We start from the raw sequence: 288,358 nt of genomic DNA, 5'->3' as shown, positions 1-288,358 counted from the left end.
TCTTATTTTTACAATATAATTCATTCTACTTTCACAGATTACAGAGTAGTTTCACTCTTTCCTCTGGTTCCTTTGTGTAAATGTTTGAAGCAGTTTCATTCTCTGTGAAGGAAAATAAACTTCAACTGACTTTTTAAAAAAAATGTGCTGATCAACAGTCTCTTAAAGCATGAGCAGATTTTACAAGAATACCTAAGGAAAAATGCATCCAGTCTATGAAAAGCCTGATTGATATATCAATCTTGTAGCATGTCCTAAGGTCAGAACATTTGATCTCTGGCAGAGCAAAGGACAGAGAGAAAGATTGAGTTCCAGATCCTAGGATTAAGAATGCAGTGCCAGAAGTCCACTCAGACGTCAAAAAATGTCTAAATAAATTGTGGCTGCCTCAGAATTGTTTGAAGAGGAAAGCAGCCTATCAGGTTGGCTGAGCCCAAGCTACTTAGTGCTTTGTAGATCAAAACTAATGCCTTAAATATATGTAGAAACTAACTGCAGACCCTGCAGATTGCAGAGCCCAGATGTAAGGTGTTCTGTGTGTGAAATACTACTTAAGTGAGCAGCTGCATCCTGCTGTGCTTTCAGTTTCTGACTGGTCCTAAGAGCTCAATGCAGAGTGCACAATAATGGTCCAACTATTACAGGCATGGATGATCCAATTTAAAAGAAAAGAGCAACTTTTTTGCCAAGCATAAGTCTTCACAAATGCTGCTGTCCATGCACCCAGCAGTGAGGATCCAACAAGAGCACCTCCAAACATGGGGTATGGACACACTCTCTTTCCTCTGTTTGCTTCCCCCCACTAAAAGCATCACTTCAGTCTGATCTGGGTTGAGTTTCAACTAGCCTCAGTAACACTTTAACCCTTGTAGTCTGTGTTCAGCTTCTTTAATTTGCACCATCGCTCTTCTTCCTATGTACTCACAGAAATGTACACTCAGACACACATACTCCACTATAATGTGAAACCAAACACATACATTTTTCTCTTGATTTTAGAACAAATCTTGACTGCTGCGCAAGCCCAATTTACTTGGCTACAAAGGACCTGAGTTAGGTTGCTGCAGCAGGCTTAACTTAAAATCAAAGTTGTCTGAATGCTATCTTTCAGTTACCAGGTACCAGTAAACAGTGGCCTAGTTCAGTGTTGTCAGCAGCAGAGCAGAATCTGTGTCCAAATAGGTCATCAAATCCATTTGTTTTCCAAACCAGCTCCTTCTAATTATTGGCCAAGTCCTGGATAGTGAAAAAATCAGGGCTAGCCATCTGTAGAGAATGCTGCATGAGGAAAGAAAAATCCATGATATGTTTGGTTCAAAATCAATATGACCTGGCCACATTCCCTGATTCTCGCTTGAAAAAGCAGGTGGAAAACACCTGACTAACATACAGCACTGGCAGTTATTCTGCTACCAGAGAAATAACAAGAATTACTTAGTTACTTTGACAAATTTATTTGCAAGGTATTAGAGGCAAAGACTGAAAAGTAAAACTGGACTCACCCTGAATTATACAGTCACAATATTTCTGAATACTGAGCCAGGTTGGCTACAGTTATGACCAGTTTTCTGTCTCTGCTGCTATTTCTGTGACGTGTCACTGACTCCTGACACGAGGTGTAGATCCTGACAAAGGGCTTGTGTAACTGTGCCTTAGTCGTTCACAACTGAGGATGACAAATTCAGGACAGACTGCTGAGAAACATGGCAAACACAACCCAAAACTGATGGTTATTCTTTTATAAGATATACCAAACCAGCCTCAAAAATAAACTCCTGTTGCACCACACTAGCTAACAAGAAAACATAAAGGCCGTTTTCTCAGGCATTCCAGTTCTTATATCACCACCAAAAACACTGGTTTCAGAGGAGTGGTTCTTTACAACCAGTCTCATCAAATAATAAGTTCGTCTGATCCCAAAGGATCAGCCACACACCCAGGTCAATATATAACTTAGATCTTACCCAAAAATCATGCTGGTGCCAATCTTTTAGTATCTAAAATTTAAAAGTTTATTCATAAAAAGAAAGAAAGATGAGAGTTAAAATTGGTCAAAGGAATCAATTACATACAGTAATGGCAAAGTTCTTGGTTCATGCTTGTAGCAGCGATGGAATAAACTGCTGGCTTAGGTCAAGTCTCTGGAGTACATCCACAGCTTGGATGGGTCATTCACTCTTTTGTTCAGAGCTTCAGTCTGTAGCAAAGTTCCTCCAGAGTTAAGAAGCAGGATTGAAGATAAAATGGAAGTGTTTCCAGGACTTTTTATAGTGTTTGCCATGTGGTGGGCATCCCACTGTTCTTACTGTGGAAAATTACAACAAGATGGAGTTTGGAGTCACATGGGCAAGTCCCATGTCCATGCATTTCGCCTAGTCACAACAGAAAATTCCATCAAGTGTAAATAGTCCACTGTCAGTTAAATGTACTTGATGAGCCACTTAATTTGAACAGTCCTTCCAAGATGTGCTGGGCATTACCTTGTGGGCGTTACCTCAGGAGCAAACATTTGAAATCCAAGTATAGAGCCAATACTTATAACTTCTCATACAAAAAAAATACATGCATACAGATAGCATTATCATAACCAGCAAATCATAATCTTTTCATAGACACCTCACTTTACAACCTTTGTAAAAGATTTGCTGCAAATATATAACAGTGGTTGCAACAATGCTCTATATGGTCATATTGTAATCAGATAATGTCACAGCTTGCCTACAGAGAACCTATACGAATATAATTGGAAAACCAATGATTCAGGTATATCAGTATAATTGCCCCTGTGGACATTCTTATTCCACTATAAGAGTAGCTGTTTTCAGTTAGCACTGTAAAGTGACTGTGTTGACAAAGCCTCAAATTTCCCCAACAAAGCTTAAGTAGATCTGAGATAACAGGATTGGGGCCCAAGAGTTCTTTTTATAGTTCTCTGGCACTCTCTTGACAGCAGGTATTCCTGGGTGAAGCATTGTGATTTTGAAGTAAAATCTCCTATTTCCTAAGCACCACCAGTAATTAGCTGAATAGATTAGTTTAAGGCAACTGCCAATCTCCCGCTATTTACAGATAGTTTACTACATACTTCAAAGAGAAATAAAGACAATGATGTTACTACTTCATGGTTCATCTAAATGTTAACATCTCCTTTTGATCTCTGAATTAACAGAATACAGCGATAGACAGTAACAGATTGGCTACATTATTAACCTCGAACAATATATATGTAAACACACAAACCCCACAATCATTATCTACTAATATGTCCCTAAAGGTTGAATCTGGGGCAGATAGCCTGCTAGTGCTTAACCCCTTTTTGCCTCAGTGTCATATCATGTTATAAAAATCTACACTCATTTTTGTTAGGCCTTTTAACAGTACATGGCGGGGCTTAACGAGAATGTGATTAGTTGAATTGTCCTGAAGTGGGAGCTCAGCTTTTGAAAATTTAGGAAATGCTGCCCTGGAGAAATGGGACGATCATAATAATAAGGCTAGATTTTGCCACACTTTTTCATGTGGAGCAGTACCTAATTCCATGAGTAGGTCTACTGAAAACAATGGAGCTACTCATGGATTATATGTTAGTATGAATAAAAGTGGCAGAATCTGGACCTGGGATCAAACCATTCTGTCATAAGTGCAAAACAGCATGAACACCAACTGCACTCCTAAAAATCCTTCATGACATATACAAATTCATAGAAGATTAGGGTTGGAAGAGACCGCAGGAGGTCATCTAGTCCAACCTCCAGCTCAAAGCAGGACCAACCCCAACTAAATCATCCCAGCCAGGGCCTTTTCAAAACAGGCCTTAAAAACTTCTAAGGATGGAGATTCCATCACTTCCCTAGGTAAGCCATTCCAGTGCTTCACCTCCTTCCTAGTGAAATAGTTTTTTCTAATATCCAGCCTAGACCTCCCCCACTGCAACTTGAGACCATTGCTCCTTGTTCTGTCATCAGCCACCACTTTGAACAGCCGAGCTCCATCCTCTTTGGAACCCCCCCTTCAGGTAGTTGGAGGCTGTTATCAAATCCCCCCTCACTCTTCTCTTCTGCAGACTAAATAAGCCCAGTTCCCTCAGCCTCTCCTCATAAGTCATGTGCCCCAACCCCATAATCATTTTCATTGCCCTCCGCTGAACTCTCTCCATTTGTCCACATCCTTTCTGTAGTGGGGGGCCCAAAACTGGACGCAATACTCCAGATGTGGCCTCACCAGTGCCGAATAGAGGGGAATAATCACTTCTTTTGATCTGCTGGCAACGCTCTTACTAATGCAGCCCAATGTACCATTAGCTTTCTTGGCAACAGGGGCACACTGTAGACTCCTATCCAGCTTCTTGTCCACTGTAATCCCCAGGTTCTTTTCTGCAGAACTGCTGCTTAGCCAGTCAGTCTCCAGCCTGTAGCAGTGCATGGGATTCTTCCATCCTAAGTGCAGGACTCTGCACTTGTCCTTGCTAAACCTCATCAGATTTCTTTTGGCCCAATCCTTCAATTTATCTAGGTGAGTCTGGACCCTATCCCTTACCCTCCAGCTTATCTACTTCTCCCCCCAGCTTAGTGTCATCTGCAAACTTACTAAGGGTACAATGCATCCCATCATTCAGATAATTAATGAAGATGTTGAACAAAACCGGCCCCAGGACCGATCTGTGAGGCATTCCGCTTAATACCAGCTGCCAACCAGACATCGAGACATTGATCACTACTCATTCAGCCCGACAATCTAGCCAGTTTTCTATCCACCTTATAGTCCATTAATCCAATACATTCTTCTTTAACTTGCTGTCAAGAATACTGTGGGAGTGTAGCGAGGCAGTGGGATACCCCATAGCCCCGCTGAGGGACGAACCGCCCCTAACACCAAGGTGGACGGAGCCACCAGGTCCTGCGCCCGCCCCTCAGAGGTCACGGCGCCGACCCGGAAGTATAAAAGCTCACTGGCAGAGCTCAGTGGAGAACCAGCCGCTGGAGAGACCAGACGTCTGTGACCGAGCTCCCTCTTGGGAGACAGCAGCAGACCCCAGCTGGCTGGAGGTCGCACCGGGTCAGCCGAGCCTGCCCCTAGCTCGTTACCCCGAGGATTGGCTGGGCCTGCCTCTTTGCAGCTACCCTGAGGAGGAGCCGGGCCTGCCTCTTTGCCAACTACCCCGAGGAGCAGCTGAGTCTACCTGTCACTACCTACCCGGAGGAACCAATGGTGTTCGAGACCGCTGAGGACGCTAGCCCGACCCAGGTACCCTACGAGGGGGAGTGTGGAAGTAGCCCGGGGGCAGCCGACCCCAGTCTGGCTGCAGCACTGCCTGAACCTATGTCAGTGTGTTGCGGCCAGGATCCCCACTGACAGCAGCGAGCCTTTGCCGCTGTTAGGGCCCCAGGCTGGGACGCAGAGGAGAGGGAGGGCCTGCGTCCCCCCTGCCACCCACTCCGTGGGTGACAGACTCCCCCCTTTTCCTTTTCCTGGCCTGGAGAGGCTAGGACAAATTGAACTATTGACTCAACCCCTGTTCAAAGGCCTGAGTCCTTGACTGTTTGGTTGCTGCCCCACCCTGACCTAGGGCCTGGGCTGCTTTTGAACTACTGACTTAGCCCCTGTTTAAAGGTCTGAGCCCCTAACCGTGTGCTTGCCGTCCCACACGGCCGCAGAGCCCGGACTGACGGCGAATTAGAGCGAGGCGGTGGGATACCCCACAGCCCCGCTGAGGGACGAACCTCGGCAAAGCCCCTCTACAGGGAGACTGTATCAGAAGCTTTGCTAAAGTCAAGGTATATCATGTCCACCTCTTTCCCCATATCCACAGAGCCAGTTATCTCATCATAGAAGACAATCAGGTTGGTCAGGCATGACTTGCCCTCAGTGAATCCATGTTGGCTGTTCCTGATCACCTTCCTCTCCTCCAAGTGCTTCAAAATGGATTCTTTGAGGACCTGCTCCATGATTTTTCCAGGGACTGAGGTGAGGCTGACCGGGCTGTAGTTCTCCAGATTCTCCTTCTTCTCTATTTTAAAGTTGGGCACTATATTTGCCTTTTTCAAATCAAACCTCCCCCGATCATTACAAGTTTTCAGAGATCATGGCCAATGGCTCTGCAATTGCATCAACCAACTCCCTCAGCACCCTCGGATGCATTGCATTGCATTGCATCTGGACCCATGAAGTTGTGCATGTCCAGCTTTTCTAAACAGTCCTTAACCTTTCACCACTGAGGGCTGCTGACCTCCTCCCCATACTGTGCTACCCAGCAGGGGCGGCTCTAGGAATTGTGCCGCCCCAAGCAGGGCAGCACGCTGCGGGGGGCGCTCTGGTGGTCGCTGGTCCCGCGGCTCCGGTGGACCTCCCGCAGACATGCCTGTGGAGGGTCCGCTGGTCCCGCGGCTCCGGTGGACCTCCCGCAGGCATGCCTGCGGATGCTCCACCGAAGCCGTGGGACCAGCAGACCATCCGCAGGCATGTCTGCAGGAGGTCCACCGGAGCCACCTGCCGCCCTCCCACGGCACGCCGCCCCAAGCGCGTGCTTGGCGCGCTGGGGTCTGGAGCCGGCCCTGCTGCCCAGTGCAGCAGTCTGGGAGCTGACCTTTTCTGTGAATACTGAGGCAAAAAAAAAGCATTGAATACTTCAGCTTTTTCAACATCATCTGTCACTAGGTTGCCTCCCCCATTCCTTAAAGGTCCCACACTTTCCCTGACCTTGTTGCTAACATACCTGTAGAAACCCTTCACATCCCTTGCTAGCTGCAACTTCAGTTGTGCTTTGGCCTTCTTAATTACACCCCTGCAAACAAGCAATATTTTTATACTCCTCCCTAGTCATATGTCCAAGTTTCCACTTCTTTAAGCTGCCTTTTTGTGTTTAACCTCACCAAAGATTTCTCTGTTCAGCCAAGCTGCTCGCCTGTCATATTTGCTATTCTTTCTGCACATTGGGATGGTTTGTTCCTGTGCCCTCAATAAGGTTTCTTTAAAATACAGCCAGCTCTCCTGGACTCCTTTCCCCCTCATATTAGCCTTCCAGAGAATCCTGCCCATCAGCTCTCTGAGGGAGTCAAAGTCTGCTTTTCTGAAGTCCGAGATCCGTATTATACCGCTCTCCTTTCTTCCTTTTGTCAGGATCCTGAACTCGACCATCTTATGGTCACTGCTGCCCAGGTTGCCACCCACTTTTACTTCCCCTACAAATTATTCCCTGTTTGTGAGCAGCAGGTCAAGAGGAGCACAGCCCCTATTTGGTTCCTCCAGCACTTGCACCATGAAGTTGTCCCCAACGCTCTCCAGAAACTTCCTGGATTGTCTGTGCAGTGCTGTATTGCTCTTCCAGCAGATGTCAGGGTGATTGAAGTCCCCCATGAGAACCAGGGGCTGTGATCTAGAAACTTATGTTATTTGTCCGAAGAAAGCCTCATCTACCTCATCTTCCTGGTCTGGTAGTCTATAGCAGATGCCTATCATGACACCACCCTTGTTGCTCTCACCTCTAAACTTAACCCCAAAACTCTCAACAGGCTTTTTTTCCTGTTTCATACTGGAGCTCTGAGCAATCATACTGCTCTCTTACATATAGTTCAACTCCTCCACCTTTTCTCCCCACCTGTCCTTCCTGAACAGTTTAAACCCATCCATGACAATGCTCCAGTCATGTGAGTTACCCCACCAAGTCTGTTATTCCAATCACATCATAGTTCCTTGACTGTGCTAGGACTTCCAATTCTTCCTGCTTGTTTCCCAGGCTTCTTGCTTTTGTATGTAGGCACCTAAGATAACTAGCCGATTGCCCTACTTTCTCAGTATGAATCAGGAGCCCTCCCCTGTTGCACTCTCATTTTTGTGTTTCCACCCAGTATCCCACTTCCCCACTTACCTCAGGGCTTAGGTCTCCATCCCCCAGCGAACCTAGTTTAAAGCCCTCCTCACTAGGTTAGCCAGCCTGCCTGCGAAGATGCTCTTCCCTCTCTTCGTTAGGTGGATCCCATCTCTTCCCTGCAATCCTTCTTCCTGGAACAACATCTTATTGTCAAAGAATCCAAAGCCCTCTCTCCGACACCACCTGGGCAACCACGCATTTACTGCCACAATTCGATGGTCCCTACCTGGGCCTTTTCCTTCAACAGGGAGGATGGATGAGAACACAACTTGTGCCTCAAACTCCTTTATCCTTTGTAGTCTACAGTGACCCGCTCAAAGTCATTCTTAGCAGTATCACTGATGCCCACGTGGAGAAGTAGGAAGGGGTAGCGATCCAAGGGCTTGATCAGTCACATCCTGAATTCTAGTTCCAGGCAGATACTCCATCTGGCAGATACTGTGTCACATCCTGAATTCTAGTTCCAGGAAAGCAGCACACTTCTCGAGTTTCCCAATCTGGATGGCAGATGGATGACTCTGTCTCCCTTAGCACAGAGTCCCCAACCACGACCACCCATCTTCTCCTCTTGATAGCAGTGGTCATGGAACCCCCATTCCTAAGACAATGCATCCTGTGCTTCTGGTCAATGGGGTCTCCTTCTGATCCCTTCCATCAGATTACTCTTCCAAGCTATTCTCCACCATAGTACCCATGCAGAGAGCCTGAAAATGGTTTCTTACCTCTATCTGCATTGGGGGTATATGGGTTCTCCTCTTTCTTCTTCTAGGGGGTCACATGCAGCCAATTTTCTTCCCCGTTCTGCACTGCCCTCTCTGATTCTTCAGCATGCTGTGCCTGCAGTACCAAACACTGACTTCTATCCAGAAAGTCTTCATTTTCTCTGATGCAATGCAGGGTTGATACTTGGGTCTCTAGTCCTTTAACTTTCTCTTCCAATATGGAGACCAGCTTGCACTTCATACAGATGAAGTCGCTTCTGTCCTCTGGGAGAAAGATGAACATGGCACATCCTGTGCAGGTCACAACAGCTGATCCAGTCATTGCATGTCAAACTACCTGGTGTGGTACAGTAATTGGACCTCTGTTGCCTAATTGATTGATTGTTTATTAATTATATTGATATTGAGTCCCCAACTGAAAATCAACAATGATGTTTGGTAGGTTCTATTCACAAGATCAGATCCAATGTTAGAACTTCTGTGGAGTGGGGGACCCCACTGTGCACAGTTTCATAGAATCTCAGGGTTGGAAGGGACCTCAGGAGGTCATCTAGTCCAACCCCCTGCTCCCCTCACACTTAGGAAAAAGCTTCTGAATTTGCAATAGTTTTATTAAAACAGTTAGCAAAATCCCAAACACTCCAACCTAGCAAGGTAGATAGAGATAATACAGAATGAGCGCCTGAGCGTCCATCCCTTGTAGAAAAAACCAAAGTATTAGTTATTATCCTCATCATCATCATCGCTGTCAGCGATTGCCCTCCCGGCATCTCCCCAGGTACATGGGCCAGAATATGACTTTTATAATAGGTACCGCTGACACCACGATGCCTAATGCATATTCTTTAAGGGTTTCAGTCCTCTTTTCCTTCTGTATTTCCTCACCTTACTAATGTTGGGATGCCCTTTTCCCATAGATTATTAGGCCTTTGACCTCAAGCTTATTAGCATATACATCAGTTAGTTACCATGGCATTCTTGTGGTCATACATTTGATGTTCGTATCTTAAAATATCTCATGCTGGTGTCACTGGTATCACGTAGTTAGCTGTGCACACTTTAATCATCACTGCATTCAATATTGTGATATCTTACGATCTAGGGTTACTCTTGGTTAGCTGCTTATGCTAAGGCTTTTTGGGCCTTACGCCTGATCAGTTTAGATAAGTTACTGTATCGCAGGCCTTGAACCTTGTAGGTTTATTGTATTACTGCCTTAACTTATACCTATGCTTTACCTAGAATATATCATACCTCTAGGCTACAAGGCAGGGGAGGATTTACCATCCAATAGTTAAATGTGTATCTTTTGTAGGTGAACTCATTACCTCTGAGGACAACATTTTCGGCCAAAATCTGAGTGAACAGAAAAACTTTAACGGATGAAGTGCTGCTAAATTAATCTCTTAACATATACACAATTAGCAAGACACAAAAAATAGCATGACTCCGGTGAAAGTGTTATTATTGCACATGAAATTTACTTTATATAGACATATTAAAAAGCCATTTTGGCCTGTTATAAATATTTGCTCAATACTCCGACAGCTCTTTTGGAAGTTGATCAAAATTTATATTTAAACAATCTGCTCTTATAGGATTATGAATAAATTGCTGTGAAACAAATGTTTTCAAAGTCTAACTCTCCATTTTGTCACACATCAAAACTATTAAAAAAAAAAAAAGAAAGCTCCTGCACACATTGGCACTTGGAATCATTTAAAGTTTTCCTTTGATAATTTTGTTTTAGTGCAATTTATTAAAGTACAATCAGCATATATATATTTTTTGTTTTTTGAGCTCTCTCTGAGGTTGGTTTTGGCAATTCTTAATTTTGTGTATGGAAGCATTATTAACTTGTTCTAAAGAAATATTTTCTCAAGCTCATATTCTGATTTGGATGCACATGCTCTTTGCTAAGCAACATCAAGTAATTGCTATTAGCATAGTCTTCTTTGGTGCTACACTTTGAAATGAGACTAGACTACTTTCTTTGTCTGCTTCCCAGGATTCAAGTGTAATGTTTCTGATGATTGACTGTAGTCCAGTGTTTCTACTTTCCCATCACTGTCTGTTCCAGTCTGACTGGCTAGTTGATGGGTGTGGGGAGGGCTAAAAAGGCTGTCACTCAAACTGCATTTCTCTCAGCTTGTTGTAAAAGGGCCATATGGTAAAGGACAAAGATGTGCACTGTTCTATTTCCATCTGGAGCCTTAAATATATGTGGAGCTTGGGTTAGAACTTCTAACACCTGCATTTTCTGTTCAAGGGATTATAACAGAAAGAAAGCTATAGATGAGAAAATTAGAGGAAGGATGGTCTTATAGTGAAGATACTGGCCTGGGACTCAGAAGATTTGGGCTCAGTTCTGTCACAGACTTCCTAAGTTATCTTGGGTTAAACATTTAAGTACTCTCTGCTTTAGTCCCTGCCTGTAAAATGGGGATATTTCCTTTCTCTCACCATTTGAGTTATCTATTTAGGTTGTAAATTCTTTGGTGGAAATTACTATCTCTTGCTTTCTATATGAACAGTGCCTAGTTCAGTGGGGTCCTCATTCAGTTCAGGCCTCTATTATAAATAATAATAGAAGGGTGTTTGATTTGTAATACATTCTTTCTTCAGAGAACTTGACACTCTGAGGTAAATCTGACATGCAGATTGCTGTGGGTCAGGTAACATTTAAGTATGAAAAAGTCGGGAAGGTAAACTTTATTACCTGTACCACTATCTAGCTTTCATGCTGACACCTTTAGTCTCAAATTTGGGAAGCTATTGCCTTGATCACCATTTTCCATAAATTTGAGCAAATCAGTACCTGTGTACTAAGTAAAACGGAAGCTGTAGCATAAATTCAGCACTACAGTTTAGTGGAAAAAGCCTTACTGAGAGCAGGAAGTCTTCCCCTCCCCTCTCCCGCCCCCAAGAAAAAGTGTTTGCTATGAAAAAGGAGAAAATAGAAAACTTCTGCCTGATCCAAATCCACAAAAAATCACTCTTGCCCAGAAATGAAAATTTTTGCACTGGATCAAATTATTAGTACAAAAATGTCAGATTTAACTTGTGAATAGTTGCATATGGAAACCAAAAACGGATAGCTTTTTGCCCTGTCTACGGAGAGATTCTATTTCTGTTTTTGTTTTGTGCCATGCTTTAATAGTAAGCTTCTGATCTGTAGATGTCGAAATTTCCAACCTGGTCAACTGCTGAATAACTGAATGACTTATTCTTACTCACGTGCTATAAGGGGTGGGAATGCATGTTCAAAGTGACACGCTGTTGTTTCAAGGATGTGAGCTCTCTTCAGAATTGTGTAGGAGGAATAACCTTTTTTCCCAATAGACTTTCCCAGGGAAATACCATTATAGCAATGACCCTTGAAGCTGAAAGAATGATTTAAGTAGCAGAAATAGTGGCCAAGAACAGTGGCTCTCAACCTTTCCAGACTACTGTACCCCTTTCTGGTGTCTGATTTATCTTGCATATCCCAAGTTTCACCTCTCTTAAAAACTACTTGCTTACAAAATCAGACATAAAAATACAAAATGTCACAACACACTATTACTGAAAAATAACTTACTTTTTACCATATAATTATAAAATAAATAGATTGGAATATAAATATTGTTCTTACATTTCAGTGTATAGTATATAGAGCAGTATAAACAGGTCATTGCCTTTATGAAAACAAGTTGTTATCTTAGCTAGTGCTTTTTATGTAGCCTGTTGTAAAACTAGGTAAATGTCTAGTTGAGTTGATGTATCCCTTGGAAGACACCTGTGTACCCCCACGGAGATGCATACCCCTGAGAACCACTGGCCATCAGTACAGTACAACCAAGGAGGAGGCACTGGCAATAGGTAGGCACCTACGAGACACAAGGTCCCATTTATTATTATAATATTTCCTCCAGTATATTGAAGTCCAGGTCTGTGTTGGCGGGGAGGGAGAGGCAAAGAATGATTGTTTCTGCCTTTTGAGAAAGTCGTGGAGTTTTAGGTAAGCTTGTTGTGTGTGTTGTTTTTGTTTTTTCCTTTAATACAGGGAAAATGCTACATTTCCATAAAGAAAAATGACCGTCATCAGCTCATTCAGTGAGATGCTCTCCAGAACACCTCCATTTATGCGTGGTAGTGCCGATTAGTACTAGGGATGCTACGCTGTGATCTGTTGAGAAGATTCTGGGGCAAAACCTGGTTCTTGCACTAAGTCTGAGGGAAAGAGGTATGGGCTAAACATGGGGAAAGTCTCCTTGGTGCTGGAAATGAAATCTTCCTCCTCCCTTAAGCTTCTGAAAGACACTTATCCTAGTTACAATTGCCTTTTGCAGCTACTATGCCCTCCCCTATATGACACTTGTATGTGTTCAGCTGTTGAATGTTACACAGCCACTGATTGTATCACACTCTGCACCAGGGGCGGCTCTAGCCATTTCGCCGCCCCAAGCATGGCGGCACGCCGCGGGGGGTGCTCTGCCGGTCGCCGGTCCCGCAGCTCCGGTGGACCTCCCGCAGACGTGCCTGCGGAGGGTCCGCTGGTCCCGCGGCTCCAGTGGACCTCCCGCAGGCTTGCCTGCAGATGCTCCACCGAAGCCACGGGACCAGCGGACCCTCTGCAGGCACGTCTGCGGGAGGTCCACCGGAGCCGCCTGCCGCCCTCCCGGCGATCGGCAGAGCGCCCCCCGTGGCATGCTGCCCCAAGCACGTGCTTGGCGTGCTGGGGCCTGGAGCCGCCCCTGCTCTGCACCAGCCTGCAATGCTAGGAACCTGTGTATTGGGTCTATGCCCCTGTAAGGGGAAAGGCAGGATTTGCAAATACAGATCTGCTAGTTTATGGAAATAATCAGTATTTTGCCTCTTGCCTTGCAGTTAGCTGTGCTCACTGATGTTACTCACCATTATATATTGTAGTTCTTTTAATTAGTTTGCTGACTTCATTCCCTGTTTACATGATTATGGATCAGCTATATCTAGTTTCAGTCCAGGTTTTCTATCTGACAATATTCCTCATGGTTGCTTTTAGAGTTTCTATGCAATGTGTAGGAGTGATGAAGTCAAATAAGCAGCACATGTCTAAAATGTGTGGTGTTCCCATATGCAATTTAAAAATATAATAGTTTTTTGTGTTAACTCTTCAGCCACCAGTATGATGTAGCCATCATTTTCCAAAGAGCTGTATGAAAAGACGTCTCTCAGTGGTAGGGCGCTGATAATGCTACATTACTGGCACCTTCAGAAGGGGGCTGATTCTGTTGAACTTGTGCAGCTCTCCCTGTACAGGAAGTAAGGGGAGTGCTCTGGTGATGAGTGCCAGGGGCCAAGAAGAGAGCAGACTCCATCAGACCTGTGGACTTTGCTAGAATTGAATTTAAATCCTGAGGAGCCACAAGTGGCTTTAGCCACTGGTTCAGTATCACGGCAATGGGGCTTTAACTCTTTCTTTCCCTTGATATGGTATATATGACCTCAGCTAGCCCCGTCAGAGCTGGGTGTACGATTCTTTTCTAAAATGTGACTTTGTAAAAGTGGCATCAGGGGCTCCCTCTTTATTGTCCCAATTATTTTCTTGTGAACTGTACTCAGTTCCCAAACTCATCTTCTTCTAGCCTTAGTCTTATCTAAATGGGGTCATCCCTTCTAAGTCCTCCTTCTCCATTCCATTCTGTCTTGAAGCAGTTCCTCGGAAATACTACAGCTAATTAAATCATTTTGTATGACATCCATCCATCTAGTTTTTGGGTCTTCCAAACCTTCTGTTACTTTCCACTGTGATTTCCTATAAATTCTTCTGATCATCTTTTCACATGCCCAAAGAATCTAAACCTGGATTCCCTGAGCTTTTCTATATTTGGTACTACGTTCACACACTTACACTTCATTCCGAACATGGTACATCCTTGTAACTCCAAACATCCATCTTAACTTTTCAGTTTCCTCTCTATTAGCATCATAGAATCATAGAACTGGAAGGGACCTCAAGAGGTCATCTAGTCCTGTCCCCTGCACTGAAGGCAGGACTAAGTATTATCTAGACCATCCCTGACAGGTGTTTGTCCAACCTGCTCTTAAATATCCCCAATGATAAAGATTCTACAACCTCCCTAGATAATTTATTCCAGTGCTTAACCACTCTGACACTTAGAAAGTTTTTTCTAATGTCCAATCTAAACCGCCCTTGCTGCAATTTAAGCCCATTGCTTCTTGTCCTATCTTCAGAGGTTAAGAAGAACAATTTTTCTCCCTCCTCCTTGTAACAACCTTTTATGATTATTCAGGATTTGCTCCTGTCTCTTCCTCAGTGTCCAGCATTCAGAACTATACAAAAGTGCAGGCTTAATTACTGTCTAGATTTTAGTTTTCAAGTTGATAGGCAATCTCCTATCACAGATAACTCTACTCACTCCTTTCCTAGTCTGCTTATAAGTTTTTTGTTGAGTTCATCTTTACCTTGCACTATCAAACCTATGTACTTGAACTTCTGTATATTTGGTAGTGTCAGGCCTCCCAAACTTAGTCTCATTGTCAATCTGCAAAGTATCATTGAAACTACAGACCATATACTCTGTTTTATGTCTGATGATCACAAGTAAGTGTTTTTGTGATTGCTAGCCTTGCCAGCTCAGCTGGGTCTCCAAGAGGCAGGTTAGATTCTTTCCTTTTCCTCAAAAGTAATGAAAGTTTTGCAGACACCCGTGCAGGGGCAGCAGGTTTGTATAATTTTTGGTGGTGCCCAGAATGGGTCTGAGTCGTGTCCCCCCTCACCTTCCTAAGGGTCTGGGAGGAAGTTTGAGTGTGGGAGGGGGAAAGTGTTGGGCTCTGGGAGGGCATTTGGGTGCGGGGTGTGGGCTCTAGGCTGGGGCAGGGAGTGGGCTCTGGGAAGGTATTTGGGTGAGAGGTCTGGGTGGGGGTAGGGGTGCAGGAGGGGCCTCAAGGCTGGGACTGAAGGTTGTTTTGGGTGAGGGCTCTCGCTGGGGGCACAGGCTCTGAAGTGGGGCAGGGCCAGGGATGAGGAGCTCGGGCTGCAGACAGGCTGCCCCAGGGCTAGGGCCAGAGAGGAGGACTCCTCCCCAGCCCTCTCCCCTACTGCTGCTGCCCCTCACCGTAGCCTCATTGGGAGTACAGGGTGTCACTACACTCATCCAAATCCCAGCTGCTCAGGTCCAGGAAGCCCCCTCACCTCCCCTGTGGTGGGTGGGTGCTGGAAGGGGAGGGGTCTGCCATCACATGTGGCTTCCTCACCTGCTGCAGCCTGCTGCCCCAGGCCATAGCCTCATGGGGGGGGGGGCTGTTCCTTGCCCCGTGGCTGCAGGCTGGGGGAGAAGGATCACAGGGTCAGACACTCAAGGAAGCCCCAGCAGCTGCGCAGGTGAGTGAGGTCCAGAGGTCTCTTCTAGCGTCTCCTCCCAGTGGGTGCTGGGGAGGGGAGGGCTCCCAATCATGTGCACCTCCTCCCCTCCTCTGGTGCAGTAGCAGCCAGCAGCCTCAGCCTGCACTTGTGCTGTAGCCTAGCCTTAGGTGGCAGCGCAGGCAAAGGAGAGCAGCATGAAGCAGCAAGGCAGCCACCTGCTTTTAATCAGGCAGGGACACTCTGGGGCCCAGGGGAGGTGCATGGGGGGCGGCAGGCAAGGGCCAGGGGACGCTCCATACAGGCCGGGGGAGAGACCCGGCTCCAAACATTGGTGTAGCTGGGCTCATGGCCCTGAATATTGCTGGAGCCTGGGCCCATGTAACTCGCTGCCCCTGCACTCGTGCAACCCCAATGTCTTCAAATTTTGTCCTTTCATGACCATGCACCTCAAACCTAGGCCCATAAGGTTCAGGAGAGAAGCCACATTCAACCTTCCACTTAGGAGCCTGCTAATAACAGCTTAACTGAAAACCATGAGGCTTTGCCACTGAGTCCAACTGATAGAGTCCCAAAGCGTCTGATTGGCCTGTTGGCCTTACTTGAGACAGCAGCAGGAACAGGAAACTGTCTGAACAACTGGGCTCCATCCTGCTCTGGACTGTATGCCTTGCATTCTCCGCTCCTGCTTTCCTGGCTTGATTTCCTGGCATTCTGACCTGGCTTGGCTCCTGGCTCCTGACTTGTGGTTCCCGACCTCCAATTTGTCTCCTGCTTTTGACCGCCTGTTATCCTCGTCTGACTTTAGTTCCCAACTTGTGGTTCTGATCTCTAGTTCGTCTCCTGCTTCTGACCTCCTAGCGTCCCGACCTAGCCGACTCTTGACTCCTGTCTTGTGACTGTGAACCCTGGCTCTGACTACCAGTTCCAGCTGCCCATGATGTGGCCATGACATGTCTTCTTAAAAATGTACTAGGTTATACTATATTATATTCTTAATAAAGAAATCTGTTCATAATGCACAGAAAGGAAAAGGATAGGTGTATTGGCTCTCCAATGCCTATAGGAGTAAAAATCAGTAAAAGCTTGTTTGTTTGTTGTTTTGTCAGTGAAGTACTTAAGCTGATATGACTGAGTACACAAAGGAAGCAGATCCACTGAGCTAGATGGTACCATTATTAAACAGTCACTTCTCAGAATAGAACTGCACTTCAACTTTTCTAAATTGACTAGTCAAGCATGTGTACAAATGACTGTCAAAGTGAATCTTCAGATCTGAAGAATAATAAAAAACTGAGTTATTCACCACATGATCTGAGATGGTTTTTTTAACTAAAGCCTCGTCTACACTGGGGGATCAATCTAAGTTAGGCAACTTCAGCTACGTGAATAATGTATCTGAAGTCGACGTACTTAGATCAACGTACCATGGTGTCTTCACCACGGTGAGTTGACTGCTGCCACTCCCTCGTCAACTCTGCCTGTGCCTCTCACAGCACTGGAGTACAGGAGTCGATGGGAGAGCGCTCGGGGATCAATTTATTGCTTCTAGATTACACACAATAAATCGACCCCCACTGGATCGATCACTGCCCGCTGATCCGGCAGATAATGTAGACATACCCTAAAACTCAGGTAGATATTCAATTATGTTGTGATTCATGGGAAGGAGAAAAATCAGAAATGTTCTCATTTATAAAATCTTCAGTTCTGAACAACAACAACAACAAAAATCTTCCTCTTCTCTGTTTCCACAGTGACATCTCTTCCATTTATCTAAGTAATTACTTCAGAGAAAAAGGGCATGGGCAGGATTGACTATCTGTCTCACCAGCTGATGATCACTGCCTAAGTGAAATATAAGCAATCACAATGTATTTGTTACACAAAAGCAAAGCTGTATATTCAAATGAAAAGATACTGTTGACTTCCGACAAAAAACTTTCAAAAACTTCAGACCATTTTATTCTGAACCTGTTTGTTTTATTTTTAGAAGTGAAGATCTGTGAATTAAGCTAGATTGACTAAATCAATGTGCTTTGCATGGGTGAACTGAGGTGCCTGTTCAGAGCTCATTGCAGGATCAGAGCCTACATCTCAAGCATGCCTTATTTCCTTTTGGGATTCAGACTGCCACATTGCTGTGATCTGGAAAAGCATTCTAGATACAAAAGCTTGTACTTCTAGTGTTCAAATATCCATTGCAACCTGAATACAAAGTCTGCATTGCAGGGCTTTTATTACATTTTATGGACAGGGTTTGAGTCTGACATCAAAAGATGAAGCAGTGCCGGGTTTCTGAAATCAAGATTAACAAATCTGGAAATATAGCAATGCATACACAGTACATGCTGTATTGTTCTACCAACCTTGTTCTTTTTCAGTTATGTATCAGTAGGTTTTATTATAAGTTTATTGTTTACTCATATTCAAGAATCTTTTGTTGCTTAAAATGCTTATCATGGGGCCAAAGGAAGCAGAACATAGTTTTATTCGTTAAACTCATTAGTGCCGTTAAAGCTAAATAGGCATGATGATAGCATACTTAAAAATATCATAATATTATATAGAGTTTAAACAGTACTATACACACTTGCAGGCATTTCTAAATAAATAATGTAACGCTAATAAATGGCTTTAAAAAGCAAGCTGTGCTTTGATGTGTGCTGTAACATTTATATATTACCCCAGAAATTCCAGTATCAACTTTCTTACAGGGGGAAGGATTAACTGTCTTTGGTTAGATGATAAAACTATTCCCGTGGAAGAGTGCTGCAAAGGCAAGAATAATAAAAAGATGGATATTCATTTAACATTACTATTATTTATCTATGAGGGATAGACAAAGAGCCTCTTGCACTAAACAATATATTCTTCAATAGTTCAGAGAAGGCTAAAGCTGGCTACTCATTATTTTGAGCCGATGTTCAGAGTAGCCTTTATTGTGTCAGCTCGTAGCAACCTTAATTATTGAAATATTTTACATACAAGTTAGTAGTAATCCACGTAGGTTGGTTCTTCCCGACTCCTGCCAAAATAAACAACAGTTAAAAAATAAAGGAAAAGCAGACCTCAGTCTTATATGGCCAAGTGTTCCTTAAAAATATTCAATACTAGCCATCTCCTTTATTTTTTAAATAATAGTATCAGTTAATCATATAGGCTTGTTAATATGCATTACTTGGAATGCATGATCTCTAAAGAACAAGAAAGATAGCTGCCTGGATTGCACATTGGGCTTGGTGTACCTCATGTTGGTATTATCTTTTTAATACATGTGTTCACTGCTGGGAAAATTAGAACTTTTTCAAGTTAGAGCTCCTTGTTTCATCTACTGCCAAGTGTTCTTGTGAATAATTCCAATTTCTTGGAAGGAATTGACAACAGGAAAATGGACTAAATATGCTAGGTAATTTTAGGATCAGAACTGTGCCTTTGTGACTGTTGCCATCTTAACCCACACTGGGGGCTGAACCAGGGACCTCTGGAGTTAAAAGGATGCATGACAATGTTGGTGTCATTAGGCATAACCCTAGGTAACTCAGGAGGGTGGAAAACCACAGTGTTAATGAAGCCTTTCTGTACCAGGCCTGAATGAATCAGAGTTAATGCTATGCTTGCCAAAACCGCTTCCATGTTAAACCCTAATCGACCTTACAGGCCAGAATCGAGAATGGAATGTGTAACAGCTCCTTATCAGTGCAACACTGGTACCAGGAGATAATAAAGAGGCCTGCTTGTGCCTGGCTTAGGGGGGGGGGGCAAAGTAATAAATCCAAAAGTAAGACAAGATAAAGGTTCAAAAAGTAAGCATTAACGAGATAATTTGTTTGCTGCCAAGAATGATTTAACCTGCTTAGTGTAATTGCTAGCCATATAATGTATCTACTATATGGGAGGGGAGTAGTGGGGGGTAATGAGAATGCCTAGTTGAAATCATGTATAAAGAGAGAAGGCTGCTTGCATCTGTGTGCTTGATTTGAGACGTATGTGTCTCCTTGCACAAGCTTTGAGATCTCAAATAAACTTTGTCTGCTTCTCCACCTTGGTGTGTTTATTGGAGCGAAGCACACCGGGCAAGGAACCACTGTTGCTGTCCTCGAGCATTCTGTGCTGGCAACAACAACATCTTAAATTTAAGTGAGTTAACAGCTGTAAGCAGGGCCGGTGCAAGGACGTTTTGCGCCCTAGGCGAAACTACCACCTTGCGCCCCTCCCCCGCCCTGAGGCACCCCTGCGGCAGCTCCCCGTCCCCAGCCCGGGGAGCCATGCAGCACCTCCCCACCCCAGCTCACCTCTGCTCTGCGTCCTCCCCTAGCACGCCGCCCCTGCTCTAATTCTCCTCCCAGGCTTGCGGCGCCAAACAGCTGACTGGCGCCGCAAGCCTGGGAGGTGGGAGAAGTGGAGCAGCGACCGTGTGCCTGGGGAGGAACCGCTGTAAAAAAAAATTGGGGTCACCGCTTTTTGGCTCCCCCAAATCTTGGCGCCCTAGGCAACCGCCTAGTTCGCCATAATGGTAGCACTGACCCTGGCTGTAAGGTATAACAGACTCTCCTGCTCTGTGGATCAGACACAGAGAGGATGCACAGCATACACTGACCAGTGGCGTACATATGGCTCTCTGGCTGGGTATCGTAATGGACTTTCCTCTTCTGTGAATCAGACTGATCGCACACCCTGACAAGTGCTTTACACCCAGGGGCGGCTCTAGACATTTTGCTGCCCCAAGCAGGGTGGCATGCCATGGGGGGCACTCTGCCGGTCGCCGGGAGGGTGGCAGGCGGCTCCGGTGGACCTCCCGCAGGCGCCGCTGGTCCTGCAGGAGGTCCATCCGAGCCACGGGACCAGCGGATCCTCCGCAGGCACGCCTGCGGGAGGTCCACCGGAGCCGCGGGACCAGCGGACCCTCCGCAGGCACGCCTGTGGGAGGTCCACCGGAGCCGCCTGCCGCCCTCCCGGCGACCGGCAGAGCGCCCCCCCCACCCGCGGCATGCTGCCCCAAGCACGCGCCTGGCGTGCTGGGGCCTGGAGCTGCCCCTGTTTACACCTGTTCCAATGTTCTTCATGAAAGGAGTACCTTTCAATGATATTCACCACCTGCAATAGCTAAATTTAGAACAGCATTTTTGGTACATCCTAACCTAACCCTGCTCCTTCCTATTTATCTCTGTAAACAACCATATCCCCCCTTCTCCTCTCTACTTCTCCAGTTACCAGTAAGGCCTGCCTTGTCATTCTGTTTGTCCCCTTCTCCTCCTACAACCATTGCTGGGTTTTTGTCTAGTTCAAAGGGACCTCAACCTGCTGCTAACTCTTCACCAGTAATTTTGCACAACCCAAGCAGAGGCTAATAGCAGCTAACTACCAAACTTACAGCTGCAAAATGCATTTATTTGCAAATTTTCATGTCTTGGGGCACACAAATTACATGCATAAAATTGTGCACCCCAAAACTAACATGCAAAAAATTCCACTTGTAAATTCAGAGGCCAGGTTTGAAAACTTGGACCTATAGTTTGATATTGGGAATCACAGCTACTAAGGCAGCTTGTTATATTCAGGGTGAAATTTATCACAGTAAATGTAGCCTGCAGTCACACTAAGAATGTCTGCATGGGGATAAAAGCCCTGCAGCTGAGCTGGCCTGGGTCTGCTGACTTGAGCTTGCATAGCTTGGGCTTTGGAGCTGAAAAATTGCTGAGAGCGTGAAGTCTATCTACACAGCAATGTTTCAGCCCCACAGCCCAGGGCCCTGCAAGCCAAGTCAGCTGACCTGAGACAGCTGTGGGTTTTGTTTTTTTTTTATCCCCATGTAGACATATCCTTAATGATTGCTTTGCTTAAGCCTTGAGTTAAGGGTTTCACTGGAAATTAAGTGGTGCCCAGGGCCTTCATGGATCTTTATATATACTTGCTATGGGGAATGGGACTGAAAGAACCACAGAGCAGCAGATCTCTGGGCCTAGCCCACACCCCTCAAAACCTGCACTCGCAAACCTATATTATCCATACAGTGGGTAAAGCATTTATTCTGTTTCCATATAAGTGGCATTCTTTTTCCATAATTCTTAGGTAGAATTTACTTATTCCCCATTTGTGTATGCTGTCACATTATTATTTATGAATATCCTGCAGTGTTTAAATTGTAAATTTTCATGGCAGCGTGCTGTTTCTTTTTTTAGACAGAACTTCATGACAAATGTACACTGCATCTTGATGTGTCCCACACAACACAAGTTATCAGATTCCCAGTGGATGGCTCCTATAATCTAACATATCACTGTTAAAGGAAAAAAGTTTTATTACTTGGACTGCTTGAACACCATGACATTTTTGCTTAAAAAGATATACGTACATATCATTCACAAGATAAAATCATTGACTTAGGAGTCATTGAGATACCTGTATGAACTGGTCCTGATAGAAATAAAAATGAAATATTGCAGTGGCACTTGTGACAGCAGCCTACGTTTGTGATAGACTTTTAAAACATTCTCTTTCTCCACAATACAGGCAGTTTCCAATGAGGAATGACACCTCAAAGCACTTGAGTATAAAAATAAGTTTAAAATCAAAGCTGAGGAGGACTAATTAGCAGTCATAAATCCCAGCAAATAAGCCTCAGGAAGCTTGAAAAGCACTCAGTCTACCTACCTTGATTTTTTATTATTATTATGATTTTATTTTATTTTATTTTACTGCCAGCTCCCTTGCACCATTAAAGATTACAAGAATGTCAAATGCACATGAATGAAAGCTGATTCTTGTACATATGATAAAGTTTGCATACAAGGCCACCCAAGAAAAATAGATCTTACATCTGCAACTGCCTAAACTCTAGGTAACAGAGGCCTCAACTGTGGTAAAATTAATAGCAGTTATTTTATTCTGATAGAAACAATTGCTCAGCTGTCACATTTAGTGCTAGATTGTCCTTTATGAGCACTGCTCTCTGTCAGAGGTAGTGAAGAGACACACTGGAGGGATAAGAACATAAGAAATTGGGTCAGACCAATGGTCCCTCTAGTCCAGGATCCTATCTTCTGACAGCGGCAATAGAATAAAGTATCAAATGATCTATCCCCTGTCATCCAGTCCCCGCTTCTAGCAGTTAGAGATTTAGGACACCCAGAGTATGGGGTTGAGTCTCTAATCATCTTGGCTAATAGCCACTGATGGACCTGTCCTCCAGGAACTTATCTAATTCTTTTTAAAAGCCAGTTATACTTGTTGCCTAGGGATGTTATGAAGGCCAACAGTTCCATAGGCTGATGGTGCACTGTGTAAGGAAGTTCTTCTTTGTGTTTGTTTGGATTTGATAGCTGCTTTCAACTACCTGAAAGGGGGTTCCAAAGAGGATGGATCTAGACTGTTCTCAGTGGTAGAAAATAACAGAACAAGGAGTAATGGTCTCAAGTTGCAGAGGGGGAGGTTTAGGTTGGACATTAGGAAAAACTTTTTCACTAGTAGGGTGGTGAAGAACTGGAATGGGTTACCTAGGGAGGTAGTGGAATCTCCTTCCTTAGAGGTTTTTAAGGTCAGGCTTGACAAAGCCCTGGCTGGGATGATTTAGTTGGGTTTGGTCCTGTTTTGAGCAGGGGGTTGGACTAGATGACCTCCTGAGGTCCCTTCCAACCCTGAGATTCTATGATTCTATGAACCCTACCGCCTATTAATTTCATTGGTTGACCGCTGGTTCTTGTGTTGTGTAAAGGGGTAAACAACACTTCACTTTCTCCACACCATTCATGATTTTATAGATCTCAGTCATCTCTTTTCCAAACTGAACAGTCCCAGTCTTTTTTAATCTCTCATATTGAAGTTCTAGTGATCCTACATAGACCTTTCCCACACCCACAGGGAGCATAGGCACTGCTCTACTCCACTGAATAGCTCTGTCTCATCCCCACTAATCCTTGTCTCGTTGGAGTTGCTAGCTTCACTCAGTGCTTGTGTTCAGGTGACCACAAGGTCTGTGGTGATTGTGGCTCCTGAATGGGGGCCAGTGGCAGAAGCATCTTTTCCTCTCTCGCTCGCTCTCCTTTTGTGCCCCTGCTCAGAGGCAGGGCACACTCTAGCTCTATCTATAGATCTGTAACAATGTGGTTAGGATTGAAGTCTGCATTTTCAAAGGTATAAAATAGTAGGGAGTCTTTACTCTGTAAAACAAACCAAAAAAGGAGTATGGTGAAATCCTGGCCCCATTGAAGTCAATGGGAGTTTTACCATTGATTTCAGTGGGATCAGGATTTTGCCTGCAGTCTTTCCCCATCTTTCAACGTACTTTTCAGCATATAGTTCAAGGCATGTGCATTTCTGAAGGGCACAAAGTATACGAAGAAACCACACTGAACAGCTGAAATGCATTGAAATTTTGGCACCTAGACACATACTGACCACATTCTTGTCCTGATATAACACTTTGTTCTATTGCCCAAATAGTAGAATGCAATATTGTGGTGGGGTACCTTTTGAAAAGCAATTAAATATGAAAGTCCTAAAATTAAGACATCCTTCAAAATGCATTCACTGGAAAATTTCTAATAAAGTTTCTTTGTAATGATTGATGAACAAAGCTGGACTTTGAACGAAAAATGCATCTTTAAAGAAGATAAGATAATATCAATTTTAAAGAACCACCATGTTTTCCATAATTCCCACCACCCTATGTTAAAAGGGTAGCACAGGAAAATGTACATATACTGATTTATAAGATTGAAATATAAAATGACTATTATTAATGGTAAGATTAAGGGGTTTGATAATTATATTTTTAATTATTTCTAATTATGGATAGTGAATGAGTACAGATGAGGTAACTCTTAGACCAAGGCCTTGCTGGCGTGACTATGGATTTGCCAATTCTTCTTTTACATAGAATTGCTAATCTGCTTAAAATGTTGTTGCTGACAAAACAAAGGTAACTTTGTATTGGAAGATACAAGTAAGAGATTTAAACAACAACAACAACCACCTTTTCTGGGAAGATCCAGGACAATGTGACAGAAAAACATCACACTGAAACTGCAAAACAAGCTGAAAAAAATGCAGAAATTGCATAACTGAATCTTGCATTTGTGTAATATATGAAACCCATATTAAAAGCTAACTGGATAAAGTTTAAGTTATCTCTAATATAAAATGTGTAAAAGGCCTAAGTGAACATGGGCCCAAATTGGAAAAAAACCCAGAGACTGAAGGACCGGACCAGGAGATCAGAGAAGGCAAGAACTATTCTGGAAAGTGGAAAGACTTATGGAGCCCTGGAATGTGGTAACTTGGTCCCATTTATCAGTTCCATCTTGTCTGTAATAAATGTATGTCCAGTCACTATAAGTGACAATAATTCTGTCTCAAACTGTATAAATAAAGGCAAAAATTGTTTAAACCAAGTAGGGTGGACTTGACTCAGTTTCCCAAGTTTTACTCCCATCAATTGTATTCCTCTTATGGTTTGTGAACATTTTGGGGATGGCTCTAATATTGTGATACATGGGCAATTCTTTTCCCCATTAGCTTTGGCTCCTGCCAGCTCTAGGGAGCAGTTCCCAGGGCTGTGACAGCACCTCTTGAGGCTATTCATCCAGGCAGTACACAATCCAATCGTTCCTTCCCACCAAGAAATCATTCAGTGCTGTCCATAACATGCTCCACTCTCTACATGCTTTACTGCCTATGGCTGCCTTTTCCACTCCAGTATTCTTGGCGGGGGAACTAGAGTGGGAATCAGCCTGGATGGTAGCAAATGTGCATAAGTGTAGGAGGGGCAGGATGGAAAGAGGGAGTAACTGTAGAAATACTGTCCAAGCCAGGTGGATTGCTGGGAGGTATAAGATCTGTTTGCCAGATTCATTTATTGAATGTTACTACTAATGCTGTCCCTATTCATTCCAACACTTTGCCATCGTAACAGTTGTGTGTGCAAATTGAGTTCTAGATGTGAATGATGTACTCAGACTTTTGAACTAGCCTGTTCCAGGAGGCTGGGGAACAAACCTGTTCCCTACATATGATTACTATTGATCAGTGTTCCAAAAGTAATTGTGTGTGTTGATGACCATAAGAATGAATCAGAATATGTATGGCAGCCAGAGCAGCAGTGGAAGTAAAAAAGGGAATCCGCACCTTCCAAAAAGACCTGTTTAGATTCTGTGGAGATGCTAGGAGCCAGGCCTAAAATGGACACCACCAGCATAACTTATGTTCACAACGTAACACTTTCTATGTGAATTGGTTCACAGCAAACGACTGCACAGAAATTGCAGAATGTGATTGGGAAAGACAGGAAGTCGGTGACTATGGGGCTTTGTAAATATCAAGGGTATGGCAAGCACACTTAGTCTTGTCCAGTCATGTGACATAGACACGTGTATACGGAGGACAGGAGGGCTCATCTGCAGGTTAGTAAAGGTGAAAATGTTTTTGGCGCTAGATCTGTGCCAGCTGCTCCTAATCACTTGCATTTTTCCTCTAACTTATCGTTGAATGAGCCCTAACTTCTTCATTATGCATGTTGTAAGACTTGTTGAGTACCTGCACTACTACCTGATCTGCACTCCCAACTGAACTAAGAGAGGCCAACTTTCTTAATATTTACTTAATAAAAAGTAAGAGCATTGGTATGAGTTCCACAACAGATATCTTGGATTTTGTAGCCCATTTGGTTGAGTAAGGCTGGCTAAATTTTCATGACTGCATCTCCCTTGCACCTTAATTTGTGGTGGGGCTGTGTCACCCATGCCATTCTATTGTAGCATCAGACTAGGTGTGTACTACCTGGACTCTGTGGAGGTGCAAACTGAAGAATACATTTTTCAGACGGCCTATATATCAATACCGCTGAGGGAGCGGAATATTTTGATGTGAGTTGATTCCAGCTATTCAGCTAAAAGAGGCCAGTTCTCAGGAAAAGTCATGTTAAGAGGAGCAAATATAGGCTGAACTTCTAATAGGGTGATATTTGGATTTAGGGTTTCTAATGTCACTTGAATAGAGGAATCCTCAGACTAGAATTCAGATTAAAGTGCTTATCCCTGCTGGATATATGCAAAACATCTGATGACAGTAAAGAATATAAGGATAACATGGCAGATTTTTTTCTCAATTTTTCTTGCACTTAGCTGGATTATAAATCTGGGCCAATATTTGCAAAAGTCTAAAGTTAGCCTCTCAATTCCATGTTTAGGCACATAAATAAGTGGCCTGATTTTTCAAAGCTGCTGAACTCTCATCTCCCCCCATTAAATTCAACACTACTGGGAGCTCAGCCGCTTGAAAATCAGGCCACTTATTTATGTGTCTAAAAATAAAATTAGAACCTAATTTTAGGCACCCACTTTTGAAAATCTTGACCCTGATTCTTATAAATTATTTTATTATTGTTTGTCATTTTCAAAATTTGATTGAAGTTTTTTCTTTTATTTTTACTATGACCATAATGAATAGCACATCATAACAAAGTATTCCATCATCCCAGATCCTATCAACAGAACTCAGTATTTTTCCATAGGTTATGATGATGGAGAGAGCATGCCACTTATTTATACTAATTATGTAATTACAGAACAGTTTGAGCAAAAATATTGCAATGTGCAATACAACACAATTGTGTCCAAAAACTGGGATGATATGTATTTCTTGCAGATTAGCTCACCGAGTACCAAAGGCTGAGTAAATCTGCCTAATGTGCATTGTAAAAGTACGTGGGCCAGGACTTTTGTCACATTTTCTTAATGTAGTGTCGGAAGCAGTGAAAACAATGGTGAATTTCCGGGTGAGAAATTCATTCCTTCCTCTGGGAAAGCAACGGCAGACAAGCATTTCATGCCTTTTTTTCCTGGATTGCTGGAAGATGCCATAGCATGGCAATCATGGAGCCTGTTTAGCCTTTTGTGACTGTCACCGTATGTGTACTAGATGCGCTCACAGAGGCGATTCAAGCGCTACACAGCAGCATGCTTTTGCTTTTGCATGATAGCAGGGATGGTTATCAGCCATATTGCACCATCTACCATACCATAAATTGGTAATAAGATGATTGTGGCTACCAGTCCAAAATAGAATCAGTCCTGCCTAGAATATGGGCAAGTCCCCTAAATATGGGCAAGTCCCCTAGTCCTGCCTAGAATATGGGCAAGTGTACTAGAGAACCCTGTATCCATAGAAACAAAAAGAGCAGCTGCGCTGTATTCTATTCACAGGGGGCTCCTGCAAACAACCCCACCTGTTGATTCCGTCTCCCTCAGCCATTGTCCCCACTTGTGTGATGAAGTAATAAAGAATGCAGAGATATGAGTGGAAGGCAGCCTCCAGCTGCTGATATAGTCCAGACAGGACAGTAAGGTGTGTAGGAGGGAGCCCAGCATAATCTTTTCTTTACACATGAAGGGGGGGGGCTGATGGAGCAGCCCCCTGTTTTCTGACGATGATGATGGTCAGCCATATTTGCACGTCTACCATGAAAAAAAAAAGGACAGCGCGCCCTTGATCGAAACAGATGCTGGTCATCACATCAGCCACCCATGGCGGGGCGACAAGGATGTTGCTATGCCCTGACCCACCGCGGACACTGTGTTTGACCTAGAAGCATTTTTGGCTCAGCAAGAATGCGACTGCAGGAACTGTGGGATAGCTTGGTCCTCCAGTCCATGTCTTTATTTTGATTTTTAACTGCATCGCCACCCGTGCTGATCGGGAGCACGCTGGGCAAACAGGAAATATTCTTTTCCTGTCTACCTGGCCACTGCATCCGAGTTCAGATTGCTGTCCAGAGCGGCAGTGGTGGTGCTAGTGTAGACCAGGCCAATGGCATAGAGAATCTACTTCACATTTTTCTTACCTGACACAAAGGGTAACTCCTGCATCCTGTGGGCATGGAGATCACTTTGATTTGCTTGTGCATATGTAAGAAAGGAGTCTCCATGGTATGGACATAAAGGAAAATGCGTGGTGCAACCTTAAAATTAATGGTGGAGAACCTCTACAGGTTTAGCTCAATGAGAGGGCACATCCGCTGTTTTACAATCTGAGTGGCAAGGATAGGACAGGCCACTGTGCCCGAGCCTGCTCCTGGCTTGACAGCTCCATTGTAGAGCTATCAGCTGGAACCTTGGGCCACTGAGCCAAAATACTTCCTTTTGAGAAATCAGGTAAAAGAGAGAAGGCCTCTACCACACACATCCTACAGGGAGACCACACTCTGGTCCCTGCCTTTCTGTCTTGCAGGAGCTTCAGTAACTCGCATGAGTCCTAAATGGGGTGAGAGAGAGGGATGAGTATCTGCAGAAGGCAACTTATCAGGACACGGGGACTTTATTTACATGCTATCTCCCCACATCCTCCTAGAAGTCTTTTTCCTCCTTTGTGCCCTGGGACTGATTGTTGTCTGGTGACCTGCTGTGAGGGAGGTTTATATTGCTGCAAGGGGCTTGCAAACCCGATGCTGTCACAGAAATGAGGCCCAGAATTTGTCCCACCATAGGTGAGTGTTACTGAATGAGAGAGACTGATTTAATGTAGGTATGAGTATGCTGGAGACTTCAGGGTTTTCTTTTTCCTGAAGAAACTGAAAACATCTGCTTTCATTTTCCTTATTTCGTTTTATGACAATTTAATTTTGGTGGGGTTGTGTGGGCATTGGGTGTTGAGGGGGTTTATAGGGAGAGCCCTGTGAAATTCACAGCCATTAAAATGCATCATGGACTGTGAAATCTGATCTCCCCCAGGAAATCTGTCTGGTGTAGGGGAGGGGCAGGGCTCGGGGCTCTTACTGCACCGCTTTCCAGATGCTAGTTCCAGCTGGGCTGAGAAGGGACGAGACTTCCTCTTCCTCTGCAGGGGGGCTGCTCCCGGGGCCAAGTCAGACCCATCCCCAGGAACCTCCCCCAGCTGCAGGTAGCTCCATGGCTGCTGGCTGGGAGCCTAGCTCTGAAGGCAGTGCCGCCGCCAGCAGTGCAGAAGTAAGGGTGGCAATACCGCAACCGTCCCCACAATAGCCTTGAAATCCCCCTATAACTCTTTCTTGGGTCAGGACCCCCACAGTTACAACATTGTGAAATTTCAAATTTAAATATCTGAAAATGTGAAATTTACAATTTTTAAAATCCTATGGCCGTGAAATTGAGTAAAATGGATGATGAGTTTGGTGGGACCCTATTTATAGAGTTCAGGAATTTTTCTATTTTATTTTCAGACTTGAAAGAGTTTTATTACACTAGATTTGCATTTTCATCTTCCATTTCATCATACTCCATTTGTATCTGAGAGGCTGATGAAGTATTTTTCATTTATGCACAGACTCTGGGTTTCATTCTCCCCTCTTCCCCCTCCCCCCAATTCATATGTTTTATTTAGTCCTGGTTCCATTTTATTAGATTTTAAAGGTTTGTCAGTCTGATTTATTTGAGGTGTTCAAGGGTTTTAGAGGCATTTGCCAATTTATTTTATTTTTTAAAAATCTATGTTCCCTCCTATTCTTTGTTCTTCTGCATGGTTGTTTTGTTTGCCGATCGCAGTGCTCTTTGCTATAAAAAACTATGTTTTAAAAGTACAGAATTATCCATGCAAAAGAATCATGGCAGCTCTGCTGTAGTGGAAGTACTTCTGGACCCACCTGCACAGAATTTGATCTCTAGTGTGTTGTCATTATGTTGGATGATGATTTAATTTGAACTGGTGAGGCTTCAGAGTTAGTATTTTCCAGGGATGCACTGTAGTGATATTCATTATTGTTGAAAGATTAGCATAGTTTATTATAGTAATTAGTCATTATTTCCAAGACAAATTAATTACTTCTGGATCAACAATCTTCAAGGTCTCTCCCAGGGAAATTCATGACAAGTATTAAATTACCCTGTGTTTTCAGTTTCTAATTTGTGGTCACTAACAAATGTGGTAAAAAGCAAGAATTTCAGGGCATATTGAACTAGTAAAAGTGGCTAAATTGAGATAAATTTTTACCAGTGAAATTATACTGCTCTGTGGCAACCTTCACTAAATACAGCATTGGCCAGGTGTATCTATCCCAACCCAATGAAAGTTTGAAAGAGAAGGATATGACCAGATTACAAGAGAATGCAGAACTGTTTCAGTGATCGAGTGGATTGTAGTGAATGGTAAAAATTTAGGGTTTTATAAAAATCTAATTAATCCAGCGTAGCTCTTGTGAAAGTAGAATAAATTATATTGTAAAAATAAGAATGGATTAAAGAAATGTTGTATGTACCTTTTTAAAGAAAAAATAAATGTGTACAGGTGCCAGGAAAAAAAAAAAGAAATTTAAACAATGGTAATAATGGCAAATGGCAAAACAAGAAGAGAGAGTAGGTAGTAGTAAATAAAAAATATGCATGCCCCTAAGGTAAACTTAACTTATCTGATTCTGCTCCCTTCTTTATCTGTTTGTTAAGTTCTCATCCTTTATAAATAATATAGTAGTGTTAGTTGGTATCTTGCATTTATCTCACATTATCTTAGTGTTATGTATGTGCTAAAACAACAAACAAGTCTCTGACAAACTGTGAGTCCTGAGTCTAACTTTGACACTCTTAACTCTTCTGACTTTATTAGAACTGAAATAGGCCTGAATATGACTGTCACAGGCTGGCTGGTCCTTTGAGGCAACCTGGGTTCAGTCTTATCCATGACTTTTTAGCTATCTCACAGCCTCACTGATAAGCTGGCAACATAAGGGCTAATTAAGCCCCATTACATCCAGCTGGGGTCACCAGTTAGAAAGACTGATCCTGCCTGTGATGGTGAAGCAGGGAGACCCCTACTTAAATAGAACTGGGTAGTCAGTAGATGGAGAGGAACAAGGAGAGTTGCCCTTTGGGAAGACTCTATGAGGGACCTCTAGGCTAGGGTCTAGGAGGATAAGGGAACAGGAGAGAAGCCCAGGAGGGGAAAAGGAGCTATAAAAGAAGGTTTGCAGTAGGGAGATCCCTAAGGAAAGCTCTTGGAATCCTAGGGGAAGGAAGGTAGTAGGGGAATAGTGCTGGAGAAGAAGCAAGGTGAGAGAAGCTCTGCAGGAGCCAGGAGAAGGGGCCAAGAAATGGGGGACTTTAGTGGAGCCTGAGAAGGGCAGGACTATTAGTTTAGGTATTTGATTTGGATTTTGAGTAGGACCTTTACTTACCCTGGAAGGAGACTGAACTGTTGTGTGATTTGGCCACAGGACTGAGGCACAAAAGATCCAGTAAGAGAGTCTGGAGAAGAGACTGGCTGGGATTGGTCACTGTGGCTGAGAAAATGGCCACCAGAAGGCTGTAAAAGTTCAAGTCCCTTGCAATGCCACATCTGGGCAGGAGAGGGAGCTCTATAGGTGAGGATGTGTGTTTACAGTGGCCCAGGGATCAAGTCAAACATTCCAGCTGTGATTGGTGTTGTGCTCTACAAAACCCTAAACTAATATAATTTTCAAAAGTGACTGTTGGCAATTTTAGTATGAAGCAGAAATAAACTAGCAAGAAAGAGGGGATTGGAAGTATTACAGCTGATACTTGTTTGATAACTTTCTTTAGCTAAATGTCAGGAGCCAGCAGCTGAAGAAGAGATTCCTGAAACAACCAACTAAACAGTTTTTTGTGTGCATCAGACTTCATCTTTTAAACAGTAGTCTGATCTGTGGGTCATTTTGGCTTTTCCGTCAGCACAAACCTGATTCAGCAAATCGCTTACTTGTGTATTGACTTATCAGTGAATGAAATTACTGGGGGAAGAGGGGAAGACAAAAAAAACCCCAAACCCCACAACTAACAAACCAATGGATGACTTTTAAGCAAGATGTTAAAGGGCACTCTCTGGAACCAAATTCATTCATGACTTGCTCTCTTCAGTCTCAAGTTTTGTGCTATTTTTCCAGCCTCTTCTCTAGCCACTCTTTGAAGCTGTGAAAGCTTTGCTTTCCCCCCCGTAAAATGTCTGAGTTGCACTTCCCTAATCCCCTCAGCCCACCCTGCTCCAAGACTTAATCTTCACTGATATCTTTACGTGGCCTTCATGACATAGAATCCATTACTCACAGATCTCAGGATGTCTCATTCCTAATTCAAAAAAATCCAGTCATGGAAGAAGGGAATAGCTCATTTGCCAATGCTTCTGACTCCAGAGGGATCTTTCTACATGATTTGGAGATTGGACCCTCTAGGTTTCATAGCCTGCCTTTGCAAGACACTATTGGAGCTACAATTCAAACCTTTATCATTATCTATCTAGCATATCAATCTTAGCATTAAAGAAACTCTTGAAATAACAAAACTATTTGTAATTAATGAGAAAAAATCTTGGAGGAAGAGAATCCCAACAATTTACCAAGCAAATGATCATCTCTTAGTACATACGTTTTGCTGATATAGTGTGCTACAGGACTGCAGTTTATTATTTACTACTACTACTAATGTGCTACAGTACTGTAGTGGCATTATTTACTAATACACAGGCAGGATTAAAAAAATTTTCTAAATATAATCATGTCCTTTGTAACCTGTTCTTTTTTGCTTTATTTTCCAGGAACTTCTGCTGAGATAGGGTGAGTGAACTAAAGTATAGCTCCATTAAGGTGTGGGCTCCTATTCAGGGGAAAAAAAACCTATTACTATGTCACACAGTTTGCAGAAACTCAGTGGGAGTTCTCAGAAACATAGGCTGTTTTGAATTAGCCATTGAAAAATGATGTCACATATATAATGTGAGAAAAATCTTCCACATGATTAGGTTTAATAAATATATTCAGCCTCATTGAGTTGATATGTTGCCACCGGAAAAGAAAATAGAAGGGAGAGATGGCCCTAAACTGCAAAATTTAGAAGTGGATTGAGATCAGAATCTGAACTTTCCCAAAGACTTGGTGGGGGAGTTGTCCAGTTTTGTGCCAATTTCTAAACAAATGCGGTGGGGATGGGGTAGGGAGGACATGTCTAGGTTGGGCAAACTGCACACAAGCCATAGCAAAGCATTGTGACAATCGGGGTCCAGACATCCCAAGGGGATAGGGTGACCAGACAGCAAATGTGAAAAATCAGGACGGGGGTGGGGGGTAATAGAAGCCTATATAAGAAAAAGACCTATAAAATCGGGACATCTGGTCACCCTACAAGGGGAGAATGGAAGGTTTAAACCCCCATATGAGCACTTAAATCAACTGATTGCACTCTGTATTATTGTTCTACAAAACTAAAAGTGTATTGAGTAAGGTCTTTTATGAAATCTAATAATGTTCTGAACTTGATGGTCATTATAAAACACAGTTGTAAATACATAGATTCATTTATATTGAAAACTGTGCTCATAACCCGTACTACAATTTCACAGCAGGGAGGGGCACCTGCCAAGACAGGTGTTTACAGGAAACCTGCTCCAAGTAGCAACCCATTGTCCAGCCAAGAAGAGATGATGATGGGCCATTTTAGAATTAACTGAAAGACACTGAGACATCCTCCTCGGTTAAGAGGGGATTTCCAAGCTCTGAATAACTATGAATCACAGAGAGAGAGCCAAAGAAGTCTTTTAGAAGCAGGTTTGTGTCTGAGATTTGGCATCTAGGACTTGTTACACACCACCCCCGTTTGGCTAAGGGGGTATGCTGAGAAATGGTCAAAGGCAATAAGTAACTTGTATTAGAAAAGGGATTTTATCTAATACAGAACTGGAAAGCCTGAAGTTGTGTCTTTATTTTGTGTAACATGTATATATTTGCTTTCCCTTACTATTTCACCCTTGAATCTGTGGGTTTTCTATTAAATAAACCTTTTGTTTATTTTTACCCCAAGCTGGTCCCTGTTGTGCAAACTGTGTGGAGGGTGCATGCCTAGAGTAAACTGATAACTGAGGGGTTGGTTTCATGTTTTTGAGAATGATGAACCAGAGTTGAAAAGTCCAAGTGTCTCATAGCTAAGAATGCAGGGAGGGTAGATTTGTGGAGACTCGGGACTGGAAGGGGTTCTGGTGCCAACCTGAAAGGAGTAACTAGGCTGGTGGAAACCAGGGTGAGGCCTTGTGGGCAGGCTACTGGTGTCAGGGATCTGAGCCATAGAAGCACAGCATTAAGGCACCCCCAGGTTACAGGCCAGGTCAGTGACAGAACCCCTTACTGGTCTGGATGATTCCGAAAACATCAGAGATGCATCCCATATTGCTCCAGAGGGAAAGCACCAGAAGGCATATTGCCTCCTGAGTACTCAGCCTCTGCATGCCCCCTATCCATGCTCTTTTCTAGAGCACACAATCATGCATGCTTGCTATTACTCTCCTTCTCCGGACTACACAGCTGCTGCATGCCTGCTGTTATTCCCTCTTGTATACAAGTGTACAGCTGACAAAAATCTTAACTCTGTCCCATGTATAGTAAATATCTTCCAAGCCAGTAAAAACTAGAAACATGAACATGCAACTTCTGTACTGAACAATGTGCATTTCTTTATATTTGATTGGAATAATGTGTTTGTTTTATTACAGGGCAGTGTAAAGTTTATAATGTCCGTAACTATTCATTACCTTGCTCAAAAGTACTTGGGTTTTGTTTCATAAATATTGGCATACATGTGAGGTGATAGGTAACAACTATGTTGTTGTGACTTGGCAACCTAGCCTAGTTTTTGAAATTAAGCTTTTTAGTTTGGGAAAACTCTTAGTGTTTGGGTCATTGTGAGAAACAGTCAAGAAACATTATGTTGCAGTAAAATGTATCTACTATTAATCTCTCTTTTAAAACAACTGGCATGAGGTACATTTGGAAGATAGTGTCATCTTTTTGTAAAAACAAACAATTCTTCACACATCCTTTATAATGGATATAAATGAATGAAAACTAAAGATCAAATGTCTGATCTTACAAGTTATTTCATAACAGCTTTTTAAAAAGAAAGGCAATTGGAATAGATTCAGTGTTAAAGATGTCAGATGCAATAAGAAATTTGGCCTCATGAATTACTCATACTATACATAAAGTTAAGTCAGACATAATGAATTACTTATAAAGGCTAGTTTAAGATCAATAAATGGCTTGTTATGCATACAGAAGCATTTTCAGCCATCTTATAATATGCTGGCATCATGGCTTTCTGTGAATGAGAGCCTATCCAAGTCTCAATCTCAAACTGCAAAATTGCTTATCCTGAAGGCTTTTAAAAAATATCATTTAATGATTTTGCTGAGAAGAAGAGAGATCTCCTGCAAGCAATAGACAGATGTCAGTGCTGAGGAAGTGAGAAAACACTGTGGCAAAGGGGATGCATAGGAGAAGTAGACTCAAGAGAGATTCAAATTATTACTAGTTTAAGGAAACCTGATGCAGATTATTCAATTTCATCAGATGAATGAAGTATAGATGAGGTGCTGAATGACTTGATTGGTTATTTCCTTGTTTACAGTTTTCATTGGTGTGATACATTCTGGTGACATTAACTCAAAGCTAATAATTATTGGCAAGGGAGTTGTATATGGACGTATGGCTACAGGCCCTCTCTACATTAGAGAAATCTGCACTATTTTAACTATGTCACCCAAATGTACCAATGTAAAATGGTTTACAGTGGTGCAGTTTACATCATTAATTTACTGGATTAATTCATATAGGTATAAACTGTATTGTAGTGAGGCGGAGTAGCCTCCCTCTGACGCTGACAGGGAGGAATCACTCCATGCCCACAGGTGGGTGGAAATAGGCCAGGACTGCCCCTTGAACTGGAAGCAGAGAGGCGGAACAGGAAGTATAAGAGACAGGGCCTCCAGCTCCGTTGATGGAGTGCAAGAGAAGGCATTGGATGCTGCAGCTGGCCTCTGAACCAGGGACTGAGCTATACCAACCTTTGCCTCTGGAGGAATACTTTGAGGAGCTGCTGGAACTGCCGGCTGCTGAGTACTCTGAGGAGCCTGAGGTCCCATAAACGATGAAGCCCTATGAACAGGTAGGGGTATGAAGTAGCCCGGAGAAACCAGATATTAGTCTGATTGTGTTGTTGAAACTACAGTCAGCATGTTTCAGCAGGATCCCTGCTGACCCAGGGGTGGGATTCCATGCCACTATTAGGGCCCTGGGCTGGGACATGGTGGAATAGAGTGGGCCTGGGTTCCCTATCCTCTGCCACCAACCCCACTCTTGGGGTGGCAGCCTATCCACCTTAGGCCAGCCGGCCTGTGTCTGGATGCTGCCTGCCCCAACCAGAGGGTTGGCTACAGACTGTGGTGGTTGTCTGTCCCAGCCAGGGAGCTGGCTAAAGACTGCCAGTTGCCTTGTCCCAAGGGACTAGGGCTTTAGACTCTTTAGTGATTTACCTTGCTAATCACTTGCTGTTTGGTTCTCAGCTGCTAGGTGGTGTAGCGAGGCAGAATGGCCTCCTTCTGGTGCTGATGGGGAGGAACCACTGAAAGCCACTACACCTATCTATACATCAGTTCAGAGTGTCTACACAAGGGATTTGCATTGGAGTGACTATGGGTTAAAATATTCAAAAGCCAGTAAGTCACACAGGCATTTAATTTATTTTACTTTATATCAATGTAGTTGTGCCAGTGTAAATTTCTCTATTGTAGGCAGGGCCATAGATTAGGTATGTATATTCGTCTTTGTATACATTCAATATAATTGAAATTTAAAACAAAATCAGGGAAGTGACTTTAGCAGGGGACAAAAACAACCATCAAAAAGAGTAACAACTCATTAATTAAAAGGAATACATAATAAATCTAGAGAATTACCTAAAACCTAGGCTGTATAATCATATATCATATATAGCTGTTAAAGTTATCAAGAGACTATTAGCAGTTAGACGTGGCATTTGTAATTTCTAGCCTTAAAATGCTTGTGTTAAACAGCTCACACATTTTAACTCCAAGATGGTTTCATGTGGCTGTGGTAAATTTGTTACAAGCATATGCAATCAATGAGGGTGGCCACATGATAAACAAGATGAAAAAACATATCCAATTTAAGTGGTAAATGAGTCAGGGATACGGTGGGGAAAATTAGCATGTGATTATGTAGTTGAAGACTATATCACTGCATAAAAAAGCTAGAGTAGAGTGTTGAGATTTTGCAGACAACATTGGCTCTGGCATTTCCTGATTTTTAGTACTTTTCATGCAGTTGTTGTTGTTTCTGTCTATTTATGATAGCACTCATGATCTTCTAGATACTTTCCAAACACCCAAAAGGGATAATTTCACAAGCTAAGGACAGACAGTAGACAGAGGCTAGAGAAAGGGGGAACAACAGTAGGCAACATAAATGAAGTCAGTTCATTCTAAGAAGTTCATTGTAAGAAGCATACCAAAACTGGGACTTTAAGAGAAACTTAAATGTGAACAAAATAGGGGTGGTGCTCAGGGTCATATCAAGCATACAAGGACAGGTGGAAGAAAAAGCATGGAAGCGATTTTATAACAAGGTAACGAGCAGGCAGAGTAGAGGGGGTGAGGGCTATGCAAAGGTTGACAAGTGAGGATACACTTTGATCTGTAGTTTGTGAACAGTAGAGCTGGTTGAAAATGCAGACCATTTTCCTCAATTTTCTTTTGTTGAAATTTGACATTTTTTGAGAAATGTTGACCACTCTCTAAGCTGTCAAAAGAACGCAAAAATTATTTTTGAGAAATTTCAGAATTTTTCTACCAGCTCTAGCAAACAGCTCTTGTTTCTTTCATAACAGAATGTCACATTAATGACTCATGAAGAGATACACATATACATACATTTATTTTGGTTTCCTTTATGCCTGTTAGCGTATACTTTTACCAGGATTTGTTGAAGCAAACATGTTGCTGCATTGTTTAAATTTTCTATAGCACAAGAAAACAGTATGGCTTGTACTTTTCTATTCATACCAGTAGACTTTCCTGAGAATACTTATAAATGAGTGTATTGTTGGCATAGGCACAGTAAATATCAAAGACTGTAAATCTTGTCAAAGATGTTAAGTATCAGTAATTCACCATGTCAGTTCTACTGATATTTCTATGGTGTTTGGGCTGCTGAGGCTAAGAGCTGTAGAGTTTCTTTTTTTCTTTTGATTTATTCAGGATTTCCCAGTCCAGAGTTTGCAGCATAGTCACCCCTAGAATGTTATTCTTGTGTTACCCTCATGGATATTCTGATCTATTTCAAACCCAATGTTACCAATGTTCATGTTAAATTCTTGTATCGTTTTAAAATATTCTGAAGTACTCCATTTCATTGTTACAGTATATAGATTTTAAATATTTTCTTTGGTGCTTCATGTAAAATTTCCATGTTTCAGTGGACGTTCAAGTTTTCAAATTGTTTTATATAAATCAAGCAAAAATGTGGTGTCATATAGAGACATCACCAGGGACTTTGGAGGATTACAGTCCAACATATTCTTGCTTCACACCTAACATTCTGCAATCATTTTGGCCAATCTCAGTACCATAAAAATGTTTGCAGACTGAATGAAACTCAGAAGAACCAAATAAATATGAAGAGCCTGGTAGAAGAAATGGCTTATGAGAAAAGATGAAAAGCTTCTGAAAATCAGACCATCCACTCTCATGAAAAAAAGTTACATTACTGAGATATGGGGGACTTTTGTCCCCCCAAATGCATTCAGAAACTAAGTACAACTCGTTAACATCTTAAGTTTAAAAACAAAACAAAAAACCTTTATTTAACTAGCAAATTGAAAGAAGTAGCAGGAGTCTCATTCAGTGTGAGCCTATATGCAATTTTGACATATCAGCATCAATGTGGAGTGATTAGCACATACAAATTCACTGTGTTCTTCATATTATTTATGGCAATTCAGGTCAGATGCCTTGGGCAAATGTGGCAGTGCTAAGTGATCCCATGGTGACCGGTTTTTGCAGTAGCCAGGGATCAGAGTGCTGCTTTGATGGGCATAGTGAGATGAAGAGTGCCAAGGATTCTTCTGTTTATACATGTGTCTCTGAGTCGTTCTCCTAGATTACATGCAACAAGCTCCTTCTTTGTCTTGGTTGAGTGAGGTGCTAAGTAGGATTGTTGCTGACCCAAATGATGAAATTTGCAATACCAACAAGATTAAGCAGGCTGAAGAAAAGAACCATGGGCCACCTATTTATCTGGTACTTTCAGGAGTAAATTATTGCAAGATGGCCCAGGTTATTGACACCATTTTTAGTGTCATCCTAGTGGAGAATTCTGTGGGCTTTCTTTTTGTCTCCTTCTACAATCGTGTCATGATGCATCATCGATAACATTTTTACAGACTTTTCCTTCTTTGACAAATAGGAAACCAGGGTGAGTAACCCAGAAAACCCGGACACTGCGTTTTTCTCTGTGAGATGTGGATGCATCTCATTGGGTATATCTGGCTTATTTTATTGAATTGTTCCAACTTTTGCCAAGAAGATCTTCAGCAAGCTGAATACTGATGAAGAAGTTATCTCCAGCTCATAGACTTTAAGGTCAGAAGGGACCATCATGATCATCTAGTCTGACCTTCTGCACATTGCAGACCACAGAACCTCAACCACCCATTCCTGTAATAGACCCCTAACATCCAGCTAAGTTACTGAACTCCTCAAATCATGATTTAAAGACTTAAAGTTCGAGAAAATCCACCATTTACACTAGTTTAAACCTGCAAGTGACCTGTGCTCCACGCTGCAGAGGAAGGCGAAAATCCCCCAGGGTCTCTGCCAAACTGACATGGTGGAAGATTCCTTCCTGACCCCAAATATGGCAATCAGACCCTGAGCATGTAGGCAAGACCCACCTGGCAGACACCTGGGAAAGATTCTCTGTAGAACACAGAGCCCTCCCCTTCTACTGTCAAATCACTGGCTGCTGGAGATATTTCCGGTCTTATACCAGGGCTGAACACGAGCGTCTCATTGTCTGAAGATAAACTTGATGAACAATTAACAGGAACATGGTCTTCATTCTCAGATCAACTCTCAACATGATCTGACACAAATCGCTATCACCTAATACATTGTTATAACACGATGACTCACTTTCAAGATTGCAAATCCATTTTTTAAGGTCAGAAACAGACTATCGTGTCCGTTTGTTCACCATCTTGAATTGCACAACACAGAAAAGTCTCCTGAGTCTGCAGTGTTTGGAGCACAAAACCTAGACAGAAAATCCCCTCAAGAAGCCAGGCAGAGAACCAATATCAGTGTACTCTGTTGCATATACCTAACAAGCGTGGATTTGAAGGGACCAACCTTCCTGGAGTACCTTCTACCTTAGAATTACTATATGCTGCACCCAGTGTCACTGCAATGCATTATCAATTAGCATATGCTAACTATTACAATAAAAGATACTCATTAGAAGCAAATATGTATATAAAACTAGTAAAAATGCAGAATAACAGTGCAACACATTCGGGGTATATTTGTACCTCACATACTTTTTTGTAGCAATGTTTTTCATACTATTTTTTCCCTCTGATTGTATACATGTGCCTAGGTGACTATGTCTTAAAACAACATAGTTGGATGGTCACTAGTTGATGAGTTCTTGCAGCATATATGCTCATAGGGAGCAACATTATCCCGTGAATATGGATGAGAGGTAGGTGCCTACATTAAAATAAGTAATCAAACTGTGACCATGGTTGGGGAAGTGCAGATGGGGCTACAAATGCCTTTTTTTTAAACTTTCTGCTACCAAGGAAAGTGCCTAATTTCCTATTGTATGCAGAACTAGCCACCATAATCTCTTATTTTGTGGCTATTTTGCACTCTGCACAGTTGCAACTGACTACAGCTACAGCAAAGCATTACAGAATCTTGTCCTAACTGTATAGAAAACAGTATATGTACTACAAACACTAAATACTTCAATTTATCACTAGACTTGTTTCCTGTTCTTCTGTTTTGCAATGCCATTCCACTTTCTTATTAAAAGAACTATGCTGTTGTCTGTATCATGTCCCAGCCTCTCACTGTGATTCCAATACATAAACAATAACACTCCTTCATGGGTGGGAATTGAAAGAAAGTTAATGAAACTGATCACCATATTGGGGCCTTCAGGATACTCATCCTACCTTACAGAGAAAAGAAAATCTTCTATTTAGTGGCAACCAGGAGAATATGGATTGTTGTGTCCAATAGATTCTATTTTCATCCCTGACCACATATAAAAAGCCACTATCTGGTGGGTAATTCTGATTTACAGGTTGTCAACCAACCAATGATATGGAGAAAATCAACAGGGAGGTTGTGACAGACTATACCCCTTTTACAGGATTATGATAAATTTTGTACAAAGTATGCCTTGTGAGGTATCATTTGAAAACTCATAATTTGTTGATCATTATTGGTCTGGTAAATAGTGTGGCAACATTGCATGTAAATTTATAGGATTCCTCTGTATGGTATAACTAGACATGATCCAATTCTTGGGGGGAGCAGCCAGAAATTAGTTCCCCAGAGACGAAAGGCTAGCCAGTGCCTCAGCCAGGTGTCAGCGAAATCCAATAGACCACCCCCTGATTAAGTGGCCATTCTTTGTCAGGAAAGGGGGTGTGGGTTAAAATCTACATATTGACAAAGAAACAGAAGGGGGTTCCCTTTGACTTTGTCTCCTGAACCTCAGCTGGAGATGGTTCTTGAAGAAGAGAAAGAACTATAAATGGAGAGAGGAGGCACCCCAAATCACTTCTCCTCATCTTTCTACCCACGACATCAACACCACCCGAAGCACATAAGAAACAGCATTGGACTGAGGGAGAGATCCTGACTGACAAAGGCCTTTGACTCTGTCGATCATGAAGCCCTGTGGAAGTTGTTGGCCAGATTTGGCTGCCCTACAAAATTTATTAAGGTCCTAAGGCTTCTCCAGGATCAGATGACTGCTACGGTTCTCTGAAATGGCCTTGAGATGGAACCTTTTGTCATCAAAACTGGGGTTAAGCAAGGATACATTATTGCCCCAATTGTGTTCTCCATCTATTTAGCAGTCATTTTGGTCCTCGTTAAAGATCACCTCCCCAATGAAGTTGACATTCAATACAGAATGGATGGGCGGCTCTTTAATCTTCCATGTCTCCACTTGAAGTCTAAAGTCTTCAGGGCATCCATTACTGATCTTCAGTATGCTGATGATTGTGTCATTCTCGTGCACACTGAGAATGACCTTCAGTCCATACTGGATTTTCTTGCACAAGCTTACTGAAGCTTAGGACTCTCACTCAATATTGAGAAGACTAAAGTGCCCCTATCAACCTGCTTCAGGTCTTGCACATGACCCACCACAAATCACCATTGAGGGTCAGACTATGGAGAAAGTCGAGCATTTTTGGTAGCCAACTTTCTCAAAACACAAAAATCGATAGTGAGATCCGGCATAGGATCCAATGCGCAAGTGCTTCCTTTGGGAAATTGCTTTGAAACGTTTTCACGGACTGTGACCTATAGCAGGACACCAAGATCCAGATCTATAAGACAATTGTTGTTCCTACACTCCTCTATGGATGCGAAACCTGGGTGACTATCAACAGCACCTCAAGAGTCTGGAGAGGTACCACAAACAATGCCTCTGGAAGATCCTTCGCATCAAGTGGCAAGATTGCCGCACTAATGCCAGCATCCTTGCCGAAGCCAATGTCACCAGCATTGAAGCAATGATCCTCATGCACCAACTCTGCAGGGTGGGGCATTGTGTGCAGATGCCAGACTTTCGCCTCCCAAAACAAATCCTCTACTCTCAGCTCACCCATGGTCAGAGATCCCATCGTGGTCAGAGGAAACGCTACAAAGACACACTGAAAGCGTATCTTAAGAAAACTGATGTGGACATCACAAGCTGGGAGGAGCAAGCCCCCAACCAACCCCCGTGGTGCCATATCTTCCATCAGGCAGTGGTCTGCTTCGAGGAAAAACACCTTTCCCTTAAAGCTGAAAAGAGAGAGAGAAGGAAGGAAAAAGAAAGAACTCTCTCTCAGAAGGCAGCTGATCTGCCATGAAATGTCTGTACCTACTGCAGGCGGATTTGCGATTCCAGGATTAGACTCCTGAGTCATCTCAGGACCCATATGTAAATCCATGGTAGAGATCATCCTCAAATTGAGGGATCACCAATCAATCAATTTACTTCTATTTTCTTGTCTCAATTCTGACTTTTATGCCGTATTACTTGTAATCATTTAAAATCTATCTGTAGTTAATAAACTTATTTTACTGTTTTATCTAAACCCAGTGTGTTTGGATTGAGGTGTTTGGGAAATGTCATTTGAGATAACAAAATTGGGGCATATCATTTTCTATTAATAAATGACTGAGTTTATATGTATTGTTCAGGAGAAGGCTGGGCAGGACAAGGAATACATTTCTGGAGGAAAGTCAGGGACTGGGGATTTGCTGGTGTTTCTCTGCAGTATAATTCATGAGTGGCAGGCCATAGCACTCATACAGTATAACTGGGAGTAATTTATGTGCTGGAGGCTGTGTGTGAGCAGATCAAGAGTGGTAGCTTTCATACCAAAACAGTGTAAAGTGCACTCCAGGTTGAAGAACCGAGGGAACACAGCTGTTCATAAGTCCAAATTGTACCCTGGATAATGTCACAGAGGTATATAATGATCAGGTGGTGACGATGTGGGGGATAGTTCCATTCCAGGTCCCACAACATCAGTTTAACCTCTTGGCCAGGCAATATGGCAACATATGCAGTTAAAATATGTATTGACTTATTATTTTTATTCAGGTGTGCTGGACACTGCCTGACACCCTGATGTACAAAATTTAGTGGAGACCCATCTATGTCTCATGACAAAAAAATACTCTTGGGGTCTTGAAGATATTTCTAAGTCCTGGGATAAAGAATTGGCGCATTCTATAAAGGCTCCATAATAGTCAATTGTATGCCATAATTCAAAACATGTTTCTATAGATTTACACTTAATTTAATTCAGCAACAACAAAATATTTAGACTGTATTAGACACTGCAAAAACTAGATAGGATTGTAGCTCTTCCTTCAGTTACATGGTAAAGACAAGGGCACATTTTGACACATGTGGGAATTCCTGCAGTTAAACATCTATGGAAAGATAGTAGAATTAGAATGATTTGAGACTTTAGCAATCAAACACTGGTCGGGAACTGCATGGTAGGATGAATTTGAGCCTCTCAGTAACAGTGTTCATGGTATCTGAGACCATCCAAGATCACAAAGAAAATACTTTTACAGAGGTGGAAAAGTAAATCAAGGCACAGAATAGAACGATGGTACTCTGACTTCTCTGACCAAGTGGCCAAAGACAGGGCCACCTTTGCCACAGGGATCAACTGTACAAGTTGAAGAAATCTGGACTCTGCTTTTAGAAACATTTAATTAAGGAACCCCAAGGCTCCATGGCCAGTCCAGACCTCTTCTTTGTCACCCTTGACTCCTCCCCCACTTCATTTTCCCTTGCTGTCACACATCCCACCCCTACCTTGTCTGTGTTGTCCCCTTGTTATTTGTAAAGCACTGAATTATTTATTTGTATTTCTGTTGTGCTTAGGAGCTGTAGTCATGGACGCAGGACCCCAAGCATAGAACAGTTAGTCCCTGCCCTGAAGAGCATACAATCTGAATAGACAGAAGTGACACAAAGTGAAGGAAGAGGTAGAGCAGAAGAAACTAAGTGATGGCAAGCAGCATGTAAGTGTCATAGTTGGTTAGTTTGTTTATTTTTTATTTTGTGAGTTTAGTTAGGAGGCAATAAGATGAAGAGAAGGCAAGAAGAGTATAAAGATGATGCTCAGGTGAAGAAAACATGAGGGAGGTGGAGAGAAGGGAAAAGTTGGAGAAAATCAGCCAATCAGCCCAGGGCAGAGAAAATCCATTCATAACTGTAGTAATGGTCTCCAAAGGACCAAAGAAAACTTTGGCAGATTCTGCTCCTGTCAGCTGGAGTCTCTGGCTGGCTCTTTGATTTTTATAGTTTTATATGAAGGTTGTTAAAAATGATGGTTGCATATGAATGTTAACACACTGCTGTATGTTACAGATGGTAATTTTAGGTTTATAATTTTCATTTTTTTGTATTGTGATGTTTGTACTGAAAAGTAAAAATGACTAAACCTTTTATTAAAAGAAAAAAATCACAGCCTGCATCTCTTTGAATGCTGCACCACAGTCTCACATTTAAATTCTAACCATGTTGAAGATGGCTATTACATAAAATAGCAACTTTTGGTGTTTTCATAACTCATTTTTGTGGTTGAAATATGCCAGCAATAGAAATGGAGCATAATCTTTGCCCCAAAGTATTCAGTAGTTAAAAACAGCATATGTATTATTGAACAAAATGACTTGAAATACACCTGAAATATTTGAGACCTCATGCTCCTCTCAATTGCAAAAATTGCTTGTTGGTCTAAATTTCAAATGATTTTCTAACCAATACTAATGACTGCTAATCCAAAACGCATTTTAATCTGTGAAACTCTTGAACTCTGAGGCAAATGGACTGTAGACTATCATGAGTTAAATTCACAGCAGGAATTGGCTGGGAATCATCAGTTTTCACTAATCAGACGAGCTTTTAATCTAACACATGCTAATAAGTCAAAAGAACAGAAAGAATTTATGTTGTATGGGTTTTTAATTTGTTCTCCCATGGGTTCCCTTATTTCCCACTTAGGAGGAAGAAGTATCCCCTCACATGTCCATTCTTTAAAATTTCCACCGTCATCTTCCTTTGAGTCCATCAGTGCTGTTTCATAATTGACCTTGGGGACCACAGCAAATGATATGAAGCAGTCCTTACCTGGGGTGAGTATTCACTTCCTTGCTGTGCTTCTAGGATAAGCTTAATAAGTGGCTGCATAGGGTGTCATGCATTAGGTAGTGCTGAATGATATTGAAGATCACGACCCATCTGGCTAGAAGACTTTGTACTCAAGGAATTTTAAGTTTAAAGTGTGTGCTGGAGGAGTCAACCTTGCTGGGAGCCAAATTGTTTATGCAACAGGGGATGAGAAAACCTCATGGAGAGCCTGAAGAGAGAGAGAGAGAGAGAGAGAAACATGGGGAACGAGTTAGGAGAAGAGGGGGGGAAAAGCAATGCAAGGTGACCTGAGTATGGGGACATGATGAGGGGCATCTGATGGAAAGATAAGGGACCTACTTTGTGACTCCAAGTGCACAAAAAATGTCATTGTCCTAGGCAAACAGTACTTAAAAATGGCTAGACCACTGGTCTATCTAGCCCTGTATCCTGTCTTCCCATGCCAGTGCCAAATGCTTCAGAGGGAATGAACAGAACAGAATAATCATTGAGTGATCCATCCCCTGTCATCCAGTCCCAGCTTCTGGTAGTCAGAGTTTAGGGACACCTAGAGCTTGGGGTTGCATCCCTGACCATCTTGACTAATAGCCATTGATGGAGCTACCCTCCATTACTTATCTAATTCTTTTTTAAACCCAGTTATACTTTGGTTAAAAATCTTTCCCTACAGCCCTAATCCTGTTCCATGCAGTGCTCGATTTCCAGAGCTGGAACTAGAACCCTGCAGGCTTGACTCCAGTTCTGTCTGCCTTAACCACTAGACCCCAGTTCCCTCCCTAGGCCAACCTTCTTATCTGAGAAGTTCAAGATCAGGATTAATAACTGAGCACAATTTTACCATCAATTATTGTCGATTTTCTTACTGAGGTAATGCCTAAGGCCCCAGAAAGGACAGGGACCAACACACCTTTGTAGCAGGAGCAGTACAGACAGAGAGGAAGATGCAGTTCCTGAACTGAATTGCTTCAGTCTGAAAAGACAAGGTAGGCAGTCAAGGATAGATGGACAACAAACAAGCAAGTGGCTTGAGGTGATAAGACCATATCTCTGATGTTTTTCCTACTTTAAGCCGTTACTGTTTTTCCTAATTTATTTTAAACCTTTATTTACTACTTTAACATATTTTATTTTTGCCCTTCTCTGTTTTCTCTGTGTGTGTGTGTGTTATCTATTTTATTAATATTTCCCTATATTAATTTTAGATAGAGATGGTAGTTATCAAACACACACATTTTTATTTCAAGTTTTTCATTCAAGTTTTTTCAATTTTGTTTGTGGGAAATTTTTGAAACAAAGCTAAAGGAAAATTTCAGCAGAGGTGGGGAGCCTGGCCTGGCTCTCTCCACAACTGCTCTGGCAGCTTCAGGCATATCCAAGGTGGTGTGTGCTGCTGCTGCTTTGGCAGGTGTGGGCCCGCCTCTTTGTAGTGCTTGTGTTCAGTTATTTTTAATGCTGCCTCACCAATGCAAATGACAGCAGGGAAATGGTGCCCCCTGAATAGCCTCTTCTGTCACCCAACCCCCTGATTATCTCTGAGCAGCTCCAGCTGCTAATTGTTCTCCACAGGCAGGGAGGTCTTCAAGAAATTATATATAAACACAACTTGCATAAGGCAAGCTGATGCTGAGAAATAAGAAAAAGATCTCAGCAAAGAAAAAATTAATGTTTAATAACAAGTTAAATCTGGTGTCCCTGTCTATGTTGTGTTAGAGCCCAGAGACTAGAGTTCAGGGCGGGGGTTAAAAGTGAGTCATAATTCCCCTTTCCTCACCTGCTAGCAGACTGGGTTTATTAGAAAATGTGACTATAATTGATGGTTACTACATAGTAAATAAATGCTTCCTATGAAAACTTGTGGCTCCACAGCTTTGGATGTGGAACCTCTGCAAGATTTTGTGATAAATGTGTTGGGCCCCAAGTATAATTCAGAAATAATAGGCTCCTCTGGCTCCTGCTATTCCAGATCTCACTGCTGGGGATTTACCTGTTGTGAGAGAGTCCACAATGGGCATAGAGTAGGCATTGCTCCCTGGTGGCTTCTCACTGGTAAATGGCCCTTCAAGGGCTGTAGTTAGCTGATGTATGTTTGAGCAGCCCCCAGGCTGCATTAATCTTTTCTGAGGCTGGGTGTAGAACCTGGATCAGAGAGTCCTAATCAGATCCTTTTTAGTGCCCCCCCCATCAAAGAAATTCTTTGTTCAAACTGCACAAGGAAAGATAAAGCTTTTACAGTTTGATCCTGCTCCCACCTAATTCAATGGGAGCTTTACTACTGATTTCAGTGGGAGCAGGATTGGATCAGATTCTTAACCCATTATTTCCTCCATAACAAGAAACAATAATGGAAACTGGGCCATGCACATTAGTTTTTGAGGTGTCCAAGAAGGGAAATTGAGGCAGGGCATCATAGAGCCAACCCAGGCTATGAGGAGGCACTCATATGCTGTATGACAACAGTAGACACATACTGATTTTTTTGATGCATTTATTATTAAGATCCCTGTACTGACTTATGTTAAATGGAAATATTTTTGTTTTCCAGAAATCGGAGTGGTAGGAGAAGATTGTAAGTAGCAACAGTATATATATTTCCAAGGAGATTTCCTATAGCAAGTATTCAAGGACCGTGTGGTCCTTACAGGTGTGAAAATGAGATTGTGGAAAGATGTGCTACTTTAGCTTTGAAGGAGTTAAGTGAAAATGAAGAAGTGGGCTTGAAACTAAACAGAGCTCATCAGATAACTTGTTTCAATAAAAGACATGGTGCAATACAATTTTGTTTGAATGACCCTCTTAAATGAATCATTGCTTCAAACAAACAAACAAAGAAAAAAGCTATATCCTATTGATTTTTTTGTTAAGCCACTAAATTCACCCAGGACATTGTCAGATTTTGTAGTGTTTAGTATATTTTAATTTTCCTACCAAAGCTAATCAGACTTTTCTGTTGTTCTCACCAGAGAAAGTGTTTATTGTTAATTAAATAATCATTTATTATAGCTCATCGGATTCTGGTATAACTATAAAAGAGACAACTAGATCTTTTGCTAATGCCTAAATAAATCCACCAGCACAAGAGAAAATTACTTCTGTTGTTCTGACATCATGTTAGTTTAAGCTTTGATTGAAAAGAGCAGCAGAATCAATTGCTTTGTGAACCATTTTACTGTTACCAATCTATTTTCTCAGATTTTCCTTTTCAGACATTCCTCTGAACTTGAGGTGCAGAATAGGAGATTGGATTGTCTCATGTTTCAATGCTAAACTATTGCCCCAGGAATTCTGGATTCAAAAACAACTTGTAATCAGTGTTTTTTTTTTAATGTACCAGATACATTATTGTACTGCTGGAGAGGAGCTGAATAGTGTTTCTGGGCGTCCAGGTTTGTTTTTTTTATGGGCCTTCACTCACTTTCTACACAGTATTTGTTTATACTCTACTTGCTTAGCTCTTGTGCTAGTCTTACACGAGGAGATATCCAGCATTGCAAAGTAAGCATACGGTAGTTCAAGAATGAGGTGAACAGGCAGAACTGTGAAGGAAATCTTGAACTATAAATACAGTTTGTTTATAGATAATGCTGTTCCAGAGCCTCACTTCCATGACTACTGTAATTAAATATGGACTAATATATTGGCAAATGAAATGCTTCTTTAAGAAGTCGTTAAGATTGAAAGTTGATATCAATGGAATCTACCCAACAGCCAGAAAATATTCTGTGATGTTCACTGAATGATTCTTCTCCCTCCAAAAATATGAAAAGGATGCAGCCACTTCACTCATACTGTTTAGTATTTGTCTTACAATATGCCCTAGAGGCCACAATCAAAGCTCCGGGACCCATTGTGCTAGGTGCTATCTCCTACTGTATGTTTGTGCAACTCTTTCCTTAAGGAACTTAATCTTACTAAACAAGATAGACACAATGGGAGAAGAAACAGAGGCACGGAGAGGTGAAGTGACCTACCAGCGTTCACACATGAGGTTCTGGCTCTGCCACTGAATAGAATTTTCCTGAGTGCCAGTCTAATGCCTTATCCACTGGACCATGTCCTTCTTTACTTACTATCAGCCCATGAAAATTGCACTAATACTCAAAAAAGTTGTATTTCTCATTCTGTTTAATATTCAAGTGTTACAATGTATAGAACATAAGAACTATCTTGCTATAAAAAACAGTAGAAAGAAATTATTGTGACTGTTGAAAGAATTGAAACTTCAATATTTCAAACTGATGATAATGAATGAAGAAATAAAAATAAAAAAATATAATTTGTGTCATTTATGAGAAGGTAACATAATTGAACCAATTCAGGAAACCACATATGTGCACCTCTTTTCTGGACAGCACTTAAACCTATGCTTAAGTCATCACATCCAAATATTTATACAGTGTATTATTTAGGAAATAAACATTCGGCATCATTCATGTTGTAAAAGATATCTTCACAAACATTAATTTATAGTAATTAGGGCCAAATTGTTGCTCACATTTACATCACCCTCACACAAGCTTGAAGTTCACCCAAGGACAGATTTTGCTCCTTTTTTTTTTTAACAGCACTTCCAACATAAGAATGGCCATACTGAGTCAGACCAATGGTCCATCTAGCCCAGTATCTTGTCTTCTGACAGTGGCCAATGCCAGGTTAATTCAGAGGGAATTAACAGAACAGGTAATCATCAAGTGGTCCATCCCCTGTCGCTCACTCGCGGAAAAGTGCTACATAAGTTCAAATTATTAATTACTAACGTGTCTTAATAAACAGGTATGATAAAATAGAATCATAGAAATTTAAGACTGGAAAGGATCTTCATAGATCATGTAGGCAATTATCTATACAATCCCTGACAGATGTTTATCTAACCTGTTCTTAAAAATCTCCAATGATGGAGATTACACAATCTCCTGGAGTAATTTGTTCCAGTGCTTAACTACCCTTACAGTTACGAATTTTTTCTTAATGTTGAACCAAAATCTCTCTTGCTGCAATTTAATCCAATTACTTCTTGTCCTGTCCTCAGTGAATAAGGTAAACAATTTATCACCCTCCTCTTTATAAACCTTTTACATACTTGTATACTGTTATTATGTCCCCGGCCCCTCAGTCTTTTCTTCTGTAGACTAAACAAACCAAATGTGTTTAATATTTCCTCATAAGTCATGTTTTCTAGACTTTTTATCATTTTTGTTTCTCTCCTCTGGACTTTCTCCAATTTGTGTACATCTTTCCCAAAATGTGGTGCCCAGAACTGGATACAATATTCCAGCTGGGACCTTATCAATGCTGAGTAGAGTGGAAGAATTATTTCTTGTGTCTCGCTTACAACATTTCTGCTAAAACATCCAAGAATGATGTCTGCTTGTTTTACTACAGTATTACATTGTTGACTGATAGTTTGTGATCCACTATGACCCCAGATCATTTTCTGCAGTACTCCTTCTTAAGCATTCATTTCCCATTTTGTATTTGTGCAACTGATTATTCCTTCCTAAGTGTAGTACATTTCATTTGTCTTTATTGAATTGCCTCCTATTTTTTTCAGACTATTTCTCCAGTTTTTCAAGTTCATTCTGAATTCTAGTTCTGTCCTCTCAAAGTGCTTGCAATCCTTCTCAGCTTTCTGTCATCCACAAACTTTATACGTGTACTCTCTATGCCATCATTTAAATCACTGATGAAGATAGTGAATAGAACTGGATGGAAGACAGATCCATGCAGGACCCTATGCAAGATGCCCCTGTTTCACTGGCCACTCACTGAATTCTCAGATCCACTATCACCAAAAGAACTGTACACCTCAGCTTGCCAGTTTTTCCCCAGGATCACCGCTCTGTTCAACTAACACCACTTCAATTTGCTTATAGTGAAAACAAGTCTAAGTTTATTTAACAGAGAGTCAAGAAACCACAAGTAGACAGAAATATTGGAAACAATTGATTACATGTAAAATAATATCATAACATGCCTTCCTTAGACTTAACTTACAAGATCATTTTCTTTCCCCAAAGTCTTTGCAGCATTTTCCATCCAGGCAGGTTGTGACCCTCCTTTCATAAGACGGAACACGCTAGCACTTTCTCCCCAGTAAAGGATGAAAGGTATCTCTAGGTCCCTTTAGATATATCAGGACAGTCCTTTTTTCTTTTTCATAATCCCCTGTTGATTGTTCTTCCCTGTGGCCCACTTTCTTACTGACCTAGCAATCCTTTAATCAGCATCTGTATCTGTATCCAGAGAGGCTTACATTGTGAGACATATAATATTAACTTGGGCAGACAAAGGGAAAGAAGCATCTTTTATCCTCTGTCTGAACAGAATTTGTCCAAGACCTGTCACCTCCTGGTGACCTGCTTTTAACTCAGAGCTCTAAGAACACATTTTCCAGAGTAAATACATAACTTCTTAATTATTACTTATACATACATTTGAAATAATTAAGATGGCCTGTGTGTTACTGGATGTTGATAGAGACTTCACATGGTCACTTTGGCTCACTATTATGTAGACTTAAGATCCAAGGGTTCCCTGTAAACCCCTGTGCACCCATTAAGCTCTCTACCAGTTGGTTCCAAGTGGACCTTTGGTCACAGTAAGGGCAGAAGTATCTATGCTTTGCTTGCTGGAGCACACTCCCCTCCAAAGCCTATAACAGAAACCAAGATCTGTCTCACCGTTCCTTTTTTGTCAGAACTGACCAGGAAAATATCCCATCCCCCTGTAGGGCTGAAGACAACAACTACTACTGCTATCCATTAGTTAGAGTGGCAGAGATGTGTGCAATGGATCTAAATGTTCCAGCTCTGCTGATGATCCATGTGGGTGCCAATATGAAGCCACAGAGTTGAATTATTCTTATTTTTTTCATTTTTTATATGAAATTTTTGGGGTTTGTAAAAAAAGAATCTTAAAAAAAAAGTTAAGATTGTAACGTCAAGCCCTCACAAGCTAAGAAATTCTAGAGTTAAGGTTGCCTTTGCAAGAACCAGCAACTAGAAGCTAGGCTGTTGCCAGAAGCAGTCATGGCATGACTGCAGAGGCACCAGCTTGTGTTGCTGGTGCCTAGAGCCGCCCCTGGCTGTTGCAAATCTGGGGCTTCCAGGCTCCTGGCTTCAGTACTCAACATCCCACTGAGCTGCACAGGCAACCTTAGTTCTGGCATTTCATAACTTTTGAGGGCTAGACTTTATTGAACTTTAAGGTTGCAAAGATCTTTAAATATGGAAGTAGGTGCCTTAGTTGAGGAACCCAGGACTGACCATTTTGGTCTCTGTTTATAGAACTCCGGACGCATGTGGAGACAACTTTTTTTGATTGTCATTGATGTCCACTAGTTCTCATAACCATGTCCGGGATACCCAGTAAATTAATGGTTGCTTTCCTTATTTTTATGTTTTAATACAATTAATTTTCCAAGAAGTGCATTTCAAATGTTAACCTCAAACATTCACCAAGTCTGGTGAGAATTCTCACTCAGAAATGCCCTGCTTGTCATGTTTTAGCATGCAAAGGCAGTACAGAATCGTTCATCTGTAACATCATAAATACAAATATCTTAGCAGTAACAATTATGTTTGTTCAATGCCACCTTGCTGGTAAATATCACAAGTTCTAGAACAGCAAGCTACTGACAAAAACTATGTACTACTGCTTGGATTCATTGCACATTAGTGAATGGCAGGGCTAAAAATTAAAAATAATATATTCTAAAATACTTCTTCATTTTTAGCATGAATCAATGAGACAGAGGGAAATGGAAAGCACCCCACACACTGGATGTATTTTAAGGGAACACATGAACTACAGCTGGGATTTACATAAATAGAAGTAGATGCAGAAGGAGGTGAAGTGAGAGAAGTCATGTTTTAATAAAACAGATAAGGCATCCATGAGAAGGCTCGTGTTTGAGACAGAGGGCAAAATACTCCCTTCTGCTTAGGTGCATGTAAGGGAGCAAACAGTGGATCTGTGAATGGGATGTGGCATGGAAGTGGGCAGTGCCAGCTATGCACCATGGCAACTTCTTCCCCCGACTCCAAGAATGCTCTGAAACGATTTGGTTAGGAGCAGATCCTGTGGTCTTTGCTCTTCACCCATTGCCAGTTCTACCCTGACTACGTGCTGAGTTGTAGTGAGCAGAGCTCCACCCTGCACAACTTTCTTTGCTGAGGTTCCTCCATGAGCTTGGAGGAGGGATCAGGATTTTCCCTTAAGATATAATTATAGGGCAGGGGTGAAGTTTTGCTTTTTCACAAACACATTATCTTTTAGCATGAGGATTTTTCCCACAGTTGCAAAGGAAACTCATAACGTGACCTAAGATAATCTTTATGTCAGTCAGTAAGTCAGACGCCTACTATTAACTTACATTTAATGAATTTACTGTAGAATTTGTTAAGGGAATTACTGTGTATTGTATCCACAAATGGGTATTGTGCCTTGAAAGCTTATTTTAGGCAAATTATTTTCAGGTCACTTGTCAGATTCTTAGAAAAGACAAAATACAGCAAAATACATTATTTAAATGATGTTAAAGAGCAATAAATCTCATTGCTCCTGGCATAAGTATGATACAAAGATGGCATTTAGATGAGCTCTGAAAGAAGAATCATGTATATAAAGATGCTAAGTACAAAGCCCTATGGGAATCTCGATGGAGGTTTTCACAATGTGAAAGTCTGATTTCATTAGAACTCTGGAGTAGGATTGCCAAACTGGGATTTTAGCTTTGGCAAACAAGTGCCTCTAGGCTCTCTTGGAAAAGCTTGTGATGTCATTGCCCTTAACCCAGGGGTGGGCAAACTTTTTGGGGCGAGGGCCACATCTGGGTGAGGAAATTGTATGCAGGGCCGTAGCAGGGGGGGTGGAGTGCGGGATGTGGAGGAAGGGGCTCAGGACAAGGGATTGGGGCAGAGAAGGGGTGCAGTGTAAGAGGGGGCTCAGGGAAGGCGGTTGGGGTACAGGAGGGGTGCGGAGTGCAGGACGGGGCTCAGGGCAGGGAGTTGGGGTGCACGGGGTGCAGGGTGCAGCAGGGAGCTCAGGGCAGGTGGTTGGAATGCACAGGAGTGCAGAAAGGGCTCAGGGCAGGGAGTTGGGTGTAGGAGGGGTACGAGGTACAGGCAGAGGGCTTAGGGCAGGAAGTTGGGGGGTGGGGGGCAGGAGGGGTTTGAGCTCCAGCCCGGTGCCGCTTACCTAAAGTGGCTCCGGGGTGGCAGTGGCGCACACCAGGGCCAGGGCAGGCTCCCTGCATGCATGCCCTGTCCCCACGCCACTCCAGGAAGTGCTGCGGCCCCGGTGGGGGGGCAGAGGACTCTGCGCAGGGCCGCCCAGAGGATTCCGGGGGCCCGGGGTCTTCGGCGGCGGGGGGCCCTTCCGTTCCGGGACCCGCCGCCGAAGTGTCCCGAATACCCGTGGCGAGGCCCCCGCGCCAGATACCGCGGCGGGACCCACCGCCAAAGTGCAGCCCGGTCTTGGCGGTAATTCGGCGGCGGGGGGGCTCCCCGCGGCGGGTCTTCGGGGCACTTCGGCGGCGGGTCCCAGAACGGAAGGGCCCCCCGCCGCCGAATTACCGCCAAAGACTGGGCTGCACTTCAGCGGTGGGTCCCGCTCCGTCTTCGGCGGTAATTCGCCAGCGGGGGGGTCCTTCTGCCCGGAGCGGAAGGACTCCCCGCCTGCGAAGACCGGGAGCGAAGACGCTCATGCGCCCGGCCCTGCAAGAGTTTTCCGGGCCCCCCGGAGCGAGTGAGGGACCCCGCTCCAGGGGCCCCGAAAAACTCTCATAGGGGCCCCTGTGGGGCTCGGGGCCTGGGGCAAATTGCCCCTCTTGCCCCCCACTCTGGGCGGCCCTGGCTCTGCGTGCGCACATGGAGCCCTTTGCCTCCCGGCCCGGGGGCTGCTTCTGAGAGCAGCGCCGGGCCCGCAGCACCACCAGGGGTAATCCCGCGGGACGGATCCAAAGCCCTGAAGGGCCGGATCCGGCCCGCGGGCCATAGTTTGCCCATCCCTGCCGTAACCCTTTCAGTTGTGGATGGAAAACAAGCTAGAAATCTGCCAATATGAAGATGACTCAGACAGGTCCAGCACCTGTGTTTTGGTCCCACATGTAAGTCTGGTGGGAGCTGTTGTATTTAATTAACGATGATTAAACTTAAAGAGGTTTCAGGTTATAATATGGCTAAGCACCCAAAAATTCAACAGTTTATCTGAACTATTTGAACCTCTGCAAAAGTAGGTAGGAATATCACAAAACAGGTATTCTCATGAGATTTCTGATACTTTCTGATTCAATTTCTATCTTATACCTATTACAATTATACATGAAGAATAAGTTATCTGATGAATTTTGGCATTTTATTGCCACCTTGGCATATAAGCATCAGGGTTACTGTGGTGCAGCAATCTGTCACTTCTGCAATTCAGCTCCCTTCAAAACCTAAAGTTACGGGAGGTTTAAGCAAATGAACAATATGTTTTAAAACTTAGCGAAAATTATTTGAAACTTAACAGAAGGTTCAGTTCAGGTCTGAAATGAAAGCCAGGGTGGCTGTTACTTTACTTGCTCTGGTTCACCTATCCTTGTCTTTTGTGTTATCATTACTAGAAAAGAGTCCTAAAAAGCACTATGGGTGTCAGACAGACATCAGAGCTGGACAGAAATGCTTGGCCATCACCATAATTGACTGCTCTAGGGTTTGGGTTTGAAACACTTCAGTTTTCAAACAGATGCTGAGGATGCTACTATTTAAACTTGGCAGGAAAAAAATCAGCCCATCATTCTACTGGGGTAGATAAATGGAGTGCCATAGTGCGTGTGTGGATCTTTTGGATAAGACCATAAAGAGGAAAAAAAACAGAGTGGGAAACAGTTTCTACCTGAGGAGATCTGATTTTTCTGGTTAGGGCAGTAGCTCAGCCCTTGGAGCAGAGAATTGAACTCAGGTCACCCATCATAGACCTCCTGTGTGACCATGTACAAATCACTTAGGCCATAGGTTCTCAGTCAGGAGGCACAACCCCTTGGGGCTACAACTAACTTTCTACAGAAGCATGGCAGGCCAAGCCAAACTTGAGCGAGTGGCACTGGGACTTGGTAGAGTGTAGCCAGCATGGCAGCTGGAGGATCCTGTGTAGCAGTGACCACCAATGATTTGAGAAAAAACAATATTTCCTGGCCTATTGCTGTTGACTTAGGAGCCACTGGCCTCTGCCAGTATAATGGGTAGAGACAGACAATGGGTAGAGAAAATAGGTAGAGACAGGTTGGATGAGTTTGGTCCCTTCTAACCCATTGTATTGGGCCAACTTCTGTTGGTGAGAGAGACAAAATTTTGAGCTTACACAGAGCGCTTCTTGAGGTCTGGGCAACAGACTTAGATTTTCCACAGCTAAATACAAAGTGAAACAGATTGTTTAGCATAAGTAGTTAAAGCATCTTACCAACAGAAGTTGGTCCAATAAAATATATTACCTCACCTTCTGTCTATAATATCCTGGGACCGACACGGCTACAACAACTCTGTTTCTCTGTTCTTATAGCAGGTTCACTCCCAGACCACAGCAAGATAACTTGTAAGATGGCTGCACAACCAATTCCAGCATGTGTCAAGGCACAGGTGTGAATACTTGATTTCACTCAAGTTTTGCATGAGCGAAGATTTGCTTGCAAAAGTGAGTGAAGACAATTTGGCTTATAATTCAGTATTCCTAGACCAATTTTCTTTCTGAGTACCTGGGCCTAGTCTCAATCTATTGACAAGTAGCACAACTGTGTAGTGTGTTATATCTTCCTTTTGAAAACAAATCATGTGTATCAGATTAAACCTTAGAAAGGCCATTTTGCACAAAAATCTCAGGCATGACTTCTTGAAAATAACATGTCATTCAGAAGAATAATAGCACAAGTGTCATTTACTCCTTTAGCTTTTTTATATTACATAATTGCTTATTAAAATAATGTTCTCTATCTTTGGAATCTCTTGTATATATTTAGATTTAATAAGAATTTATTAGCAAATTACTGGCCCAGAGGTGCCTTGCTCCTGCCTTCAGAGAGCTGCAATATTTTTGTTTAACAACTGTCTTTTAGACATGAAGAAAGGTATCTTATTAAGGGGGTTGTAAATTTCCCATCAAAATGTAAAAGAGGATAAGAATTAACGCAGATGAGCCACTTTTTGCCAAACTTTCATTCACAGCAAGTGTCCTAGTGATTTTGCTAAGCCCCTCATCACTTTGTTTCTTCATCGTCCAAGCCACCTTGTGTGTATTTTAACTGGCTTTTATATTTTATTTTGTTTTGAAGTGTGATTCCTTCATGCAAAATTACCCTCTTCATGCACACATACGTGCCCTGTAAGGCCAAGTTCTGCCTTATTCATAATGAACTACAAGTGGCCCCACTGGCTTCAATAGGATCACTTGTGGAACAAGGATAACATCTTTCGAAGGGCCTGATTGACTTAGGAGCTTGTGGCAGTGTTTTAAATGTCTTTAGGTCCTTAAAGATGCAGATAGAGCCTAGTGGCATTTTCAAAAATGCCTAGAGCAGTGGTTCTCAAACTTTTGTATTGGTGACCCCTTTCACACAGCAAACTTATGAGTGTGAACCCCCCCCATTATAAATTAAAAACACTTAAAAATATTTAATGCTATTGTAAATGCTGGAGACAAAGCGGAATCCCACCAATATCCCAATGACTTACATTGAGACAGGCATTTATGAGCCTACATTGTTTTTGACAATGGGACTTGGTTGTCTAAATCACCTTGGCCTTGCAACACTGAGTGGCAATCCAAAATGCCAAAGTCACTTTTGAAAATGGGATTGAGGCTCCTAAGTCACTCATGCACTTTTGAAAACGTTACCCTAAAAATAGAGAAAACAGCTGAAAACAGAGAAGCAAACAACCAGCTCTTAATCATTCCCTTTCTGTATGATCATGCCTATAAGCATGCCTATAAGCCTACTACGCTGTGAAATTCTGCCTTTGGCATCACTTTAATCCAGTTCTGGTTCATTTATTTTTACATCAATAGCATTTATTTTTAATTCAGACTAAACATGCGAAGATACTAACCTACCCACTGTGAACACCTGCTGCCAGTTCTTTATTTGTTGGTGGGTAGTGGGGTTCTGCAGAGAACTAAGGAAATTATCCTCTCTATGCTATCTGTTCCCTGGATTTAAATGATTTATTTATTATTGCTCTAGGGTCATAGGCATGCCTGGTGGTTTGCAGATGTATTTATAAAGACAGGTCCTTGGCCCAGGGAGCTTAACTTCACAGCCAGGGATCTTACTGCTCCTCTCACCTCCGTCTACTTCTGTTTACTTCATTCTACAGCTGAGACATTTCTGTGATTTCCATGCTTTTAGGCATTTAACAATGAAATCATTGCCCTTTTCTCACTTCTAGGTAAATGTAGCCATTTTTCTTCCATAACCCTGTTCTCCACTTTTCTTGTGAAAACAAATGGTACTTGCTATATATGTTAAAACCCCTTGTCCAAATCTAACTTCTTATCATTCTGATTTGAATCCTTAATCACTCCTTAAACCCAACTATTTGGGCTCTGTGGGTGAAATGGAGGAGATTAGGAACATGGAATCCAGTTTAAAGGTGCAGGTAGCCTTTATGCCTTTTGTATTTTGTTCTTGATTTTTTTGCACCTGTCTATGTAGGGGCAAGTGCAGAGACCACTTCTACTGTGTGGTGTTCCATCTGCAACCCATTGGTCCTCATCCAATATTAGCAACAAAGCGTTAGCTGACTCAGAAGGACTCATGCTCACCTTCCACACTGGGTTGAATTTCACCTTTCTACATATCTAAAATATCCACTGAAGTCAATTTGCATTTTGGGTGCAGAAAGACTGCAGTATTCAGCTTGTGTTATGTGAGAGTGACCAATAAGAGGATGCTACCCATGACTGCATATGATCAGTTTTAATTGGCTAATGTTGCAACTGGAATTGAAATAGGTACCTGTGGCACAAATCATCTGGTTGGAGAGATCATACTTTATCCAGAGGATCTGCATGGCTGGTAAGGTGTTTGTAAACTTCTTGGTATTTCTTCCATCATTGCACTTCATTAACAGTTCTGAAAATATTGCCTAAATCATGTATTTTTGAGATATTTTAAACCTTGCTTCTGCCGTTTCATTATGCTCACGGATCTGCCAAGTTAGGCTTCTATGTTATATATACTGCATAAATCGTATAATATGACCTTTATATGAAAAGTCCATTTCATTTTATTAATGTTGCAAACAAAAGTACATCTATATTTTTTTGATTATAGCTACTTTAAGGCTTGGACTTGCATTTGAAAGGATTTATTTTGTATTTAGGATCTAATTAGTATGTTAGTAGTTTTTGTAAGTGCTATACTGGTGTAGTACGAAACAAATTATAGTCTCAGTACTCAAATAATTATTATTCATTCCCTAGCAGTGCTTTCTAATGACATTTTGATATAAATTTTGGGCTTGTATTTTGGTTATTGAATGATGTGCACATGCTTGCATTAGATCTCAAGTTACAATAACATTTTCTAAGATTAAAAAATAAGTTAGAGCAATTATTTACTAAACATATTCTTTAGACTTCTGTTTAATCATCCTGCCCTTCCCTGATCATCCTCCACATGATAGAAAGCTCTGGTGATCATGAGGATTCAAACCAAGATCTGCTGGCCCAGTCAATAGTGAGCTGTACTTCAGCTCTGATCTTCAGCTTGACCTCTTCCTCCTCCATTTATTATGAGTCATGGAAGAAAAAAAAATCTTGGTTTATTACTTGCAAAACTTTGCCAGGGAAACGGAAAGCTTCTGTCTTTTAATTGAAAACCACAAATTTTAAAATTTATTTCTTTGTGCAACTTGGTATTAGGCAGGTAATAAAGTACATGGTCTTTCTTTTCCTCAGACAATTTAAATACTGACATATATCCTGATTAGTTGTTTTTAAAAATAACTTACAAACACAAGTACTGGGCATTTGAACAGCTCTGGGCCAGCAGACAGAATAATAATACCATATGTACAAAACTTAACATGTAATGTGTAAGGTATGGAATTTCTCTATTTTTGGCCTGAGACCCTGTTCTTCTGAATGTATCTTCATATCAGTTTAAGACCTTATCCAATGGAAAGACTCCTATTGACTTCAGTGGAAACTAATTCATCCCTTGGTTATCTTTGAGAATTGGTACCACAATGAACGAATCTGTGACCCTTTACCTTGGTAAATATCCATTTAATTGCTCACTTTCTAGTCACAAATTATAATATATCCAGCATATTCGGCCAGATCTTTGCATCATGTCACCAAAATGCCTATAAAGGCATATTTTCCTGGTGGAACAGTTAAATATTCCAATATAAGTGTGAGCTCCAGTGACTCAACACTAAGGAAGTGTCTCTTATGCCACACACCCTCCCAGGTGCTGGCGGAGCTGTGAAAAGGGGGTATAGCTGGAGGAAGAAGGAGAGTGGCTGGGATGTCCTTATGCCACACTAATCTTTGGTTTTGTTTTCATCCCCTCATGGTCATTGCAGCATAAAGTAAGTTAGAACAGCCTTGGCCATTTCCAATCACTCCATCTTATCTTAAGTCACAACCCCTTTTCCCTGCCTTGCAGCAGCTCTAACAGCTCAGGGGAATGGCCATACACAGAGTAGTACCAAGTACACGGGAGCAGAAAGATGAGCTTTAAGTCAACTCTGCCTGCTGACCTGGACACTGCATTTTCACTGCAACAGAGGATCTAGTCCATCATAATTAATATTCCGCTGCCAATAACCAGTGTCAGAGCAATATTTCTTTCAAGGTTGGTCTTTTTCTGTAAGAAACTACCCATGGTGCTGTTTTGTCCTTGTGTGGATCCATTTCTATCTGGAGCTATTTGGTATCATGTTCAGAAATCTCTGAAAGTAAACATTCTCTGAAACAATGCAGCTTGGGTTCTCTGACAGAAGAGCTGTAAATTATGTATGTTTGTTTAGACTATAGAGTCACACAGAAAGATAAGAAAATGCAGTACTACAGTGGAGTGCTTAGATCATTTTCATTGGTACATTCTACTCCATATTAGCATAAAATCATTAAACTTTAAATATATTAATTACGTCAAGGTACAACATCTGGTTTCCAATTCATTTTACTACAGCATAATTAGCTGGTGAGAGACCTTTCAAAAAATGATTCCAAATATGTTTATGGATGAAAAAAATGACATTTGTGACACTGATCAATGGATAGTTACTTCAGATAAGTGCATTCATGGCTAATAGTAAGTTACCAAATAGATGCTAGGTATACACTACAACCATTAAATAAAAAAAAAAAAAGCCTGAAGTGATAGATCTTATGGTGGGATTATCCCTTCAGTTTAGCAAAAAATCATCTGCCATTCTTTAGAAGAGAATCAAAGGGGTGAATATATATATTGGGCACATTAAACTACTTTACTAATATTAAAATGGAGTTATGTAATCAGTGATAGTCCATTCCTGTTGCTAAACTTTGTGCTGACAAAAGATTGTTTAAAGATTCATATGTCAACATTGCTATCTTACTTCACCTACAGTCTGGAAACATTGGCTAGGATGCCCAATGGGGGCTTAGGCTAGCATTGCAAGGCCTAACTTTTAGGTGCCGTGCCTGCCGCCAACTGGAATTCACACACCCATGTTAGGCATCCAGGTTCTCAATGCAATGCTTGCCTAAAAAAGTGACAGAAGCCAGCATGCTGAGCTGGAAGCTGCCTACATTAGCCAGTAGGAAATGCTGAAGATGAGGATATGGCCTAATCCCTGTCCCTTAGGGGGAGCTTGATGTCTAACTCCAGGCTGGAGGGAGGCACCTCTCTCCACTTGGGATTCACAGTTGTGAACCATCTCCTGGAGTTGGGTGGCTAAGCCAGGTCAAGCAATTTTCATGAAAAACTGAGGAGGAGCCCCCTTCTTTCCCAACAGCCCAATGGAGCACTTATCTGGAAGACCTGGAATTAAATGCTCACTCTGCCTGAAAGGAGCAGGGACTTGAATGTAGGTCTCATTCCTCCCAGGTGAGTGTACTTGCCACTTGGCTATAGGGTATTCAGATGTGGGCCTCTATCAAGCTCTCCTGCTACTCTTCTGTTTTTAATAAATATTTAAGTAGCCATGGCACGCACGAGAGAGAGAGTGACTCTGTTGCTCACTGGCTGGGTTTCCCATAGGACAGGTGAGTGGCCTCAGTTCAAGTCCCTGCTCCAATGAGTGTTGAAGTACTTTATATAAAGTGAAATCTCTTTAACAGGAGTGATAGAGATGGGTGTACCCCAGAATGTCCTTTTGCCTAATGGGTAGAGCACTCACCTGCGAGAAACTGCATTGAGGTCCTTGCTCTGAATCACACAAAGAGGGAATTTGATCTCAGCTCTTTCACATCCTGGGTAAGTTCTCTAAGTACTGTGGTATTGGGTAAAAGGGTAACAGAGGCAGGATGATGATGCAGCCTCTGAACATGTCCACCAGATGTGGCCCTAAGGGCAAGATAGATGCCAGTTTGTGAATCCTGGTGGAGTTTAGGTGTAAAGTGCTGAGCTACTTGGTGGTGTCAGGACAGAGGCAGCTGTGTGTATGTCCATTAGCAGTAATTCAGGCACCTAGGGGACTTTGCCAGTGGAAATGTAGGTGCCTAGGGAGTTTAGGCATCTATAGAGTTTGGCAGCAGCTGAGCAGGGGTTTGGACTTAGGTGCCTAAAGTGGCAGGTTGAATCCTACCCATTTTGTGCATTGCACATACTGGGCAGCACAAAGATTCTTATATTTTCAGGGTTTCTATAGGCAACTTCTGCTTCTGACAGACAGCAATCCTCCCACATGATCACCTACACATAGCCAAGAATGAAGCATTAGCAGTATGTCCCTTTTATCATACAGTGAAGTGCAGTGCTGTAGTTGCAATGCTGAATAAGAACAAAGTAAGTGTCTTGTCTCTATGAAAGCCTGCTTCCTCCAGAATTGTCAGCCTGTTGATAGATAATGTTTTGAAAGCATGTTGCTTTGAGACAAGTTTACCTTAAAAAACTGCAGCTAAAATTGCCATTGTGGAAATATGTAGTTTAGCTATTCCTGGGGGGAGGGGAGGTCTTTATAATAATATTAGGGCTGGATCCTGACACTGTTATTTATTCATTAATTCATTAATTCATTACTACCTTTATTCTGTGAATAATCCCACAGAACTCAAAGGTCAGTGAGAGTGACAATGTTAGGCCCATAGTTCTTTTCATCCAAAGATCTTGATGATTAACTTTTTCAATTACTTTGGGACATATTTTGGCAATGAAGAAATTCTGAGCCAATTTGGACACTTTTTTTGGTTTGCTGTTTCAATTAACCAAATGGCAAATGGCATATAGAATACACATTCCTATATATTTTATTTTTATTCCTGGACAAGATACACAGTAAGATGGAGAAAAGGTCGAAAGTACATAGCAATAACTTACTGTAAAATACATTATAGGGATGTTGCAATTATTTGAAAAACTAAGGGAGTTCAGGTTAAATCTAAATCTAAACATGTTAAGGTATTGAAAAGCATGACTAAGGCACCCAAACAACATTAACTCTGCACATAGTGACCCAATGCAATAATCTCATAATTATGATTAAGGCACATTAGTGTTTGTGGTCCCAGTTTAGATTAAACTGATTTTTACAAACTCATTAGATTTCCCCCTTTCATGGTGTCAGCAGTATGGAACAAGGAAAGAGTTATATATAATTACATGGGGTATTGTTATTCAATTTAGATTTAGCTGTAAATATTTATCACATCGTCTGATAGATTTTATGCACACTCTTAATGCTATGTTAAAGTGGTGACACAATTATATAATTGGGATGGGCAAATTCTCTGTCTCTTCACTTAATTCAGAATTGTCGTGGTAGGTGTTCAGCAGAACTGAGATTGAGAGAAGCTGACAAGGGGTGACATGATCACTCCCTGTTATTGCCCCACCATCAGTGGCCTTCCTGCAGGCACAAAGAAGGATGGATCGACATGGAGATGTTTAAATTACCTCATAACAAGAGTTGTCAGGTCAAAAGTCAATATGCAGAAGTGGGGTTACTTCAGTGACCCACACACATGTGGCTATGGTGAAACACAGACTACAGAATCATAGAAGTGTAGAACTGGAAGGGACCTCAGTAGGTCATCTAGTCCAGTCTCCTGTACTGAGGCAGTACTAAGTTTTATTTAGACAATTCCTGACAGGTGTTTGTCTAACCTGTTCCTAAAAGCTTCCAAAGATGGAGATTCCAAAACATCCTTAGATAATTTGTTCCGGTTCTTAACCATCCTCACAATTAGGATTTTTTTCCTAATATCTAACCTAAATTTCCCTGCTGCAATTTAAGCTCATTACTTCGATGCCTGTCCTCAGTGGTTAAAGAGAACAATTTATCATACTCCTCCTTACAATAACCTGAGCGATAGTTCAGTGATTTGAGTATTGGCCTGCTAAACCCAGCGTTGTGAGCTCAATCCTTGAGGGAGCCATTTAGGGAACTGGGGTAAAAATCTGTTGGGGGATTGGTCTTAAATCATTTTTGTTGCTTTCCTCTGGACTTTCTCCAATTTGTTCACATCTTTCCTGAAGTTTGATGCCCAGAACTGGACACAGTATTCCAGTTGAGGCCTTTTCAGTGCTGAGTAGAGTGGAAGAATTACTTCTTGTGTCTTGCTTACAACACTCCTGCTAATACATCTGAGAATGAAGTTTGCATTTTTTTTGCAACAGTATTCCATAGATGACACATATTTAGTTTGTGATCTATTATGATTCCCATATCCTTTTCTGCAGTACTCCTTCGTAGGCATTCATTTCCCATTTTTTATTCGTGTAACTGATTATTCCTTCCTAAATGTTGGAATTTGTATTTGTCCTTATTGAATTCCATCCTATTTACTTCAGACCATATCTACAGTTTGTCAAGATCATTCTGAATTCTACTTCTGTCTTCCAAAGTGCTTGCAATCCCTCCATGCTTGGTAACTGTGCAAACTTCATAAGTGTACTCTATGCCTTTTCTAAAACATTTATGAAGAAATTAAAGAAAACTGGACCGATCCCCGTGGGACTTGATATGCCCTTCCAGCTTGATTGTGAACCACTGGTAGCTACTCTGAGTATGTTTTTCCAGCCAGTTATGCACCTACCTTATAGTAGATTTGTCTAGGATATAGTTCTCTAGGTTTTTTTTATTATTATTATGATAAGGTTATGTGAAACAATAACAAAAGCCTTAGTAAAGTCAAACTATATCACATCTACCATTTTCCCCCCATCCACAAGGCTTGCTAAAGGAGGATATTAGGTTAGTTTGACATGAATTGTTTTTGACAAATCCATGTTGACTGTAATTTATTAACTTATGTTCTTCTAGGTGGTAACAAATTGATTGTTCTATTATTTGCTCCATTGTCTTTCCAGATACCAAAGTTAAGCTGACTGGTCTAGAATTCCCTGGGTTGTCCTTATTCCCCTTTTTACATAGGTACTATATTTGCTCTTTTCCAGTCCTCTGGGATCACTCCCATCCTCCAAAAGTTCTCAGAGATAATTGCTAAAAGCTCAGAAATCTCTTCAGCCAGTTCCTTAAGTATTCTAGGATCTATTTCATCAGGCCCTGCCAACTTGAAGACATATAACTTATCTATCTAATTCTTAACCTGAACTTTTCCTATTTTAGCCTCATCTCATATCCCATTTACACTGATGTTCAACAATGTTAGTCATCCAATCACTGTTAACTTTTTGGTGAAAACTGAAACAAAAAGGCATTTAACACTTTGGCCTTTGCTGCACTTTCTGTTATTGTCTTTCTCTCCTTATTGAGTAATGGCCTATCCTGTCCTTGGTCTTCCTCTTGTTTCTCATGTATTTCTTGTTACTCTTTATACCACTAGATAGTTTAATCTCATTTTCTGTTTTGGCCTTTTAAATTTTGTCCCTATATGCTTGTGGTGTTCTTTATATTACAAAAGATGTATATATTGTGACAGGGTCAGGCCAGATGGCTACAGGAGAGTGGTGGAAGGTAAAAACATTAACCCCAGATTAAGCAGGTCCCTTTTTCCTGGGTAAAATAATAGAGACTATTCCAGAACAATCAGGAACCTGCTAGAACCAATTAAGGCAAGCAGGCTAATTAGGATACCTGGAGCCAATTAGGAAGCTACTAGAACCAATTAAGACAGGTAGGTTAATCAGGGCACCTAGTTAAAAAGAAAGACCTCCCTTCAGTTAGAGAGAGGCATGTAAGGAGCTGAGAGTAAGAGGATGTGCTGCTAGAGGACTGAGGAATACAAACACCATCGGACATCAGGAAGAATGTCCTGCAGTGAGGACAAAGAAGGTGCTGGGGGAAGCCATGAGGAAGTGGCCCAGGGAGTTGTAGTTGTCACACAGCTGTTACAGGAGACATTGTAGACAGCTGTGATCCACAGGGCCTTGGGCTGGAACCCTGAGTAGAGGGTGGGCCCAGGTTCCCCCTATTCCCCCAACTCCCTATTTGACACTAGAGAAGTTGACCTGGACTGTGAGTCATATTAAAGAGGAAGGTCTCTGGCCTGTCCCCGACCCACTAGGTGGGACAACAGAGACCTCCTCCCTTTCTCCCATGCTGTCCAGTGATGAGGTTAGCTGAGTGAATGGCAGATTTGAGCCAGTGGCAAAAGTGGCCAAACTGAGGGCTGCCGTGAACCTCTGAGGCAAGCAAATCTGCCGGAAAGCGCGGGACTCACCAAGGCAGAAGAGGAGCTTTGTCACTGTATATATATATATATATAAATCTTTTGTAATTTGACCTAGTTTTCACTTTTTGTATGACTCTCTTTTGAGTTTCAGGTCACTGAAGATCTCCTGGTTAAGGCAGGGTGGCCTTTTACTATACCTTCTCTCTCTCCTATACATTGATATTTTGTGCCCTTAATAATGTCTCTTTAAAAAACAGCTAACTTTCTTGAACTCTTTTTTTCCCCTTAGACTTGCTTCCCATGGGATCTTACCTACCAATTCTCTGTGTTTGCTAAAGCCTGCCTTCTTGAAGTCCATTGTCTTTAGTCTGCTGATTTTCATTCTACCGTTCCTTAGAATCATGAACTTTATCATTTCATGATTACTTTCACCCAGGCTGCCTTCCACCGTCGGATTCTCAATTATTTCCTTCCCATTTGTCAGAATCTAATCCAGAATAGCCTCTCCCCTATTTACTTTCTCTACCTTCTGTAATCAAAGATTGTCTTCAATGAACCCAAGAACTTGTTGGATAAACTGTGCCTTGCTATATCATTTCCCCAACAGACGTCTGGTAGTTAAAGTCCCCCCTCATCACTAAGTCATGTGCTTTGAACGATTATATTAGTTGTTTTTTAAAAAAACCTCATCCACTTCTTCCTGGTTAGGTGATCTATAGCAGGCATGTGGCATGACATCACCTTTGTTTTTTACCCCTTTTATCCTTATCCAGAAACTTTCAGCAGGTCTGCCTCCCACTTCTAGCTCAACGTCAGTGCAGGTGTAAACATCTTTGATATACAAGGCAACATCTCCTCCTTTTTTTTCTCCCTGCCTGTCCTTCCTGAACAAGCTGTACCCTTTATACTAACATTGAATCATCTCAACAAGTTTCTGTGATGCCAATTATGTCACAATTATGATTATTCACTGGTATTTCTAGCTCTTCCTGTTTATTCCCCTTCTTGCATTAGTATACAGGCATCAAAGATATTTGTTACAGTTCCCCCGTATACTCCTTTTCGTCTCTCCTTTGTTCCTGTGATTGCACATGTTCCCCAAGATTCTGATGCTTCACCTAGGTCTCCGTGTTTTGGAATAACCTGTGGGCTTTTGTCTTCTACCCCCTTCAAACCTTGTTTAAAGCTTGCCTCACTAGGTTAGCCAGTCTATATCTGAAGATATTCTTCCCCTTTCTTGATAGGTAGTCCCCTTCTCTGCTCAGTATCCTTCTCAGAACAGTATACCATGATCAAGGAAGCCAAAGCCCTCTTGGTCATACCATGTATGCAGCCATGTACTTACCTCCAGAATGTCTGCCTCTTCCTGGGCCCCTACCCTTGACCAGAAGGATCAATGAGAACACCCCACCTGCCCCCCCAATTTCTTCACTCCCAGAACACTGTAGTTACTTCTAATCTTCTCAGGGTCATATCTTGCAGTATCGTGGTACGTCAATTGATCTGCTAGCTCCTGGAGGAGCCATGCACTATGGAAGACCTCTCCAGGGTCACAGACCAGGCCATATCATGTGTCTAACACTGGAAAAACCTATTACTGCAGGAAAAGTACACAAGAAGAAGGATTTCATTCAGAATCATCTGCACTTGCACCATGTTCCTTTGCACTGGACCCTACTGGGGTCATCAACCACTTTAAACTTCTGACTAAATAAGAGAAGTCTTTATTGTTCTTCCCTTGAAATGTAGCACGTAGGTGCCTCTGAGAGATTTTAATGATCCCAAAGATGTTTAGACTACAGTCTAATCATATCAGCCCATCATTAAGAACATAGGAATGGTCATACAGGGTCAGACCAATGATCCATCTAGTCTAGTAACCTCTGTTCTGACAGGGGACAGTGCCAAAACTTCAGAGGGAATGAACAGAATGGTACCAGCTTCTGTCAATCAAAGGTTTAGGGACACCTGGAGCATGGGGAAGACATCTTGGTTAATAGCTACTGAGGGACCATAACTTATTGATGCTCAAGGAATTACTCTAACTGAAAAATATAGTTTTTAATTGTTGCTTATTACAGGAAATATCTCAAGATTCTTAAAATATATTTCCTATGTGTTTGTCTTTTCAGAATTAGAGATAGACCTGAGCAACAAAGTTTGAATTAAAAATTGGACTGAATTTCCCTAAAGTTTGGTGAGTTTTAATCCGGGATTCAATTCAAGTTTATCTTTGTTAAAAAAGTAGAGAAATGGTAAGTAACGAACATTACAGAAAACATAAGCCTAGTAAATGCATTTTAATGCTTTTTTATCATCACAATGAAAGGGAAGGGGGTTTTGAGGAAAAAGTGGTTCTAGCAAAGAACAGGTGGGAAAAGAACATTGTGTAAAGCACTGTAGGTAAAAGAAAACAGGACACTTGTGAAGAAAAATAATGTGAGTGCTAAGAGTTAGGAGCTCAGCAACTACTAAATGATCTGTAAATGTGTGTGAGAACAGAGAACAACTTCCAATTTGACCATATTTATGGCACTTACATTCAGCCACTTCAGTGTTCTATCTTTACTAGAATGAATAATCGCAAAAGGTGATGTTCACTCCTATTCAGATAACTTCCATAAGAACTATGGACCACATAAATCCTTCTTAAGAGCTATATTGAAAGCATGAGTGGGATTTACATATTGTTTAGAACTAGTGTTGGTCTTCTGTATAGGGATAACTTTAATCCAAAAAGCTAATTTTAAAATGAACACTCTGATTCAATTCATTCAGTTAATTTCTGAATGAATATGCAATTGCAATATTCAAATTCTGTGTTAACAAGTTATTAGCGTTGATGAATTTTTTTATCTTTTTTATTTTGATGAAAAACAGCTTCTCAATGAAATGCAAATCTTCAAAGGAAAATATTCAGTTGAAATAAATGTTTTGTTTTTTTCTCAACAAAATTAAACTTGAATCAAAACAACTTTTTCAGATTATTTTTTGTTTTTGTTTTCTTAGAGGGAAGGAGAGATTTTTTTCCCTTTGATCAAAGAGAAAAGGGAGAAATTCAAACTAAAAAATTTAAAGATGTTTTTGAATCAAATTGAATTAAAATTTTTCTTTTGTTTTATTTCAATGAAAAACTGAAAATGTGAATTTTTTTTTGTAAAAATATTAAGATTTTTATTTTTTCACATTTTTAATGGAAAATACTTACCATTTCTAAACCCACTTCTACTGGCAATATAAATCATCCAGTAAGGAAACAGAATCCTCAAGTAAAGTGCTGCAAAGTGAGTGCCTTCTCAGTTGCAATGTCTGCTCTGAGCTCATGGCAGCAGAAAGGAGGATCACGCTCCAACCCTCCATACCTCAAGAACCCCTATATTAACATAGATTTCAAGGTCAAAAGGGACCATTGTGATAATCTAGTCTGACCTCCTGTATAACACCGGCCATAAAACTTCCCCAAAATAATTCCTAGAGCAGATCTTTTAGGAAAGCCTCCAGTCTTGATTTAAAAATTGTCAGTAATGGATAATCCACTGGGTATAACTGAGTTTAAAAAGAATTAGATAAATTCATGGAGGATAGGTCCATCAATGGCTATTAGTCAAATTGTTCAGGGATGCAAACCTATGCCCCAGGTGTCCGTAAACCTTTGAAGGCCAGAAGCTGGGACTGGACAACAAGGGATAGATCAATTGATAAATTGCCCTGTTCTGTTCATTCTTTCCAGAGCATCTGGCACTGACCACTGTCAGAAGACAAGAGACTGAGATAGATGGACCATTGGTATGACCCAGTATGGCCATTTTTATGGTCTTATGACCCTTGGCAAATTGTTCCAATGGTTAATTAGTCTCACTCTTAAAAATTGATGCCTTATTTCCAGCATAAAGGGCTTGATCTCAAGCTCTTTCTCAATAACGTTAGTGGGACTACTCATTGTGAGTAAGGGTATGCATAGGCTCCGAGTCTGTGGGTGGTCCAGAACTGCAGCACCCACAGAAAATAATTAGCTGCCCCTCTTTCCCTCAGTGCTTCCCGCCCACAAGTGGCTCCCACCAATCAATTCCTCCACCTCCCTCCCAGAGCCTCCCACCTGCCGTGATCAGCTGTTCCGCAGTGTGCAGGAGGCACTGGGGGAAGGGGGAGAAGTGGGGACAGGGTGTGTTTGGGGGAGGAGGCAAAACTGGGTGGGAAGAGGTGAGGTGGGGCAGAGCAGGAGTGGGAAGAGGAGATGTGGAGTAGGGATGTGGGAGTGGGGGGAGGGGTGGAGAGTGAGGGAGGGGTCTGGGGCTCAGTGGGGGTTGAGCACCACTGGGGAAAGCTGGTGCCTGGGAGAGTATGGCATCAGGCTCTAAGAATACATATTTATTATTCTTGCAGTTCGTCAACAGTTTAACAACTCTGCAGAGAAGTTCATGGATATTAAAAGTCTCTGTTAGATCTCTAATTGATTGCTTTATCAAATCTTTACTGAAGAAATGTTCCCTTATATATTATTTTACTTCATCTTTCTAACATGGCAATTACCTATCATATACTGGCTTCGCTGCAGGAAGCTTTCAATGACGTGCCCTGGCTGCACTGATCCATTCCATTTCATAAGCATCACAGAGTCTTCAGTTAAACAGTCTGCTTTAGTGGCAACCATTTGAATGAAAGATGCATTATTATTTACTTGCCCCTGCAGAGAGTCTATTTTTGCTCTTATTCTAGTGACTCTTACAGTAAAGAAATCAATTTTATTTTCCATTTTCCTAATAGCTTTGAATATAGTTTTTGGCACAATATCAGACACATTTTCCAAGGAAGACATCTCTTCTTCACAAAGAGAGTATTTTCTATTTTTATACAGCAAAGCAGAGACCAAACAATAAGGGAAATCCAGCTCATATGAAGTCTCTAGAACAAAACACAAACAATGGCAGGTAAGATATAAAATAGGAGGGCTAAGATTTTTGTCTATCAACCTAAAAATGAATAACAGTCAGGGGCAGCGAGTTACATGGGCCCATGGTGCCCATGCTCCAGCAATATTCAGGGCACAGAGGTCTGACTCCACCAATGTTCAGGGCCGGGTTTCTTCCCCGGCCCCACCTGCTGCCTCCGCAAGCCTCCCGCAGAGCGTCCCTGCCTGTGTCCTGTGCTGCCCTGTCACTCCACACTGCACTCCATCACTGGCCACTGCTGTCTACAACAAAGGGAGCAGCGCCAGTGGCAGGCTGAGGCAGCTGCTATACCTGCGGAGGGAGGAGGGGAGGAGGCATTACCACTCAAGAATGAGATCTTGGAGTCATTGTGGATAGTTCTCTGAAAACAGCCACTCAAAGTGCAGCAGCACTTGAAAAAAGCTAACAGAATGTTGGGAATCATTAAGAAAGGATAGATAATAATCTATGCTACAGCCACATCTTGAATACTGCATGCAGGTCTGTTGCCCCATCTCAAAAAAGATGTATTGGAATTGGAAAAGGTACAGAAAAGGGCAACAAAAATGATTAACGTTACGGAACAGCTTCCATATGAGGAGACTTGGACTTTTCATCTATGGAAAGAGATGACTAAGAGGGGATATGATAGAGGTCTATAAAATCATGACTGGTGTGGAGAAAGTAAATAAGAAAGTGTTATTTACTCCTTCTCATAACAAGAACTAGGGGTCATCAAATGAAATTAATAGGCAGCAGGTTTAAAACAAAAGGAAGTATTTCTTCACACAATGCACAGTCAACCTATGGAACCCTTTGCTAAAGGATGTTGTGAAGGCCAAGACTATAACAAGGTTGAAAAAAGAACTAGATAAGTTCATGGAGGATAGGTCCATCAATGGCTATTAGTCAGGATGGTCAGGGATAGTGTCCCTAGTCTCTGTTTGCCAGAAGCTGGGAGTGAGCGATAGGGGATGGATGATTTGATAATTACCTGTTATGTTCATTCCCTCTGAAGTACCTGGTATTGGCCACTGTCCTGTTGGAAGACTGGATACTGGGCTAGGTTGATCTTTGGTGTGACCCAGTATCACCTTTCTTATGTTCTTTTAAAGTTAAATGGGGCTTTCCTGAAAAGGGTTGCTTTCCTGAATCAAGACCTAAATATAGACCAATTTAATAAACTCAAGGAATTAGGGAACATATTTTAGTTGTTTGATCATTATACAAAGCTATCTTAAAGTAGTGGCAATTTTTACATCTAGAAGTTGCGTATATTGAGATATATAATAAAGACAACATTCCCAGATACTGAAATCATCACTAAGGCATACTAAGGACCAAAAAATTGCATATTGTTAAGCAATACATTGATTTATTATTATTATTTTTTGCAACAAAGTATGTTTAGTTCTACAGGGCAATTATCATACAAGACTCACTTAAATCTTTCCCAAACTATTAATTTTTTTTAATTTATACATTACAGCTTTGCAAGTCAATATTTTAGATTACAAGGATAGTCTTACAAACAAACTGAAATGACATCATACCCAAATCAAATTCTTTGCAGTCAGATAAACACTCTTTCAACAGAGCATTAAAATATATGAATACACTCAAAGACTACTGATAGGAAAAGGATTAACCAAATCCTTCTATAGACGGACATACATCACTCTTCCTCATTGCCTTCTTCAAAGACAGCCTTTCTCATAGACTCTCCAAAGTGGTGAAGGCCAGCTTGGTTGGTTGGTTGTTTTATATATGTTTGAAATAAATCTGAATTTGACCCAAAGGCTGTTGCTTAGGCCCATCTCTAGAAGATTGATCTGAACCAGAACACTAGATCCAAACCCCCTCCAGTTGTGAGGAAGTTTGGGTCTGGATTCAAACTTTGTGGCTTTGCTCCATCTCTAATTTAGTTTTTGTTGTTTATAAAAGTGCCTATCACAGAAGACTCTAGGAATAGTAGAGATTTTGAAATATAACAACTCATTGAACAATGTACACACTAGAGACTTTGACCTCACAATGTCTCTGGAAAGGCCTCTCCACCCTCCCCCCCCCCGCCAACTTCTAAAAAAGTGATGGACCTCACTTTATGTCCTGAATACAACAGAGGGCAGCAGCCTACCCAAGGGACTCTGGTGCAGGCCTCTATGCCCAGCAATTAAAGCTGAAATCACGCTAGCTGGGTCAGGTGGCAGAGCCCCCAGGCAGCACTAACCTACTAGAGTCCTTGGATTTTTCCAGCCCAGGACAGCTAACTGTGAGTAGGGTTCTGGGGACGAGGGAAGTGGCCAGAACACATCAGCCACCCATAATGGCCAAAGGAGGAGTGAGGTTGGGTCTTTGTTAAAACACCCTGCAGAGTGGGAGTTTTATTTCAGATAATTTGTTAATTGGTGGTTTTCCCAAATCTATTCTGTTATTCCCCTCTTTTCCCCCAATAATATTCTTTTAGTTGTAACTCCTGTACAACAGTGGCTGTAAGTGGGGAAGAATTGCCCATCAGAGCATCCAGGGTGGTGTATATAGTTTCCTAGATTTCTGGGAGAGGGCTTGAGTACATATGAGTGACAGTTCTGTGACATTTCACTCCATATTCATTATGAAAATATGCTTATGATATGAATATGACATAACTGAGATACTTTATGCAAGATGAATCTTGTAAGGTATAATTGGAAAGGTTATGATTTACTGAATGTGATTATCCAATTTGTATGCCTGTATCATTTCTGTATCTAAAGTTAGGAGTCTGGACTCTGTAACAATTACAACTAGGTGTGTATTGAGGAGACACCAACCAGATGACAGGCCATCAGATTTGAGGAGCCATCAGGAAGAAACAACAAGACTGTGAAGATACTAATCTCTCTCCCTCCTGGGAGCCGTCCGGGGACATAAGTGCAAGACTACTAGGTCAAATGGTCTTGTTACCTGAGACTAAACATTACCTGAGACTTCTTGTAACTTTCCACTGGAAGGGAAGGTGGCGGGGGGGCAAGTTTGGGAAACAAAGGATTCCCGCCTTATGTAAATTCTATTTAAGGGTGAGGAGGAAGGCAAATGGCACTCCTCCTCTCCATGGTCTGTCTGCCCAAGAAGAAAGACTGCTAAAGCCACCTGAAAGGAAGGCAAGGGGGGAGTCCAGACTGAGACAGGGGGTCCAGTCTGAAAAGAAATATAACTGGAACGCTGAACCATAGAAATTGTGCAACCTGCCTAAAATATCATGTAGGGTAAGAAATTACAATTTGTAACCTGTTTCTTAAGTATAGTGAGCTTAGCTTGTGTACTTTGTTTTATTTGCTCAGTAATCTGCTTTGTTCTGTCTGTTATCTTATATTCACTTAAAATTCACCTTTTGTAGTTAATACATTTATTTCTTGCTTATAAAATAAAACCCAGTTTATGCAATTTCTAATGGGGGGTGGTGGCAAGAAGTGTGCACATCTCTCTTCACATGGAGGAAGAGGGTGGATTGCTCTGGGCAGATTTTTTTATACAGTGCTAGACAGTATTATTTTACATTTATCTCCCCAAAAGGGGTGTGCACATGAGTGCTGGGGAGTCCTCTCACACAGAGCTGACTTCAATTTGTGTCTGCAGCGGTATGTGGCCCTACCTGTGTGTGTGTGTGTGTTGCAAGAGGCCGGAGAGCCTAATTCAGCAAAGCAAAGAGAGGGAACCCAGGCTGATTGAGCAGGGGAGACTCAGTGAGACCCCAGAAGTGGGGTCCAACCCATCACAAGCTCTATTTTGGAGAATGTCTTTTTTGCATTTTGATAAGAGGCCAAATTGTATGTTTTTATTAGATTTTGTCCTGAAATATGATCAGTAATGTTATATCTGCCCTGAACTGGTTAACGCCATACGGTGGGCTTAGGAAGCAATGTGCCCTCACCCCTCCTGGGCATGCTCCAACTGGAACCACAGTATAAAAAGGAAAAGCTCAGCTCAATCTGCCCTGACTGGGAAAGAGAGAGGATATGCGTTGCAAGCTGCCACTGGAAGCTGTTGGAGCCCCAGACTGCAGAGGCCAGGTTTGCCAAGACCTGGCTATCTGCAGAAGCCCATGAGAGGAAGGAGTCCTCAGGAATTTGACCTGCCAACTACCCTGGAGAACGAGGGGATGTGTGGACTATGGAGCATGAAGACAGGGTAGGAAGTAGCCCTGCGGAACCAGACATTGACCTGGTTTTGGAACCAGGAACAAAGTCAGCGTGGTTTGGAGGGATCCCTGCTGACTCAGTGATGGATACTCTCGCCACTGGTAGGGCCCTGGGCTGGGGCTCAGTGGAATAGGGAGGGCCTGGGTGCCTCTACGTCCCAACCTCTGCCTGGCAACTAGACCACATTGCCCTGGATAGAAGGGCAGCTCTATTAACTCTGGCTGCTAGGCCATATTGTCCTGAACCGAAGGGCAGCCCTATTGACTCTGGCCATTGCACAGAAGGGCAGACCTTTTGACTCTGGACACTAGGCCATGCTGCACTACACAGAAGGGCAGCCCCATTGACTTTTGCCAGTAGGCTGTACCACTCTGTGCTAAAGGGTGGTCCCATTTACTTGGGCCATTAGGTCATACTGCCCTGACTCTAAGAGCAGCCTCTCTGGTTCAGACCAGTAGGCTATACTTCCCTGAGAGGAGAAGTGGTCTGGCTGCAGAGTCATAACACCATCTAGGGGGTGATGGGGTATATGTGCCTTGCAACAACTGGCAGAGAATGTGGGCACCGACCAGAACCTGTTAAAAGGCCCAAATGAGGGAAGATGGTGATAGGACACCCCTTTTTCTTTTGTTTGCCTTCTGTCGAGCTGGATTAGGAAGGAGATGGACAAAGTTATAAAGTGGCTGCCAGATAGTCAGTAACAGCAAGCAACGCAACAGCAGCAGCACCAGACAGAGCTTCTACAAAAGATCACAGTGCAGCAGCAGATGATATGGGAGCTGGCCACCCAACACCAGACACAGAAGAAGCACTTGTTCTGGCAGATGGCGGCACTACTGCAGCTGGGCAGAGCACCATCCTGCACCCCAGTGGGGTCAGATGCCGAGAACATCTTGGCTGGCTTCCCCATGTGGCTCACGAAGATGCGGCCCAGCAATGACCCCAAAGCATTCCTTCTGACATTCGAGCGAGTTGCCACCACCACTCGGTGGCCATTAGAGCACCAGTCTACCTTCCTGGTTCTATATCTGATAGGGCCTGCCCAGTCTGCCTACCAGAACCTAGACCCCTGGGAGGCATTGGACTATGGGAAAATGAGGGCAGCCGTCTCAGACCAGATTGGCATTAGCCGAGGGAGATACCATCAACGCTTCCACCAGGAACAATACCCACCTGGGGCCAGACCGAGGGTGGTAGCCCATTGTCTCCGGCACTATTGTTGGTGATGGCTGGAACTGGAGACATCGACTGGAGTCTAAGTAGCTGAGCTGGTGGCCCTAAAACAGTTTACCCATTTCCTCCCGGTGCAGGGAACGAATGGGTGCAGCAACACCAGCCGGCGACTTTTGTGGAGGAAATCATGCTGATGGAGGATTACTTGGCTGCCAAAGGGTTGGAGCAGTGACCCAATAAGCCAGAAGGCCCAGACAGCCAATACTGAACGGGGACCCCACCAAGCTGAGACACACCCCCCCCCATATAGCTTGCCGATCATGGAAGACCGGCCGGGTGGGTTCTGACCCAGAGGGAAGAACACTGACTGGAAGGATCCACATCAGTGAAAATGGACCCGCCAGCTGGAGGTGCCCTGGACCACTGTTATGAGTGTGGGCTAGAGGGACACTTCTGACAGGAATGCCTGTTCATAGTCGGGTGTGGGTGGTGGGTCCCGGGGCCAGGTAGAGGGGTCCGGAGATATTCTGGGTCCCCATATGGATGAACGGAACCTCAGTGATGGCCCTGGTTGACTCAGGGTGTAGCCAGATTCTGTTCCAAGCTAGTCTGATTGAAACCCCAGAGTCGGCAGGCGCAGAGATCCACCTACAGTGCATCCATGGGGACCACCTGGGTATAGCTGAAGACTGCCCGACACTAAGAGATCTGTCAGGTTGGGCTGGCCCGCAAGTTGGCATATCCCATGATCCTAGGGAGTAAATGGCCATGGTTTCACAAAATCTTACAAGAAAGCAGCAGCCAACTCCAAGGTGAGTGGAAGGGAGGGCCAGTGAAGAGGGGGTTGATAGGCCACCAGTGAATCCCAGTCCTGCGGAAGAGTCCTGTAGCCTGCCAGATGCACTGGACTATGCACAGCCCACTGCAGGGACACCTGTGGGGGACACTCAGGTAAAGCTGGAACGTGATGGAGATTTCCTCCAGGAAAAGACAGAGGACCTGACCCTAAGTCAGGCCTCAGAGTAGGCAATGACCCCAGACCAGAAGAGAGATGAGGCCCCTCAGCTGTTGCAGGGAACCCAATTCAAGACCCAGAGTGACGGCCTCTACTGAGTAGGTAAAGACCCACAGATCCAGGAAGACTTCAGGCAGTTGCTAGTCCTTTGGAGTGGGGGGCCTCTTGCACCTAGTGGGGGGCCTCTTGCACTTAGACCATTCAGTGCTCTGGGCAGGGCACCTGGGAAGGGAGAAGACCTTCCAGCAGGCGGCACAAAGTTTATTTTCGCCAGTTATACACTGCAAGGTTAAGGACTACTGTGCCTTCTGCCCTGAATGCCAATGAACTGGGCCAAAGGGATACCAAAGGCATCCCTAATCCTGCTCCCCATGGTCTGAGTGCCCTTTGAATGCATCAGCCTGGACCTAATGGGACCCTTAGAGAAAAGCAGGACAGGATATCATTACATCCTTGTGGTAGGTTACTTGGTATCCCAAGGCTGTCCCCTTACCCACAGCCATGGCACAAAACATCACCACAGAACTCATGAAAATCTTTGCCAGAGTCAGAATACCATGGGAAATACTGACAGGCCAGGGCACCAACATGCCATCACAGTTAATGTCCAAATTATGTCGCCTAGTGAACATTCGGGCCCTGAAGACCTCGGTGTACCACCCCCAGATGGATGGGCTGGTGGAAATGTTCAACAGAACCTTGAAGATAATGCTAAGAAAATTTGTGGGGGATGTCCCCCAGCACAGGGACATATTATTACCAGCTCTTTTGTTCACAGTATGGGAAGTACCCCAAGCATCCATGGGTTTCTTCCCCTTTGAGCTTCTCTATGGGAGGGAGCCCAGGGGTAGCCTCGACTTCATAAGGGAGACTGGGAGGAACAAGAAACCTGGGTCATGGGGTTGGCCTGCTATGTATTGCAACTGTGCGAATGGCTCCAAACGCCCAAGAGAACCTACAACAGGCACAACATACACAAGAGTGACAGTACAACAGAGGGACTAAGCTACGTAACTTCGAGCCTGGAGACCAGATATTACTCTTGTTACCCTCCACGGAGTCCATTCGGCCACACTGCCCTGCACAGAAGCAGGCAGTCCCATTGACTCTGGCTATTAGGCTATACCACCTTGCACTGAAGGGTGGTCCCATTGGCTTGGGCCATGAGGCCCTGAGAGGAGGAGTGGTCCATGGGATTTGGCCGCAGGGCCATAACACCCCCTAGGGGGTGACAGAGTATACTTGCCCTGAGACAGTAGGGCACGTTTAACACGTTAACAAACAAATGTTAAATTAAGGGCCTACTTCTCATTTTTCCTATGTTGATGTGCCATTCTATGCCACTCACATCTAGGAGCATAGAAGAGCTAAATCTAGGGTTATAAGACATCACAAACCCTCCTTTGTTTACTTGAGTGCAATCTCCATGATACTTTCAGTTTATGGGTTCCTATGTGATATTATGAATGATACCATATCTATTTCTGAGCCTTCAGGAGGCAATGCAGAGTGTGCTGCAGGTTTTGGAGAAGGGGGAAAAAAAATTATTCCAAATCTATGAAACCTTTAACAGCGGGAATTATTTTACACAAACAGTGCCTTGTCTTGAATGCAACAATTTGAAAATCAATATGGTGTTTTAGCTTTAAGCATTTTAAAACTACAACTGACTGGCTTACAGAGCATCTCTTGGATCCAACTTCTTCCCTAAATATAGAGGACCACCAACCAAAAGTGAAAAGAAGTTCAGCAACAAAAAAGCTGAAATGAGATAACATGCATTGCACTGAGTCATGTTCAGGAATTGCAAGCCCTGTCATTCGTATAGCAATCTTGCCAAAGAAGAAAACAGTAAAGGAGAGTGTAACAAGTGAAAACACTGAATATATTAACTCAAAATCTGGGATCAGTGCCAAGAACAACTTCATAAGGTAGAACACTTTAGCAGTTTTTACACACACATACAAACACACAAGGATGGATGTTATGGGAAATTCAGACCCTAACCTGCATGCAGAGGAAGATGCTGTTTTCCCACTAACCTAAAGCACTTGTTCAGTGATTATAATAACTCAGATGGAAAAAAATAGTCAAGTGCTAATAAATACCAAAGACTTTTTCAGCTAAATGAGTGCCTCAATGGCTTCTGCGAAATGAAGGTCATGTCTGCCAGTCACTGATGAGGTGATAGGCTCTTGTCTATAAGAAGATTTCCTTTGACAAGAAGACTTTGGAATGCAAATTCACTTTAGGGACAATTTCTCATTTAATTGAACTGACCAACTTCAAGCTGATCTAAATGATATACTAATGAAATGCAATCTAAAAGGCACAGTTATTACTGCCCAGAATCAAATCATTATTACGAGGTGATAGTGTTATTTTGTCAAGGAATAGAATCAGAAATTATTCCTGTATAATTTCCAGCAGTTTATTCTCATCACAGTGAAATACTTGAAATTCCTTGATCCCATCAAATTATATGCTATGGGTCATATTCAGAACTTCTCAGTTCTTCAGGGAAGCTGTCAATTAATTCCCTCCCTGTGACCTGCAAAGTCACTGACCTCTCTTCATTCAAATCACCCCTTTAAGACTCATGTTGTCTTTGATACCCATAAGAAGTGAGTCTAGGAATTACTATTCTATTTTAAATTACTTTTGATCAAAATGATCTAATCATATGATCTCATTGCTGTAACCCCTTGTCCTTTCTCAACCCATCTGCTCCTTACTGTTTGTTAATGCCACTCATCCTATCATACCTAAAATTAGATCTTCAGATCAGGGAATCTGTATTACTGTAAAAAAATATATAAATAAATAAAAATGATGATGATTTCAGTGGAAATTTTTAACTTAGTAAAGATAGCAGGATTTGCCCTTATATGTTTATAGGTGCTTTCAGAATTCTTATATATCTTACTGTATCTCTCTCACATTTGTAGGATAAGAGAAAAACATAGCAAAGATTACCAATCCTTATCAACCCCCTAAAGATGCACAGTTGTCACTCTGATCATTGCCACAGAATAATTTTTCTATCAGTGCATAATGTGCTGAAGTGTATGGTCCCCATGCAGTGTTCAGTAGGGAGCTACTAAAAGTGTCTGCTGAGCTGAGAAACTACTAAAAATGTCTGCCCTCAGTGAAAAGTCTGTCACCGAGCCCAGTCAATAGGGGTTCAGATGCAAGGAATTACTCTGTTGTGAGAGAGTACAAGAGACATGAGCTTTTGTGAATCATTTGTTGTGGGCTTTGGGAGTGATCTTGGAGCCAGAACCTCAGTACATAATGTATTGAGGGGACAGAAACTTTCTTGACAGTTTTTATTTGACTGTCTTTTGCAAGAAACTTCATCCTTAATTTCAACCTAAATCTGTAGGGTGTTTCTTCTTCCCTGGGCTGCATCTTACCTCAATGTACACATTTTATAAATCAATAGGATATTTTTTAAAAGTGTATTTAGAATTCAGATTTTTCTTTTTAACTCTTGTATGCACTGGAGGGCTCCTCGTTACTATGAGAAGGCATCAGGGACAACAAAAAGCTGTTTTTGTTTTGGCAAACATCATTCCAAATGTATTATGAATTAGAATGAATGCACTAGAGAATCTGCAGAGAACAAAGTATCACATTGGCATGTTGTTTACTTCAGTATAGGATTTAGCAAAGGGGAAGCAATTCAAAGAGAAAATTCTTTTTTCAGAGGAAGTTCTAACTATAGCAATTATGACAGCAGGCCTGATAGTCATTATTATTATTGAGAATAATGACAGTTAGTCTATTAGCCTACTTGCCTACTGAACAGTATAACATACTACTATGAGTTTAACATGAAAAGGGCTTGGGTTACTGAAGAAATCCTTAGCTATACTGCCTATGTGAGTACACGTACTCTTATCTTTATCTTTAGTCTGTTGCTGTAGCCATAGACAATGTATAAACTGCTGTCATATTTTAGTAGAGTTATATTCTTCCTAGTATTTCTTTTCCTTTGCGTACTCTAAAGATTTACACACCATATCAACCTTCTGTGCCCAACTTCTTCCATCCTATGGGACAGAATACTGCCCCCCCTTGCAGCCCTAGCATGTGGGGGTATAATGGGGATGTAGCCAGAGGCCAGAGTGCGGTCAGATCACTGTTGCAGTCCAGCTACTCTTAGCTGCTACAGTGGTTTCTAGGAGGCCACTGTAAACTAGTGGTAATTACAGTTTTGCCCTCTGTTTTTGTCATTTGTTGCAAGATTCTGCAAAGTAAAGGAAATGTTCTTAATTCTTTCAATTGTAAATGGAATAATAATAATACCTAACTCGTATAGCATTTTTTATCTGTAGATTCTAAAAGCATTCTATGTTGAGGATTGTTGGGCATATATTCTACATATGTCCTTGCAGGATCAGGGTCTAAATGTAAAGTCAACCCTCATTTTTATTTTCTTTATATAGCAACTGCAGGATTACTTGCGTGAAAATGTATGCCGATCCGGGGGCTCTACAGCATATACACCTTTGTGGATATTAGCTGGTGAAACAAATGTAACTTGCCATTTTATTAAATAGATACCTTTGGGGGTATTTTTTGATGGCTTTCAATAAGTTTGTTTACCGTGGTAAAATCTTATTCCTATATTTGCATTATAAATTTTATATTTGCATTATATTTGCATAATTACAGAAAGTACATTTTAGATAGGAATTAATGGAACAATCCACGCGCAGACATAGGTTTACAAAAAAATAACATAACCTAGGTTTTGTCACTTATAAAATACATTCTTTGGTTGATCAGAAATATAAAAGGAAGAAGAGGAATGAATGGAAAGAATCAATGGAAAGAATGTTATTCTCATCATAAAATATAATGTGGTATCATTCCTTTGCTCTAAGATACAGTCATCTAACTGTCCCTTTTGCATTGCATTCTTTCTGTTATAAGGATTTAAACACTATGGATGGTCATTTGACATAGTACTTTAGGATATGGTCTGTCACTAGGGAGGTGACCTATAGTGTATCCATTTTTCATGTTTGTTTCATTGTGTTGCTTGAAGATAGGTTTGTATTTTGCTGAGAGTTATGTTCTGATATGAACTACATTTACACTGTATGCTCTTTTGAAACACAATGAATTTGGATTAGATGAAAAAGATTAAAAAACTCTATCTTTTTTTTTAATTAATTACAGGAAATTTAGCAAAGAGCCTGAAGTAAAAATTATTCATATTTTCTAATTTTTCTGAGACATTATTTTCCAGTGCAGCATAGTTTATTTAAAATAACAAATAGCTGCACTCTATCTGTTACATCACAGCAAAATATGCATAATATATATAAATAGATTGCTCACTATCTAGAATCATCCCATTTGTGTCAAACCATGTATTGTGTCTATAAACAAATACAGTCTATTGTTTTCTTCATTTGTTAGCTTCTGTCAATCTCTGGGACTACTATTGAGTTCCATGGGCTTTGGATCAGGTCCCATCTTTCACAATAATTGTATGCACGATTAGGGCTCAATACAATTTTCCTGACAGAAGCTGGAGAATGACAAAAACCACATACAAGCCTCTATCCTGCACCATAATTTGCTGGCTTGGTCTCCTGCACCCAGTATGATTCCTGAGACCACATAATTTATAGATTCTCCCCTCACAACATATTATCTGTACTTAATATTCCATTACACCAGTTTATAATGTCCAGATAAAGCAACATCAATATAGGAAATTCTAGCCCGAAAAGATAGCACCCCAAAAATGCCCCTTGCTAAAATATAAATAAGATTAATATATGGGACATTGTCCATATTGGAGGCCTGAATGGAGATCAGTAAGAGAGGGATTACCATAAGAAAAACAAGATGTTAAAGAGGCCTGGAAGAAGGTGAACCTCAGTATGGGTGATAGAGAACAATTTTAGACCTATTGCTAGTTTTTGTCATTTGTTGCAAGATATTGCTGTGTAATTGAAAGATTCTTAATTGTTTGAATTTTAAATGTAATTATTAATATCTAGTGCTCATATCATGCTTTCCATCTGTAGATCTCATTGCACTTTGCAAAGGAGGCATTTTATCCCCTTTGGACAGAAAGGGAAACTGAGACAGGGAGCAGGGAGTGACTTGCCCACAGTCACACATAAGGTCAGAGATAGAACCAACAATAGAACCCCTGGGCAGAACTTGGTGAATTTTTGGATATATCTGAAATTTTCTAAAAGAAAATATGCAGATTTGGACTGACCAAAACATTGAGCAACTTCATGTCAATTGTGACTAATTGTTTTGGTTGGAGGAAAAAAAAGGGGAAAAAATGTCAAAATTGTTTGTTTGTTTGTTTGTTTGTTTCAACATTTCTGAAATGAACCATTTTGATTTTAGGGATTGATTCACAAGGGGTGGTAAGTACAACTGGCATCAATGTTGTCACTGAGATTGACTCTGTAGCCTGGTGGTTAGGACCCAGGTGAGGAGAGAATTCCTTGGATCCCATCCCTATTCCAGTGAATATTGAATTATTTTTACCAAGTAAAACTGTGTAACAGGAGAGAATGAGAGACATCTCCTTCAGAATACTCTCTAGCTCAGTGGTTACGGCACTTACCTAGCAAGGAGAAGACAGGTTTAAATTCCTTGTTCCAAAGGGGGATTCAAACTAGGGTCTTGAACCTCTCAGCTGGGCTATTGGGTATAACATATTTTTCTATGTTGTGAATGTCAGTGGTGCCTAAGTCCCCTTGTGACGCTGACCCTTTGCCATTATTTTTTTTAAAAAGGTTAAAAATACCTGAATTTAAAATAAGATATTTAGTTTGGGGTTAAATGGAACCTTTTGTCTGACCTAAAATGAAATTCTTTTGTGACTTTTCAATTTGCTGAAAATTCTGAAAAAAATATGATGTTGGGGCGATCAGAAACAGTTTTATTTTTAACTGAAAATATCAGTTATTTGCACAGCTCTACCCATGAGGTCCATTGTCCAGGATTTTTTATTAAAAAATTCCACCAATGTTGCAGTGCTTCTAAATATATTATCTGAAAGCCATGTTCAAACTTAGACCCAGTAATACAATTGGGTAAGCCGACCTCTGCACTCTGGCAGAGCCACATTAAAATCAGACAGAAACTGGAAGACCTGCATCAACTGTGCTGCAGCCTCATTCTCTGACTACATTTTTAAAAATCAATTTTCCACTAAGTGAAGCAAATCAAGACAGCGCTATAGAGGGTAAGTTAGCAGGTCAGCCCATGGGCTTGTCTGAAAATTAGAGGCAATCAAGAAACTGGAAACATTTTTTTCTTGCCTGCTACTGAGTGGAAATAAGTAAAATAAAAGATTTTTTTTAAGGTCTTGGGAAACAGAACTTGGAGGAGAATAAATGTAGAGAATACATGCTTTCTTAATATTACCATAGTTGATACTTGGGGCCATTGAACTGAAAAAATTACCTTAAAATGCTGGAATAGGTAACCTAGGAGTTTGTTAGATTGTCAAAACATTTCCATTTTGAGGGTTTAGAATGTCTTTGTGTTATACTGTGTGGTTTAAACAACATGTGGATTTAGTGTCACCAAGCAATAGTTAATAATTGCTTAGCAAATACAATAATTATGACCCTGATCCCACAATTTTTTTCTGTCCACACTGAATCCTGGGAGGATCTTACTTCTCAGCTGATTCGCTGATGGGTTTACCTTAGTACTTAAAATATAAATCATGACACTTCTTTCAAAGCTACTGTACATCAGATGCTGGATGATTTGAGTAAAGAGGGAAATTGCTTTCTTTCAGAGATATAAGTCTGAGCAAAAATGACTGTCAAATCCTTCACCTCCTTCCTGTGCTCTGCCTGCAGGGACCGCACCTTGCAATACCAACGATATAAAAGTGAAATGGTAAACACGATTTGCAGTTTAAACCTTTCAGATGAAGAATGAGGACAGATATTAACACTTATTAATTGGGCTGCAAGAAATAACAGCTCCAAGATGATATGCTTTCCAGGTGTCCAATAAACTTTGTGCATGCTGATTTTGTACACGTGCCTTGCATTTTTAACAAGTAAGCATTATTTTAGAACTAAACTAATACTATCGGCATGAACAATGAGGAGTACTTGTGGCACCTTAGAGACTAACAAATTTATTTGGGCATAAGCTTTCGTGGGCTAAAACCCAATTCATCAGATGCATGGAGTGGAAAATACCGTAGGAAGATATATATACACAGTACATGAAAAGATGGGAGTTGCCTTACCAAGTGGGGGGTCAGTTCTAATGAGACAATTCAATTAAAGTGGGCTATTATCAACAAGAGGAAAATCATTTTTGTAGTGGTATTCAGGGTGGCCCATTTCAAATGGTTGACAAGAAGGTGTGAGTAACAGTAGGGGGAGATTAGCACAGGGAGATTAGTTTTTAGTTTTTGTAGTGACTATCAGCATGGACATCTTTGAAGAAGGTATGCAAATCTTTGCATATCATGTGAGTGTAAATCAGCACAACCCTATTTCAGCAACAGAAAAGTGAAACAGTTCAGGGGTAATGTGAATTAGCATCTGCATTTCACCTGAGTTACTAATACACTGGACCTATTGGGGAGAATAACACCTCCTTAGGGGAGGTGAGCCTGGGACACCAGTTAGTTCCCACCAGAGAAAGGTGATTGAGGTAATTAGATAATCAGGCTCGTGAGCTGGGTGAGATAAAGAGCACATTATCCCACTAGGCTGATGGACTAAAGAGGCACAGGAACAAAGCGCTAGGGGGAGAGGAACAAAGCTAGCTAAGTGCAACCTTTCAGAGGCCTCAGAGAAGGGAGACTTTTGCTCCTCTCATATTCTGAGGAGATGGCCTAAAACACAGGGGATATTGTAAATGGACTGTTTCACAGGTCTGTAAGCATGTTGAAGGATGGAACTCAAATACACAGCATGGGCCATATGCTACCAGTACAGTCTGAGTCTGTGGTGCAGAGAGGCAGGAGCAGAGCCTGCCTTGCTGCAGTGCTTTCCATAGACACCAACTTACCTAAGACTTTAATCTCAGCCTGTAAAGTCCTGTTTTTTAGCCATGGAACTTGTTTCAATTGCATTCACAAGACCATGACACCCCCTCTACCCTCCCCCCCCCACCCCCCGCCTCTCACACTGTTCTGTAGAAATGCAGAAGCAAAATAATATCTTTGCCCAGGGACATTTCACCCCAATTTCCTCCCAACTTGGTTCAGCACCTCCTTAATTTTGAAATCTATATTTCTGAATGAGTGCAGAGTGTTATGGTTTCCATGCTCTTTACTGGAGATTTTGTTGCATTTGAGGACACTAGTCCACACTCTTTACTCAGACAAAATTCCCTTGGGCTACATCATGGATTTTGCTGGAGTAAGGAGTGTTCAACTGTCATAAAGTAGCCTCTATTTGGTAGTTGTTAGACTCTATCAACTGCCATGTGGATGTTAATGCTTGAAAAGTGCCTGTGAAGGTCTTTTGTGCATGCTACAAACTACCTGTACAAATGGAAGCCAAATTAAGGCTGTGACGAAGTGGGAATAATCTTGATGTGTTATGTGAATGCTGAGTGGGGAGTATTGACCTAGGAAGGTTGCAGGGGAATTGTGCTGGGACGGCCTGCCTTGGGGGAAGGGAGCATAACTGAGCATGTAATCTGGGAACCAGGATGGGGGTTGGAGGCCAGGTGACATCTCTGCCCAGGAAACTGGACAAAGCCTGGAGGAGGAGCTGAGGGGAGGCTGAATGAGAGGCTGGAGGGTTTTTTCAGTTTTGGAGCTGGCTGGAAAATGGGGAGAGGTGCCCCGACAGGGCTTGGGCTTCCCAACAGGGCTGTGGCCTTCTTGGGGGGCCCAGATGTACCTAACTAAAGGGGGTCTGTTCTCTGTACCAGCAAAACATTATTTGGACTGTGTTCCTGTCATCTAAATAAACCTGTTTTACTTGCTGGCTAAGAGTCACGTCTGACTGCGAAGTGGGGGTGCAGGACCCTCTGACTTCCCCAGGACCCCACCTGGGTGGACTCGCTGTAGGAAGCGCATGGAGGGGCATATGCTGAATTCTCAAAGGAGAGACCCAGGAGGTGAAGCCGTGTAAGCTTCCTGCCCTGAAGACAGTCTACTCCAAGGGAGAGGAGGCTCCCCAAAGTCCTGATGAGCTTTGTGGGGAGCAATTCCAGAGCATCACCCGGGGACTCTGTGACAAAGGCCCCTTTGTATATTTTGTCTTTAATAGAGTTGACTAAAAACTGGATTTCTGTTCCACAGTGTAACAGGGTGGCTTACCCCAGGGGCTGGAGAGCCTGGGGCTAAGCCAATCTGATTGAATGAGGCCCACCTGAGAGGGAATAGGAAATTCCCCAGAAAGAGCCCAGGCTTAAGAGGTGATAAAGTGCAGCTGGGTAAAGAGCCAGTGTGAGAAATAGGCAGGAAGCTCAGAACAGTAAGGGAAGTTTTGCAGGTAAGGAGAGACCCTGTGTGTGGAGGGGTGAGTGGAAAATCTTACCATGTAGGGAGGTCCCGGGAGAGACCTTGACTAGCCAAGGAAGTGACTTGGGGGCTCAGAGGGGAAACTTGAGACAAGATAGAAAGTGGGCAAGGGAAAACCACAGCAAAGGTAAAGGAGCAGATGTAGCTGTTCAGTACAGGGGCCTAGTCTGGAGCCTGGAGTCAAAGGTGGGACTGAGTTCCCCTATTAACTCCAAGGAAGGAGGGATTACATGCCCATAGAAAGGGTTACCATGCCCAGCAAGGTGGCTGCAGGCTCAGCTGAAGACAAGCCCCAAAGAGGGTGAAAGGACTTGTTTTGTACTTTTAGTTTGGGACAGCTGGATCCCAGAAGAGATGGACTAAAGATGGTGACCCAGCTTGAAAGACTGAATTACCAGGCAAAGAAATTGCCACTGTGCTGGATCAACTATCTGTGAGAGATCTGCGATGCCAAGCCTGGCCACAATGGGGCACCTAGTGGTGAGTAGACTTGTTTACACAGGAAATTCTGAAATAAAAAAAAAATAAAATAAAAAAAATCAGAAATGGAATACCAAATGGAGTTTTCCAGTGAACTGGGAATTCCAGAAGTTTGTTTAGAAAAACTCTAAACAGCATTTCGCTCAGATCTTTTTGCGACATTTTTGAGGTTCCTTGAGCTGCTTATTGCCTGGTTTCTCAGGGCTTCTGGGATGCTGAGGAAAGGGGAACCCTGGTTCTGGTGGGGTGCCAGGGAGCCAGTAGCCTCAGTCTGGGGTATTGAGGATCCAGGAGCTTGGGAGTTCAGGCTCCCAAGGCTTTCCAGGCTCCCAGCTCCCTGTCAGTCAGCTAGGTGGGCTTGTGATGCTCTGAGTGGGTGAGCTGGTAGGAAACCAGGAAGCTATCCATGAAATCAACATGTTCCCACAGAACATTTTGATTCTTTTGCATCAGCATTTTCCAATGGAAAAACATTTTGTCAGAAAATTTCTGACCAGCTCTAATTCTTAACGAGGAAGGTATTGGTTGGCCTGCAAGAGTTTTAAGATATGTGTAATTTAAGTCACTTCTTATATTTTCTTATAATTGGAGATATACCAATCTCCTGGAATGGACCTTGAAAGGTCATTGAGTCCAGCCCCCTGCCTTCACTAGCAGGACCAATTTTTGCCCCAGATCCCTAAGTGGCCCCCTCAAGGATTGAGCTCACAACGCTGGGTTTAGCAGGCCAATGCTCAAACCACTGAGCTATCCCTCCCCTTGTTTCATAAATAAGGGTTTTTTATCAGCTACTAGAAAGGAGTAATAATGTCTCAGAAAATCAGGCTTGTTTTCTTTCAGCACTGTAAATGCATAACCATGAATGACACTGTGACACATTGTACATAGCATGCATTTGTGAATCAGATCCGAACAAATAATTTTTCAGGCTGAATTTTATGACTCATTAAATGTTATTAGTGTCAAAATAATCTGTGCTGCTTTTCCTTCGTACTCTTTTAAATCTTTTAGACATGCCTGCCATCTTTATTGAATACCACTCGCTACTCCCTGTGTGCAAGTGTATTTATCAACATTGTTCTCTATAACTGTTCTATATAATTCATTCTGAAGACTCTAAACTGAGTAGTACCCATCTGTTTTGGCAGTTCCTCACTGCTCCAGGGAGTGTAACTATTTGGTAAGATGATACCACTTATTTTTCAAGGTACTTGTTAAACCAGGAAAGTAATGGTGACTTTGAATGAGTTATGCTTGCTTTCATATGCTCCACATGCCTTCAAAGCAATCTTGCTTAATTTGATTGGAGCCAATAAAATTTTCTGTTACTGAGGTTAATGCTCTTTAATATTCAGTCTTTTAAACAATATATAATGCCATGAGATAGAGAGGTCAGATTGTATATTTTGTACACAACCCTCCTTGAGGTAGAGGATGGTATGGCACAATGGTATTCCAAGGGATAGTCTGAAGGTGCAATCCCTTCTGGTGAACACGAGATGTGCTGTGCTATTGAATACATATATAATGGGTGTGGGAACATAGTCCTGCCTCCTTAGATTCTCTTATGTCCTGAGGGCAGTAAGAGCAAGTAGATCCTGTGTTTCTTGAGCATAGGAACTTAATCCTCCATTGCACAATCTGCTAAGGCCAGGCACAGGCTCATTAGATACAGTCTCTATAAAGACCTATACCTATGTCACTGGGTTAGTATAATCCAGTTTGCCTTTCTCCTTGGGTCACAAAGGAGACACATCTATTCATTCATGTTTTATGGAGTAAAGAAGATGATCTTGAGGTACATTACTTCTGATTAATGCAGATTTTTCTTTTCTCCCAAGAATGACCTCATTTCTTTTACTGTATATGCATTTCAGGCATGCATCAGTAACTTTTTTAACTCAGAAGCTTTTGGGTGTATGAGTTATTGTTTGTTCAAAAGTTGCCATTCATTTCCATTTATAATAATATATGGAGATATACCTATCTCATAAAACTGGAAGGAACCCTGAAAGGTTATTGAGTCCAGTCCCCTGCCTTCACTAGCAGGACCAAGTACTGATTTTGTGCCAGATCCCTAAATGGCCCCCTCAAGGATTGAACTCATAACTCTGGGTTTAGCAGGCCAATGCTCAAACCATGGAGCTATCCCTCCCCCCTCTTTAGAGATATGCCAGTTGTTTCAGGAGTGGTTCAGGAGCTGGTCCAGTGCTGTATGGGTTTAATAGGTTGTATCTACTACATGTGACTATGTAACATTTAGAGTAAACTGAATGAGACAGGGATTCTGTGGAAAAAAATAGTATATGATCACATAGTTAAAGACTGTATCATAGGCTATACTCACAAGGGGCTGAATTAAGGTTGAACGGGCAGCCTTAATTCTGATGTTTCCTAACTTTTGAATACTTTGCAGTCTTAACATCTTAAAATGTAATTTTATGTAGTTTGCTAGTTTTATTTTTTTTTCAAAGCCACCTGAAAATAACAGGATGTCCATCATGTGGAACCCTACTAACTGCCACCTTATTCACAACCAGTGTTGGAAGCTTTATTTTCACCACATACATCTGTCATTTGGGCTAAGGGACAACTGATAGCAGTTTTAGTTTCTCGTCTTCCACGTTGGCCAGCCACTAGAGAGAGATGAGGCACATATTTTGTCAGTGGGTTTCAAGCTTTTTTGCTGACAACAGAAGATTGCTGAGACTCTGGAATCCTGAGTTCTATTCTGGGAAGGGCCGGCTCCAGGCCCCAGCACACCAAGTGCGTGCTTGGGGTGGCACGCCGCAGGGGGCGCTCCACCGGTCGCCGGGAGGGCGGCAGGCGGCTCCGGTGGACCTCCCACAGGCGTGCCTGTGGATGCTCCACTGGAGCCGCGGGACCAGTGGACCCTCCACAGGCACGTCTGCAGGAGGTCCACCGGAGCCGTGGGACCAGCGACCGCCAGAGCACCCCTTGTGGCGTGCCGCCGTGCTTGGGGCGGCGAAATTGCTAGAGCCGCTCCTGATTCTGGGCTCTGAGGAGAACATCCTCTAGTGATTGCAGGCCTTTCTAATTCTGTCCCTCACAAAACCTGATCCTTTTTGCTCCCTCTTTTCCAGCCTTTCCTTGTCCCAGACCACCTCTGCTCTTTGGCCTCCCTCGGCTCCATATAATATAATTCACAAGGGCAGAATTTGTCTCAGAATGGCCAGTAAAAGTTGATGCTAAAGAAAATCTCTATTCTAATGTTGCAGAACATCTGAATATCTCCTAAATCCCCCAAATTTCTCCACTCCCCAGTCTCATCCAATATACAGTCTGGATGTTTTGAACCTTCAATTTATTCTGCTTATCATACATCTTGTAACTTTAGAGTTTATTGTCACTGTAATTAGATCTTGCCCTATAGCTTTCCTTTCTTAAGACCCCAGTGATCAAAATTATATTTGGTCTTCCAGGCCATACAACCTTGTGGATACTGGTTCTTTGGTATTGCAGAAAGCTGAGATTCTCAAAATGGGGAATAGAACTAAGAGAAATGTAAAGGATGTTTACATTCAACCCCACCACCTCCTTCTCCCCCCCCCCCCAAATAAAACAAACCTTTCCCCTTGAAAAGAGTCCACAGGTCTTAAGAGTTTCTAAATATGATTTGATTGATCAAAACTAAGCTATATGATAGTTATATGTATTTAAATCCTGATTTAGGTTGTCAGTGTACAGGAGGACTGCTGAATCCACGTAGAACCCCATTGGCTTAAATGAATCTCTGCAGGCACAGCAACCCATCCACGGACTGACATGTTCAGTATTGGGTCCTTAAACTCTAATGTAAGCATTAAACCTTAATTTTACAAGTTGACATGAACAGCTACAGTACAGTTTTTGTGAAGTAGATTTCAAGGCAAGTAGCTTTGGAGTTTTATTGCTGGATTTATATGACTTGCTTCATCTTTAGATAGGATTGTTCTGCAGGTACAATACATACCAAGAAAGCCACCATGGTATCAATTCCATTGACACCATTCCAAATCATTGTTGTTTCTAATCCACGCATATTGGAGTTAATGTGTAAGTAAAAGATGGAGGATGGAATCCATGATTTTTATAATGGACCTAAGAATTCTTTTACAGCAGACTGATATGACTTTCAAGTATATTTTCAGTGCCTTTGTGTTGGATGAAACATCACATTGAAAAGTTACACAAGTGGGTTGAAAGTAGAATTTAGTTGGGGATTGGTCCTGCTTTGAGCAGGGGGTTGGACTACATGACCTCCTGGGGTCCCTTCCAACCCTGATATTCTATGATTCTATTATTTGTTTTTTCCTCCTGAAGTGACTTCCAGTAAGGCAGAGATGGGCAGGTTTCCAAATACCATAGCTGTGTTTGTGAATGGATAGCAAGAATCCCAGGTAATCAGGGATTTTGTTTTTATTGTTTGCTTTCCTGCAGAAAAGACCCACTTTAAATAAATAAATCCATGGATTAGAGGCAGGAGGTGCTCTGTATATCCTCAGCTTCAGTTGATTCCGGTGAGAGCTCAGGGCACCTCACAGGATCTGGCACTTTACAAATGTAGAAAAAAAGATTGAATGGATGCTCATGCTTCTCAAAAGCAGTTGTTTTTGCATGGATAAGAGTCACCAGCAAGCTTGTACTTTAAAATAGTGGACATAAAGCCTATTTTTGACCAGCACTAATCAGAAGGTAAGATTTTTTTTTAAGTGCTCAAACAGCAATGAGAAGGTGTACCTTGAAAGGTACCAGCAACAGTATGCTTTGGGATGTAATCCAAGGAGGAAAGGGGAAAGGAAGGGCGGAATGAAACCAGAGATAAGCAAGAAAGGGGCGAAAAAAAGAGATGGTAGTTGACAACGGAGGAGACAAGGGCTAAGGAAATGGAAGGGAAATACTGGTAGGTGTTAGCATCTAGTGTAGACAGATTTTCGCATCTTTAAAATGTGCTAGCTGGTCATAGTCTACCATAGGGGACTGCTTCAAAACATACCTCTCTTAGGGTTGACCATGACCAGAGAATATGTCTATAAAAATATTAAAGCTTGTCTACACTAGATGGGAACACATTTAAATAGTTCTTAATTAAAACACATTAGCTAGTTTTTTTTTAAAACAAAACCAGAAACCTCAGCAAAACCTTTTTATTTTTTTCCCTAGTTTAGATAAGGTCCAGTTGATATCAAACAATGTAACGCATGTGGTGTTTAACTGGTCACCAGCACAGAGCGGAGTGTACTGGTGTGATGTGATCATGTCAGTTTGCCTTATCTAGCAGGCAGGCATATTATATGGTTTGTCACAGATATAGCTTCTGGATGTTCTGCAATAGTCCATCCAGTCTTTGACCTATGATTTCATATATGTATATTGCAGCTAGGTCTATATCTACTACAACCTTTGATTACAACCAATGCTTTGATTTCACTTACATCTATGTGACCTTTCTCTTTCTTCCTGAAGAAGTACTTAGGCACCTAACTTCCATTGATTTCAAGGAGCATTAGGCACCTAAATATTTTAAAGGATCTGGGTCTAAGTAAAAACTGAGTAAGCACCTCAGTATGTGGCCCACAATACACAAACATTGTTCTCTAGTCAGTCACATGAAACTGCCCATTATTATCACACGCTGTATGGCTTTTATTTTGAAACCTAAAATCAAATCAACTGGATAATAGGGAGAGATGCAGGTCTAGCAAAATGTATCTGCTGACATATCCCATGAAAAAACATTGATTAAAAATTGCTGATAAATTCATCAGCATTGTTCTTTTCTGTGCATGATGAAATTGTTCGATCCTCCATTGGATGTTTCCTAAGATCATTCATATCACAGGTTTATAACAAACATGTAATAGGAAGACAATAGCTGTTGTTTTGTTTTAGTGCTGTGTATGACATTGTTTTTTAGGCTTTAACCAACTGGGATTATTTCAAAGCAATCTAAGTGTTTTCTTAAATTGTAATGCATGGCAAAAATTGCTGATTCAAGCTTACCCAAGCTTTTACATGTAAATGCTCTGATAAGCTTGAACTGTTCAAACTGACAATCATGCCACTACCTAAATTTAATTCAGATACTTCACTCAGGTTTTGAGCTGTAGTGAACCATTCAAGTGTAGTATGAGTTCTTGGGACATTAATTGCATTCTCAGCAAACTGATGAGCGCAGGTCAATAACTTCCATTCATCTTTGTAATTCTGTATGTCATTAACTCAGCAATAATGCAAACTCAGCAATGGAGAGGAAAGAATCCTTCATTGGACTATACTTTAGGTTACTGCTCTCTAAACTTTCCAGGAAAGACAAACTTTTATTCAAATATCACAATATTGATAGGGATACAGTGTGGATTATTTCAGGAGTTTAATGATCAAATTCCTTTTGCACTTTCTTACATTTTTTGTTTTTGCTGTGTAGTTGTCCTGCATCAGCAGCAAGGAGCCTGTCTTATGGTGTAAGATTGAGATGTCTCTACCACTTCATCTTATTATTCCTTACTCTCTTTGAGAAGAGATTTACTGTTGTGTTATAGCTTCATTTCCCTCATCGGCTATAGAACCCAGAGTTCTAAATGTAGAATCTGTTAACATACTGCATCCTTCAACTTCTCATTATTAAAATGTAGTAGCCTGTTATAGTTAAGGTTGAGATGCTTTCCATTAGAAAATTGATTTTGCCCTTTCCCCAGTCTCTCCCAGATCCTTTTAAAAATTATGTCAAATGTGTGTGTTTGCAGACACTTTGCTCAACTTTGAGGGTTCTAGCCAGGGCTGGCTCCAGACCCCAGCGCGCCAAGTGCATGCTTGGGGCGGCGTGCCGCGGGAGGGCGGCAGGCGGCTCCGGTGGACCTCCCACAGGCATGCCTGCGGAGGGTCCGCTGATCCCACGGCTCCGGTGGACCTTCCTAGAGCCGCCCCTGGTTCTAGCCACCCATTTTTGAGATACTGGATTAAAACCAATAGGTGTTAGTCATGTTATGAAATTTTATCTAATGCTCTTTTGCCACTTGTCTGAAAATCAGTCCTAGAAACTTCTTTTTAACAAACTTCATTTGATATTTGAGATTTAGTGTGAAAGCTCACTTTTGAGGTGTCGCATAGAATATTTGGGAAATTAATCTCCGGCAAATTAACAATAGGAGAATGGTCTGGGCTTCAGCAGATCATAAGAGGCACCAAATGACTAGAGGGAGGAAAAAAATCTTTTTTTCCCTTTAAAACAATCTCCAGTATGGGGACAGACGCCAGTGAAATCTTCATTTGCTGTACAGTTCCTTTAGATATCAGCTCTTGGCCTCAAGGCCTGTGCTAGTAATGCCACCAGGGAAACTGTCAAAATCGGAGTCAATGCAGCTTCCTTCTGCACCTCGCTGAGTAAATAAAGTCCAACTAAAAGGAATGCTGTAGGTGTGGAAAATACTCGAGGTGAGTCCCACCATGGATTTGGAAAAGGCTCTCCATCACCTCTATGCCCTTGAGTATGAGACACCAGAACTTGTGTTCCTAGGAGCATCTTTGTCTCATTGGGTCCCCTAAGAAGCAGTAGGGGTCATAAATTGCTGTAACTTACTAGAGGTAGAATCTTTTTGACCCCTTTGACTCTATTAATACTGTTAGATCTGAAAGTCTTGGACAGAAGATAGATCCAACAGTGAAACCAGTACTGCCATCTGTGAAATTTTTAGGCTGTTGACAAAGATTGTTGTTGAAAGTAGCTTGCTGCTACCTTTTTGATAAACTTGAAACAGGACACATGCCTGTCCCACTACCCTCTGTCTCTGTCTTTAGTGTTAGCTCCTAAAGGCAGTGATTTTTTTTGTCTTGTGATCTGAAAAGCACCAAGCACACCACAGGTATTACTGGAAATAATGATGACAACATCTCTAAAGTAAGTTAATAGTAGTATCCCCATCTTCATAAATAAACTGAGGCATAGAGAGGTTAACTGAGTTGCTGAAAGTCACACAGCATTTGAATAGATGGGCCAGAAATAGAATGAGAGTCCTGTCCCCCAGTGCCCAGTTCTGAGCATTGGACCATACTCCCTACCAATTTTTCATGATTATATTTTCAGTGCACATCTGTATGGGCTTCCTGAAATTCCCAGTGTTCTCTTCTGAAATACCATTAATGTTTTCCCTTATATTTTGAACATACAAACACCTTTACATAAATTGAAAACGTAACTTTACTGATGTCAGTAGATGGTGTAAAGCTCAAGTTGGTGTAGCCATGCCTCAGTAATGAATTGGAAGTATGTTGTGTGCAGTTATCCCACTGTTTCCGTAGTGTTTCCATATTTTATAGCAAACCAACTTGCTCTGCCATTTTTAGAAATGTGTTTCTTTTAAAATTGGGCCCAGTTCATTGAGCAGTAGCTAATCAAATAAGTAACAGATTTTCACTTTTCACAGATTTAGAAGAAAATGCTAGTTTGCCAATCATGCTTTTTACCTTTTAAAAAGTTCACACTGCACAAATGTGGGTTGAGTTTCAGGAATAATTTTGAAAGTCTCCTTTGCAGGGAGAAATTTGCTCATAAACAGGCCTCCAGGAACAGGGAAACATTCCTGAGTTTTATTACATCATTTGATGTTCCAGTTCTAGATTACAGTATGACAGACTTTGTTTTAATGAGATTTTGCTAATGCTTCAGAAAATGTTGGTCAGCTGTACACTGTGTATGTGTTCCTGTTCTTATTTAAATTGCTATGGACAGGTTCAAAAGTTTTTGTTAGTACAGTCAGGACAATCTGCATTACATTGATTGATTGTCTTCAAATTACTACTTTCAGTGATCTTCACTATAACTGACAATAAAGCATGGATGTCGGGAGGAATATCTCTGATGGTCAATCCTTTAGTTGTTTTACATTAAAGTTTTTATGACTTGGGGCAAATCTAGTTCCCATTCCCCAACAAGTCTGGTTTTTAACTGAGAAAGAGGTTCTTTATTATATTTTGTCTGATTGTACTTTCCCCATCTTTTCCTCATTCTCCTTAGTCGTCATTTGTGTTTTGACCCATATCGTAACTGAGCACTTGTATGTCTGTTGTAAAGAAGTTCAGCAAGTGACTTTCCACTGCAGTGCTGTAGCTGTATATCTGACAAGTGCTAAGTACGGATCTTCTCTTGCATTCATTGGTTTTTCAAGCAAGTTCTTCAGGGTAAGTACTCCACACGCAGTTAATCTGTTGACTTGAGGATATCTGGGACTAAATGTCTCATGATGAAAGTTGTCCATTTTAGCGAACTCCAGGATCAGTTATTACAGTCCTTGGAATTCCATGACATGCAAATGAAGATTTAATGTGCCTGATAATTGTTGCTGCTGTGGTATCTTTAAGTATGACTGCTTATGGGAAAGTAGTCCATTATTGCCAGGTAGGTGATCAGGTCTTCCTGAGCTGAACATGTCATTTCCAACTTTGTACCATAGAGTTGTGAGTTATTTTCATGGTAGCACTGCTGGGAATCTCTGTGCTACTTATATGGTCCACACCTGCTTGCCATTTCTTTAATATTACTATTCATCTGTGGCTATAATACAACTTCTCTAGTTCTCCTTTTTGAATTTGGTCATTCCTAGAGGCCCTCGATGTTCATTCCAATATTTTCTTTCTTCTCACTGTGGGAGCCATAAGCTGTGTTCCCTTTAGAGCACTCCTGAGATGACTGAAAGCCCACTTGCATATTCCTACTATAGAAATGAGAAGTGTTGGGGTGTTTTTTCCTTCCTTTACTTATCTCTTGTACCAATTCATCTTTAGCTGTTTCTGTCACCAAGTCATCCTATGTGCCTGGAGATGCAGTATGTGATGCTTTTATCATGTTCACATGTATGTTTGTTGCTTGTTCTTGATCATCAGGCTGTATATTGAGTGTTCTGCTAATACTAAACAGGCCCAGGTTGGGACTCCAGGATCATGTCATACATTTTTGTATTTTCAAAAGTAGTCACTGCATCATTGGTGAGGCTTCGCCAATTCTCTTTGTGTATAGCAATCAGTAGTTTGTGATCAGTTTCTGCTTTGAAGCTAGGACCATTTAAAAAAAGTCTTGAAAACTTTTACAGCTGTGTGCCAGACCTAGTGTTCCTTTTTCAATTTGTGCCTAGATCTTCTCGGCGACTTTCATAGTTTCATGCGTGTGAGACTGGCAACCAATCAGTTCCATGATACTATAATAGTACCACCCCTAGACCTCCTTTCAAAGCATCTGTGAAGAGTTTGATATTTGTTAGTGAGTCAAAAAACTGCAGGACTGGAGCTGAAGTCAGAATATGCTTTTAAACTATTGTACTTTCTTGTTTTGGTATCCAAGCGCATGCTCTTTTGGACAGTGGAGGCGATATCTTAGGTGTGTTGTGCAAGCTGTAGAGCTAAGTATGAGTTTACTGAAGTGATTCACATGCCTAACAGCTTTCGAATTCCCTTTTTATCTTCAGGCCTCAGCATGTTGAGTATTGCCTGAATATTTGATTAATCAAGCAAGACTCCCTGGGAGGTCAGTGTCTCTCCCAAGTATATTATTTCCACTATTTGCAATTGAATTTGGCCTTATTCAGTTTAGGGTTATTAGCTCTCACAATTTTCATACACTTCAGTTATTCCTGAACTCAGTGGAAGTGCTGCCCCAAATCATTATCTTGAATTTACATTTTCACACCTGCTAGACCCTGTAGCATCTTCAAATGATGCTATTAATACTTTGATATCTGGCTCTAAGTTTGTCTTTCTGACTCTGATATACATCTTAATGAGACCAAGCACCTCACGTGGGTAAGCCCAAGACTTGTTGCCAGTCTCTGTATAGCATCCCAGGCGCTCTTGTTTTATCATTTCACTTTTTATATTAGATGTCAGTGTGCACTGTCTTGACACTGGAATTCTTCTTCCTCCATTACTGTCTTTCTTAGAAAGTTTTGACTCCTCTCCTTTTAGGAGCTCTTTACATCTCCCTGTTTCAGTCACTATTATTACATTTACTTGTGCCCAGTGTCTGTCTTGTATGTGTCAAGTTCTGTTTGTACACATTTAAATTAGCTCCTCTTTGAGTTTTCAGCCTCCTCCCTTATTGTGCTTTAGAACAGCTCTTCCTCTCCAATGCACACTTTCCTGCTGTTCTCTGCATAGTGGTTTGGTTTATTACAGTTTCTATGTATGTGCCCAAATGCTGGTAATTTCCTATACTCATGCTGGTTGTCACATTGCCGGCATTGTTTTTGGCATTCCATGTTTCTGTCCTCTGGCAATTTAATTTCTGTGAACTTTTCCCTTGCTGGTTTAGCGGAAGTCATGTGCTCTGTGCATTTCGCTAGCTGCTTGGCACCTGTGTTTTTCCCTTTCTCACTTAGTCATCCATCTCACTTAGTAACTGTTCAGGCTCTTGTTGCTGTTGTTACACCACAGGACAATCTGACTTTAATGAGAGCATCTTTCAATATTCCACATTCACTGAATTTTCAGTTTTAAGTCGGTGATCCCTTCGTTTATGGTTTCCCCTTCATTCTGTGTTCTCATCCTGAACACACACACATCACGAGTAACACCTTTTTGTTTCCCCTCTTCCTAAGGACACAATGATCCTCAAACATTTTTCATTATTCCTGCAAAGGCTTCCCCTCTCTCCCCACCAGCACTACCCATCTAGAATGCATTGTGTACATCAGGGGTCGGCAACCTTTCATTTATTCACTCTAATTTAAGGTTTCACGTACCAGTAATACATTTTAACTTTTTTAGAAGGTCTCTTTCTATAAGTCTATAATATATAACTAAACTATTGTTGTATGTAAAGTAAATAAGGTTTTTAAAATGTTTAAGAAGCTTCATTTAAAATTAAATTAAAATGCAGAGCCCTCCAGACCAGTGGCCAGGACCCAGGTAGTGTGAATGCCACTGAAAATCAGCTCGCGTGCCGAAGGCCATAGGTTGCCTACCCCTGGTGTACATCAAGGGCTTCTGTGCCTGCTACTGTTAAGAGCAAAGCAATCTTTTGCTATCCTCCCGTTTACTTGCTCCTGTGGCTTTCATATACAGCTCAAATTGCTGTTTGAACTGTTTCCCGGCATAGTCAGCCTTTCCTCTGATTTTTCAGGGCTTGTGGTGAAGTTACTTTAAGTTACACAGGCTCTGTAATAGCTATTTTGAGGTTACCTCTCTCACTGGCTCTTCCAGAATGCTGTCCCTTCCACTCCTGGTATCATGTAGTATCTCACTGAGAAATGTGTCACAGGTAACCAAAGACTACCTGGAGTGCACAGGAAGTGTGGCATCTTCCTGAAGAACTTTATAACACAGTGGATGGAAATAATTGTGGATGGCAAGTGTGGCTGAAATTATTTGCAGCCATGCAAACTGAAGCTTTGTTAATACTAGGCAGAACACTTTTTCCCCCTTGCCAAAGCCAGGCTCCGTTTCTATGGTTGTGGCAATCCCACTGGCAGCAGAGCCAGTGTAGTTCCTTGTGCAAGGAGGGATGTGATTTGAGGAGACAGCCTACGTGTGCCTTGCATGGGGCAGAGTCAAGATCCGTGGGAGCTCCCTGCTTGTCAGTATTTTGGGATGAGTGGGCATTCAGAGAATTCTCCATTGCAGGGTATTTTCCTTGTTAAGGCCATTAAGGATCTTGGCTATTAGAATGAATTAGCCTTATGGGGAGCAGCTGAAATGGTGATGTGAGCCTAGATAGAGATAACAGCTGTGCATCTTTTCTGTGGCCCCAGAAGGAAGGATTAGATTTCCCCTCAGATCATACAGATAGCCAATGCACAGCCCTTTGTTTGAGCTCAGCACTGGTTCCTGGATTTCACCCTTGGTACATTATATTTTGTGACCCAAAGGCATGATTTACCCAATAAGCATTGACAATAGGATTTAAACTTTTATTTACTCTAATCTTCCTTTCTGATAAGCTACTTGTGGCCAGCATGTAGCAGCAAGACAGCATGCCTTTTTCTGTGACTCCTAATTCCTTGGTATTTGAGGATTATGTGCCATTTTATCATAGTTTCCATTATCAAGGCAATTTATTTACCACTAAACTTTATGTAGTAGATAGTGGGATGTCAAAGCCTTACAAATCACTTATATGGTCAAGCTGCAGTTTTCATGGAGAATTCTGGGGGATTGGGATGTAATAATGTAAATCCAATTACATAACACAGTGTCTTTTTATTGCTTTTCAGTAGAGCAAAGGCTCTTGGCCCTGAGTTGACTGGCAAATCAAGGAATAGTATTGGTTTTTTGTTTTTTTTAATAGGAGATATACCAATCTCCTAGAACTGGAAGGGACCTTGAAAGGTCATTGAGTTGAGTCCAGCCCCCTGCCTTCACTAGCAGGACCAATTTTTGCCCTAGATCCCTAAGTGGTCCTCTCAAGGATTGAACTCACAACCCTAAGTTTAGCAGACCAATGCTCAAACCACTGAGCTATACCTCCCTCCCTACCTCCCTGTAGTTAAACTGTAAACAGTTATAGTGTTTAAGATTTTTCTGTGGCTGAGACAAAAATAATGCATTTGGCTCAGATCCTCAAAGGCATTAAGATGTCTAACGTCCATTAATTTCACTTGAAGTTTCAATCATGTCTTCAGTGTTCTCTAACCAGCTATTGTAAGTCCCACATCATTTGGTTTGGTGGCTAGATCTCCTAAACTACCTGGTCCCTCTTATCCTATTTATGACTTTAACAAAATATATGAATATGCAAGACTTTGTGATAATGTGAGGAGAGTTGCAAATCCCCTTCCACTGCAGAATTGTTTGTATTGTCTGGAATAGGAAGAGAAGCAGTCAGGGCCTTAGGAAACTAGTGATCCGTTTTTCTGCCTTACCTCCCACTGCAGCTCTTGATGTACTCTGCTCTTCCTTGGGAGCAAATCATGCAACCACTAGCAGATGAGCGACCCATCTACTGGTTGGTGGGAGACAGGGCAGCTAGCATGTTGTGTGGGCAAGGTAGTGCATGAATGATGTTACCTTCTAGTAACTGGCCCACAGATAGGATATGGAACGTACTACTACTATCAACAACAGGGGATCCCGTTAAGCTGTTTTTTTGGAGCTGAATAGGCAGGGTTGCGGTTGCAGTTTCCTGTGTGAGAGATTGATTTATATAATAATTGTATGTTGCTTGCGGCATATATTTTTGTTACTGTATAGGGAGTCAGTAAGGGTGTGTGTGTAAGGTAAGTAAGTAAAGTGGAGGAAACCACCAGACATGGATGGTGGCATGCTTTAAATGTATACATTCAAGTTGTATAGGGCCATATGTTAATTTTTGGTTTGGAGGAGGATCCAAATGTTATGCCTCTGAACTAGTTTTGTGTGTGTGTGTGTGTGAGAGAGAGAGACACACACACACACACACACACACACACACTCTGACTGCAGCTGAAAAAGTGGACACACTGGAACTTGCAAATGTTCAACCGTAGCCACAGGATGAGGTCCTGTAGCTATTTCTTCCTCTTGTAATTCCAATCATAATAGCAGTGAATCACAGGCTACCAGTTAGGCTTTATAATCCTGTTTTCACAGTTGACAGGAGATTGGGCCTCTGATAAGAGAACAGTCTAGCAGCGTATTCATCTTTCTTCGAAAAAGTGTGAGGTGAGAGGGATTATCCAAAGCATTTTTACTAGTATCGTTACTGTCATGGTCTCAATGTTTATCTTTGCTTTCCCACTCACTGCAGTGGAACTAGTAGTGTGCAAGGATAGCCATCAATGTTCATGTGTGTCAGAAAATAACACCATTATATCTAAAATCAACAAAACAGGCAGTCCATTTCAATTCCTCAAAGTCGTAAGGGCAGGGGTTAGCGGAATTTCTTGTGAAGTATGGAAGGTAGATTGTTTACAAGATATGGTTCTTTAACATGTGGCGATGTCCTTGATGTTAGTGACAAACTGAGATGGTTCAAGGAGTCCTATGAAGATTTGAAAGTAAACACTGGCTAATCCCTAAATCTGGACACCACAGTCAAGTTTCCCATCCTCACTTCAGTCCCTGAAAAGGACCAGAGCAGGGTGAGGAATCTCTAAAAGCCTCAAATTTAGGCAGGGGATAATTCCCTTGGTGCTGTAGGAACTGAGAAAACTAGCTGAGACTGTCTGTCATTCTGAGTACTCCCTTGCAAATTTCAGTGTATGCGTAGGCTAGGGGTGAAGCTGTGGAATAGGAGAGGTGGGTCAGAGCAACGGGCTGGAGCAGAGCCAGGCTGTTGCAACTTAGGCAACTTTCAGCTTTCAGTTCTCTAAATTGTGCCAGTTGCCATATTGGCCTTCTAGCAGCCCAGAAACATGACAGTGCTTAAAGTCATCTTAGCCCCCTCCCACCCATGGCTGCGAGTTCTGTGCTGAGAGCTTCATGGCAGTTTGGAATTGACTCTAGGTTCAACTTTTGTGGCTAATTCTTTTCTGTAATGTGCCAAATCAAACACTGGTATGAACATACTTGAACTTTGCAGTTCAGGCACATCTTAATCAAATAAAACACCTCTTGTAAAGAATAATTAAAGGAGCTGTGGGCAGCTCACTGGCTGTAGAAGCACCTCATGTTACTGGTAAGTGATCTCTCATAAATAAAACCCTGATTCAACAAGCTACATAGGCACATGTAACTTTCAGCACATTGATTTCAGTGGCTCTATTCATATCCCTATTTTTGGTTTAAAAAAAAATTCAGATGCCTAATTAAAATACTCATGATTATTTTAATTAGACATCTGAGGTTTTTTTAAATCAACCCCACCTTCCCCCGCCCCCATACTGTGCAGTTATGCCAGTAGTAAGCTGCCTTAATATATTATTTTATTCCTCTTCACATACCGGAAAAAGCTACATCAACAGTAAGCACTTTTGTACTGATAGTGTTACAGTGGTACAACTTTTTGTGTTTAGACAAGTCCTTAATGGCAAGAAATGATGGTATGGCCTTATCCATAGTGGTACTGAGTGTTTGTTTAATGTTTCGCGTGGTGTTTTTTTTATTATTATTTTTTATCTTTTTTAATCAAGATCATTATATTGGTGCAAAATCTGTGTGAAAACCTGATCTAACTCTCCAAATAACTTGATGAAGCTCAGTGAAGTTTTTAACCCGTTTGTTTTTATATTTTCTCTGGCAATTCATGAATTGCCAGTGTAAATTATAAAGCATTTAGATATGTTCAACAAATTGCTGGATCCTTCCTAGTGATAGAAATGTGTCTTAGACTCGTTTTATGCATGCTCTATCATCCCATTGTTTTGGGAAGGGGACATTAAACCATTTGACTACGAAGGGGAAAAAACATTTGTGTTGTGCTTATTTTTTTGCTTTTAGTGGTTAAAGGGACAGTGATGCCCCTTACTTGGTAATCATTGATTTAATGGCCTCTTAAGTGCTTACAAATGTCTCCCTATAGTTTTCTCTTTTCTAGTGTTCAATTTTTGGGGGGGGGGATCTCTGTCTATAATGGAACGCAAGCAAATATAGCCTGAGTTCGTGTATTTTCTATCCATGTATCCTCATACTCAATGTTGTTAGTACAGCCTAGCCCCTCCATTACAGTAACAGAGATTAGCAAGACTAGATACATGTGGGGTGCCATAGGGGCATGAAACAATAAGCAGCTCCTGGGCACTTCCCCTAATTCCAAGCCCCAGTGTGGCTTTCTACTCCGTAGGGTCAGAGATCGTTCGCCCTCTGCAGCGCAGTTCCTTCCTCAAAACTCATGGGTTTTCCTTACATAAAATAATGCTGACTCCGTAAGACAGTGGCCCACCTCTCTTGAAATTGGTTTTAGGGAGCCCATGGGTAGGGACTACAAGGGAGCATGATTCCTGAGACAGCTGTGCAGCTCCGGGTATGGGAGCCTGGGGTACTGACACTGTGCTTTTGTATGGATGTCCAAAATGCTCTTAGATGGAGGAGACTTCCCATACAACTCTGGGCATTCATGAATTTAGAGGTCTGAACTCCCTGTCTCCTATTCCTACCCACTTCCTGTGAATTGGCATGTTGAAAACTGTATGAACCAAATGGCATTTCCAGTGGCATTTCTTTTTCTGCAGGCTGTCTCATGCAGGTGACAACATATCCCATGATTTGTGAAATAACTTTCGGTCCTTGTGCTTGCTGAATGACTACTACTGAATGTAGTGTCTGAATGTTTTCAGCTTTATTGATAAACTGTGGCTATTTTTCTCCTGTTGCTTATAAAATCATAAACGTTGAATATAGAAAGGTCATTAAGTTATATGTAGTCCCCATGGTTGTTTTGTAAAAGCAGTTATGTAGAATCCAAGACATTTTTAATATAATTATAAATATCTGGTGCCTGAAATGGCAGCAACCATTTAAAGTATTTTATTATAATGTATCCAAAAAATCCCTCCTTATTTATTTATAAGACTTCTGTGTGAAGTTTGGGCATCATGTTCCTTCAGCTCAAGAATCTCACTCAAATTCAGAAAGTAGTACCCTGAGGGTAAAATATACATCTACATTAAAATTACTTGATTCCTGCGGATATCTAATTCACAAGTGTCATATATTCTGTAAAGCAAGTACTATTAGCAGTGAACTAATTAGACACCTCGTTTTACTAAAATCTTTGTAACGTATGTACCATCTGTTCACATTTCTCTAAGAACAACAGACTGTAATTCAGCTCTTTTTAATTACAGCACTAATCATTTCGAATAGTTCCTAATTCTTTTATCTATGCAAAATCGTTTTAAACTAAAAGGACACTGTCAAGGTTGTTGGATCAACCCTTGTTTCCCTCCTCCCTATCTCCAGTAAAACCCAACCTTGACAGTGGTCCTAGCTGAATGCATCTGTGTTTTGCTGCTTTTGTGGGTGGTTTTTCGTTTTGTTTTTTTCCCCTCCCACCAAGTGATAGCATCTCCATCAACTGAGAGTATGGAATTTTTTGGTTGGGCAGTCTACCCTCTTATCAAGATAAGGCAGTCTCACACTCCTTGTGTACTAATCCTGAATACTGATATAGTTCCAACAGACACAAATGTATTTTTCAATCTTCAGTTAGTCTGGAGGTTATGTCCATTCCTGTGGGATGTGGACCCGGACACACTGATCCACGTATTTCTCACGTCCAGGGTTGATTACTGCAATGCACTGTACAAGGGGCTAACTGTGCATATCATGAAGACGTCCCAGATAGCACAATCTGAGGCAGACTACTTTCTAGTCAACTCAGGGGAGGAAAACACATTACCCCAGTGCTCTGTACTTGCTCCTGGGTTCAAATCGAGGTCCTTGTTTTTGATCTTCAAGGCCCTTGGGCTAGTCTACACTGGCAACGCTAAAGTGCTGCCGTGGCACGGCAGAATGCTGGGAGAGCTCTCTCCCAGCACTCTAAAAAAACCCCACTTCCACAAGAGGCGTAGCTCCCAGCGCTGGTGCACTGTCTACACTGGCATTTTACAGCACTGAAACTTGCTATGCTTCAGGGGTTCCCACCCCTGAGCAAGAAAGTTGCAGTGCTGTAAATTGCCAGTGTAGACAAGCCCTTAGTAGTCTAGGCCAGAGATACCTCTTAAACAATGTCTCTCACCATCACCATAATCTTCATGACCAAGACAGCTTGTGCCCTTCAAGGGCATTTGAATTGACAGTACTTAACCTGGTCCCCTGCACATCACCTTTTTCTTAGGTTAGCTCCCATTGCAGCAGGCCTACCTGTTATCAGTCAAGCTTTTGGCCACAGGTTGAATTAAAATGCATTAGAACACCACTTTAAAGACAAAAGGCTAAATGAGAACTGCTGTCAATTAAAGTACTGAACTAAAACACATGTTCACATCCAAAGAGTCCAATCCAGTCACAATTCAAATGCTTCATTAAGGGCCCAATTCTGCAGGAATTTCAATATGCCAAGGGTTGACAACACCACAAATCCTGTTTGATTTAAATAGGAACTGAGGCTGCTCAGTATTGCAGAATTGGATCCCAAATCTGTAGCTACATAACACTTTTAGCTGAAATCCGACCACACCTATGACTGCAGTTAAATTATGGTTTACCACTGATGCTTTAGCTGGGAGGTACCCTGCGTCTTGGTCTGAATTCCACATCCTTTCACAGGACACTATTTTAACACATGAGTGTAAAAGAGTCTCAACTGTTTTTGGTTTGCAGACTCAACGGTATTAAGATTGTGAGGAGAGGCTTGAGTTACAATATCTTTTAGAAGATTATAGTCTCTTATTCTGGCATGTTTGTATTTCCAGTGCATTGCTACTCCTTGTGAACATCTCTTTAATACCAAATGGTCAGTCATAGGATTCATTTTTAAAATAGTTTATTATTATTATTATTATTATTATTATTTTATTTTAGAAATGTTGGCATCTTTTCCTCTATTCCTAAGCCATCTATGTTTTCCCCACATTGAATGGGGTGGCACCCTCCTCTCGTGAACACCTCCTGGTCGTGTGTATGTGTTTTTGTGCGCCTGCAGTTTCTCAATTTCCTCCACTCATAGTGCCGCCTGTGGACCACTGTGCTCATCAGGCAGGTCTCCAGTCACTCAGCCCACCAGCTGAGTCGCACTCTGTTCATGTGCACAACAAACAAACAAGCTCCTTCCAGGGTATACTGCCCAATCAGGCCTATCACACTGCCCTCAATGTTCTGTAGCTCAGTCCTTTAACAGTCCAACAGGTCCCATCACAGCCTCCCCAGGCTCAGTCCTCATTCTGACCAGCAGGGCCTATCTCAGTACCCCTAGTTGGCCAGTTTGTGTGCAAAGGTTCCTGCTCTGGGATGGTGTCACACCCCCAGGGCTTCCTCCCTGGAGGTTCTCTGCCTGCCCTTTAGTCCTCTGACCCCAGCTCTCCAGCTGGGTCAGTCTCAGTTTCTGGGGGGTTAACACTTTCACATACAGTCCCTTCCCTGGGCCTGTCTAAATTCCCTTCTCTCAGGGCATAGCTACTTTCCCGGTGACTGTTGGGGGTGGGGTCAGGGCTTTTGCCCACCTTATTCCAGGCTCCACTCAGGAATCCTCTAAGTAGCAGCCACATCCCTTTAACTAACTGTGTTTCCCTGGGCCACTTCTCTGCAGGCCTTATTGTCAAGTCCCTTCCTTGCTCCCCTGGTCCCTGCCACCAACTACCTGCCTTGGCCCTTGCAGCTCCTGCAGCCAGCCAGGACCACCTCTTGCTCCCCTGGTCCCTGTAAGCAGACTGAACTCACTTTAGCCCTTCGACTTCTTTTATATGGGCCTGTGGGACCCTGATTGCCTGTGTCTCACGCAGTCTCTCTGGGCAGCTTGGGGCCTTAGGGCCTATTTCACGCCATCACACTATATTAAACCCCTTTTATAATTTGTTCTTTATGGCAGTAGTATAACTGATAGCATCAAGTTATGTTGTATTTATTGATGATCTGAAATACAGCTCTGAGGATGTTGATGGGAAGGCAATATAAAAATAAAACTCTATTTCATTTCAATGTGCTATCCTTGTCCATAGTGTGTTGAAATGCGTGAATAATTTGCCATTAGCAATTTATTCAGTGAGTTTAGCCTTTCTTTCAACTCCATAGAATATCTACAAACGTATTGAACTTTGCTCAAACTTATTTAAATTACACCTTTGAGAATATTTTTATAGTTTGATCATGACTATTCAAAATTTAAGCTGCATAGCTTACTTGTGATAGATCAGATACATTGGACAAAATTTTGCTCTGTTTGGAGGAATGCACAAGCTCTTCTGGTGCTAATACTTACATTTGTAATATAAAATTTGGCATCTGTTAATTCTTGTATATGCACCTTTAAAATTTGCTCCCTATGGGTATTTTTGGTGGATCACACTTTGAAGTAATATTTATGGAATGTAACCACAAAAGAGGCAAGGAAGTAGTTTCAGTGAAGTCATATGGGACCAGTCCAATATATGAAAAATGGAAGGATTCTGATTTCCAAGGATATTATGATGTCAGGACCTTAAAAGCTCTAATGAATACTCATTGAAATGTAACTGCTTTTTTTGCCCAGTTTTGTCATTGATAACTTTGCCTCTAGGTTGCATGCAGAATTACTGCCATTACCTTTTTTTGCCCTATTGTTCCACATAACATTTCTCAACATTGTATTTTTAATTGATGTTCCTAGTCTCAATCCTATTTACATCACAGTGCTTTCAGAGTACTCTTTGTGGACGGATTCATATGCTTGTTAAATTAAGCAGTTGATTTGCTTGCGTCAAGAATATATATGTAATAAACAGAAATAGATAAAGTTAATTTTACATTCTTTAATACTGTAATCGTATGTTCTACCTTGTAGATCCTGATTTCAATGAAGCTGTCATTTAACATAGCACCATAAAGATACCTGAGGGTGAGGAAGAAGGGCTAAACAAGGCATATGAAAACCAGCCAATAAACATTAACTAAACTTCAGTAACACAAATAGCTATTTTAAAGTAAAATGTCTTATCGATCAGTACCTTTTCTGGAGGGGTAAATTATGTCATGTAAAATAAAAGGTGACTTCACAGATTTGCTTCAGAAATCTTTTACTCTGTTCTAATTTTCTGACAAGAACTCCTCTCTCCTTTTTTTTTGGAGGAAGAGAGAAATCTAGGAAAGAATGAAAATGTTCCTTACACACTTCTAATCAAAACATGCTGTGTTGTATACACTGTGTGACCGTACATAATTTGAAACATTTTAAAGGTTCCAAAGAAAATGAATGACTTGTGCGAGTATCAGAACATTTCCCCAACCCCCCAGTTCTGGGTTATGTACATGACCTGAAATTGTGGTTTGTGACCCATAATAGTGTTGAAATGGGGATGTCTGCAACAGTCTTGGGATTTCTATACTTAGTCTACATGTAGTTGTCTTAGGCCTGTGTAATGTGCCTACTAGAATTTAAGTGTTTATTACAAACAGTTGATACAGTGATTTTGTTGTTGTTGTTGTTCCCACTACAAAATTAACCATGAGGAAAATAACAACGAATGCTAGAGACAATATGCTGCTGAGAACTGGCTCTTTGCTGGGGCTTGCCTCTGTAACCATATTCTTAATTCCCTCTTTAATAGATTATTGGAACAACTATGTTGCTTTTCATGTCAGTGAGCAGTACCCAGGGTTGGAACATTGCTGTTCTCCAATTCCCTTTTGGTGTTTAGGTATGGGCCTATATCTGATCTGACTATGCACCTTTTGAATTGGCACTACACAATTTACTTTAGTGCAATTAATCCTGATGTACATGAGTATAAGTAAGATTAGAATCCAGATCATCCTTTCATTTTTTCTTTAGTTACACATTAACTGTGCATTCAAATGCATTCTCTTGATAAAGAAAGTCTGCCCCCTTCCCCTTAGGCTAGGATGTTGTCTAAATTTACATATATATGGTTCTTTACTCCAATCTATTTTAAACAGGATCTTTTGATTTTCAGGCATTCTGAAAAACTCAACCTACAATCTCCTTTTCTTTCCTCAGTAGGTAAATAGGTTTCCCTGCGTATTTTTTCAATTACTTCTCTCCTATTGCCAAAGAAGTCCAGATAATATAAAGAGTTTCATTAAAATGCTAATAGCATTTCTTACTTACATTCAATGATGGGTACAGATTTTAGTTTAGAGATGACAGTAAATACAAAATTTGAAAATCATAAATGAAAATACACCCAATTTTAATAGACTCAACAAAGGCAAGGACAGGAAGCTATACTGGGCAGTAAACTAGAGCTAGGCAATTGCTTCTAATAGAGGAAAAAGTGCTGTGCACACAGACTAGTCTTCTATAAGAATAATTAATTGTATAAGAACTCCAGGCAAGGGGAAAAGATTACTTTTCTTCTAGCATCTACGCTGATTTAAAAAATTAATACAGCGTATTAGAGCAACATTTATAATTGTTGTAGAGCATTGGGGGGGGGGAATCTTCTGGATTCTATTTCTTCTAACATTTATCACTTTGTCACTGAGACTACTTTGAACAAGTAGGTGCTTTGGCCAAACTATTTTAACTTGACTGCCCACCTTTAGGCACCTAAATTCATAGCTAGGTACATAAATGAATTATGAACATTTAGGATCTCTGGAAAAATCATATTTCCCTTTTGTAGATACACAGGTATCAAGTAGCCATTCAGATATTTGATTTTTTTTTTCTGAACTGGACATTTGAACTTCTGTCTCTCACTAATTTTGCTATTTTATGAATAATGCCAATAATATAGAGGGGAAATGTTTTGAAACCCAAGTATTGTGAAGGTTTTGTGGCTGCTCAGAATGCATGGCAGCTTGCATTGCTTCTGCTGGATGTAATTGCTCTTCAATTTTTATAGCATGTTTAATTATCTTGTTCAGCATTATCAAACATTAGCTCAGAGGAAAGGACAAATGACCTTGCTTAGACTGTGGCACCTTATAGACTAACAGACGTTCTGCAGCATGCTTTAGGGAGGAGAAACTGGTTCTGTAATTTCTTTGTTTAATCCTGAGCTGATGGTGTCAAATTTGCAGATGAACTCAATCTATCCAACCACACACTCAGCCCAGAAGAAACGTCTGTCCTATCTCAAAGAATACTTTCAGGACAACACTGAACAGCGCACTGATATACAGTTACCCTCCCACCAACAGCACAAAAAGAAGAACTCCACATGGACTCTCCTGAGGGTCGAAATGAAGTCTGCACAGGCAGAAATTGTGGAAAACATCCACAGCCTCAGAAACCATCCTGACATTATAATCAAAGAGGCTGATAAAGGAGGCTACTGCCCAAAATCCACAAACCTTCCAGAAAACACCATCCTGGCCACATGGATCACTGATGGAATACAAGCTGTCAGGAACAGTATCCTGATGATGCCACAGCACAAACTGTTGCTGAGCTCTGTGCCTTTATCCTCTCACACACACACTTTTTCAAATTTGATATATATATATCCAGACACTGATGACATCTTCATCATCTGGACCCATCCCCACCATCAACCTCAGCCTAAGATCCATTGTCTAGTCCTCGCCACAGACAACCTGCCAACCTGAAGCATATTCTCACCAGTAACTGCAAACCATCTGATACTTGCTTAGACTGGCTATTTTACATAAGAATAGTTGATGCATATTCCATGTTTTGAAGATGAAGATTAAATATACATGGGCACTTTTTATTCCTTTAAGACTAACCATTTTATAACCAAAATAATTGATTTCAGTTCATTGACTCCCCTGATGTAAATCACATCCTGCCAAAATCTTTGTCAATGATGGAAGTTTGTCTAAAAAAAATCTTTCAGGGCAAAATTTTCAATGAGAGCCTCTGTCTGACCAACCATGTTGCACCCACAATCACTTGAGCTTACAGAAGCTAGAACGTGTGTACACAACTTGAACATATAAACTAGATATTTAGCTTTGTAACCTGCAGAAATAAATGCTCTTTCAATTTTGTCCCGTGTGAGGGCAAGTGACCATGCATCTAAAATCATGGGTGCAGATGAGTCCCTTTGAAAATGTAAGCTGCCTAACTTGTAAAGGAACATGCTGCCATTCCACCAAATTTGAGAAACAAATAACTGCCTTGCTTTTTTGTAGACCATCCAGATATTTTCAGTCAACCTGTATAAGACCATTCTTCCCTGGCAATCTTTTGTTTGCTCAACCAGTATTGCCAAAAACTCTGGGTCGCTGTAAAGAGCACCTGTAAGAGAGCTGCTATGGTTAGCGTTAAAAACCAAACAAAACAAAAGTACACTGGCTTAATAGACGTGACTCAAATTTAAATACAGAACTAACACCCTGAGTAATCTCTACATGGTGCATCTGCTGCATTTCTAGAAGTAGTATGTTCTGTGACATCTCTACACACAGCTCTACTAAATATTCGGGTCTTGAAAATACAAACTTATTTTTATAGCTTTACATTAGATAAACTTCTGCTCAATTTATATACTTCATATGACCACACTTTAGTACTTTTCTGACTTCTCTTTACCGGACATTGAGATGTGTAGAAGGGATTATCCAGAATGAACATAAATTAATGGTTTACATTTCTTTTTATGGTTATATTTGCAGATGTTTAAATTTGTGTTTCTGACAGGACTAGTGAACATGAGGTTGTGACCTTTTACGGCTAGGGGAATGCTTGAAAAAACTAGTGGGCTAATGGGAAAGCCAGTAAACTATAATCATGTCCATGTAGGTCACAAGATAAGGAAGCCAACCATTGCTGCATAACCAATAATAGCTCAAATATCTCTAATTCATTATAAATCAGAATAGTGATGAATTAGAATTCATAGACTAAAATGAGCTCATGTGAGAATAGAATTTCCTTTTAACCTCCTGGATTCTAAGGCAGCTTGCAATCCCAGACTTAAAGGAGCAATGCAGGACTGGAGTCAGAAAGAGTAGCAATGTTTTTTCCTCCACCTACTGCTAATAAAAAAGCTGGCTGCTCCCAAAAACTAATGAAGAAAGGATAATGAGAAGAGAGTATCATACCTTGCTGTTCTCTGAGGCTGCGGGACATGGGGGAGTGGATCAATTGGCTTACCCCAGAAGATGCAGGATGGAGCAACTCAGCTGGCTTCAAATATATTGGAAGTGGGGTTAAGTAAAATGCCATTAGGCCAGCCCCTTCCTCAAAGACCATGCCTAGGTAAGTGAGTGATCTCCCAAGTCACTTGTGGGAGAGAGATCTAGGGTCTGATATTTGGAGGCACAATTATTAATAGCCTATTCACTCACCACTTTGTCACTAATGATACTAAAGTTCATCCGTTCTTAAAGTTACAGAATAAACTTCTAGCAATAGGTGACTCACAATGATAATTATGGTAATATACAACAGCTTTGTTTTCTTAAGAATTACATTGTGATGATTTCAATATGTCAGACCAGGTGTATAAGCAATAGTTCAATTTTCAGTCCTCTATAATGAACTGCATTACACTAAGCATGAATCTTTGTCCCACTGAAGAGCTGTCTGATGGACCTAATGGAAGAAAATGCTATATAGGGTTTCTCCTACTTAACTCCATAAACTGATCACTCTCTCACTATATATGTTGTCTCTGTTTCACAAATTGAGTTTACCATAGGCATACATCATAATACTCAAGTGAAAAGAGAATGTTTGCTAGTGACTTGACTGTAGGTAGCATGTAACTAAGTACACAGACTAGTCCACATTTTAGTAATTAAAGAATATCTAACTTGCCACTCTTTTGGCTATCTCATGAGTAAGATTCCTGGAACCATAGCTTTGATTCCTGCATTCTTTGCTGCAGAATACTTTGGTAATCATGTGTGCTTCAATGCTATATGACATCTTACAGTGGTTGAGAGAGTATATAAACATGCAGTGAACACACTAGATCAGAAATATCCAATTTGTGGCTTAGAGGGGTTGGTCCTGGAGGCTCTAAAATGTAGTCCTTGATGGTAGCTGTGACAAGAATATTTGTACTTGATTATGGATTGAGAACATGTTCCAGGAGCTTTCCCCTTTGACTTTAAACTGAAGTGTTTGAATCGTGTGAAGGAGGTATGGGGTGCAATCTCCCCAGTTGCTTACCTCCCCTTCCCGAGTCACCTGAAAGCACTCTGCTCATCTGCTGTCCCTTCTCTACTGCAGCTGCTCAGAAATTCTCTCTCTGGACACCACTGCAAACAATCACAGGGGAGCGAGAAGAGAGCTCTCCATTGCCTTCCAGTTGGGTCCTAGGAGCTTCAGAGGAAACAGAATAGGCATTTGACTGTTAGTACCTAAGCCTATGGGAGAATCTAGCAAAGAATGCCTCCTCACCTCTACATAGTCACCAAAGGAAGCCCAGGGAAGAGGAGAAAAGAAACTAAGAACCAACACCCGGCTTCAGTGTTAGCAAAGGCACACCAGACACTCCTCCTTCCCCCTTCCCTTCCCACTCCCCACTCTGACATGGGACCTGCACTAGCGGCTACTACAAGATGAGTAGTATAGGTGCCAAATCACTGGCTCTGGGCACACTGAGAAATGCCACACCTTGGAGGGTCCCCAGCAGGAAACTTGCATGCAGCTTCTGCTTCCTATGTGATACCTGAACTGTACAAAGGGAGCAGAATAGCCCAGACAATCTGCTCCAATGTACTGATTGTGGCCCATTGACTTTTTTTGAAATAATGTCTTTGGCCCCTGGGCTGAAAAGAGTGGATACAAGCCCACTGTAATAATTGCATTACCATATTACTCTCCATTGTGAGTCTGGAAGAAAAATAACGGGCTTTTTTACAGTGAATCTGATCACTCTCTGAAATATTTGTTCCTACTGATGGTTTTATTTGTAATCTGATGCACAGTGTGATGTTTAGAGACATTAACTAGAGTAAGTTGTTCTGTGCTACATTTGATTTTCCTAGCAGGATAGGAAATTAGTGAGACTCTTCAGGGAAAATCAGTATTGTTTCTAGGTTTTACTCATTAGTGTATGAATGAAATGGAGGTGAGTTTAATGAGTCAAATCATTGAGAACTTCCCTAAAATTGAATACAGTCTCATGTTATTTTATAAACAATTTAGCATAAAATAAATGTAGAAATTTTCTCCTTGCCAATCTAAAAAAACCCACATGTTATGACTTCTGAGCATTCTGAAAAGAGATTCACACTCGCATATTAATAGCACTACTCTCTGAAATGAAAAGGCATGTTGGAAGACAAACAGAGCCTATCTAAACCTGGACAAGCAAACTGAAAATTCAGTAAAATGAGCAGATGAAGATTTTAGATAAGGTGTCGAAGGACCTATTTATGTCAGTGGCAGAAGTCTTTCTGACATCAAAGGGAGTAGAATCATGATAATCAAAATGTCCAGAAGAACTAAGATCTACACAAAAATAAAGGCAAAAATATTCAACTACTAAGTGTACCTTATCTTAATCATATATTATATACTTATTACACATTTAACTACATTAAAATAACATTTGGTTGCAAAGTCAAGAGCTCCAAAGTTAGGACATACCATAACTGAGGTGGTTGTTTACAACCCTTATGCATGTGCATTTTGATAGTCCTTGGTTACATGATCACATACTATTTTCCTCTCTCTCGCCTCCCTCACTTCCCCCCCCCCCGAACCCTGCCTTATTCCATGCACTAGAGGGGAAGAGAAAGACACTTTACTAGTGGATTTCACAGATATTTGCTGAGAGTAGAGGAATGGTGAGACTCAAGAAACTTGGATACCGTTCCAAGCACTGGATGGGAAGTGTGCTTTAGTCAGCACAAATTCTTCTGCCTCCCTTCCCCCCACCAAATCTTGATCTCTTCTGGTCTGCCCCATCTAACCTGCTCTAGTTCTGTCTCTTCCCCACTGCTGACTTCTTGTTCCAGTCCCATTCTCCTAGCTACACACTCCCAGGCTTGTCAAACCAGTCTTAGTCCCCTTGCCCATCCAGTCCCAGCCTCCCCCCTTCACCCCCGAGAGAGTCACAGTTTCTCTCCTCCACCCCCTCCAATCCCAGTCTCACCAGAGTCTTTGTCCCATCTACTATTTTCCTTCTCTTCTCCCTGCCCCACCACCCCAAATTGGTCTGCAGCTTTTGTCCTCTCTGTATTCATAGATTCATAAACCAGAAGGAACCATTGTGATCATCTAATCTGACCTCCTCTAGAAGTTCCCACAAATAATTCCTAGAGCATATCTTTTAGAAATACATCCAACCTTGATTTCAGAATTGTCAGTGGTGGAAAATCCACCATGATCCTTAGTAAATTGTTTTAATAGTTAATTACTCTCACTGTTAAATTTACACCTTATTTCCAGTCTGAATTTTTCTAGCTTCAACTTCCAGCCATTGGATTGTTGCACCTTTCTCTGCTTGATTGAACAGCCCACGATTTAAATAGTTGTTCCCCCATGTAGATACTTACACACTGCAGTCAAGTCACCCCTTAACCCTCTCTTTTGCTCAGCTAAATAGATTGAGTTCTGTGTCTGTCACTATAAGGCATGTTTTCTAATCCTTTAAGCATTCTCATAGCTCTTTGCTGAATCCTTTTCCTCTTCCACAGGTGGGTCACAGCGCACAGGAGAGACCAATTCTTTTTTCTTAGTTCCAGTTCCTGTCCCCACCTTGGCCTGGAACAGCATTACAGGGAAAGTCCTTCTTGGCCCCTGTAGATCTGAGCTCCAGCATGCTGAGTTGATCTGTGAGAATGGCATATGCACAGACTGCTCACATGTTGGATTGTGAGGGTACAGACTGGAGCATGTTCAATCTATCTATGGGGACCGTGTGTGTGTGTATATAATATATAAAATAAATAATCTGGTCAGCACTAGGAGCTGAGAGAGGTTTGAGCATGCTCATTGAGATGGGATCTTAGGAGAGCATAACAGCTAAATTTGAGGAAGTCTCTTTACTGAGCATGTGCAAACATTTCCCCCAAGCTTTATAATTTGGCCAAATTTGTGTGGACTTTATGGCAAAAGGCAAATCCCTGATACAAAAGTCACCCCACTACCAAGTTTCAAGTCTCTGTTCCAAAGCATAGGCGCATTAGAGTGGTTAAAAAAAAACTTGCTGGAATCTCCTTGGACAATGTACATGAACAATGTAGTAGTAAAATTATGAATCATTACTATTTAAGAATTCCCCGGGCATCGTGGTCTTTTTATTCTCAACCCCCTGTCCTATCTTTCTAAGAACAAATGTTCAAAGTCTAACTGGACGTTTCTTCAGATTTTCCAAATAGTCCAAAAAAAGTCAGTTTCTTCAGCTTTCCCAAGGGTATACTATTGATGCAGCTGAAGAGATTTCCCTTTTTAAGTGGTTTGTGAATCAATGAATTAAAAAAGTTGATATCTAATATTGATACTGTATTATATTGCCAGATACAGCAGTGAAAAATAAGGAACCAGACTGAGTCAATGATTGTGATTTAAATGAAGTTTGTGTGTAAAGGGAAAATCAGCTCTAAGCAATACAATTTTGGCAAAATATTGTGAACTTTAGTGACAGGGTTTACTGAAGGGGAATACTGTTAAGGGATAGAATGGGGGTTGTATTAACCTTTGTTTGTTTTTTGTTTAATGATAAAGTGAAGAAATACTACTAATATTTGCAACTGAGTAAACTTATGCTATCAAGTTAGGGAAATACACCCGTGCTGAAAGAGGTAGTAATTAAAATGAACTAAAACCAAATAGTAAGTTGTAAGGACACATGACCAGAGTGGAATAATCAGAAAAGTAGCTAATCAATAATGCTGTACAAGACACAAGGTCCCCTGCCTTGTTGTTAAAACAAGGGGAACATAAACAGGAGACTTATTCCAGCCTGCTGGAGAACAATAGTTCTCGAAGTGACTTTGCCTTGTACAATGGACTGGTAAAACAAGTTCGAAGAGCATCAAAGAATGCGGAGGGACTTTATCTAAACAATATGAACTTTAGGCTGGATTTTTTTTTTTAGTGGCTAGCAGAGTTTTGATGATGAAATTGCAACATGAACAAGCATAATGTGCAAAATTGGCTAAATGATACCCCGCAGAAGCATCCATGGAAAGTGACTTGTAGAGGTAAATTGCTGATTGGAGGAAATCAGTCAGTGTTAAATGTATTTCCAAAGATGCCAACAGCTATGGTCTAACTTGTCTTACACAAGCTGGCATGACAGGATGTGTTGCACAAAGAGATTGGAAAATTCTGGCCCCAGTTGCAAGCACCCAAGAATTTCCTGATTTGAATGGAAAACTCTATTTGGCTGGCTATTTTGCATTTTTAATTGATCCATGACAGCATCTCCAAGAAGAGGAAGCAGGTTGGAAAACCCAGCAGAAATGGGATAAAATGGCCTGTGTCCTGCAGCACTTCACTTCCTGAAAGCAAATGACACATGGAAGTGAGATGACTGAGATTGTGGTTCAGCCACCTGGGAGTCATCCTGGTGACATCAAATAAGTGCCTATTTTACAGCAATTTAGGTTGCCTGCTAGTGTAACACCGACAGACCCTGATCGCCTTCGGGCAGGAACTGGGGACCTCTGGAGCTTGGTGCATGATCCTCCACTGCATGAGCTAAAAGCCAACTGGCTGTTAGCTCAAGCTGTAGAGCAGGCTCGTTTCTCTCTCTCTTTCTCTCGCTCAGTGGTCTCGGCAGGGCCGGGGCAACCATTTAGGTGACCTAGGCGGTTGCGTAGGATGCTAGGATTTGGGGGGCGCCATTTTCTTCAGCAGACTGTGGCGGCTGGATCTTCGGCCGCCCCAGTCGCCGCTGGCATTTAGGCGGAGGGGGCAGGGGAGCGCGGGGAGGGCCGCCTGCAGCAAGTAAGGGGGGTGGTGGCAGGGGAACTCCCCATCCCAGCTCACCCCTGCCCCGCCTCCTCCCTGAACACGCCATGTCTGCTTCACTTCTCCTGCCTCCCAGGCTTGCGGCGCCAATCAGCTTGGGCGCCGCAAGCCTGGGAGGCAGGAGAAGTGAAGCAGCGACGGCGTGCTCAGCCTGGAGGCAGAGCAGGGGTGAGCTGGGGGATGATAGCTAATGAAACTCTGTAACATTATCTTTGTTGCAACAAAATACATTTTTTCCTAATCTGGGTTTTGGACATGACTGAGCTATTTTGGCTGAATTTAGATATAAAAATCATCATGAGGCAGATACCAACTTGTAATATTTCAGCCAAATAATTATAGTTATAATTTTGTTAAAGTAACTGAAAGGAGGTTCTTATAATGAGATATGTCAGGTGACCTTAATTGCATGTGTGCTACCAGCATCACTTACCCTAGTGACTGGGCACTTTTATTATATCAGGATGCTAACAGTGGAACCTGCTTACAGGGCCAAATTCTTGTTCATGTGTATAGCTGAATGCCCAGAAAGTGGACAGGAGAGCCAGTGGAGGCAATATCCCTGGCTGCTGTTGCCCTCCTATTACATAATTCTGTGGAAAAAGGCTTTTTTTTTTAAACTAACTAGAAATTTTTGTCAAACTGAAAACCCGACACCAATTTTTTCAGTTCAGGGGGTTTGGTTTGGTTTTGGACAAAAATCCAAAGATTTGTGATAACTTTGGACAAACTTTTATCCCCATCAACATTTTCTATGAGGGGGGAGAAGTCATTCCTTGCCCAGTTCTACTTGTTTTTGTAGATCCCATGCAGGCAGAGCCATCCACAGCTGCAAAGTAGTGGCAGCACTGTATTTGTTCATCACACTTATTCTGTTCTAATTTGTGCTGGTTTTATATCCGTGCAACCCCATTGAATTCAGTGGAATTACTTTGGATTTATAGCAGTATAACATCATGACTCATGCTTAAGCATTTCACGTTCTAGCAAATTCTACACTTTCAGAGTCTGTGTTTTACAGAATCCATGTCCATGAATTCTTTTACAAGTACAGCTTATATCATAGGAGGTGGTGATTTAACTATATTGACAAAATAACTCCTTTTGCTGAAATAAACTGTATCTTCACTATAGGTATACTGACAAAACCTTTGAACTGTAGACTAGCCCTCACTCTTTTATAGACTTTAAAACCAGAAGGGATCATCGTGATCATCTAGTCGGACTTCCTGCACATCACATGCAACAGAACCTCACCCACCTACTCCTGTAATAGATCCAAAAACTCTGGCTGAATTACTGAAGTCCTCAGATCATGATTTAAAGTTAAATCTAGTTCAAACCAGTTCAAAGATTTAAAGTTTAAATTCTAGTTCACACCAGCAAGTGACCCATAACTCATGCTGCAGAGGAAGGGAAAAATCCCTAGGATCTCTGCTGATCTGATCTGGAGGAAAATTCCTTCCTGACCTCAAGTATAATGGTCAATTAGACCTAAGTATCAGAGGGGTAGCCGTGTTAGTCTGGATCTGTAAAAGCAGCAAAGAGTCTTGTGGCACCTTATAGACTAATAGACGTTTTGGAGCATGAGCTTTCGTGGGTGAATACCCACTTCGTCGGATGCATGTAGTGGAAATTTCATGGGGCAGGTATATATAAGCAAGGAAGAAGCAGGCTAGAGATAACGAGGTTAGTTCAATCAGGGAGGATGAGGCCCTCTTCTAGCAGCTGAGGTGTGAAAACCAAGAGAGGAAAACTGGTTTTGTAGTTGGCTAGCCATTCACAGTCTTTGTTTAATCCTGAGCTGATGGTGTCAAATTTGCAGATGAACTGAAGCTCAGCAGTTTCTCTTTGAAGTCTGGTCCTGAAGTTTTTTGCTGCAGGATGGCCACGTTAAAATCTGCTATTGTGTGGCCAGGGAGGTTGAAGTGTTTTCCTACAGGTTTTTGTATATTGCCATTCCTAAAATCTGATTTGTGTCCATTTATCCTTTTCCGTAGAGACTGTCCAGTTTGGCCGATGTAGCAGAGGGGCATTGCTGGCATATGATGGTGTATATTACATTTGTGGACGTGCAGGTGAATGGAACCGGTGATGGTGTGGCTGATCTGGTTAGGTCCTGTGATGGTGTCGCTGGTGTAGATATGTGGGCAGAGTTGGCATTGAGGTTTGTTGCATGAGTTGGTTCCTGAGTTAGAGTTACTATGGTGCAGTGTGCAGTTACTGGTGAGAATATGCTTCAGGTTGGCAGGTTGTCTGTGGGCGAGGACTGGTCTGCCACCCAAGGCCTGTGAGAGTGTGGGATCATTGTCCAGGATGGGTTGTAGATCCCTGATGATGCGTTGGAGGGGTTTTAGCTGGGGACTGTATGTGATGGCCAGTGGAGTCCTGTTGGTTTCTTTCTTGGGTTTGTCTTGCAGTAGGAGGCTTCTGGGTACACGTCTGGCTCTGTTGATCTGTTTCCTTATTTCCTCATGCGGGTATTGTAGTTTTGAGAATGCTTGATGGAGATTTTGTAGGTGTTGGTCTCTGTCTGAGGGGTTAGAGCATATGCGGTTGTACCTCAGTGCTTGGCTGTAGACAATGGATCGTGTGGTGTGCCCGGGATGGAAGCTGGAGGCATGAAGGTAGGCATAGCGGTCGGTAGGTTTTCGGTATAGGGTGGTGTTAATGTGACCATCACTTATTTGCACTGTGGTGTCTAGGAAGTGGACCTCCCGTGTAGATTGGTCCAGGCTGAGGTTGATGGTGGGATGGAAGCTGTTAGACCTAAGCATGTCTGTGGCACCCATTAGCCAGACGCTGGGAGAAGAATTCACTGTAGTAACTCAGAATGTTTCCCATCTAGAGTCCTATATCTGGCAATTGGAGATATTTGCTATTGGAAGTCAGATTGCCTACAACAGCATGTGGCCCATTTCATCATACCATCCCCTCCATAAATTTATTGCGCTCAGTCTTGAAACCAGTTAAGGGTTTTGCCCCCTTGGGAGGCTGTTGGACTCTGAACCATTTCTTCTCTACAGATCTTGGGCCAGATTCTGTTCTTTAAGGGTGTCTACACTTTGAGCTGGAGATGCAATTTCTGGCATGGGTAGACATACACATATATAAGTTCTGATCAAGCTAGCACCATAAAAACAGAAGCATAGCCACGGTGGAGCAGGTTGTGGGTTAAGTTAACCACTGCAAAGTGAAGACTTAATCCAATATAAACAGGTGTTTATATGGTGTAATTCCACTGAAGTCCGATTAGACTGTGTACCTAAAAGCAGAATTGGGCCACTTGTGTCCTCTAGAGCTTCTTACATAAGAAGGTTAGAATACATTCCTTCCTCTAACCTTAAGGAACCCGCCTATCACTTGCTGGTATAGTATAGGTTGATGGACCTGATGAACCTTTGAGATGATCTCAGCAGAGATAGGAGAGAATTAGGGAATGGTGAGTTCATAGGCACTAACTTCCCCTCTAGTCGGGGGGGAGCCTGAGGTACCCCCCCTTTCCAGGCCCTGCCCTTCTCCTGCCTCTCCCCCCTCAACTCTTTCTGCCCCCTACTCCCGAGTGCACCCTGTCCCCGCTCCTCCCCACTCTCCTGGAGCCAACATGCAGGCCGCAAAACAGTTGTTTGCAGTGGGTAGGAGGTGCTGGGAGTGAGGGAGAGGAGTAATCAGTGGGGCTGATGGCGGGGGAGAGGTGCTGGGGGGAGAGGGTAGAGTTTGGATGCCGGTGAGTGCTAAGCACCTGATAATTTTCCTCAGCCCTGGAGCACCCACAGAGTCGGCACCTATGAGTGTATTAATCTAACATTTTTTGTCGTCTCTTTTAATCTATATATCTCTCTATATATCTATATCTATATAAAAAAATCAGGATGGTTTTCCCTTAGTCAATTCACCCATTCTTGACACAAACTATAAATACACAATCCTCTCCTGCAGCTCATTAAAAGGATTCTTATTTTATTCTGCTTCTTACAGATGTCTTAGAACTGTGGAAGAAAGGAAATTTAGAGATTGATCCAAAGCCTCTTGAAGTCACTGTTGACTTCAGTGGGCTTTGAATCAGAACTTTGTGAATTTCATTACACCCTATAAAATAAAGGGAGAGTTTTCATTTTAGCTTATTCTAAAGTACTTTGTTTTTTTTATTTTATTTTGTTTATATCAGTGTTTTCAGTTTATCTCCCATTTTGAATTTTATACTTGTAATTTTTTTTCAAGCTGTTACTGATTGAGAATAGTTCTGGAGAAAAAGCCATAGACACACCAGAAATTAATATCCTTCAGAAAGCTAACAGTTGAGATCAAATGTATTCTGTAGGGCTTTTTACTGATTACTCTGGGACTGATCCTCTCTTGGGTGTTTCTACTGATTTCAGGCCTCTGTCTTTTTTGCCATAACTTGAGAGAGGAGTGTAACCATTCTGTTTCCTGTGTTTGGCTTTGTTGTAACTCAGATTTTATTTAATTACAACAACAACCAAAAAAAAAACACCTGATATCTGTAGCCCTTTGCTTCTAGGCAACTATACTGAGAAGAGAAGCTCTTTAAAAATATTTGTAAGATCATTATTTTTATTCCTCAGGGTAGCCTTATTACTTCCTACCCATCCCACCAAGTCCCATGGGTTTTTCCCATGGCTGTATGATAAATCTTTACAATAGATCCTTTGGCAAAATCTGATTTTTATCTGCTGATCCAGGACAATAGGTGAACGTGTAATTCTCAGTAGGTTCTTTTGATATTTCTCAGTTTTTCCACTTTCTTCTCTATAAAAGGATAACCTTTCCACTGCTGCCTTGGGGTGATGTGGAGTATGAAATACAAGCTTTCAATAAATGACCTACTTAGCCTATTTTCAGGCTTCAAATAATCAAAATAATGATAGGGAGAGCTTGAAGACTTATTAACATGCATAGTATTATAGTGACACCTCGACTCCTCAGTCAGGATGGACACCTTGTTCAAAGCACTGAACAAATTGAAGTGATCCATAGTGATACAAATAGGTCAATTGTAGTAATGCAGATTGATCATGGTCAAGATGAGGTAGAATTAAAATAGTTTGTCTACATTGTTCGAAAAGTGGTACCTCAGCTCTGTATTTCTTGCATTTCTAAATTTATTGGGTTTTTTTTCCTGTTTTCTTCTATATCTAACATTCTTGAAAGGGAATGTACACTCACACCCAAACCACTGGTGTACATGCAACCTTAATTTCACCTTAATAAGGTGTGAGTGTGTGAGAGAGAGAATCATCTAATTGAAGTAAACATCCACCATTTTCACTGATTCCTGGGGAAATGAACATTCCAGCATACTTTGGCTATGTCTACACCGCCCACAGAGTGAGATTTCTAGTGCTGGTTGACAGACTTGGGCTTGCACTAGCACTTTAAAAGTAGTTGTGTAGATAACTCTTTGGAGCTGCAACTCAGGCTCAAGTTTAATCTCTGAAGCTAGCCTCGGCTTCAACTTCAAAGTGATGTCTACACAGCTATTTTTGCTAAACTAAATCTGTTGACCTGGGCTGGAAGGCTCACTTCCACAGGCTATGTAGACATAACTTTATCCAACACTGTGCTTGCTGTCTTCCTTGAATGCTTCCTGATTCCCCAAAGCAAGACAGCAGTGGGCCAATCCTGCTGTTTTTGTTTTTTCAGTGCCACAGATACCCTTTTAGAAATAGAGTTAATAGGATTGATCGTTTCATTGTAAATAAGTTGCAGTTCATTGGCAGACATAGCTTTACTGCTGTGTCTAGCCAGTGAGAAACAAGTAAACTTTGTAATTTGGGTTGAAATGTTTCTCATTACACCTAGTAATATGAAATTTCTGGAACAACCTGCACTACTTTGCTTGTCATTTGCATTGTTTTTGCTATTGAAACTTATTCCACGTCCCTACAGCAGATCGTTAATCTAGAGAAACATCTGAAAAGACAACACTTAATTAAACAAACAGCAGTACATAAATCCTTTGACATTTGTTTCAATGTTGCTTGTTCCCCAAGTATAGTAACACTTCCTCAGCCACATTATATTTGTTTTCCTGCAGCAAATTAATTAAATTTTGTGAACTTCACTTCTTTGTCAGTGCTTCTAACAGACCGGTTTAAGAAAGGTACAAGAACTATACTTCGTTGTTCAGTCAAACCATTGACACAAGTGGAACACCTTCTTTGCCATTTCAATTTTCAATTGCTATATACTACATCTTTTCTGTGCACCCATCGTTGTTACTGTCATTGCTTTTCTGTTCATTTTAGTCAGTGCTTGCTTTAAATTATGTTATTGACAATATATGTCAACACTTTCCAATCTACTCTTACCATTGTGTTTCATTTTCTTTTCAAAATGATTTGAATCCACACAAGACCGCTGGAGAGAGCAAAATTGCACCCATATGTTGATCTGACAAACTTCAAATTGCATGTAAATCAGCTGTGCTAAAGGAGGAGTGCACAGGCTTCCCTTGAGATATTGGAAGCTCCAATATCTTGTTAGAAAAAATTCTACATAAACTACTAGCACTAGAGAGAGGTGAGTGGTTTTTTCCCCCTGTGTACTAAATTCTTGAAGAACATTATGCATTTCATACTACCTCACAAGGCCAGTAAAATAGGTGAGGAGAGACCTAAAACTGTCAAAAGAAAATGGAGTACTACTCATGCTTTAGAAAATCTTTTCAACCTCCATTGGCTGCTAGTTTGCCTGCGATAGCATTGACCATAAAACCCTTTGGTTCATCATCTGATCAGGATATGTATGCAGCTTCCATAAACTTCAGTAAGAGTTTTAGTATGGATCAAAGGCAGTATTTATATGAGGTATTCATGTACTTATTCTTTAAGTACCTTTCCATAGAAAGTAAGGAGAATCAAAAAAATGAAATGACTATACATATCCTTACCACTTTGGTCTGTATTTGAAACATAAAAGCAAAACAAGACCAATTACAAGGCTGCAGCAAAAAGTAAACTATAAATCCTAATAAATAACATAGCTCAGGCTGCAGTAATTATGAATCAGATGGATTGTTTCAGTAGTCTGAACTTTACAATGAATGAGAGTGCTTTCAGTTCCTAAAAGATCTGTGGGCATCTGATAGTTCAGTCAATTTGTGACATGACTGGTAAGGATTAGAGCAATTCAGAGAATATATAGCAGCTTCTTTCAACTTTAGTTTGGAGCCCAGCCAAGAATGAGTTCTGAGCTACTGCCTGCAATATTTTGATAGGTGCAAGGTAGAGAACCAGCACGCCATATGTGGACCTGAGAAAAAGTTAATGGAGCAAAATCACCAAGTGAATGTTATGTTTTTCATACACACGAGCAAATGCATACTTTTACTCAGAACAAATTTTAAATTAAAAACTAATTAAAAAATGTAAACTCTTCACCAGAGAGCACAGTGTAATTACACCATGTATAAAATGTGTGTGTATGTGTATTTAGTCATATATTAGTCTGTTTTATTTTTTTTAAACCTAGAACTGAATTCACAACTCACTGCTGCTGCACGTTTAATGTCCTGTTCATAAATGAATATCAATCACTTGCACATATTGCAACTTTCTAGAGCCAAGGACAGTCTTCTATTCTGAAGAGCAGTTTCAATACAAGATGTAAGATGTTACAAACTAATTTGTGCACATATTTATGTATAAGTTAGCTTGTAACATCTTACATCTTGTATTGAAACTGCTCTTCAAAACAGAAGGTTGCCCTTGGCACTAGAAAGCCGCAATATATACAAATGATTGATATTCATTTATCAACAGGACATTAAACATATGCAGCAGCAGCAGTGAGCTGTAAATTCAGTTTTAGGTCAGGAAAATAGATTAATGGATATCATTTTCCTATTGCATGGAGTGTTTAGAATTTGCATTCAGCAGGTATTGGTAGTCCTACTGAGAATTCAGCGATGCTGCTACAAAAGTGTTGTCTGCAATAGTCACGTGGCTCTCAATCTGATTTGAAAGACGTTTCAGAAAGGGCTTAAGAAAATGCTTATTAGTATATTAAAACTTAGTATATCTTACAAAAAGATCCATTATAATGGAAAACAAATTGCTTTTGTTTCCTGCCAGGCAGAATAAAACTTCCCTGTGATATCAGTCATACAGTGATAGCACAAGTTAATAAAAATTACCTGAATGGACTGCCAGTGTACCAGGCCCCTCCTTCTCTTATCAGGAGAGAAGTCTGGTCAGACCAGCACAGGGATAGACAGTTGTTAGGAAGGGAAGTGGAGAGATGTGAGCTTGCACACAGACATGCTGGAGCCAAACCCCTTGCACCTGAAAGAACGTGTGGAGTGTGCCTGGGGAAGTGGTTTCTCTGCCTCCCATTTACTAGCCAGGAGAAGATGAGGGGATTAGCACTCTCAGGCCCTCCTTTCTCAATGTAAAGCTTCCCCAGGGAATGGCATCCATCTTGCCATAATTGCAACAACTTAGCTACAGGTGTCAGCACCACCATTTTACGTGACGGACATTTGACAAAATTACCATACTTCGTGACGGACATGGGATGGGTGGGGTATGTCATTCAGTCATTCAATTTTTTGAAAAATTACCACAGACCTCAAAATTTTTGCTATGGACACATTACTGACCCCTGCTTAGCTACTAACTGTCTTAATTACAGTATGAAGTCACAGAGGAAGATGTTCAGGTTCATCCTTAATGATGATTTTGTGTCCAACATGTTCAGGAGTAAGAGACAGAAGGGAGATGGAAGGAAGTAGGGATGGGCCAGAGGAAAGAGGAATTTACTGCTGAGAGATGCAGTTTGGGATGTACCACAAGAAATTCCAACCTGCCATTTTTCTACCTTCAAGGGTCATATAATATAACAGTATCTTTAAAATGATTTGTTCAGCTTATTTTCTCTCTTGTATAATACATTTTTCCATTCAGCAATCTCGGAACAATAATTCTATTTAGATATTACTGAGTGTACAAAGGAGAAGATTGCTGGTTTCTCCTTAGATCTGATTTTAAGATTCTTCCATCCCTGTTATTCAGCATGCAGGTGATAGAGCACAGATTCAGACTCAAAAGGAAGGTGACCTGCCAGTCCTTGCTTAAGAAACTATCTCTGAATACCTCATTAGCTATCACCTGAAGTCGAGCAAATAGAGCTGGCCAGAAAATGACAAGTCTGTTTCATGACAAATTTCAAGGTTTCAAAAGTTGATTCCACTCATCATTGGAACAAAACCAAAATGTTTGGAACATTTTTGCAAAACAATATTCTGTCAAAACAGCTGTTTTTTGGATCAGAAGGTTCAGGTTTTTGATTTGGGTGTCTCTCTCTTTCTCTATCTCATCAAAAGTGACCAGAGAACCCTGGACCTCAAACCTTCTCAATAACATTGTCAAAACTAATATAGCTCCATGAAATGTTTTGGCTTTGACAGAATTATATTTTGACAAAAATGTTCTGACTCCTTATTATCCTTGGTTACTCTATAATTCTACTTCATAACTGGCTGTAGCTTGGCTTATGCTGGCACAATCTCTCTTCTTGCTACTTTCTCTTTAGTAAAGAATACACCACTGTGCACTCCTTGCTCTCTCATATTCCACTCATCTGTAACTAGGAAAAAAAGCACCTGTAAACAGTTCCTGTAAGTAACTTGAATGTTATTTGCAAATGTCCTTCACACATGGATTTAAAATTTAAAAATGGTAAAAAAAAAATTCCAAATTCATGAACATTCTTGAATTTCTGTAGTTGAGTTGTGCATATTCAGTGAAAATATAATTGTAAGCTTTTGCCAACTGTGCTTGAGACGAGAGTTTGGCTGGGTGACCATGTAGGAAATTCACCCATCCCTACTCAAAGCCTGAGAAACTGAGAAAGGGTGAGTGGGTAGAGAATGGGATTAAATCTATTCTCTCTACCAATAGGCAGGCAGTGGGTCTGAAATGCTGCTTATTTTACTAATCTATGCACTGGACTACTGGCTGCTCCCCTCCACAGTACAGGGTTTGGGGGCCATTGTCTGTTATCACATATTCAGAAACCTCTCTCCTGGCCCATGCCTAACTGTCTTCATGGTAGCCTAGCCCAGGGCTAATATGGAGTTCTCATCTATAGCATGCCAAGGGTACAGTTGCTCACCTATATCCCATCCTGAGAGAGGACTAAAGAAGTATGTCTCTGGTGGTTAGAGACCTCTGTGAGTGAATGAAGGTGAATTGAAAGCTCAGTTCATTGATGGCAAAAAATTGTCCAACTAGTATTCACTTAATTCTGAATTCATTCTACTCAGGTGACTAAGAAACCCTCAGACGAATTAATAAATAGCAATACATAAAACTGTATGATCCGATATCAGTTTAAATGTCTGATTCTCATGTCTCTTACACTGATTTTATAATGGGATAACTCCACCGACTTTAGTAGAGTTATTCCTGATTTGCACCTGAACAAGTGAGAGGCGAATCAGGCTCTCAATGCACAAATGCATCCTCCTACCTCCCTCACCTTATTTAAAGGCAGTAATATTTGGCACAGTGATTACTGTGGACCTGCATATACTAGAAAAGCAGTCTGTCTGACTCTTCAGTTAATGACTTTTGTAACACGTCTCTTAACTACCAAAAAAAAAAAACCTGGCAGGATGCTTTGCATCTAATTTTGAAAGACTGAAGATTTGCCATTTCACTAATGAAGCTGAAAAGAAAGCAATTAAAAGTTTGTGTTTGAAAAATGATATTCATTAAGCCTGCACCGTATTGTTTAAAACATGGAACATAACTTCATATCAGAGATGACTGTAATTTTACATTCAAATGTACTTTTGATTGTTTTACTCTGAGCATGCATGCTTTCTATAAACTGGAACCTTTCTTTCTACAAACTCATTTTTTATCAGTATGATGAGTCCAATAAGTGACATGCTTCTCATGTAAGTCAATCATTCACTGCTATTCTAGAAGTGCTTCCAAATTTGACTTTACCCAGCTATTTTCCCCCAGTGAATAACTGTGCTAAAGAAAGCATGAGCAAATTATTTCAGTTATCAAAATTCACCTCCCCATGCAGCATTTAAATCCCCAAATTTCAAATTGTGTGGTGAAGCCTTTATATTTAAATAAAGCAGCATCTAGAACTCTTGCTAGTATCATGGTCTCTGCCATGCCTGATAACCCCAGCCTGCTCCTGCTTCCATGCCCCAACCTCCATGCATTCATCTGGAGGAAACCCATAATCCCAATTACATTTGTCTCCTACTCCCCAAAACTGGCACTGCTCAGGGTTCCTCTTTCTTGACACACTGATGTCATTTCCCTGGCAATAATTGAGCATTTGGAGGAAGGAATTCCTCCCAACTCTCTAACTGTGTTGGAGGAGCATCTCTCTCCCTTTCAAATGCCTCTGTCTGGGGTGGAAAGGACATCTCACTACCCTCACCTCTGGGGTGAGAGAAAAACATTCATGGGGAAACATTGATTGCCCACTACGACTGCTTGCTGTCCATGTTGTTAAGTCATCTGATGTTTCTGTTCTGACTGTCCAGAGTGAACTAACTTGTCACATTTCTTCATCAAATTATCTATGATCCACTTTTTAAAAATGATTTCACCAATTCTATTAAGCCCTAATAAATATAAAATGGGATTTTCGAATATGCTAAGTGTTGGCTTAACTCTGCCTCTGTTGAAGTTCATGTCAAAATTCAAATTGACACCCATGGGGGCAGAGTTAAGTAAACACTGATTGTTTTTGAAATCTCACCCATAAATACTTGCATTCAAAAAAACCGCAACCCAACCCAAATCAAACAAAAACCCCAGACATTTTGGGTGGACGTAACCAAGCAAGTTTATTGCTATAAAGCAAGTTTATTTTTCATTTGGTCTCTCTCATTCTGTCCTATTCTTGTTAGTGTAACCAAATGCCATATCTAGTGTAGAGATATGACATTGCAACTGGGATTTTGAGTGGAGGTACCTAAGCAAGGATTCCACAAGAAGTGGTCCATAGTATGAAAAGTGTAAGTATCACTGATGTACACAAGTATGGTTAAGTACTTGATTAGGTAATTAGTTCTTTGTAAGATAATTTTTTTTTTTAGTGCTGAAAACTATTTTCCAATTATTTCAGAGTTTAACTAGATAAAATATACAGAAAGAATTACTATTCTAGGCTTGATGATGTAATTGCTCTACATGTGGAACTTTCATTGAAGGATATACCATACAAAGGGATTGCAGACTAGGGACTGTGAAGGTTTAATCAGTATATTGGTTTTGGAACTAGAGTGATATGTTAATGTGATGGAAATGAATGGAAGTATTGACATGTTGGATGGTAGGATAAAATGACTTAAATTCTTCGTTCATTAACATTGTGTACATCTGGAATAACTGACGACAACAGTGGACTTAGTCTGGATTTACAGCACATAAATGAGAGCAGAATTTGTATTCCTTTTTTTCTTTGCTTTTATAGGGGTCAGCTTTTTAGTTGTGTCAGAGCTCTGTGTAAAAGGTGGCTTTAAGCCAGCTCTGGTTATCTAGACTCCAAGGCACTTAGCAGCTGATTCTGTCTGTGGTGTAACTCTAGGTTGCCTTAAGTTACACCAGCTTGTAATGGCTTCCAAGAGGCCATTGTGCAGCAGGAAATCACCAGCGTTCCCATAATTCTTCTCTTCCAGGAAATCAAAGAGCGGCTGAAATAGAATTTATGTCAGCTATTTCCCCACACCAGTGAAACTCTCAGCTGCAGATTTAGGTGTAGTGCAAAGGGGCCATATTTCAAGTCAAGATTTGTCCTTAATTGTTTGAATTAACTTCTCTAATTTCACCTAATTAGAGCAACTTATTATGATGACTAGCCACAATATTAGCATAGGCTTCTTTTACAGTGGTAGTGTCTGCCATACCAAATTATAAAAATTGTGAGGTAAAGCGTTACCACCACAATTTTCCCTTTTGTGACATAAAACAAATTACCATAGAACATTCAACATTGAACATTGATGCAAGGTATGTGCAGAATTGGAACAAATATTACATCAGAGAAAATACGAAAATATCGGTCTAATGCAAAAATATTGCACTATCATCCCTCAGGCTGGCAGTTTGCACTCTCTTCTGCAGATGAATCTCATATACATTTGCCTAGTTCCTAAAGAACTGGTGCATATACTATTCACATACAACTATGGACAGTATAACCAATTATTGTGATGTATATGTGTAAGCTGTTTCACAATTAATTCAAGAGATATTGAAACAAACTCTTATGTTAGAGCAGTTTGCAAGCCCTTAGAGCAAATCTGAATGTCAATACTGTTGTAATACTCTGCAGGGGCTTTAACTGGCCCTAAGAAATTAGCCTCCATGGCTGATGGCTCTTCGAAGCTCTGGCAGACTGCTCCTTTTTTTCCCTGAGAGGGGTAATTCCCCCTCACCAGAGAGATTTTACCTATTAAAAAGTGGCATATGCCAACCACTCACAAAGACTAGAAAGAAACTATCCTTATGATTAGTTTTTTCCGTGATTGTCCACTGTGGGACTTTTTGCACCTTCCTGTGAAGCACTGAGTACTGGGCATTGTCAGATGCAGGATATTGGACTAGATGGTTAGTTGGATATAACCAGTGTGTTTACAAAATGTACGTGCACAGTTTCAGAGTCTAATATTAGCCCTTTTTTGAATATGTAATCGGGACAGTGAGTTCAACTCTATTTTTGATTTTTTGGAATGTGTAACTGGGGTGGTAACTGATTCCTAAATGTTACTAATAATGAGTATCATACTTGTGTACTCTTTTAATATTGCTACAGCTACCAAACAAAGGCAGCTTCTATTAAATACTACATGGTAAAGATATGGCTAATAGGTATGGGTGGTTACTAGCTAAGGATGCTTCTAAGCTAATTGGAAGCTAAGGTAACTCCTTAACTGGTTCTTAATACACTGGCTTAATTTAGCTCTGGTGGTGGTGTGTCCAGGACTGGTCATACTAGGTTTATTTTTCAGGTCATAAGGTGTAAAATAAACCTCTTTATTTAAGAAAACATATTTCTACACATATTTGAGTAGGTTTCATGTTTTCTCTTTCTTCCTCTGCTTATTTGTTTTGCAAAGCAATACATTTAAAAATATTTTAAAAAAACAAAAACGTAATGACATCTTGCCTCATCTAAGTCAATAGGAGTTTAGCTATTGAATTTCTTGGGGCCAGGATTTCACCTTTGAAACCTTTTCAGATATTCCCATTTCTATTGTTAAATTAGCACCAGCTAATAGTGTTAGTTTTAGATTGCGCTACACATCACAAAGTGGGTACCTCCTTTTAATAACAAACATAATTAGAACAGAAAAAAGACACCACATGAATGTAGTCTCATGGCAATGATTATAATGAGAACAAGTGGCACAACATGAATACATTCTTGTAGCAATAAAACAAAAATTATAGAAAATGATAGACACTTACAATTTTGTTTTTAAATGCATTAAGCTTCTCCCCACCTGACATACACTAGCAAGCATACAGGCTATTCTGAGGCAAGTTGGAAGTGGGTGATCCAAATGCATAGGGTTTGTAGATAAGGGTCAATATATCAAATTAGGCATATGTGATGCAAACAGGTTCCAGAGGTCTGACCCCGCTCCCACTAAAGTCAATGGCAAGGCTCCTATTACTGTGGGAGTACAGAGAGGTAACTGTATGAAGAATATACACTTGCATGTTCAAAACAGATGATTGCATAAAGCATAAATATGATTGCAACTGCATATTTGTTCCCACAAACATCTGTGCTCACACACCTAATTTGCTTGCACAACTTGGGTGACTACTACTGAAAATTTCATCCATGTGATAGTGTGACAGATTTCTGTTACCAATCTGCCTGAGCTCCAGGGATGCACAGCTCTGCTCCCCTGCCCTCGTTGTCTCGCCTGTGTTTTCCATCTTTGCAGCCCTGGTTTAGTGTACTTTTTTTTTTTATGGCTGTCTGTGGCTGAGTGAGAGAGAAGCGCTGCAGGTTTCTTGTCTGGCGCCATGACCTTGGACTGGGGCCAGCGTAGCGTCTTATTATTAGACTGTGCTAGTTAGCTCCGGTGTTGAGTTAACCTGTTTTCTGCTCTCTTCCTTTTTCCCCCTTTTGGCCTTTCACGACCTGCAAAGGAATTTTTCATTCCACACTCACTCACACCTTTGACCCTTCCCCGAAATGCCTTGGGATGCTTGCAACCGTGTTAGCAACATACAATGCTGATCTGCCTCCCCATGAGATCCCCTGACAGAGGGAATCCTTGGGCCTGTGACAGTCCCAACATTTTGTTGTTAGGGGTCATCATTTCGGTTTCCACTCTCCCTCTGACATGGTGGCTAGGGTTACTATTGGCCTTTTACATACATAGCAATATAGCACGCACATGCTACAGACTTGTTAGATTAAATATTGTTGGAGCTGGGAGCACACCGAATTCAATGTTGGTTGGTTCCCGGCCTCAATTATGGTCTTAATCAGTCCCTGCAAGGTATTCCGTGTGTGGAGGGCCAATTTGGCAGTCTGTTTGAGGGTAGCGGTGGCCACTGACAGGTGGGTGAGATTTTCACTTATGACCAGTCCCATGGCCATTTTAAATCATTTTAACCACTTGTTTCTCATGGCCCCCTGCATAAGGAGCCACTATGGTCCGCCTTTTTGGGGGGAGGGGACAAGGACACTGTTTGCCTGAGGACAGCCAGTTGGAGGGTGGCCTTCCCCCCCTGGTACAATTGGGAAGACGGGCTGGGACCTGAAAGCATGTCAGGGGCAGGTAAATGTTTAAAGCTCCCAAGGTGGCATTTAGGAGGGTCCAGTGTTGTGGCTGCCTCCCATTTAGTGGCGGGTAACATCTGCCACCACTGCTGCTGGGGGCAAGATGTGGAGATGCTTTCCAAGAACTGTTTCCTGGAGATTAGGGGATAAACGGAGAAGGCTACAATTTAGAAGGGGTGCTGGAAATCGTTTGGGGCTTGTAATATTTACCTCCTCACAATGGTGGATTGCGTGTGCGGATAAGTGAGTGATATGTGTGATATACCAACATTTGGGACCATGGGGGTTAGGTTGAACTGTACATCACTTGAGGGCTAAAATTGCAGTTACCTTTTGATGCCAACTGTCAATGTGGAGCATTGACTCAGATGGCACGTTAAATTTTTCCATGATCTTGAATACCTCTCCATGTACCCTCCCATTGGTAGTCCACTTGAGCCATTTTTTGCAGATTTTTCCCTCCCAGTGGAACTGTAAGCATTGGCAGTATGGATGGAGGTCTTCCTCCTCCAAAGCAGGGGCCATTGTTCCCAGGTGGATACAAACCCTTTTGGAAGGGGGATTTAGGTGGCGATGGGATGTACTGTTGTCCCACGGGGTGTTGCCTGGGGAGGTGCAGGGCCCTTCTGGGTTGATCCTGTCTGGGATCCAGCTGGGGAGGGATATGCAAGGCTGGGAGACCTGAGACTCTTGGCAGGGGGCTGCCCCTGGGAAAACACCCAGGCAATACCTGATGCTACATTTTTAGGATGCTAAGCCACACTTGCCCCCGTGCCAATGAATAATCGACACCCTCCCCCCCCTTTTTTTTTTTTACTAGGGCCAATTTTGAACAGTGGTAAAATTAACAAAGGAGGACAAAAGTGTCGGACACTTGAGGATTCCAATAGACATGTGCCACCATACATACATTGTATTACACTAACAAATTTTGCAGGCCTGAAGCAGCAAGAGCAGTCCCACCACTCCTGTTTAGGGTGTCCCTGGGCTCTTCCTATTACTGCCTGGTTCTGTTAACAAAGCAGAAAAAGAAAAGGAAAAAATATTGTAAATGTTTCTATTGGGGAAACTGAGGCACGGAGGATAATTTTTGTACATTATTAGTTTCTTCACTCCTGCCCTTCCTGGCTTTTGTTATGGATGTTGTTTTCTTGGTTTAAGAGGTCACAACAACAATATTTCATCCAGGGATCAGGGGCTGCTATTGTTCACCAAAGGACCTTCCATTCCACTTTAGGCCACCAGATGAGGAATGGGTCTGCCCCTTTGGGATCCATGGGAGGTCCGAGGACCCACCAGGTATTTTGCTGTGGCCCTTCTGTGTTTATTCGGACTATGCATTGCCTCCACGGCTCCTCCCCTGCAGCCTTGCACCACACTGTGGCTTGAACCCCATCTGTGGCTCGACCATGGAAAGCCTTTGGAGGTACTTTTTTTCTTCTTATAATTGTAATTATTTAGATAATCCCATGGATAGCTGGAAACCTGGATGGTTCAGGCAGGTGGCTGGTTCACAACCAAGGCCCATGACACCATGACCAGAAACCTAGGGAGAAACATATATTTTGAGCTAATTAGCATGCACCCATTTTAATTTGCCTGGTAGCTGATTTTACCATTTCATGTACTATTTTAGGGATTTAAATTCCCCATGTCTGCACTTACTACTTTCTTTACTCCTGCCACTATGCCCTTAGGCTTCCAACCCATTTTTTAATTTCTTTGTCTGCTACCTGCCTGCTTGGCTGGGCCCGATCCTGCTTTTTTGTTGAACCTTTTCATGGGCACAGGCTTCTCCTTAACTATCCCCCACCCCTCCTGGTCCCTTTTTTTTCGTAATCACCCCACAGGGCGCTCTCTTTGTAGCTGGGGGAGCCATACATACAACCTTCTCCCCCTTTACCTGATGGACCTCTTCTCTTCTTAATGAAGGTGCAACAAAGGTTCCACCCAAAATTGAGGATCCTCACAAAGAGAGAGATCAAGGCCCTCACAACGGTCACCCGAATCTTCCCCTGTGAGGCTCGCCACCTGGACCAAATGCACAGCCAATTGACGTTTTAACTGTTTAATTTTCTTTTCAGGGCGAGCACACTGCTGTTGCAGCGTATGCTGAGGACAAATGGTTAAATCTTTGACAAGTCCTTGAAGGACCAGTACTTGCTTAGCCAGTACTTCCAGGAGGGTGCGTTTTGCTTTTTCCGCCTGGAAGTCCTGTCTCAAGGCCTGCAACTTGTCCTGGGCATAGGCTTGGGTTGCTGCCTCAATTGCTCAATTTCCACCAGGTGTCGAGTACACACCTCGTCCCTTCCCCCCCAACTCCTCTTTCTGTCACGACAACATATGATACCATGTGGCTTCTGCAGTCGAAATTAATCCCCCAGCTGCCCCTAGGTCTTTGCCTTTCAGCTTTTCATACTCGGTATACAGGTCTAACAAATCCTGCCAAGTCTGCACTTTCTTGTGAAGCTCCACCACTGAACCCCAGGGATTGTATCCTATCTTGGTGAGAGCCCTCTCCAGCTGGGAGAGGTTCTATCCCTTTTTGCTGCCTCCCCCATGGCTCGGGCATCAGGTCCACCTGCCTCCCGCGATGCCAGCTGACCGGCAGCCAGACTACCGTGTCCGCACTCCCTAATGCCCATACGTCCAGCCTTGAACCCATCATTGATGCCATCACCCACAACTGCAGGACTCTCAAGTCCACAGCTCTACCCTTCTGTTTCCTGAACATGCTGTCACAATCCCTTAGTACAACTCTGAAAGTCTTTTAATTACTTGATATTTTACGTTGCCCACACTGGCACCGGGGCTTACAATGCTCAACCACCCTTTGCAGGGCTGGAGGGAGAGACGCTAAGTCTCCCTCTGTATTACTCTGTCCGATCCCGCTGAGGGTACATACACCACAACCCTTTCCAGGCAGACCGAGACATCGTGTGTTACGACTGAGGGTGTATGTACCAAGGATACTTGTCACATGGAGCGAGGGTCTTTAAGCCCACCTCCTGTTGCCCAGTACTTTTACGACCGGGGGTAGACCCACCTGCACCCTTCCCCTGCCAACTGGGGTGGAGAGAGGAATACTAAACCTCCCTCCGGTTCTCTGTCATGCTATGACTGAGGGTGGGGCTCACCTTTTAATTATAAAATTCCCAACATGCAATACCAACAGTGCTAGACAAAGCAAACATAAAATACCAAAGCAAGGCAGTTGCGCTCTGCAGGGCTCTCCCCACTCCGCAGTTCTCCACCAAAACTGTGACAGATTTCTGTTACCAATCTGCCTGAGGTGTCAGGTGATCAGGCTGAGGCCACAGCATCTTTTGGGGAGGAGATGACGAAACACACCAAGTGTCTAAGTTTTAAAGCTTTATTAATAAATAAATAATAATTTCTCATCTGGTGCCGTGTCCTTGGACTGGGGCCAGCGTAGCATCTTATTATCGGACTGAGCTAGCTAGCTACAGTGTTGAGTTAACTCATTCTCTGCTTTCTTCCTTCTTCCCCCGTTGGCCTCTCGTGACCTGCAAAGGAATCTTCCATTCCACACTCACTTACACCTTTGACCCTCCCCTGAAATGTCTTGCGATGCTTGCAACCCCATTAGCAACATACAGTGCTTATCTGCCTCCCTAGGGGACTCCCTGAGGGAGGGAGTCCTTGGGCCTGTGACAATAGGATGCTAGTCACCTCAATGTTGGGATAATGTTGGCAATCATCGTGTGTACTAATGGGTCTTTGCATGACTCCATAGACCAATTTGGGAAGAGCAACAGTTTACCGTACTGGCCACAGAGTCATCTGCCTAGTTGTGCTGATTGAGCAGCACATGTCTGGAGCTGCACTTCTAGCTGCTTGATGCAATCATGGATCACCCACCTGTACAATGTGGTGTCATATAATACAATCAATTGCCACTTGCTCAAAGGTAGAGTCAGAAATGTTCATTTTGTGCAGATTTTGCTTGAGGAATTTCATCTGCCCTCCATGCTTATGATTGCCAGAGCTTGATTTGGAATATACCTTGTTTTGACAAACAGGTCCCAAGTATGCAAATTACAAGGCCAGTCCATCACAACTAGGCACTGATCAAATGAGCCTGGATGCTGACCAAACCAGCTTTCACCAGGACTTCTGTGTTAGAAACATGCTTCTGCCATTTGATGTCCAGAAATCATCATAGGTGTCACAAATGGAAACTGACAAGCTTTTTAATGTGCCAGTGATAACAGGTCCATGTTTTGCACCCATAGAGCAATGTCATGAGGACAACAGCATTATAGACTTTGATTTTTGTCTGTAGACTGATTCCCTTTGTTTCCCTATTTCTGATAGAGGTGACCATGTGTGGTGCTGGCTTTTTTTAATTCACACATCCACTTTGCGGTCGATTTGTCACTTTCTTGCTCAACATGTTGCCAAGATAAGTAAACTGGTTTGATGGCTTGGAGTGGGATACCTTCCAAGCTTATGGAGGGATCCTGATAAGGTGGTTGAGGAGCTGGCTCATATGTAACTTCAGTTTTTGTTTGACTGATGGTAAGGCCAAAATTATGAGCTGCTACTGCAAAGCAGTTTGTAAGATCTTGTAACGCCACTTCAGAGTGTGCTGTCAAGGCATAATCATCAGCACAGAATAGTTCCTGGATCGGTGCTTCTATCACCTTGGTGTTCACATGCAGATGGGAAAACTTGAAAAACTTTCTACTGTGGAGGCATATAAAGAGACCTTTGGAAGAGCCACAAAGAACCTCCTCTAGTGTCACAGGAAAGGATAGACTAAAAAGGCTAAGAGCAAGGACACATCCTATCTTCACCCCATTTTGATTGGAAATTGGTCTGCTAAATCACCATCAACACTAACTCTTCCAGCCATGCCTTCATGGATTTGCCAAATGACGTTAATCAATTTTGTCTGGATATCCAAATTTAGCAAGAATTTTTTGGAGGATGGTGCAGTTGACCAAATACTTTGGTTAGATCAAGAAACACAATGTACAAAGGTTGGTGCTGTTTGTGACATTTTTCCTGTAATTGTCAAATGATGAAAATCATATAACAGTGTTCCACTGAACATAAAGCTGCATTGTGACTTGGATAGAACCTTGTCAATGACTTGGGTCAGGAGTTGGGCCAGGAGGATCTGTGCAAGAATCTTACTGGCTACAGAGAGCAAAGAAACACCACAGTCTTTATTACTTTGAGACTTCTAGATAGTGGCAGTGGTATCTTTCAGTAGTTGCTGTATAATTTCTTGAATCCAGACGTAAGAAAAAATCAAAATCTTGTGAATGAGAATATTTTCTCCATGTTTTAAAACTTCAGCTGGAATGACATCAGGACCAGAAGGCTTACTATTTTTCATTACTTGAACAGCCTTCAATACCTCAGTTCATTTGGGTGGATTGGCAAGTACATATGTGAGGAATTTGCTGACATAATCCAACAACTTATCAGAAACAGTAGATAAATGACTAAGTAGTTCACTAAAATGTTCAGGGCACTGTTGATGGATGGCAGTGTGATCTGTGATGAGAGATTCACTATTAGCACTTGTAAGCGATGCCAAGATAGAGAGGGCAGAGCCACACATAGCTTTGACCGCATCGTAGAAACCTTGGGAGTCATGTTTATTAGCAAGGGCCTATAGTTAATTTGCTTCACAGTCGAACCACATATTTTGCATTTGGTGGAGTTTGTACTGGGGCAAACTGCAAGCTGCCCTCTAGCTGGCCTTTTTCAACTCAGAAAGTGAGTCATCTAAGAGTGCAGTATGTGTTTGTTGATTGGCATCAAGAAGATGCGGTATTTCAGGATTATTATTGTTGAACCAGTCTGCAAGATCACATTTGGTACATGCAACACAATCCACACCAATTTTATAGATTTGTGTCACATAAGGATACCCATTTGGCAGATAAATCATCACTGATTATTGGAAGAATTTCTAAAATAGTAGTTAGCTATGTTGAAAATTGTTCAGCAATTGCCACATCTTTCAGGCAGAGAATATTTACATGCTTAACTGATAGGCTTATATGCATTTTCAGCCAAATAAAAAGGGAAAGTTTTGAGCAAACATAATGGTGGTCAGTCCAATAATCAGTTCTGAAAAATACCTACATTATGCACATATCTCATAGGTCCCGCTCTCTGACCAACACATAGCTGATCAGATGCCAGTGTCATGAGTGAGGGTACATCCAGGTTGTTTTATATTTGTCATGGAGTCAGAAGACAGTGTTTGTAATAACACAATGGTGCTGGACAGATGCTGTCAACAGAAGTAGGCCATTGTTCATCTTACCATTTTTTTTGCCAAGTACATTATACCATATAAAATCATCATGACCAACATAAGCATTAAAGTCACCAAAGTAATCAAAATCCTGTCCATACCATGGCTGACTATACACTGATATAACAGCATTCCTTCATTGGTATTAATTGATCCATAAATCTTTCACTTAAATTATGCTAAATTATATCATAAAAGTGCATATGTACAGGAATTTATTTAAAGTACAATTTGTAAATTGCCACCTTTAACAGGAACCTTAAATAAATGGGATTTTAATTAAATATAGTACACACTAAAATTCTTGATTGTATCTAAGCTTACAAGCATACTTTATTCCAAAGTCAGCATGAGTTTAAACAGTAGCCAATGAATGACCCTCTGTCGCTCCTTTGCAGAGCCATAGATGATTTACAATTTGTGTTTTGGGGACGCACAGTCTCTCTGTTATCTCAGCAGCAACATGAGAGCAGCAGCCCCTTTGTATTCCAAAGTCTCATCATCAGGTCAGGCAGGGGGACCTAAAGGGGATGGGTCTTTATTAAGTTCTGATAACATTTTAGCGGATGCTACTGAGCTTGCTCTATTTTTCAGTGGCTTCTAACTTTTTAATTTTTAAATTATTCCACTCATCTGGCCCCTAAATATTTGAAGGTACTGTTCCTCAGTTTGGTTTGTGGCTTAGATCTAACTCATATACAAGTCAATGGACTTGTGAGAGTTGTTCTTTCAATACCTTTAAAACCATGGCAGTAGCTTTAATGAGAGTTGGCTTATGCCTTACATCCATATCAAGTTTTAAACTTCAGCCATTTTCATCCTCATCTCTGTAATGTTCCTTCTCCTCCTCCTCCTCTAAACATAATGCTACTTGTAAAGAAGTACTTCTCCTACACCTTCTAACATTCCTTTTTTCAAGGTTTTTGTCTCTGCTCAAGGCACACCATTTTATTTTGGATAGATCCAAGTTCAAGGGTGTTGAGATCTTAACATTTCTTTGTGAAGTTCAGATCTGGATCTAGATGGAAACTTTTCCAAAATTCAGGGTGTATTGCTCTGTTTTTACATGGGCAAAATGGCATACCAGGCTTTGAAAAATATGTTGCTTTAAAGCTAAAAGCAACATGAATGCAAATAGTAGTACTAATGCCCTCTAGTTAACATGATTCATTTACAAATGAACACAGCTAGGGTTTGAAGCTTTGGTTTCATTTTTCTTTCAGCTACAAAATGTCATAATATTAATCTCAAATGTGGGTCACAGTAATAAATCTAAATAGAGAGTGTAAGTGGGGTACAAAGGTGTCTACTGTTGCTCTTCTGATCCCATGGCTGCTCTGCACCAGACTGTCCCCTGGAGCTTAAAGGCTGCCCTAATCTGTGCCATTACCAAGGACCCCAAGCAGCCAGGAATCACAGGACACATAGAAGCCCCGGCCTTGTGCTTCCCTGTAAGCACACTCCCTATGCTTTCATCCACAAATAGAAGACACAGCAGGAACTATGGTGGCTCTACACCTCTAGAGGACCCTCCGTGCACAGTAGAGTTCTTCCAGGGGCCAGAACAGTTAGGTTTAAAACTGGTTTCAGTGGGAAAAACTCAAAATAGCTGAGCACAGCCCTGGCTCAGCACCTAGATCTTTTGAGGATTAATTCAAATAATTCATATCTAGTGGCAGTAGCTGCATTACTGAAGTGTGCTTTATGGTGGTCAGCTCAGAGAATAATAAGTCTCTCTCTCTTTTGGATAATAATGCTGAAATCTTTTATGTTTATCTATTCAGTAAAGGCAAAAGGTCATGCAATAATGGACACCTTAAGATGATTCAAAAAAGAGAACTGTCTACCATAATTGATTGAAAATGTAAACATCAGCTAAATCCAATAATCAGGAGACATAGTAGATGATGTAAAATCTGTGAAGCTTACCCAGGAGAGTTGCAACTTTTAACTTCACATTTTAGACTGAAAAAGACTAGACGCTTTCTTAAGAAGCTGCAGAAGAATTAAAATGCTATGAGGCTTAAACATTGTATCTGACATTCCTCTGAAAACACAGAATTGTAAGTGTTTTCTATAGTTATTGGATCAAGGTGGTTACGAAGAACCTTGACAATGAAGATATTGTGGGCTCATTTTGCATTATTTGCAGCCAACTAGTAATTTTATTGTCTTCTCTGAAGGTTTGCATTTGTATTTTCAGTACCACATGCTCCTTATCTTATGGAATTCATCATCATTCGTAAGTGTCGTTACTAAGAAGCCACATAAAAGGAATGACCTGGTTCAGAGTAACAGTGAGGTAATCGCCAAGAGTTATTTCTAAGAGACTGAGAAAATGACACCACATTTTCTGTCACACCCCTCTGCTAAAGTTCTAGAGTACTTCCATACTCTCATCATAATATGCTTGGAGTACCATATACAAACTCATCCTCTTTTTTTATATTCAGCCACAGAAATTAGGTTTAATCTAAGGCATGCTTAATGTAGCCCCTACCTATTTTGAGGAGAGTTGAAAATTGCTACAATATAATCTTAGAGAAAAAAATGGTTAGGATAAATAATGAGAATATATGGTCCTTTAAAAGAATGCCAATAAAACCAAAAAAATGTTTTAAACCCTATATAGATGCTAAAACTCAAGAAATTCTTAGTTATGGTTCTGACATCATCTGAATTTAGCAGTAATCTCCCTATGGGTTGGGAACTTTAACCTGCTGCCATATTCAACTTATATTTGTTCTGTGGAATAAAATAGTTAAATAATGTGTTCTTTAGTTGTATGATGATATCACCTGCCCTCACCCTGCTACTCCATACTAGTTATTGGGGTTTGAAGAGAAGGGTCTCTGTTAAGTATCATGGAACACTAAGGGCCAATCCATGCATCATTGTCATTTGATGCTTTTATCATCCAAGACCCTCAGAACAGCTGATGGCCAAGCTGCCTGCATCTAGTAAATACCAATATACATAAAAGGAGAGAAAAGAAATTGTTTAATAGCTTCTCTTTTATCAGAAAACCGAAGGGAAACATTGCCTTGCCACATAGGGCAGTCAGGGGCAGAGAGAGTGAAATTCTGTTCTGTGCATCTTCAGTCCCGGGCTGCTGTGAGGGCTAGAGAGACCCCTGGTGTAACTTAGATAACTATGGGAGCCTGTGTAAAAAGTTGTGTGTCAACCTTCCTAAGATTTCCAGAGTGCTGTGTGTTGTGCCCCCTCCCCTGACACATTCCCTATGCCATGGTTTGTGAGGGGGTCCTCAGAAGTCTTACTCTCTTGTGCTTTGGCTGGAACTGAGACTTTCCTCTCCTTTGACCAGTAGAAAGGAAAAGATTTGGAGTGAGGGTGAGGAGCTCCCCCATAATCTTTTACCCCAATACCATTTCTAAAGACTGCTGGTTATGCATTAGATTTTTACTCAGTGAAGTGCTTGTGTTTTCCTTTCTCATTTGGCAAATAACAAAACGAATCGTGTGAAAGAAAATGATCCTCTCCCTATTGGTCAGGGTCAGATTCTGATCTCATATGTGCCAAAGAAAAGTCAGCAAAATCTGGCTTATACCCCCTTTCCAGTTGCTGGACCATGAAACCTACAGAGCTGGCACCTGTGTAATCATATTTCTGCTGACTAGAGTTCTAAACTATCAATCATTTTTTAAAATGGAGGGAAAATGACAGTGCGTTGAGCTAAGGCAGTGATATTGGGCAACTCAGTTGTCTTGGGATTTCAGTTAATGAAGCCGCCACTGTCAACACTGCCAGATTGCACCTGAATTATTTTCAGTGTTTCTCATACTATTAGATGACATTATGCTACATTAAGCTACATAAACCATAGTGAACGTATCACTGCATATGGTCAGTCCTTTAAGAGTGCACCCAACTTTTGCATAAAGCACTTAAGAATTCAGATGTCATACTTGTGGGACTCACTTAATATTTTGAGGTGTGTCATCTGGGTGGGGGTATATCTACAGAACCTTGATTATGCTGTTAGCAATAATATTTACATCTTTGAAAACTATGAAAGCTGTAAAAACTAGCAATTATCTTTTTGCAATACTGGTATGTACAGTACCACAACCAGATGTAGTACTTTCATGCAACATGACCTCATGGGGCAGCTGGCAGAGTGTTCTCTGAGAGGGCTCCAGGGCTCTAGAACTTGCTCCCTGCTTGGTCCAAAATATCCTTGATATGGTGACTTTTTCCTGACATGCTGCAAAATAAATCTGTTGGCTTGCGTCTTTGGAGAAGGCTGGGGGTATGCTTCCCGGATTATGGGGGTAGGTGACTAACTGGATGGCCAAGTTCCTGTGGAGCTGATTTTAAATGTTGTTGAAATTTAATTTAATTGTATTTATTGTGTGATTTTAATTATGTTAAGGTGCTCAGGGCCAGATTTTTAAAGATGTATGTAGGTTGTATTTTAAAGGTATAATGGGAATTAAGCACCTAAATACCTTTCAAAAATCTCGCTTCTGGAACTTTGGATGAGCATTTTGATTCTTAAAAAATATAAAAATAAATAAATAGTGACCTTAATCTCAGCCTGTGTAAGGGGTGGTGCATAAACTGAAGCACTCAAGCTGCCGGTAGCCCACACGGGCTCAAAGGGAAGATTCTTACTCCTCATTACTCCCCTGTGCAGGTATGTAGTCCAAAGTTACAGTCTGGCTCATGGTGAACAGATTTTATCATGATCCTAAATAGCTGATATTTATATTAAGTTCAACCTGACATAAGCACAGTCAATGGGAGTTGTATCTGCTTATTCCAGGGTTGAATTAGACTCTTAACTTCCGTTGTTTCTGCTATAATAAATCAAGTGGCTTTTCTTTCCACATTAAAGGAAATGTAAAGTTTGGGATTCAAGCCACCAGAGTATTCCTGCCTTATTTCCATTAGCTCAGTGGGGATTCTGTAATGATGTAATGATGACAAACTTTTTAACGCCTTAAAAATGATCTTTAAGTAGGGAATAATTTGTGCCTTGGCTCTACCACCACTATTCAATAGCCTGTAAGCTAAGCCATCGCTGGGGGCGGATAATTTACTACTGGTACAGAACTCGCAGGAGTTAGGCAGAATTAGGGGAGGCATTGTGACTTAGAGTGGTGACTCCATGACACAATGCCCATTAGGGCTACTCCTGGGGTGGTACAAAGCTCTGCCTAAAGCCACAGGCTAGCCCCGAAAGGAAAAATGGAATGAATTTCTGCTCTTATTTTCTTTTAAGTATTGCCTATGGCCACAGTCCTGCAGCCCTTACTTTGGTAGAATTGCCACTGGGTTTGCTAACATGGCCTGACCACTATCTTCTCACAAAATGTTAACATAATTTCCTTCAACTTGTCAAATATCTGATGGGAATATAGCTTGAGTTAAGGCTACAAGACTTGATTCACAGGAAGCAGTTAAGACTGTTTTAGACCACTAGAGGCAACAATAAGAAATATATGTATTTATGCTTTTAGTGTATAGACAGTAATGTGCTAATTAAATGTCGCGTGCACAAAACTCTGCGGCTACTATGAATTATGATAAAACACACAAATCTAAATTAACATAATTTCAAGTAAATTTTGCATCTGGAAAAACTGAAGATCTTTTCTATTTCCTAGTGGGGCAATAGGGTTTGGTACTTGTTAATCTTGGCAGTTTGATAGGTGGGTAGAGTCCATAAGTTATTGATTTTCTTTGTAAAATTTCTTAATGTACAGGTACGCAAGATGAAAGGATAAATACATTGTTTTAGAAATCTAAATGCTCTTATTAAAGGCATGTGAGAGCAAAGCCAGCAGACTTGAGCCCTGTGTAAAATTATTTGATCTAACATGCTTTGTTGGGCCTTTCCTGGGCTGAAGTTTGTCCTATAGTGTTGTGATTGGAAGTAGCCTTCTTCAAATAGCCTGGTTGCTCTTTTTGTTTCATAAAGCTTTGAGATAAAAATTCTCCTTTCTGGGTCACTCTGTGATTCTCTTATTCTCAGTGAATAATCTGTACTTGGTCTGTGCTCAGAGTTTCTACTCATATGAGTGAGTACTATGCATTGAAGAGTGGAGAATATGCAATACTGGGCCTCTGTGGGAATCGGAAAGGTGAATTTTGCTCCTACTTCTCTAATCACTATAAATCCCTGAGATCTTTGGATCCTTGTATTACTTTCTTACACTATTCTTTTTCTTTAATACAGTAAAACATGGGAAGCACATACAGACCAACAAAATCCGTTGTCTAACAGAAAATGGTGTTTAAGAGGTTGATGCAATGTTTACTGGAAACTCGTAGGTGTTTCAAAAGTTTGTATAAGCTAGTGAGTTGCCTAGTGGAGGTGACGGTCTGAAGTGCAAGTTTCCATCTTGTAATAAACAGATTAGAGGCATGCACAATGCTGAAAATGTGGCCTGACTGCTAGTCTCTGACTAGTCATTTATGCTGTAGTTAATGCTCCCTTAATTCCATACAGAGCAATGTAATATTGGCTCTCGAGTCTCCCTTTCTTTTACACCTGTTTTTATACATGGTAAGATTGCATTGACTTCAGTGCAGTAATTAACCTCTGGTTTGCACTGTCAGACGTGAAAAGAGAATCAGGCTCATTGTTCTGAATACCTAATTTCCACTTCTGAACTAAAATAATGGTTTTAATTCTGATGCTCTTTCATCTTTAGTACCTGACAACATAAGTAGTCCCACTGAAATGAAAGGGATTATTTGCAGAGAGAAGTACTCACCAGTGTTGTTAAGGGTGTCAAAATTGGGCTTCAAGTGATTAGAACTCGTTTTTTGTTTTTCGTTTTTTTCCAGTAAAAGATGTTTTACTTGGTGTAATCGTGTTCACATAAATGCATTTCAAACCTCTTTACAGGATTGTCAGTGAGTGAATTTTGTGATTCTAAATACAGTTACTGATTATTAGAGCTGGTTGAATTTTTTCAGATGTTAAAATCTCAGTGCCCACAAATAAATAAAAAGGAAAATATTTAGCGCTTCTCCCCCTCCCCCTTTCAATCAGTTGTCACTATTTCTAAGCATGTTCTCATTTACCAGTTGCAAAAGATTATTCACAAGAGATCTAGCTTTCCATCAGTGCATTGATGGATAATAGGGGTGGATGAGTGTGTGCATTTTATCCACAGGCTGATAAATCCCTGAAAGAAGGAAGAATCTCAAATCAATAATTTTTAAGTTCTGGGGAGTTGAAGTTCTATTGCTTTTGGAACAAAAATTAAACGGCAGCAAATTAGGTCAGTGTTGATCCCTCTTGCAAATCCTACCATGTTGTTTTTAAAAGAACCTCATTGTAGAGCCCTGCAAATGTGTGGATATCCATGGACCATGTATGCAGATAACAGATTGGATGAGGATACACATTTTGTATCTGCACAGGATTCTAGTCACTGGAGTACTATATGTTCTGCTGCTTCCTCTTTTGGAGGCTGCTGATACTCAAAATTAAAAGCTATTTATTTTTAACTTCTAAGAGTTGCATATTATATAAAGGTTGTAGCTTTTTTTTCTGAGTGCTTTTATGTTTGTTTTTTCTTTATGCTTCCTTCTTACAGTATAAGTGACAATCACCTTTTTTTGGTATAAAAGAGCTGTTCTGTTGTTTTTGAAAAAAATAGCCTCAAGTATACATTCCACTAAAATGTTTTATTGATTTCTTTTCATCTTCAGCATTCGTTATAAACCATACTACAGTATTCTACACCAATAGCCCTTAATGCTGTAGGATCACTATTGTCAGCATTTCTGTTAGACCATTGCTGTAAAAAGTGCTTTCTTTTTATAGTGATTATATTTTCATACTTTCAAGTGAGAAAATGGTACCTATTTAGTTCCTAGATTTTGTTCTTGTACAATCACAATAATTATTTTGTTTCAGACAACATCTGTTGAAAGATTAATTTATAATGGTGTTTCTGATTTACCACCTTCGGTGGCTTAACAAAAAAATGTAACTAGAATAGGCCACTGGATCTGTTTTTTAACAGAAGCTCATCTTGTTTTTCTTTCTAAACAGTGTCTGTGTGTCTGTCTCTCTCTCTCTCTCACACACACCCACCCACCCACCATGCTGTTTCAGACATAGTACATTAACTTTTAGTATTGTTGGCTTTTCTTATTAAAACATTTTCTGCTCTATATTGGCTTTTGTATTAACTGTTATTTTTTTTTTGGCATGCAATAAGTAGCATGTGATCTTTTTTTTAAGGGCTAGGAGGGCAAGAAATGCAGGATTTGGCCCTTATTTAGTAAGCTAAAGGGTAGCTGTTAAAGTTCATATGTAAACTATTTTTTATTTATCCATTTGTAATATCCTTTTATTTTATTTTATTTTATTTTATTTGTAAAGTCCTTTCAAATTTTAGGGCAAAGAGGGGGAGAATCTCCAAAATCAGCTGCCTCAATGCTCTTTTATTATAAAATATAACAATTTATAATCTGTCCAGCCCGAAAAACCTTTGACATTCAGATTGTGGAATTTAATTTTCACATGGCTCACAGATGTGAAGGAAGAACATGCCAATTGCACATATCCTTAAGACGGTGCAGCACAGGGTCCTCTCAGCTGGTGGGAAGCTGTGCTGTGCTGATAGGAAACAGGGTAATGTGGGCGTCTGAAACTGTTGCTGGCTCCTGTGCAGGATGCCTCCCTCCCTCAGAGAAACCTGGTGCTTTCAGGCAAGGACCAGCCAAAATTTGATCCTTAATTTGTAGTTCTCTAAAGGATATGCATAATCAAAATGTATTTAGAAGTTATTAAAATGCCTGTAATGTCTGCAGAAGAATAACTTCCACGGAGACAAGTCACCTTTACAATGACTTTTAGGCAATCAGTAAATAATAGTTGTGAACACCTAAGATTACCTCTATCTAAAATCATAGATTATTAGGGTTGGAAGGGACCTCAGGAGATCATCTAGTCCAACCCCCTGCTCAAAGCAGGACCAATCCCCAAATGACCCCCTCAAGGATTGAACTCACAACCCTGAGTTTAGCAGGCCAGTGCTCAAACCATAGTTGATCCTTTTCCTTGATTAGCTGTCGGAAGTTACATTTGTGACACCTGACCTACTTTTCAATATTTTCTCCTAAGTAACACATAAATCCTCTCAAACTTCCTAACCGGTGACAACCAGTAACCAGTTCTTATTATTTAACAATGAACAGTGTTAAATCTTGCAGGCATGATTTCATACTCAGTTCCACTAACCTATTGCTCTGGATTTATGCTAGTATGACTGAGATCAGAATGTGGTCCGTGTAGTCCATTTCTGCATTTATCTACAACTATGCAGCTTCCATTGATGTCCTGTATTCTTAGTGTATCTCAGAAAGCTGAACTGGGCTCAGTGCAGGGGCGGCTCTAGACATTTTGCCACCCCAAGCAGGGCGGCATGCCGCAGGGGGCGCTCTGCCGGTCGCTGGAAGGGCGGCAGGCGGCTCCGGTGGACCTCCCGCAGGCGTGCCTGCGGAGGGTCCGCTGGTCCCGCAGCTTTGGTGGACCTCCCACAGGTGTGCCTGTGGAGGGTCCGCTGGTCCCGCGGCTTTGGTGGACCTCCCGCAGGCACGCCTGTTGGAGGACCACCGGAGTTGCGGGACCAGTGGACCCTCCGCAGGCACGCCTGCGGGAGGTCCACCGGAGCCGCCTGCCGCCCTCCCGGCAACCGGCAGAGCGCCCCCCGCGGCATGCCGCCCCAAGCACGTGCTTGACGTGCTGGGGCCTGGAGCCGCCCCTGGCTCAGTGAAAAATGTACATTGTACATTAAATCCTCTGAACTAACCTTCCTTCCCTCCCCTTTACATTAGATTTATCTTTAATTTTATATTTCATTCCTTCAATCATTTTTTTTCTTGTTGATAAGAAACTGATGTGGTTTTGGTTGGTTTGTTTTATATCAAAAGTTCTGGGGTGTGGGGGGGAATGCCTGACCTCAGCTGTTTGAAGTCCCTGTTCATGATGGACACTGCTAGCAGTGCCATCTATTGGAGAGTTTATTGCATCATTATGATTTGTGCCCCTTTAAAAATGACACACTCACTTTTTATAGACTCTCATTGTTTCAGAAATATGTCTGAAATGTGTATTTGATGCCCTGCTGCTTAGAATATGCTTTCTGGAATGAGAAAACCAGATGTCTGTGTGCTTTGTATGGCAAATGCTTTTAGTTTCTGTGCCCCGGGGTCAAAATAATCAGTGTAAAGGAAGCATCAGCTATTAACTGCATCCCATTTCCCCTCACCTTTACATCCGCTCCCTGAAGTTGTGATGGGGGAATGCAGCATATCAATAATTCTTCCTTCATTTACTAAAATGCTAATTAGAACAAGCAGGTTTCATTATCATTTGTTCTGCAGGTAAATTTATTTTAATTATGTGGAAAGAGAATGATGATTGTTTGGAGCTTCTGTACTGGTTCTGAAGTAGTCAGACTGTTTAGGTATTAAAGCAAAGCAGATGTATCAAAGATGGGGGTGGGGAGGGTTGAAATTTAAATTAGTAGTTTTAGCTTTGCAATCACATAGCACCATTAAAGTCTATTGGGAGATGTAGTGTACTGTCATTTATAGCATCTAAAGCTTTGCTCCCTTGCATATTATAATAAGATAATAGAAGTATGTACAGAGCCAGAATGAAAGCTCAAATACAAAGCCCAGCAAGGTTCAGAGGGAGGTGGGATCAGATGTCATTCACCAGATCCTAACTTGCCACTAATGGTTTTTTCTCTGAATCATATCCAAAACTAGTTACTTGTATGTTGGTTCTCTTTCTGATACGCAAAAAAAATCTCTCTCTCAAATACAATCTTGCAGATTTCAGTTTGAGATGGCAGATATCCCAAGAATAGTTGATTGCCTGAGATTTTCACCATGTTGATTTGAAATCTTTTGAGAACAGCTTATGAGATTTTGGTGTGTTGAGTTGTAAATACTTTTTGATGCTTTCGCTTAGTGATTTAGCCTCAGACTAGAACACTGATCTAAATATAACTTGGTCCTTGTTATAAGCATCACTTCTTTAGATGCATAATGTATACTAAAATCAAAAGTCAGTAGTTGCAACTGCTATTGTAGTTGCCTGTAATGAAAGAAAGGAAAAAAAAACACTTTGCTTTGTCATTTGCATGACCCGTACACTAGATTTAGCTGCAATGGTCAGCTCAAATGCTTTACACCCAAATTCACTACTTAAAAAGCATACACTAGATATGCACTAAATACTATGCCATCATAATCCAGTGACATTGCTACATGACGAAGAAAAGCACAGAAACATAAATTGTCTACAATCTTTTTTCCCTTTGGAATTTTCAGGCTTCCGTTCGGTTGCAGCTCAATCATTTTTCCAAAGGACACAATCTTTTTCTTTATATGGAGTCTTTGCATAAATTGGATTGGCCCTTACTTTGCCTTTTCCATGCAACTTATCTTAGTTTCTTCTGCATCCTTCTTATTTCTGTTATCTCTCTTTCTTAAAAGTAAGAAGTAAGGGGATGTGGGGTATGGAGAGAGAAGAAGAAAAATAGGAGTCAGTTTCTGTTCTCTGTCACTCCAGTGCAAATCTAACATCAGTTTTAATTATTTTGGATTTACATAAGAGTAAATACGAGCAAAATTTGGCCTGATGTTTCTGAAATGGCTCATGGACAGTATTCAAAACATGGCCTTACTTGTTCAATCATTCTTTGCTCAATTATTCTGCTGTAAGATCTTCCAAGTAGCTGCTCTGTGCTGATGGGAGAGATCTCTCCCATTGACATAATTAAACCACCTCCAACAAGCAGCTGTAGCTAGATTGGCAGGAGACCATCTCCCCCAACAAGCGCTGTCTGCACTGGCACTTCTGTCAGTGTAACTTATTTTACTTGGGGGTGTTTATTCACACCACTGAGCAACATATATTATACTGACAAAAGTGCTAGTGTAGACATAGCCTGAGTCCAAAGTTTAGCTCCTCAAAACCCCTGCGCAGCTGCCATCTAACCCTTTAGGTGCCTAAATTCCCATAACATTTAACTTTCCAGTACTAAAGTTCCCTAGGTGACTTAAAGTCTGCCAGTAGCCATCTAAGTTCTGATGCCTAGTGCCTAACTCACACCTAACCCCATGAGATCTGCAGACCAGGCATTTCCCAACCTATCTTACCCAGAGGTCCCAATCTGCAGGCATTCTCAGAAGAATCTGGGGTCAAATCTGATTTGGAGGAAGGATTTGAACCCACATCTCCCACCTCTCAGAAGAATATCCTAGCCCCACCGGATGATGGGATATTCTAGGGTGGGGCTTTCTCATTGGCTCCTGTTGAAGCCATTCCACTTCACGTAGATAAATAGTCATTAGGTCAGGGAATTAAACTGGGAGTCCTACATCCCAGGTGTAGGCCCTAAACACTCAGCTATAGACTGTCGCACACTTTTTCTGGCCCAGTGAACATGAAAAATGTTACTTTTTTGTTCAATTACAAAAGAGAATTTTAGTTGCTAAAAATACAGAAAAAGCCTAATTTCCTATTTCCCCTCGCCTCGCCTCGCCTCCCCTCCCCACCCCAGTTACTCAGCTTCTCGCTAGGCATTTCTTTTGAATTTCACTTTTTGTATTTATAACTTTCATTTGGAATACGTATGCTGTTCACGTAAAAAAGCTTTACTCCTGTCTCTTGTACTATTTTCAATTTCATTGGCACTTTGTTGCAGTTAAAGAAGTTTTCCCATTTCAAATAAATATTTTGATCATTGAGCTGGTTTAGCTGGATATGTAAATAGACAGGAATATTTCTCTATTAACAAGGAGGTGGAAATAAGTTCTTTATATAAAAGTTGTCTTTGTTGGTGAGCTAAACTTTGCCTTTAATATATACTGAGAAAAACTTCAGACTTCCTTATTTTCCTTTTTAAACTTACATCAATTAATATGCCTGGCCTTGAATGCCCCATCTCACTATTTTGTTAAAGAAAGCAAAGAATGAAATAGAAATGCCCAGGAATAATAAAAGAAATTTTGTACATGCTTTTACAACCCTGTTTTTATCATGTTCTTGCTACTTCTCCTCATTAATGATGGTTGCTGTGTACATTGGATTTTATTGTCCTCTTTCAGTAGTAGCAAGTATTTTTTTTTTAAGTCAGGCATAATGGATTGCCAGAGTATTAGTAGCACTATATTTGCTTTATGCATGGGTTGGTGATAAATGGCCGCACTGTTGTATTTAACATTTCTATTTAACTTTTCTTGATCTGTTCATGACTGGTTTACTAGATCAAGAATTAGTAGTGTTATGTTATGTGCTCAGATGTCCTTTCATAGCAGGGACTGTCCTGGGTTTTAATGGATTGTTGCGGTAATCCAATAACTGATTAACCCTGGTGATATGACAGAAGGGGAGTGAGTGGGACATGCAGAAGTAGCTACAATGACTGAAGATCATTAAAAGAGTGAATATTTAGCAGGGCTTTGAAGTGGAGCCCGGAGCTGGAGCACAGACCAGTAGGTTTTATGCCTGGAGCTGGAGCAGAGCAATTAAAAAATATGATTGCTCCAAATCCCTGATATCTAGTTCTATGAGATTCTGTAGGAATTTAAGGACATCTGCATTATAAAAATACCATGTAGATCAAAGCCTGTTCCCATTGATGTTAACCAGGGTTATGTCGTTGATTTTTAGTGGGAGCAGGACTGGGCCCTGTAATGTTTCCTAAAATTTCTTGCAGATTAGGATCTTAGTGAACTCTGAGGCAAAAATGCATTATTGAGCAGTCACTTCTCTTCTAAATAAGAAAGGGGCCTAAAAACAATATTCCATTTCCTGAATTCTCTTCTGAATATAAAATTCATTCTGGGATCACACGTCCTTTCTCAATATCAAGCTGCAATTTGAGAATAAGGTTATGACTCTGGCATAGAAGAGATCTAATGAATATTACTACTGTACATCAGTGGGAGAGAAGATAGGCCACGGATATTGGAGATCCATCTGTGTGCCTCTATTGAACTCTATGAAGATCACTACAGGAACAAGTTGCGCATTAAAAGGTCAAGAAATGCAAGACATGTTTTTCCTTAAACCCAGTTGGGGCCTGATCATGTCATGTGTTGTATGCTCCCAGTTTGCTTTGATTTCATTGGAAGGTAAGGGCCTGGGACACCTGTTCCATAGGGGAATTCAGGATGCTTATTTTCATTGGCTGGCTAGTAGAGCCCTGCATTGGGACTATTGTTGGATCCCACTCAAGCTATTTTGGCAGCGGGTTCCTGAGGACCTGTGAGATCCCAGTCTCACTGCAGGGCTCTACTAGCCAGCCAATGATAACTAGTTATAGTTATCAGGTAGCATATTTTATTTTGTCAATCTTAATTTGGACATTGCTTCCCACTAAGTACGTAAGTGCTTGAGTGACATCAGTGTGTCATTGTAAAGGAGTGAGAGATCATGAAATAAACTCTGGTAAACCAGGTAATTTTAAAATCAAAGAATTTTTTTTTTACCAAGCCCACAAGGGAAACATAAAAATGGCTGAAGAAGGCAGGGTAGCCATACAAGGGGTTTCCTGGCTGGCATCCCCAAGGCAGAGACCAAAAGCTAGAGAGGGCTGCGGGTAGGAGCAGCAGCAGCAGAGAGGGAGGAGATGCAGCCAGAGGCTTGAGAGAGGAGGGGAAGAAAGAAAGAGAGATGAAAGAAGGGAGGGATTACACACTGATGTCTCCTTGCTAGAGACCACTGAGACCCAGAGACCAGAGAGCCAGGGGGGGAGGGAGATGGGGGGGATATGTCCTGTCAATCCCCCAGACAGAGACAGTGGAGTTCCTGATGGGAAGAGCAGGGTTGCACCCCAGAGAGAGACAGAGGAGGCCAGGGCTGCAGAGACAGAGGGTGGAGGACAGATAATCCTGGGATAGATGGGGAGCTGGGGCTGGAGATGGAAGGAGGATAATATATATACATTGGAGGATGGGATACTAGGTGGACTGGGACTAGACTTGCACTTGGCTTTTTTTTTTGCAATTTGCTCTCCTCAGGGATCTCGTTTTTTTAGTTAGTTAGGGGGACCATGAGAGGACACTGGCACTGGCTGGGGGGGGGGGAGGAGGGAGGGAGAGAGGTTACAGAGGGCACAGGCCACGTTCACACTTAAACAGGACTGGAGACACAGGACTGGAACATCTTTCTCTTTTTCTTTCTCTCTTTAATAAATGCGTAAAGGTAATTCTCTTTAGTTTGCATTCTCTGTTGTTATTCTCTCCTCCTTCTCTCTTATCTGTGTTCTGTTGTGTATATAAAACCCCAAAAAAAAAAATGTGATTAGGTCCTGGTGCTGTGACCCTGTCCTGGTGTTGTGACATACAGTCACAGTTATTTTCTATACAGTTTTCTAGTTTCTATTTGCTCTTTTTTTTTTGGCAGATTTTTTGGCAGATTATTTTATTGAGCTAAAAATTCATCAAAAAAAAAAAAATCTCCAGATCACATATTACATATGGATGAGTGACAATAGTAATATAAGGGTTAATAGCATATGCCACAACTATATGCTTCACAACTACATTTGGCAGACAGACAGATTGTAAGTCACTTTTAAGTCAGAATGTGTGTAACTTCTGTCACTGAGTCACAGTCTCTCAGCTGAATGAAGTCAGGCAGGTCCTCTCCAGGAGTCACCCTGTCCACCTCCACAGTGTCCTCAGGCTCCTGACCTCCTTCTTGGCCCTCTCAGTTTCTCCACCCATCACTCACCATTCCCCACCCATCTTTCCCACATGACACCTCCCCCACATGGGAAACAGGACATGCCAATGCCCCAAAAGCCCAAGCAGCCCTTTGCACGCACAGCCAGCCAACAGCACCCAGCACAGTAAAACAGCAGAGTAAAAACAGAAAGAGGAACAGAGCACAGGAACACAAATGTAGAACAGAAACCAATAGTACAGAAACCAGGAACATCTGGCAAATCATGCTCTGGCCCTCCCATGCCTGCCCGCTCCCCTCCACAGCAGCTCAGCCTCAGACACCCCTGTTACTCTTCTCTGTCCTTTGTCCCTTTCCCAGGCAAAAGAGTTACCTAGTCTGCACCTTTCTCTTTGTTCTCCAGCATCTCCTGCTGATTCTTGCAGGAGATGGGCCCCAGATATCAGTTGCCAAGATACAGATGGTGAGCAATTCTCTGTGCCCAAGCAGTCAGTTGGCAGTCACACCTGCCCTCTAGGGGTCTCTGCAATGATCACACACCATTTCCCCCATCACCTAGATACCTGAATAAGTAACACATAGGGAAAACTGAGGTACACACAGAGAAAATATTAAGAATGTTCCCACTTTGTCACAACTTCATAGAAAAATTGTTTCAGTACCCAAAAGAACAAAGGAAACAAATAATAACCAGAGAGACACCTATTATACCACCATCAACACAAAACACCACTGTGACATTAGTCAACTATTAAGCAGATGGATAGCGTATGTATTTTTGCAAGCAGTTGGGAGAGAAGCAATATAATTGAGACAAATTCAGTCTGTAACAATAATAGTAAACATTTGCATAATGACATTTATTAACCACATTTTGAAAAGCATGCAAGCAACATGGGCACCAAAATAGCTTGGTAGTGACAAATCAATGTACTGGCAAGCTGGAAGAATAAATGAACTGGAGGAATAAGTATTTTTCAGTGTTCCATTTTCTTTATTTTTCTTTTCCTGTACAAAATTAAACACAATCTTAAGTGGAATTTGGGCAAATCACTATATGTAAGACCCATTTCATCCAAAAATCTGTTGAACCTGTGTATTTCAAAAGTCTGATGCATTTGTTTGCTGATTTAGGCTTGATCAGTTCAAAAGCGTATATATGCAAACATACTTCTGAAAATTTAGAAAAATTAAGGAGCCTAAATATCTTGTCATCTCTTTTATGTCCTTTTAGGTATTTGATAATAAAAGAGCCAGAAGAATACATTGACTATTCAATAGAAATAACTGGTAGCATCAGATGTACTTTCCTTGAACTCACAGACAAACACACATGCCAAAAATATTAATTTGATAAACAATTTTAAATCACTGTGAAGAGCTTAAAAAGTCAGTCTCAGAAGAACTCTGCATTGCCCATAGTGCTTAAGTTACTTGTGCAGAAGACTTTTAATACATTGCACATTACTGGGAGCTTTTAATACATTTAGACTTTAAAAAAATAACAGATTAGTAATACTGATGTATACTTTTACAGTAACTTAATTCTTAGGAATCTCAGACTAACTGACAAACAACTAAGGGCCGGATGTGCACTGGAGAGGAAATCAAAGGGTCCCTTGTGCCTCATGTACAGTAGCTGGGCAAAATTTCAGGTCCTGCTCACTCTAAGCATAGGAGCTACATGTGCCCTGCATATCCAGTTGCCAGACGCTCTCAAAGTGGGAAGGGAGCGGTAGTTAAAAGGTGTGCCCATGCTCCCACTTCATTGGCTAGCACATTTGGATGGGCACAGAGAAGCAAGCATGAACAGTTATCATAAGATGTACTTCCAAGTCCTTCGTCACCTACAGAATTTTTATTTTTTTATTATGATAGCTCCAAGAGGTCCCAGTGAAGATCAAGACCCCACTATGCCATACAAACTGAGTGAAAACAACCCCTGTACCAAAAATCTTGTAATCTAAATAGACAAGACAGATAAAAAGATAAAGATCTCTGTACCTAATAGAAAAAGCACAAGGCACATTGAAAATAACCTCATAGGCCTGATTATTTCATCAGTGGCATGCACACAACTGCCATTGGAAGCCAATGGGAGTTATGCATGTGCAGTTGATAGGACATGGGCCTCCAGATTACATGCTTTAGCATACCTTGAAAATATACTATGTGCAATTCTAAACATTGTGGCATGTTTTTGGTTCTCTACTCTCCCATCCTCCTCCTCTTAAAAGATACTCAGCATGCAGGGGCGGCTCTAGGCACCAGCAAACCAAGCTGTTGCCTAGGGCGGCCAAAATAGGGCGGGGGGCTGGGGGGGGGTGGACCCGCAGCCATGCTCATGCGAGCGGGAGGTCCCACCGACGACCGACCGACCGCCCGCATGCATGGGGCGGGCGCTCGTGGCGGCCGCGGGCTGCTCCTCTCCTCCGCGCGCAGCGGGCACGCGCGCCCCGCGGCCGCGCGGACCGCGCGCGCCCGTCCGCGGCGCGGCCGCTGAGCTCTTCTGTTCCCGAGCTCCGTGGCTCCCGCGCAGTGCGCTGCGCAGGTCCGCTCGCTGGACGGTGGACGAGCTGGACCGAGCGCGGAACCGGAGCCGGAAGCAGCGGAGAGGAAGGCGGGGCGAGGAGGAAGGGCGGCGCTGCAGCTGCCTGCTGCCTGGGCCCCCTGCCCCTGTCAGCATGGCATATTCTGTGTCTTAGATTAAAATCTGGACTGATGATATTCATCTAAATCTGATGTTTTTTATTGAACTTCAGGGGTTGGATTTTCCAAAGTATCTGGTATCAGCCCTAACATGGCTCCTGTTTGAAGTCAATAGAAACCAATGCCAAGCACTTTTGAAACTCCTACTGCTAAATTGCACAAGCTCTTCTGTGCTGTATTCTGCTAGTATAACCATTGAGTCCAGGTTATCCTTGGCTGTCAATCAGACAACTATACAGAACTAAAAGACTGAATTACTTAATATTCTGATGGGTTCTAGTCTTCCATCAGAAAGGGTTTCCCATAGCTTCAATAAGGATTGTGATATATTTCCAGGAAGGATATGACAGCTGTATCTTTCGTAACCTCTCTATTCACAAAAGTTTTAAAAACATCCAACCAAGCAACTTATTCACATATTAACAGTTCAGTAATATTAATAATTTATTAATAATTTATTCATGACAATCCCCCAAAAAAGAATAATAATTCATTAATGATTTTATTTAGTCTTTAGTAATGTTAAGAGATTCATGAGCTAATGTCTTTGCATTTCTCAGTAAGTTAATTCATTAATATCATTACTTTCCAGTGACAATTTCTGTTCTGGTAAATTTTTGCTTAATTGAATGTTTTCATTAAGTGTAATAGAGAAAGCATCAACATTAAAAGAAGTAAAATATACGAGTCCTTATTATGTCTTTTGGAGTTGTATTTACATTCCATTCAAGATGGCCAGTATGACTGACATGTAGTGATCTTGCAAATTAACTAATGGTATTGTAATTTTTATAATATTTTTATATTAATAAACAAGTTATTTCATAATATGTTAATGCTAAACCCAATGAAATCTGTTTACTGGTTATGACATTAATGGTTTAAAACCTCACTAAAATAATAAACTTAATACAAATGTATGTTAATTTGTTTTGTAGGTTTCATTTATTAGAATAATTGTATTGCTTTGCTTCTCTTCTCTTGTTATTTCACCCCGAAAGAGTGGTCTTCCACATTCCCATGAAAGTCCATTATTTTGCAACAACTGGTGTTATGTTTCATGACATACAAAGGGAGAAGTTAGATAAACATAAAATGCTCTTTCTGGAATGTTGCAACATGACATTTCTCTGTTTCCTTGAATGCAGAATACCACACAAGAACAGAGAGAACAAAGCAAAATGCCCCCTTTAAAACAGAGAGGCACAAGTCACCTTACCTTGCTGTAGGTTGGCTATTTGCAGGCTGACTCTGATTACACTCTTCCCTACAGAACTTCCTGGCCTACAAGCAGGACTAGGAAACCCCTTAAAGTTTAAAAAGAGAGCTTGAAATTGTAACAGTTTTCAATACACCACATCACCAATGAAGGCTTCTGTACTTGCTGCCGAGGAGCTTCACTTCAGAGCTCATCGGTACTGCCTAGTATTTAGCTGAAGGACTCAGTGTTGCTATCACCTTCATTTAGCTGCAGCCTTCAGAACAGCTGAGATTGTATCTTCCAGTGGAGGATAGATCCATCTCATGGATCACAGGTCCATCAGTGACTGTTAGCCAAGATGGTTAGGGATGCAACCCCTGCTCTGGGTGTCCCTAAGCTTCTGACTACCAGCTGCTGGACTGAACAACAAGGGATGGATCATTTGATAGTTGTCCTGTTTTGTTCATTCCATCTGAAGCATCTGGCATTGGCCACTGGGCTAGATGAACGGTTGGTCTGACCCTGATGCTGGGCTAGATGAACTGTTGGTCTGACCCAGTATCAGGTCCTCTCTTATGTGCTTCCAGCCTATGGCACAGTAGACCAAGAATTAAATAATCCTTTCCTTATCTTTTGTTCTATAAATACCCAAAATAAATAAAATTTGGAGATGAACTGTTTTTCAGTACCATGTATAGGGGCCTATGACATATGATGACACCTTAAGACATCAGTGAAAGCTCTTGGATAGTTTCTGTTCATTGTGCTGAAAAGATGCATAGTTTCTTTGATTAAGAAAACAAAGAAGCTTTTTTCTTGCTGGCAACTTTGTGAATGTCTTTGTTGGACAAGTGACTAGTATAGCAAATAGTGAACCATGCCTTTATGAATTCCTAACTATTTAAATATCTTGCTAAGAGTTCTTACTTTTAGTACCCTTGGATAGCAGCAGACTTTGGGCCTGTTAACTAAAGTAACTAGTGTATAACTGACATGAGAGAAAGGAAACCAACCTTATTGTCTTCAGCTCCTGCATACTCCCAGGTAGAAGCAATCCTTCTGCAGTACTGAGAGTTTCTTGTAACCCTCCTGCCTGCCAGTTTCTCTAGCTACCTATGCTAAATTTACTTTAGTTTCTAAACACCACTACTTGATATTTGGCTTTAAAGTCTTTCTGTACTATAAGGGTGGTTATACTGCATTCATCACAAAATAGTCTAAATGGACTAAAGTCTTATGTTGAAGCAACTGTGGAGGATAATATATTAAAGTTATCACATTGTAAATTGGCCAGTTTACAATTTATCCTATATTTAATACCTCACTGGTTGCTGTTGATCATGTAATTATTTTATTTTTACTGGGAAATGTTCCTTTGTGATCAAACACAATTATTTTCCTTCTTACCATTTAAGTAGTGCTATCAGAAAATGTGTGCTACTTATTTATACTGTTTTTCTATTAGGATTTCATAATGAATGATACATTAATCTGGATTCTGGCTCAAATCACAAGATTTAGCTTAAGTCTTCCATTAGGAAATCTTGAAAGCTTTAATACTGGATGCTAGAAAAAATGAGATACATGTGAATAGCATTAAGACAAGATGACAATCTTAGTTTAAAAAAAAAAGCTGTATTAGGACTGAACCTTAATTCTCAAAATATAGATAATTATTTGAAAACAATTTTATCTTCTCACCCTCCCACTATACATGTTAATTGCTTTGTAATTTAGACTTTTATTTTAGTAATAGTACTGCTTTTCACCTGATTTTCAGAGGTGATGAGCCCTCAGAACTTCCACTGACTTCAATGGCAGATTAGCACTCTTAGCTGAATTCAGCACCTTGAAAATCAGGTCCTCCTTTTAAAATGTTGTAGCTGGGCTTTTCAAAGGAGTCTAGGTGATTTAGGCTGTGTGTACACTGGAGACCTTCCAGTGGCACAGCTGTACCAATGCAGCTGCACCACTGTAAGATCTCTTGTGTTGCCACTCTATCCAACAGGATAGAACAATCCTGTCGACATAATTAAACCACAACTAATGAGCTCTCCTGCCAGCATAGCGCTGTGTACACTACCACTTATGCTGGTGAAACTTACGTTGCTCAGGAGGGTGTTTTTTTCATACCCCTGAGTGACATAAGATTTGTTGACATAAGTGGTTAGTGTAGACATGGCCTTAGACACATCTTTAAAATAACATAAAAAAGGGAAAGAGAAATGTAAAACACTGGCATCCTCCTACAAGCTGTGAAGGAAAGAAGAGCGAAACAAAGATATTGTACTATTTCTGTTTTTAACTATTTTGGATGTGCTCCAATGCTATGTAAATACCTGGACAGACAGAATGGACATTAAGGTTGGCCTATCAAGCACATTAAAGTCCAAAAATTGCAGAAGATAATGGTGTTTCCACACTGATAATTTGGTAATCATATAAATATGTAGTATTTTCTATTTTCATTTTTTGGGGTTGCCTTAAATTTTAATTCGTTCATTAATTCTATTATATGCTTATGGGTAACAATAAAAATACTGAATAGTTTAGAAATTCCGTGACTTAGTAACATTAAATTTTAACATATTTGCTTTTATGTTTATAATGTATACATGTAGCATCAAAAGTACAAAATGTACAACATGGCTGAGATACCAGTGAGTTATGGCAAATGAGGTAGCTGTCTTAACGTTTGTGTTAATAGTGTGTTGGATTTAGTTTTTAACTTGTTGATTCCCATATAGACCTTCAAAAATAGCAGCAGCAACGAGTAGAATGGTTATATCACTTGTTTGCTGGACTCAAAGCATATCCTTCCTGTCAATTCTGTAATCAGTTCAGTTACAAAACTTTTGGAGAGTAAGACAAAGATCTGAGACAACAGGTGTTAAAATTCCACCAAGACTCATTGTGACTGGGGAAAAAAAACACTTACAAAAATATCATCAGTGGCTGCAATACATCAGTTTTTGTGTCTGTTTGCAATCTTCAGATTGCTATGAGAAAACAAACTGCTTTGAAAATGGAAAATGATACAAAATAACTCATCCTCAAGTTAGTTTTGACAATGACATTTCTTTGCCTATAAAATTTTTCTTCTACTCTGTCAATGACTATAACTTTCGAAGCTGGGAAATGTAATGAGTGGCTCTCCTGATAAAAATCAATCTGGATCTACATCCTCCCCCAGCTCTTCTGTGTCTGTGGGTCAATATGGGAGTGCGTAGTTTTAAGGAGATGGCTAGGAAAAGATAAGCTGTTCTGTTCTTAGCAGCACGTCATTGTTATAATAAGTTAGAAGTTGTGTGCCTCTCAAAGCACCTCTGAGAATTTTGTAAAGTATTCACTCATTCCTCTTATTTAAGGAAATGAAAATGTAGCATTTATTTAAGGTATTATTTTAAAAAGTTCTTTCTCTCTGTTTATAGTAATGAGGAAGAGGGATGGGAGAACCAGCTCAGACTGAACAAGAAGAGATCCAAGCCTTTACTCTTCCCCTAATCACTTTTAGGTTTGATACAACTTTGCATAAGTTCACATCCCCTCCTTCTCCAGTGCAAGGTCATACAGTCTGATTGCCTCACTGCCAGGCCTATTTCTGCTCATTTACCTCTGGAGAGTTGCTTATTAGTGGCCCCAGGCATGCCCTTTCCCGTAAAGTATTTGTGGTCCCAAGATGTACCATGAACTTAGCAGTGCCTCTAACAGGAAAGCTCCAGAGCTGCATAAGATTTAAGTGTAGACATAGCCGCAGTCAACAAGGAGGGTGCAGGACTCCACACTGCATTAGCTTCTGCCTGCTATTATTTGTGAGGAGGTTACAGGTGTTCCCATGAGAGGAGTCTACTTCCTACTGCTAGGGAAAGGCTTGTGCAGCCCAGCTCTGCAGAGTCTAATTGATAAGGTGAGAGAGGAGGCTTAAAAGCTACCCCTCAAAAAGGATCTTCTTGCTCAGGAAGACTTCAGGGTCATATTGTAATCTGATTCTTCTTGGTTAGTATTACACTCCTCCTTAGCAAGCAAAGCTTCTCTCATCCTTCTGATACTATGCTTCATGCTGCTTCTCCTCTCCTCTCCTTTTACTCTGCCATTGCCTCTCTAGTACCACTCTTTCTCCCCCCTCAATAGACTTTCATCTTCAGCAGGAGGAAATTGTAGGCCTCTTACAACACGCAATTTTTATTTTTAGATGTATATATTTTTCTTTTGTGGGGGAAGAGATTTGCCATGTAAATACTGTGAACAGCAAATTGACAAAAGTCTTTGGGGGTTGCAATGATATTCCACTAAAATGTGTAGCTGTGAACACATTTGATTTGTTTTAGCCTTTGCCTCCTGAATTTTGAAGTAAATTTGCATACACTACCACCCCCATCAATGCTGTCTTTTTGGAAAGAAACCAAAACATGGCTATATTGATTTCATAGTCAACGTAAATTTAAAAGGATCCTAACTTGATATCTTGCATAAAGTGTGCAGGTCAAAGCTGCTTAGTCTCAACCTTATTTCACATTATGCTTATTAACAGAGGTAATCTGTGACTATTTACTTTGCATTGCAAAAATAAATAAATAAATGGGGAGAGATAATAAAATGAGTATTTACTATAGCAATCACTGAAACATGTGACAAATGCTATCTCTTGAGACTTGGAAGAGAGAGAGCATCCTGAAAGTACTACATTCACTCAAATAAAATGTGATTCCCAATTTTCAGAATGTTTAAAGGAGAAAAATTACTCATGTTAGGTGACAAATGCAAATTGATTTATTATCACACACGTCCTTCACAAAGCCCCTTGTTTCCCTTGATTGCCTTATTGACAAATGGTGTCATGTTAGAAAACAAGTTGTCTGGACTGTGAGAATGTTTCAAAAAGCAGCACCAGTTTTACGATGTTAAATAATAATACTTAGCTCTTATACAGAGCTTTTCCTCAGTAGATCTCAAAGCACTTTACAGAGGAGATTAGAATCCTTATGCTGATTTTATAGATGGAGAAACTGAGGCATGGGAAATGACTTGTCCAAAGTCACCCAGCAGGCCAGTGGCAGAGCCAGGAATAGGGTCCAGGTCTCCATAGTACCAGTCCAATGTTCTGTCTGCCAGGAATAGGACATATTTCCTTAACCTCCATCTTTCCATAAAATTACACTCTCTTTCTTATCCATATTCCAGTTCCATTGCAGGCTGCTCATCTAAACAAACTGCCATATGGGAGTTAGCCACTAAAAGCCTCTCGCCATGTACACCCACAAACAAAAGACACACTGACACTACAGCAAGCAGGCCATTGTTTTGCTACATCTCCTTTACACTGGCTTTGCTGATGTCAAAAGAAAGTAAAGCCCATGGCTCAGACCACCAGGGAATTCCTCTTGGATATGTGATGGTTTGAGGAATCTGTACAGTTTATAAAATTTGTGTAAGATATGAATTGTCTGTGTCTTTACTAAGCTACAAACTCCATTTTGAAGATGCAGCTTTTTGCCTTCTCTGTCTGTTTGCCTCCATACTGGGTTGAAATGCCAAAGGCTGGTGGCAAAAGAATAAAGAAAGAGGGTTGTTGACGTGTTCTCCCATCAAAATGGCATAGTTATTAATAATAGATTGGCTCCTGTGAAAAATGAAGTGGGTGGGTAGCTCCCTTTTATGGACACCCAGCCAGTCAGTTAGCTGTAAAATCCCTCTTAGTAGCTCTTCTCTACTTACTTTACCTGTAAAGGGTTAAAAAGTCTCGCTGCTATGCATAGGTAAAAGGAAGTGAGTAGGCACCTGATGAAAAGAGTCAATGGGAAGGCTAGAACTTTTTAATACTGAGAAAAAAATCTCCTTTGTCCATCTATGGTGGCTCTCCCAGGAAGAGGGGGACAGAGCAGCAATGGTGAAAAGCTTGCACCAGATATGAAGAAGTCATCAGTCTCATACCTACTCATTTAAAACCCCAGATATGTAAGTAGATTGGGAAACGTCTAGGAAGACGAGATTAGGTTTATCCCTTTTATTTCTTTATGGCTTGTGGATTCCTTTATGCTAACCCAGGTGCTTTTGTTTTACTTGTAACCTTTAAGCTGGACCTTAAGAAAGTTATTTTTGGTGCTTAATCCTTGTATTTGTGCCTTTTAAAATCTAGCAATAGCTTGAGTTTCCAGATTATTTTCTTTTTTAAATTTACCTTTTTTAAAGAACAGGATTGGAGTTCTGTGTCTTATGAGGTTTGTGCACGTTTTTTTAATTAGCTGGTGGCAATAGCTGATTTTCTTTTTCTTTTCTTTCTCAGCTCTTCTCCGAAGGGGGGGAGTGAAAGGGCTTGAGGGTACCCCACAAGAAGGAATTCCCAGGTGAGCCTTCCTTGTGTCTCAAGGGGGTTCTGCACTTCAGTGGTGGCAGCATCTATCAATCCAAGGTCAGAGAGAAGCTGTAGCCTTGGGACTTTAATACAAGCCTGGAGTGGCCAGTATTAATTTTTAGAATCCTTGTGGGCCCCCACCTTGTGCACTCAAAGTGCCAGAGTGGGGAATCAGCCTTGACAGCTCCCAACCTGGAGAACTGGTTCAGCTGGGGAGAGATCACCTCAGCACCAGAATCATTTGTGATCGCTCGAGGAAGCTTAGCAGGATGTCACCTGCAAAAGGAGGAAAAAGTTATAAACAGGACAGGAACTGTTCTTTTAGGGTCCGTTTTTCTCCAAGCTCAGGAGGAGAGAGAAGCAACCCAATATGTTAGGGCCTGCATGAGGCAGGGGACCAACCTAGACATAGATGGTCCCCCAAGTTCTCCCAAGTGAAGGATGAGCTAGTGAGGGGCTCTGAGGTTAGGATGTTTGCTGTGTTCTGTGATGTGGAGTCTCTTGTGTTTTATATGTTGAGTGAAAGCAATAATGTGTTAGATTTGGGGTAAAGCTTTTGTTGTGTCTTATAGGCTTTACAAATACCTTGGGTCCTCTGAGAGAGTTAACTGGTAAACCAGAAAGCTCACACTTGCAGTGCAGTTCTGGAAGAGTGTTTGTTCAATCTTCTGGAGATCTTGGGTGTCAGTACTGATGTTGGTGGCCTAAGACATTGGTTCTCAACCAGGGGTATGTGTACTCCTGGGGGTACAAAAAGGTCTTCTGGGAGTACATCAACTCATCTAGATATTTGCCTAGCTATTTACAACAGACTAGATAAAAATCACTAGCGAAGTCCATACAAACTAAAATTTCATACAGACAATGATGTGTTTATGCTGTTCTATGTACTATACACTGAAATGCGAGTACAATATTTATATTCCAATTGACGTATTTTATAATTATATGGTAAAAATGAGAATGTAAGCAATTTTTCAGTAATGTGTTGTGACCCCTTTGTAAGCAAGTAATTTTGATGTGAGGTGAAACCTGGGGGTATGCAAGACCAATCAGACTCCCGAAAGAGGTACAGAAATCTGGAAAGGCTGAGAGACACTGGTATAAGGCTGGAGGACTGAGGAGTGCTCAGGAAGCGATAGGCGACAGTCAGTGCCCAGGAAATATGCCAGAGAAGCCAAAGAATGAAAAAGTGTGGCAGCCTTCGAAGACCCAGTGCAGCTTAAAACATCTAGACCCAGTGGCTGGATCCCCTTACAGTAATCTGGTGGGTTGCCAGCAGGGGGAACCCAATTGGATCTCTGACAAAACACAGGCTCTAAAAACCACCCCCACTCACAGCCCTTGTGTAGAGGCTGGGGACATGTAAGGCATATGGTCAGTGGAAAGGGAGTGTAGCCCTAGTGCCAGTGAGCTGCAGTTATTGCTGGCTGCTATGATGGTGCATTGGGACCATAGGCAGCTGGCAGTGAGCATAAATAAAGGCAGCCCTGACACAAAATTAGAAAGGCCAAGGCACAAAATGAGATTAAACTAGCTAGAGACATAAAGGCTAACAAGAAAATACCCTACAAATACATTAGCAGCAAGAGGAAGACCAAGGACAGAGTAGGCCTATTACTTAATGTGAGGGGAGGGAACAATAATAGAATATGTGGAAATGGCAGAAGTGGTAAATGTGTTTTTTTTGTTTTTCACCAAAAAGTTTAGTAGCAATTGGACGTCTAACATAGTGAATACCAGTGAAAATAAGGGAGAATCAGAGGCTAAAATACAGAAAGAAAAAGTTAAAAATTACTTAGACAAGTTAGATGTCTTCAAGTCACCAGGGCCTGATGAAGTTCATCCTAGAATACTCAAGGAGCTGACTGTGGATACAATGGAACAGCCATTAGCAATTATCTTTGAAAAGTCATGAAAGCTGGGAGAAATTCCAGAGGACTGGAAAATGGCACCATATTTGCCCATCTATAAGAAGGGAAATAAGGACAACCCAGGGAATTACAGACCAGTCAGCTTAACTTCTGTACCCAGAAAGATAATAGGGTAAATAATCAAGCAATCAATTTACAAACACCAAGAAGATAATAAGGTGATAAGTAACAGTCAGCGTGGATTTGTCAAGAACAAATCATATCAGACCAACCTAATAGCTTTCTTTGACAGGGTAACAAGCCTGGGGGGAAGCAGTTGATGTTTTATATCTTGACTTTAGTATGGCTTTTGAGTCTGTCTCACATGACCTTCTCATAAACAAACTAGGGAAATATAACCTAGTGAGCGCATAAGTGGTTGGAAAACCATTCTCAGTGGTTCACAGTCAAGCTGAAAGGGCACATAGAGTGGTTTCCACAGGGTTTGCTCCTGAGTTTGGTTCTGTTCAATGATTTAGATAATGGCATAGAACGTACACTTTGATAAAGTTTGCAAACAATACCAAGCTGAGAGGTGTTGCAAATTCTTTGGAGGATAGGATTAAAATTCAAAATGATCGGGATAAATTGGAGAAATGGTCTGAAGTAAATAGGATGAAAGTAAATAAATACAAAATACTCCACTTAGGAAGGAACAATCAGTTGCTCACATACAAAATGGAAAATGACAATCTAGGAAGGAGTACTGTGGAAAGGGATTAGCAGGTATAGCTGATCAAAAGCCAAATATGAGCCAACAGTGTAACACTGTGGACCACCTCCCCCCCCAAAAAAATAAAGGCAAATATCATTGTGGGATGTATTAGCAGGAATTTTGTAAGCAAGATACAAAAAGTAATTCTTCCACTTACGCCATGCTGATAAGGCCTGAGCTGGAGTATCGTGTCCAGTTCTGGGCACCACATTTCAGGAAAGATGTAGAAAAAATTGTGAAACTCCAGAGAAAATCAACAGAAATGATCAAAGGTCTAGAAAACATGGCCTATGAGGGAAGATTGGGAAAGAAATTGGGTTTGTTTAGTCTGGAAAAAAGACTGAAGGGGGGACCATAACAGTGTTCAAGTACGTAAAAGGTTGTTACAAAGGGAAGTGTAAAAAATTGTTCTTGTTAACCTCTGAGGAAAGGACAAGAAGCAATGGGCTTAAATTGGAGCAAGCGAGGCTTAGGCTGGACATTAGGAAAAATTTCCTGTCAGGGTAGTTGAGCACTGGAATAAATTGCCTGGGGAGGTTGTGGAATCTCCATCAATAGAGATTTTTAAGAACAGGTTAGACAAACACCTGTCAGGAATGATGTAGTCCTGCGTTGAAGGGGACTGGATGACCTATTGAGGTCTCTTCCAGTCCTATATTTCTATGATCTGGTGTTTTGGAAACACCATTTGGAAGCACATTGTTGGTGTTTAACAAATAATAAACAATCATCATAATTCCAAAGCATCTATATAGAAAAGACAAAACATTCCACAAAACATTCAGCCTTTGGTCATGCTCACTGGAGCTAAAGATATTTGAAAGCTACTTACTGCATCAGACTGATAAATTATGTTATTGTTTTGTTAATTCATTTCTTGAGTAGATAACAGTAAAATGAGGTATTGAGGTGCGGGAAGGAGCATCATGTGCCCTGCACTTCAGCAAAAGCAATTAAAGTACCAGAGTGATCTCTGAACTGAAATTTGCTTCCAATTCTTCTGTCATAGTTAGGGTCATATTAATTGCACCAAGATATATTAACCATGTTCAGACAATGCCCCCATAAATCTATCATTTGAAGAGTTAGGTAAGAGTACTGATGTAGCATGAGCAGGGTAAGAGAGATCCTTATCTGGTTTACTTTTCTAAAAGTTGTGCATTAGTAAATGGTTTATCCTGGATGTACTAATTTATGACTTTCCAACAGACATTCATAATATAGACAAGGAAATTATAGAAAGCAGAAAGATTAGTTAGAACCCTAATTAAAGTTTTAAGTATCATTAAATCATTCTTGTTCATTGGGCTCAGCATAAACTAGCAGGAACAGAGATCTCTGAACCGGAACTGTCACTTTTCCACTAAATTGACTATTCTAATTAGCTTTCAGCTCACCCTGCTAGCGCAAAATATAATCCACACAGGAGAAAGCACTAAATATTTTGCATACAAAATACAGGCTATACATTCATGTTAGTCCAGTACAAGAGATGAAGATACATATTGATGTGCTCGAATGCTACGCAGTCATGGCTTCCACTATTTTAATGGTAGCTGCAGGTGCTCAGCAGTTCTGCAAATCAGAACTAAAGGATGTTTCAAATTAGCCTCCCACACACAGGCATCCAAAACCCCAGTGACCACTTAAAAAAAATTGGCCTCAGTGGTCAAAATTTTCATCTGTCTGCCTAAAACTAAACTCACAAGTCCATGTTTGGGCCCCTAAAAAATGATAGTATGGCTGAAACAGAAACCCTCAGCCTTGTTAGCTAGCAGAGACTATACTCTGTGTCAGAGTATGATAAGATTTGCCTAACTTCAGCATTCCATGCATAACTCCAGCCTTCACTCCTGTCTGGCAATTAATTTGTTGAGCATAGATCTGATAATTATATATAGTACAAGAGTCCCATCATTGTACAGATGGGTTTGATCCCTTTAGAGTCTTTGATGCAGCTCTTTCAAACATTTCTTGGAATCTCAAGAATTTCTGATTAAATATATCAAGTTTTTAATCAGAAAATTAGAGGTAAAGAAAGTGATCTATGGTCATGTGCCTTTGTCTGCAACAAAGCAGATGGAAAGTAAAATAAGGTATTACTACTTATGCTGAGTCCATCAGGGATGCAGGAAACTTAACCAAAAAAAATATACAGAGACCCATCCTGCCACAAACCCAACCCAATATCATCTAATAAAACTCGCACTACTTCCATTAACTTTTTTTAAAACAACCTTCAGTTATCAAAGACATACAATCACATATGAGTACTGTTGACTGTTGACCCCTGACCTGATTTCAGCAGGTCTATACTTTTGGGTAAATTTATAATCTATCTACTGAGCATGCTTATAGAAATAACAATGGAAGTTATTGAAGCTGTAACAGCAAGTAGAAGAACCAAATATGTATGAAAATAGGCTTGGCTATAGGTCTTAAGCATTAAGTGTTATGGGCTTTGAGTGAGGCCTTGACTGAAGGTTATAAAATGTTAAGTGCTTGAGGTGCATCTTGTAATAACCAGGTGAACCATAAACAAACAGATGGTAGCATCTGAGGAACTTTTTGCAATAAGAGCCACCTGCACTGATGTATCAAAACTATTGGGAAAGAGACTGATATGAATGGTTGGGTTATCTCTCAGAAATGTAATTATGGTCAACTGGAACCCTAACATTAGTCTCCCAGAATCCCAAATATGAATGTGTTGAGACATCAGATATGGTTCCAGATATACTTGGGTGGAATGGAAAAAGGTGTATAAAAGGTTTTCAAACCCATCCCTAGTTGGCACACCAGATGATGATATGGGGCAAATGGGTAGGAAGTTTGGCCCAGCGCCTATCTTTTGTAGTCTGCTCCTCTGATTGTTTCTTCCCTCTTTGTTTCTAATGGTCTCTATAAGGTTGTAAGTATTCAGGACCAGATCCTCAAAGGTATTTAGGCTCCTAACTTCCATTGCTTGGGCTTTGAAAATCTAGCTGAATGAAGACAAACAATTTACAAAGGCAGATTGACTCAATCAATGTGTACATACATGTGATGGCCACTATCTTGGGGACCAAAGTGGGGACCTCCAGACCTAAAAGCATAAGCTAGTACAACTTGAGCTGAGCATCTGTATTTGCTCAGTGTAGCAACTCATATCCTTTGTGGCTTGGCACTGAGGGGAAACTTGTCAGAGAGACACTCGCTGGCGGGTTACACATAGATCTGCAATTTTTATTGTTATAACAGAGAGTGAACTAATCCCATCTACCCTTCAACCTACCTTTCATTAAATGTAATTATTAGCCATAAAAAACTACAGTAAAGTTTAAAGGTATGCTATTCATTGTCAAAAAATACATATTTAAAAATGCAGCGAGTTCCAGAAATATTTCTTAAGTTTTAGCAATTATTCCTAATAAAATGATGCCATTAGCTGTGACAATACAGAGTACATTGTCTTCTGGGTTTACTACACAATTTGGAATGGTGTAAAATTATCAGTAATAGAACAAAATACATAATTAGTGAAATTAAAAATTACAAACCCATATTATGCCATTTTCAAGGATACAAACAGTACAGGTTCTTGTGAAGAAATTTCTGTTCCACCGGCATCCATTTTGTAATAGCCAATGTCCGTGTCAAGACTCCATAGCACGTGAGAAGTGTTCTGAAATTGCTGATAAAGTTAATTTAATTTATCTGGCAGTATCTACCCACACATTCAAGATGCAGCTGAAGCTTTGGATGCAATTACTTAAAATCAAAAACTGATTCCTGTTTCTGCTTATGGGTCAGACAATGTTAGTATAAACTATCATAATGATCGTGTCCCAGCAGCTTTGAAAAGTGATGAAGAACATCATATTCCTTCTCATTGTTCAGACAGCATTTCTCAACCTTGTGAAGTTTGAAATCTGATGCATTGGAATTGATGTAAAGGGCTAGTTTTGAAATCAGCAGCCATTTTTAATATCTGCCAAGAATATAACTTCCTTAAGAGGAATGTGGTATTTATTGAAACTGAACAGACTGCTTTGTCACTTTCTAATTAGCTGGCTTTCACATCTCCTGTTATTTATAGATTGTTTTAATGTATTAACATTCAATTCTTGGATAACCACTCTGCCCATTCCAATAGCTACAAGGTGTGATAAAACACAGTCAGACAAATTCTGGGCATTTTACCATAAATTCTAGGAAGTGTATATATGCACTTTTATAGCATCAAGGTAGGATCATTCAAAAGCCCCATCGGTATCTCTCTAACTGCACTCTAGGGTGCTTTACTACTTTCAGGTAAAAGACAAGTCAAGATCTAAATTAAACTTGAGCATCTGGATGATGGCTAGCTTGAACTGAAATACTCCGTTAATAGTCCTTCCTTATCCTAATGTCAGGACTCTGGTTTACTTCTTTCTAGGTTCTTGTCAGCCTAATATTTATACAAGATCTATGGACCACTTAAATCTATTTAATACTTATTCTGAAAGTTTAAGTGGGACATAAACCTTGTAGGGTTCATCCACCCAGAGGTTAATTTTATCCTAACTGAACATTTTGGTATGAATCTTGACTTGTTAAAGCAAGGAAATGTTCTGCAGGTAGCAATTAGGGTTGCCAGCTGTCCAGGCTTCCAGAGGATCATTCCTTTTTGAGATAGCTGTAAGGATGCTCAGCACATACTGCCAGCTGTCTAGTTTTACAGGCTCAGGAAGATCCCAGATATCCTGCTTTTGTTGTACCTCAGATGTGGGATTTCTAGGTATGGAGTAATGGAGGAAATACTTGTGGGAAATGACACTGAAGAGTAGTTGCAAACTTTTTTGTTTTGTTTTGGCAAAGTCTGACATATTGCAGGATAATGGCAAAGAAAGTGGGAGAACTAGAGATGCAATTTTACCTGAACTGAGAAGAGCAGGACAATATCTTTAAAATTCTAATTCCTGGCTCAACCTCAAGAACATGTGATGTTAGGCTGAGATTTTGGAACTAGGCCACAATGATATTTTACAAAATCCTGATGTGTCTAGGAGTCTAGCAAAGAAGCAGATTGATTAGCTGAGCTGTTCAGAACATGGTTCTCAGAGAAATGAATGGGACTCCACAAAAATCCCTATTGTGAGCAATGCAGATGGATACTGACTAGCTAGTCATGCAGTAGCTGTGCTGCAGATCCAGATGGAATATTTGGTATTTGAAGAGGCCAACAAGCCAGATTTAGCACAGTGGAGTTGGAAGATAGCACAGTATAAATCATTACCAAAGTTAACTTTGTTCACATGGAAAAATGCTTTGAATTAGCATGCATTGCATATAGCTGCACAAAGAAATTTGGTCTATAGTGACTCACTCCAATGTGTGACTAAGATGATAAATAAGTCTGATGAAAGAAAGAACTATTGACAGAATCTGTAAAAACAAAGAAAAACATTGTTATGCCAGAGGCTTTATAACGAACATGCTAGTAAATTATAATTAATCAATTAACATGTGCATAGGGTATGTGAAGAAAAGAAAAAATATTAGATCACAAAATAATCATAGTCAAGTGATTGGAAGCATATCAAAAGGATCATCCCCTTGAATTTTTTTCTGTGATTATTTCCGCTTAGTTTGGTATTGAAGTTGTTCACTTCTAGAACTGCTCTCAACTCTAGTTTAAAAATATTCACTCTTAAATATTAGTGATTTCCTTTCTAGTTGCAAAATTGTTGACCATACTAATATTTCCAGTGTTTCATTCTGTTTCCAGTATATTAACTACTAGTAGTTGAAAGCCCTTGCTATTGCACAGATGTTATTCATAAAGTCATGTGTCCAGTTTTGGCCCCCCCACTAAAGAAAGGATGTGGACAAATTGGAAAGAGTCCAGCAGAGGGCAACGAAAATCATTAGGGGGCCAGGGCACATGACTTATGAGGAGAATGTGAGGGAACTGGGCTTATTTAGTCTGCAGAAGAGAAGAGTGAGAGGGGATTTGATAGCCGCTTTCAACTACCTGAAGGGGGGCTTCCAAAGAGGATGGAGCTGGGCTGTTCTCAATGGTGGCAGATGACGGAACAAGGAGCAATGGTTTCAAATTGCAGTGGGGGAGGTCTAGGTTGAATATTAGGAAAAAATATTTCATTAGTAGGGTGGTGAAGCACTGGAATGGGTTACCTGGGGGTGGGGTGGAATTTCCTTTCTTAGAGGTTTTTAAGGTCAAGCTTGACAAAGCCCTGACTGGAATGATTTAGTTGGGGTTGGTCCTGCTTTGAGCAGGGGGTGGACTAGATGACCTCCTGAGGTCTCTTCCAACCCTAATATTCTATGATTGTGTGGGGTGGGGGGAGCTTAAAAATTGGATGGTAACAGACCACAAATCTGTGATGATTGAACCTGGTGGCATTCGAAACAAAAAGCTCTCAGCCATGCTTGTTTCTCTTTTCATTGCTTCATCCTGACTCAATAGACATTCTAAGCTTCAGAGTGATGTTTGGAATTATTGTGCATGCTGTATGTAGTGTTGTGTGGGTGATTGTGTTGATACATGTGGTTTTGTGTTGTGCTGGGAGAGTTGTTGTGTGGGTTTGTGCAAATGAGGAGGGTGTGCTGCTGTGAGGGGCTATGTATATTTATTGTCATTGTTTTTGCTGGTTGTATTGATTTGTGCCTCAGGGGAGTAGGACTAAGAGATTTGTGGTGATTTGTGCTGATAGCAGTTGTGCATGTAGGTGTAGCAGCTGGGCTAAGTGATCCACCATCTGTTCAATCACCCCCATATACCCAATTTAATTCCATCACTTCACTTGAATTCAGCAGACATTTTAGACTTCAGAGTGACATTCTCTGGAATCTTAGTGTATACATTACTTATGTACAATTTATTGTTGTTGTTAAACATGCAGTAAATGTTTTAGAAAACATAATCAGGACCAAAGTAGTCAGAATAACCTTGCCTTATGGAGATGTCACTTAACCTGGATTTAAGCTACTGTTCTCTAAACAGAAATATATGGATGTCTACTACCAGGATTTGCACCTCAAACATTAAATGGTTTGTCTATAATATAGACCCTAATAAACAAAGAATCATAAAGGTCTTTCCAAACTGCACTATGGGTAATTGAGTTTGGTTATTTTGTAGCATGCTACAGGGCTCAAAATTGCTGAGAGAATCTGAAAACATATGGGCCAGATTCTGCCACTGTTTTTCACATTACGGTGAAATTCAGCGATGTACAGAGGGCTGACACAAGCACTATGCACCAATTAACAACTACTTTGTGACTTTAAGTGGTGCATAGGCATCGTGCTGGCCCTTTATGGATGGGTGGGTTTACAGAGGGATAGTAATTGACTCCTTGGTAGGGATGGCAGAATCTTACCCTTCAGGAAAAAGATATTCTGCCTTAAAAAAAAAAAAAGCACGAAAGTTCATGCTCCAAAACGTCTGTTAGTCTATAAGGTGCCACAGGATTCTTTGCTGCTTTTACAGATCCAGACTAACACGGCTACCCCTCTGATACTTGATACATTTAAAACTAATTCTAGTCATAGTTGCATTAACATTTCTGTATATATGTATTTTAAAGAATAATCACTCTTAAATATACCATTGTATATTTATAAACTGACCTGTGAACCAAACTATCTGTTACAAAAATGAAATTCTTAAAAATGTTCTTTATTTGTACATTTTTTCATGAATAATATTCCCACTTTGTTTCTCAAGTCCCTCTGAACTGGTTATTCTTTCCCAATAGAGCAATAGAGACTAGTTTTCTCTGTAGTATAATAACTGATTAATGGTATTATTGGTACAGGATCTCTCACAGCTCTTTACTAAACATAAATAAAACTGTAGAAAATGGAAATTGAATGTACAGGCAAAAGTCAAGCTGAAATGATGGGAGAATGATTCTCCTTTCATTCTCACACACTGGTGTAAACCAAGGACCACTCCACTGAATTTAGTGCAAATCAACTTGTGTGAAACTGAAGCAGATTAAATTAGGGGGGATTTCACTCTTCTGTTAAAACATGATTAGTGAATCAGAGTACATAAAATGTTCCACTAGCAAATTGTGCATTGGAGAAAGGCCTTATTGGAAGGAGATAAATTTTAAGGGATAGCAGATGAAATATATATCAACTCTTGACACAGAGATCACAAGGAAGAAGTGGAATGTGGTATTAGCAGATTAACATTATAAAATGAGCCTAATTCTTGAAGGATGTTAAATAGTTCCTAGCACATAATTTAGACTGAAGAATATATTCAGTGAATGTTCACTCTTTTTCTTCCCACAGTTGGAAATTAGCCAACAACAATTTTGTATTAACAGCTCATTCCCCACCATGCCTACTATTTTAGGGCTAGATCGAGCCCCAAGAAAGGAGCAGTGCATATCTTTGCTCTCCCAGCAGCCAGCAGATGAGTGACCAAATTGTAATTTAGCGTCATACTTTGGTCCTGTCCACCCCAACCCCCCTTACTCCAGGGGTGGAAATAAAGTACATTCACTGTTTCTAACCAGGCAGCCTATTTCCCCCCGTGCTGGCTCAGCTGGACTAGCCGGTGGATGGAGGGATCTGCTCCTACTCACCCACTCCATGTGCACATGTATGGGAGGTAAAGTAGTGATGTCTCCCCCTGTGCTGTGCATTGCAATGTCACTAGCCCTTGCAGAGGAGGAAGATTGCATGGCCATGATTTGTCCCCTAATGAAGAAAGCATGTAAGTTACCAGAGATCTTTAACTGCTCTTTGCAGCACAGCATCAATCACATTAATTTTAATTTTAAATACAATTAATGTTTAAATACAAATGTCAGCAGTCTCTCTTATTACTCATCCAATTTACTTTTAAACAGTCTATTTCACTGTCCGATAGAGATCATCATATCAGTTGGGGAGAAAATTATATATTCAATTTAGTTTTACTTAGCAAGAATATATTATTTATCCACATTTGCCACTGAATAAAATGGAACATTTACATTTATTCTGTAAATTAAATGTTCAGTGTAAGATAAGGTATCATCTAAGTCATTAGTAGAACATAGAGGGACTTAGAGTCTGAGTCATCCGCAACATTGGCAAAACTTGGGCAAAAAAGTTAACCCTTTAGACTGTTAATTATAAAACAAAAACACTGACATTGTATGTATTAATTCTGCTTAGGTAACTAGCCTATTTATAGAGACTGGTTAATTCCTAAGTTTTGAGGGAGCCACTGGCTGCTCTGTACCAGAGAATATGGAGGCTTTCTGGCCACTGAGCGACGGGCCAGGTCAGGATTCTTGCATAGAATGTATTTGAACCAACTCCTTCCCTCTTCAGGTGACCTCCCTTTTCTCTCAGGTTCCACTGGAGCCCAGGTGCAGTCTAAAGGCTCTACATTAAAACAATAAAAGTAAGGAAATTCCATCTTAAATCTGAAAGTCTGTCCATAATTCGGTGGTGTATATGTATGTATTGTATGATTGTGTAGGATGTTCACTTAGGACTAGATTATGGGTATTTATCTACTGGCCTGTGGTGAAGGTGACATGGAACTGCTCTGCCTCGGCCAGTGCAGAGGAAGTGGGGCCCTGGATCTGCCACCTCCCCATCCCCTATAGTTTATATACGATTCCCAAAGAAAAACACAGGGAATAGTTCCTGCAACCTTTTCCCCACTATGCATACCCATAAGGGTCAAGGAAAACATGCCTCTTAATGCCAGGTGCCAACTGAATGCAACAGATTGAATGAAGGCTGGAGTTTCTACTCTAGATTTCCTTAATTTATGGATGTAAACCTTTATTCTCTGAAAAAAAGCTATGTGATTTTGTTTCTGCTGAGTTCTAACTGGCAGCTTTTCAGCTCAGTGGTAACTGCCATCATGTTTTGAAGTGAGTGTTAATGTTACTTTCCTCAAAAGTGATACGATAAATGATACTGTAGTATCTGGAATACTGATAGCTAATGCTGTGATTTTATTTCTAGTTATCAAGCTTCAGCTTCTGAAAGGGGCTCATGACTGTTCCTTTTTCACACACCTGATTTTCAGGCACTGTTGAGGTGCTAGCATTATCTTTAAATACTTTCAAAGGCATGCTGAATGGGGAAAATGGCTGTATTTGCTACAGCTGATTTTAAGAGTTCAAAACCTCTTCTGAGTGCTAATATAGTCATATGTTTCCTGGAATAGGGAAAGAGTGGAAAATTACTTGAAAGATGTGCTGGAGCAAATGAATGGCCTCAGAATGAAGATATATGGCAGAAGAATGCTACAGAGGACACTGAATTTTTCATCAGCAAATTATCCAATACAATACAAAATTGAACCACAGTATAAGGAGTCTGGCCCTAATTCTTAATATATGCTGTGGAAAGGTGCAAATATTTTGGCAAACACAAGTTTCTCTCACACAATTTCAGATGCATATGTGTAGTCTGGGGATTTGCATATGTAGAACTCTGACTAAATTCTGAATTACACCAGGATTACTAGAGGTGTATTTTCACTGAAATCAATGGAGCTATATTAGCATAAAACTGAAGTAACATATCCGTGGATCAGTAGCACAAAAGAGCTTGTATTTGCAATTTGTGTGCACAGATGGTTATAAAATATGGCACCTCTGTGTCAAGAAGCAACAACATGTTTTCACATTAATGTCCCAGATCCTCAGTTGGTGTAAATTGTTGTAGCTCCATTGAAGTCATCAGCTATGGATCTGATACACTTAAAATTAGAGAAGGTCAGAAAAACTTTGATGGAACCACTTTCCACTGGAAAATATAGTTCTGTCAACATTTAAACACTTCATAAAATTGTGTCGTCTGCTGAAATTTTGTTTCAGAGGGAAAAAAATTCTCACAATGTTAAAACATCTTATTTTGACATTTTCAGAATGGAATGTTTCAATATTTTGTTTTGAAATGACAATTTAAAATTATTTTAAAAATTGTGTTATAATATAAAGAAGTCAAAATCCAAACAAAACACTTCAACTGTGTCAAAAAACCCCCAACATTTCAATCAATCTGAAGGATTTTTTTTCAGAATTTTCCTTCAGAGAATTTTGAAATGTTGGGGTTTTCTTCCCATTTGAAACAAAGCCGAATTTCAAAATGATGAGATCCTTGGCTAAACAGAATTTCTGTCGTCTGCCATCTCTCCTTAAAATCTTGTCACTAAAATTAAATATTCTAGATGTGCCATCATATTTTGAGCATGTTTCCTAGGGAACAAAAATGTATTTGTTACAACTTCATGGTAAATTCTTACAAAACAAAGTACAAAGACTGGAAATGGTTCTCTCTTGCTCTGTGTGATTCATCTGTGTAAATTCTAATTAGATGACTTAATTTTCTTTAATGAAATCAATATTCTTCCAACTAAATCTAGGGCAGAAGTAGTACATGAATTAAAGGAAGAAACAGAAGGTTGCATTTTAACTAATGAACAGATAGGACACATGTAGGGGCATCATAATATAAGCGTGTTGGATTATTAATTTAATGTATAAAAGCCTAGTATAGACAAGACTTGTCTTTCATTCTGCTATTTATAAGAAGCAAAGTCTGCTTCCTCTTCCATAGGGTGGATGTTTCCATAGGCAGTGGGATCAATGCAGTTCCATTGTACAAGGGATCAAGTTTTGGAGGAACTATACAGAGGAAGTGCATACCTTGCCTGGCATGGAGATAAGCTCTGTAGGGATGCACTGCACAGCTTTGTGCATGAGAATTGGGATGTACGGGAGTCTTGGTATAGCAGGCTGAGAGAGTGACAGGGCGGGACTTGTGCATCTACCTCTACGTGGGTCCAAAGGGCAATGCACCCCACAAAGCATAGGCACAGGCAACACAGGCTTATGGTAGCTCTAGTGCTATAATAACAGCTGTTGATTGGCCCGAGGGAGAAGTATATTCCCTTGTCCCTTGTGATCACCAGCTCAGTGCTCACTGTTTTGAGCTGTGTTCTGAATATCAGGATTGGGCCTAATATACATTTTTCTTCGTGCGCTTCCAATAATTTTATAAAATTAGCGTGAACTAAAGCAGTATTCTCCACATTTTGCAGCTGGGGAGCTGAGGATTAAGTATTTTACCCATGGTCATAGAGGTGATCTGTGGTGGAACTGGCAGAGCCGTAACTAGGCATTTTAGCGCCAAGGGTAAGCAAGTGTATTGGCGCCCTCTACTGTTTTTCTGCCCCATTTTTTCTGCCCCCACAGCTTAGCACTCTGTGTGGCTTCCCTGCTCGCCCTGCCCTGGTTACAACCCTGGGAACTGAGCCCTAATCTCCCAAGTCCCAGTCCACATAGATACCAATGATCCATTTGTTGAATTAGCTCAAACAGCTACATTTGGACAATTGTACCAATAATGAATGTAAGTGAGGAGAAAATGGATTGTGCATTGTCTTGCTTGTGTCCTGTATACAGTGCATGTTGTGGTGTATTAAACTGCTTTATAAACAAGCAAAAGGCCTGATTCACATTTTCACTAGTGCACTGCAACTTTGCACTCTTCTGATAGTTTAAAAGGACCCTAAAGAGGATGTAAATGTAAGGCCCCTTTATATTGCCACTGTTGTGTAAAGACACCTTACTGTAAATGAGAATCAGACCCCTGATATATGGTGCATGCATGAGAAACATTTAAATGCACATGATTTCAAAACTGATAATTCAACTTCCTTCAAATGTGGCTTGTTCCTTTGATTTTACTTATATCTACAAAACAAGCCAAGTTTGAACAAAATTAGTTTAATACTCACTGAGTTAGGTATGCTCAAAATGTCTGATTAGAATATATAGAACAAGCCTATCTGAGGGCTTTTTATACTCACATACAGAACTCAGAAATGACTTAACTGTCTGAAACTTCCCAAAGAAATTGACTTCTGCAATAAATTCAAACATGGACAATTTCAGCTGAAAAAACATTTCTGTTTGCATAAGTTATTAGCAATCTGAAAGGAAGAGTTTAATGAGAGGTGCATTTTGATGTTAATTGTAGTAGGAAATATAACTGTTCTTGCTGTGCATACTGAATATTCCTTCAAATACATATTTTGACAGCTCTTGGAGATAGTAACACAAGCACAGAATTTGGCTTAATAGAATGTATCTTAATTAACTTGATAAATTATTTTCTAGTGGAAACTCCCCAATGTAATACAATTCAAACAGCTGATATTGCATGTCAGTTTTAAAATTAAGGTTTCAGCCAAAAATTTGCCATTAGTCATTATCAGAATTTTACTCTATTAGTTCAAATGTAAGTTAGCAAATAGTTTGCAAGAAGTAAATGTTTATTTTTCTGTTATGTGTGGGACAGAATTGTTGACATCATATTATCATCCTCAATCATTTGAGTTACTATAATAAGGCTTGTAACCTTTGGCCCTCCATTCTTGTCACTTCATTTTTCATAAAGATTTCTCATAAAATCTCTATTCTACTAAATATTTCTAAAATCCATCCATGATTGTGTTTGCTGCTTTGGATAACCATCATGAATCCTATATTTGCTGACTCTTTATTCATATATGGCTAAATATAAATGTATACATCTAGGAACAAAGAATGTAGGCCATAGTTACACTGTGGGGAACTCTATCTTGAGAAGCAGACTCTGAAAAAGATTTGGGAGTCATAGTAGATAAGCAGCTGAACATGAGCTCCCAGTGTGACTCTGTGGCCAAAAGGGTTATTGTAGTCCTTAGATGCATGAACAGGGGAATCTCAAGTAGGAGTACAGAGGTTATTTCACCTCTGTATTTGGCATTGGTGCAGCCGCTGATGAAATACTGTGTCCAGTTCTGGTGCTCACAGCTGAAGAAGGATGTTGACTTGGAGGGGGTTCAGAAAAGAGCCACAGGAATGATTAAAGGATTAGAAAACATGCCTTGTAGTCAGGGCTGTCCGTAGGGAGGTGTGGGGCCCAGGACAGAGGCGCTGAATTTCTATCTGCCGGGGGTGTTCCCCCTGGCTCCATCCGTCCGCCCACCTCATCTCCCCACCCGCCTCATGAAGCACAGGGCCCCCCAAAGCGTGAGGCCCTGGCCGGTTGCCTCAGTTTGCCGTACCCTGGGGACAGCTCTGTTTGTAGTGATAGACTCAAGGAGCTCAATCCATTTAGCTTAAAGAGAAGGTTAAGTGGTAACTTGATTATAGTCTGTAAGTATGGGGAACAAATCTTCAATCTAGCAGAAAAAGGTTTAACATGATCCAGTGGCTGGAAGTTGAAGCTAGACAAATTCAGACTGGAAATAAGGCAGTAACCATTGGAACAATTCAACAAGTGTTGTGGTGGATTCTCCATCACTGACAATTTTAAAATCAAGATTGGATGTTTTTCTCAAATATCTGCTCTAGGAATTATTTTGGGGAATTTTCATGATATTTGCTATACAGGAGGTAAGAATAGATTATCACTATGGTCCCTTTTGGCCTTGGAATCTATGAATCTTAGAGTTTTATACTCCATCATATCACTATAGTATATGAAAGTCTTCCATGTAAAATGGATAGTAATAGTGAAGGCCCTAGTGGACTTCATGAACTTTTGGGTAGTTCTCCCTTTTGGGAGTAAAAACTCTGTTTGGGGTAGGGCTTTTGTTTTTCATATTTTTAGATTTTATTAATTTACTTTATTTCCTTGGTCTGTTTGTTTCAGATGTATTTGGAAGCAGGTTTATTAATTGGTTGAGGGGTTTTGTGTATAAGGGAGTATCAGTGTTCTGATTATCAGAGAGGAGGGTTTTGCAGTGTCTTCTAAATTGGTCAGACTCTGGATTCATCTGTTCTCCTTTGCAATTTGGTCCATAACTGGATCCCCTGGACTGGGAATGTTTTGTCCCCAGCTCCAACATTCTTTGTTCTGGGCTTTGTGATCTGCATAGTCTCAGAGGAGTGCAGCTGTCCTGTGGTTCATAGATTAAAATTTGGTCTCACGGCTGGGGCTTCATTCATTAATTGCTTTGAAGATTAGGACTCAGGCCTTAAACTGGCTTTGGAAGCTGACTGGGAGCCAATGGAGGGACTTGAGCATAAACCTAATGTGCTTATGACAGCCAAAGTCATGGAGAAGGCAGACAGCCACAATCTGTATCCGCTGGAGCCTGTGCATTGTCTTCATATACAGCTTGAGTTAGTGAATTACAACCAGTAATCCAGCCTAGAGGTGAATATTGCAGGGATTCCTGTGGCCAGGTCCTCATCTGGGAAGATGGGACAATGTTTCCTAGCAAGCTGGAGGTGAAAGAAGGCATTTTTAGATACTGACACCAGGTCATCTAATCTTAGTGAGGAGTTTAATAGGATCCTGAGGCTTTGCACCACTTTGATGAATGGGATTTACATGCCTTCAGTGGAAGGTGGAGAGTCCATCTCAGCTAGTTTTTCACAGTAGTTCCCCTTTCTGACCAGCATCACTTTGCCATGTCTGGATTCACCTTACGCCAGTTCTCCTCCTCCTCCTCCTCCTCCAAGAGCTGCTTTGTTGTTGGCATTCTGACATCTGAGTAGTGGCATTGGTTGCATCAGTTGAGAATTATAATATGAGAGAGAGAAGAGTGTGTTGACTGTCATCAGCATACTGTTGGCAGATGAGCCCAGGGCATTTCACTGTCTGTGCCAGTGGTCTCATGTAGATATTGAACAGGATAAGGAACAGTATAAAGCCTTGTAACTTGCTAGTTACTACTTTCTCAATTATTTTGCACAGGAATGGAAGGTTGGAAATGGGACAGTAGTTGAAGAAGTCTTCATGGTAGAGTTGTAGCTTCTTCAGGATTTGGAGAACTATTGTGTTTTTCAAAGAGTTTGGTAGGTATGCTTCACTGATGGAGACACTGAGTATTTCCATTAACACTGCATGTGCAAATACAAAGGTTCAGTTTTATCACACAGTGGGAGTATGGGATTTGGCCTTTAATGCATAGATTTACAAAATTACTATCTTTCCCTGCACTATTTCCTATACTTGATAACTTAAGAAGTCAAGATGTATATGCATTATAACTGCCTATCAGCTTCACATCTTATTTCCTAATAAACATCTCCCACTCTACAAGTGTCTATTCTGTGTTGTAATTTAATGACCATGCTACAGCAGGTTAATTGTCTTGGCTGGAGATGTGAACTTGAATCCCACTCACTGTCAGCCTTTAAAGAGACAGAGTTCAGATTTTCATATAAATCCCTCTAAACTTTATATATACTCTCTATCAAATGTGAATTATTGACAGGTTAAAGATGCTCTGTCACAGAACTATTAAATCCTCAACATTTTATATTCAGGAATTTTTGTCCAATGGAGTAAATTTCCATGATTTGGGTGTCTGAACAAGAAAGGAGAGAGCAATATTTCTTTTCTGGTTGCCACATGATTTCTATCACTTCAAATACTATACTGAAAGAAATAGGTCACACACATCTCCAACTGATTCTATCCCATTCGGGCTGACTGCAGCAGCAGTGAGCAGTGAGTCAGGAAACATGCTTCTGGAGGCTCAAATGAATGATATGGGCTTTAAACCTCTGCTCTCACACTTTGGTCTTTTGCTCTGAGTTCATCTGTTGGCTTTTTCCCAGTCGGATTCAGAGATGGTGGAGATCACTGCTGCTCACTCTGAAGTGGGCTGGCTTTGAATCGCTCAGATAAAACTCTGTAAAGCATCAGCGTTCAACTTGTGAATAACACTGAAAATAAGTGTGTTTTCTATTGGAAATATGGATTGCGTTGGGAAGCTCTCTTGAAAATGGAAGCTGTGATGGAAAGATTGTAAATTTGTTCACTTAAGGACAAACCCTGCCCCCATTCTCATTGAGTCTGGATGGCTCTTGATACACCTGAGCCACTATATTTCCAAAGGGCAATGTTAATCAATAGCCTATGCTAGAATCTACCTCTATACGTCTCACAGCTCTGTGACTGTCCTGGTGCAGCCAGGCTCCATGGTTCTTTGAGACAGAGTTAAGATGGAAAGGAATACTGCTTTGTGGGTCAAACAGCTCTCTTTTGTGGCACAAGTAAAGCAGAGGACTTAGGTTGAAATATCAGCCATGGAGCAGCTCAACCTCTGCTCAGTGGCTGGAATGTGAGGGCAGCTCCACGCTTCTTGCCTCCTCTAAGTTATCTGGAGCCTAGCCAGATTGGGAAAGGTGGTGAGGATTAAGGGCTAAATCTTGATTCATACTGAGGTGTTAGATTAGGAAGCTATTGTATTAGGAAGGGAAGCAAAATGAAGCCAATATTTCTCTTGTAGTGTCACATATTTTATATTTTTGTTTGCAGTGTTACTGTAGTGTGTCAAAGCTAGGATATGAGAAAGACAAGTTGAGAGAGGTAATATCTTTTATTGGACCAACTTCTGTTGGTAAAAGAGACAAGCTTTCAAGGTCCTCAGAGATCTTCTTCATATTTTGTATAGCATTTGTGTGTAGCATAGTCATATTGTTACTGGGACCAAATCAAGAGTGAGATTAGAGTCTGCAGTTGAGATAATGCAGCAAAAGAACAATTTTCTATGCAGGTTACACTTTGAAATAGACTAATATTCATATCAACTAAGACAGCATCAAGGAATGAGCCAGCTAAAGCAAAGTCAGGCATAGAAAGTAGCTTTAATGGAGATCTGCTTTAGCTCATGGGTATGAAGAACTACTTGAATTGCAAGACACACACAAAATAAACTCAGTGCAAGTCCACCCACTTGCTTGCACTAATACAGGCTAGGAGACTTAGTTACAGATATTTAAGTATGGTAGTTGTAAACTTTATATGACACAAGAAGTCACTAGCTCTCAGGCCCATGAGACAAGGGCCACCTTTTACAAAGTCCTAATTAATGTGTCATTCCGTAGCTCACAGGTCAATGAGCTCTCCAAAATCCACAGCTATTTTCTCTGGGTTTATAGCGACTGTTTTATACAGGACTTTGTTCTTGTCAAAGTGAGGTTCACTTAATTTTCTGTGACAAGTACAAGTTAGAACATTGATTGGACAGGTATAACTGAGAACTTAATTTGAAGATGATATGGGGTTGCACAAGTGTAAGAGTATCATTTGATTTGCATCATCCTTATTACTGATGATGGTGACTGAGAGGAAAGATCCCATCTTGACACTCAGTCTAGTGGAGTTTTCAGGACTGGTAATTGGAGAAGGAAATTTTTATTTGTAATTAAGCATTATATGGCACCTGGAGATTCAATATATATATGAAAGCTCATGATGCCCTGTTTAGGCATTCACTGATCCAAGAAGAACCACACTTCAATACATAATCATATTTCTACCTCTAAACATGTAGATGCAGACGTGTCCCACTTCATAGGAGTCAAACAAACATCCATCCTAGAGAAACGTTGCTTTAGCAAGCTAACAATTTCCACATTGCATTCTTCCTGTATATGATGATCAGAGTTCTCACTGCAAAGACACACAAAAGATTAGAGCTGGGCAAATTTTTTCAGCTGAAACTTTTTTTGGTGAAGAATGTAGATTTGGCAACACCAAAACATTCTGTGAATTCATGTGAGCTTTGCTGAATTGTCTGTGCTGAAAAGAGAAACATTCCAAAAAAATCAAAATGTTGTGTTTAAAAATGAAACGTTTCAATTGTTCAGTTCAAAATGACTTTTTGCTTAGAAATTTCCTTTAAATTAATTTTAAAAATGTAAAAAAACTCCAAATTGAAACACTTTTATCCAAAAATTATTTTACTAAATTTGCTGAATTTTTTGAAAAATGTTGTTTTCCATTCAATGCAAAATGAATGTTTCTTCCCTCCCCCCACAAATTGTGAGGGAACCAAAACATCCATTATTTACACTTCAACATAATTCATAATATTTAAAACAGAGAAAATTTAATTCACAAAATAGGCACTGTCTCATAACATTTCATAGTCAGCTGATAATTCTGTACATCATGTGGGCTGATGTCCATTAACACAAACCCCACCCATGTCAGTTCCCACAGTTTCTGTAAATGAACAGTTCTGGTTCCTCTGGGTTTGTGATCCCCATGTTACAATCAATGCTTTAGGCTGCATGAACATGCCCCCTCTAAAGACTGAAAAGCTTCCTTGGATGTACGCACATCAGCTTCAGACCTCAAAGCTCACACAGATTTATCTTTTCTTGTTGAAAGATATTGCTTTTCTGCGGTAAGACAAGCCTGGCAGATTTTGAGTTATGTGTGCAGAACTTGGAGCAATTGCAGGCCTGTTTTAGAATGGCTAACCTCTTTGCACCTGTGACAACCAGACACTGATTATATCACCAGAAACACACTGAGTATATCACTTGAAAAAGCTGCTCTGCTTAGCGGCAGGTCTTAGCCTTGCCAAGTGATAAAACACAAGATTGAAATTCAAGCATTAAGAAGTGCTTGTTAATAACACAGTTTAATTTAGAAAGCATAACAAATGTGAAATCAATAAAGCAAAAAACACTCAGCAATTACTCTGATATACAATTTAACACATTTTAAGGAATATTGTTCACTGTATTGGCAATTATAAGATCATTAATAACTGGCAGTAAGAGTCTTGGTAAAAAAAAAAAGGATGTTTAGAATAATCACTTTATAATTTTTGGAGAGGTGTCAAACATGCTTGTGTTAATCTGTATATCCCTGCTACAACAGTGTCTTAAAAATTAATAAATCCCCTATTCCTGGGTATTGTTACTGAAAAACATACTATAGCACTGATGATCTGTGTTTGTTCACAGCATTCGGTAGCCCTGTATAGTTTCTAGTGATGGACCAACAATAAAAGCTATGAGGAGTCTGTCATGTTTGGATAAGCACCAAAAGCCTTTGTGCCAGATTTTCCAAAGCACTCTATATTACCCTAACTCTGGTCCCATTGTGGGCAGTGGGAGATTTACCGTTGACTTCAATTATGATAGAGTTGCACCAACCCAGAAGTGCTTTGGAAAATGCCATCCTTAATGCTTATCTTACCACAGTGTATCCAAACCTCATAGGTCTGCAAATTTCCTCTGGAAAGCATGTTAACAGGTTTGTGAAAACTATGCAACTTCTCCTTCAGGTCAGGCCAGAATTATTGTAAGGGCATCCTCTCTTGTGTTTTGGCATTTGGCCAAAACCCGGAAATGTAGAAATGCACTGAAATGAAAACTTAACAAAACAAATATTAACTGAACAAATTCAAATCCCCCTCCCCCCGCCCACATACACAGTTAGTCATGTGTGAAGTTTTTAGCTGGTTTCTTTATCCAAATCAGTTTGCCCATTCCTAACTTCACCCTCCATTTCTTACTGCGTGCTGGTGGTATAGCTCAATCTCCGCACCTTAGACAGTAGAGTAAACAAAATATCCAATCACTTGGTATATTTTTAACCAGGATGTAATTATTTAACTTTTTGATTTGATCCTTTGGTCTCCATAATGTTTCTCTGCTTTCTTAAAGTGATGATGGTGGTTGTCTTTATAATGTCAATCATAGACAGTCCAACTTCATCTGCTTCAGATGCTCCCATCCGTACATACATAATTGCATGTACAGACAGATTTGTACCCCGTTTGGTATCACAGGAAAGGAGAGTCTATGACCCTTTGGAAGATAACTGGAAAACTGATAAGGAGGAGATCGGTCTTGTGAAGGAAGAATGCCTGCAAAGGAGGCTATGGGGAAAAAAGAAAGGGATATTTTTTTGAAAAAGCATCTGAATTTGTGGATGTCTATTTAAACCTAATCCTTTGAATTTCACCTATCACAAATATATTCTGCTTTCTTGGGACAATTTGATATCCAGCAAACTATCAATTTGTTGGACTTCAGAGGTTCAAGTGCATTGGCGCAGGATGACCAGTGAATCCAATTGACTTTACAGCTTGCAGTTTTTCTCTATTTTTCATCTTTCTTTAGAGAAGTTCGCAATAGAAACATTTGATTCAAACTGACTCAAACTCTTGGGAAATCAGAATCATGTTCATACAGGTAATCTTGTTTTTTCTAGGATATTGGACTTTACTCATTTCTCTTTTGTGTTATCTTTCTATAGTAATTTGCCTGATCTGTTAACTTTCAATAGTGTTATACTACTCTTGGCTTGGGATTGTCAATAATATCTGGGCATGTAGCCCTTGGGGTTACTTGTGTGCTGTCTGTACTGTAACATGGTACTATTGGGGAAAGATACAACAAACAATTGATTTTTTTGGGATCCAATTTTAACTTTTTCATCAATCATAAATTTGGGTCAAATTATTAACAACTCTCTTGAGCATTAGATTTGGTCATCAGCCAAAAGAGAACATTATTTTTTAATTCTATGACTCAAGGCCAGAAGCTGCATGCAGATGACTTACTACTGTTTCTCGCTGGTCCCAAGTTTTTTAAAAGGGACCGTTCTGTTGTTGAGTGCTTGTAATTTGTTGGAAGAGACGTCAATCATCTAACTATGGTTTCCATGTTTGGATTGTTTAGCAATGTTGCCATTTCCACTGATGCAAATCTTGGGTATGCCGTATACCAACATCAAAGGGGGCAAGGATCTCCAATAAAAGCATTTAAGCCACATACAAAAAACACCATATAGCTGCATGGTGGGAACAAAAGCTCAAAACCGTTGGATGTGATTAGTTGTAACCCTTCAGAGCTCATAAGATATGAATAGTGTGGTTCTTCAATGGGAATCTGGGTGTCCAGGACCCAAATAACATGTAGTTGAGGCTCTGATTTTAAAAGAGAATACAAGCTGGCAGCCTTCCCAGCACAACATTCCTGGACTGATTGACAATTGTCATATGTGTTTGAAAGTCCTACCACTGTGAGTATGACCTGCAATCGATGATTATTTTTACTTATTACTTCTTGAGAGACTGGGACATCCAAGCTTCCATTTGAAATTCATCTGCAGTTAATATGCACATTAGCACAACATATTGGGCAATTTAAATAAAAGACTTTTTGTGTATACATTTTTGAGCATGTATTTCCTGTAGCTGTGAGTGAAATGTGGGGATTTACACACACAAATGGTTAGACAGATACCTAAATGTGAATTTGCATGCACAAATACTCAGTTTACTCTTATAGTTACAATAATTGTATTTGCAAACACAGAGAAATCTGGAACACTTTTTTTTTCTTTTTTTAGCAAAAAAGTCCTGTTCAAAAAGTCACACAGAAGTTTGGACATGTGAAATAAACAGCTGTCTCTCTGAAGGTTTGAACACAGCAGCTTTTGTGTTATGAGTTGCAAAGCTATGCTGCTGCTTTTACTGTTTAACATAATAATTGTGCTGTGAAAGTTATTTAAATAGTTTTAAGTGTAAGATTATTTTAATAATTAGAATATGTTCTGGAATTTGTAAGCTTCATCTGCTTCTGCTTTACCGTAATTGCTTATTATGAAGTGTGTTCTCCTTTGCTTTTTACATTAGAAATTCAGGTCCTCTGAAGCCCACAACAGTTTGAATTCCAAGCAACATAGCATGAGCCTTGAGCTAAACAGCCAGGCTCTTCAATTCAGGGCTATAATACTCACATACTCAGTTGATCAGACACAGAAGGAGACATGCAACAGACACTAACCAATGGTGTACACTTATGAACTTGCAGCTCCACCCTCAGTGAAAAATGGTTACTAATTTTCTGAAGGCTTGTGTGTTGAAAGAATTTTAACAGAGACTATTATGTGCAGGCATAAAGCTACTACAATGAAGACAAGGTGAGATGCGGAGTGTGCAGGAACCGGGCAGTATCTCTTTCAATCGGCTGTGATCCCTCTTGTGGTGCTCATTGTGTTCTATGTTTTGGAAGCCACCTGAAAATGCAAAGAGCAGCAGTATGTATATAGAAGGCGTTGCATGTTTGTGCATAATTAGCGAACACAAATATTTGGGGCCCCGTGTGCTCTGCAGATTCTTCATATTGTTGATCATTGTGTAAAGAAGAAAAGAAACAGTGTCACTAGAGATCTAGTATCTACACTGAAATAGTGTTGGAAATAGAATATTAAAAGCTGAAGTCATACAGTTGTTACCAATTCACCCAGGCAGTAAGAGCATAAGGGAATATGTCTGTGAACAGCAGGATCTGCTGGTGGGCTCTTTCACCACTCTTAGTAATTTGCACACCATCTGGCTGGCTGGTTATTTTTATATCAGCCTTAAATACATGGGGATGAGGACAGCATGGAATGGAGGTATCTCAAGTATGGGGTTGGTAGGTGGTGACTGGGACATCTGGCATGACAGTAAGAGAGGAGTAAACCAGTGTGAGACAGTTGTTTTTAAATGACAGGAACTAACAAGAGCTAGGTAAAGCAGTTGAGGGGAGTTTAAAAAAGATGCATATAAGTAATCACCATGATATATTTGCTTGTGTGTTGTATCTAATCTTCATTTTTTTTCCAACTATTTACACTGTAAATTCTTTGGGGGGACAAGGACTGTGTTTCCTATATCTTTGTACCCTGTCCAGAACTTTTTAGATGATATTGTGATGTAAGTGATGAATCTGAGATCAGCATGCTATTATGACGATTCACTTCTGACTGACGTTATCTTTTCTTGCATATGCCTTTTCTGGGTTTTGAGTAGAAACAATCTCATCTGAAAATATGAAAAGCCTCTGAGTTTATCAAAATGCTCAGTGATGAATCTTAACATATGAGGATCAGACATTTCTGAGGGCGTTGAGAATGAATTTTAAAAAGGTTCAGATGGCAGAGATTTCTACTTCCAAACTGAGGAGCACAGCTGACAGTTCTAATTTTAAAGTTCTCCACATGCCAGTGACGAATCTTAGCTCTCAACTGCTATTCTTAGGGAATCGGTATGGTGGGGGCGGAGGAACAAGTTTACATGTCTTTTTGTAAAGGAACTTACTGTTGCTGTTTTAGCCAGGCTATAGTTACAGCGGGATGTGCCTTTACAACAACAGGCAGCATTCCAATATATGTGCAGGCATTTGATGCAACTGAGAGAATTGCTTCAACTTAGGAAAAAATACCAATAACAGACTAGGAATTCAATAAATACTCATTTTAAAAATGCACCATTCCTCACAATGGTCTTCTTTAAAGGACGGCCTACTCTATTTTACTGTCTTCAGAAGAATAGTTGGCGGGACTCTAGTATGATACTTTCAGCACGTTTGGAAGGGAGCATGTTTTAGGCCCTAATCCTACAGGCATTACACACATGGTCAACTTCATGCATGAGTCATCCTCTTGATTTCAAAGTTTGAGTCAGTTGGGATAATATTTTTAAAGGTATTTAGGCATTGCTCCACTCAGTGTTACAAGGCCTAAGACCTAGATTCTGAAAGGTATTATGGTGCCTAACTCATTTTGAAATCAATGGGAGTTAGGCAAATAAATACTTAAGTGACTTAGCCATGTAAGTCACTTAGGCCTTGCAATGCCTAAATACTTTAAAAATATGGGTTTAGGAACTTAACTCCCATTGACTTTCAATGACAGTTAGATTCCTAAGTGCCTATAGGCCAGATTATTAAAGGTATTTCTAGGTACCTAAGGATGTAGGTAGATGTCTAGTGGGATAGTTAAGTTCCTAAGTGATTTTGAAAAACCCACTAGACACTTATCTGCTTCTTTTGGTGCCTAAATGCCTTTAAACATTTGACCCTTTTTGCTTGTGTTAATTTGCCTGCCCACAGTCAGTATCATTAGCTATCAGAGGATAATCTCTGCTAAAAGAATCTATCAAACTACCATATGTGTAATTACATCAGGGCTATTGGATGAAGAGAAAGATATTGGAAAGATGAGAGTGAAAAGGTTCTGTTGTACCTCTGCCTCCAGCTTCTGTTCTCTGTGCCTCTATCTGTGGGGAGATCCCCAGGTCAGATCTTCAAGAACTGAGGATCTGGAAATCACTCCCAGAACGTGCCTCCCCTCTCATCAGCTCCTGCACTGAACTGAGTTCTTGTATAGAAGAGACTTTGCCTCTGCGTGACCTAAGATAAAACTGATTTTATTTAGTTTGCTTGGATTCAATCTAAAAGCCTACTCACGTGATCAGATGGGCTCATAAGAGACTGGGATGGAGCAATGCTTGAGGATCCAAGCTGCAAACAATTGCATCATTTCTTAGTTTGAAAAAAAAAGAAATTAATTATTCATATAGACAAAATCTTGTGTATTGTATTTCACAGTGAACCTACCTTTGTGAACAGGGCCAGCTCCAGGCACCAGCGTCCCAAGCAGGTGCTTGGGGCGGCAATCTACAAGGGGTGGCAGTCCATGTGTTTTTACCCCCAAGCAGTGCGCCGAATTGCCGCCACGGAGGGCAGGGGCAGTCCGTGTGCCGTTAGGGCAGCATGCGCATTTCTGCGGTGGCAATTCGGCGGCAGCTTCTGTGTTCAGCTGTCCATGGTGGCGCAGCTTCTGTCTTCCGGCTGAAGATAGAAGCTGCCTCCGAATTGCTGCCACCACGGAAATACGTGTGCCACCCTAACGGCACATGGATTGCCCTCGCCATCCGCGGCGGCAATTCAGCGCGCTGCTTGGGGTGGCAAAAACAGTACAGCCAGCCCTGTTTGTGAATCCACATTGTATCATTCTACAGTATTAAAAATAGTTTTTAAATATAAAATTACTGAATATTTTCTCTTCTGGTCAACTCCAAGACTGCTCTGGTGATGGGGATCACCTTTAGAAATTTTTCTTGAGTGATGCAGTGTGGGAGTTAATATTGCTGTTGGTTGGTCTGACTTGGTTGCCTTTTAAAAGTTCTTTGCTCCACAGCTAAGTAATTAATAGAATATGCCCTCAGAGCTTGTAGATCTCCTACCCATCTCATCATCTTTTCAACAGTCAAAGACAGAAAGTAAAATCAAATTGGTTGTACAAATCATATATTTAATTTAATTTTGGCCATTTAACCCAATTAAAAAATTGGAGGTTCTCCTATTACTAGTTAAATACAGTAAAGTAGAAAATATTGCACCATTTTTCATCAGTTAGCAAAAAAATGGCTAAATATAAAGAAATGTATCCAATTAAATAATTCTTCTAGGCTAGAACACATTAGAGGTGAACAATATTTTTCTCTTTTAGAAAGCAGGTATTTATCATATTAAATAGGAATGAAACATTTATGATCCTTCATAATAACAAAATAATAATATATTTTGTGAATTGCATAGTTCTGAATTACCCTGGAAGGGTGATCGGTAAATACTTTTCAATCTCACCATGTCAGAATGCAGAAAAAAATCCTAAATCAAATTGTTTTGTCAGAATTCACCTAGGAGGTAAGATCAAACCTCCATCAAATCAGCATGAAGGAGTTAGAAGAGATGGAAGAATGGCAGAAAGGCTTTGAAAGTCAACAGAACAAAACGGGCCGTGTTTTCTTATAATGAAACATGGTATTAAAAAAAGAAGCTATTAGCTAATCCGTGGAATTTATTAATAGCCAAATTTGAAGATAATGTGATGTTTGGAGACAATGGGTTTGATACATCCCAAATCAGAAGATATTTCCACTGTCATCTTATCACTAGGATTATTCTGGGGAGGCCAGCTTTTGTTTCTACCAATGCTCCATTGTGCTATGTTTCCATTATGGGAACCCTAGATTTTCTGAAGTGCAAGTTACAGCTGCCTTGTTGGAGATGTAAACTTTCCCTGCAAAAATTTCTGCTTTGGACGACCTTATGCCTTGGTTTAAAATGGCAGCTAATGGTTTGCTCTATCAGTGCCTTAGCAGGACACTGTAAATACTACATCTCCTTGACCATCAACATGAGACATAGTATGTTCTTCCATATACCACCTTCATAAATCACCTTGGTATACAGATGACCTCTGACAGATTATACAGGAAACAGAATTTAGATTGTTGTGGCATACAGAATTTTTGAAATCTTGTACCATATCTGAGACTGGGAAACAGAAACGTTTCTTTTCCTCAACCACAATGTGCACACAGCTCCAGCTAAAAAAATCCTTTCCTGGATATATAAGAGCTTGGTGCCTCTGGGCTGCATGCAGTTGAAAACAGAATTAAATATTTCTTGAATATTTGAAGCTTTAGAAGCTGAGATCCTTACCAATTTTTTGCTATATGTAATCTGCTATTGGTGAGTTAGTGAAAAGGTGTTCATTTAATATAGTCCATTGATTTCCTCGACCCTTTTCAATCTCATCTGAAATATGGAGCCTGCACTGGTTTCCATGGGTTTTGATCAGTAGTCAGGTGATTTATTTAGATCTTTCAACAGTTTTGGTAAAAATGACCATGAGGATTTGTGACTTGCTGGAGTAGATTAGATTGCCCATGGCTGCTTCCATTGACAAACAGCCTGCAATGATACAATTAAAAGATGTACAACATTCACTCTACTCCTTTTATGATACATCTAGCTTTGGCATTTACTGGTTTTGGAGGGCTCAGCCATTAATAGTCTCTTAACACATTGATTTTTATAGACCTTTCTCTAACTGGAAAAACACACCCATAACAAAAATAGGATTTTTAAATTCATAGTATAGATTTTTTTGGGAAGAGTTTAAGAACACTGCGTTACAGATAAATGTTGAAGCTATTGATAAATCAATATCATCCTCCTAGGTATTAAAATTGCCTGTAAAAGTCATGATTAATATATATTTGCAGTAGGCATGAAAAAATGAAGAATACTTGTATCCCCCCAAAAGCTTTTCAATTCCAGTGAGTTCACTCATCTACTTTAGATTCCCAAAGGGAAAAGGTAAAAACTTTTTTTTAAAATGTCTTTAAATGCATTTTATAAGGAAGAAATAACTGTTCCCAAATGTAGGTAAAAGCCATATTTTTATCAAAAAATTCTGCTGACAATGTCAATGATGAAAGTAGAGTTTGATATAGTTTTTCTAGTGAATTAAACAATAGAAGTTAAGAGAAAAATGTAGTTTTGTATAGACCTTAATTCTGCATTGGGATATGCTACTAAAGTCCTCTATACCCATGCCTGGACCCACTGAAGTTAATGAGTTAAACCAATGCCTAAGTCCATGCTAGGAGATCCTGGTGAAGAACTGGGGCTATAATCTACAGTGCTGGTGTATTTTATTACCATAGTGCTTAAAACCCACCGAAATCAAGTGTAAAATTCACATTTTTATTCAGCACTTGCTGTGTTTATTAATAGCTTTATTCGGTCTTTCGCAATTTGTTCTCAATATTTCATAATGAAAAGATAAATCTAGACTAGCTTGTAGCCTTTTGCTGCAGTGTAATTACAGTAGTTCTTTTAAAACATCTATAGTTCTAAGTATTGTATCCTCTTCTATAATAATATATTATCATTACAGTTTGTGATATTACACTATAAAATGCAGGGGTATAAAAGGTGATATAGTTGAACCAATATATTGTAAAATTATAAATTGCAGTATTAGGCATTAGCATTTTTACTATTCCCTTCATTGCTACGTCATGCAATACTGCATAAACTTTGTTCACATATAAGAACATGCTAGGGATAAGCCTGACGTTCAAGCATTTATTTTAAGAGAGCATGAATGTTGCTTAGAACTTCAGATGGATGCTCATTTACTGTAGAAACTACAAATCAATACAAATAAATAGCCAACCCAATCCAACCAAATTAAATCGCAACAAATCCTCCAATTCTGCTCCTCTTGTAATTTAATGGGAATTTTACCACTTACTTCAGTGGCAGTTGGATTCATGACACTTTGTCATCATAAAGCAGGGGTTCTTAGATATCATAATGTGCATCACATATTAATAGAGAGGTTGTTTGAATTGTTTTTGTATAACATCTCTGCGGCAATGATAGGACCTGCTTTTGTAATAAAACAGTATTTAGAAAGCATGTGCATTTTAGCTGTCATTAAAGCAGACCTTAAAAGTTCATTGTAGTCAACGAAAAACTCATGTTGACTTCAATGGGCTTTGGATCAACTTCTTAGTGCACTTTAGGAGCTAGATAGGGGGAGGAGTCAGTGCATGTGACTAGGCAGCTATTCACTGATGATTACTCATCTGCAGACCACAGTTTGAGGAAAAAAGTGTGGTATGTATCAAGTTCTATTGAACTACACTTACTCACTGAATGACCACAAACAAAGCAATAGTGAAACAAGAAATTTCCACTCATAAGCCTCTGCTGTTCCAGCAATATTTGATTTTTTTTAAAAGAAGTAGCAGAATAATAGGTTAGTCCTATCAAAACCCTTTATTAACATTAATTGTAATTCAAGGATGCTGCTTCAGTGACTGGAATAAAGACCTATTGTGCTTCACTTAAAAGGGGGGAATGAACTGGTCCATTTAAAGGCATATACAAAGATTTGTAAATGTTTTTCAACTCTGCTGTACGGTGAAGTAAAACACACTACATCACCACAGTATGGTACTTGCTTCAAAATACATTGTGCATTTTTAGGGCTTTTTATTATAAAATTGTCTCTGACAGCGGACTCTGTATTCTGGCTCTCAGCATTAAACTATTCATAATCACTTTTGTAACAACATTTCATCATATTAAAATGCAAATCTTAATGGGACGTTATTATAGAAATGAAATGTATATCTATGTATACACATCCATGCATCCAGAGATAAAATGACAGATACACAATAATACTTAAGCTCTTATATCTGCATTTTTCATCTGCACTGGTACATTTCAAAACACTTTACAAAAGGTGGACAAATATCAATATTCCCTTTTTTACAGACAGGGAAATCAAAGCATAGAGATTAAATAACTTGCCAAAGGTCAGTGTCAAAACCACAACTAGAGCCCATGACTGAAATTTCCAAAGTGTTTATACATATCTCCTATTAATTTCAGTGGAAGATATATGTTTAAATCCCTACACTGCTTTGAAAATCGCAACCCATGTGTCCTAACTCTCAATATGGTGTCCTACGCACCAGACTGTGCTGCCTCCTAGATGCATTAGAGACAGCTCCTAAAAATGTGATTTATAACAGAAAAGGAGGATCAGAACTTGAAAAATCAAACCTACTATTCAATGTCTTTACTTAAGTCTACGAAATTGATGAAATGCCCTATTACTTTAACTCTCCATTAGCTTTACTTTTTGATTGTTTTTACTGCATTGTTAACTCAAGACATAACTCAAGTCTTGTCCCTAACCTGGCTTCTACACAAGAAATCTCTAGTGTGAGTTGTGAGGTTTTGAACTTGAGCTAGTTGATCAGTGTGTGTGTGTGTGTGTTGAAGCTTAAGTGCTGTTGAAGTTGGAGCTAGTAATGCAGTGGGGCACTGCTACTCTGTGCTGCTTATCCAAACACTCTGTGCTGCTCAAGTGTTCTTTCACAGTATGGCTGCTCACACTCAAGCGAGGCCAGCTTGAGAGGAGTTAATTCCAGTGTAGATAACTCAAGCTAATGTTGAAGTGAAGGCAAACCCCATGAGATGGCCACTATAGACCAAACACAAAACCCACCATTATGTCAGATGTATAAATGTGGTTGTGAGGAATGTGATGAGAATTGTTGGTCCCCACATAGTCTTCCGTATTCATGAATCATAATGTTAGGGTTTTTTCCACTAGCAGTTTTAGATATAATTAAGATTGATATATGTACCTTAAAGACCACAGTTAAAAATGGCTTGTGAAGTTGCTAGTGTGACAGAGTATGCTAACGAGTGTGTTAAACCTTACTTTAAGAGAATATGTGGTGATCTTAGTATGCCTCTTGAGCTATAGAGTTACCGCCTGGGTTTGGAGGAGTGGGGACAGAGTTCTCCCAGACTTCCTTTTACAGAAGAAATGATCCTACTGACTATACACAATGGTCCATATTAAACTGTGGAAAACATTGGCAGAAGGCCAAGCCTTCAAGTGGTCTGATCTGGGAACCTGGAAATACAGCATTGCCCCTAAGGCTTCAGTCTTTGAGTAAGGAAGAGAAGAGCTCTGAGATCCCAGTTTAGTGCAATCCCGAGAAATTGACAGTGTAACATTCTTGCTGTGTGATGCCTGCTTTATATACATTTCTTTGTATTTTCTTTTCAGTTATCTTTATTTTTTATCACTAAAATGGTGGCACTTACAATCTTGCCAATTTCCTTACATAAGTGAATAAGATTTGCAGTCAGCTAAACTCAACTTTTGCCATATTCAAAATGTTCCCAGAAATATATGGGAATGCGAGAGAATACAGCAAATGCTAAGGTAAGTTTACCTATCTTAAATTGATATTTCTCATTACTATCACTCTATACTGTTGTATTCATTAACTTTATTTTTGTAGACCCTTGTGAATAAGTAAAAGCCCGATCCGAAGCCCATTGAAATTAATGAGTCTTTTATTGACTTGAGTGATGTTTGGATTCGTCTGTTAGTCTCTCAGTCAGATTTTCTAATGAACTCAAGACCCATTTATGCTGTGCATGTAGTGTAATGGGGCAATAACCTGGCCACTAATATCCAGCAGAGAATTCTAGTGAGGTAGAGGAACTCTCTCCAGGGTATAAGTGGGTCACCTGTGGGTCTCTGCCTTTGATACCAGTATAAGGGAATAGAGAGTGGTCTGCTCCCCTATGCTTGTTCTCCACTGGTCTACAGTGAATTAAAAACCCTACGTTAGTTTTGGAACTTTGGAACGATTAGCAGGAACTGGCTAATTGGGGCTGGCCTTGAAAATCAGGCAAGCCTAACCAGCTATCAGATGTTATTTTACTACTCACTTGTGCTGAACAGAGCTTTGGCACAGGAGAGAATTTTGTTCACTGTGTCTCCCCTAATGTGATTTTACCCCCTTCTGTGTGTGGGTTTTGCATGTGTGAGCAGTAGATTTGGCACTTAAACACCCACCTGACACTTTTCTCCAGACCAATTGGACATACAGTCTGTCACACATCAGTTGTCTATGGCTACCAGGGACTATTTCTGGCAGCTGGGAATCAGTCAAGTGCAGCAGTCCTTGACCCTACATCCCTTATGCCAGAGGAATGGCTATGCCTGCCCTCAGCCTCCTCTGAATTTCTCCATTCCAGGGAACCCTCAAGCAGAGGGATCACTGGCTTTATGACTGCTTTGTCCCAGGTGACCGGCACAAAGCAGCTGCAACAGGCATTAGGATCTGGCTCTGCACTGAGCCAGTGGTATCTACCCTATGGAAAAGCATTATAGAATTGTGTTTTGAACTATCCCATAAAACTTAAGACAGCAAGGATATGACGAAGGTTAAAAAAAAAAAAAAAAAGAAACCCAGAGAGAGCCTAAGATTTTCTGTTAAAATTATATCCATTTTTAGAGTAATTTTGCTAAAGTCATCTTAGATTTCTATAGATTTCTATTGGTTTCATCTTTATCAAATTCTATGGCACTTCTCTATGGGGATTAAAATAACTTTTAATCACACATCTCAATCACAACATTTTTATTGTTTTTTCAAAACATAACTGATAGAATGTACGTTGGCTGCTGCACTGCTTTGTTTTTCACTTGTCATAATTTATTATATGTATAACTTACTCTTAATGCCGTGCTGCTCTTTTAGGTGTACTACTGCTGTAAATATTGCAAATTATGATGATATCTTGCAATGAAAAAGGGACTAGCTAATGATGAACCTGAACAAACCATGTCAAAGCTCATTGCCTGTAGGTAAGAGAATTCAAATCTGTCACTGGATGTGTTTTGTCCATTTTGTAAATACCACCTTCATATTATCCATATTATAATTACTTTTTAAATTTAGGAATAATTGTTCTTTATATTTCACTGATAGATTCTTTGGAGGCTGCTTTTTACTGACATTCAGAATCTGGCATTCAAACAGCAAATTCGTACTACAGCATAAAGCTATTTTACTGCTCTGCATCATGAGATGGAAAGTGAAAAATAGCTGATCATCTGGATAGGCTTTGAGTATCCACTAAGGGGAAAAATGTAATCACTGTAGGGTACCTATGTGAGAGACTTTTGTCAGACAATATATGCTTTGGTAATGGAAATACTAGAGAAAACTGACAATCTACTCAACAGTTAGCTTTGCTTTTGAACTAATAATTCTGAACAGTCTGTACAGACTGAAAACTGCATGTCCCAATACTGTGCGTGTACAGTGTCATCATGGCATTAGGCTTCCCTACTATTTTTTTAACCTCATATTTTCACACGGCAAGTGATCCATATGATTTTGGGTCAAGTCAACCTGAAGCAAAACATTTCTATTTGCTTAAATGAACCCTAAACATTTTGTTTTGAGTTAGATTGACATTAATCTCTGTTTGCCTGAGCTGTCACAGTGCCTCATAGAAGTTATGGTTACATCAGACCCTATTATTCCCAAGGGTCAAGCTTCTTAGCTGGACTACATGTCCCATAGTACACTGTGGTCTCCCCTTGTTGAACCAATATAGGGGGAATCTCATGATCATTATTCATCATGGAAGATGTAGTCCAACCTGGAAGCCCATCCCTTACTGGAGGATAGGTACATGGGAGTTGTAATTCAGGTGCTTCATGAGGCACCATGGCAACTCAGGGGGGGGCACAGATTAATGTCAAACTAAGCCAAAATGAAATGTTTCGGTTTAGTTCAACAAACCACAATAACATTTTTAAATTAATTAATGTTGAAGTATTTTATTTCACTCAAAAATATATCAACATTTATAAACTTTCCACTCCATGAAAAAAATGTTGATATTTTAACTTTTATCCCAGTTTGAGACAAAAACCAATTTTGAAATATCAGAATTTCCCATGAGATGGAAATTCCAATTTTCAACCACCTCTACTGGTACATCAAGGATTTCCCCCTCTACAAGTCAAAAGATTATTTCACAGAAACAATATAGTGAAAAAAAGATTTAGCCCTCCCCTCGGGAAGTGATGTAAAGTGCAAGCTGGGAGAATGAGTTCTGGCTGACATCTTGTTCTCCCTTTTTTTCCCCAGGAGTCCAGCAATTATCTGAACCCCCCCCACCTTCTATTATTTCCCCCATCCCTCTCTCCAAAGAGTTCTACAGCAATATGGCATGTCTTTTCAGGCAATTTTGGCATGAGGGGGACTGGTAATTATTTAAAATCCACTTAGAAAATAAGAAGAATCTAAGGAGTCCTTCCTCCTATATGCAGTCCCTCTTTACAAATACATACAAAGACCCTGCCCCAGAGAGCTTGCAATCTAACTATGGGGTTTTTCTAAAGCCTAATACCATGCATATTACAGTTAATATGAATTTTGGCATGGACTGCAATGAGAGCAGGGTTAGGTCATTGATGAGCACTTTTGAAAATGTCACCTTAACTGTCTACAATTGCAGTTGCTCCAATTCCAGCAATTAACTACCAATCACCAATGTAGCTGACCCAGTGCAAACTGAAAGTGTAGACCCTTTGATTTGATTAATAGATTCATAGACTCTAGGACTGGAAGGGACCTCCAGAGGTCATCTAGTCCAGTCCCCTGCCCTCAGAGCAGGACCAAATACTGTCTAGACCATCCCTGATAGACATTTATCTAACCTACTCTTAAATATCTCCAAAGATGGAGATTCCACAACCTCCCTAGGCAATTTATTCCAGTGTTTAACCACCCTGACAGTTAGGAACTTTTTCCTAATGTCCAATCTAAATCTCCCTTGCTGCAGTTTAAGCCCATTGCTTCTTGTTCTATCATTAGAGGCTAAGGTGAACAAGTTTTCTCCCTCCTCCTGATGACACCCTTTTAGATACCTGAAAACTGCTATCATGTCCCCTCTCAGTCTTCTCTTTTCCAAACTAAACAAACCCAGTTCTTTCAGCCTTCCTTCATAGGTCATGTTCTCAAGACCTTTAATCATTCTTGTTGCTCTTCTCTGGACCCTCTCCAATTTCTCCACATCTTTCTTGAAATGCGGTGCCCAGAACTGGACACAATACTCCAGTTGAGGCCTAACCAGTGCAGAGTAGAGCGGAAGAATGACTTCTCGTGTCTTGCTCACAACACACCTGTTAATGCATCCCAGAATCACGTTTGCTTTTTTTGCAACAGCAATTATTCCTAAATTTAAAAAGTAATTATAATATGGATAATATGAAGGTGGTATTTACAAAATGGACAAAACAAATCCAGTGACAGATTTGCATTCTCTTACCTACAGGCAATGAGCTTTGACATGGTTGCTGTTGCATTGCAACAGCATCACACTGTCGACTCATTTAGCTTGTGGTCCACTATAACCCCTAGATCCCTTTCTGCCGTACTCCTTCCTAGACAGTCTCTTCCCATTCTGTATGTGTGAAACTGATTGTTCCTTCCTAAGTGGAGCACTTTGCATTTGTCTTTATTAAACTTCATCCGGTTTACCTCAGACCATTTCTCCAATTTGTCCAGATCATTTTGAATTATGACCCTGTCCTCCAAAGCAGTTGCAATCCCTCCCAGTTTGGTATCATCTGCAAACTTAATAAGCGTACTTTCTATGCCAACATCTAAGTCGTTGATGAAGATATTGAACAGAGCCGGTCCCAAAACAGACCCCTGTGGAACCCCACTTGTTATACCTTTCCAGCAGGATTGGGAACTATTAATAACTACTCTCTGAGTACGGTTATCCAGCCAGTTATGCACCCACCTTATAGTAGCCCCATCTAAGTTGTATTTGCTTAGTTTATTGATAAGAATATCATGCGAGACCGTATCAAATGCCTTACTAAAGTCTAGGTATACCACATCCACCACTTCTCCCTTATCCACAAGACTCGTTATCCTATCAAAGAAAGCTATCAGATTGGTTTGACATGATTTATTCTTTACAAATCCATGCTGGCTATTCCCTATCACCTTACCACCTTCCAAGTGTTTGCAGATGATTTCCTTAATTACTTGCTCCATTATCTTCCCTGGCACAGAAGTTAAACTAACTAGTCTGTAGTTTCCTGGGTTGTTTTTATTTCCCTTTTTATAGATGGGAACTATATTTGCCCTTTTCCAGTCTTCTGGAATCTCTCCCATCTCCTATGATTTTCCAAAGATAATAGCTAGAGGCTCAGATACCTCCTCTATTAGCTCCTTGAGTATTTTAGGATGCATTTCATCAGGCCCTGGTGACTTGCAGGCATCTAACTTTTCTAAGTGATTTTTTACTTGTTCGTTTTTTTATTTTATCTTCTAAACCTACCCCCTTCCCATAAGCATTCACTATGTTAGGCATTCCTTCAGACTTCTCAGTGAAGACCAAAACAAAGAAGTCATTAAGCATCTCTGCCATTTCCAAGTTTCCTGTTACTGTTTCTCCCTCCTCACTGAGCAGTGGGCCTATCCTGTCCTTGGTCTTCCTCTTGCTTCTAATGCTGATGATGCTTAAGGCCTCTTGGAAACTTGACCCTCAACCCCCCTATCTGTCACAGTTTCTTAGAGATCCTCCACCATCAGGCACTAAATACTTTCATGTGACCAAACTTTCTTCCTACCAGCCTTCTTTGCTGCATTTCTGGGTAGATTAGAAGCTGTTCTGCTCCAACCAATAACTATTCTTCCTGGGGAAGCTCTCCTCCTTCATGGTATCTTGTTTTCTGCGGACAATATGCTACTAATAAATAATAGTGCTTTTCATTTGTAGCTCTGAGTATCATTGTCCCACAGGCCTGAATCCCCACTTTCAGCCCCATATATTATAGAAACAGCCTGATTCTCTCTTGCTCTATTCTGGCAGCAGCACAAGTGAAGTGGCACAGCCTAGCACATCCCATATACCATGGAATGCACAAGTATTAGCTGAGTGTTGGGCAGGGGCTCAGGAGAGAGAGTGTGAAAGTGCTGTGCCCAACAATGAGATTTTGTGTAAGGTAAGTGGTTCTGAAAGAAGGATGGATCTACCTGACATTCCAGGAGAGAGCTTTTGGCAGTTAATGGATTTGGCAAGCAAGAACAGAGGCCACGGTGGGCCTCTCTTTTCTCCTGGGAGAAGATTTGGGCAGCAGTCATGTTCGTAATGAAACTTTTATGTATCTTAATGCTCTGTCTGCAATGAGAATTGACCATTTGTTTACCATCTTTCTAGATTAAATATATTTAAGTGTGGTGCTCTAGAAAGGGACTAACTGTGCTTCAAATCTCACCATCTGCAGGACAAAAGAAAGCTTTGATTTCCGGGAGTTTCTGATGACTCAGGTTGGGTTTTCATTTTTTTAACCAAACCAGTTTGCTCATCCTTAGTTATCTATTTTGAAATATGTTTTCCTATCGGAGATATGGAGTTAGGAGGCTCAACCTTAAGGGAAACTAACCTAAAACACTGTAAATACAGCTATTTTCTCTCCAGACATCAGTCTTGGAGTGAAGAGGAAAATGTTTCATGGTCTCGGCTCTGCTTTTTTATTTCTCTTAGCTCATGTTTTCATGTGATGCTTGTAAAATTGAGTAAATCCATGTATTATACCATAAGTTAAAGAATTAAAATCAAAACAAAAGCTTTCCTTTAGGACTCAGTTCCTGTCTGGAAAGGGCAAGGAATCCATCCTAATTCATTGCTGAAATAATTGAGGCACCACCTACTGTATACATTGTTTAGATAGTTTGGTAAACAGCTGGTGTCATAGCAACAGGAAAAAGAACTATTATTTTATGCCTGGAGTGTGAAGAAAACTGACCAAATGATCTTTCTGACTAAATAAGAAATTAAGCAGTTATCTAAATTCTGCAAAGAAGAAAGGCTTAAAAAAACCCTATTAGATGAGTCACATCACCTGCCATTATCAGATTATATACAGTAACTTGACACAGATTATATACAGTAACTTGACATATACAGTAACTTGACACACCAAGTTGCATTGGTAAAAAGGCAGCCTTTCTAAAATGGATGCCTGCATTACCTTGACTGATTAAAAGGGCTGTCTGGAAGTAAGACAAATGGAAAGTAAAAAAAATTTCTAGAGGACATTAGGTACCCTACAGCACAGAACCATGTTTTAAGATGAGTGCAAGGGAGAAGGTTTTACTTTTATATATCAATGGCCTCACTTCAGTTCCTTTGTGCTGTTAAAAGTGTCATCTTAAGTAATGCTGAAGGGTTCTACAACCAAAAGACATTCAAGATAACAAGGAAACAGCCACAGGCATATTAAAAATGGTTAAAATATGAAATACTTATTTCTATATTTAAAATATATATTCTTACTGTATATGCCACTTGTTTATAAATGTTTTGTATGTAACACTTGGTGGGGAAACAAGAGCACTTTACTAACTCCTACAGTAGCAGAGATTAATAAAATGATTTATAATACATATGTGTAGTGCTGAGAACAAAAAGTTGATGTATTCAATAACTCAGTTAAGGGGAAAGGCTGTACTTGTAATAGAATGAGAAGAGAGCATAAACAAGGCAAAAAATTGATTAGATGGGAGTCAGATGTAGTTCAGAGAGGCTTAATTAAATAAGAATTAGATGTTCATTGTCTAAATTGGATGGTGTTCAGAAAGCTTAAAGAAAAATACAACTGGGCAGGCTGAGACAAGACATCAAATAGGCCTCTAAGTTTCAGTGCAAGAGTACACATTTTGTTATCTTGCGGCAATGTAGATTTTGTACTACTATTCATTCCACAAAGAAAGAATATTGAATGAATATACAGAGATGTAGAGAGGTCTAGTGGTTAGAGTATTCAATTGGAAGCTAGGAACTCCTAAATTCACCGACTCTGTATGGACTTGTGCAAATCATTTTAAATCACTGTATCTCATTTGTGTTTCTGTAAAATGAGCGTAGTAAAACTTACAATAGTTTCCTGCCTCATAACAAAATGTAATATTTGCATAGTGCTTTGAAAATATAAAGTACTATGTAGGCATTCAGTATTGTTATAATGCAGATGTAGATTCAATTTGGATGTTAGTCAATAGCCCGCCTCAGTTTTGTCAGATTCCTCCAACTATCATTTCTTCAATTTAAAGAAGAGGAGCAAGAAACAAAAGTTACACTGCTCTGCCAGCCAGAGTTTGTTCATTTTACTCCTGAATCAGTGCTAAAGCAACCCTGCTGGCCTGAGGGACTTGAAACAGTTTTGATCAGCAATTCACAGACTATGAGGGCGAGCAATAAATACTATGCACCATTTTAAATCTGGGACTTTCATGAATTTGAACAGTAAATGGAGAAAAAATAATCTTAGAATGAAATCCAGTATTTTCTCAATTTAACATAACTGAGTTGTTGTGCCATTTGTTCTTCTTGAATATGGACAAAGGGATTGCTATAATATTTTCATCAACATGCTACTAAGTGTCTATCACTTTGCTGAGGTCAGGGGAATTACAGCCATGGGAGAAATAGGTATTTTTAGGTCTCATGAAAGTATTGGAAAAAAAAAGTCTTATTAGCATGGTATTCAACAATGCATCAAAAGTTCTGAAAAAGATTAAATTATGTGACATCTGTGCTTCCAGAGCTATCCTCTAGAGGTCTATCACTACCACTCATAACCAGACAACGAGAAGCCTGTTGGTCAACCTGCTAGAGCTAGGAAAGTTTTGACAGACCAGGAAGCAAGTGTTATTTCTGTAGCCTAGGTGCTATCACAGCAAAGGCAAGATCACCTGCTGACCTAAAGAGCTATGGTAGAACCTTAAAAGGCTTGTGGACTTAGAGCACAAATACCCACCCAGGCTTCAGAGGGAAGGTTCTAGAAGTTCCCTGGTTTAATACCAGCAAAATAAGAGGAAAATAGAGGGCAATAGACATCTCCTGCAGTATTTCATCATCATTATTCCCATAACTGTATTAGTCATTGAGGCATCATCCTTGATGAGCAATCAACCAATTGTCTGCACTCATGACGATTGTGTGTCAGTGCTTGAGTCTCCGTGAAGTCGATTCCTCTCCACTTTTTTATGTTGTCAATCTATCTCTTCTTCTGTCTACCTCTTCTTCTCTTCCCCTGTACTGTCCCTTGGAGGATGATCTTGAATAGGCCAGATGATCTTGTTACATGGCCATACCACTTCAGCTTGCACTTCTTCATGGTTGTCAGGAGGTTTTGATATGACTCAGAGCATTGGGTGATGATATTGAAGACCTCTTAATTAGTGGTGTGATCGAAGTAGGAGATGCCCAGGATTTTGCGGCAGTATCTCATCTCTATTACCTGTATTTTCTGTTCAAATTCTGCCATAATGGTCTATGTCTCGCACTCATGCAGAAAAATGGAGATGACCAGTACGTGCAGCAGTTTCAGTTTGGATTTCAGGGAGATGTTCTCGTTCCTCCAAATTGGCTTTAGTTTTGCCACTGTTGCTGCTGTTTGCACAGCTCTTGCCAGAATTTCTGTCTCTGATCCTTCATCAGTGATGATTGCCCCCAAATACTTGAACTGTTTCACTGTCTCCAGCTGTTGTCCACTGACAGTGATATGTGAGCTGATCCCATCATATTTGTTTGCCATCAGCTTGGTTTCTCTGCACTGATTTCCATGCCGTATTTTGTTGAGGTTTCATCCAATCATTTCACAAGGTTGGCAAGTTCATCTTCTTTACCTGCCAGACCGTCAATGTCATCTGAGAACTGAAGATTTGAGATTGTTCGCCCCCCAATGCTGACTGTGCATATGTGATCTTCTAGGGGATCAGTCAGTAGGCACTCCAAGTAGATGTTGAACAGTGTGAACGAAAGAAAGCCGCCTTGCAGGACTCTAACAGTGGTACGAAACCACTCTCCTATTCTGCCACTGACAAGAACTGCACTGCTGGCCTTGGCATACAGTTGTTTAATGGTAAGAATAAGCTTACAACTAACATTGTACATCTTCATAGTTGCCTAGAGAGTTTCATGCCATACTCTGTCAAACGTCTTCTTGAAGTCAACAAAGACGTGATAGATGTCCTGCTAGTGTTGTAAGTACTTCTCACATAGAAAACAAAGGTTGAAAATCTGTTCTGTGCTACTTCTTCCAGCACGAAAGCCAGCCTGTTCTTCAGCGATGTTATTCTCTGCTTGTGGCTTCAATCTGTTCATTATGGCTTTCAACATCACTTTGCTTGGATGGCTAATTAAGCTTATGGTCTGCTAATTTTGACACAATTGCAGGTTGTCTTTCTTTGGCAGAGTGATGATTAGTGACTGCGTCCCCGTGGAGGTGGTTGTGTCCACTGGTCTGCCAGATCTTGTTGCAGATCTTGGTGAGTACACCTATTGCTATTTCTCCTCCTAATTTCATCAGTTTGGCTGGGATGTTGTCAATACCTGTAGCCTTTCCATTCTTGAGTGATTTCACAGCTGTATTGGAAAGTCATTCTCCTCTTTTGAATCTGGGCTGTCTAGGACACTAGATTCTCCAATTATCCTGTGGTTGTATAGATCAGAGCAGTAGTTTGTTCACCTATTGATGATGTCCCTTTCTTCTGTAAGACTGTTCTCTTCTTTGTCTTGAATTGTGTTAGCTTTGGTCCAACTTTCCTTTGTCAGATATTTTACCATCTAGAAGGCTCGTTTGCTATTTTTATTATTGACTTTCTTCAATTTTAGAGCATTGTTTTTTTGATCCATATCTCCTTGGCCACCTTCATTCCTTTCTTGATCTTTCTGCCTATCGCTCTGTATTTATCACCTCCCTCAGTGCTGTTCTTATCTCTCTTGAGTTCTCTTCTAATGCCACATATTTGTAGTAGTTCATTTATGACCCATGGCTTTGTCTTCTTACAATGTTTCCCAAGGATGTCGATTGCTGTCTCAAATATTGCAGTTAGAGGGTGTGAAAATCTAATTTAGATCCTATTGATTCTTTCATCCTCATCAGGGATATGCAATAACATCTGGAATGACCGGTAATTAGGGTTAGGCTCACTTTCTTCATTAATTCTTTACCCGAAGTCTTAATTAATGAGAGGAAGATGAATCAGCATAAACTTATTGAAATTTCTTTAATACTAAAACCCAGCTCTTATGTAGTGATTTTCATCAGTAAATCTCAAAGTGCTTTACAAAGGATGTTAGTATCATCACCCCCATTTTACAGATAGGAAACTGAAGCATAAAGTGATTTGCCTAACATCACCCAGCAGGCTAGTAGCAGAGGTGGGACTAGAACCCAGGACATCTGAGTCACACTTTACTATTCTAGCTACAAGACCATATCACCTCCAAACTCTGCACTTAGCTGTGGTGTTAAAGGTGTTGAAACTTCAATTTTTTAAAGGTATACACTCTGAGAAGCCCCAGGGATAATGTTTCTGCAGTTGCTTAGGGACAATGTCCAATTGTTCTGCTTCAGGGGCACAATAGGTGATCCAAGGGACTATTAAGTGATCCTACTACCAGTACTGCCATGAAGATAAATGCTGCTCAGTATTCTAAAAATAGTACTGCTTTCAGCAAGGGTTGCTTTTTCTGGAAACTTTGTCATATTAAAATTCTCACTTTGACTGTTGTTGATGATGTTTTGGTGAGCCTCTGGTGACATGAGTCATTTTCCTCTTACCTGAAATGCAGAAATCTTTTACTTCCCATATTTGTCCTACAGCTTATTACCATTATAAATCAGAAGTAGCCAAGTGACACCTTGCTGAGGGGACATGACTGTGACATTATTGATATAATCTGGGACCATATAGAACATGGTGGCAACCAAGGTCCTGTAGTGGCACCAAATCTTATGTAAAGGGGGTCATATAAGGTCTCTAAGACCAGGTTATGGGTTGCTGGTTATGATTATGGTGTCTATATGTCTGTATCATTTTGTAGTTGAAGTTATAAATATTGGCTCTGTACTGTCTGTATTTCAAATTTGTGCTGTGTTTCTGGGAAACATCCCAGACAAGTTGGTTTTAGCTCTGCCTAGCCTGCCTGATGGCCCATTAAGGACCATCAGCTACACAATTGACCCATTGAGAGAAGGCAGATACGCCTTGTAACTCAGCAAAGTGCAGGGACTTGCCCATGTGACTCCAGACTCCATTTTGCTGTAATTTTCCACAGTAAGAACAAAGAAGTGTTCTTACACCTGGAAGAGCCTATATAAGGCTGATGCCTCATCTCCATCTTGTCTTCAATCCTGCTTCTTACCTCTGGAGGGACTTTGCTACAAACTGAAGCTCTGCCCAAAGGACTGATGACACATCCCAGTGGGGGATGTTCTCCAGAGACTTGATTTGAACCTGCAGTTTATTCCATCACTGCTACAAGCCTGAGCTAAGAACTTTGCCATTACTGTATGTAATTGATTCCATTTAACCAATTCTAGCTCTCATTTCTACCTTTTTCCTTTTATAAATAAACCTTTAGATTTTAGATTCTAAAGGATTGGCAACAGCGTGATTTGTGGGTAAGATCTGATGTGTATATTGACCTGGGTCTAGGGCTTGATTCTTTGGGATCGAGAGAACCATTTTCTTTTATTGGAGTATTGGTTTTCATAACCATTCATCCCCAGGACGAGTGGGACTGGTGGTGATACTGGGAGACTGGAGTGTCTAAGGAAATTGCTTGTGTGACTTGTGGTTAGCCAGTGGGGTGAAATCAAAGTCCTCTTTGTCTGGCTGGTTTGGTTTGCCTTAGAGGTGGAAAAACCCCAGCCTAGGGCTGTAACTGCCCTGTTTGAGCAATTGGTCCTGAATAGGCACTCTCAGTTGGGTCCCGCCAGAACAGCATCGTCGCAATGACTTCCAGGTCTGATTAATCGAACAGGTTGGGTTGAGTCCTTTGTGCAACTGTCTAAGGTCCCAATCCTGCAAGCTACTCCATGGAGGCAGACCTGCCCTGTGGAGCATCCAGGGATGTCCGTCAGATTTGGCTACACACAAAAAATGCAGGATCAGAGCCTTAATGTTGAGCTGCATCTCTGACAATGTTATTAATTTCTTGTGTCTAAAAGTATGAAATACCAACTTGGACTATAGCTAAATCAGCAGAGGTATCAGCAAAGGGAACATTTAACACATTGACTATTAGAATTTACAAAAGATACAATAAAATAAACATATTAAAATTACAACTATAGGACCCAGTCCTGCACCCCCTTCATTCATATGAAAAGTCCCACTGGCTTCTATGAGACTGTCTATGTGAGTGACAGCTACAGAATGGGGCTCATCAATATAGCAGTATGGTTTAAAAATCAGCAACAGTTCTAAGACTCAAATCATCCAAGCTTTACACATGATAGAAATTAAACATAATTCTGTGACAAGGATTTCAACCTATCACTGCATAGACAAATCAGATATAATCCGCTCATAATCATGGAAATTCGTATAGGCATGATTCATCTGCAAATGAAGCCCATATCAGGTTAATCAAATCACTGCTCTTCCACACAGACCACCTCTGGAATAATTCTTCCCTTATGCTACCTGCCTAATCCTACATGAATGAAAAGGCCAGTTGACAGCAGCACAAAATTTTCAAGCCCACATAAAATAAGAAAAATGTATATCTTCACTACAACAAGCTTTTGTATTTACCTAACATCTCATTTGGGGCATGTAGCCCATTGCAGTCGATGGCAATCTTTTCATTAACTTCACCCTCAGTCTGTACACCTGATGCCCCACTGAAGATAGTGGGACTACTTATGTGATTGAAGTTATGGGCATCGTTAAGTACTTTGAATCTGTTCCTTACCTCACAAGCCACTTGTCGTGTCTCATATTCTCCCCTCCCCACAAGAACATTAATCCTTATTTAACCCACAAAGCTATCCAACATTAATAAAGGAGATAATCTGACTAACATTGGCTGGAAAGCCAGGATGGCCTAGGGACTAGGATGATAACCTTGGGCAAGTCACTCAGTCTCTGTGCCTCATCAATAAAATGGGGATGATAGTACGTTCCTATCTGACAGGGGTTGTGAGAATAAATACATTATAAGGTACTGTGGTACTGAGGTGTGGGGGTACATAAGGACCTGAAATGGATTTCAAAGTGCCTCTAAGAGGTGACCATTCAGTAAGTCTTACAGCCCACTGTTACAGTGAAACTATTCTGGAAGACTTCTATATTACTTACCACAGTGTAAATTTTCCCATAAGTTCCAGCACTAGAAGAGATTTTGATACTTATCCCATTTCTTCTTCTAAAGCCAGGCAGGTGAATGCATTATTATAACAGCCATCATGATCAGTTACACATTTGTGTACCTCCTAAAACAGCTAGCACTCTGTTATATTTTAGACAACAAAACTCTTGGTACAATTTATGGTTGAGGCATCTTCTTTGGATATCACAAATCTTTATTTAAAAATATGAAGTTATAGGCTGAGATGGATTTCATGGATGCAGTTGGCACTTGTAGACTTAGGGTGTTTGTCAGTTAATAAATACATTATTAGGATTTACTGCTGCAAAAACAAAGCAGCAGCTCAACAGAGAGTCTTATTTGATACTCAAACCCCTGTAGCAAAGTACTTGTTACAGTTAGTTAACATATACTTCCTTGGGAACAGGATTGTAAAATTCCAATGAGCCTTTAAGACTGAGGGCATGTCTACACTGGAGCTGGAGGCACAATTTCCAGCTCGGGAAGACATTCTGTGCACTAGCTAGCACACTAAAAATAGTAGTGTAGCCATGTGACAGGGCAGTCTAGCCGCCCAAATAAGAACCTAAGGTTTTGGATGGGATATACATAGGCAGATAGCCCATCCTGCTGCAGCTACTGATATTTTTAGCTATCTAGCATCTTCAAAGCAAGTGCAGGTACAGCTATCCTAGCTGGAAATATGACTCCCAGCTCCAGTATAGATGTACCCTACAGATACTACCTGAAATTTATCTAGCATCCTTGCTGTTAAGATACATGTTATTTTTAAACCCAATATTTATCAATTTTATGGAAAAATTGTACATATAAACAAGAGCTAGTTTCCATTTTCAGTTCTATTCTATGTTATCCCCCCTCCGCCCTGCCTTTTTCCCCAACAGTTGAAGATTTTGCTAACATACTGCTACAAAAGTAACTTAATTTTAAGACCATACATGCCTCTTATGGTGCTCTGTGACATCAGGCTAACCTTTGGTATGAAACAAATGGTTTGTGATGTTAACAGAACCCCAAATTACCTGTTAAACCTTTGGCTCAGATTTTCTCAGTTTGTGTTTTATAAGTTTCAAAGTCACCACAAGATTTTAACAAGGAACCATGTTTTTATTAGCACTGTGTATGAAATATTTTATGTTTCTCTGCATTCTTATACAGTTTTTTGTTATGGTTTGATTTTTTTTGTCAGTGTCTGTTTGCTAGAGAAAAACAGGAGTAAACTGTTTTTATAAGAATTCTAAACTTTAGCTTAAAGTTATAGGACTGAGCCCCCAAACAAACCCTTATTCACTTGGATAGGTCTTCCTTGGGTTACCAGTCCCATTAAAATCAATGGGCCTATGTATATGTGTAACGGTTGGCAGGATCAGGTCACATTTCATATATAGAACTACTAGAAGGTACTATTGCAGATTCTACATCCATCTAGTGCAAGCATAAATAAAATAGATATTGATTTACTGATTTATAAAACATGCCTCTCTCCACCTCTAAGCACGTGTACATGAATTGTAAAACAGCAGTTAAAACAAGCTACTATAATTGGACTCACAAGGACTCAGAGCAAACTCCTCAGGCCAAAAGAACTCAAATGAAGCTGCCAGCCAGACTTCCCCCTCGGATAAAGGCTTAATACATAGGTGGGCTTTGCAATGTTCCCTGAAGGAGAACAATCATGGACTCTGTCCAGCCATTGGAAGAAGCGAGTTCCAGAACCAAGATTCCCCCAACACTCTGATGGGACCTCACAGCTTTAAATCAGGAGACTCTCAGAAAGAGTGTCCAGTTCATTTTGAGTGTCAGGATTTGTGCAGGAGGAGACAGAGTCTTGAAAGTCTTCCTTGTACTAGGGAAATCTGACAAAAGTTTCCCATAATTGTCAATATTGATTTAGTTCCAATGGATTAAGCAACACTGGGCTCCCTTAATACAGCCCATCTTCTAGCTAGCTATCACAACCACGTTAAGCACTGTATCGATTCGACCTTCTGAAAGCTGGTTGAATCAACAATATGCTCTTTGCTTTGGGCAATAGTATCAATAGGCTAGCCACAGCTTAAAGCATCTAAGACTTCACAGAACAAGATCGTGGAGTCACCTGGAAACAATTTGGAAGAAAGTAATGTTTTTGGACCACTGATGTAATATACAAGTTTGTAAAGATCCTTGTTCAGTAAATTGACAGCCACACTGCATAGTTGAACTTCACAAGTGGTCTTCAAAGGAGCTACCCGTATGTTAATCCAAAAGCGTCTCCATTTTCAACAAAGCTGTCAAATACATTGGCAAAGTCAATGTACTCTTAAATGCACCAGTTACATGAAATAATAGCATTTTTGAGCCAGGGAGCCCTGCTTTATGACCTCAAAATATAGGTGTTCAATCTAATTGTGTCAATGGATAACTGCAAGTTACTTGGGGGAGAGGGGAAGTTTGTGCCCCCCTTAATCTGAATATGCACAGAAGGAGGTTCTCCAATCCAGCCCCCACACAGATCCAGTGGACAAAGGGAGTGCAGAAAGGATGAGATAGGTGGAGGAAGTGATGAAACAGAGAAACGTACATCATCTTCCCCACCCCCTGCCCCAGACTCTTGGAGCTCTGTCTACAAAGTAATACAGTCCCTTTCGCACATAGGTTCTTGGAGCTGGCAAGGACAAGGAGAATCTTTGCTAACGTGGCTCTAATGGAGTGGTGTGAGGTGCCCCACAGATAAAGGCCTTTACGCGAAGAGAAGCACAAGGCTTCCATAGGTTGCCCTGCTTTCACGAGGCTCCATCATGTTGGGGGGGAGGACAGGCCCCCAACTCATTTCTATGGTAGACAACTCACTCACCCCAAGAGGACCACTTGGAGAACTGATTTTTCAAAGAGTTTTCTACTCGTTCTGTGGATTTTAGGGCCTGATCCAAAGACTGCTGAAATCAATAGCAATTTTTTTCACTCACCTCATGGGGCCTTTGATCAGGCTATTAATGAATTAATGAGTGAACAGGGTGGCACTGCACCTGGAGGACATTTTATTGCTCTAAGTAAAGCTTTCAGTTGAACTGATGGTAAAATTATATATAGCCCCTCCTCCAAAGCATGGCTCAATCCTCCTTTCTGGTGCTTGCTAATCAGAGTGGTTTCTTCCTTCTCCTCCCCTAGGTTGAGTTCTGGATTCTTTATTTTAGCACCCAATGCCTTGAGCCAAGATGACTCCTCTGTGCCTGGGTCAGAAGGGATGTGACTCCTTGGGAAAATGACTAATACTATTCCATTAACAACTAATATAACCCAGTACATAAACACCACACTACATTAATACAAGCCCCACCCCTGAAATGTCGCATCCCAAAAGACCAAAATAACATAAGGGACTCTACTGGGGACAGAAGACAAATGCTCTAGAGAAAAAAAGGGCTGAAGTAAAATACTAACAAAATCAACAATATAACAAATTCCTTGCCTCTCACCATTCACAATCCCCAACTCCCTCCCTGGCACCTTACCAGGTAGATGGAATGCCTAGGATGAGTCCAGAGATAGGTGTAACAGCACTGCAAATGTTCGCCAGTTTAAAGAAAATGAAAGGGGCCCTTTAAAAGTGTTTTCAACCTTCGGCGGGGGCAGGCTCCTCTCCAGGCTTCTGGTTTGGGGTTCTGTGGAGATCTCGGCTGGTTGTAGGTAGCCTGCATAGGAGTGGTTCTCTGGATCCTTGATCGCTGATCACTGCAAGGTTGGCACTCCCGATTCACATATTAAATCCCACAGTAGTTCAGTCTCAGTTGGTGTGGTGAGCAGGAGTTGATTAGGGATGCACCAGGCTATGCTGCCCTTCTCAATTCCAAACTCACACAGCCCAAAACTTGGAACCAAAACTAGTCCCTGTTTCTCTGAGTCAGGCTGTCCCCTCCCACTAGGGAATGAGCACGCGTGGCTTGTCACTGGTCCAGCAAACTATATAATCACTCCATCTGAAGCTCTCCATTGGCTTTTGTAGACACCTGCCAAAGGCCCTAAGCAGGCTGAGAAATAGTGTCTGGAGGTTCTGAAGCAAGAGGGTGGGACCCTTAGAGGCTCAGTTCAGCGTTCCAGGAGCTAGCAAACTCCAAAGGGAGTTGCATGTAATAAAAAAGAATTTTCATGCATTAGTTCCAGTGTGGCTGAGTGATTACTTGTTAAATCACTGTCAAATAATATGTAAATAGCAACAATCTGAGTCTTCATTACTGCCAGTCTCTAAGATTTAGCACTTAGCCTGTTATTGATTTTAATTACATATTGATGTTATTGATTTAATTCTTTTAAAAGTCACACTCAAATTTCAACTCTGAGAGAGTAACATTATTATTTATAAAAAACAGGAGTACTTGTGGCACCTTAAAGACTAACTGGCCATTCTATGCATCCGAAGAAGTGAGCTGTAGCTCACGAAAGCTCATGCTTAAATAAATTTGTTAGTCTTTAAGGTGCCACAAGTACTCCTGTTTTTTTTTTTTTGCGGATACAGACTAACACGGCTGCTACTCTGAAACCTGTCATTATTATTTATAGGTCAGAGAAGTATTATGTGACATGCAATCTAGTCTCTGGCATGATTCTGATACATTGCAAGCCTGATTTAAAGTGAAAGAGCTAATTTTCCAAATTCATAAAAAATCGTAATTCTCGTAAGTAGTTCAAATCCTAGGCTGAAATCTGTGGATTCCATGTTGCACATTACTTGTTTTGATAAATCCTATCCTGAATTTGTAATGCATTTTACATGTCCTGGGATATAGTTAGAGTAGAGTTTGAAATTTAATTATGAACAAGTCACTTCTACATTGTATGTGTGGCTGGGATACTTTACAGGAACATTAACTGTTTTAATTTCACAAGCATAAAATATATAGCATCCCAGACTTTATTGCCTATTCAAGACGACTGATGACATATTACACTAAGAAATTCTTCTGCGTTCATACTGTATAAATCCAAAATTGTTTACAGTGTTTCCAAATGTGTTTTAGACAGCTCCTTTCTGGAAGCACATTGATCATTGCATAACTAATTACAGCGGTTATCGGTTAAAAGCAGAGGAGACTTTCATCATTTATTTACCAATGACAGTGATGCCTTCATCTGCACTGAAAGAGCTTTTGTCCTAGATGAAATATGTTTTGAGACTCAACGTAGTAAGTTCAAATTTGTTTGTTCTTAATGTAATACTGATCTCCATAGGTTTTTCTCTCCTTTGCTGTTGCAGCTTTATGGAACTTTTCAGATCTAATTTTACTCCATCTTTTTCATTCTCTGTTTTAAAGAGAACCTTGTATCCTTTTATTTTTGCAACTGATAGCACTAAGTACATTTCAGCACTATATCCCTTCAAGTAGGAGGAGTTGATTACATGTTGTGTCACTATATAAGTGAAGATTATTATCGTATATTATTATTTTATTATTCTTCAAAAGTCTACAGGATTTCCCAGCCTCTTGCACATATATCAGCTTTGTAGCCTTATAGGTCTATACTACCAGGTTACTGACTTCCACATACTCTAATTTTCTAGCAAGTATTTCTTTCTCAAGCTCCTATATCATTTCCCATCACTTTGAACATGTCACCCATCTCTTTACATGGATGATGCTTTTTATAAACAGCTACCAAAATCATCCAAAGCATAGGACTTGGTGGTGATGGGAGATTTGATGGGAGACCCAGACATCTGTTGGGAAAATAACACAGCAGGAACAGATTATCCAATAAGTTCTTGGAATGCATTGGAGACCATTTTTTTATTTCAGAAGGTGAAGAAAGCCACTAGGGGACAGGGTGTTCTAGCTTTGATTTTGACAAATAGAGAGAAACTGGTTGAGAATTTGAAAGTGGAAGGCAGCATAGGTGAAAGTGATCATGAAATGGTAGAGTTCATGATTCTAAAGCATGGTAGGAGGGAAAACAGCACAATAAAGAAAAGGATTTCAAGAAGTCAGACTCCAGCAAACTCAGGGAGTCTGTAGGTAAGATCCATTGGGAAGCAAGTCTAAGGAAAAAACAGTTCAAGAGAGTTGGCAGTTTTTCAAACAGACATTATCAAAGGCACAAGAGCAAATTATCCCACTGTGTTGGAAAGACAGGAAGTATGGCAAGAGACCACCCTGGCTTAACCCGGAGATCTTCAATGAACTGAAAATCAAAAAGAATCCTACAAAAAGTAGAAACTAGGTCAAATTACAAAGAATGAATATAAACAATTAACACAAGTATGTAGGGACACATTTTAAAAGGCCAAGGCACAAGACGAGATTAAACTAGCTAGAGACATAAAGGGTAACAAGAAAACATTCTACAAGTACATTAGCAGTAAGAGGAAGACCAAGAATATGGTAGACCTGTTACTCAATGAGAGGGAAAAGACAATAACAGAAAATGTGGAAATGGCAGAAATGGTAAAAAACCTTTTTGTTTGTTTTCACTAGAAAGTTCCGTAGCAATTGGATGTCTAACATAATGAATGCCGGTGAAAATTAGGTAGGATCAGAGGCTAAACTAGGGAAAGAACAAGTTAAATATTACTTAGACAAGTTAGAGGTTTTTAAGTCACCAGGGCCTGATGTAATGCATCCTAAAATACTCAAGGAGCTGACTGAGTAGATACTTGAGCCATTGGCAATGATCTTTGAAAAGTCATGGAAGATGGACGAGATTACTCGAGGACTGGGAATGGGCAAATATAGTGCCAATGTATAAAAGGGGAATAAGGACAACCCAGGGAATTACAGACTGGTCAGCTTAACTTCAGTACTCAGAAAGATAATAGAGTAAATAATCAAGCAATCAATTTACAAGCACCTAGAAGATAATAAGGTGATAAGTAACAATCAGCATAGACTGTTGGTCAAGAACAAATCATGTGAAACCAACCTAATAACTTTCTTTGACAGCATATCAAGACTTGTGGAGGGGGAGAAAGGTTGATGTGGTATAACTTGACTTTAGTAAGGCTTTTGATACTATCTAATATGACCTCATAATGAAATTAGGGAAATACAACCTAGATGGAGCTACTACAAGATGGGTGCATAAGGGGTTGGAAAACCATTCCCAGAGAGTAGTTATCAGTGGTTCACAGTTAAGTTGGAAGGGCATATCAAATGGGGCCCCACTGGAATCAATTGTGTGTTCAATTCTGTTCAAGATCTTAATCAATGATTTAGATAATGCACAAAGAATGCACTAATAAAGTTTGCAGACGATACCAAGGCAGATAGGGTTGCAAGTGCTTTGGAGGATATGATTAAAATTCAAAATGATCTGGACAAACTGGAGAAATGGTCTGAAGTAAATAGGATGAAATTTAATAAGGACAAATGCAAAGTACTCCACTTAGGAAGGAACAATCAGTTGCACACATACAAAATGGGAAATGACTGCCTAGGAAGGAGTACTGCGGAAAGGGATCTGGGGGTCATCGTGGATCACAAGATAAATATGAGTCAACGGTGTAACAGTTTTACAAAGAAAGCAAGCATAATTCTGAGATGTATTAGCAGGAGCGTTGTAAGCAAGACTGCTCTATTCCATGCTAAGTAGGCCTCAGCTGGACTATTGTGTCCAGCTCTGCATGCCACATTTCAGGAAAAATGTGGACAAATTGGAGACAGTCCAGTAGAAGAGCAACAAAAATGATTAAAGGTTTAGAAAACATGACCTGAGAGGGAAGATTGAAAAAAATGGGTTTGTTTAGTCTGGAGAAGAGAAGACTGAGAGGGGACATAACAGTTTTCAAGTACATAAAAGGTTGTTACAAGGAAGAGGGAGAAAAAATGTTCTTAACCTCTGAGGATAGGACAAGAAGCAATGGGCTTAAACTGCAACCAGGTGGTTTAGGTTGAACATTAGGAAAAACTTCCTAACTGTCAGGGTGGGTAAGCTCTAGAATAAATTGCCTAGGGAGATTGTGGAATGTCCATCATTATAGATTTTTAAGAGCAGGTTAGACAAACACCTGTCAGGGATGGTTTATATAATACTTAAGTCCAGGGGACTGGGAATAAAGACCTCTCGAGGTCCTGCCAGTGCTATGGTTCTATGAGTCTCTCCACCGGCTCTCCCTTCTGTGTTGCATCAAACATAAACTGCTTGTCTTTACTATCATGGGATACCCCACTCTACCATTTTTCATTCATTGTTGGGATGTCAATGCCCATTTCTGATTAGCCAACAATGCCAGCCTCAATTGCCCACTTGTTAAAATTTCAAACAAGCACCTTTGTGTCTTCCATGCTGCCTTTCACTCTTGAGAGGAACACCCCATGAGCAGCCACAAAATTACCTCCTTATCTTTCTTCAGAGCCCTTCTTTGCCATGATGCCCATAAAAAAACCTTTAAAACAATGAAGCTGCTGGTGTACTGTCTCCAGCCTAGCATGCTGGCCAATATAGTCTCACTATTTCCTTCTACTCCCCCAGTCTCCATCTGTTGTGTTTGTCCAATACTTAGATTGCAACCTCCTTGGGGCAGAGAGCATCTTTTTGTTCTATGTTTGTACAACACCTAGCACAAAGAGGTTCTGGTCCATGACTAGGGCTTGTAGAAATTTTGCTAATACAAAAAATAAATAATATATTTTTCTAAAGTCCTATAGCCTACATCTCCAGACTTGTTTCCTCTCCTCGTGATCTAACATTTGATCTTTGCTTAACTATATGGTATAATGTATATGATCGTCAACTAGTTAACTGCCTTGGTGGCCCTGATCCTGAAACTGGATTCATGCAGATAGAAACCTATGCCTGCATGGAGCCATATTATGCACAATGTTTGCTTGACATTTGTTGCTAACTCCAGTAGAATATTTTGAGCTGATGTAGTTATACTATTGTTAAGGGCCAAAAATGGAAAACTTAATTTGAGCCATCTTGCCTGCACACCACACTGCTCTGGAATGCACCTTAGTACTGCTACAAAGGAAAAGCAAATGCTTCCCCCAGTGCATCCAACTGATTGTAACATGTCTATAAGGTTGCAAGAGGCCTGGTCACATACCCAAACCAACTAGCTATGACCACCTCTGGATTGGCTAGTGCTCCCACTAATGTGCAAGGGAGCGCCACGTCCTTATTCTGTTCTCAGCTGAGCAAGTCCATTCTGGGGAATTAGATTCCATGTTCTCTCTCCCTTCCAGTATATTCAAACAAGATAGGCCAGAAGTTTGTCTTTAGAATCAAATCCAGTCTCCTCTTCTGTGGGCCTGGAAATCTCCTGGTGGCCAAACTGTTGCACTTCTACTGCACAAGCTGAGGGCTGGGTGCAGAGAAGTTGTGCAGGGAGTGCAAACTCATTGCAAGGCCTGGTACCTAGCTTTGCATGGGCTTTCTCAAAGGGTCTTTAACAAAAGTGAACAAGAATAAATTGGACTGTATTATACAATAATAAAAATAAATACAAATTGATTCAATTTTAACCATTTACACACAAGCTGAATTCATGTTTTAACTCAAAAACACCTAAGGAACGCAAAGTAATCCAGAAATGATTTTATTTTAAAATGCATATTTCAGTATACTTCTGTGACAGAATGTATCAACAAAATCAACATGATCTGAAGTCCTCACAGTGCCGTTATATTAATATTCATGAAGATGTCATTAAGATGCAGGATTTATTCGAAGTGCTAATAGTTCTTTAAAAGGTTTCAAGCAAAAGATGCAATAATAAAGAGGTTCTCACTTGGATTCCTACAAGGTTCAAATAAGAACTATGTGATTATTCAAATCAGTGTGATTCAGTAAGGGATGCTCAGGTCTTCCCCAGAGACTATCAAATAATTATAAAAGTTGTAAAAATGCAATTATGTTCATTTAAAAAACTATATTAATAGAGGGTTAAAATTCAGACCTGAAAGCCCAAATGTCAGGAAGTTCAAAGTTAAGGTTACCACAACCATGTCTGTATTAGAGAGCTACCATTGAGTTGCATTACTGTAAAGCATTGTTTCCAGTTGGAAATGCCACAGAAATTCAGAGATGGTGTATCGTCAGATGCAGTTGGACAACATCACTAATAATGATGCAATTAATTCCTGATACTATTGTCTCTTTCCTTACCATCCTACTGCTGTTTAGTACAATTAAATGTTTCCTTTACCATCAGTTTTTTTCTTTCTTTCTTTCCTGTATTTTATTTTTTCATATTCTTTCTTTACCTGCACAGTGCAGCATAGTCCGCATAAATCCCCGTGGAGCAGCCTGACAAATCCATCTACTAAGTCATTAGTTTAACTGCCAGAAAGTCAGCGTAAATAATGGCTTGAAGATGGAAGTTACAAAGTTGTTTAGCCATAGAGAGTAGCGATCTCATGCTCAGACATTCTCTATGAAATTTCTCTATAAAAAGCAGAGCAGTGTGAAAGGATCAGGTAAGAGATTAGTTTATACAGGAATCTCTAGTGAGAAAGTGGTGGGTCAGCTTGGAAATTCAGGCCCAGCTTCAGCAGAGCAATTCAGCACATACTTTTAAACATGTTAGTATTCCCATTGCAATCAATGGCTCTAATTATCTGCTTAAGTGTGCTGCTAAATCTGGACCTCATTCTTGCAGTCAGAGATCTGAAGCTGAGAACAGTTTTGCTCTAATAAGTCATTGGAGTGGGATGATGAGCAAATATGTATCTATGTAGTTTATATAATCCCCTTTGGGGTTTGTCTCCTTGTGGAATGCTGGACTGAACCTTTAGGGGACCTACCTTATGGACTACAATAACAAAATGTCCAGTGCCTCTGAACAGCATTTCCAAGGTTGTTTAGAATAATACTCAGGGCAGAATAGACTGGGAACTCCTGCAAAATCCAAAAGAGAGGCTTCTGATGGAGTGATTTATATAGAGAGTTGTTTGGGCCAAGAAGGAGCCAGGAGTGCTCAGCATCCTGACTCAGAGAAACAGGGACTAGTTTTAGTTTCACTTTGGGGGATTTTGAGTTTGGAGCAGAGAAGCAAAACAGCTTGGGAAGTGTCTGCTTAGCTCCCCGGCCACACAATGGGAGACTTTGAACTGCTTTGGGATCTAGTTTCACCCCCACTGAAACCAGTGTCCAGGGTGACAGAGAACCAACCAGTGCTGACTACCTTGAGCCAGCCAGAACCTCCACAGGACTCCAGAACAGGAAGCCAAGAGAGGAGCCTGCCCCACCCACGATTGAAAACACTGTAAGAGGGTCCCTTTCATTTTCTTTAACCTGGCCAACATTTGCAGTGCTGCTACACCCATCTCTGGACTCATCCTAGGCATTCCATCTACCTGGGAAGGTGCCAGGGAGGGAGCTGGGGTGTGTGGTATAGTTGTGAATGGTGGGATGTGGACAATTGTTATGTTGTTGATGTTTTAGCATTTATTAGTGACCTTACTCCTTTCCTTCCCTAGAGCCTCTGGTTCCTGTCCCCAGTAAAGTCTCTTTTGTTACAGTTTTGGGTGTAGCATTTCATTTGTTGGAATTTGAATTACTGCATTTTGTTTATTGTGTATTGGGTTATGCTTCTTGTGAGGAGGAGGAGTATTCATTTTCCCAAGGGATGCACCCCTTGTGTCCCAGGCTCAAAAAGGAGTCACCTTGGGTGAAGGCCCCAGGCAACACAACGAAGAACCTAGGACTCAAGCCACACAAGGAGTGTAGGGAAGCCACTCCAATTAGCAAGCACCAGGGAGGCTTGAACATGCCTCAGGGAAGGGGCTAAACTCATAAAACACTTCCTGGCTGGTAAATACAATTGGAGTGATATAGATTTGAAGTCCTCTGAAGGAAGAGTTGTTCATTTCCACTTCAGGCCACAGGGAAGCAAATGTCAGTTTCAAGGAGACAAAGAACAAAGGGGAGGAGAGTACAAAAAAGGGGAAATCTATTAAGCTAACACATAAAATTTAAGTTCTGATTCTTCTTTGAGTGGCTCTGCATGTTCCCACTCAAGAGTGTTGCACCCCTTAGTGATACCTAACAGTAGAATCTTCTCCAAGCAGTGTCTGGTTAGTGTGTGCCCTACCCTTGCCCCTCCCTGAACATTCTGCAGACAAGGCTATATAATAACACCCTCTACCACCTCAGTTCCTTCCACCTGCTTTGCCAGACAGACATGAACAAACGGATCTGTTCTGATTCAGGGTTTTCTCCGTTCTTAGTGTCCTGATTATTCTTTAGCATAGTAATAATTTAGTTATCAGTATAGACCAGGGGTTGGCAACCTTTCAGAAGTTGTGTGCTGAGTCTTCATTTATTCACTCTAATTTAAGGTTTTGCATGCCAGTAATACATTTTAATGTTTTTTAGAAGGTCTCTTTCTATAGGTCTAAAATATATAACTAAACTATTGTTGTATGTAAATTAAATAAGGTTTTTAAAATGTTTAAGAAGCTTCATTTAAAATTAAATTAAAATGCAGAGCCCCCTGGACCGGTGGTCAGGACCCGGGCAGTGTGAGTGCCACTGAAAATCAGCTCGTGTACTGCCTTTGGCACGAGTGCCTTAGGTTGCCTACCCCTGGTATAGATAGTTAAATTAGCTAGTATCTCAGTTCCAGGGTAGGGTAGAAGTGAATAAAAAGAAGTGCTTAATGTCTTCCAGGCTTTGGATGACCATGTTAGGTGCCTGAAGTGCATGGAAGAGGGCCACTCTCCTTCTGGGTATTCCATCCATTGGACTTTCAACCCCAGAGTTTGCAAGAAGAGGCAGAACAGATTGCAGGTGCTTTTCTTTAAGGAGACCTTTGAGGCTAAACTCTCAAGACCCAGGCATTCATTGGGTCTAATATCTTCTTCCAGCAAGTCAAAGCAGCTTAAAAGTTCCAGGAAATCAGAACCTTTGTTGGGTATGACTATGGATCCTGCTGTTTAGGCAGTCAGGAGTTGGAGAAAGGCAGACCGCCTGCTACAGAACCAAGAAACATGTTATTGGCTCTAGGTGTGTGGGTTCCAAAGAAAACAGTAAAGGAGAAGATGGCCACTGTTAGCAGTGCCAGATCCCACATGGCAGATTTTTCAGATCCATCAGATTCTGAAAGGGTCCCTATGGCTCCAAGGCTAAAACCCAGGTTGTTTCCAGCTTCAAAATGTGGCAAAGCATGCTCTCAGGGCTTCATTTGACCAGGGCCTCAGGGTCTTCTGCCAGAGTGTTGGCTTCTGCAGTTAATCTGAGGAGACATGCTTGGCTTCATTCCTCTTTTCTGGCTCTGGATACTAGAATTAAGGTGGAAGATCTCCCCTTCAAAGGGGATGGTCTTTTCAGTGAAAAGATGAAAGCTTGAAGTCCTGCTCTTTGAGCTTGATTTTCTTCTGCTGGGGGAGACCTATTCCTTCTCTCCATTGAGACAGTATTATTCACAGTCTTTCTTTGCTTGTTATTCATCAAATCAAAGATGTAAGCAACAAAGTCAGCAGACTACATCTTTCTAGAGCAAACACAGGACAATGTCTTTAAAATTGAGGATTAATATAAACAATCTGCTTCCTCCCTATTTTCTTTATTGAACACCAGGCCTCAGATTTGACATGAAGATTCATAGTCAAGAAGCAATAGGCAAGGGTCCTTCCCTTCCTGTTTGGAGACAGGCTAGTCCATTTTAATCAGCAGGTGGAGGCTTATTACACTGGGCAAATGGTCCTCGAAATTATATAAAAGGGTGATGCCATTCATTTTGAGAAACTAGCCCCTTTCAATTCCCTTAACCTTCGTTTTTCAGGGAACCATTTCATGAAGCTATTCTACTGTCAGATATGCAGCAATCGCTTCTGATCAGGGCTATCGGGGAGGTAACCACATACTAGAGAGGTCAGGGGGTTATTAGAGATACTTTCTGGTATGAAAAAAGGGTGGGAAGATTTATCCAATTTTTAGATTTAAGGAACTTGAATGAATGCATTCAGTAGTTTTGGTTCCATACTTTAACGTGACCTTGGTCTCCATAATCTCTTTGCCTTCTAACTAGGGTTTGGTTCATGACTCATTTAATGGATGCACATTTTCCTATTTCTCTCTGATATAGTCATCGAAAGTACCTTTGCTTCTGGTGATGGGACACCATTTCCAGTTAAAGGCATTTCCTTTAGCCTGTTCACAGCTCCAAGAGTATTTACAGAGTGCCTCTCTGTGGTAGTGGTTGATAAAGCAGGGTCTTTTTTGGTTACCCACATCTGGAAGTTAAAGGCTATTATTCACAATGATCACTTATACAACAACCTTTTTTGGCAACCTGGGGCTGCTTCTGAACATCAGAAAGTCAAGTCTCTGTCAAACTCAAATAATTTTATTCTTGATTCCTTATTGGACTTGGTAGCAAACAGGACAGATTTTTAAAAATAATGCAATATGTTTTAAACATTCAAATATGTCAGACTCAGAAAGTAATTTTTCTTCCTGGGTCTCATAGCAGCTACTACTTACATGGCTCCCTTTGGGCATCTCAGAATGAGGCCAATGCAGTATTGGATGTCTTAGGGCAATCTTGGACAGTCTTCAAATATTAGTCAACATGCCTTGAGACATTCTGGACCCATTGACATGGTGGCAGTCAGACCAATGTCCTCAGCATTATCCAGTTCAATCCCTCTTCACCATTTAACTTCAGATGCATCAAACAAAGGCTGTGGGGGGCATATCTGAGTCATCTTACAGTTCAAGGTCACCAGACTTCTCAGGAAAGAGGTTTGCACATAAACATGTTGGAGTTAAGAGCCATTCATTTTGGCCTCAGTTCCTCCCTCACATACATGGGAAGGTTGTTCAAGTAGTGATGGACAATACTTCTGCTAAATATTATATCAAGAAACATGGGGGTGCTTACTCAGCTCAACTATGTGCAGAGGCAATCAGCTCATGGGACTGGTGTAAACTCCACAACACTCACCCAGTGGCCCTGCATTTAGCAGGAGAGAACAGTGTGACTGCAGATCTTCTCAGCAGAACAGTTCTCAAATGTACAAATAGTCCCTGAAGGATCTGGTGATTCAGAGCACCTTTTCCAGTTGAGGTTGATCAGATGTGCACCTGTTTGGTAAGAGGTTCAACAGAAAGTGTCACTTCTTCTTCTAGAGAGCAGGAAGAGACAGTTAATCCATCTCAGATGCTTTCCTTCTGCTTTGTGATAGGGACCTTCTATGCACTTTTCCCTTCACCTAAACATCCTGGGCAATCAGACTTTGATTCTATCTACTCTTGAACAGTCATACTTCTTGTTGATGCAGAATGTACTGCTTAATTCTAGCAAACTGTCTGTGAGGAAGTGTAGTGGAAATGGTCCGGAATTGTGGTTTGGAGGCAGGGAAAATCTGATTCTCCTGTCTCAGCTTCCATACCTTGTATTTTAAAATATGTAATATACTTAAAAACTGAGACGTTATCTAACCCATCTTTGACAGTTCATTTGGCAGCCATTACAGCTTACCATGTTTTGGCAGATTGCTGTTGGTGCATAATATAGTTAAACAGTTTCTGAAGGGATTACCTAATATGTATCCCCTTTTGAAGAACCTTGTCCCTCCTTGGGATCTTTATTTGGTCATAACTACACTCATGAAGCTACCTTTTAAACCCTTTAGCTGAGTGTTCTTTGTATTATTTCTCTCTCAAGATGACATTCATTAATGCCATAACATCAGCTAGAAGAATGAGTGAATTAAATGCCTTGATAGCCAATCCACCATTTACATGTTTTCATAAAGATAAGATTGTTCTTATGCCTAATCCCAGGTTTTGCCAAAAGCAGTTTCTGAATTTTACATCACACAATTAATTTGCCAGTATTTTTTCCAAGGCTGCATACTAGTAAGAGGAAACCTTGTTTTACAGACTTTGGATGCAAGAAGAGCTCTTCATATTATTTAAACATAAGTAAATTTTTTCTAAAATGATCTAGATTTGTATTTTATGCTAAAAATTACATGGACCATACAATTCCTAGATAGATTAAACAATGTATTGTTGAATGCTGCATGTTAGCAGAAATTTCTGTACCTACAAATATCCAATCTGATTCGACCAGACATGGGGCAGTGTCTTTTGCTTGCTGTGACAGACTATACCCCTCTGTTCACACCCCACACCATTGTTATGTTTGTAGAAGGTATGCCTTGTACGGTGTCATTTGAAAACTAGTAATTTGCTGGTCTGTATTGTCCTAATAAAATATGTGTGGCAACATTGTATGTGAAATTGTGGTATTCTCCTGTCTGATGTTAATACATGTTCCAAACCCCACCCCTCTGCCCAGACAGAAGTTGGCAAGCAGATCTATCCTAAACAAAGGAATATGTGCTCTGCTTAATTTACATTTAAGCAGTAAACAGAGTCATCAAGCAGGAAGGGAAGATGCAGGAAGTTCAAACAGGAGGGTAAAAACAGCAAGGAATATCTTTCCACATAAACTCTGGCTCCTGGTTCTCAGATGAAATGTTTTTCAAGAGGGGGACTGAAACATAAAAAAGGAGGGACAAACACCCCTACACACACACACACACACACACACACCCTCAATTTGCCTGTTGCATTCACTGCACCTTAAGAGACAAAGGAAGCAGGTAGACTCTGGTGGATAGTCTTGACCTACAGCGTTTGGTCAGTAAAACTGCTGAAAGCATATGTTGAGAAAACTTTGCTTTGAATCTAATATAGTTAAGTTAAGCAACAGTAGACATTTTATCTTTATTTTTCTTGTTACCATTTCTGACTTTTATGCCGCATTTCTTGTACTCACTTAAAATCTATCTCCTTGTAGTTAATACATTTTTGTACTGTTTTGTCTAATCCAGTGTGTTCAAATTGAAGTGTCTGGGTAACTCCATTTGGAGTAACAAGTTGTGTGCATATTATTCCCTTAAAAGAATAATGGCTGTAATATAGTTGTACAGTACAGAGAGGGCTGGGCAATATAGGACACGTTTCTGGTGGAAATCTAGGACTGAGGTAATTTTTAAGGCTGGTAAGAGCCAAGGTGTGGCTGACTGGCTGCGGCACACACACACACACACACAGACATAACTGGGAGTAATTTACATGCTGGAGGCTGTTTGTAAGCAGCAAGGCATTGTAAAGGGCACCCCAGGTTACAGGGCAGGGATGACACAGCTACTTGTTAGTCTGGATTGTACCCTTGTATGTCATATTTGCCTTAATCAAGTTCCTTTCCTGAGGTTTTCAGGGCTGTAATCTGGATTTCTGAGTACACTTCTACTAAACATTATGCTCTCAATTTGGCATCAAGGGCTGTTGCTAGATTTGGTATAGCCATGCTTCACTCTAGTCAGTTAGGGCTGTTTCCTCCAGGTTATTTTCAGCACTGTTTATCAAACTCCCCATAAGTGGGAATATGCAGAGCCACTCGAAGATGAATCGAAGGTAACTGGAATTCTTCTAGATGGCTCTTCACATTCACATTTCCCACTCACCTTCCATTCATTCTTAGAACCCTTTATTCTGTGTTTGTGGGTTGGCAGTGGAAGGAACTGAGGTGGTAGAGGGTGCTTCACTACCTTATATAGCCTCCCCAGAGTGTTCAGAAATGCTGAACAGAGGGGTAGGAGTGGGCATTCAAGCACTCTATGAAAGGCTCCTGGCAGCACTAGGTGGTAGAAAAGCGATAAGTATGAATATGCAGAGCCATGTCAAAGAACTCCAGTTATAAGTAAGCAACTTTCATATGCCCCCCCCCCAAAAAAAATCAGGCATATATTCAAGAGCAGAAATTTATTTAAAAAATAAATGGACCCAAGCTGGAGCACTCAGAACCTTATCAATTGGGGCACTCAAAATTCCTGAGCTAGGAGATGAAAAGATTGGTGCAAATGCTTTTTCCTTTGGTTCATTATAGACATAGGTACCATGCACAAATTTCCAATATAGATCCAGCACCAGATTCTGAATCACAGTCATCTGAGAAGATTGGGGACAGCAGAAGTCTGAGATTTGAATGGAATATTTTGATGCCACAATCTTACAATATACAGTGGAATAAACTTTTGAAGGAAGAGAGTCACAATTCCTTCCCTGCTTCCATTTGCTCCAAGGGGGAAATAATTTGGGACAGCCCCTTAACAGGGGCTGATTACTTCCTTCCCAAGCTGACACCATTTGCCAATGCATTGGTCTTCACCCCTTTCTGCCTTGCTACCCTGTCATCGATTCCTCCCTTTATGAGGATATTTTAATTCTTGAAAATCCATTTTTTTATCTGTAGACTTCCCCTTTCAATATACATTCTTTTTAAACAACACAGCTCTGTTACTATACAAAGCTTAACCACTGCACTCCAAATTTATGTTGTTGTTTTAAAAGGAATGGGTCCAATCAGTTATTAGGCTCAAACAGGAGAGCCTTGGGCTGGAGGCAGCTAATTAGAGAGAAACTCACCTGTGAGGAACAGGTGGGGCTTCAACAAAACACAGGAAATTGGAAGGAAAGGGGTGAAAGCTGCAGAGATGAGTTGCCTAAAGTTTGTTCCAGAGAGGAGAGAGTGAAGAGACTGGCAAACCCAGAGGAGTAGCGAAGGCCAGGAAATATGGAAGTAGCTCAGGGGAAGGTAGTAAGGTGCAGGGAACAAAGCTTGGCTGCTGAGCTCAGCTGGAACATGGAGTAGAGGGTGGGCCTAGGTTACCCTGCCAGTGATTGTGAGAGTGGCAATGTGAGGCAGAAACTGATGGTGTGCACTGTTGGAAGGGTTTTCAGGTTGACTCAGCTAATCCCCAACTGCCAGGAGGCAGCACCATTTTAGCAGTGAGTGACCCACCCCCTCGCATTAGGGTATTCACCTAGTATGTGAGAATCAAGTTCAAGTCCCTGTCTGAATCACAGTACATAATATTACTCCTATTTTTTTAACTGAAGCACTGCTTGGCAATGTTCTCTTACTGTTTTGAATAGAATATAAAACATTGGTAACCTTGCACCTGGCTTGGTTATTAAGCAAGGAAAGTTAATTCAGTTTGGTCTGATATATATATTTCAGGTCCTAAACTAGACTTAGGTCTAGTTATCTTCCATTTATTCCCTTTTATAGGAAAAGTGATGTATGACTTGAGATACGGGAGGTGAAGCAGGGCTAACGGAATAGTTGCTTAATGCTGCTCTTAACTGCTCTAATTTACAGCTGGCACATTTGGGAACATTTTTAGAATTTTCACTTCAGTAAGTAATAGTGCCCACAAAGGGAAGTTCTTTTTAGCCAACCCTGCCTCGTTTTGTGGTTCATGTACCCTGGAGGTACATATTAGATGAGGATGCATGTAGTGAGTGTGGAGTCTTTTATAGGCAAAGAGAGAAGATTTATACAGTTTGGATATATAAGTCACTTTGAGTGTATAAATTTCTTGTTATTTGAGTGTGAAGTTTCATAAAGGGTGTATTAAAATTTAGTGAATTGGGCCCAGTGGTGTTATGTTGCTCTGCCATGCATAATGGTGCAAGTTCGTTTACTTTGGTTGGCTTTTTATCACAGAAACCATGTATTTAGGGGGCATATGGGTACTTGGGAAGAAGGGAAAATATTTTTACTTGAATTTGAGCAGTCAGAATTAAAATGAAAGGGACAGAATAAATGAATGAAAGAACAGGTGAATTTACATATCTGTTTAATGCAGAGAATATAATTTGTGCTGATGAAATTGACAAAACATATTGGTCTAATTTAAAAAAAGTCATTGATATGTGTCTCTGTGACACCTATAGTGACTGTATAAGTATAAATATTGATTAAGGCTTTTAGGCTCACCTAAGGAGAACATATTTTGTCGAAGGCTAGGTTGGAGAGGCTGCCATTAATGGTCCCATAATGTATAAGAAACTCTGCCATCACAAATGTAACTTATTTAAAATGAACCAATAAGGAAGGACTCAATGATTCATAAACTAAACAAGATGGGAGAGCTGGAGATCGTCAAATGTCAGCTACAAATGCAGGCAAAACTACCTCCCATGCCCCAACCCCTTGCCCCAGCCCTGAGTCCCCTCCTTCACGCTGAACCCCTCTGCCCCAGTCCTGAGCCTCCCCAAACCCTTCATCCCTGGTCCTTCCCCAGAGCCCACACCACCGCCTCCACCGCAGCCCTGAGTCCCATCCAGCACTCCGAAACCTTCAGCTCCAGCTCAGCCTCCCCTCCTGCATCCCTGGCCCCACCCCAGAGCCCGCACCCCCTCCAACCCCAGTCCCAAACCCAGAGTCCCCTCCTGAACCCTGAACCTCTTATTTCTGGCTCCCACTCCAGAGCCTGTACTCCCTGCCAGAGCCCTCACCTCCTGCATTCCAACTCCCCTGCCCAAGTTCAGGGAGGGAGAGTGAGCTACAGAGGGAGGGAGGCTGGATGGAGTGAGTGGAGGCGGGGCCCCAGAGAAGGGATGGGGAAAAGGTGTTCAGTTTTGTGCGATTAGAAAATTGGCAACGTTAGGAAGACAAGATGGAAGATTAGAAGGATGAAAGGAATTCTGACACCTCTAATGATACAATACATGAAGTGCAGTCCTAAACACTGAAGAAACCATATATAATCAAGAGCTGCAAAAAACAATGGGGAAATGATCCAACTTTCAGAGAAAATGACAATGGTGAAGAAAGATGCTTTGGTGAAAGCAGAGTGATGTCTCTGTAGCTCTGCCCTGTTATCCAGTTCATCCCAGTGGTGTTTCAGATGTGCTGTTAAGCCTTCCTATCCAGTAATTAGGCAACTTTCAATAGGTTGGGCCTATTGAAGGAAAGGGAAGGATTTGCTTAGTTGTTGCCTAGAAACTGGGTAGCCAGAGGAAAATTATCAGCATCACCAAAGCATTAACACTTTGATTGAACTGCTGGTCCCAGAAGCTCCATTGTTGTTAACCATTATCTACAGTAACAAATCAGGAGGAAACAACCTATTGAAAGTTGCCTAATTACTGGATAGGAAGGCTTGCAACTCCTACATGCCACCTCAGTGTTTTAGGGAGACAACTGAGTTTGTTCCCACATATTGAAGAAATAGGAATATCAACAAGAGAGAAGTGGAGGTCAGATGTTAATAGTTATTATCAGAGAGAATAATGATGATGCTGATCACACTGTGTCACTTAAGGGCTGTGATGAGGATAAAGTTAGCATCAAACATTGAGGGTATAAGTAAAGATTTTAAGTTCTTCAGAGCAGAGACTATTTTTTTTTTACTCTGCACAACACCTACCTACAATGGGTACACTAGGTGTTACTGTGATAATGACAAAGAGAACATATTTCAATGATTGATTCCAAAGGTTGGTAAGTAAATGCAAGGCAATTATTTATGACAAAATGATATTAAAGTCTAAGAGTACAGGCCAAACAAGAAAGGCATCCAAGATTATATTAACAAAATTAAGACATCTCGCACTCATTAGGAAGACAGCATCTGTGCCTTCTGGTCTAGACAAATCATTATCATAGATGTGACCAACAAAGGCACCAGATTTTTTTTAAAACCACTTTTTATGACAACCCTAACCATGCCAGGTAGTGTGTGTGAGATCATCATTCATTTTCACTGTTTTTTAATGTTTGTAGAATAGCAGAAATGACACTATGTGGCAGCTGCCAAGTCACCACCACCATTACATAGGTTTTTAATCCTGCTAGATCTATTTTTATGAAATACACACAATAGCTCAGTCAGTCACTTGTTCATCATAATGTTATTTTGGCTCTAGTTAGACTGTAGACTACTGAGCAGACCTACAATATTTGGCAATTATTAAAGAAACAATTATTTAAAGAATTATTTAAAGAAACACCAGTAATACAAACAAGGCTACTTACATGAATTTGCCTTACATGAATATAGATTTCTCTCTCCTTGTGCCATGAAATATCCATTGCAATTCTGACAAAGCTACTCTGTTAAGCAGCTTAAGAAATTATAAGTAGCTGAGAAACATGTGGATGAGGCTGACATCACTGGCAGGGTGGAAGGGGTTGGGGAGACACAGCAAGAGGAAACACATGGGCACATATGGAAATGCATAGCTGTGGCAGACTAGGAAGGTAAGAACAAGAGGTTTAACAATGACATGGTGAAAAAGGGGGCACCTGACAGGCCTCAGGTTATGTACACGCCATTGGCTAGATCAACTATGGTAGAACTGTGCCAGTTTACACCAGCTGAGGATCTGGCCCATAATGTTCGTTAGCTGAATATATTTGCACATATATATGGAACGGCTGATTTTATAATATACTTGGCAATAAATGGTTGCCTATTGGAAGATTGGGTTAGTAAATTTTGAATATATGTGATCATTCAATCCTGAGAGGCAGTGTAGTTAGTAGTTAGCACACTGGCCTGGGGCTTGAATGGCCTAGGGCAAGTTACTTTGCCCCACTGTGCCTCAATTTCCATATCTGTAAAATAGGGATAATGACACCTCCTTTTTAAAGTACTTTGCAGTCTATAGATGAAAAGTGCTAGGTATTATAATACCTAGCAATGTGACATTACACAAATCCAATTTGAAAAGTCTTGTTTCCATAAAGAAATCTGCTTACCACAACATATGTTGCTAGCTGACTGAACAATTCTATATTATGTTCAAGTATTTCCACAATTTATAAAAATCCATGTCAACAATATTCTTTTAAAAAAAATTCTGACAAGTGGATTAATGAACCTGCAGTCTATGGTAGTTAGAAACCAGCATGGAAGGGAAATTTACAATCTTTGATTCTTTGGTTTCTTTAGCATATCATATATAATCTGAGGAATTTCATTATGTAAATTCAAGCAAATTGGAACTCTTAAATCATTTAACATCATTTTTATACTAATTTTCAGTCATCCCTTATTTATGTGTAGACATCCTTTAGCATCTATAAAGTAAGTTGTCCAATTAAGTGCAACTTACAATTGTAGTTGACATGTCTCAGAAAACAACAAAACACCCATTCCAAGTTAAAATTCCTAAAGCATGCCATTTACAACGTCAAGAAAACAAAGCTGAGTATGCAAATATTTTTCACCAGAAAAGTTTTGGATACTATTAATCTTACTTTTGGGATAATCCTTCAGAGTTAGAAGGATGCTGCACAACTTCATATAGCCTATGTAATCCATTACATCCACTTGACTTATGAAGTGGAGAGGTCTTGTGTTCTCAAGCATAAGAAGACAATCATTCTTCAGCATGCCACTAAAAGCTTATCACACTAGTCATACCCTTCCCCTGTGGGCAAAACCATGAGATCTTTATTCTGACCTTACTCAAGGAAATGAAATTCTCATTGAATATGCATCTCACAATTTGATCCCAAATTATTATGTTTGTGTCAACAGTGCACTCTACCATGAATAAATAAAAGATATAGTCCCTGGTCTGAGGAATTAACAAACTAAAGTCTCAATTCTGCAGATATGTATATACATTCTTACTCTGGGATTTGTAATTGTTGCCACATATTAATTATTTGCAGGATCAGGGCCTAAGACTATCACAAGGGTCAGATAAGAACACACAGAGATCCTGTATTCAGTTATATAAATAGGGTGCTGTCTTGATACAGGAGGCAGGGACAAGCACATGCTGAATAAACTTTTCCTACTCTGTGTGGGCTTGTCTACTTTGGGAATTCAACTTGTGTTTTAATATGTATTAATTAACAAGCCTGCTAATTCTAGTGCAGACATGAAACGAGCTCCTAGTCATGTTCACTGTAACAAGTGAAGATATGAATAACAGCACTTGCATCCAAAGGACCCTTAAGGCAACACAAATGTCTCATCATCATCACCACAGACACTATCTGTGACCGAGTCTTGTAATATCCAGAAGGTTAAGACAGTAGGTTATATGTGTGTGAGTCCTTATTTCAGAGTGCACATGCACTGTTACTTATCCATCATTACCTATTGGTAATCACCTTGTATTTTCTCTGACTGATTAGTTGCAATTTTTGTTTATTGAATTTTATGTAACAGATATTCCACGAAAATAAATGCATACAAAGAGAGAGAGAGAGAGAGAGAGAGAGAATGAACCAAGAAGTGGAAGAGGAGGAGGAATAAGAATCAACACTGTGCAGTTCATACACAGTAATATATTAAGTGAGAGAATGAGCCACAGTGGTTGCCATTAAAAGATTTACAGTTCTGTCTTTGTGAGTAGGTAAGACCACTGCAGGTACTCCCCTGAGCCCAGACACTGCAGTTCAGTGGGGTCCACAGAAGGGAAGGAGAGAAAATTTTCTTGTACTATTCCAATGCCATCTGTCTCCATGAGAGCCAGGGACAATCTATCCCTTAGTGTCTTAATCACTAAAATCTTAACAAATCTTTGTAACTTAGCAAGTAGCATTATCTGGCCAACAAAATGCAATTCATTATTAATTATGATACAATAAAATACAAATTGGGGGGGGGTTATACTATTTTAAGCATGTTTCTTTATCTCATTGCTATGTTTCAGAAAACCCATTATTGCATCATTACAGCTGGAGACCCAAGAGTTCAGTAGCATTCTCCCTTTGCACTGAATCTATGTGAAGGGGTTTGCATAAAAAATGTCCCCTTTTTTCATGCTTAGGCTCAGTAAACTTATTTTACATTTTCAAACAAGAAAAAAAAAAGACCCCCCCAAAACAAACAAAACCCTCATGTAACCTAGGTCATCTATCATACTCCAGATACTGTGCTTTAAATTTAGATTAATCTTTCTTATGCATATATTTATCATGGACTATACAAAAAGTGTCACATCTGTGGGCACTGGTTTGGATTATTTGTGATAAATCATTGCCCTGGTTTAACAGATTTCCCAACCCATTATTCAATGTGTAATGCTATATGTCATCTTCAGGTCTTTACAATTTTCAAAAGCATGGCAAACACCTTATTTTGGTAACTCACACATCTCATAAAATCTTCAGTATGATGTACTGAAAATCGAGAGGCAAATGCCCTGTGGCTGAAAAAGGATACACTAATTCAACTTCCGTGTTTATACAGACCAGGTTATGTTCAGAGTTTCCAGAACTGTAGACCGTCATAAAATAAAGCATCTTTAGTTCGCTTTGCTGCATTAAGAAAATCTAGTACCATGCAGCTTCATTCCACTTGGAATACTGCGAGGGGAAAAAATGTTTTTATTTTATAGCAATGGGCAACATCTGATTAATGTACATGAATCCCCATTTTTAAAAATTACTGATTAACAGACCTACTTGCCAACAGATCCAGTATAGCATGGCAAGGTACTTCAATTTCAATTGCCTTTGAATGCTTGGCCTCTCTGCTGAGACTGTCAGTATGTAAGTTAATGGTACTAAAATGATAGTGCCTGATTGGGTCATTGAGCTACCCAATTCATATCACATGCTATAGGCCACTGAATAGACCCTCAGTGGTAATTTTTATGAGTCTTGATCTAAAGTGGGTTTTTTTATTATTATTATTATTGTTTTTAGTACTATAGGGCCTGTTTCTGACAGCACCTACAATTCCCATCAGTGTGAGGATCTGCTAGTAGTTACAATGGTTGGGCAGCTGATGTACTCAGACTGCTACTTATCATCCCAAACAATCATTTCCCCTGTTACCTTGCCCTGACCCCATGTGTTTATTTTTTCTCCCACCTGTTCTCTCATCAGATACTAAATTAAAGGGTGGGATTTTCAAAGGAGCCAAAGGAAATCTGATGTCTCTTGGCTGAATGTGCCAGCCATAAATTCCTGGAGTCAGGGACTCCTTAATACATGTGTGCACCATGCCTAGTACAATGGGGTCTTTTACCTGACTGGGCCCCCATATGTATAATATTTTAAAAAAATAGCAGTCCTTTATGAGTTATAGTACTATATACTTCCATAGGAATTCTGGCAGTCTTCAATTTTAACTTAAGCACTTACATTTGAAGGGTAGAGGCAAGAAGTTTACATTCACTGAGCATGGTGATGATAAGCATAATTGCATTCAAATATGAGTAACTGTCTTTTTTTCTCCTGGTAAAGAGTGCTCTGCGTTTTCCCCTCCTCTTTTGGCCATTCTTTACTATCTGCCCTTGATCCTGAACCATGATTTTTATTTTTTATTTTTTGGTACTAGCAATTTACTCAAATTCATGTAATGAGGTTTCTCATACAATATCATTATATCCAATATTACAGTATGAATACTACACAAATATCATTCATTCTTTTCTAATTTCCATTATTTTAATCTAAAGAAAAGATATTGCAAAAGAGCTAAACATATCTACATTAAGAATTTTCTAAATATAAGATGTTTGGCTGTTCAAGCCAGCGTGAATATGCACTGGAAAGTTAGGAGGTTCAGATAATCCAGAGTCTGCAATGTTGACTGCATAACATTTTCTTGTAGATTTTTTGGTCTTGAGAAGGGATTTTTTCCCTCCCACTTCTGCCCGAAACAATGGACAGTGGCTAGAAATTTGTACTTTCCTTCCCATGAGATTCTGGGGAGGAGCTCATGAAGACAAGAATAGGGTGATTGGGGGGGGAGTGGGGGTTGGAGTGCCATGGCTGACAATCAGCTGATTGTAGCTCCCTTATTCTCAGCAACTCAGTCCTGGAATAAATTAAAACTATAGGGGGCAAGTTTACCTTGGGCACTGCTTAGTATCATGTATTTTATAGGCAAATGAAAGATTTTAGTTTACAAAATAAGTTCCTATACAAAGACTGTAGGCACACTGACAGTTACATTCACAATATAATAATAGAGAGCTTTAACAAGCAAACATTCAGACAAGAACAATAACACTGCCAGCCAGCTAGCTCCCAAAAGCTCCTTTCTACTCTCCCTTCACGCCGGGAATTTAACCTCAGTCCTGTCCAAAATTCATATAAAAGAGACCAGAAAGTCACTACATTCAGGCTTTTTCAGAACAAAGGACCATTTAGAGTTTTATAGGCCATTTAGAGCTTTATAGGTCAGAACCAGTACCTTAAACTCCACCCAGAGAACAGTGTAGATCCTGGAGCAATGGTGTCATGTTCCCAGCAAGCCATTCCTTTCAGCACCAGCTTTAATGTCCAAATGGTTTTCAGGGAATAGCCTCGTGTACAGCACAAATAGCAAACTTACAATATCATGGAAATGCTGGAAGGGACTGTGAGAAATTAAGTCCAGCCCCCTGAGCTGTGACAGGACCAAGTAAACCTAAAGAATCCCTGACAGGTGTTTATCCAACCTTTTCTTAAAAACCCTCAATGATGGGGATTTCACAATCTCTCTTGGAAATTTATTCCAAAGCTTAACTTCCCTTATAACTTCAGCCACTTAATATTATGAAGAAACTAGGGAAAGTATTGTCAGGGGGGGAAATAGTTCAAAAGTGACAAATATTTGAAATAATGTCTCTTGCACATTTAGTAGCTCTGGTCTAAAGTTTCTTCATATACTTCTATCTGAAAATTACAACAAACACCACACTGACGGACCTTGCCACCCTTAGTCCACATATCCAGTTTTTCAGACTAAAACACTTGACTTTTACAAAGTCCATTTCATTTGTTAGGAATAGTACTTAAAATATTTGACAGATTATCAATGAAGTTGTGTGCATTTGTAAAATTGATCTATATTTGCATGTTTTTTTAATTAGTATGTATGTTATATTTTATGTGAGGTGTTTTGCAATGACAAACAAAATTCTCATTTAAAGAAGCAGTATTCTATTGCACACCTATTAATCACACATATAGTATGTAGAATGAGACAAAATGTAGAATGACATATTAATAAATACTAAAGAAAAATTAACCTAAATCAATTCATTAAAAAGAAATATTTTTTAAAATAAATTTTTATAATGGAGTTTATTCATCAGAGTAACTGAAAAATATATTTAATTAAAATGTTAGATAGGAGAAAAAAAAGAAAATTAAGGGACAGAAAATATACAATATATATATATACAATATAATATATACATATTTATCTGTAAGATATAGACAGACATGTCTATATCTCACAGATTTAAAAAAAGTGGAATTTGTGGTTAACAAATTATGAAGAACACAGAAATATGCAGGATATATTTGAAATAGGAAAAAAAAGATTTATAGAAAGGGTATTCAAGTAAAAAAGGAACACAGAGGTGAAAAGAAAAATCATAATACATTTTTCCCAATTAGGAGTCAGAATTTTCTATTGCTATATTCTCAAAGATAAGCAGTAATAGTCCTGTCCCTAGATTTCTATTTATAACCTTAGTAGTTCCACAATATATTAGCTTCCTAAATAAATGACTTTTGATTTTAATTCCCTTACGTGTCATGTTATATCAGAATACTATGTTAGATATGCCATGTTAGAGAGCATTCAAAAATGAAATGATACATAATTTGACCATACAGTGGCTTGAGCATTGGCCTGCTAAACCTAGGGTTGTGAGTTCAATCCTTGAGGGGGCCACTTAGAGACAGGGGGCTGGACTCAATGACCTTTCAGGGTCCCTTCCAGTTCCATGAGATAGGCAATCTCATGTTATAATCACATTGTGAAACAATAGAATACCAATTCCAATTTATTAAATATTGTGGATGTTTTTCTACATTTTCATATGTTGTATTCTATGTTGTAATTTAAATCAAAGTGTATATTTTTATTATAAATATTTGCACTGTAAAAATGATAAACAAAATAAATAGTATTTTTCAGTTCACCTCATACAAGTACTGTAGTGCAATCTCTTTGTCATGAAAGTGCAACATAAAAATGTAGATTTTTTTTTGTTACATAACTTCACTTAAAAACAAAACAGTGTAAAACTTCAGCACCTACAAGTCCACTCAGTCCTACTTCTTGTTCAACCGATTGCGAAGACAAACAAGTTGGTTTACATTTACAGGAGATAATGTTGCCCTCTTCTTATTTACAATGTCACCAGAAAGTGAGAACAGGCATTTGCATGGCACATTTATAGCCGGCATTGCAAGATATTTACATGCCAGATATGTTATACATTTATATGCCCCTTCATACTTTGGCCATCATTACAGAGGACATGCTTCCATGCTGATGATGCTCATTAAAAAATAATGTGTTTAATTAAATTTGTGACTGAACTCTTTGGGGGAGAACTGTATGTCCCCTGTTCTGTGTTTTACCTGCATTTTGTCATATATTTCACGTTATAGCAGTCTCAGATGATGACCCTGCACATGTTGTTCATTTTTAGAACACTTTCACTGCAGATTTGACAAAACACAAAGAAGGTACCAATGTGAGATTTCTAAAGATACCTACAGCACTCGACCCAAGGTTTAAGAATCTGAAGTGCCTTCCAAAATCTGAGAGGGATGAGGTGTGGAGCATGCTTTCAGAAGTCTTAAAAGAGCAACACTCCGATGCGGAAACTACAGAACCCAAACCACCAAAAAAGAAAATCAACCTTCTGCTGGTGGCATCTGATTCAGACGATGAAAATGAACATGCGTTGGTCTGCACTGCTTTGAACCACTGCACTGTCATCATCATGGATGCAGGTCCCCTGGAATGGTGGTTGAAGCATGAAGGGGCATATGAATCTTTAGTGCATCTGGCATGTAAATATCTTTCAATGCTGGCTACAACAGTACAATGAGTACACCTATTCTCATTTTCAGGTGACATTGTAAATAAGAAGCAGGTAGCATTATCTCCTGAAAAAGTAAACAAACTTGTTTGTCTGAATGATTGGATGAACAAGAACATTGTTTTATTTTTGAATATAGTTTATTTGTACATAATTCTACATTTGTAAGTTCAACTTTCATGATAAAGAGATTGCACTGCAGTAATTGTATTAGGTGAATTGAAAAGTACCATTCTTTTATTTTTTTACAGTGCAAATACTTGTAATAAAAATAATTATAAAGTGAGCACTGTGCACTGTGTTGTAGTTGAAATCAATATTTGAAAAGGTAGAAACATCCAAAAATAGTTAAATACATGTATTCTATTATTGTTTAGCGGTGCGATTAATCACAATAATTTCTTTAATTGTGTGATTAATTGCAATTTTTTAATCGGTTGACAGCCCTATATATTAGTCATTATATTGTGCAGGAGGCCTAATCCTCATTCCAGTCTTAAAAATGTCAAGTGTATATGAAAGCTGTAATGTTATGTTGAAATATTCTCAAATGCATGATCCACGACTCTGGTTAATGGAGATACTTGTCACTGTATGTTAACTAGAGATGCCCTGGTTACGCCTTACAGATTCAGGTAAATTATCTCCAAACATAAGAATGCTCTCTGGTTTGTGAGAAGAGCAGGTCTTTTTGACACCCATTCTTTTGCTAAGATGAAGTAATGTAGGGTAATGTTTTCCGTGTCAAGGCTGAAAATTTTGCTTTTCGTAAACAGGATCACTTCAGGGAATGGTGTTACAGAACACAAAAATCTGATTCGGAGGTTTTAACATGTAATTGTGTCAGGGCACTTTTATTGAATAGAATTTATTTCTATCTGAAAGGAGGAGGTACTCTGCCTGATACATAAAACAATTTCTTTTAATATTGTATGTAGACAGAGAGTTTGGCTTATTCTAGAGCACATTTTCTAACAGAAAAAAGTACAAACCCTTTATAGTAGATATACAGGGAAATAACCATTCTCAGTATATTTAGGTTATAATTTCTTGAGAGCTTCTATAATCTTCAATCTATTCTCTCTTCCCTTACTTATCTCTTTTTTGGAATTTATTTTCTGAATACGTACAAGGTACAATAGAGGTAGGTTGAGATGCAAATTTCACTTTTTCAGATAATTAATTTTGGACTGATACTTTTCATGCTTCATTTCAGCTTAAAGTTTTACCAAATTTAGTTCAGCCATTTTGGAGTTACCATATGCACATGTGCAAAACCCCCACACTTTTCCGATTGGAGGTTTGTGTTCACATAGCTCAAATGTAGCTGAAGAAAGAAAAATGAAGTGACTTGATTTCTAGTCCTCATGAATTTCCTTAAACAGCTATGTAAGTTCTTAATTGTACTCATATGAGCAGTCCATTTGATTTCAATGACTTCACATGTGTGACGCTGAGCAGTTGCATGGATTAGGGCCATAAAAAGAAAAACAATCCAAGTTTCAAATAAGTCAATTCATTATTTGAATAATTAGAACAGGTTATTTGTGCATAAGTATTTAAGGCCATAGCTTTTCAAATGTTTAAGGCCATTTGAGTTAATAACAGGAAGCACTGCCATAGATATTTAGCAGTACTGTCACTATCCAGAGTCTGATATAGCACTATAACTTTATAGAAGCACTTATGGAGGCTTAACAGTCCTTAATCTTCATCTTTTTCTCATAAAAAAATCAGAGAAATTACATTTTTAAGAATGCTAATGCAACGTTAAGAATGAGAAAACAAGGACACAAAGTCAGCAAATTGCGAATGTCTGACTTTCACCGCTGTTCTCTGTTGGCTTCCGCTAACATAAGCCAGAGGGCCAGGATCTCAACAATGGAATGTCTGCAAGCAAGGAGAATACAGTGTTGCAACTTGCGAGACAACTATAGATTCCCCTTTGCTTAGGGAGCCTTCAGGGGAGCAAGGGTGGACAGTGCTTATTGGGGATGGAAGTTAGCCAGAACAGTTGGGGATGAATAGATTCATCATCCTTCTGCCAAACCTAATAACAAAGTTGTCTAAGGCTTGAAAACTAAAGCTGTCCCACTGGGGCAAATCCATCTTCTGCTGCAGGGGGGAATTCATGCCTCCCAGTGCCAGCGGCAGTCAATCTGGCTCAGGTTTTCTACAGAAGTGTTAATTCTGTTACATTAGAGTACCTAGTAATTTCTATTTCTGCTTTCTGTGGTGAAGGTAAACATTTTACATACGCTTGGCAGAATTAGATTTTTTTATAATTAAGTCTGATATCGGTTTATTTTTAAGCATTTTTTTCTATTTTTATTGATTGATCAAAATTATGTGTTTTAAGCATTTTGCCATTTGCATCTATTTAAATATTTACAGTTGTGGGAAATTATGGGAGCGGTCAGATAGGGAGGGGAGGTATGTCAGAGAATTATTTAAGAACAGTTGACACAGATTCCAAAAGTCAAACCTTTATAATTGTTAAAACGCAAATGATCAAAATCACGTGTCAAAATGTGCAAATGAAATATCCTTAAATTAAACTCTAATAAGTTCTCAAACAGTATTTTTCAAACTTTGCCTAAATGTAGATTTCAATTATCAATGGAAATGTTTTTTTTCATCTCTGTGTGTGTGTGTACGGTGAAATCCACATTTACTAAATAAAATCTAATCTTTTCAAACCTATTAATATATTACAGTTTGTGTTTGTTAAATGTACAGCATAAAATAAGAAGGATGTGGCAATATGAACCTTAACTTGAGAATTTTCTTATTTCTCTGAGCTTTATTTTCTTAGCTTTAACACTGAGATTAAGGCCAGTTTTACACATTTCTTCAATATTACTTTTTATATTTAATGTAAGCAGTAAGTTATTGTTAATACACAAATCAATTCAAATGGCAGGATTAAGAATCCTGTTTTCCTGTTTGAGCTTTGCCACTAGTAATAGCCAGTGCTGCTAGATAAATGTGCTGCTCTTCAGCACCCGAGGTTAATATTTTCTAGTAATAACTACAATTGCAAAATACATTAGTTTTAATGTCAGGAACTCTGAACTTGCCAGTGGCAAACAGTGAACAGTTCAGTGTTCCTTAAAGAACCACTGCCACATGTTGACAAACTCTGCAAATGCTGTGTTTCATCAAAACTTGACTTAACTGTCAAGCACTTTACAATAGCTATATTTCTTTCCCCAGTTTGCTAATGGTCAATGTTATTTGTGTTATTCTTTCTAATCAACCTGCTCCTCTTGCTCGATTCCTACAGCGATGTCATAGTTTAGTGTTTGCAACATCACAGTCACTGCTGTAACGATGAACCGTGTAGTCAAACACTGGAGTGTTGTGACAGACCAATGGACCACAAAAGATGAGACTCCAGGTAAATAGGAAAATAGATCTGATTAGCATCCAAATGCCTGGATATGAATCCATATCTGAAATCTGTGATAACTCACCCTTATCCATCCATCTTTTTCCTCTTTACAAGGCATTGGTGCTTCCAGTATTGTGTGTGTGCTCTAAGGTCTATGAAGTTGCAGACTGCTTTATATAGGAATCGTTCCAAGATTTAAAGTGGAGCCAACAGGATTCAGCTAGACTCTACAAAAGAACATTAAAGGTTGATATGAGGAGGGTGTGAAAAGGAATGAGCCTGGGTGGACAGAAGAAGCCCTTATTGGGTTTAGAGAAATATAGGCAGCTTTAAAGCCAGGAGCTAGTTGCTCAGATTTAAGGGAAGATGCTGTAATTGGGAGGTAGCTAGATATGTTAGTTCCATAGGCAGGAATGAAGAGATCTGAGGGATTGTTTGAGGTCACAGAAGATTCTATAACTGAATTTATCCTCAAACTTATGGTTCATATTTTCAGCCAGCCTTATTTTATATGCATACAAACCCCACATTGGCATGAGCAATGGACATTCACTTGGTCATGCACAAGTTAAGCTGCAAAACTCATTAGCTGCTTTGCACACAAAAATGTCTATTTGTTGTGAGTATGTTGTGCATTTTTTGTATATGCAAAAATCAGAAGCTAATTTTCAACTAAAGGGAAACCTTCAAATTAAAAATACTTTGAAACTCTTTTGGGAATGACAGACTAACCTATGTCTGGTATCAGCCAAACCCCACCACTAACTGAATACAACTTTGGAATCACCTAGAGGCATTTAAATGCACACTCAGCTACTGCCAAAAGTATATGCAATGCATTGTTCCTTAAGTATGCATTTAAGGTCACAACAATAGCAGCAAAAAAAAATCACACTTTACTGTGCATGCTCAAAAAGCAATTTTCCAATGCTTATACTTGATCAAATCAAAATCAGTTTTGTCCAGATCAAGACTCTAATCACTGCTCCATGAGGAGGTGTATTTTCAGGTTAACTATACAACTTTCAGCCATTTAACCTATTGGTGTGTTAAAAAAAAGATAGCAATAATTTGTATTTAAATAGGAATGATGTATTTTTTCTACTCATCTGTCACTCAGAATTGGCTGGACAATATATTGCTCATACCTTCCAAATGAATTCCTCTTGAAACATGTTGCCCTCCAAACTGAATGTTGCACAAAGATATGCTTATCTGAAAGTATAGTTTATAATAGAAACAGTTATGTATGGTAAACCAGATTGGATGCCATAAGGAATATGAAATTATGAAATTATTTTCTTTCTCTTAAAAATGGGAAATATGAGCACAGAATATTAAGCTTTAATATAAAAGAGCTCTGATAATTCAACAATTACTGTGCTTGGATTTTTTTTTTAAATTAACAGTTTACCTATAATTTAAAAATATATTTTATTGCCTTCTCCCTCCTTTCCAGGTATTCACATCCACAGCTGCAAAGCAGGACAGAATTGTGCCTGAAAAGAATTTTATGCTTGTAACATCTAATTCCATTTTAAGTTACTTGTTTTAAAGTGCCATTAAAAATTTCATTATTATGATTACTGATGTGGAGGGAGTAGGCTGGATGTACTAAGGGTCTCCAAGGACTCGGCAAGTAAATGGAGGAATTACGAACTAAAGGACTTACATGTATTCACAGCAAGCTATATTGTCTGAAAGAATAATACATTACAAGACATAACTTATATAATCCAAGGAAAAAGTGTATTAATAAAGATTCAGCTCCAAATGTATTCAAGAACATTTCAAAAATCTTTTTCATTGGGATTGCGCTTAAACCACTGCATATAAGTATTAAGAAGAACTTTGCAGAGAATCAGCTTTTAAAAAACTGAGTCTTCAGATGTTGAGCTTTAAGGCAGATGCTCCATTAGAGTTTGTCTATTGCCAATTTATTAAGTTGTGGCTGATGCCAAAAACACCTAACTACAGAATATTGTAGTATTAACAAAATACTACAGGCCCTAAATCTGCAAGGTGAACCCGACAGATGGATCCCTGTTCAGAGCCTCACTAAAATTAGGACCATGCACTGTAACCTGCCCAAGATATTTTCTTTTTCTTTGAATGATGGTCCCTATGTGTATTCTACATATGTGTATGCATGTGCACCATGCACCTAAGTCGAGCAATTTCAAATATGTAGTGTCTGTTGGTCCGCACACAGGACCGGTGCAAGGATATTTTGCACCCTAGAAAAAACTTTCACCTTGCACCCCCCCACTCTTCCCCCCGGAGCATCGCTTATTATGAACTTTCAGATGTCTGGAGTTCTGGCTGCTGGCTGCTGCCAGCCGGGGTATCGGCTCAGCCCGCTGCCGGCTGAGTGAACAGAACCGCAGGCCGGCAGTGGGCTCAGTGGCAGCCAGGACCCACAGCCTGCCATTTAAAAGAAAAATTGGCTCACGTGCCACCTTTGGCATGCATGGCGTAGGTTGAGGACCCCTGTTCTAGTGTATACAGTGGACTGTGGACTGTACTTTATGGTAATTTTCACTATACGTGATTTTCCTCTTATGTGCTGACCTTAGAACCTAACCCCCATGTAAGATGTGACTCCACTGTAGTGTAAAAAAAATGTGAGGGGCGCTGCTTTTGGCATCCCCAAATCTTGGTGCTGTAGGCGGCTGCCTAGTTCGCCTAGTGGTTACACTGGCCCTGTCCACACATGTGCAGTTGTTCTCCTGGTGCTCCAGACTGAGAGTATAAAGGGCATGAGAACTGAAGCCACCCCCATTCCTTCTTATTGTCCTCTGTGTCTGCTTCAATCTTCCTTACTTTGATCCTATGAATATATTTTTAAATAGTTTTTAATGGTTTAATATTTTAGTGTTCTAGTGTATTTATAGTTCGCATAGTTAATTTATTTCTCCGCACCCTGGGGAGCTTCTTCCTCTAAAGAGGGACTTTGCCAAGAGTCTCCAGGTTCAAAAACTGTGTCTCCTGGCCCTGTTCCATCTCTGTTGGTTACAACCACCAGCACTGCTTTGTTGCATTGGGGAGGCTCATATTGCCACCAAGTGAAATATCTGCCTCTTCTTTCCTCCCTGAACTCACAAGGGACGAGAACTTCATTTGCAGAAACACCTCATGGAGCAGGCTGTGAAACCACAAGTCCCATTCAGATTCAGTCTGGGGAAACACCCCATACAATGGCCCCAGATGGTGAGCAGCACTCCACCAGAGGCAAGGCAAAAACTCTGAAGCTTAAGAATCCTCTCATGAGAGTCAAGGACATGAACATAGGTGTAAGGACAAATCTCCTTCCAGATTTACCTCTAAGAAAGAGCCCTCCCACCCCAGACATCAGGGAAGACCGAAGCCTTTACCTCAACAAACTTCACTCTGTCCTACCCAAAATCACCACTGCTGTCTGGCCTGGTTCTTATTAGAGAAAACCCTACACCTGAGGAAACCACCTTGAAGAGAAGAGTATCCTTCCCTACTACATCTACAACCTAGAACATCCTCCCATCCGTACCATTGGTAGAACAAGAGCCTATCATTTCATCAAGTGAATCTGATGCTGCATATGAGGCTTACCCCACAAGGGAAACAACCAACAAAATATTGAAAATGTCCCCCTCCTTCCAAATATTGCTACCTCTGGGACCACTCGTACCCAAGGCCGTGAGACTCTCCCTCTCTGGTCAATCCTTACCAGTCTTACTGGGGCCCTTGAAATCCATATAGCAGGTGCTTTGTTTCTATGCAAGAATCTCTCAGCAACACCAACTGGCTCCACCAGAATTAGTGGAGTAGGAGGTTGAGCAGGGTTTCCCTGTTCCAACAAATATGTCATCCTCCTCACTGGATGAGGTGGTTGCTCCATCATCTTCCTCTCCACCCAATGACCACAAGAAATAACAGGAGTTGTTGCAGAGGGTGGCATCCAAGCTCCAGATACCTCTTGAAGAGGTCCAGGACATACAACAGGGCCTACTGGACATCGTCCTGTCTTCTGGCACTTTGAGGGTGGGTCTTCCAGTTACCATTTAAGAAAGATCTTGGAGTCATTGTTGATAGTTCTCTGAAAACATCTACTCAGTGGCAATCAAAAACCCTAACAATGTTCACTAGGAAAGAGAGAGATTATAAAACTGAAAATATCATAAGGCCACTATATAAATCCATGGTACAACCACACCTTGGATACTGCAGTTCTGGTCGCCCCATTTCAAAAATATATTAAAACTGGAAAAGGTGCAGAAAAGAGCAGGAAAAATGATTAGGGGAAAAACTTCCATATGAGGATAAATTAAAAAGAATTGGACTGAGCTTAGAAAAGAGATGACTAAGGGGCAATATTCTAGAGGTCTCTAAAATTATGAATGGTGTGGAGACAGTGAATAAGAAAATGTCATTTCACCCCTTCATATAACACAAGAACCAGGGGTCCCCTCATTATTATGGGATGGGATTCTACTCCGCACATTTCTTGATCACCAAGAAATCCAGTGGAGACTGGAGATTCTTGACCTATGCCATCTGAATGTATTCATCTTAAAATTAAATAACATGAACATAGTGAAATTAAAGGTGATCTGTCTGGCCTACAAAACATTCTGAACTCATCCAGTGGTCAATATGATGCCTGTTTCCTACATAGTCAAGCAGGGAGGAACAAGATCCCCCCATGCATAGAGACAGTTGACTTCTGAAAGTGGTGTATCAGCTATTCCACTCTCAGGAGTATACCTACCGGGTGTGCAGAACTCCCTAGAAGGCAGTATCAGCAGACATTTTTCAACTGCCCATGAATGGGAGAGTCACAAATCTGTTCTCAAAGAGACTTGTAATGAATGGGGAACACCATCCTGGGATCTCTTTGCCTCAGAGAGGAACAGAAAACTCCCCCTGTACTGCTTTAAAGCAGGTCTGGGCCAAGGCTCAAAGGATGATGCCCTTTTGTTGCACAGGATGGATCACCTCAGCTATGGCTTTCCTCTCATCCCACTGATACCACAAGTCCTGCTAAATGTCCTCATTGCACCCAGCTGGCCAAGGCAGTTTTAGTTTCATTGTTCTATTGTTCAGATCTGAACATTTCTGGATCTGCTGACATAACATGGTATTTGGATAGACATCACATGTACAGCATTCATATTCAATAGTAGTTCAATCCATCCTCAACTAAAGCAGGAAGAATTCTACCAGGAAATGTTATTCATACAAATGGTAGCATTTCTCCTCTTGGTCATGAAAATACCAGTTATCTCCAGAGTCCACTGGGACTGCTATCCTAGATTACCTATATACTCTTAAGACTTTGGGTCTCTCTATCAGTTCCCCATGGGTCCCTCTGGCAACAATCAGCACTTTTAATCCCTGTATTGAGGACCACTCAATGGGACCTTGACTTCATTCTGTTGGTTCTCACCAAACCTCCTTTCGAACCATTAGCCACCTGCTTTGTCCTGTCTCTCTCAAAATAAGTTGCCTTCCTAGTCACCATCACATCAGCCAGAAGGGTGAATGAGCTGGGAGTGTTCATGGCAGATCTGCCATAAACCACCTTTCATAAAGAAAAGCTCTCTTTGCCTCCATCCAAAATTCACCCCTAAGGTAATGTCGGCATCTCACATGAATCAAACCATCAATCTAATAGTATTTTTTCCAAAACCCTATGACTCTGATGAGGAGAGAAGTTTTCATTCCCTAGATGCACAATGGGCACTGGCCTTTTATCTACCCAGAATAAAAGCAATTCAAAAAACACCTAGACTTTTATTGCTATAGCAGAGAGATTGAGAGGTCAAGCTCTATCTGCTCAGAGACTCTCTAAAAAGATCTCAGGCTGCATCATCCTTTGCTACTAACTATCTCGTATTCCCCCTCCACTGCACCCTATTGGGAGTGAGAACCCATTCCACCTGAGCACAAGCAACCTTTGTGAGATGCACCTTTACTTGAAATATGTAAGGTGGTAACTGGGTGCTCCTTACACCCTTCACAATATATTACATTTTGGTCTAGTCTTCTACTACAGATAAAGCTGTGGGAACAACAGTACTACAGACAGATATAACATTTGCATCCTCACACCCACGTCCTGTTTGACTACTGCTTACTAGTCTCCCACATGTGGAATATACATAGGGGTCATCACCTGAAGAAGAAATTGAGGTTACTTACCTGTAACTGGAGTTTCTTCAAGATGTGTGGGTTCTAACTTTATACCTTTAGGAAGGGGAGATTTATAACTTCTCAGAGGGATCCAGCATTCACACCAGAAAAGTCAACCATAATACATTTTAAAGTTCTGATATTGTTAGGTATGGCAAAGCTACGAGACAGTCATTTTTAATGGTGTTAATGGTTTTTCTGAGAGCCCTGTATGCTTGAGCTCATGGTGGTTGAGGCACCTTGTTTTGCAGTTGGAGGAATGAGAAATAATCCAATATAGTTATAAAAAACCCTCTCTAAAACATCCCTGAGGTAGTTGTGCTATAACTTATGTAACATATACAGAACTCATGATTTATAGTTTTACCAGTGATTGTCTGGCATGATATGCATACCTTACTTGTGGTTTGTCTCCTGTGTGTAATGGACCTATCCAAAATGCATACTGATAAAGCCTTTATTGTACAGTACACCATCATCCACTTATACACACACATACAAACAATTTAATATACACATATTATTACTTGCACATGTGATGGAGCCATCCCTGGCTCTAGTTATCTTTGTGTCCTGCTTGGTAATTGGGCCTTGGCTATTACAAGTGTCACTGCTGCAATTGAATTGATTGTGCTGCATTTTCCTAGGGAAGTTCTGACCCATTGTTTGATAGATGAGGGGAAATATTAAATTGCTATGCTGGAAGTGACCCTACTTCTGGTTGCTTCTGTTGTTGCCATATGGGAATAGAAGCAAATCTAAATACAAATACGTTGAGGAAAAGAGGTCTGTTATGAGTGCTATTTGCCTCTTTGAGCATTATCATGGAAACAAATTAGATCATTTCTTTTTGCCAGTGTGTCACTGTGTTTCCTTAAATAACAAGTTTTCTGAATCCGGTACATAGAGTGACATAACAGTGAAGCCAGCTGTAGTGAAAGCATAATAAACTAGCAGAAGCAGCTACAGGTAGGTAGGTATATATTTCTTCCATTTCATGCTTGTATATTATGATCCCATAAATCTGATTAGATCTATGAAATTTTGATTGTTTCTTTCTGATTCACAGGGCCAGATTTTACTGCACCAGATCTCCAGGAACAGTGGGGTGGAGCAACAGGAAGCCCAGGATGACCCGCTATTTATCAAAGCTGGTGTCTGTAAGGTGATGAGTCACTCCTGTGCTGGGCTCCAACAAATCCACAAGCCAGGAATTGGTCTGGTGACTCCCAGGGCAGGCATATAAGTCCCATGGGAGGAAAAGCAGCTTAATCTACTGAATGTCACTCCAGGGCTTAGAACTCTCTCCCGCCTAATGGTGGTAACAGACGCCCCAAGCCTGTTCTCCAGCAGGCTCAGCTCAGCTCTTTAGGAAGAGATCACTAGTATCTAGGATCTTTTACAGAGTCTGCCCCACCAGACAGGCATTCCCTGTAGAAGCCCTTTTATCCTCTCTCCCCTTCTCCTAGCTCTGTCTAGACTCACTTTCCCAGCTGTGCCTGACAGCAGTCTCATTCAGGGTAACCCAAAGCACATGCATTGTTGATTTCTTGCCCTTTTATTTACCAAAAACTTCAGTAGCAGAATTTTAATTGTATTCTAACTAAAATGCCCCAAACTGTCACATAACTAAAATACAAATAAGGCCTGGCCCATTCCGTCAATCTCCTTGCTCTCCAACGGGTGCCGGCAGAGAGCTTTGTTCCCAAAGGATCCCCTCCCCAGCTGAAGTGTTTAAGCTCTGGGCCAGTCTTCTCCCATTTCACCAATGGGTGGCAATAAAGAGCTCTTTAATTTCTAAGGCTTCAGGCCACATGAATTCCGTAAAATTATCACAAACTCACAGAACAAAGCGGAAGATCTAGAGTGGCATATTCAGACAAAGAGAACAGATTAAGTCAATTTCTATATTTTCCACTGATTCATTTTAGTTCTTCTGGTAGAGTGTACAGGAGAAAACATATTTTACCAGAAGTGGAGATTTGTCTATACATTCTGATCTAATTCATGTCATGTCAAAAGTTTAATTCTATTAGATCAATCATTCATGTGATTTATAAAAGAATGTAATTCAGGATAACAAAAAAATATACTCCCTTTGGGTTTCTCCATAATTCACTGTATCATTGCATGTATAAAGAGTTGGTTGCAATGTCCACTTTTCTGTTAATTTTTTTATTTAGTTCTTTGTTGATTTTCAGATCAGTTTTGGTAACTGTGCTTTATGTAGCTTGTATGAAGCATTGAAAAAGAGACCTGTTCTGACAGCTAGTTGATTTGGTTGTACAATAGTGGTCATCTCCCTTTAGCAGTTGGAAAGGTTTTGCTGCATTCAAGCAACCGTGAAGCCTTTGAATTTGATATGGTTTGGTGTTGAGGAGATATTAAAATTTGATGAGGAACATGGACATTAGTAATTTGAAGTATTGTATGAAATAATTAAAGTATCATAGCGGCTTGAGAGAAATATTTTAAATTGAAGGTGGCATAGATAAAAAGCAAAAATATAGATACACAGGCCAAGATGTTCAGAAGTAGTGGTTCTGAGTGTCTTAAATTTGGATAGCAAACATAGAAGAACCTTAAAGGAACCTGATTTTTCAGATAGTGCTAAAGTGTCCACCCTCCAAGAATCAAACCATATTAAGGTGGCTCAAGTTGGCCATCTGAAAAAAATGACTAATCACTTTAATAAGTCTTAGCCATATAACTTTTGGAAAACTATTTATCTGTCTTAGATTCTTAGGTATTTATAGAGAGCCAGTCACCAGAGCATCAGGCAGTGATGAATTCCTGAAAGATAATCTGCAATGCAAAACAAAAGTAGTTTGTGTTCTTTGTTATTCCTTCATTCATTTTATCTGTTTTTATATAAGAAATACCAAAGCCTGAGTTCCCTCAGATGGCCTGTGGGGTGAGTTGAAAACTGAGCTCTCCCTGCCAACAGGTGAAAGAGTGTTGCGGCTTATGCCCTGTCTACACTGGAAATTTGCCCTGATTTCAATCCTCAGTACTCTGCTGCCTGTGTAGCTGCAACAGTGCAAACCCCTATAATAGACAGGTAAAACAGCTATTTGCATCAATGGAACTCACCCCTACTTGCAACAGAGTGCAAATCAAGGCTTAGTGGTTTACACTGTCTTATTAGGGAGTTTCATGGGAACATCTGGAGCAATATCTGGCTCCTAAAGTGCAATAAATCTCCACTGTAGCTAAGACCTTAAACTGTCTCCTATTGTGGTGTCTCCCTTCCCATTCTCAGCTCTGCACAACCCCAAGTCACAGAGCACCACCATGCCGACTCTGCTGAAGAGATTGAGAAGGAATTAAGCTGATCACTTCAGATAAAATATTTGCAGCTTTCACAGCTGCAATGAGCACCGATGTGCTTTTCTAATGTGTGGCTTTCCCAACCTCAGAGGAGGCTTTATCTTCATCATATTACAGTCACTTTTTTTTATTGAAAGAAAAATCAAACTAAGCATAAAATCAATCGCCGTATATGAAGACTAGTACTAATGGCAGTTTGAGGTGCTTGGCCCTTGGAAGACAAAATTAATCTTAATTAATGTACCTACAGGACTCCAGAGTCCCAAAATTTCACTAGCTCATCATTTGCTAATGTACCATGTACAATATTTAATTAATTCATTAGCTACTTATTGGAGTATCCATTATACCATTAAGGGCCTTTAAAATAGTTAATCTCTTCCCAGCCCTTTTTTCTCTGTGATAAATATGGCCAGGATTAGGGGTTATTCATTCAGTTATCTTTCCTACTGCAGGGAAAGAGCAGAGGTTAGTATTTGTGGGGAATGAGAACACAGGTTATTGATTTTCTCACTCATGTGAACATAGTCTAATACAGAGAAAGAGGCAGAATGGGTAGAAGAAATACAGCAACCTGTTAGACCAGAAGGATAGTATAGATGGCAGACAAAGGAGTCAGAAAGAGAACTAGTGGCACTATGGTAGGATAAAGGAAGGTAAAAAAAAGGCCGCCAACAAACCATGGGGGAAAAGGGAGCTATGACAAAGCAAATAGCTGAGCTGGTATTAAGAAGGGGCCACTGAGTGCAGAAAAGAGGCAGCAGTCTTGTGCCACACTTAAAGGCTAAAATCCATTTGAGGCTCCATCTGTTTTTAGTCAAAGAGTCTGACTCCCAGCGTATTTCAAACCAGTAAAGAAATATCAGATCAACAGCTGACTCATAACTAGCAACTCATCTAACACCATTAACAGCCACCAAGGAACTGATCTTTTGCTCAAGAACCAGTTGTAACTAGGAGTCAGAAAGGTGGTGATACTTCCACCATTATCCTACCAGCCAGCCAGCCTTCATCTAATCATGACAGCAAAATGAGATGCCACTCACACTTGCTTGTTTAAAGTTCAATTTTGCATTCTGTCTCAAAGTCACACGAACAATCAGATCAGTCTGAATGTTGTCAAACCAGATCAGTTACATAGATAGAAATTGTAGGGAAAATTGGGGTCAAAAGACCAAAAGTTTCCTAAGATATAGTTCCTTAAATATGGAAGTGTTCTCAATATTTCTGAAATCTAATGCTTTCTGTGCAATGACAGGAGAATAAAAGAGTAGTTAAGAAGCACTAGAAATGTATATCACTAGGATGCTTTAGTGCGATTTAGTGCACAGTATCAAGCAGAAAAGCAGAACAAATAAAAAGTAGAACTGAAATCAATGGCATTAGGCTCCTAGGTGCCTCTGAAAATCCCAGTAGTCGCTATCTTCATCTTCAGGTTTCTAAATACATTTTAAAAACTGGCACGTAGGAGCCTACATCTAACTGACTTTCAATGAGTCTTAGGCTCGTAAATCAATTTTGAAAATGTGACTTAGTCTAAGTCACTCACTGCAACGCTGAGCAGAGCAACATCTAACCACTTTTACAAATCTGGGGCTAGAGACTTACTTCCTTTCAAACCTTTTTTCTATTTTTAAGTTTGCTATTTAAATAGACACTTTTCAGTTCTGAGTTTTCACTGAGTAAAGAAGAATTTCTTAATGGACTTGCAGACTACTCCACTGTGACATTTAAGGCTGGAGGGTCAAACGAAATCAATGTACATTCATGACATAAATGCAGATCAATATGGGCCACACTAGATGGTCTGGCATACTGTGACTGCTGAAGAATGCTGGGGTATTTATTTTGTTTTTTTGTGTCATTCAAGATTTGTATTTGTATAAAATAGTAGTGTTTACCTCAATTTTCTCGAAGAATCCCATATATTTCCAGAGAGCAGCAGAACATTTTCCAGTGGTTAGTATATAATGAGCCAAGTTTATCTCAAGTGTTTATCAAAAACTGATGTCTTAAGTTGTGCATACAAAATGTGTGCAGATAGGCTCAGTGAGGTAATTTCATATGCAAATAATTTGCATAAGCATTTACCAAATTCTATGTGCAATTGCATATTTTTCTAGGTGCAATTAACCCTAAACTCAGATGCACATATCTTGCAGATGAAACTTAAGTACCTAATTTGAAAAATTGGTGCAATGTCTCTCCGGATAGTCATTGGAAGTGAGTTATCCTTTAAGCCTGAATTCTGATTAATTTGTATACCCCATAAAAGCAGCAACCTGAATTCTTCAGTGGCTGGATTGTTTCTGAAAAACATGAAACCAGCAGATATATAAGGGATACAAGGGATCTGAACCAAAGTTGTACAAGAAAACTCTTCTTTTGTATTTCCTGGTGAGCTTTACTCCATTACTGACTAGCACCAAGCTGAGCATTAGAAGAAGGATTTTTTTATGCAAGGTAAAATCCTTTTCTAAAGAGAACTTCACTTTCATTAAACAAAACTTCATTTTTGTAGGGAAATGCCAAAATCAGTCTGCCACAGTCTGTCTGGCTAGCCCTTTGAGGCAAGCTGGACTCAACCTTGCTCGTGAATCTTTCAGTCTCACTGATGAGCTGGCAATATAAGAGCTAATTAGTGATCCCAGCTGGGTGTAGTGGGACTTAGGCCTGGTCTACACTGAGGGGGGGTTTCGAACTAAGGTATGCAAGTTCAGCTACGCGAATAGTGTAGCTGAACTCGAACTACCTTAGTTCGAACTACTTACCCGTCCTGACGGCGCGGGATCGAAGTCCGCGGCTCCCCCGTCAACTCCGCCACCGCCATTCGTGGTGGTGGAGTTCCGGAGTCGATGGGAGCGCGTTCAGAGTTTGATATATCGCATCTAGATGAGACGTGATATATCAAACTCCGAGAAGTCAATCGCTACCCGCCGACCCGGGCGGGTAGTATGGACGTACCCCTAGTTAGAAAGACTAACCCCACCTGTGATGGTAGAAAGACTAACCCCACTTAAATAAAGCTGGGACGTCAGTAGAGGGGAAAGACCTTGCAGGGAGGAGCAAGAGGCCTTCCCTTCTGGAAAGAGTCTGAGACAGTCAGGCTTAGTGACCTATAGCATGGCTCTTGTGCGGAGAGCCCTGAGTTAGGGCCTAAAAAGAAGAGAGAGATCATCCAAGGAAAACTGCTGGAGCCCTGGCAAAGGTAAGTAGTTGGGGAATTCTGCTGGGAAGAAGCAAGAAAAGAAGCTCTGAAAGGGCCAAGAAGCAGAAGACTTTGGTGGAGCCTTCGAGGCGTAGAAGAACAATTGGTTTGGGCATTTGATTTGGATTGTAAGTTGGACCTCTTGTTACCCCAGAAAGAGAGCAAACTGTTATGTGACTTGGGAGGAGGGCTGAACCACAGAAAACCCAGAGAAGGAGTAGGGAGAAGATATGGGCTGGCCAATGAAGTGCCCTCAGGGAGGGTACAAGAGGCAAAATCCCCCTTCCAGGATCTATCCAGGCATGAGGAGGTGGCCTGGAGGTCTCAATGAGCACAGGAAGCAAACTATTTTCACATAGTATGCTGGCTACCTGACTAAAAATATCAGATCATCTCTACTTACAGTAGGACCACCCACACATGGGTGGTTTATAAAAGCAGTTTTAAAGACAACACCATCCATTTAATTTAAAACTCATCACTATCCTGTCATGTGAAAAGAAAGCAATTTTCTTCTAACATTAAAGCAAAGAACATTAGAAGATCATCACAAAAGCTACTCTTTCACATTAGAGCTTCAGTCTAGAACCTTCTCAAGTCCCTTGGCTTCCTGCTCCTGTTTTAAAGAAACAGTACACACCTCCCACCCCAATCCCTGCTACTAAACGTAAAAGCCTTTTAAAGGCTTGCACAAAGAGAAATCTTATGCTGTGCCTTAGAATTCATTAACTGAACAGGTCAAAAACCTTAAAATTTCCTGACAAAAATCTGAAAATGTTGACAAGCTCTACTCATTAAATTCACACTGACAGAACTTCTCCCATCATGAAGACTTAAATCCCAGAAACCAAGAGTAAGAATGAGTCATTCATTCATTCATTCATGCCCGTCACCCCAACCGGGGTATGGGCCGCCAACCACAGATCTCCATAGTCTTCTATCCTGGGCCATTCGCTCTTGCTGGTTCCAGGTATAGCCCATTTTTTTGCTATCAACCTGAAGGTCGCGTCGCCAGGTATTTCTTGGGCGGCCTCTTTTCCGCTTGCCTTGGGGGTTCTGCAACCTGCGCCGTCTTTCCTGACTCGTACATGGTCCTCACATTCCATGTGCCGATGGTAATCCTCCTGGTTGTAAGAAGGGTGATCGGCTTAGTGGCTTCCTCGCGGCTTTCACCACCCAGCGTCATGCATCTTCGAGTTGAAGACCCTTCTTTTTCTAGGCTAAAAGTCTCTGTTAACTCTATTGTTGGCGTTTCTGTAGCAAGCTGATTTTTACAGGGTGGAGTTGCTAGCCCCATGCCCAACCCTCCTCCTTTACCCTGACTTGGGACAGGCAGATGGCCCCAAAGGACCTCTCTGGTGGAGTTAAGAATGAGTCAGTGGATCATAATTTGTGTGATGGCTCAGAGGCAGTCCCTCTGATAACCAGTCCCACACCAGTTAGGGACTTACACAATGTAAACAAAAAAATGAATTTCACTCAGAAAGGAACAAGTAGCCAGAGCAGAGCTTAGAGCACTGTGTATTTTACCTACATACAGCTTAACTCTATTTAAGAGCTGAGCAACTGCATTCTACCCTAGCTGAATCTTCCACTTAATTTTCAAGGATAATGCCAAATCTAGTGTGCTGCACAAATCAAGTTGTTGTAACAGAACACGCAGAGCTTTGCAGGAATAGCTAGGAAACACCTACAAGGGGTTAATTCCTTCCATTTGAAGGAACCACAAAGGATGGTTTAAAAACTTTTATTCATATCAATTGGAGTATTCATACAAAAATGAGCAAATGCATGCCATGAGTGCTAACTTTAGGTTATCTAATAAGAGAATGGAAGGAATTCATGTGACTTAGCTGACCCACATGGCTCAAATAGCAAATTCTGAATACCAAATACTATGAGGAAAATGCATTTTGAACAGTGTGAAAAATCCATAGGACCATATATATTTAAGGCAACTTGAACATTTATGCATGAGCACATTAATACAAAATATTGTTTAAAATAGACAAATGAAAACCAGTTTGTCAGTGGTCAATTTCTGAATGGAAGAAAACAGCCAAACCTAGGAAATACAGTTTTAGAGACAAATGGTCTGAAGAAAATTGTTATTATTTATTATTTGTGTTACCATAGCACCTAGGAGCCCTATTTCTGGACCAGGACTCCATTGTGCTACGTACTGTGTAAACACAGAACAAAAAGTTGGTCTGTGTGTTGTAGGTGTTATCTTCACCTCTCCTGTTCCTGCCTGCCTGTGCTCAAGCCTAAACAGTCCAGGGTATGATCTATCTCCTATTGTAAAGGATAGGACAAGTTTCACCTGCCTTACCCAGGATAGGTATCAGAAATCACCTTTGTGACAATAAAGAAAAGAATGTATGAATGCAAAATGCATATGTAGAAAGTCAGAGGGAATGTGATCATAAGCAGAACTATTTACTACTCCCTTATGATCATAGGTATTATTGAAAGTGAGACAGGAATCACTTAGCAATTTTGAATCTGCAGCATTCAATCTGCTCTGAAGCCTGTGCCACCCACTTCTACCATCTAACTAGTTTCAAAGGATGCAGGTACTACAGTATTATTTTGACACAATTTTTCTGAGTAACAAGGAAAGGAAGAGAACAAGGAAAACGTAAATAATTTAGGTTTCTTGTTAACCAGACGTGGTTTTCAAGTTCGTTTTCTCAGTTCATTATTAGTGATGCACAGAACAGGAGACATTTTGGTAAGACACTTACTTATATACTGTGGTGACAAATCATACATTAGTAGGGGGATGTTTTCAAGATCAGTTTCTAATTTCTATGTAATTAGTAAATAAGGGAATCTAGGCTGATGGTAGTTTTTCAGTATAACATGATGTTAGCCCACTGGAATCAGGGTTTCTGCTACTCGAGAATATACTGGAAGATTCCACAATAGTATGTTTCCTACATAGTAACAGTTGTAAAATTTGCAATACTTAATTATCTTTGTGTTGACTATTAAGTACATATTGTTTGTTTCATTATATGACCTTTGTAACTGAGCAAGAAAGGCAGTATTGTGAATTACAAATATTCACAACAAATTGCTCTCAAACAATCTGCAGGCCAAGAATTATTCACTGAAGAAATTCATAGATTTCAAATAACAATATTCAATAATTTTGCATTTTGTTCAAAAACTATTCCTGGAGAAAAAGGTGTAATTTGTCAAATGATTTTAGGGGGTCAGGGATTATTTCCTCAACTCTAGTAATAATTGAAATTGTCAATACAAATTTTAGCATGTAAAGCTTATGTTTTAATATCACTATGCAAAAAGAAATGCTTTTGTAATATTTTATGAGAACTAGGTATATATGTCATTATTTGGTAAATCCTATCAGTATATTCAGCACTGCATCTGACACAAAATGAAAACATTCCCTGCTCCAAAGACTTTATAATCTAAGGCCCCAATCCTGCAAACTGCTCTGCATGGGAATACCTCTGATTTCAGTGGAGAGCCACGTGGGTCTAAGGATCTGCTCACAGAACCCTACCCAGAGCTCTTTTCATGATCAGAGTAAAAAACATACCTAAAAAAACCACTACATACTGAAAAGCCCAGAGGAAGGAACAACATGGAGGTTTCTTCTTATTAAGAATAATTAATATTTTGGTTTATATACTGCCTCCTTGTATTGGTCCATAATGAACCTACCTTGCTGTTACTATACAGCATGTACTGATTTTCATATACTCTTCCTGACTGACACAAAGACACCTGCATTTCAGATAGTTTGTCTGTTAAAATAGGTCCACAGGCTGGAAAAGTGGTGGGAACAAAGTCTAAATGGATGAATATGTCAGGGAGCAACTGAATCATATTTTCTTCTAATTATAAAAAAGTGAACATCTACCAGAAAAATTAAACATGTAAGTTAGAGTAGACTCAAGAGACTTCTAACTTATATGCCCGCCTACACTAGTGATATGAGAAGCACATCAGAGAAAAGCACTAATCAGAGGAGACTGACACAGACATACCTGTACAACATTTTCACTAAATCTACACTAATTAGTAAATACATTAGCACAAGGGGGTTCTAACATAAGGCTCTGTTAATGACTATTTAATACAACTGAAAAAAATCATTCTGTGACTATGGGTATCCTTAACTAAATATTGTGGAAGTGTTTATTCCATTTGGATTACAAACTGTGAGACGAGAATAAGAAAAGCAATAGACATGTATTTCAAAAAATAATGTTACCATATAGTGTAGCTAACAGACAGACTAGTTAACTAACTGGGTGAACAAGTCTGATACAACATTTGGCTACAGCTTAGCTGAGTGTGACCTGATAGGCAATCAGAGCAGTACTGACTGACTGACAGATCAAATAGTAGATAAAGGAAAGACAGCAAACTATGGTAGATTTAAGAATCTCTTTTAAAGTGTGACTACACTTGTTTTTTTTAACTGACCACTTTTAATAAAAATGATGGTGAGTAAATGGCCTTTTTAAAAAAAATGGATTTTTCTTTTTTTTTTTTTTTGTTTTTTACATGAAAGTGCCCTTAAGTGGCTTCTCCCTCTTCTCCCTGATTGCAGTTTAAAGCCCTGCTCAGGTGGATTCCTACATTATCACAGAGGGTGGGGGCTGATGAAGAAATAATGGCAGCCAGAAAAGACTGCAGCAGTCCTAAGACAAGGGGGGCCACTAATGTGCTTCCCATTTCTCCCCCCACCTTGCCCCAAAAAGGATCTGATGAAGCTTAGGTGAGAAACAAAACCACCTACCTACCCACCCAGCCAAGGGGGGAGACTGCCCTTCAATAACAATAGAGTAGTTAGGGTGGGGAAGTAGGAGTAAGAGCGGGGGTCTACCCAGGAGAACTTGTGACATATACATTCCTCCCATTAGAAACTGGGACAGCTCTGGCAATTGGGGTAGAAACAGCCAATTCACTGATGTCTATAAAACGCTTTAAGTTCCTCTGCTAGAACTTGGTGTGGAAGTGCAAAGTATTTTTAATTCCATATTAACTAGAGATAGGCCTAGGAATTGGTATTTGGATCTGGAGTACATTTAGACAAGGGTTGACATTTTAGGTCAAATCCGGGCACATCTATACAAATACTTATTGCATGGCAAGCTGACATGTACTCTTAACTGTCCAGGTGGACCCTGCTGCTGCACACTAAAAGTTCCCTAGGGTGCATTGATGTAGTGTTGTTTCAAAACACGGTACATCAATACACGCTAGAGAGCTTCTAGTGTGCTGCTGCAGCAGCAGCAGCATCCTCATGGACGTCTAGTGCACAGCATGCTGGAACATTGTAGATTTACATCCCCACTTGCCTTGCACTGTGCCCTCAGAGCTCTAGAGTTCTGATTCAGATGTGACTACCCTGAAATCTCAGGAGTGGTTCTGGGGGTTTTTCAGCCTCTCAGAGACTGGAATGAAAACTGGCCTCTTTCCCAAAGGGATCAGATTTATGGCTCTACTTTTTTTACTCATTTCTAGCATACCCTAACAATTTAGAAAGAGTGGACATGACTTGTCCAAATCCTATGACTCAGCAGGATGAGAAGACTCCTACCGATCAATCATAGCAGGCGTGCTGCAGCAAAGCTCTTTTGTAGCCAGACACAGGCCTGCCCATTCATGAGCAGTTGTCTATCTGTTCCGACAGGTCTCTGGGAGGACTGGCACCTGAGGTTCTCCTAGAGAATCTGTTGGAGGAGTATCCTACTGTAGCACACCTCATCTGGTTTCTGGCACCAGGAATGTCCTCTGCCAAGGTCCATCAGCTGAGAAAAAACATTTAAGTGGTTAGTTTTCCCTCATTTCTCCTCTTACAGCAATGAGCTGCAACTCAACACTCTATCTGGTTGTCTCTGTGCCATGTGGCCCTACTGAGCCTCCCTAATGAGCTCCAACTCTCTTCTGCTCCAGACCCTTCCTTCTGGGTATGGAAACTTACAGCAGTCACTCATTCTGTATCATCCTCCATGGTGAATCTAGAGAGAATTATAATGAACTGTGAAAATAACTGTTAGTTTCTATTAATTCTTTTTTTCTGAAAAGCACTGTATGTCAGATCTTTACTAAAGACTGACATCTGGGGGATTTGAATGTAGGGTTTATGTATTTGTATGGAGGGTTTATGTATTTAAGTTATAAGTATCTGAAAAATGTTAGCATCCAAGTGTAATTTTAAAATGCATTTATTTTGAGTTCCTTAGAGAGAGAAAACTATTGCTGAATGTAGTAGAAGTACTGTGTGGTAAATTCAGGTTTGTTCTTTCATTTAAATGGTTCCTGTTTGTGAATGGAATTTCCATGTTAAGTGTAAAACTGAAAGTCAAGATTGTGTAGCTGCTAAGGTATCTCTATGATATTATAATTGTGCTATATGGAAACAACAATAGCAATTGCATCAAGCACACATTGGATTACAGTGCAGTTCCTCCCACTGTCAGACCTATCAGCTGATTAGAAGACTTGTGCTGAGGCTCACTGGAGGAGCTGGTAAAAGGACAATCTATATACTTATTTTTTAAGAATGATAAAACTAGTGTCAAAGCTCAACACCCCTCAGGATAATAACTATTTCTAACTTGGAAATCATTCATCATCATCTTCATCACTCCCATAACAGCATTGGTCATTGGGGCACCATCATTGATGAGCAATCAACTAACTGTCTCCACCCCTGACGATTGTGTGTCAGTGCTTGAGTCGCCGCAAAGTCCATTCCTGTCCACTCTTTTATGTTTCAATCCATCTCTACTTCTGTTTACCTCTTCTTCTCTTCTCCTGTACTGTCCCTTGGAGGATGATCTTGGATAGGTCAGATGATCTTGTTACATGGCTGTACCACTTCAACTTGCACTTCTTCACAGTCATCGGGAGATTTTCATACGACCCAGCGCATTGGGTGATGATGTTGCAGACTTCTTCATTAGTGATGTGGTCAAAGTAGGAGATGCCCAGGATTTTATGGAAGTATCTCATCTCTACTATCTGTATTTTCCATTCAAGTTCTGCCGTAAGGATCTGTCTCACATGCATACAGAAAAATGGAGATGGCCATTGCGTGCAGCAGTTTCAGTTTGAATTCCAGGGAGATGTTCTTATTCCTACAAATTGGCTTTAGCTTTGCCACTGTTGCTGTTGGTTGCACAGGTCTTGCCAGAATTTCTGCCTTTGATCCTTCATCAGTGATGATTGCCCCCAAATACTTGAACTGTTTCACTGTCTCCAGCTCTTGTCCATTGACAGTGATATGTGAGCTGATCCCGTCATGTTTGTTTGTCATCAGCTTGGTTTTCTCTGCACTGATTTCCATGCCATATTTTACGGAGGTTTCATCCAATCATTTCACAAGGTTGGCAAGTTCATCTTTGCTACCTGTCAGGCTGTCAATGTCATCAGCAAACTGAAGATTTGAGATCGTTTCCCCCCACCCATGCTGACTGTGCATATGTGATCTTCTAAGGCATCAGTCATTATGCACTCCAAGTAGATGTTGAACAGTGAGGGCAAAAGAAGGCAGCCTTGCTAGACTCCAACAATAGTGCAAAACTACTCTCCTATTGTGCCACTGACGAGAACTGCACTGCTAGCCTTGGCATACAGTTGTATAATGATAAGAATAAGCTTATGACCAACATTGTACATCTTAATGGTTGCCCAGATTGCTTCATGCCATACTCTGTGAAAGCCTTCTTGAAGTCAACAAAGACTTGGTAGATGTCCTGCGAGTGTTGTAAGTACTTCTCACATAGAACACGAAGACTGAAAATCTGTTCTGTGATACTGCTTCCAGCATGAAAGCCAGCCTGTTCTTCAGTAATGATATTCTCCGCTTGTGGCTTCAGTCTGTTCAATATGACTTTCAACATCACTTTGCTTGGATGGCTCATTACGCTTATGGTCCAGTAATTTTGACACAATTGCAGGTTGCCTTTTTTTGGCAGAGTGATGATTAGTGACTGTGTCCATATGGAGCGCCACTCACCGGTCTGCCAGAACTTGTTGCAGATCTTGGTGAGTACATCTATTACTATTTCTCCTCCAAATTTCATCAGTTTGGCTGGGATGTTGTAAATGCCTGTAGCCTTTCTGTTCTTCAGTGATTTCACAGCTGTCTTCACTTCTTCACGTAGTATTGGAAAGTCATCCTCCTCTATGGAATCTGGGCTGTCTAGGAAAGTAGGATCTCCATTTCTCTGGTGGTTGTATAAATTAGAGCAGTTATTTGTCCACCTATTCATGATGTCCTTTTCTTCTGTAAGACTGTTCCCTTCTTTGTCTTGAATTGCGTTAGCTTTGGTCCATCTTTCCTTCATCAGATCTTTTATAATCTGGAAGGCTCATTTGGTATTTTTATTATTGACTCTCTTCAATTTTAGAGCATTGTTTTTCGATCCATATCTCCTTGGCCACCTTAATTCCTTTCTTGATCTTTCTGCCAATCACTCTGTATTTATCAGCACCCTTAGTGCTGTTCTTATCTCTCTTGAGTTCTCTTCCAATGTCACACATTTGTAGTATTTCATTTGTGACCCATGGTTTTGTCTTCTTATGGTGTCAGGTATCAGGGGGATATCCGTGTTAATCTGGATCTGTAAAAAGCGACAGAGTCATGTGGCACCTTATAGACTAACAGACGTATTGGAGCATAAATTTTCATGGGTGACGTCTGACGAAGTAGGTATTCACCCATGAAAGTTTATGCTCCAGTGTGTCTGTTAGTCTATAAGGTGCCACAGGACTGTCTCTTCTTATGGTGTTTCCCAAGAATGTCCATTGCCACCTCATTCATTACAGTGTCGAAATTGTTGGTCATTGTTTCTATATCTTCCTCTAGAGCAAGCAGCGGAGCAAATTTTCCACCAATCATTGCTTGGAATGACTCTGCAATGCTTTGGTCTCTAAGGCCTGGTCTACACTGGGGGGGGGTGGTTGAACTAAGGTATGCAAGTTCAGCTACGTGAATAGCGTAGCTGAACTCGAACTACCTTAGTTCGAACTACTCACCCGTCCAGACGCCGCAGGATCGAAGTCCGCGGCTCCCCCGTCGACTCCGCCACCGCTGTTCGCAGTGGTGGAGTTCCAGAGTCGACAGGAGCGCATTCGGAGTTCGATATATCACATCTAGATGAGACGCGATATATCGAACTCCGAGAAGTCGAACGCTACCCGCCGACCCAGGCGGGTAGTATAGACGTAGCCTAAGTCTTTCTAAGTCAAACTTGTTTCTGGTGGACTTTAGCCTGGCAATTTTCTTTAGCCGCAGGCAAAAATTTAGCATCACAAGGTCATGATCACTTCCAATATCAGCACCGGGGAAGCTCCTTGTTTTTAGCTTTGTTGATCCCAGAATGAAATCAGTTTTGCACCATGATGTAGTCAATCTGACTGTGATGTAAACCATCAGGTGCATGCCACATTGCTCATCTGGATGCTTTATGTGCTCCTAATGTGTTTGCAAGAACCAGATGGTTATAGCTGGCAAAGTCCAAAAGTCTCAGTCCTCTCTCATTCTTTACTGCATTACAGAAAGGATCACAATAATCTTGCCAATCTGCCTGTGTGAGTACCCACTTTAGTATTCCAATCTCCCTGTACAGTCAGGATATCTTTCTTATGTACCTTATCGATGTCTTGAAGCTGATTGTAAAAATCTTCAATTTGCTCATCATCATAGTCTGTTGTAAGGGCATAGACTTGTACCACCGTGATAATGAACGGTACAGCTTTTAGATGGATGGAAATAAACCTGCTGGATATTGGGTGGCATCCTAATACTGAAGTCTTGAGATTTTTAAGCACAAGAAATCCTACACCGTTGACATGTTTGTCCTCTCCACTGTAATAGAGTATATGGCCTTTTTCCGTTAGTGCCTCTCCAAAGTTCTTCCATCTGACGTCAGAGATTCCTAGGAGGTGCCAAGTGTATTGTTCCATTTTGTACATGAATTCTTTCAACCTCCCTATTTGTCTCAATGTCCCTACATTCCATGTGGCTATGGTGATGTTATCTCTTCCACGGATCCTCTTTGTTGGGGTTACACCATGTGAAAGTAGAATGAATTATATTGTCAAAATAGAAAGGATTAAAGAAATGCTGTATATACCTTTAAGCAAAAGAGCTGAAATGTTAAAATACAAGTGTCAGGAAAAGGAACATTAAGACATAAACAATGAGTCCACTTAAGCTAACGATGAAACATTAGACGGAGATTGGTAAAAGTTAGCAAGGAAATTAACTATGTATCTCTAGCCTCCGGTGAACTTGTCAGTTCTCCTCCCTTTGTTATCTTGTCAAGTTTGCTCCCTTTTTATCTGTATAAATTGAGGTAGGGTGGGTCTTGCATGGTGCTCACATTATCTGGGTGTCATTAGCAAGCACTGTGCTAATAAACAGAGTGGTCTGACAAACTGTGAGTCCTGAGTCTGACTTTGACAACCAGTAGTATATTGTCACATCGGCCCTGGTGGGAAACGGTTGGCATGGTCACTATTAACCCAGGCTGCGACCAATCTGGTATGGACATGGTTGATTTGCTCATCATATGGTGTGTCTTGGGCAGCTTTCTAACCTGGTGGAGCCCATCCCTCTCCAGGCAGCCCCCTTTTAGTCACCTCTTACAACATGCAGGAGGAGCAGTGCACCTATTCTGTCCCCGAACCCACAGGGGATTGGAAATCATTACTTACCTTTAAAAATTGGGCCATAATACTCTGGATGAGTGATAGACTTTAACACATTAATACAAGTTCAACCTGTGTAGGTACAAGTAACAAAAACTGCTGTGTACAAATGTTTATTAATGCAATTAGCACAGCATGCGGGATGTGTAATGAAAGTTGAGCATGTTAATGTTCAAAATGAATACTACATAGGATCAGCATGTTGCCTGACAAATATTTGACCCTTTAGCAAGGAAAGTGTTGAAAAAGAAAAAATAGAGAACTGAAAAGCCTTTTAAACCTCTCCACTGTGTTGCAATGACTCATCCCAAAGCTTATGTACATTCTATGCATGTGAAGAAGTACCACATATTAGAACAACTGAATCCTTGGTCAAAAGTGAAAGACAAAGAACACTGAAACAGAATTTAAAGGGGCAGAACTACAAAGAGTACAAGAGTTATTTCTGAAAGGGAAAACACCAAAGTGGAAGCCATCACAAAGGCAAAGTTACTTATTCAGCCCTGAAAATGAGGTAGGCAGTGTACAAAAATATAGTCCCTGTCCTGTAGAGGTTTCAATCCATGAAACATATCCAAAAGAATGGGGCCTGGCCACATTGGCCAAAAAAATCCAATATAGCCAGAGCAGCTCCTTGCTTGTTCTAGAGCTGGCAACAGATGGCCTCACCCATCCCAAGAACACTTTTGAGAAAGCATCTCCAGCTGAATAGTAGTTATCCTGAAGCTATGGTTGCCAACTTTCTAACCACACAAAACTGAACATCCTAGCTCCACCCCTTCTCAGAGGCACAATCCCCTGCCACACCCCTTTCCTGAGGCCCCGCCCTCTGCTCACTACATTTCCCCTCCCTCAGTGGCTCATTCTCCCCTACCCTCACTCACTTTCACTGGGCTAGGGCAGAGGGTTGGAGTGTGGGAAGGGGTGAGGGCTCCAGCTGGGGATGCGGGTTCTGGGGTGGGACTGGGGATGAGGTATTTGGGGTGCAGGAGGGGGGCTCCAGGCTGGGGGGCCAAGGGATTCGGAGTGTGGTAGAGAGCTGCAGGTTGAGGCGGAGGTTGGGGTACAGGAGGGTTCAGCTCTGGGCTGGGGGTGCAGGCTCTGGGCTGGGGGTGCAGGCTCTAGGGTGGGGCCAAGGATGAAGGAGGGGGCTATGGGTTGGTGCCAGGGGTTGAGGTGTGTGGGGGGTGAGAGCTCCAGCTGGGAGTGCAGACTTGGGGGTGGAGTTGAGGATGAGGGGATTGGGGTGCAGGATGGGGCTCTGGGTTTGGAGGGGGCTCCAGACTGGGGCAGGGGGTTGGGGCTCTGGGTGTGGGTGTGGGCTTACCTTGGTCAGCTCCTGGTCAGTGGCACAGCAGGGCTAAGGCAGGCTCCCTGCCTGTTCTGACTCCATGCTGCACCCCAGAAGTGGCTCCTGGTCAGTTGGGGACCAGGTGGCTCTGCGCACCACTCTTGCCCGCTGGCACTGCCCCCCAGCTCCCATTGGCCATAGTTCCTTGGCCAATCGGAGTGCGGAGCCAATGCTCAGGGTGGGGGGGGCAGCACAAGGAGCCCCATGGTCCCCCTGCCTAGCAACTGGACCTGCTGGCCACTTCTGGGGTGCAACATAATACCAGGACAGATAGGAACTAGCCTGCCTTAGCCCTGCAATAATGTCAACTGGACTTTTAATGGTGCAGTTGGCGATGCTGACTGGAGCTGCCAAGGTCCCTTTTTGACTGGGCTTTCCAGTCGAAAACCAGAGACCTGGCAACCCTAATTGAAGCCCTTTTACAGCATTCAAGCAGTGTACAGGGGCTTTAAAGCACTTCAAGCACTGTGTGGCATAAAGAGGCTTTAGTATAAAGGAGAGTGGGGCCCAGACCTCCCTTTTCAACTCCTGAGGTTCCATGAAGTATCAGCTGGCACTGGGGCAGCACTGCATCTTGCCCATATTCCAGGCCAGTTCCACTTTGGGGAAAAGTGAGGGAACATTTCTTTGGCATATTTTATTTTAATGGCCTCCATTTTAAGCTGCTCCCAGGTGTGGAATGTTATAGTAAGTCCCAGGCGGAAATGAGTGTGGATAGAGTCAGGGCTGGCTCCAGGCACCAGCGCAGCAAGCAGATGGGAAGGACCTGCCGCTGAAGAATGAAGCAACCGTGGTAGAGCTGCCGCCGAAGTGCCACCGATCGCACCTTCCCTTCTCCCACCCCCTCCGCTTGGGGCGGCAAAAATGCTGGAGCCCGCCCTGGGTAGAGTAGTGATGAGGTGGGGGATAGGTGCATGATAAATTCAATTTAGTAAACTTTTGTTTGTGATGGCAAATGAGTAAATTTAATTAATGGGATAATTTATTTTGCAAAAGTGTGCAAATTGAGAATGTTTGGATTTGGGGAATAATGTGATACAAGCACATATTGACAGGAGGATGGACTAGATGACCTAATAGATCTTTTCCATTTAGATCTTTTCTGATTCTATGACATAAAGGAATGTGTATATATTAAGAATGGACATACAACCATGTCTGTATTTAGTTCTACTGCTGTAGCTTTTCGTTTTAGTGATCATTGCTCAGGAAAATTAAGGCTATGTTGAGAGGAGGAATGAAAAGGTCAAATTCTCTTTAAGACGTATTTGGAACCAGTCATTTTTTGCCTCTTGCTCGGTGATCAGGAAATGAACTCTTTTTGTGAGCTTGCCATCTGTGCACAGCCTCACTTGATAACAAGAAAAAATCTTGCTCTCGGTGTATTGATTTCAAAAGGAATGGTAAATTCAGTTGATGAATTAACAGAGACATGAAATGAAGCTATTCCCATTTGTTTTCCTGAGATTGCATGTAGAGCCCATGTGATCATGCTTGATCTTCATTGTGAGGACAAGGAAGAGTAAAAAAACAAAAACAAAAACAAAACCTGTCAAAAAAAATTAGGAAGAAAAGGGGAAAAATTGAATGAAATGGGAGAGGGGCACAAGAAAGCAAATACTACTTTCTGGTTGAAGGAACACTGCCAAAGGACAATAATACATATCCCAAATTTAGGATTTGTTTTTAAAAACTTTCCAAAACTTAACATGAATAGAAAAGTTGTCATGATTTTTTCTGTAACTGACTTTGTCTTTCCCTGTAATGTTGCAAATAGAAAATAGTCACATTGTTGTAGCACAGGAGAGTCAAAACTGAAACGGATTATAAATCAGTTGCTTCAATGGGGCTACAGTAATTTGCATCTTCCAAAGATCTGGCTCTATATTTATAGTTTGTTTTCTGTATCTGAGCTGAATGAAATGCATAAAGAAAAAATAAACAGCCTAAATGTTGAGAAATAAACTACATTTTTATAAACTTCAGTGATCTAGATGCTAGGTTAAAATATGTATATAATTTAAACTGGACAAAGCTAGGCCCTGGGATCATATGATTGAAACTGATGTAGCTATTCCAACCAGAAGAAACAGATTATCTTCCTCTATTTACAAGGTAGTTCAACTGAATTTGAAATCTCAGCAGCAATGGTAACAATGGGGTATAATTAGATGGGGAAAAAATCAAAACAAAACAGGAAACAAGCTCAATATGAGAAAAATCTTTCAACTAATGAGTTCTTTTTGATAGTAGAATAGTCTCCAAAGGAAAGAGTTAGAACCACATTGCTTGAAATATTTAAAAACCACACTAGAAAAAGGGAGGTATACTGTTGTGACGGGACTGGAGTCATTGCTCAAGAGTTTATAACCTTGGTGTTTGTGAATCCAAATTATTTAACTGGACAACATCATCCTTTGGGTCAGATGATGTCCTGATTGTTAGAAACATGATAAAAATAGAGATTTTTATCTTGTAAAATTAGAAAATCATTTCCTTAAACATAATTGGGGCAATTTTTATTAAATACATACTAGTATTTATTATGCTCAATGAACAAATTAACATGTTTCTTGTAATAATTTAAAAATTATTTCCCCCCACACACAAGATAAGCTATACAAACGATTGTTTGTTTTTAAATAAGGATGACAAATATGGAAAGCTGGTTAATTGTTCATTCCATTTTCCTGTACAGGATAGGCTTATATCAATTATGGGGCAAAGAAGGAGAAACTGTAGATCAATGCAATCATTGTGGAAGCCTAGCTCTCACTAAGTATCATTAACTATGCAGTCTTGACTGAGAAAGATTAGTAGAGATTTGCAGCTGATTGCATTCCAGGAGACGGTTATTTAAGGCTATAGTTATTTTGCTTCAGAGATTTTTTGACATGAGCTATGTACTCAGAAGTAAGACATCTGTGCAAAATATTTTCCATGGAAAACAAAGTCAGTGGGTTTCGCATTTCATTTTTAATTAAACTAGTCACCAACTCTTCACCTTTACAGTTTTACATATGTTTTAAGGAACCCTTCTCTCACACATGAGCGTGAAGACATGAGAGTCAAAAGGTTAAATTCCACTTGTAAGATACCGCTGTGGGATAATCAGAAGCTGAAGTAGCAGAAAAAGCAGGTGCAACAAGCCATATATCCTTCACCTCCAAAAAGTCAATAATATCATTCCTCAGGAAAAACCTATCAGTATCAATCCTGTGAATATTGCTTATTACTTTGTAATATATGCATCAGCATGTAAGCATTAAGTGCATTTTTATTACTTCCTCATTTTGGGGAGGGCAGTAGACGGAGCGGGTCTTATGGGTGGGCAATGTGGACAACCTCCCAGGGTGTGACGGTCAGAGGTGCTGTCAGTGCTTAAGTTGTGCTGAGGCTCACTGGAACTGAGCCATGGAACCTCTAGGCTTGGTAGTTCATAGCCCTGGCATCTGTGGGCTCCTGGCCAGCAGCCACAGCAGCCAGGATCAAGCGGCAAGTGTGCGGAAGGGAGCTCGGGGCAATGGGGTGGGGGGAAGGCAGCAGGAGCTGAAGGTGGGGAGCCCAGGAAGGCAGCACAGGCAGGAGTGATAGATGGGGAGCCCGGGGCGGCAGCAGGTGCCTGGGGTGATGGGTGAGTGGCTAGCGGAGAGGCTGGTTCAAATCCCCCCTTGAATGGCTGAGAAGCAGTTTCAAGAGGGCTCTTCTGCATCACGGCTGTGGGTGCTTGCATTTGGTGCATAGAGCTGAAGGGCTCCCACTGTCTTGCCTCTTGACGTTGTTCTGCCTCATTTAAATATTCTTTCTGCCAGGTCAAGAGTCAAAATCATTCAGTATTCTGATGGGTAGGATGAGTACTTGGGTACTAGGGTACTTGCTTGGGTTGTTGGAGAGTCTGGTACAAATCCCCAGTCTGCTCATTCAGCAGCAGTTTGCACAGGATTTCCCACCTCCTGGATGATTACCTTTTGGAGTGGGACATCCTTGTCCAAACCTCCTCTCACTGGAGGCCATTGTCTTCTTTGGACTGGGAGAGGATGTGGACAGGGATTGCCCATTCTCCATGGGCACTCCCAGTTCTCACCCCTTCCAGAGAAGGGGGGGTGACCTGGGGTCTCCCACAACCTCGATGTGTATCCTACACACTAGGGGGGTGTGGGAACAAAAGAGTGATTGGGGTCTTTTCTGTGCCCCACCACCACCGCAAATTACTAGTTAATTAAAAAAGCAAGACTCACTCCAGATAGCCCATAGTTCAGTAACAAACTCCTATACCTCAGATCCCCTCTACTGTGGCAGAGAAATGGGATTTGAACCAGGGTCACTCACACCCCAGGGGCATCCCATAAACCTCATACCATAAAGGGACTTAGGCCTGGTCTACACTATTCTGTTATTTCAGAATTAGCTGAGTTAATTCAGAAAAAAAATGATTCCGTCTACATGACCAAACCAGCTTTTTCAATTTAAAGGGATCTTTAAATCGATTTCTGTAATCCACCTCGACAAGTGGAGTCACGCTTAAATCGAGATCGCAATCCTGGGTTAAAGGTGTTGTGGATGCAATTCAACATTATTGGCCTCCGGGAGCTATCCCATAATGCTCCCTTGTGACCGCTCTGGAAGACACTCTCAACTCCGATGCACTAGCCAGGTGGGCAGGAAAATCCCCAGGAACTTTTGAATTTCACTTCCTGTTTGGTCGCCATCAGCACAGGTGACTGTCAGCACAGTCCACCATCACAGGGGACCATGCAGAGTCCACCATCACAAGAGATCACACAGTCCCGGATTCGCAGACGAGCTCCAGCATGGTCCGAACGGGCGGTACTGGATCTCATTGCATGTTGGGGAGATGAGCCTGTTATGGCAGAACTACATTCCAAAAAAAGGAACGCAGATACGTACGCTAAAGTCTTCAGGGCCATGAGGGAAAGAGGCTACTCCAGGGACACAGAGCAGTGTTGTACAAAAATCAAGGACCTCAGGCAAGCATACCAAAAAGCCAGGGAGGCAAACAGGCGCTCTGGGTCACAGCCCCATACATTCCGCTTCTACCGTGAGCTCCATGCAATTATGGAGGGGTGACGCCACTACTACCCCACCACTATCCGTGGATACCTGCAAGGGGGGAGTTGCACGGAGCGCGGAGGAAGAGTCATTGGAGGACGAAGAGGTGGACAGCGCACAGGCGGCAAGTGGGGAATCCATTTCCCCGCCTAGCGAGGAACTATGCTTAATGTGCAGCCAATAGCCTCCCCCCAATAGCCTGATTGGAGCCACACGGTGGGGAAGCGAGGGGGAAACCCAGCCACGCTGGGCTCTTCGTATATAGTTTAAAGGGCTCATCCCTTCTGAGACACACGCGGTGGGTGCAGGTGATGGGGGGAAGGGGGGTACGTTGGGGGTTCTGTGAAGTGATCAGCCCAGAGATCCCGCAGGCCCTCCTTTATGGCAAACCCACCAGGCATTGCTTGCTATGGCAAAGGGGTCCTAGTAGTTTGAAAACATTGAAATGAATGTAGAAGAAGCAGTACCCCACGTGCCCCTAGGCTGCCTGCAAGCTGAATTCTGTTGCTCAGCTGTGTGTGATGGCTTACTCATACCAAAGTTTCCCCTTTGTTCTCTGAAATGTATATTTTAAAATACTACCCTCCCTTTTTCTCCTCCCGCAGGTGCAAATGTTTCAACGTGGCCCTTATCTACTCCATCCCAGAGGCTGGTCCAGATTAGAAGGTGGAAAAAACAAACTCGGGAAGACATGTTCTCAGAGCTCATGCAGTCCTCCCGCACTGGTAGGGCCCAGCTGAATGCGTGGAGGCAAACAATTGTGGAGTCCCGTAAAGCATTACAGGAACATGAAGAGAGGAGGGACGTGCGTGATGACAGGGCAGGACGCTATGGTCAAGCTCATGGGGGAGGAAACTGACATGCTCCGCTGTATGGTGGATCTAATGCGGGAAAGGCAGCAAGACCACAGACTGCCGCTGCAACCCCTGTATAACCACCCTCCCTCCGTGCCAAGTTCCATAGCCTCCTCACCCAGACGCCCAAGAACACGAGGAGGGGCGGCTATGGGGACCCACACACACAACCCCAGAGGATCACCCAAGCAGCAGAAAGCTGGCATATGCAAACGTTTGATTTGGTTTCTTGACTTGTCCTTCCCTCCTCCTCCACCCCCTTAACCCACCCCCTCCCCCAGTCTGCCTTCCGATTTCTTCAATGTGTTGTGCAACAAATAATATAAAACAGTTTTAAAACAATTTAGACTTTATTTCCTTTCATATATATAGGGGGCGGGTAACTTCAAGAGAAACAAACACAACTGTCACACCATACCCTGGCCAGTCATGGAACTGGCTTTCAAAGCTTCCCTGATGTACAGCGCGCCCTGCTGCGCTATTCTAATCGCCCTGTTGTCTGGCTGTGCGAAATTGGCCGCCAGGCGAGTTGCCTCAACCTCCCACCCCACCATAAATGTCTCCCCCTTACTCTCACAGAGATTGTGGAGCACACAACAAGCAGCAATTACAATTGGAATAATGGTTGTGCTGAGATCTAACTGAGTCAGTAAGCTGCGCCAGTGCGCTGTCAAATGTCCAAAAGCACATTCTACCACCATTTTGCACTTGTTCAGCCTATAGTTGAACTGCGCCTTACTACTGTCCAGACTGCCTGTGTATGGCTTCATGAGCCATAGCATTAAGGGGTAGGCTGGGTCCCCGAGGATAACTATAGGCATTTCAACATCCCCAACAGTAATTTTCTGGTCTGAGAAGTAAGTCCCTTCCTGCAGCTGTTCAACCAGATCAGAGTTCCTGAAGATGCAAGCATCATGCACCTTTCCCAGCTATCCCACGTTGATGTTGGTAAAACATCCCTTGTGATCCACCAGTGCTTGCAGCACCATGGAAAAGTACCCCTTGTGGTTTATGTACTGGCCGCCCCGATGTGCTGGGGCCAAGATAGGTATATGCGTTCTGTCTATTGCCCCGCTGCAGTTAGGGAACCCTGGTGCATTAAAGCCATCCACAATGGTTTGCACATTTCTCAGAGTCACTACCCTTGATGACAGCTGGTCAATGATTGTGTTGGCTACTTGCCGCACTGTAGCCCCCACAGTAGATTTGCCCACTCCAAACTGATTCCCGACTGCCCGGTAGCAGTCAGGCATTGCAAGCTTCCATAGTGCTATGGCCACTTGCTTCTCAACTGTGAGGTCTGCTCTCATCTTGGTGTCGTTGCGCTTCAGGGCAGGGGACAGCAAGTCACAAAGTTCCATGAAAGTGGCCCTACAGATACGAAAGTTTTGCAGCCACTGGGAATCATCCCAGACCTGCACCACTATGCGGTCCCACCAGTCTGCGCTTGTTTCCCAGGCCCAGAATCGGCATTCCACGGCATGAACCAGGCCCAATGCCACCATGATCTCCCAATCACTACATGCCATGCTTCTAGGAATGTCTGTGTCCATGTTGTATTAATTTCATACTGTAGACGTATCCTTAGAGGTAAACTTTGGCCCAGTTAACATGTAGTTAAAGTGGAACAACTTCAACAGAAAAGACCGAGGGAATTCCCACAGCAGCATGACCAATCCAGTGTTTAGGTCATTCATTTGTGAGGTAAGCGAGTAAGGTTCAAATCCCATGTCAGCAAACTGAAAGGGAATTTGAATCCACAAAGCCCTAATTTTTAAACCAAGCTCCCAAACCACTGCACTACCAAAAGATTTGCAGGTTGGCAGTGGCCCAATTATTTAGTGATAGTGGACCAGCTTTAATAGGAAAGACTGAGAGTGCCCCACATCAGAACACCTAGTCGATCAGGTAGGACATTCGCTCAAGAAGAGGGAGATGCTCTTAAAGTCCTTCCGCAGCAATCTGACAGGACAGGTGAACCAGCCTCACGCACATGCTGTGTGGGCACCCAAACAGTTGGACCACAGAGGGATTCTTGGCTAACCATAGGGCCAATTACTATTTAATGAAAATGGCATGGGCTCAAGACACTGCAAACAGCAACCCACATCAGCCTATCCCATAGGTCAGTGACTGGGGGTACTCACTTGAGAAAATGCAGACTCCCCCTGTTCAAATCCCTTCTGATCAGGCTCAGGGGAGAGGAGGGAATAAATTAATCCACTTTCTACCACACAGTGGGTTCCACAGCTAGAGAGTCCTCAGGTGCAACTGATGGCCTGGGCCACTCTCCTGCAAGGTGCCAACTGAAGGTGTTTGGAGTGTCATTGTATTTAGCATAATATTTGATTATTTTACACCCTTCAACTGAATACTGTCTGTGTGCCTCAGTTTCCCCAATGCATTTCTTAAGGCTCTAGATGGTGGTTTGATAACTCTATTTCATGTGAGATTGTTGGGAAGAGGGCTCCTGTGTACACTTTTGTGGCAAAGTCAGACTATTTTGTACTATGTTTATCAAGACTATATATGCCTCAGTTTCCCTTTTAGGCTCCATTGTTACTTGGTGAGTGGAAAAGGCCTGTTGCCCTCGGGGCAGGCTAATACCTAAGTGTGAATGACACCTAGCTGTCTGGGACTACCCACCCCACCATAAATGGAGCCTCAGAAGACCATGGCTACGCCAATGGCTACACATTGACACAAAGCAACCAACGACACAGAGGGACAGGTACTGCCCCATTGGGCCTTAAGGAGCCTGAACATCATCTCCCCAGCTTGAGAAGAAAGAATGGCAAGTAAAATGAAGGAAGACAGAGCTTGAATCAAGGGGTTGACTACAGCTTGGCTGGGCTCTGGGTTAACCAGGCTGGGTTGTGCTTTAACATTCAGTTCTCTGTACTGCCATCAGGACTTCCTAGGTGGTAGGTCAGTTGACCAATAAAGTTGACTGCACAATGCTGTGGGAGTGTCAATGCAAATAATTGGTGAGGCACAGTATTCCCTGAAGAGCATTCACGACTCCGTCAGGGCTCTGTCTCAAGCAGACTCACTGAACAGAGCTCCAGGTGGGAGGCAGGCATCATGCGGGCCCAGAGGTGCAGTCTAAGGAGACAGTGAAGCCATGTGGCTTACCCTGGCAGGCAAGCAAGTCAGGGCAGCGGTAGATTAAGATTTATTGGGGCCCTGAGCACAAAGAACATTTGGGGTCCCTGACATCCTCCCTGCCACAGGGCCCCGCTCCCAGCACCGCCCTGTCCCCCAAAGCTGAGCCCCCTGACCTGGCCAGAAGCTGGGCCATGTTAAGAGTTGCACAGGGAGTCTTCCACCTGCCCTAGGTGGTGCACCTCAGATGTCCCAATTTTACAGGGACAGTCCTGATATTTGGGGCCCTTTTTTTAATATGGGCTCCTATTAACCCCACCCCCACCCCATCCCAATTTTTCACACTTGCTTTCTGGTCACCTTAACATGGGCTGCTCTCAGGCACACTGCCCCCAGGGCAGGCGCCGGGCTTGGGACTCCCTACAGCTGCCCAGGCTCCCTAGGCTGCTCTTACTACAGCATAGGGCAGTGGTCCTCAAACTGTGGGGGGTGCACTGCCATAGAGGGGCACAGAGGAATGCTCGAGGGATGCAGAGGGGTCCGGTTCAGTCCCCCATGTAGGGTGGGAACACCAGCCATCTCTGATGTGCCCCCTGCTCTGGCCCAGCCGCAGCCAACCACGGACCACCCCGCTCTACTGCGGACCACAGCTTCCACTCCCTTCTCCGGACCGACTCCCTCTACTTGCTGTTGGTTAAGCTCCAATGCTGGTGAAATGGTGGCTTAGCCACTGGCAGGGCTGGCTTTAGCAAGTGGGGGGCCCAATTCAAACATTTTGGGTGAGGCCCTCAGTAGGGATGACGTAAAAAAAAGTCTTTCATTTCTCAACAACCGGTTCCCTATAAAAAGTTCTGATTTAATGGTTGTGCCACAGTATGTATTTTTTGTACCAATAGGGTTACCATACGTCCGGATGGAGATTTAAGAACCAAAAAGCCTGACATGTCCAGGAAAATACAGATGTATGTTAACCCTATCTAAAGTTCTTGTTTAAAAAGATGGGCCTGAACTAGAAATGAGCTCCATTTCACATGTGTGGGTCCCTACCACTCCCTGGGGGTGTGCTAGGGTGACCAGAAGTCCCCATTTTATAGGGCTAGTCCTGATTTTTGGATCTTTTTCTTATATAGGATCCTATTACCCCCCCGCACCCTCTGTTCCAATTTTTCACACTTGCTGTCTGATCACCCTAGGGTGTGTACATATGTGGGTCCCAGCTGCTCTCTGCCTCCTCATTGAAGCAGGTGTGCAGGGTTACTGCCCTGGGAACTGCAGAGCACCAGTGGACATGGGGCTGGCTGGCGGCAGGGCAGGGGCTGACTGGAGGTAGGGTCTGGCTGCATGCAGGGCAAAGGGTGCGGGGCTGGCTGGAGATGGGGGGTGTGTGTGGTGGGCTGGCTGGCTTCGAGCAGGGTCACAGGAGGGTGTGGCATGGGTTGGCAGGGCTGGAGACAGAGGAGTGTGGGACTGGCTGGCTTCAGGCAGGGGGGTGCAGCAGGGGTTGGCTGGAGACAGGGCAGGGGGTGCAGGGCTGATGTGGGCAAGGCTGGTGTGGGAAGGGCAGAGGGTACAGGGCTGGCTGGATACAGGGGCTGGTGCGGACAGGGCAGGGGGTGCAGGGCTGGCTGGAGACAGGGCTGGCTGTGGGCAGGGGGTGCAGGGCTGGCTGCAGGCAGGACAGGGGGTGCGGGGCTGGCATAGGCGGGGGGGTGCAGGTACAGGGGGTACAGCACATCCTGTATGGTGAGTGCCTCCTCCTCCTCCCTCCCCCATCGGGATAGCAGCAGCAGCCTGGGGCTTGGGGTGGGGAGGCTATTTAAAGGCCTCAGGGCTCCCCTGCTTCCACCGCCCGGCCCTGTAAATAGCAGAGGGAGCCCTGGGAAAGCGGAGGGGCTCAGGTGGCAATTTAAAGGGCCTGGGGCTCCAGTCCCTGCTGGGAGCCCCAGACCCTTTAAATTGCCCCCTGGGGAAGCCGGGCCACCCTGGTACAGTGCACCGGCTCTTGCCAATACGCCGTACTGGGGCTTGGGCGCGGGGCCCTCTTAGGAGGTGGGGCCTCATTCAGGGGAATTGGTTGAATTGGCCAAAAGCTGACCCTGGCCCCTGGGCCCGTGCCCAGAGGCTCTGGCCAATTGGGGGCGGGGGGAGGCAGAAAAATGGGCAGCCTGGTGTTCGGACCTGCTCCACCCACCCCGTGCTCCTACTGGGGTCAGGGCACAGGGGCTTACCGTGCTCCACCCACCCACCCAGCACTCCTTCCGAGAAGCCCCCGTGCCCCAAACCCGCTTCCTAGAAGTGTCAGGTGAGATGGCTGAGCTAGGCAAATCCCTGCACTATAAGCCAGCTGCCCGGCAGGAGTGCTGGGTGGGAGATGCTGGTGGGGGCAAGATCCTGCATCCCAACCCCATTTCCCCAGCAGGAGCGCAGGCAGATGGACAGAGTGGGGAGGGGCCCAGGGCCCCACAAACCCCTAATCTGCCTCTGGCTGGATGTGTAGGAGTTGCTAGTTCAACTCCTCTTGGTCTGTGGTTTGGAAAGGGCTGTCCTGAGGCACTAGAGTGTATCCTGGTCTTTGGCCTATAGTGCTGCAGAGGTTCCTTGACACTGTTCCACTTAAGTTAACTGTGTTTTGTACCAAATGCAGGCCTGGCTCCTTCTACAGCTGTGTGGTTGAGCTTAAAGCCTGGTATGTGGGCAAGGCTGGTTTGCATTTCCCCCCACCCCCCTTTGGCATTCTGGCAAGCAGTGTAAAGAGTGCTCTTCTGCAGCCCAAATGTAGGCCTTTATGTTTAGTGCATAGCATGGAGGGGCTCCCACTTGAAGCTGTTCCACCTGACAAATATTCTTTTGGCTAAGTTGAGTCAGAATCATGCTGTATTCTGGTGGTTAGGGTACACGGTTGGGTTCTTGGAGATCCTTGTTCACATAACCAGTCTGCATTGTTCAATGGTGGTTTATATAGAGATTTCTGATGACTACCTTTTGGGCTGGGACATCCTCGGCCAAACCATCTCTTTTTCTCAAGCAGCCATTGTCTTCTTGGGCCAGAGAGGGGATTTGGACAGGGATTGCTCACCTCTGGCTCTCCATGAGTGTGCTCAATTCATACCCAGGTCAGCGAAGGGGGCTGGGGGGGTGACCTGAGGTATCCTACAGCCTGGGGGGCATAGCCTAGGCACTGGGGGGACAAAAGAATGAGTGAGGGCTTTCGTGTGAGCCCAATTACTAGTGAATTAAGACAGCAAAACTCACTCCAAATAGTCTACACTTCAGTGACAAGCCCTTATAACTCAAGCACCAGCTCCCTTCTACACTGGCAGATGGGGAATTTGAATCAGGGTCACTCACACCCCAGAGGAGTCCTATAAGCCTGATACCACAGAGGGACTTGGAGGTAGGCTTTGTCCCAGTTAACATGTAGTTAAAGTGGAACAACTTCAACAGAAAAGACTGAGGGCGCTCCAATGTCAAAGTGCCTCTGTGATGTTGTACTCCATATGATTTTATGAAAATATGCTAATGAGCGTGAATATAATGTAACTGGAATATGTGTCATGCAAAAGGTCTCTTGTAAGGTATCATTACAAAGCTTAGAATCTACTGAGTGTGGTCATCCTATTTGTATAAATCTAACATTCTTGTATCTGAAACTAGAAATATAACTCTGAGGTCCTGTTGTTATTATGCAACGTGTGGGCCATTAATGGTGGTTATGGAATCTTGATGGCTCCCATCAACTATGCCAACTGGGAGTAAAAGGCTCTATTTACTGGCAAGCCTTCCTATGAGTCAGGCCAGGAAGAGTGAAGGTTTGGGGGGTCTCACAGGACATGTGACCATGTCACCTGATACTGGAATCCATCTTAAACCTGGTGCTTTTCCATTTAGAAGGAGGGGTGGGGACCCAGAGAGACAAAAGAGTCCCGCCGCATGCCAAAGCTATA

At 41.0% G+C, this 288,358-nt stretch overlaps 4 long non-coding RNA genes across 10 annotated transcripts; 2 read left to right on the top strand and 2 right to left on the bottom strand.

Moving 5' to 3' along the window:
* Positions 1 to 37,293: 37,293 nt before the first annotated feature.
* Positions 37,294 to 47,644, top strand: LOC120408284. Its single transcript, XR_005600582.1, has 4 exons — positions 37,294 to 37,387; positions 45,390 to 45,529; positions 46,515 to 46,645; positions 47,529 to 47,644. It is a non-coding gene; the product is annotated as an uncharacterized LOC120408284 (long non-coding RNA).
* A 42,460-nt stretch (positions 47,645 to 90,104) lies between these two features.
* On the top strand, positions 90,105 to 194,537 carry LOC120407429. 7 transcript variants are annotated; one of them, XR_005599956.1, is made up of 6 exons: positions 90,105 to 90,195; positions 90,553 to 90,704; positions 94,398 to 94,520; positions 95,145 to 95,399; positions 193,630 to 193,701; positions 194,191 to 194,537. It is a non-coding gene; the product is annotated as an uncharacterized LOC120407429 (long non-coding RNA). The 7 variants fall into 7 exon arrangements; XR_005599957.1 differs by lacking the exons at positions 193,630 to 193,701; positions 194,191 to 194,537 and adding exons at positions 139,091 to 139,279; positions 141,611 to 141,625; XR_005599959.1 differs by lacking the exons at positions 193,630 to 193,701; positions 194,191 to 194,537 and adding exons at positions 139,091 to 139,279; positions 141,389 to 141,429.
* LOC120407432 lies at positions 182,032 to 191,092 on the bottom strand. The gene is made up of 3 exons (XR_005599962.1): positions 191,026 to 191,092; positions 185,593 to 185,621; positions 182,032 to 182,116 (listed from the first exon to the last, which is right to left on the bottom strand). It is a non-coding gene; the product is annotated as an uncharacterized LOC120407432 (long non-coding RNA).
* Positions 194,538 to 194,934: 397 nt separating the features above from the next.
* Positions 194,935 to 219,354, bottom strand: LOC120407431. Its single transcript, XR_005599961.1, has 4 exons — positions 219,248 to 219,354; positions 199,792 to 200,043; positions 197,525 to 197,691; positions 194,935 to 195,532 (listed from the first exon to the last, which is right to left on the bottom strand). It is a non-coding gene; the product is annotated as an uncharacterized LOC120407431 (long non-coding RNA).
* Between the last annotated feature and the right edge of the window lie 69,004 nt (positions 219,355 to 288,358).

Source organism: Mauremys reevesii, linkage group 6, assembly GCF_016161935.1.
Source record: "Mauremys reevesii isolate NIE-2019 linkage group 6, ASM1616193v1, whole genome shotgun sequence".
NCBI lineage: Eukaryota > Metazoa > Chordata > Testudines > Geoemydidae > Mauremys > Mauremys reevesii.
Note: the sequence above shows the minus strand (reverse complement) of the source record. Positions and strands in the feature narration are given on the sequence as shown.